The sequence below is a fragment of the Stigmatopora nigra genome, chromosome 12, assembly GCF_051989575.1.
Source record: "Stigmatopora nigra isolate UIUO_SnigA chromosome 12, RoL_Snig_1.1, whole genome shotgun sequence".
Lineage (NCBI taxonomy): Eukaryota > Metazoa > Chordata > Actinopteri > Syngnathiformes > Syngnathidae > Stigmatopora > Stigmatopora nigra.
The window spans coordinates 6,499,187-6,762,562 of NC_135519.1; the positions used below are offsets into that span (position 1 = coordinate 6,499,187).

Consider the following 263,376-nt stretch of genomic DNA (forward strand, 5'->3'; position numbering starts at 1 on the left):
GCCATGGTCTAATGACATTTGACTACTAGCTGCCTTATTACATTTACAGTAATTTATCTTCACCTGCTGGACATAGTCCAGGTTTGGTCCCAACTCAATTTTCCCTTGTCTTCTCATTAGTGACATGCTTAATAACATCCGGCCTACTTGTATTTTTACCTCGTGATGGTGGCACATACAGTCTGCTGAACCAAGAAGTGTCATTTCCTACTTTTGAAGACATCGCAGAATCATGAAAAAAGTTTAAATCTCCCATTTTGATGTGCCCAGTTCAAAAGAATTGGACTTCTGTCCCTGTCAATGGTAGCCCATGAGTTAAGGTCATAAAGATGTTAATGATAAGCTGAGTGAAGAGGACTTTAATCAAATCAGCATCGATTCTAGTTGCCCATACCCGCGGTCCACCTTGACTATCAGCATTTCTTCCCGCAGCGTCCCACAGAAACGAGTTTGTGAAAGGATGAGACCAGACAAGCCGCCTAAGTCTAAAATAGACGCTGGATCGTTATTGCCTATCTCCCCCCTCGCTCCCCCCACCCACCCTCTCCCTATAATTGAGGGAGTGTCTGTCACTTTGCTTATTGGCTAGAGTTGCGCTCTATCTTGGACAGGCAGCGCGGCAAGCAATCTGCTGATTGCTTTTTTGGCACAACTGTCCATGTTTGTCCTCTCTTAAGTGATGGATATGTCGGAGGGGGAGGACGGAAAGCTCAGGCGTAGCGCTTCACTTGCACTTTTTCTCCCTGGGAAAAAATGGGTTAACTTATCGGTTGCTAGTGATGGCGATTAGACGCCCAGTCCATTTGTGCTGGGAAGGCCAGGCTGCAATTGAATGGAAAAAGAGAAACTACTTCCTTGCTCCCTTATATATTATCACAGGCTAAAACACTGTTAAATTGCCACATGGGTTGTTTATGTTTTCGTGGACACTAACTTTGACGTATAATGTAAGATTGAAAGATGTTCTCTTAAAAGAAGGTTGGATTTGGCTTTTCTTGCAGGTTATTCGAAGGCTCATCATCACGAAAGATTGAAAAGTTGAAAACACTCATCTGCTACTTTAGGAGAGTTTCACAGAACAGTAAGCTTGAAACAGTGACACCACATTCCCTATTACTTCACAAAAAAAGATAGGCTTTACTTGTTGATCCTTGTCTTTTAGGACCCAAAGGGCTTGTGACCTTCACAAGACAAACAATAAACACACTTCCAAACTGGGAGAGGTATTACTCAATTTATTCCCTATTTCAAATTCATCTGCATACTGTGTAAACGCTTAGTGTGTCAATGAAAAGTGTATTTTATTTTTTCCAGCTGCCAGACTGAGCTGACGCGCTTACATATCACATGTGAGGGGAAAATTGAAGATGACGGTTATGGGATGCTGCAGGTATGACATCATTTTTCGGCTGGTAAAATGTAATAGAAATATTAGGAAAGCTCCAAAAGAACCAAAATCCAAATTTCACTTGAATATTCGCCATTTGTATTCCGAGATCTCATCGAAAGCCACGATGGGAGAACAAAAGAGCATCTTGTCACCCTCAAGTCGCCGTTTTAGACCCCTCCTAAGCATAGCAAGTGTACATTTATATACTATACATATTTTTTTTGTTGCCTGACAGCTGATGTATCCACATGAGTAGCTCAGGAAAAACAAAAGTGTGGGATAGTGAAGACTCCAGAGTGCGAGCCATCCTGCGGGTGGATTGACGACAGCTTTTGTGCTGATGTTTTGATAGGCCAGACTCAACTGTCATCCTGTCAGACCCATGTGATCGCAGGATGAGTCTCGAGGTCAACCAGGAGAGGCGAGGATAGAAACATAATAGCTGTCACACGGAATGACGTGGTTGCGGGCCAGTGAGCAGGACCCTCCCCCCTCAAAGACAATTTTAAATGCAGCATTGTCATTAAAATGCAATAACATTCGCAACGTGCGCAAAGGGATTAAAATAAAAAAATGTCGTCTTCTATACTGATAGGTTGATAGTGATAGTGTTCATTTGAGGGGGAAAAAATAATTCATTAACTCTCTAAATACATTAGTTTTGGGTATATTTGATGATTTATGAGTTGTCCATTAAAGTCCAAATTACAATGTAGAAGGAAGGAAAATTCAGTTCCATCTGTCTTGTGGGTGGCTCCAAGATGCATCATTTTGCTTGTTCATTCGATTATTTCCAAACAAGACGGAAGCTCGTGATCTTGATCTGTGTTAAATGGCCTCAGTGGGTGGCAGGAAATTAGGGTACACTAATTAGGTCATTTTCATGTACAAACTAACTGCAAGTTAAATCGCTCAGCTTTTCTTTTATTTCTAAATGGAAGACTGGTTATACTAAAAAAAAACTGCTCATTTCTCTCTTAAGGTGGACTTTGCAAACAGATTCGTAGGCGGTGGCGTCACTGGCCACGGCCTGGTCCAAGAGGAGATTCGCTTTATCATCAACCCCGAACTTATCGTGTCCCGTCTCTTCACAGAAGCATTGGAGCACAATGAATGCCTCATCATTACAGGTAGGCCCCAATATTCTACAAACATACCCCATTACATTGCAATCTCTGATATAATGGACAACCCAGTAAAAATTCTTGTTAGACCAAGAAACATTTGCACCTTAAGTTGCAACATAAAATGTAGGATTGGAAAAAAAAGGATCTTTGTTAACTGTTATACCTAATTAGCCGACTTGGTTATATTTTCACTGTGCCCATTTCTACACAATGGTTCTGTAGACCAAGAATGACGCTTTTGTCCAACGACCCCGCCAAACAAACAAAACCGCTTCATTTTGTGGTTCAACGTTAAAAATCGACTTTTGTCTTATTAAGTACCGTGGCCGGAGACACGACGGCGCCGCTGCCCCGTCTTCTCCGGTGCATTCATCTCTTTTTCCCGAGTCACCTTCACTTGTTGTTCACCTCCCTCCTCCGTTGCCACTGCCTTCCCTCTGTCCCCTCCTCTTGCTCCTCCCCACTTAACTTTATTACATTTAGACAGAAAGGAATTTATAACTGCACTGAGGTCATCACTCCACTAATGGAATGGGCCAGTTGCGTCTTAGATTCATTAAAAGCTTGCAAGATATTCCTGGCATGCAAGCAGTTTTTTTTTCTCTTTCTGTTTCTTCACCCGGCGTATTTTATTCCTCTCTAATGTGGGTCTTCCCGTACGTTTTTCAACGTGATGTCGGTGTAATCCGTTGGGGGCGTTATCAGATCGGAAGGTAGATGTAATCTGGTGCTGGGAAACTTTTCGGTCCGAATAATATCAGGGTGATCGGGGATGACGGTGGCACTTTCAGAATCTTGTAGAAGACTTGAATGATGTGATGGTTGATTTCTTAAGAAAAATACTGTCATGGCCCAACAAATGCAATTTTGTTTTTTTCTGTTTAATGTGAAACCCCCAAAGACCATTTTTATTTAATAACCGTCAAAATAAGAAATGCTAAAAGTGTTTTGTTGTTAAAATATTCCCTATTTTTTATTTATTTTTGTGTTTGCCTGAAAATTCCAATTTGCCAATCCAATTAGCATGCCCAGCGTGTCAGTGCATTCTTTCATTCATTTTCCGTACTGTTTATCCTGTCAAGGGTTGCAAGGGGTGCTGGAGAGTATCTCAGGCAACTATGGGCACAAGGCAGAGCACACACTGAATTGGTGGCCAGCCTTCATCCCCCCAGACTCATACCTAGGGACAATTTAATGTTCAACCAGCCTACCATGCATGTTTTGGGGGATTTGAGAGAAAACCCATGCAAGTGACAAAGCTCATTTCCATTCACAGCAGTGGGATGAAAAGATCTACATAGTAATTGGGTGTCCATCATGCCAATGCTTCTTGTGCCTTTATTCACGCAGGTGCTGAGCAGTACAGTCGATATTCTGGCTACGCTGAAACTTACAAGTGGGACGAGTGCTACAAAGACGAGACTCCCAGGTATTATTGTGCTCGGAGCCAGTTATTTTTTTTATCCTCCTATGCGTTCATAAATAACGGCGTCTACTTTTTAATTTGAAGGGATGACTGGCAGAGACGATGCACGGAGATCGTGGCCATCGATGCGCTGAAATACAAACACTTTCTAGAACAATTTGTCCCTGAAAAGATGACCAGAGAGCTCAACAAAGTAAGACGTATAAATGAAGACTCACTTTTTACTCTTCAACAAAATCTTCTGTTTAAACACTCCTCTTCCCCCATTAAAAATGTGTTTTTTTTCTCATTTTCTCATCCTTTGCAATCTTTTTTTCAGGCTTACTGTGGATTCTTCCGAAATAACGCCAACACAAAGCACCTGTCTGCAATCGCTACCGGGAATTGGGGATGCGGCGCTTTCGGCGGAGACACGCGGCTCAAAGGTAGCGCTTGAATCAAATCGGAAAAGTGACAACGTCTGGAACCATGCCAGTATTTACCCAGATTAAAAGCATGGATTAATTTAAAATAAGGTGATTTTTTTATATATACATATTTCACTTATTTAACTAATCCCTATAACAAATTCCCTTTAGAAAAGGTTAACAACGCTGTCATTTCTGAAACGTAACATCCCCTGCCCAATTAGTTGCCAGCGGTGTGTCACTCATTGGTTTCTTCCATCCCTCTATCGATCGGCTGACACGCGTTTATGCTTTCCATTAAACTGCCGATTGATTACAGGCAAGGGAGCAAAAGGATGGACTGGCGCTAGATCGCTCTCGTTAAGCGAAAGCCCATTTACCCTCCCAGAGAAGACTTAACATCTCCCATTGCTAACACTCAAAGTGAAACAAATTCAGCCTTTGACGACAGTAGGCGTGCAATCCATTTGAATCGGGAGTCGATACATTTTATTGATCTTAAGTAATATTAAAAAGAAAAAAAATGACATTTTTAAAAATAAAGGGGAAAAACAATACATATTACCCTTTTTCGTGAATTTTTCAAATGCACTTCACATCAGGAAAAACTAAAAATAAGGAAAACTAATGCTCTCTCTGTTAAATTTCCTTATCTAATACATATTAAATGAAAAAGCAATATAATCCTATATTCTGATTCAAACTAAATGGCCACTGTTTCCCTTTTATAGTCTTTTTGTATTGTTTTTGTTTTTTTTTTTGCTTAGCGCTGATTCAGCTGATGGCGGCGGCGGAAGCGGGCAGGGACGTGGCCTACTTCACCTTTGGAGACGCCGCCCTCATGCGTGATGTTCACCACATGCACGCCTTCTTGACGGAGAGACACGTCACTGTGGGTAAGGTTGACCACTTTGTCAGCGACAGCGATAGACGTCAAACGCATTTGAATTGGGATCACCAGCATTGAATAACAGCACCTTATTCATTTATTTAGTTTATGCATTTTTCTTTCCTTAATGAACACATCCTATTTACCACCCCTCAAAGTGCGGCCGTTAGTCCATAAAAACAGTCTAGCGGATTTTGTCTGTCTTTCTCCATCCAATGCAGCCAACGAGTTAGTGCTCGCCTCGCTGTAAATGTGAGTGGGACGTTGTCAGCCAACATTGAGCTGGGGAAGATGGAAAGGCTTGTCCTTGTCGCCACAATTACGACGCCAATATGCGTAGGGGGGGGAGGAAGGAAGAAAAAAAAACGTCTGCCCATGTGTATGCGAAGTTATTACACCTTATGGGCCATGTCCTTTTCTGGGGCCCATCCATTCAGCCTTAAAGTGGATTACTTGCGACCCCAGCCTCCCCCTCCGCTTTTCATTTTCCCCCGCTGACATTTATTGAAGCCTCGCCGAGAAATTCCCCTCCAGTCATTCATTTCCTAAAGTGGAGTTACAGAGACGCACGCACAAGCAGTTTTTCATCACGTTTCAATTCTCAAACTGTGTCTTTTTCTTTTCTCGTCCAGGGAGGTTGTACGGGCTTCTGAACCAGTATGCCAGCTCGGTTTGCAAGAACTGTCGCGCCACCAGACCCGACGTCAGTCTCTATGATTTCATCTACCGGAAGATCTCGCCCTCCACTGCCGACACCTCGGACTTTGCTAAGGACTCTGGGATGTCCCCCGTGACGTCAGACTGTCATTAAGAATAGAGTGGGGGAGGGTTGACGTATCGGGCCCTTCTCCTGCCCGGAAAATCTCAGTCGTGTGATCACAATCGCTCTTTCAGGTGCATCTTCGTAATTCCAATATTGTGGCAAACAAGCCAATAGCTTTAAGTGAGCAAAAGTTGAACTTAAATTTAATGTAATTTAGCAATATTTTTCAAACACATGCAAATATTCGGTATATGTTTTGATTCATCAAAAAAATGTGCTTTTAACGAGGACTACAATAAGAGCCTAATTCATTTTGTTTAAATACGGTATTATAATGTGTAGAATCAATTAGAAATGTTCCCTTTTTATAGTTCTATTTTTCATATACAAATTAATAATTATTTTATTTTTTTCTAATTTGAGTAAATGATATATGTAATGACAAGTAGGCCAGTAGGAGGCAGATCACCGCCCAACGTCTTTCATGTTACCTCACCCCGGAGTTATTACACAGAAGGGATTGTGTGTCGTGCTACCGCAAGTTTAGAGTCCTGATGGATGTGGTAAAAAAAACTGTCCTTAAGCCTAGACATGATGCGTCCATGTGTCTGTTTCTGCCGATTAATTTGATTAGTCGTGCCAGCCTTTAGAGATCTAATATGCCAACCCTCCCTGTTCAACTAGATTGGAAATTTATAGTCTACAATATTCGTATTTATGGAGATGCACTTGATCCCACAGGCTTCCTTTTAAGTTTGTGGTCTTCCTTAACTTTCAAACTACCAAAACACAGCCTGGGCTTTCTCACTGGTGGTGGGTGGTTTGTTTTCAGGAGTCTTGTGGTGAAACTCTTTCCAGTTCGTAGCAATAGTAAATCCTTCTTGCTTTTTGTTTGTATCACAAATGTAGATGGGTGGGTGTCCAGTTTTCGTTTGTGTCACGCTTCCTTTGCAGAGTACTGGATTGAAGAAAAGCTTTCCATGGCTGTTTTTGGAAGGAAGCTACAAAATTCAAGGGAATGCAGTGGTGCCTTGAGATACAAGTTTTTATTTGCTAAAACATTGATCTTTTCTCAGTGAAATGACTGGCATTGCTAGGAATAAGACCGAGTTTGAGACCCAAACAAGACCAAAATCAAGGCTTGGCACTAAATCATCACCTAGTGTGCCCAAGACTGAAACAAAACCAGGACTATTACCAATCTAGCTTTGAATAGGATCTTAAAATAGTGGATTGCTGTCATCCAATGATGTTTATACATCAGTAAAATGTTCCAATCTTGAAATTCAGCAGACTCAACAAAGTCATTGCCACCACCGTCCAAATGGCTTGGACGCCATTCTCCATCAGTGACACTCAATGACACAAAATCCAGGGCTTGATACCCGATTATTTTCAGGATTCTTTATGCTTCTGTTCTATTTTAGTGACTAATGTCCCTGAAAGAAGCCACATGTGACGTGGAGATGCTGCGCTGTAGTCTATGCATGGGTAACCTACAGTATATCTTATCAAATACTATACACTTATGCTGCTCATTTGTATATCTTTTTCTTTTATTATTTAAACACTAGCTGATCAAACCACAACTGCAAAGGGCCATCAAATTTCCTATCCTAAAGTGCAAAATGACATTAATTTTAAAAGTGGTACAGTCAGACTTGCACGTTAAATCTCATTTTGTTGAAATTATAGTACAGCCTCTATTTAATATATCCACTAATGGCTGTATATGTATGGCATATTGTAGTGTAGATTTTTAGGTTGTTCTCTTTATGACGGTTTTCTAATTAAAACCTACCCTGATCACGTTTTCTCTATTTTGGAATTATTCATAGGTGGAGGAGGAAAGAGCCAAGTTTGATCTCGTGCAGCTCCGTCACTTGATTTCACCAAATCGTGCATTATTGAACGAGGTGATTGATTTCCCCAGGCCTACGGCTCTCGTGGCAAATTAAATTGGGCCTTAATACATGCTTTATTAAATGAATTAGGCTTCCTAAGTAGCGTCACGACTTGGAAATCCATAAATGCTGGCGAGGCTCGGACGAGGTAAGTGGATTACGGGTTATACGCCTCCAAATGACACTTTGCTACAAAGTCACTTTGGGGAGGGATGTTGTTGACTTGTACTACTATGTGGAGCACCTTGTTTTGCCGCTGTACTCTCAATTAAAAATTAACTTGTGCTCTGAGCTTTGATCAGCAGGACAGTCAACATGAGGGCTGCCACCATTAATCCATTATCGGATCAAGGCCGCCATTGATGGTAATCGACAAACTAGTTGCTTTTTCTTCTTTTACACTCAAACTAAGCGAATCCCTTAAACTACATTCCTAACCCCAGATCAGCTTTAAGGTTTTCCTAAAATAACTCATTGGCTGTCCTTGATGGCAATAGATGTCCAATCAAAAATTTTCCAGGTAATGCCAGACATCCAATTCATTCATTTCCTGAACCGCTTATCCTCACATGGGTGGCAGGGGGTGCTGGAGCCTATCCCAGCGACCGTTGACGCTCACACTCATAGCTAGGGGCAATTTAGAGTGCTCACCCAGCATACCCTGCATGTTTTTGAGATGTGGGAGGAAACCAGAGTACCCGGAGAAAACCCACTTAAGGTCAGGGAGAAAATGCAAACTTTACACAGTGAAGACCGACCTATGATTGAACCCTTGACCTTAGAACTGTGATTAAATTCTGTGATATGGAAAGTCTTATTCAAAAATACTTTGTGATTAATCGACTATCGAAAGAATAGTGGATTCGTAAGGTGGATAAAATGTCAACTCGCCCTATTTTTATTTAAAAATCTTGTGTCGTGACTGTAATTATCCTAAACAGGATGGGATTTAACACAGAGTCTATAGTATGTTAGCCAGCGGCGCTGGTCTTTACGAGCGCGGAGACTATTAATAAAACGCCAGAAAACAAATGGCCCTCGCTCTGTCTTTGTCAGGCGGGAGAGTCGCCGCCACAAAATGCCATTTCTGTTCATAATTGCATGACCCTTTCTTCTGCGGGTCATTTCGGGAGCATGCAAATCAAATGTGTTTTTTGAAAGGGGGCGGTGTTAAAGAAGCTGGTAGAGTTGAAGAACACTTTTCTTCATCTGACACATTTTGAGAATATTATAAAAATATTAGGTAAAATTAGGTTGAATGAAGATGCTACTTGTATTAGATAGCATTTTTTTTTCTTTTTAGAACTGAAATGTGCAATATTTTGGGTGCACAAGTACAAATACTTATTTGTTTTTGCACTCCCACAGGTCACCAGAATTTGGATCTTTGGACTACTAAAAAGGTTATATGACTATTTTAAAATGTGGCATGGTGTGAATGTGTTGCTCTGAATGATTATGCCCTCCCCCATCCTTTTTTTCATCAGCATGCAGCCAGTAAGTATGAATGATGAAAGTTAAAATGAAGAGCAACATTTTAAAATTGGGCAGAGACAATTATATGATTGTTTTTAAAGCCATCCATCAGAAAGCACCAGGAAAGTTAATCTAGGCCCTTTGACCCTTGGATACCTGAATTTAATTTTAACAAAAAAAAAAAAAAAGTGTTGGGGAATAGGTAAGTGCATGGAAAAAATTGTAATAAGAAAAAAAATACATTTGAAAAATGCATCTAAAAATGAAAAAATCCTAAACTGCAAACATGTCAAAATTCTAATTGCTTGAAAAAGTTTAATAAAAGAAAATCAATTAAACATTGCTTGGGGAAAACACAAAAAAGGTCTATTTTAAATCCCTCTTAAATTTTGTATTGTTTATATATAGTCATTTCTTTGTATTTATATTCTTTTTAAAAATACAATTTTCTTTATCATGTGATTTTTTAATTTTAGCTCTTTTCCCTTTTTACTGCTTTTAATCAATACTATTTATGCTCTTGCATATCTCTGTGCTTTATGCATATTAACCCTGGATCCATTGACAATGATAGACGTCCAATTTGACTAAATGTATCACTCTTAGGCGTTCAATCCTTTTGGAGTGTGAGAGATGGCAGCAAATCAAGGTCTCAATGGCAGGTTTTTGGTTAAAAAATAAAAAAATCAGTCAAAAAGTAAACAAGAGTAGCGTTTATTTTGCAGTGTCCTGGACTTGTGAGCTGCATTTCCACCTGGAAGTGGGCGTCGATGACATTGCAGCAGTTGAAGGTAAACGTTAACGCACATGAACGTTTTACAAACGATGTGTCCTTTGCACTTATCGCATTTAACTATACGTCACACAGGCCATACTGGCAGATTATGCAGGATTTGCATTGAAACGACGGATTAGAGGACCCGTCACATAGCACAAAAGGCACCCATCGATCGTGGCAAAAACAGGTGAGGAAGATCTAACATTCAATTCCGATCTGACTTTTATGTTGTGAAAAGACATTGCGTTCGAATTCAGAGCGATCTCTTAGTGTGTGTGTGCATTCAAAGTTGCCACTAGCAGGACGTTGACTTTGCATCTGTCCGCCTTGTAAAGAACTGGGTGGTCTTGTTTCCCTTTTTGGGGGTGTCATTTGCATTTGTTTTTATGTTAAGATTTTTAAAAATTGCGTTTTTATGTCATCACAAGTATGTTTATGTATTAATGCAATGTTAATACAAGAGCAATTGATTAAATCAAAATGAATAGAAATAATGCCAAGATTATTTTCATAGTGTTCTAACTCATTGCATGACACAAAATGTCCAATTCATTTAAACTGGGAGGACAGATTGTGAATCAACTACAAGTTTGACAAACATTTGGTTTGGAGACATTTTTGACGTTTGGTGGCCCAATGCATCTTTTTAAATGCAATTCATGATTTTACACCTTTGCAGTGAGACATTAAAACAAATCACATAAGTGCTCCTCTAATAAAGTAAAAAAATGCAATAAAATCCTGCTTTAGGAAACAAAATAGTTCCCATAAAAGTGGAAAAAGGACTGCAATATAAATTTAATACAACCTCCTTTTCTCTCCAGCCATGAAACAATTCCGTGCACTAGCCGGCCTTTTAAGATCTAGTTTAGGATTTCCACGGTGGCGACCTGTTACTGCAACTCCGGCACCCCGCAGGCCACATCCCAGTAGACCTTGCTCCTCCGATGCATCTCCCACCCAAGCCAATACCAGCAGCTCCAGCTACATGGAGGACATGTATTTTGCTTGGTTGGACGATCATAACAACGTCCATGAGGTCGCCAAGTGCAAAATCTCAAAATTCTAATGTTAAAAACATCCATCCCTCGTTCATCTTTTGAATCTGGCATTCCAGTCGTGGGACGCCTTTTTCCGTAACGTCCAGAAATCTGGTGAGGGGGTGGAGAGCCCCCCCACGAAGCTTCTTCAGGGTCGTGTCATGTCTGGTTCGCCGGACGCGACACAGAAAGTGGTGGAAGACCACCTCGCTGTGCACACGCTCATAAGAGCCTATCAGGTTAGATTTAACTGGATAGATGTCCAATCATTTGTTTATCACATGTCAAATATATTGGACATCAATGGCTTTGTAATTTTTTTAAAAAAAATTTATTTCCTAGATTCGTGGTCATCATGTTGCTCAATTAGATCCACTGGGAATCTTGGATGCTGACCTGGACTCATTTATTCCCTCTGACCTGATCACTACTATTGATAAATTAGGTGAGCAATGAAATAGTCAATATGATATACAAAAAAATTTGACTAATTTTCAAGACATTCTCATGTCAGTCATGTTTAGTTACAATTATTGTAAACCCCAAAGGAATAGAAAGTCATTTTCCATTGGACGCAATAAGATGTCTTACATCCAAAACAATCTGTGATAATCAATGGTCAAAATAATGGTTTGTGGCAACATAGCATTGTGTTCTAGTAGCTGACTAATCAGACATAATGAGGTATTTACTTGGTCAGTACATGGATCTATTCCTGGTCCCTTTGTTTTATCCCCCCCTTAATGTAATTTGCACCTGTCTCCTCCTATACATCTCGTGAGTTTTGAGTTTAAGCAGCTCGTTCAGGTGCTCCGCTTGTCCACCTTCACCATCACTGTTACGACTCCCCCTGGGGTAAGATATACCAGGGAGTCGAAACTACCACAGCAGACGGGTTCGGTCAAGGATGAGTCCAGACAAACAATGCAAGTAGCCTTCAGTGATATTTTATTTACAACAAAGTCCACAAAAACCAAGACTACGGGATAACATAGGGGAAGCACGAGATGTTAAAGTGGCACCCTCAAATAAACACTAAAAAAAAAAAAAACTCCCAGACAGGTGTCCAAATGAACACCCACAAAATACAGGAAATGAGGCCAAAGGGTGCCACTGTTAGAACTGATGTAATCAAAGTGTAGACAGGGGAATAACTACGTGTCTAAATGCACAAACTATATGTATACCCCGGGGTGTCTAAACTTATCTCAAGTCCCCCTATGCAACCCAAAATCTTTAACTTTGCCAACATAAATACTAAATATAACAAGGAGTAACGTACTCACATTAACAGGTGAAGCTGGGACAATCAAACTTTACTCTGCACTAAACCATGTGCTTTCTAAGGAAGGAAAGGACTCCACTGCCTCAGCAATTACAATCATAGGCAGCCAAGGGAGTCGGTCAGGAATCAAACCTGCGAGTCAGCAAGTCAGCCAGTACTGTCAAATAAAAAGGGTTTAAATAAGGGCAGGAAGTGAATCTTGATTGGAGGAGTGATGATGGGGAAGTAGTTACAGCTGTGTTGGCCTGGGCAGGGCTTTGTCACAGGTGGGGTGGAGCCACAGGTCCATTTACCTGTAGAGAAAAGAAACCACACCCCTCCTACATAGTGTGTGTACAGGCTGCCAGCCGTAACAATCATATTGTACAAATACACGCAATTCATAATTTGTGGTTGGCTGTGAAATTTGCCACAGAAATGTGTATTATTGACCGTTGTATTTACTTGAACTCATTTTAAATATGTATATATTTTTGTTGCTTGGTGCCAGCTTTCTACGGGCTGCACGAGTCTGACCTGGACCGGCGCTTCCGCCTGCCTCACACCACCTTCATTGGTGGGGGAGAAACTACGCTTCCTCTCAGGGAGGTCATACGTCGACTTGAGGTAAGTGAGTGACGCTGCACTGTTCAAAATAATAGCAACCCTTTCAACTATTTGGCAGTTCACAGCCTGAAGCAAACCTGCCGTACTTGTCAGCAAACTTATTTGGCATGTAGCAATTAAAAATATACTGGAAATATAGATCCAGGAGTTCAGTTGAATTCATTTTGGATCGTCACTTATTGTAATATTGATCAAAAGGTGATCAGTGTCAATTTCCCATGGCAGGCGTCCTACTGCGGGCACGTGGGGGTGGAATTCATGTTCATCAACAATGTGGAACAGTGCCAATGGATCCGGCAGAAGTTCGAGACCCCGGAAATCATGTGCTTCAGCAGTGACGAGAAGAGAACGCTGCTGGCTCGCCTCATCAGATCCACGCGGTCAGCAAAAAAAATCAGGCCTACATTTCACTGAGTGCACTTTTGGAAAATGACCACCACATTTACAATAGATTTGAGGACTTCTTGGCCAGAAAGTGGTCGTCGGAGAAACGCTTTGGCCTGGAAGGCTGCGAAGTCCTCATCCCGGCTCTGAAGACCATCATCGACAGCTCCAGCGCCGCCGGCGTCGACAGCGTCATCATGGGAATGCCGCATCGGTGAGCTCCACACATTTGTAACACGTCAAAGTCACCTAAAATCCCACCACACCCTTCCATCTCCTTCCAGCGGTCGACTTAACGTCTTGGCCAATGTAATCCGCAAGGACTTGAACCAGATCTTCTGTCAGTTTGACCCCAAATTAGAAGCGGCAGATGAAGTGAGGACACTTGTACGAAAGTCCTTAGTATGATAAACTTTCAACCCATCCATTATCCACCCGTAGGGTTCCGGAGATGTCAAATACCACCTGGGGATGTACCACGAAAGAATAAACCGGGGGACGGAGAAGAACATTGCGCTGGCCCTCATGGCCAACCCCTCTCACTTGGAGGCGGTTGACCCGGTGGTCCAAGGCAAGGCCAAAGCCGAGCAGTTCTACAGGGGGGACGCACTCGGGAAAAAGGTACCCGTTGGATACGCCGTGTCTTTGATGTCCAAACTTTTTGTGAACCAGAAGGTGTATTTTTCCAGGTGATGTCCATCTTGATGCACGGGGACGCTGCTTTTGCCGGACAAGGAGTCGTGTATGAGACGTTCCACCTCAGTGAACTGCCGTCATACACCACACATGGGACCATCCACGTGGTGGTCAACAATCAGGTAAGATGCCGTCAAAATGCATTGGACACATCTATTCTTGTCAATGTGAGAATGTATTTTAGGCAGATTTAGGAATGAACTAAAATGGATGTCGGATTGCAGTAATTGCAGCAAGACAAACAAAGAAACAAGCAAACAACAAAAAGGGGATTTCTTGTCAGTTATGTCATTTTTGCAGATTGGCTTCACCACGGACCCCCGCATGGCACGCTCGTCACCTTACCCCACCGACGTGGCCCGAGTGGTCAACGCGCCTATCTTCCACGTCAACGCCGACGACCCCGAGGCTGTCGTGTACGTGTGCCGTGTGGCCGCCGAGTGGAGGAACACTTTCAACAAAGATGTGGTTATAGACCTGGTGAGTCCTCTGCTCTCGGGCTCTTAGCGAATTGGCTGTCATTTACAGACGTCCAATCCATTCAAAAAGGGAGGTCGGCAGAAAATGAACCTTCTAATATTTTCAGTTTTAAAAAAGATACTCATTCTCTTTCTTATATTTTACAAAAACATATTTTTCTAATCCTTTAAACTTAGTTATTTAATTTTGTCAGTATTTTCTATTCATTTTAATTTAATTTTTCCAATTTTTTGTATTTTTTTCTGCATTTTAATTCAATTATCTGTATTTTGTTTGTAAAACTTTATTAATATTGACACCATTGTTTTTGTAATTTTTTATCTCCCTTTGTATTCTCCAAATGCTTCTATTTACAAGAATTTAACCCATTTCAGTACCATGGACAGTTCCAGACATCCAATCATGGCTTTTCTTTTAAATGAGTTGGTCACTCGTTGATGGAATGATTGAAATCAACGATCCAAAAACAAAGATTTTTTTGTGCCAGGTGTGTTACAGACGTTTTGGGCACAACGAAATGGACGAACCGTCATTCACACAGCCGCTGATGTACAAACAGATCCGACGACAGGAGCACGTGCTCAAGAAATTCTCGGACAAACTCATCGCCGACCGGGTGGTCACACTGCAGGAATATGAGGTCTTTGAGACTTTCTCTCCAAATCTCATGTTTGTCTTCGTTTGTGATATTTTAACGTGCACGTACATCTCGCAGGAGGAAGTGGCCAAATACGACAAAATATGCGAGGAGGCGTACGCCAGCTCCAAGGACGAGAAGATCTCGCATATCCGTCATTGGCTGGACTCGCCGTGGCCGGGTGACAAACCACCAAATTTCTGAGTTTATCAAATCAATATTTAGAAATAGCCAAGCCTCCCACTTCAAATGGTTTAGTGCAGCCAATGAGTTAATATTTACACATTTTTGATGGATCGAAAAAGTCTTCATTCCACATGCACACTGAAGATTTTTTGGTTTTTTTTTGTAGAATTCTTCACAACAGAAGGGGAACCCAAGACCATGAGTTGCCCCCCCACCGGACTGGACATGGAGGTCCTTCAGCACATCGGGCAAACCGCCAGCTCTGTCCCTTTGGAGGATTTTACGATCCATCCCGGTGAGAGATTTTAACGCCGTTGTTGTGCCTTTCCAAGAAATCTCCAACTTTTAGTGTCTCCAATTGAGGATGCCACCTGTCATCCCGCTGTTCTCTTCTCAGGCTTTTATTTTTGTTCCCTCTTAAGGTCTGTCGCGTATTCTGCGAAGCCGGGGAGACTTGGTGAGGAAGGGTCAGCTGGACTGGGCCTTGGGGGAGTACATGGCCTTTGGCTCACTGCTCAAAGACGGGATCCACGTCAGGCTCAGTGGGCAAGATGTGGAAAGAGGCACCTTCAGGTGAGTTTCCGTTCCATTCATTCATACTTTTTGACTTATTTTATTAAATAAGGTTCAGAGACAAGTTACATCAAAATATTCAATGAAGAGCATTACAAGTTGTACTAAAAATAACAATGATAATGAACGTCCATTGATCTCAATCCATTTAACAATGATTGACTTTTGTATACTACATTTATTTTTTTCATGAAAAGTGCTGCCATTATACTGATTTGTTTTATACCCTATCTTTTTGAATATTTTATGGTAGTTTGTTTGTTATTGTTTTAAATAATTTGGCTTATTTTGGATGAGCTTCTTTATAGTTTGGTCTTTTTCTTTTTTAGAACACATTAGTTTTTTCATTAATATTGTTAATTACCTGATTACCTGATTTACTCTTTTTTTACATGAGTTTTGAAACGCATACCGTTACACCGAAAACTTTTTTTGGGATATTATTAGTATTCACACAGAATTAAGTAGTTGGTATATTTTTTACTGTTTTTGATGTGTACTCTATTATTTTGAACTATTCCTTCATCATTTGTAGACATAGCACAACAAAAGTTGGTGGGTGGAGTGAAGAGATATCTAGACATTTGTCCTTAAACCCCTTTATTTTCTTTTTAATTGGGCTGATTCACCACTGGCCGAATTATAGTTGAGAATTGCGAGTTAGCTCGGGGAGATCGGCACATACATCAGTGCTTGTTTTGGTGAGAAATCACTTGGTTCTCCAGGGACGTGAGTCGCCTCCACTGTGTTGTCATGCTTTGACACATGGCGAGGCAACTATCTTCTCTTTCCTCTTCTTTCGAATCTGCTCTGATTCTTTCCGTCAACACTTTGTCTTCTTCCGTCGCTCACGTTGCCTCCTCGCAGGAGCCGAGCATATTGTCGCGTTCCACTTGAGCGCGCTTATCAGCGGCACACCCAACTTGACGTGTTTGGGTGTGGGAATGCGTGCGCCCCCTTTTCCACGCTAATGGGGTCCCCGAAGACACACTAGGTTGTTGAGGTTGTTACAAACTTGAATCCTGAATTTATAATGAACTAATTCATATTGTCCATCACCACCAAAGGCTTCCTAATATATATCAACATATACTAACTACTATATCCCTTGTAAAGCCTCACCTGGTCAACCCTTATCTCAAGGCACCACTCTGTTGGAATCGTAACTTTATGTTTCATTTTTGTGTGTGTTTCCTAGTCACCGTCATCATGTTCTTCATGACCAAAAAGTGGACAAACGCATCTGCATTCCCATGAACCACCTTTGGGACGACCAGGCCCCCTACACCGTCTGCAATAGTTCCTTATCGGAGTACGGCGTGCTGGGTAGGCATACAGAATAATGTAACCAAATATATTGTTCTATACATTCAAATATATTGTGAGTGGGAAAAGAAGCTGTGATGATTGCTGTATAATATTTTGATCTGGTGTTATAAATTTGTCCATTATCAGGAGGTTTTTTATTTATTTAATTTAGGTTTCGAGCTGGGCTTTGCCATGGCCAGCCCCGACGCTCTGGTGCTTTGGGAGGCGCAGTTCGGAGACTTCCAAAACATGGCCCAGTGCATCATCGACCAGTTCATCTGCTCAGGCGAGGCAAAGTGGGTCCGCCATAACGGCATCGTTCTACTGTTGCCGCACGGCATGGAAGGGATGGTGAGAGGAGGATTTTGATTGGAGATCAGCTAATGGCATTTCTCTGTAATAATCATTTGCTCTCATTAGCATCTTCTATTGGTGCACAATGAATGGAGAAGATTCAATTTAGACCACAGCGAATTGTGATATGACTTTGGTAATAAATTCCTCCCCGTTTTTTAGGGTCCGGAACATTCCTCCGCGCGACCCGAGCGCTTTCTGCAAATGAGCACAGATGACCCGGACCACTTTCCGGTAGGTAAAAGAAAATGACAAACAATTCCCAGCATGAAAAAAAGATCACATCGGTTTCTTATTTTTACGCGTGAAGGATTTGGGTGGGGATTTCGAGGTGCAGCAGCTGTACGAGTGCAACTGGATGGTGGTCAACTGCTCCACGCCGGCTAACTACTGTCATGTACTCCGACGGCAGATCCTCCTCCCCTTCAGGAAGCCGGTAAAGCATCACAAACTCTCTTTTGTTGGGGTTTTTTCAGCTTTTTAATTTTGCATTTGCTTTGACAACCAAACTTTTTTTCTTCTTCTTTTACAGCTGATTATATTCACTCCCAAATCTTTGCTGAGGCACCCCGACGCCCGATCCAGTTTTGAAGACCTGGCCAAAGGTGGACTTTCAAACATGTTGTTTCATTAAGCCTTTTATAGGATAATGATCATTTTGAGATGGTCATTTAAACAATCTTAACCCTTCTGCTAAACCATTAACAAAACAATTTAACATTAAAAATATTGACTCGCCACCATTCATTTTAAATTGCACATTAAACACTACATTTACACTAACTCCATTAAAATCGGATAAACTAGGGCTGTCACGATTAATTGCATAATCAGTTGTCAAATGAATCTACAGCTCACAATTGACCTTTTTTGGCCCTTAAAAAATATTATTTTCCCATTTTGATTTCTCCTGAAAAAATAATAATGAACCTTTTTTCACAGTCTGAACGGATTGGACGTCTAGTGCCATCAATGTTATCCAATCAGTTAAAAGATGGCCTCTGTAAAGTGTTAAAATAACATTCTAACTTTTTTCAGGCACGAAATTCAAGAGGCTGATCCCAGATGACGGCCTGTCCAGTCAAAATGCCCCCCTGGTGAGAAGGTTGATCTTCTGCACTGGAAAAGTCTTCTACGATCTGAACAAAGAGAGAAGGCGACAGAACCTGGAGAAAGACGTCGCCATCGTCAGACTAGAACAGGTGGGAGGGAGGCAAAGCGCAAAATCTGGCGAGCGTTACAATTTCCCGTCTGATTTGGCAGATCTCCCCGTTCCCTTTCGACCTGGTAAAAATCGAGGCGGAGAAATACGAGGGCGCCGAGCTGGTCTGGTGTCAGGAGGAGCACAAGAACATGGGCTACTACGATTATGTCAGGCCTCGCTTCCTCACCGTGGTGGCCAACAAGCGTCCTGTCTGGTGAGAGTCGCTCAGCATTCTGTAGATTTTTGGACACTTTTTGTTAATCTTTGGGGGCTTTTTTTGTTAAATCAGAAAGAAAAACCTATATTAGTCATACTTGAGGATTTGTCTCGGGCCCAGCCAAACTAAGAAAATGCAGTTTATAATCCAGAAAATACGGTATTTGTTTTTCAACTTTTTTTTTCAATTGATTTGCAGTTTTAAATTAAAAGCAGTAAATAATAGGATTGTACTTCATGAATTTTATATGATTTGACAGGCCGGACATTGAGGTTCACTTTGTTTTGAACAATGATTTGACTCTTGGAAATCAGTCATCTCATTGGCTGCCATTGGTGGAGAGATACACTCAATCCATGCCACAGAAAAATGATTTTTAAAGTAAGAATTTTTTGTTTCAGGTACGTCGGGCGGGGCCCCGCGGCCGCCCCTGCCACGGGGAACAGGTCCACCCATCTGAACGAGCTGAAACGGTTCCTGGACTTGGCCTTTGACCTGAATGCCTTCCAGGGGAGGAAAGCTTGAAGTCAACAAGAGGTGCAACTTGTATCTGATTTTAATTTGCCACCAAAAAGAAAGCTAGCAATAATCACAGTATTATTACCTAATATCTTTACTCAGAAAATACCATTTTCAATACAACGTAAAACAACTACCGCATTTAAAATCCAATACATTTTAAAGTTTTTTTAAACCCTATATCTAAACCAAAAAAAAAAAAAGATTACAATTGAAATTGGTACATAGATTATTTTGTTAATATTAATTATATTAATATATCTACCTGAAAATTTTAGTATGGTGTCAATAGTCATTTTTTTTAAATTTCTGTTACCATAATGACTTTATAGGTCAAAACTAAGGCGGCTTAATTTTAAGCCACTTTTGTAGTCAGTCCAAGAGCAGTACTTCATATACAAGGATGACTTGTACGTCTTGTATTTGGTAATTAAAGTACTCTTGACAGGCGTCGCGAGTTGCGTGTTTTGCATGTGCTCTTTATTGTCACAGCTCGCATCATTAGCAGACATCAGCCAGCTGGCTTTGAGACTTGTTTGCCAATATTTAATTATTATTTTTGTTGTTGTTGTTTTTTTTTTCTGGCTCCCAACGCAACAAAGCTGGAGAGGCGTGAAGAGCTCTTCTGACACTCGGTCACACCCGCTTAAAAATAATTGCAAGATTACAAGTGGTTTTGTTTTCAACTGTGCTTTCCACAAGTTTGCCAGTTTAACCCCTTGATCCCTGAATTGAAATATGTTTTCTAAAGCACATAAATGCATGAAAATAGTCATCATCATTTTCAGAAACTGCATTTAAAGTTAAATAATATAATATTTGTTTATACATATATATTCTTCCAATTTGATCTGTAAATTCAGGCATAAAGCGGTCAATACCATGATTTATTTCCACATAATACACATAATGACTTCACAGACTTCTTTTCAATTGCACAACAACGTTATATATAAAAATAAATAGATTTGCTTCACAGTTGCTACACATTACATAAAATAAGTGATTTCTAACACTCATCCAACTCCTATATTTTCATTACAAATATAAATAATGATTATTTAAAAAGATAATAATAATTATCCTTAACTTCACATGCTGTCATTCACTGTGCTAGACGTCCAATCCATTACTGGCAAAATTTCATGGAAGCAATATAACATAGATATTTTAATGCACTGTAAATAAGTGCAATATTCTATACGTGTAAGTAATATGTTTCCTACCAAGTGTCATTACACCACATGCAGTAGGAGACGCTTCAAAGTACTATTGCACCATGGCCATTAGCTTTTTCTCAAGCTTAAATCCAGGCTACAGTTGAATCTGGTTTAGTGTTTTTGTAAGAGCAAGCGGCGCTTCCTGGTTCATGCCCACGTCACCCGTGGGCATCTCCAGGGTGGCGCTCCGGCTCGGCTCGCGGGTGCGCTGACATTTTTGACACAAGTCCCGCATGTCCGACAACCCCCGTTCCAGACTTTGGACGAATTGTGACGAGCACGTGTGTGGACTCTCTCGAAAACTGGCCACGGAGAAGACCAGATGGTCAGACTGAGGGTTGTAGCATACCCCATATCCGTTGGAGACCACGGGTCCGTAGCAGCAGAACATTTCACTAGCGGTGGGGACCTAAAAGAGTGACAGGCTGGTGGACTGACTTCACGGTTGCTTGTATAGATTGTCCGCAGATTTAAATGTTAAACATTACCTGACTTGTGGAGAGAAGGAACTCGTTACTGATGCGATAGGTCTCATCTTGGAAGATCTCTGGATTCTCCATCTTCTGGTCTCGTGCCATTTCGCGTAATCCCAGAAGGTGGTTGTCTATTGCCAGCCCCATGATTGCCTTGATAAACAGAAAGAAGCCAGTTGATTTGTGTTTTTTAATGTGAATTTGAGGTTGTGAGAAGAAGGCGAGAGCTACTTTGCTGGAATTCTTGGTCTGCGCTGCTATGGCGGCTTCAAACAGCTCCATTTTCTTTGCGTCCTGGTAGAAATGAGCGAGGATCAAACAGTTCTCATGTTGTGGTGCACAGCTTGGCATCTTTAACTCTGTCATAAACCGGGCCATCGCTTTCAATATGATCAGACAAAGCCTACCATACCACCGACTTTAAAAGTCTGGCTTTGGTGAAATAGTCATCCAGGTGTTCTGCAAGTCAAGTCAAACCCCCTTACCTTCTCCTTCTCGTCGGCCATGGCCTGAACGAAAGCCAGAGCCTCTGGCGTGGCCGAGCGAATGTTGTCCACTCGGCCACCCTCGAAGCGTCGTATGGAGGCGCTCTCGTAAGTGGATACTGCTCTGGCATGACATCTGGGTTCAGCATAGATACAAAGACTTAAAAACGCTTGGGTCTTTGTTCTGTCAGGTGGTTCAACTTTATCCTACCTGTAGTAGGCCAGCTGAAGCGCCACCTGAATGAAGGCATCTGGGCTCATTTTTAGGCTCTTGATCAATTCTTTCCCATATTGGTGGAATTTGTAGACGTTGATGTCAAGATTCTCCAACAACCTTTGCAGAAACATGGGAAGCATTGATTGAACAGGGTTCTTGTCATTGATTTTTATAGTCTTGGTCTTGCAGATGTCTCAGTCTATAGTCGGTCTCAACAGATAAAGGTCTCAGTCTAAGTCAGTTCCCGTCTTGTGTAAGTAAATTAAATTTTGGAGTCATTGAGTTCCGGTCTTGGGCAAGTCTCTCAATGGACTCGGGGGGGGGAAAAGTCTTGGTCATGCCTTTTTCTTGGTTCTAAGGGCCTATCTTAGGCAAGTCTTGGTCTCTAATCGTCTTAGTAAAAACTAAAACCAACTAAAAAGTTAACCCAAAACATTGTGGTGTGGGTGCTTTTCACAGTCTTCAGTACTGGGCGCTCAAGCACAATGAAGTGAAATCGTCAGTTAGGGCTTGTCTTTTTCAGGTAGAAAAAACAGGTGTGAGTTCCCAATCTCTCCTGCCTGCCAGTTTTCCCATTCACAAAGTCACCACCTCTCATTCATCCAAAAAGTAAAGGAAAGCCAAACCTTCCAAGTCTGCCAGCAGATGAGGCCAAGTGTTTATATATGACCGGAGTGCATATCCAGCGGAGACGTCGCGGCAATGGCAGTTCGTTTACACCTGCGGCGCGGACCGATTTTGACGGACTCCCTACCCTGGTGCCCCAATGTAGACGTCAGTAAAATCGATTCTTGCTTTGGCATACAACTTCTGCTAATTTAATACTTACATGTACTTGAGGAGGTACTCTGCACACTGGACCAGGACAATCCCTTCAAATGCCGAATGCTCACAGACAACTCCGCAACAGCCATCAGCTCCTACGACAAACTGGAAATATGATGGTGTTTTCAGAGCGACACCCTCTGTGAGGACTCGGAAGTGCTTCCTGAGGAGTGCTTAGATGTCCTCTGACCCGCACAAACCTGAGTGGCCTTGTCGTACCAGCGGTTTCCCCCATTGGCGCCCGCTCCTCCCCCGTGGAGAATCGATGCCGCCCGAGCACTGTCGGTCAGCTCGCCATCGTCGCCATTGTCCAAGCAGACCAAACAAAGGCAGCGCTCCAGCAGGTCTAAAGACTCTCTGTTGGTAGACTCTGCGGGAGAACCAGGAACGTTCACGGAACCACCGTGTCGTCGTTTGCCACGGAAAGGGCCCGTACCGCTCATGAGCTGAAGACGAGCATCCGCCCACTCTGCGCGACCATCGGACGTGAGGAGACCAATCGGTGGCTGCCGCTCGCCTTCATCGGCAGCCATTTGCATGATTTTCTCCAGCTGAGTCTGGAGGTCTTGCTCGGTCAGACGGCGGAAATTGATGACCACGTCCAGTGCAAAAAACTGACCACAAGTTCAGAAGAAATTGTTTCATACCTAATTTACATGAATTTGCACATTAGACCGTGCCACCTGATTTCCAGTCAGTGAGTCAGTCAGATATCCCTACTTCCAAGAGTTTCAATTACAATGGTGTAGGCTGTAGTGTAGGGTGTCTCTGTACCTGGTTTGCCATCTTACCTGGTTCTTCCGAGCCACGATGATATGTTCCGTCTGTGGAGCGGCATTTCCTCGGCGCTCCACCAGTGTGTCCCGCTCACGACCCGGCACACGGTAGGCGCTAAAGATCCGGTCGTGCTGCTTCATACAAAGAGGGCTTCCGGCAAGTTGACCTCGGGCCACGTCGACAGGTAAGGCACATCTGTGCACGTGACTTTGTAAGCCATATATTTTGAAGTCTAATATCCCATTTTATATCTTTTCAGACTTACGCATCAAGCAGACTTTTGTACTCAAGAAATCCGGAGATCAAGTTGGCCGCAAACCTACAAGAAAGAAGGAAGTCGTTAGAAAAATATGGTTCTGGATGTGTTTTCTTGTTTTGACTATTGTTAATATGTTAGTAAATGGAAAAACTGTTTGTTTCTAGAGCATCAACAGTGCAGGAAAAGAGTGGATGGAACATTTTTGTAGCATTTAAAAGTGTCTTTGGAAATGAATGGAAAATTGTCATTTTTTGTCAAATTTTGATGCTCTAAAACGTGTAAAAACCGTTACCTTACAGAATGAATGGTCGCTGTAAAGTTCTGGATTGGGAACACGATGGCAGGACTGGAATTGATCGGCAACGCTAGCCTGTTGTTAAGGTACATGTCGTTCAACCAGTAGTCAGATACCTACAAAATATTCAAACACATTACATTCTTGCTAAACTAAAAAAACAAAAAACAAAAAAAGCTATATGTACCCAGTTGTCTGTTTTCTCTCTCTTCTCCTGCAACTTGCGTTGTAGTCGCTCCCCCATGCCTCCGGGAACGCCAAACCGCTGGACGATCTGCTGACTTTTTTGGAATTGCTCATGGGTCCGCAGGTGTTTGACACAGTTCAGGTATGTTTCTAAAGTATCTTTCAAGGCAGGGAGGGGTAGTTTGGGCATAGTCTAGAGAACATTTTAAAATCAAATGGTAAGTCTGTAATGTTTTGGAAAATATGATGTGAAATGATGGGCTAATAATTACGTGAGAATCTTGGGTGGGCTCTCGCTTGACATTTGACATTTTCCTGTGATGCTGCAGACAAACACTTGATTCCGTTTAAATAGACCAAAAAAATTAAGTATTGGTTAATATACATCATATTTAAATAAACTGGTGGAGAAGTATACTTCAATAAGCAGAATGATGTAAGAATGACAAACATTATCTGAACAATCAAATTAAAATCAAACAAAATGTCAGTTATTTCACATTATGCATAATAGACTAATACTAAGTAAAGGTTAATATCAATTTAAAATATTGATCACTATTATGATGCAGATAATAGAAATAAAATGTAATGATACATTACCAAAAGACTAAGACTTGTAATAATGGATAAGTGGTGCAATTACCATCAATAATAATAATCATTGTAATCAGAATCATCATTTTGCTTTAAAAGCATCCTGATATCAAATTGGCAAACTTGACACATCCCCACAACTAATAATTCGTAAGTCAAATATTCAAGTTAAACATTGAACAATGACCCAAATATCCGGCTTTCAATAGATCTCACATTTCAAATTTACAAATACATCATTTGATTTTGAAATACAGAATATCAATGATCTCCTGTCAGTATGCCGCCCAACTCTAATGAGTGACAGATTGCAAAAAATGAAACGTAATCCCAAACCCAAACCCAAATGAAGCCGGTCTTACCTCCGAGTAGACAAAAACCACAGCGACGCCCTGAAATTTGCTTTTGTGACGCATTCCCCCCTCCCAAAAAAAAAACACACCCAAAAAACAGCAAGATGTTGAACTCCAAAGTCCTTCACTGCGTCTCCGCAGAGATGGCGGCGTGCGCGTCGGCGGCGGTGGTGGGGGTGCCGCTGTCACGGCTCCTCCCCGAAGTCCATCCGTTCGCCAGCAACTTTGATTCGTTCGTTTGTGTGGCCATATTGCAAAGCCTTTTTAAATTGGCCCTACTAGTTTGTCCTCGTTTAACCCTTTTTCAGGACAATGGACAGCTCCTCAAAAGTAGACACTCATAGGTTGTCACTATTTGTGGTCTTTTTTTTCCCCCCGCGTAGTGTTTAACTCGTTGTACGCCATTGACATTAACAAAAGTTAATGCTAGTGGATCAATGCCATTGGGTTTCTTTTAATTCCATCATGAATAATTCGTTTTTTTTTTTGTCAAAGTTGCAATATAAATTAGAGCAGTTTGCAAATTGTAATATTTTTAGATGCCACTTTGCTTATTGCAAAAACAATAGCTCTCAATCATAAAAATCATCAATATTTTTGCTATATTAGTCATGAGATACATACTTTTTTATAGTTGATGTTGAATGTTGACAAAAAGTATTTTTTTAAACTTCATAGTATGTATTAAACTTCATAGTATGTATTAAACATCAATGTACGTTCAATTTTTTTTACCAAAAAGACTGCCTGTTGATGCGCATCTTTCAGGGCCATTGAGTATACATATTTTAATAACGTATTTAAAATTTCAAATATTCTTATAAAGTGCTAAATTACATATTTTTTTAAAGTTTAGTTTGATACTACATAGTACAATAAAAAATGCTAGTAAATGCTAGTAAATAAAAATGCTCAAATTCAGATTTTATTAAATATAAAAAAAATCCTCCTTGCTTAAAATTCATCTATCAAAATGCTACATATGTCTAAAAAGGATATGTAAGATTTTACTCTTCAAATCCGTATCAGTACTTTAATAGTGAAAAGTCCAAAAGCTGTTGATTGGTCTGCAGTATTTCCATATTTTAAAACAGTGTATATAATATAAAAGAGTGCGTTGTAAAAGCAAAAGACAAGCAAGGCGATTGACATCATCTCCATTTAATGCCTGTACACCAGTATATACTGTACATATATGTACACGATTAGACATATCATACATTGAGGCTTTGCATTCCGTAAATACACCATGTCAAAACTAAAAGGACACACATTTACCGTACACACACACTTACATCATTTTGCATAATTCTTAGTTTGATAGCAGCTCAATTTTCAACTTGATTTGACTACTGCAAAAAGCTGAAGCTGAAAAGACACACTTGTACATTTGGCACGTCCTTTTCATTTCAAATAAATACATTTGCATTTTCGGACACTTTCTATTTGATTTTGGGACATTTTCGCATCACATGGTCATGTTTAAATGTGCAGGTACTCGCAGGAAATTTATCAGATGACAAAGCGAGAGATCTGACGTTCAATTGGGAAATGGAACCATTTAAAATAGGGTAATATTGATCACAGAATGTCAAAAGAAGAAAGTATCCACGTTATAATGCCCACATTTCTGAGATTAAAATGGCAAAATGGTCATTTAAAGGGGAAATTGATCATTACATTAGATTTATTTTAGATTATAATTAATTTCATCTCTTATTCAGGAAATTTCTTGGTGTCTTAGACGAGCGGCTGGCACTCAGGCATACTCGCCACCCGAGGACTCCTCCTCCTCGTCAAAGGAGGCCGGTGGCGCAAAGGTCCGGACGCCGCCGTCGTGGTGACTGTCCAGGGTAGTGCAGAGCTCTCTCCTCTTTCTGTCCTTGCGCTCCATCTTGACGGCCTGGTAGAGTCCGGCGGGGCGGTCGTCCAGCAGCAGGTCCTTCTCGGAGTGCGAGGGTCTGAGGCTGGCCACGTCCCTGAGCAACAGCAGGGCGGGCGCATACAGCACGTTGGCCAGGCCCATGGCCAGGTTGAGCTGCGCGAAGCCCAGGTCGTGCACGATCTTGCCGGCCAGCACTGGCCCGGCGGCGTAGGCCACGCAGTAGGAGATGTCGGCGATGGCGTAGACGCTGCCGTAGACGGAGACGTGGCGCACGTCCACCAGGAAGGCCAGGGTGGGCAGCAGCGCCGTGTCCACCAAGGCGATGCCCAGGCAGATGCCGCAGAGGGGAACCATCAGCTGGCCGAAAGTGCGGCAGGCCGGCACGGTGCACGAGCTGGCCCCGATGCAGACCATGCCCACGGCGCCGTAGAACCACTGCAGGTGCGGGTACTTGGCGGCCAGCTTGACCGTCAGGTAGACGCCCAGGACGTGCGGGAAGAAGGCCGGGAACCAGGTCATGCCGATCTGCCAGCGGCTGGCCCCCATGCTGCGCTCCATCCACTCGGCTATGGTGGGCTCCAGGAAGGCCAGCGGGATGTTGCAGATGGCCAGCGCGCCCGCCACCACCGCCACGTAGGGGTCCAGCATCAAGCGGTGGATGGGCGTGCCTACCGGCATGTTAGCCCGCTCACGCCGCGAGAAGGGCTCCAGAACCAGTAGGCAGGCCACCCCGTCGGCCAGGCACACAGCCGCCAGCACCAGGAAGGGCACCCGCCGGCCGGCAAACTGGTACAGCACGCCGCCGAAGGGGGGTGCCGCCAGGCTGCCGAAGGAGATGAAGGCCAGCGCCACGCCCAGCGCCTTGCTGCGCTCGGCCTCGCCGGCAAAGCGGTCGGCGATCAGCGCCAAGCCCGAGGTGTCGGCGAAGGCCGAACCCACGCCCTGGATGCCGCGCGCCGCCAGGAGCGAGCCGTAGCTCTCGGCCAGGGCGAAGGTCAGCGTGGAGGCGAACATGACCGCCAGCCCGATAACCAGCGGCACGTCGTAGCCCACCCGGTCGATGAAGGTGCCGCTCAGGGGGTTGACCAGCAGCTGCACGATGGCCTTGGAGGCGAACAGCACGCCGATCTGCAACTCCAGGTTGCCCTCGGTAGAGCTGCCGTTGCCCACGCCGCTCCCCGCCGCCGCCGCCCCTGCCTTCCGCAGACCCTCCAGGTAGTCCGGGACGATGGGCACGATCACCATGTACAGCATGTTATCCAGAAGCAGCACCACACACACGATGGCCAGGACGATGCGCTTTTCCGCCACCGGCTCCCGCACCGCGCCCGTCAGACGCTCTCTTACCTCCCCGAGCCGGGACAGTTTGCCAGCGGCCTCCTGGGCTGGACCAGGACCTGGATCCAGATCCGGACCGTGGTCTACTGCCAGTCCCGCGCTGGCCTCCGCTTCCATGGCGCTGCTCACGAAGAATCACTGGCCGCTTCTCAACTTTCTGGCCATCCCCGCCTCCTGTCGCCGCTGGCTTGTTCAGACCGGCCGCTCTGGCTCTCCGCGCTATCTGCCGCGATCCACCGCTCAGAGTCGGCAACCCCTCCCATCCGTCTACGGAAAAAAAAAAAAAGGCTGTGACGTGGGCCCCTTTTATGCTAATTAAAAGCGTGATGCCTAGAGAAGCTTAAAAAAGGAGGGGGACTCAAACAACGTCAGAATCAAATCATCACAAATGTTTGACTTAACAATTATTCATTGGGGAAAAAATGTTCCTCAAAATTATTTATTAATTATTCTATGGTTCTCTGAATCAAAGACACTGAAATGTACTGAAAAGAAAGACCGTTTACGGCTTGTGTACTGGGAAGGCCCAAGAGTTGAAGGCCAAAGCGTTTGAGAGCTTATTGACCAGACATCTTCATTGGACACTTAACTTTTGCCTAGACAAAACCCTGGCGAGAAGCACAAATTGCCTCGTAACCATCTACGTACAGTAGTACTAATTTGGACCCAAAGACAAAGATTGATATCTCAACAAGGTCCAATGAGATGTAAAATGTAACAGTCCACAATGCTTCTCTTGTCTCCCACAAAAATAGATTCTGAAGAAGATCTAGCCAAGTTTCCATCTGGTTTCACATCTCCATCCGATGATGTTGCTTCTTCAGTATGTGAGGCGGCTTGCAGCGTTTTACATGTATTGTATACGCTTTTGTACGGATTAAAGCCCAACCAAAAAGCATCTACAGCTTCCCCCACATACGTTAGGAGGAATACAATGTATTTTTTGAAGTATGAAAGCCCAATCAACACGTATTTACAGCCCCGCCCTCGTCCCAGCCATTGACCAATGCATGTTATTATGAAAACAATGTATTTTTCTTTGAAGTATTAAAGTCCAACCAAAAAGCATTTACAGCTCCTCCACACAAACATATACTGACTAATGCACGTTATTATGAAAAAAAAATGTATGTGTCCTTTTTTAATAGGCGTGGCCGAGGCCAGAGTTCAAATAGACGACGTCAGACGCCAGACAGGTGATGATTCCGGAAAGAAGACGGGCGTGCGTGCGTGCGTGCACTGCACAGCAGCTCAAAAGTGACAATTTGCCGACGAAATCCTGCCAAACTTCTCACGGGACGATGCTGCACATTTGGTACTTTGTCATTTGGGGATTTCGAACCTCCAGTTCGTCTGAAGAGTGATTTTTGACGCGATGTAGCCCCATGTGTGTGCAGACGGCAAAATGTTTGCAAACAAATGGGCGACATTGCTTTACCGATCGCTCACTGTTTAAAACGAAATCATTCCTTTGTGTGTTTCAGCCCCTCAACGAGCACCGACTGCTGGGAAACAACAAGAAAGAAGCAGCTTGCCGACGCCATAACAAAGTGAGTCTTTTTTAAATAGTTGCGATTTTCTTTATCCGTGTAATTTTTTTTATCGCCAGGGTTCAGGGCTTTGCGCAATTGGCTCGATTTCCATCATGATACATTCATTTTTTTTAAATAACAAAAAACTGGATAAGTCACCCACACAAGCAATAAACAGTAATCCCTCGATTATCGCGGATAATGTAGACCTGACATGGCTGGGATAAATGATAAACTGTAAAGTAGGCTCATCCCTATTGAAGTAAATTTAAAAAAAAATACTTTAGTGGCAAGTGAAGGAGTAACTTCTGCTTGTGAGTTTCTATGTGGCTTTTCACATCTTTCTGAACTTAGAAAAAAAATCTGCCATGTAGTTGAACTGACCATAAATAAATTATAAACTTTCAGCCCTTTAACTTTTTTAAAGACCTCAGGGCTTGGACCTTTTTTCATATTAGTTTTAAATGTGGTTTCGACAAAACAGATTTATTTAATAATAGTGCAGGTGTCATTTTTGACTCATTTAAACATAATGAGAAAAACTGAAGCTCTTTGTATATTTACTTTTTAAGAATGGATTTGAAATAATTGACTGAAAACTTGAGGCAGAAGTAGGATTTATTTTAACCTTGTAGGGCCCTGTCCAGTGTTTTCAAATTTCCCACCACATGATCAAGATCCTGATATATTTTCAGTCTCTACAGCAGACTGTCTAATATTGCCTTTTAATGTTTTATAGAAAAAAGCTAAATGTAGGAGGTAGTTTTGTCAAATTTTGATGTTCGGCGCTAGTCTGTACTTTAATCTATTGTACCTTCTTGCCTATGTTGAGATTGGTTCTGCCAGAGCCTATCTTGACATAGGCAGGAAATCTGCTCCCCTTGGCTGGAATTCTGGAAAAAAAAACATTTCCAAGGTCTCGCCTTTTAATTTGAAAAAAAACCTCATTTGTTCTGCCTGAGCATATCTGAGTTTTTTTTTCAAAATAAAAGGTAAGACCTTGTGAATGTTTTTATTTTTCAGAATTCCACCCAAGGGGGACCAGGTTTCATGTCTGAGCCTATCTCCACAAAGGCAGGAAACCTGAAAAATAAAACCATTTCCAAGGTCTTGCCTTTTATTTTGGAAACTTGTAGATTTGTTCTGCCTGAGCATATCTGAGTTTTTTTCAAAATACAAGGTAGGACCTTGTGAATGTTTTATTTTTCAAAATTCCACCCAAGGGGGACTAGGTTTCAAAATAAAAGGTGAGCCCTTCTCAATGTTTTTATTTCACTCTGTACTGACCCCTATGTTTTTCAGAATCCACCAGAGGGGACCTGGTTTCTGCCTATGAACAGATAGCCTCAGGAGGTTAGGTAAGAACCAATCTATGAAGTTTTTCAAAATAAAATGTGAGCCCTTCTCATTTTATTTTCCAGAATTCCACCAGGGGGCAGAATGCATTTTTCTAATGATGCTGGAGCACCAGTCTATGAAGTTTTTCAAAATAAAAGGTGAGCCCTTCTCATTTCTTTTTTATTTAACTCTGTACTAACCCCCCTTTTTTTCAGTTTTCCAGAAATCCACCAGGGGGTGGAGAAGATTCGATTTTTTACGATGCTGGAGCACCAACGGGAACCAGTCTATGAAGTTTTTCAAAATAAAAGGTGAGCCTTTCTCATTGCTTTTTTAACTAACTGTACTAACCCCCCTTTTTTCAGTTTTCGAATCTTCTCCACCAGGGGGTGGAGAAGATTCGATTTTTTACGATGCTGTAACACCAGCGGGAACCTATCTACAAACTTTTTCAAAATAAAAGCTGATTTCCTGTTTTTCCAGATTTTCTGCTGGTGACTAGAGGAATTACTTCATTTTATTCAAGTTTTTCAAAATAAAAGCTTTGAAATGTATACATGTGTTGGTCTTTATCTAACAAAAAATGCAAGTCACAATCAGAGTTGAAAATTTTATTTACAAGTAAACATGAAAACATTAGATTAACAAAAAACAGCAAAACACTTAGAAAATAAAATTTGAAGAAAGCAGGGGGGGATAAACACTTAGAAAAAAAATGATAAAAAACAGGGGGATAAATACTTAGAAAAAAAGGGGGATAAACACTTAGAAAAAAAGGGGGATAAACACTTAGAAAAAAAATGACAAAAAAACGGGGGATAAACACTTAGAAAAAAAATGACAAAAAAACAGGGGGGATAAACACTTAGAAAAAAATGACAAAAAAACAGGGGGGATAAACACTTAGAAAAAAAATGATGGGATAAACACTTAAAAAATAAAATTTGAAAAAAGGGGGGATAAATACTGAAAATGAATATTTAAAAGGTGGATAAACATTTAGAAGATAAATCTCTGACAAAAGCAGGGGGGATAAACACTTAGAAAAAAAAGACAAAAAAACAGGGGATAAACACTTAAAAAATAAAACTTGAAAAAAGGGGGGATAAATACTGAAAATGAATATTTAAAAGGTGGATAAACACTTAGAAGATAAATCTCTGACAAAAGCAGGGGGGATAAATCCTTAGTAATTAAATCTTTAAAAAAGGGTGGATAAATACTTATAAAATTAAATTTGAAAAAAAGCAGGGGGGGATCAACACTTGGATGATAAATCTTTGAAAAAATTGTGGGGAGGGTAAACACTTAGAAGGAAAAAAAACTTTTCTTGCTCCAATATTAAATGGCAACCCTCTTACCTTAAAGATCTAGTCAAAAAGCTGTGGAAATGAATGGCCAGTGAAATGTCATGATTTAGGCTTTTATTTAATTTGGATTTTCAGAAATACAGAGACACCAAATGATGCAAGAGAGACATCTTCAAGTGGGCAACCAAGATACCTCAGGCCTGTTGCGTGCAAGAAAAATAGCAAAAGTTAGAATATATAGACTGGAGATTCAACTTTCTTTTTGTGAGGGTAAGTTTTACCTTGACCAGTCCCAGTCTCCCCTTCAGTGATCTCGGCACACAGAAAGCTGCATCTTGGTGCTAAACAGAGAAAAATTGTACACACAAAAAAGCACAAGTTAGCATATATACAGCCTGGAGAATCAACATGTAGGCTTAGTTTTTTTTTTTTTTTTTTAATGGGAAGTAGTTTTTATCTTGATGCTAAACAGTGAAAACTTGATTTAACCAAGGCATTTGGGGGTTGCCAACCAATTACAGCATAGAGAAATCTGACAAGAATTTTAATAAACCATCAAGATAAAGAATGAAAATAAGTTAGCGAGTGCTATTTCCCCTTTTCCAGACAAGGCGATTAAATATACAGACTTAGGTTAACAGCTAAGACAAGGGTGTCAAACTTGGGTCGGTTCGCGGGCCGCAATAAGGTCAACTTGATTTCACGTGAGCTGTACTATTTTTTAAAGTTAGATATTTTTTTCTATTTAAATTGGATTTTAAAAAACTGCATCAAAACCCTAAATATTCAGTTTTTTAATAGAACTCAAACAAATGTTTGAGCTTTTTTTTTCTTCATGAGGGAAAATATCTTGTAATAATTTGTTTTTCATTTCAAAAGAAAACAAAATATTTGGGGGAAAATATTCAATATTAGCATGCTAAACAATTTTTAAAATAAATGTATTTTTAGATTTTACAATATGCTTTTTTTAAATTTAAAAACACAAAAAGTAAAAAATGGATTAAAAAATACAATTATTGATTTTAAAAAGGGGAAGACGAGGTAATATAATATACATGTATAATCTTCATTTAAATGTGATCCTAACAAAAAGTCACCACTCAGTTACTTTCTCCGGCCGCACAAAATGACACGGTGGGACAGATTTGGCCCGCGGACCGCAACTTTGACACCAGTGAGCTAGAAGAAAGTTGGCTTAAATTCTGTATACGTGATTTTGTTTGTAAAAACAGAACAATTACAAATCGGGAACGGGTGTTTAGCAATCAGAATGAAAACGATTACATACAAAACAAAAAGAACCAAGTCGTGCCCCTGGATGTCATTCTGGTGTGAACACTTACCCAGGAAACTGTCGCATGATGTCTTGCATTGTTTGATTAAATTTAAAGTCTTGCTACACAACTCAATATTGGAGAAAACGGAGAACATGCTTTTTAAGTCAAATCGTGACGCTAACACTAATGCTGACTAGTAACTTGTGGCACAAAGCCGGTCGAGAAAAGAAGCCCATACTTAAATCGCCAATGGTGTGTTAAACCTGGCATTAAACTAAGAGATTTGTTGGCGTATTGGGCTCAATTAATTGCTGAAAAATCTCCCGATCGCGTGATTAAAAACGCATTTAGGCCAGTGAATTGCTCAATTCCTTACCTCCCCGTTGGCGTTGGCGTGCTGGTCCACGTGGGAAAAGCGTTCCTAAAGGAAGAGATACTGCGCATGCACTCAATTAATTCCGCTACGTCAACAATAGGCGTAACCACGCTCATATTGTCCCGTCACATTGAGGCGAAACCACGCCCATATTATCCCGTCAGACACTATTATTGTGGAAAGCTTGCTCTTGATGAAATACTACATTTTGTTATTTTTTTGAAATGAAAGTCTTATGGGATGTTAAGCCTTTATATCAAATCAAAAGTTTATATTGTCATCATATAGTGATGTGTATAATGCAATGGGTGAAATATTCATTCAACAAAGGTGCTCTTAAATGGGTCAAATAGGTCAAAAGTTTGATGGCCCACATTTGAAATACGTCCAAAAAAAAGTCTTAAACTGGCTTTTTACAGTTTACACCAGAAAAGGGTGGCTTTGCACAGCCTACATAGGTGACAAACTTTTAAAAAAATTTAGTAGAGGTATTTTTCATTAAAAATGACCCATCCTTATCTACTCCCTTCCGCAGAACTTCTTGACGATTACAGTAACGAATGTTCGCTGAGCTCCTACTGCCTGCTAAACGTAAGTATCTATTGCTCTCTTGTGGTAAAATACTCCAGTGCAGGTTAAGCAAAAAACCTGTGAACGAAAAAATACATTTCAAAAGTGATCCGTTGAAATCTTTATTTTGTAAGCAAAAAAATCACCCACAGTAAACTAATACAAACTGACTCTTTTTCTAGACAAAATGAAGGAACTTTTATTGAAGACAAATGTTAATTCACCTTTTTTTTGGTAGAATATTTGAGCTGCCTGTCCTGCATGCATACGGAAAAAAATATTATGACAATCATAAAGAAAATTGGTACATTTCAAGGCCCAAATCAATACTTAAAAAAAAAATGGCCCGGAAAATACAGGAATGTTTTTACTGGGATTATATGACTGTTTAACCCCTTCGTGCCAGAATTTACAGTTAAGGAAGGTCCAATCATCTTGCTGTGAATCAAAATGTTTTTATCATTAGTAGAGGTCCAATCCCGTTGAAGTGGGAGGGTGGCAGCAAATAAAATACACAAGTACATAAAAAAAAAACGCTGATTACTTAAATCTAGGTATCAAGGAGTTAAAATGGACCAAAACCGAGTCAAGGACAGGGAGTTCCAATAAAATGTCTGACACCATATGGTAGGCAAATACTTTTGAGAATTTTTATTGGAATAACCTAAAATTTTCACAGCTTGTGTAGAAAATGTTTTAAGATTTTGTCTCGTCTTTTCAGGAAAAGAAAGGCCATTCACTTCAAAAGAAAAAGGCATTTTGCATGCTAGATTATACTCAGTCACCCAAGACACTGCAGCATGCCTTCACAAATTTTGCAAAGAAGGAACTAACTACAAAACAAATTAGAATAAAAGGGCTGGAATGTGGCATACTCTAACACGCAAAATGTATTTCTTAACCTGAAAAGATAGAAATACTAAAGGTTTCTACACAATGTGTAAGAATTCAAGGTCATTCCAACAAAAATTATCAAAATTATTGGCGTACAAAATGGGGTCAAGCATTTTGGACAAACTAAAACTCAGAAAAGCTTGTTTGACTACGAAGCAATATTCAGTGTGGATAAGAGTCAATACGAAAAATGATTGACTGCTTTTTCGGTAAAAACCCAAAACGCAGTGTTATATAAATGAAAAGAAAAAAAAAGAAGCAGCAGTAACAGTTAGACCTTGACAAAAAAAATGTTCAATATTTTTATGTCTGATTCTTACTTACAGCTGCAGTCACCGAGCAGATTTTCTTGCCTTTTCCTACAAAGCGTTTTCCTGCGGGTCAAAGAGCGCCGTCAGCCCGGCGGTCTCGTCGCTGCTCACCACGTCCTTGTCCGCTTTGGGCTTCTTGTAGAGCGACGGTAGATTCCGGATGTGGACTTCTTTCCGGAACTGCTGGCACAACGCTTTCTGCGAAAGGGATGGACATATTTAATGGACAACAGGCGAGATGTAGCACCCCCCTGGTGACATTACCTCAACGGTCCCGACCAGGAACCTTCTAAACTGGTCTTTCCTTTTCTTTTCCGTGACCTTCTGCGCATTGGTGGGCTCCAGCAGCCTGCGGTCGTAAATGTCCAGACCCTCCCGGTCCACGTTGGGGATCTGGTTCATCACCGTTCGCAACTCGGCGTAACGAGGTCGCTGAAAATACCCGTGGGTGTTAAACGCGGCCGGGCGATTGGTCTGCGTGGCTTAAAAGACACTTACAAAGTTGTCGTAGATCTGCATGGCCAGCAGAGAAAGGCTGGAATTGCAAACTTCGTGCTGCCCGTGCATTTGAAGACCCTTGAGGACGCTGACGAAGATCCAGGAGACGGCCTCGGGGAGAAGGTTCAAACCCACCGCCTGATCACAAATACAAAGATCAGTTTCATACATGATTAGTTTTAAATAAAAACATTTAAAAAACACATGAGCTATCGTTCTTTCTTTTTTTTTTAAATATATTTACTGTTACTGTAGTATCTTAAGTACGACAGGAGTTTTAGGGGAACATTTCAAGTCAGTATTAGTACTAAAGAAAATGCCCTAATTGTATGATGTTAAAGTCGTAGTATTATTGCAAGAAAAACAATAGGTCATAATATTACAAGATTTTAGTTAGAAGATTAGTATGAAAAAAAAAGCTGCTATATATTTTACGTCTATTATCTTACATTAGCTGGGTCATTAGTAAAAAAAAAAGAAGCTTTGATTTAATCTGATGTAAATGAACCAAAATATTAAGGATTTCTTTATTTGTATAGGCCATTTCTAAAATTTCAAAATAAATACAAATCAAAGCTAAAAAACGAATCAAAGAAACTTTTGAGCCTACCGGCCGCAAAATGGTCCAGCAGATCATGGAAGCTGTGCGGTGGCAGTAAGCGCCGTCCTTCCACGACAGCGACGTGAAGGTCAAAGACAACAGGGTCATGTAGATATTCTGCGAGAAGAAAAGAAGCGCATTGAACACGTGTCGGTCGGGAAGTTGGCGCGGCGGCTAAGACCAACCGACCTCGTGCTTCACCAGGGTTTTCCCCAGCTCGGTGAGCTCTTCCGAACCCGGGCCGGCGCCGGCCGTGGACGACGCTTGCGTGGACGCGTCCATCATGACGTCATCTTCTGCAAAGACGCCTTTTGTTAGTCTTTAACTGCCATTGACGCTGCTACATATCTATTCCATTTGAATGAATGAATGAACATTCTCTGCCAGCCTCCCAATTCAAATGGATTGGTCATCTGCTAGTGAAAATCTCATTTGGCACCTTCATTGTCCTCCTTGTTGCCATGCGCTTCGGGAAGTTTTCGTGAAATGCAGCTTATAGCTGAAACGGAAAAACATGATCACCTTAAAATGTCTTTTTTTAAACACTGTAATTATGATTCATTCTTTATATATATAAAATATGTAAAGGAATTTGAGCTCCAAACCACACCAAGTGACGATCATAATACAAAATAATATCTAGTAAGAGATTGACCTACTGAGAAAATCCAGCACCTCCCTGGTGACAATGCGCACCAGATGCTCCTCCAACATCTCTTGTGTCACATGACTGTCCTGACACACCACCGTCTCTTCTTCTTCCTCCTCACCACTGAGCGGGGGGGGGGGGGGGGGGGGGGGGGGGGGAACACCAAAAAAACATGTATTGACGTATTCACAATCCAGATGAGCTCAAAATATGCATATCTTCCCACATACTGCCACTTACTTGATACAAGCCCTCTGGTGAATGATCTTCCACTTCATGTTTAAGTTCTTTATATACATAGAAGAAAAAAAATGAAAAACTTGAGTGACTTATTGACAAAAATGGCTTCATAACCAAAAAATCAAACCTGAAGAATGAAGTTGAAGAGAGGCCCGAGGAGTGGGCAAAGGAGACAATCGTAATATTCCGCTGGACACGACAGGACCATTTGTCTCATAAATAAGCGTGCCATGTTGTTAAGGAAATAATGAAGTGCAAAATGGCGGGATGGGGACATTTTTTGAATGAGATACAATGAAATATATTGTTTTGGTGAAAAATTATACAATTACACTTCTCTGAATTGACATTGCACGGACTTGCCGCAAATGTTAAGTGCATCAAATAGTGCTGCAACCTAAAACTAACCAGTGTAAACAGAAAAAGCATTCTTTTTGCCAATTGTAAAACTAATGAATTATCTAGTAAGTTGCTTTGACTTTTAAAACTGTTGTACATTAAACATAAGTGATAATATTGGTGCCCTGTGATTGGCTGGCAACTACCCTCCCACTTTAAATGAATTGGACATTTACAGCTGATAAATTAATGACCAATACCATCTAAATAGTTGATATTCTATTGAAAAAACTGTGAAAGAGGATATGGAAAAAAGGACGAAGTCTGTGGTCGGGCACGTGGTCGAGAGAGAAGAAAGCCGACGCAGAAATGTCCTCTGCCAGTCTATTAACGCTGTAGAACTCTTGCTGAAGGGAAAGCCCACCATTTCCTAGAATGTGATAACTACCAACAAAAAAAATCCAGTCAAATAAAAAGGAACGGATGCCTATGGGAATCTTAGGAGGCTTAGTTAATTTACCAGTTTTCGAATATCTGGCTAAAAAATCCCTGCATGCGTTCCAGGCTGGATTTAAAAGGAGAAGTGTCAAAAGAATCCTGCATAGAAGGATTAGCCAAACCTAGAGAAAACAATGGAATAAAAGAGGAGTTATGCTAAAATTTAATCAGCAAGCATTTAGTAAAAAAGGCTCACCTAGAAGCGTGTTTTTCTCTCCATCCATCAAATCGTACGCTCGGGTAAAGGTCTCGCTCAGACGAGCTCGATTCTCCGGTGCAAATAAACTGTTTTGAGTTCTGCATGGAAAACAAAAGTGAATAGCTTGACAGGTATATGGCATTCGCTAAATATGCGTTGTGGTAGTTAGTAAAAGAACATTTATTTTTATATTTGCTTAACTTAGTACTTAAAGAAAAAAAAAGTTGTAATTTTTTTTTAAAAACATGTTCTCATGCAGTGTCATTAAAAACACTCTTGGTTCAAATAGATTGGACGTCTATCGCCATAAAAAAGGCAGCTAGATAGTTAAGACAATTCAAGACATACCTGATGAAAACTAGCAGGTTGGGCAGGAAAGCTAAAAATTGGGCGGCGCAGGGGTTTCTGTAGATAGGATTTCCCGACGGTGAGTGACCCAGCAAGTATCCTCCGGCCTCGGCAACATGCGGATCGGCAGGCCAGCGCACCCGCTTGCACACGGCGAGCATGGCGTTCAAACTGAAGCCCAGCTGGTAAAAAAGAGAAAGCAAACACAAACGATGAATCACAGTAATTTTAGATTATTATGCCTGTGAATGCTCATTTTTGAGTACAGGTTTTTCTCCTTGCTAACATCCACCAATTTGTAAGGAAATTGTTTTTTTGTTGTTTTATGATCCAGCTGGAATCCTGTTTCAAAGTGAAATACTTTTGTGATTTTCAGACTAGGTGTAAATTCAGCAGGAGACTTGATATAATATTTGTCTCAGGATAATTTGGTGCCCTCGTGTTATTTTTGTTGATGAAAAACACCTGCAGCTCATAGTCAGGTGAAGTTTGTATGTAATTTTTTGTTTTTTTTTGCGAACAATTTGTGGCTTATAATAGACACTTACAATTCCCCTGTTGAGGCCGACTTCGTCCACTTCTCTTCTCTGCTCGACGACTACCTGATCGGCTCCGACAAATGTAAGGAACAGAACGGGATTGGACAGCACCCTGGGACGTTGAATGAATGCAAAAGTGGGAATGTCAATTAAATTAGAAAAAGACAGTTGATCACACAGACAAAAAAAGGAGGCAGAACTCACTGCTTGGTGGCGTCTGACGTCCACTGGGCCATCATGGAGGCCAACAGCTCGTCTATGAACGCCTTCTGCTTCTCATAGTCTTTGAACTCATTACTGATGAGGACCAGAGATTCTATCAGTGCGCTTTTCTCCATGAAGGTTAGCGAGACGCCGCTGGAGAACATCTCCTTCACGTGGGTGTAAAACAAGTCGAAACAAGGCTGCGAAAAAAACATAATGAAGGGCAGAAGGATGAAAAAGTTAGGAAAGATTTGTACGCCATCTGCTGGCCCATATGTCATGTCAAACAGCACTGGGTGATATTACCAAAATCATTTGTGGGAAATCGCGGCAAATCTTGATCAGGGAGCAAGAGGCGTGCCTCCTTACACTATTCACCGCTCGAGTACGTGGTACCTGTTTTCAAATATATTCATGGTCATTGACGTCAACAGAATCCAATGCTTATTGTACGTGGAAGTCCTACCTTAATGTCCACAACTTGCTCAAATGTGACAGTTTCAAACAGCTGCAAAAAGGTCAAGGAGGAAATTGGTCATAACAAATTCAATAATTTCCATTGGCAGCAGTAGACAATTTCAAAATAAAATCATTCCCTTGGACTGACCTTGGAAAGGACCTGAGGGAGATACTGCAGCCTGTATTGGACGAAGGGGAAGAGGTTGGACACGTTGGTAAGCAGGCAGGAGACCACTAGGGTATCTTTGCTGTTGAAATTCAGCATGGCCTGCAGCAGCTCCATGCTCTCGTCAATCGGCAAATTCTGCGTGGTCAAATTTCCCCTTATTGGACCCCCACTGTCGTCCAGTCATGTTGGAAAGTGTTGTCGGTTACCTCCTCCTCCAGGGTCTTCAGCACCTGCGGCACTGCGCACTCCATGAATATTGTCAGAGCCTCCCACTCCAGACCCGGAGCGGGCATACCCTCTCTCCGAGCTGGAGAGGAAAATAGAAATAAAAAATTAAAAAATAAACATAATAGCCATTTAATGGGAAACAATAATACACATACTAAAGTCAACATTTTGTCCCCCAGAAATAAGTCATTTACAAGACCAGTAGACATTTGCTACTAGAAAAAAAGGAATAAAAAAAGTCAAATAAATCCTACAAAAAACACTGCAATATGAAAAATGAAATTTTGACATTTCAATATTTCTCAGTTCAAAGAACACAAACCAGTGATATTGTTATTTTATTTTTAACCACCGTTTCTATACAAAAATGCTGCTAAATTTCAATCTTTTCCTCATTTATTCTTTTACAAAAAGGATAAAAAGTTACGTACATGCTACGTTGCTGTTTCCAAGCTGGATTTGCAGCCACACGGCGACCATCTGGAACGCCTGCAAGGGAACGATCCGACACGCCCAGCGCACGCTCTGTCCCACGCACGCCCGAAATGCTGTTGACCAGAAAAAAAGAAAAAAAATGAGCCACAACATTCCGTGATAGACAGATTTCAACCAGAGAAATGCTTACAATTAAAGAAAGGTTGGAAATCCTCATCACTGTCAAAGTCCACCTGCGAGTACTGGCAACTCGGGTGATCGTTCTTGGACGGAAAGCCCGTCTGGGAAGATGGAGGAAAGAAACGTGAGCAGAGATCCGGGTCGGCCTTTCGGAAAAGCGGCAACGCGATCACCTTGGCGAGGTTGGATATGCACGTTCTGAGGTACTTGATGCTCATTTCGACGATGATGGGATCTTGGATGAGAGGCTCGTGTCTGAAGATGGACGCCCACGTGGGCACAGTGCACGAGCGCAGAAACTGGTGAAGAGCAGAAAGGTTTTTTTCAAACTTATTTTAAACTTAAATTTAACATAAAGGGTCATTAGGCAATCATCATCAAATATCTATAACCCGGATGCAATATATTAGCATGGATACTTTTGACAACCCTATTAAAGTAACACAAACTTCAGAATAAGTGAATATCTGTTTTCCTCTTACCATGCTTGAATGTGTTGTAAACGCCAACAAGGCTTCCAAGTACTTGCTGAGGTTTGAGGGAACATCCACTTTGGCTTCTGAACCCTGGAGAGACCATAAACCAGTAGTATCAAGGCCTGCCGCCCGCCATTAATGCAGTATTCAATTATCAAGTGATCCACTCTCCCAAGTTTGGATGTCTAACGCCAAGTTCGGACGCTTGAAAATTCTATAGAAAAGGTTCTTGAACGCACCACCAGAGAGACCAGTTGATTTCCAAGAGCGCATAGGACTTGACACAACCTCTTGAGGAACACGTAGTGTCGCTCCACCACTTCGACTGGTCTAAAAAGCAAGTGTACAGTTACCAACTGGACGGTATGGGAAAGATTTGCACATGTACTTACTGTGTTTCGGGGGATGCCAGACCATCAGCTGACCTGGAAGCATATACACATATTTATATACCTATATTTTTGGCGTACATGTTTACTACAGAAATCTTCCCATTTTTTATTTTTTTATGTCTTTGAGAATTTCTGAACAAATTTGATGTCAACAATCCTAACTATTGATCGGTTAAAGCAGCTGAACATTAAATTAAATGTAATCGATTCATCTTAGCAGGATGTGAGAATGGAGTTGGCTTACTGAGCAGCCGAAAGGATGTGATTAATGGCGAAGTCATCAAACAATAACATGAACGGCTTCCTATCCTCCACCCTGCCCTGCGTAGGAACGGAGATGATCCAATTACGAGCCGCTTAAAAGACAAAACAAAAGTGAGCCAACGGAGGGAACCTTTCGACTGATGGCGATGAGGAGGCACTCCACGGCCTCCAGCTGCAGTTCCGGCTCGCTCAGTAGCAGACACAAGTTCTTCAACAGAGAGAAGTTGCTTGAAGTGATGAACACCAGAGGGACCCAGTCGATGTAGCCAGCAAGTGTGTTCAGGGTCGCCACCGCCACTCTGCAGTGAGATCTGGCCTGAAATTGCAAAAACCAAAAAGCATGCTTCACCAAGTGCTGTCCAATATGCATCTTGCACCGACTTGCTACAAGCACACTCACCTTCACTCCATGTTGTGGACCCGCTTTCTAAATAAAACAAAAAAAAGGAGAGTTAGGTCAGGTGAACATAGCGTTAAATAATGGCCAATCTTTGTGATTAAGTCACGACAGCCATAAATGCCTCATCCTATTTACCAGACTTTGGTAGATGTCGATGTTGTAGCTCAGAATGGTCATGAGAAAGTTGAAGATGCTATCCATGTTTTGTGACAGCGTCTGCTGGATATCACGGCGCCGCTGTGGAGGCAACGTCTGGAAGGTGATCACGTCCTCTGCCAGCCTCAACAGAATGAGCATTACCAGCTCAGTCTGAGCTTCCTGTAATAAACAACAGAAAATTGAAGAACATTTATTTTTATCATTACTAAAGAAGGATTTCAAAGGTACTTTGTATTTACCTTTTGCTATATACATTTTGAGTATTTATTTAAAAGTAGTCCAAATGCAAAAATACTTTAATTTTTTTTTTAAAAAGGCAATACTTACATTATTTACATACTTATAACTACATTGGTTGTTTAACAACAAAAACCTTATCAACAAAATACTAGCTAAGAAAATTGTGAATAAAGATAGGAGAAATAAATATTTTTTAAAAAGCCAAAATATAAATGTAATTTTTATTTTTGTCTGTGAAAGCTGTTTTTTATTAATCAACTATATATATACACACATAAAAAATAAACACATTAACTAAATAATATATATATGAATAGGATAATTGATTCATAATCTTGTAAAAATTGTTCATTTTCAAAAACAAATTCCACAAGATGGAAAAGCAAGGTTAGACATCAGCATGACGCAGAATATGAATGCAAGCTCACCCCTTCGTTTGAGAGATTTTCCAGCTCCTCAAGCATGTTAGGCCAATTCTGCGGCCACTCCCTCTTGATCATTTCCACCACAACCCGTGAGAGTACGTCTTTAATGTAGCTTTCCTCTTGTAAGATTGGTTGTGTACCCTAAGTGCAAAACATGAGTCAAATCAACCCCAGTATTTCCAATTTCAAACACCTGCAAGCCAATACATACTTGTGACAACAGCTGCATGGTGTAGTCTTTGACTTGGATTTTTTCATGTAACTCCATATCGTTCCATCGGAATCTGCCAGGGAAATTTTTGGTTACTTAGCATCAAAATGAATTTAAAAAAAAGTTTACAATTATTATTTTAAATGAATAGAAAATAATTGCAGTTTCATCTGTTTCATTTGACTTTGGTGATTCAACACGCTTTTTAAAAATAATTTAACCTTAAATAGTTAAAAATAAAAAAGGGAATAATCCTTGCATCCCATTGGGAAAGATTCATTCATCTTTTGAATGGCTTATGCTCATATGGGTCCCTGGGGTGCTGGAGCCTATGCCAAATAACAACAAAAAGGACTTACTTGATGACATGTTCCATAATTTGCAAGCCAAAGTGTCTGACTACGGGAGGTTGGGCTTTGTCCGTTAGTTGAAAGCTGCACGGGACACACAGTGGACTCTTCTCTTTAAACTCCTCAAAAAACTATAAAAAAAGACATGACATAGAAGATATTAGATTCCATAGCATCTCACACAGTTGGATGACCATAAACATACCCACAATTGTTTAAAATTTAGAACGCTCAAGGAATAACACTGGGTAACAAGCCTTCTGTGCCATAGACTTTTTAAATCAAGAGAAACTACAACTAAGCACTCACTTTTAAATGTGTGACAAGTTATTATGACTAGTCCGATTGGGTGACGTCATAGGCGCGCCTACGCATAGTGTAAATAAATGTAGTACTCGAATCAGGTTAGCCCCCTCCAAGATGGCTGCTCTCTGTAAAGTTGGCTTCATAATACACTCTTGTTTAAAAGAAACACGATTGTGTTATTTAATTAAAAACATGTTAATTGATAAAATAAGATGAAAATCAATTTACATAATAAATACATTCCGATCCGGGCTCACTCTACGAGAAATGGAAGACCGTTTGGTCAGCGTGTTATGCAGAGCATTCATGAACCAGAATTATGTTACAAATACTGCTTAAAACTGAAATTGGATTATGAATTGCACTCAAAATGAAAAACCACAATTTTCTAATTCCGATCTTTTTACAGGCGATTCATTTTTAGGTCAAATGGCAACTCCGGCTGCCTGCTAGCAACAAGCTATCCAGTCAGTATGCTACCTTTAGGGCCTCCAGTCGGTATATTTGACTCGATTCCGGGTCCATGGTTACGTTCACAGCTTTGATAAGCTGCTCACACATGACAGCGACATCCATGGTCCAAGTCGCACCGGGCTACTCTTTCCAGCGAGACTAGTTGTACACAACCTGCTCCGAGCACCAAAAACTGAACGTGCAGAAAACGTGCCTAGTCAAGAATTTTTGGAACGTTCCGCTTCCCATAGAAAGGGGTGTTTTGGGGAGTTGTAGTTCATATTTTAAAAAAAGCAACACCCAAATATTACATTGAATAAAAAATGGTATCTGACTGAATTTGGTATTTATTATTCTTTCACTTTGGTTTGTTTGCTCTTCAAGCCGGATTACTAAACATCAGTCTGAATCTTCTGGCCCCGTTCCAATATGGCAGACAAATGACGACACTCGCCCCAATTGGATGCTCATTTCTAGAGTTTATGTCATTTGACAAAGTTATTGCGCGTTCAAACCAGTGTTAGTGGGCGTGCACTTCCTTGTTTTGGGCATTCACGATTGGATTTCTCAGTATACGCCACAATGTTTCCTTTTGATTTTTTTTCTGCCACTTCTTGGACTTTGATTGCTCTGTTTGTTGGGTTATGCCTACTGTGAGTATGCCAAGATTCCGATTGTTTTAAAAACATGGTAAACTAACTCATTTGCTGCCTTTGACGACGATAGACGTCCAATCCATGGAGGGGTGGCAGGTTTTCCCCCCATCAAATAGGATTGGACATCTATCACTGTCAATGGCCGTGCATGAGTTACATGCAAAAATCAAGGTGTCACTGGGTTAATGTTTTTTTAATTTATTATGAAGCTCAATTATTGTTTTAATTGTTGCTTGGTGATTTTAATGTGAAGTAAACCGTTGGTGCCCAACCTTTTTGTCATTGCATACAAAATTGTATTTGCTTATTTGAAATTATTTTTGACGAGAAAACAACAAAATGTAAAACTTACTATTGTTTATTAAAATTGAAGGAGGAAAAACTGTAAATATGATCTTAATATTTTTTAAGTACTGAAAAAAAAAATCAAGGCTGCAAGTTTGACAGCTGTCAATGTGACTTTTGTTTGCAGGTATGGCGTGTGGCCTTTTGGACACTTCAGAAAGTTGGGAATCCCAGGACCAAGACCCTATCCTTTTGTCGGCACAATGTGGGTTTTGAGAAAGGTCAGCAAGAATAATGAATTTCACTGGGAATTTGTTTTTTTACCTATTAATCCTAACTTAACCTTTTACCTAATTTAACCCTCTCACCTTTCTTCTGGAATTTCATGTAGGGGATGCTTGTTGCTGACCGGGAATGTCACTCCAAATATGGAGACGTCTGGGGGTGAGTCTTGTTGCATAACTACACTGACGTAACACAAAAATGCGGCGTTACAAACAAACCAGGTAAATCATTACACATCAAAACCAAGTCATTATGGCAAAATGCAAGTGTTGTAATACATTACAAAATACAGTGAAATTACTCAAGCTTTTTTTTCCATCAATTTTTCTCATAACTTCATTGCGTCCAAACTATTTTTGCAACAATAATAATTATATTGAAACATTTTGTCAATTGTCAATTGAGAATTTTGACTTTTTTTCCATTATAAAAATACATTTTGATCAAAGCGACACTGGTTTGTGTTTCTGTGCAGAATGTTTGATGGGAGAACGCCGGTATTGATGGTGACCAATCGTGAAATTATCCAAAATGTGATGATGAGGTACTGCAACACAGTGTTCACCAACCGCAGGGTAAGTAAGAATCCTTACCAAAAAATGTAAACAAAAAGATCGAATTTATTATAGGCCTTGTAAATAATTGCATTTTAATCGGCTAGGAATAATTGTTCTGAAAAGCTACTCTTTTTTTATTTCTCTTAATCTGTTGTAAAAAATAATCAATTAAAATCCCAAATAGCAATATATAATAAATAATCAATAAATAAGTAGTCAACATAAAAAGTTAAAATATGTTTGAAAACATGTTTAAAAATGTTTGGAAACTATAAAAAAAATGAGTTATAATGGATGTGGTCAATGTAATCACAATGGAAAAAAAACTGCCATTAAAATGCATTCATTTTAAAACTTAAGTATTTACTCATTGGCTGCCATTGACAACGCAAGAAGTCCAATCCATTTCCCACTTGAAATGGATTGGACGTCTCGTCGGGATAAACTCTTTTGAATTCATAGCATATTGAATGGATGCCTCATGATTGGACATCTCCCATTTTTTCCTTCCTGCAGGATATTTTTTCATTCGGTGCTTTTTCTGACTCCCTAACCACGGTGAAAGACGAAAAATGGAAAAGAATCCGCGCGTCAGTATCACCTTGCTTCACAAGCGCAAGATTGAAGCAGGTGGGGCCGCTTTAGGACAAGATGCAACTTTTATTCCCCCACTTTTTTCTAACACGTTTTATTTCAATGTAGGCATTTTCCCTGGTGACTCGTTCCACGGAGCGACTGGTCGCAAGTCTGTCTGAAAAGGACCTGAGCGAACCTATGGACATCAAACAGTACGACTCTTCATACAACATTTGTAACTGTTTACAACTAGTAAACCTATGTTTTATTTCATATGACAGATTATTAAGGAAACAAAAAATAAATAAAAATCATAATATTATGCAGGGGTCAGGGAACCTATTGCTCGGGAGCCACATGTGGCTCTTTTGATGGGTGGATCTGTCTCTCCGCTCACCTGTGAGAATATGGAAACCAGATACTACATTTAGAACTGCTTTAATCATCATTTTTTTGCATTAGACTCTTCTGTAATGCATACTTTATTGCTTTACAAATGTTACATCTTATTTTTGGACATCATGATTTTTTTTCCCGATTAATTTATGGCCAAAGCCAATCATTTTATCTCCCTGTAGATTTTTTGCGCCGTACAGTCTGGACGTGGTTACTAGCGCTTCCTTCAGCGTGGACACCGACTCCATCAACCGTCCAAACGACCCTCTCATTGTACACCTCAAAAAAATCATGGACTTCAAATTTTGGCCCATTATATTTTTGAGTATGTGAACAGTGATTAATCTCTCACGTGTATAAATTTGGAATATTTACTAATATTCATTCTCCTTTTACAGTACTTTTCCCCCCTCTGGAGAAATTGTGCAAGTTGCTCAACTTTGACTTGATGCCCAAAGCCAGCACTGAATTTTTCTTCAACATTATTAAGAAGTTTAAAGACCAGCACCGGGAAGGACAATGGGTGTGTACATTTTTACAGAATTGGCACTATCATCCTATGACAAATCCCATCATATAAAATAATCTTCACATTTTCACCTGCCAGATAACAACCAGTACTAAAGTAATAATCAACATGGTGATAAAATTGTGTTTACAGGACCATTCGGACTTCCTGCAGGTGCTGATTCAGCACGAGATACCACAGTCAGATATAAAGAGTGAAAATGAGCAACCAAGTAAAGGTACACGACTCCAAATTGTACATTTTTTGTTTTTTTTTGGTCACCAAAACGAGACGATTCATTATTCCCAGGTCTAACGGAAAGAGAAATCCTGTCCCAAGCTTTCATTTTCATCTTTGGGGGCTACGAGACAACCGCCACCACTCTCACGTACATCCTGTACACCATCGCCACCCACCCAGACATCATGAAGACCCTACAAGAGGAGATCGACGCAGTTTCCGGCGATGTAAAATGACCAACGCTTTTTTTAGGGCGGCTCCATAGCCCTCAATGATGTCTCTCCTTTACCTCCCACAAGGGTCCCATTTCATACGAGGCCTTGCAAAATATGGACTACCTGAACTGCGTGTTAAGCGAGGCAATGCGCGTCGTTCCGCCTGGGCCTCGGCTCGAGCGCATGTGCAAAAACAACATGGAGATCAACGGTCTCACCATCCCCAAGGGGACGTTGGTTGTCGTACCAGTGATGGAGGTCCACAAGGACCCCCGCTATTGGAAAGACCCAGAAGTTTTTCGACCAGAAAGGTAAGAATATGGTGAGTTAGTCATTGAAGGTAACAGACGTCCAATCCTAAATGGGTGGAAAACTTAACTGGTCGCAGACTATATTGTGTCATGGCACTAATTATAGAGCCTAATGAGGACTTTGAATTCATCCAATTAATTTGGGAATACAACCAAATATGTATAAACCAAATATATATTTGTATATAACCAAAATCTGTATCCATGAAGAAAATCGAATTAAAATCCAGTTTTATCATAACTATATCACGTCATATGTTAAAATAAATAACTTTCTAGAGTCAAAGATATATATTTTTAAATATCACTGAATATGCCTACAAAATAACAAAAAACGTTTCCAGAAATTCAATACCAATTAAGTTATATTATAATATTATAGTTCATTATCATGTAACACCTCAAATTAAAGGGCCTGGTGAGGGCTTTCCACATCTAAAAATTCTTAATATGTTAGAAATACTGATCTGTAAAGTCTTGGGCTAAAATGTAATAGTAAATTATTATTTTGTAAATAACGCAACAGGTTCGACAAAGAGCACATCGGTGAGATTCAATCGGGTACTTACATGCCTTTCGGCTTGGGCCCTCGCAACTGCGTGGGGATGCGCTACGCTCTCCTCACGGTGAAGGTGGTCTTGGTCCGCTTGCTGCAAAGCTACAACGTGGAAACGTGCAAAGAGACAATCGTAAGACACAAATCCCATTACACTCATATTATAATTATTCAAACCTAAACCCTAATGAGCATTTCCTTCCTTCTTTTAGATGCCCCTGGAGTTTAACTGGAAGTACCAGCCTCTTAAGCCAATCAAATTAAAGCTCACGGCCAGAACTTAGACCCAAGAAGCCCACAATGGCAGAATGAATAAAAACAAGTCTTACCCGCTTTTTTGATGCATCATTTCAAGAAAATGCAACACACACTGTCAACAAAAACTGTATTTTCCTCTTACAAAACTACTGTCCGGCGTTCTCGGTGACATCAATGAGCGACAAAGCTAACGAGCAAAAGATTTTCAGTCTCCTGAGTTAAACCAGATGAGAAATATTTGGAGGAAAGGACGGGATAAAAAGGCGTTGCTGTGCTCAGTTTTTTAAAAAAGACTTGGAAAAAAGTTGGGTTGCTCTTCCTGGCGAGCCAGCTTGAAGGCACGGTGTTGCTACTAACAAACAGTTCACTCAGCACTCACTCCCAAAAAATTGACAAGGTCCACGTTTGGCTCGGATTACCTGAAACAGGTAAAAAAAAAAGCACCATTCAACCAGTTGGTCGAGTCCCTTAAACGGCTGGTGAAGATTAAGACGGAACCGTTTAAAAAAAAAAAGTGTAAACAATCTCCGCCAGGGTACTTCCGGATGGCAGAAACGTGGGTGACGACGACGATGACAATCGGGTTGTTTTTATGAAATAGCCCAGGGGTGGCGAACATGCAATTCTTGAACCGCATGCAGCTCGAGAGCCCAAATGAATGCGGGTCTTTGCTTCTTATTATATTTTGTATATAATGTGGCTCTTTGCCTATTCTTTCTTAAAACACCCAAATTCTTCAGGGCCCATTACAAACAAATAATACATTATATTTAAAAAATATTTATTTGGCAGTGGTAGATGGGGAAAAAATGTTGTTTGTATTTAACTTGTTCGCCACCCCTGAAATAGTGTATTGTTAATGTAATGGTTCCAGAGGACTTCTCTTGAATTTGGACTTCCCGTTGAAACTGGGTCACATGCACCAGTGCAATTTCCAGGTCGGGCCACTATTTACATTTTCTGCCACCCGGACGTACACGAGTCGTCACGACGCAACGTCCTCCTAGCGGGTCCTGCTTTTCTACCGCCGCGGCTGGTAGCGGGAGGAAGAGGACGGAGCCACGGCCGCCAGCGAGGCGGAGGCCGCGGCGTCTTCGGCTTCTTCCGGCTCGCTGCCAGCCTGCAGTTCCTGGCTGACGCTGGACTGCAGGGCGGCTGGCGTCAGCCACTCTTTGGGCAGGCAGCTCTGCAGGAAGGGCACGCAAGAGCTGAAATAGGCTAGTCGGTTCACCCAGCGTGGAATCTCACGGCCACACAGTATCTGAATACGTAGGAACAAAAGACATGTAAGACTAAAGGTGAGCATTCAAAACAACGGTATCATATTACACTGCATAGAAAAGGATCTGGTGAGATCTTTTCATGACTCTAGCAGACCAAGGTATTTATTCATAAATGTAGCTTATTGTTAAAATGCCATAGTAGTCAAGTAAATATTAATTTAAAAAATTGTATCTCATGAAAGCACTCCGTAGTAGCTTTGTAGAACTGCAATTATTTGGACAACATCACTGTATAGGCCACATATGCTCTTGCAATACCATCAAGCAGCCTCTAGTTAGTTTTGGGTATTGTCTACTCAGGGCGTAAAATAAGACAGGACAGCCTACACGATATATGCAGAGAATACTGTAAAAACAACCAACAATTGCCTCATTGTTACAATGGAAATGTCCAGGCATGTGTATGTGAGTGTCTGTTCGTGTGTGTGTTCCAGTCGGCTGTCATGCCTGGGCCTGTATATCATTACGTTTTAATCCCTATCTGAGCGTTGGGACTAACTTTAAGACTCCCTGCTCATTAGTCAGAGCAGGATAAGCCGATTTGGTCTCACACACAGAGTTGGACAGTTCAGTTCACTCAGTTTGAATGCACCATATTATTTTACGTCTTGCTTTTGATTTTACGTTTAAATGCAGATGCATTTAAAGAAAACTTGTATTTTTGGAGCATTGATATTTAGTTAATAATTTTAGTGTTGTGCCAATTGTCCCATAATAAGTATGTCCATACATTCATCCATTTTCTGTGGCGCTGATCCTCACAAGGGTCGCGGGATCAAGTGTGTACCAGCACCATATCAAGACGTAATGCAGTATTTGTGTTTATTTTAGATACCATACCTCTGAGAGTGCCGAAGAAAAATGGTTGCAGTTTTTGTGCATGAGGTGGTAAGCGTTGCCTTTGTATTCTTTGCCCATTTCCTCCACAATCCGCTCCACATCATCTTCGGTGAAGTCTGTGCTGCCCAAGACGATGGCTTCCCTGTACAAGACAAAATGTTGATGGAAAATGTGTATAAGTAGTAACACGTCAACCGCAAAAGGTTAGAAGGCTGCTTCTGTTTGTACTGGATTGGTTTAGGTTGCAGCACTACTTGATACAATTGTGGTAGGTCTTAATTAACAAATTGAGTTTGGGAAAAGCTGATAATAAATGTTGCGTAATTTTTAAACAAATAATACAAAATCTTGATGCAGTAATCCCTCGCCATTTTGCGGTTCAACTTTTCACCTTCTGGATCTGGAAATTTCTGCCTTTATTTTGCCCTTATAAGGGCTATTGCCTTTGTATATTATTACCACGGTTCAGTAGGCATCAAAGACACGTGTCCGTCTGTCTCCAACATCACGGGCCACTTCAATTAGAGCAGAAATAATCGGACACGCACGCATGATCCAGGCTAATAAGAAGAGGAACAAACTTACTTGAATTTAAAAGTGTCACCCAGCTCGGTGGCGTCACCCGGCGTGATTTCAAAGATCCCTGAGAAGGGGTAAGGGTGTCCCCCGTATGCAAACTCTGGAGGAAAAGATGCACTATGTAGAGTTTTTACAATTACAGGGCGTTGAGAAGAACTCACCTCGGCCGTAGATTTCAATTCCTGAATGGAAGACGCCGATGCCGAGCGTGCTGGTGAACTCATTGATCCAATACTAGGGGAACACACCAGAAATATAATTACAAATTTGTAACCATTTTGGGTGGGGCTTATCTGCGAGTAAATACGGTATTTGAATTTTCAACACAAAGCCAAAAATACAAAATATTGTGCTTTAACTTTTTTTTTCATGACATACTAGTAGGTCAAGTTTTTCAAAACTGTAAATAGCCTTAATTTTATTCATGCCATCTTAAAACATGTCTATTTATTATTCTTTTTTTCAAAATAATTTTATAGGAGAAAGAAGCCCATATTCTTTGATGACATAAGGGCCAGTCATGTGATTTTTTTTCTGTATTTATTTTTTCCAAGAAACCAAAATAACGTGACATGAAGAAAAATGCCTTTCAGAACATCAGCTGATTTTGCTTCCACTTTTAATTGTCAGGCATTTTAATATGAAAGACATTTAAATGGAGGCCCATTAAAGAACTGCTTCCGCTTATATTCTCTGTAAGGCTCTTATCTCAAAGCTTGTTAAAACCTGCTGCCTGTGTTGCACAATATATGCGTCTATGCGCTCGTGGGACTTTTGTGCTGTTTTTTTTTAAAGCAAAACCTAAAAATGGGAAGTGGTTAAGGTGCAACTATATAAGGTGGCCTCCCTTAATAAACCCATTCATATGACAAATGACTGTATTTTGGGTCATTGAAATAAAATGTACCTTTAATATTATGAGTTAATACATTTTGACTAATGAGTGAATTTTATATTAAATGTTTATAAATGATTATGTTTACAAATAAAATGGTCATATAAGAAACTATAAAAATGGTAAATGAATACAAATTACAAGTAACCCAGTCCAAATGGTTAAGAAATAGTCAATATTGAAATAGAATTGGTTGAAAAAGGAATGAAACGTAACTATTACGTGGCCTGTGGCAAAATATGAGTTTGGCAGTCCTGGTTTAAAGGGTTAAAGACTGCACTAAAGCACTTAAGAGCTAAACAGGAAATGCATTTGGCCAAGACAGGAGAGGGTGGGCGCGTCTCTTTGTGTGATGATCCTGAAAGTCATGTGACGCACTATTGCTCCTCAAATTGAAAGCTACGACTTACTTTTCCATGAATTAGTTGATACATTTCAATTTCACTTTGGAATAGAATGCAAGTGTAATCTTCACAACCATGTCCAGCTTATAAAGACCCCCCAACCCCCTCAAAAAAACACAACAGTCCAGCAGGATGTCAATCAATGATTCATCAATACATGCATGTGACTCATCCACATTCTTTTCATGATGACAAAACAGTGATTCTGCTTGCATTACTTGCTCGGAAAAATACACTTTCCCCATGTTCCTCATACAAGGCCCTGGCAATGAATCCAATTCAAGTTTGTGATTATTATTATTGCAGATGATTTAAAAAAAAATCAGTTTTGTGCTGTTTATTATTGATGAACAAGCTTGTCATTGTTTTCCAAAACAAAAGCAGTTGTTTCCAAATTTTCCGTCTCTTTTCCTTCATTTAAATTGATTTAAAAATGAATTATCCAATTTTAGAGGATGAAAGAAAGTGGAGAATGTTTATTCACTCTTTTTCCTTTGAATTAAAGTTATAATAAGAATTACAACATTTTAATGAAAAAGATATGAATAAAATATAGAACAGTTTCAGATTTTCAATTTAATATATTTAATTATAATCATTCTATAGAAGACTGGGCGAGTTAAAACTTGTTAATTCATAATGTAATTAACATTTAATTAGTTTAAGTGTAGATTGAGTCATTGTTTCATAATATATGAAATATTCAATATTATGACAGTACCTTTAAATATATTTTTAGATTAAAATAATAATAATAATACCTAATCAATAAAAAAGTAGTCAACATGCCAAAATGCTATTAAAATTTAAACCAAAAATAGCAACACAGGGAGTTACCATATCGTAGACATTTAGAATAATCGGCTCGTTTGCCATCGTGTGGTCCTCCCCAAAGCAACCGGGCAACGGTGCTTCTTCGGCGGGGTCCTCGTTGTCCTCCCCCGTCAAACTTGAGCCCTTTCCCCGCTAGACGGGTAGAATAGGCTTCCCCGGCTTCGCGGCGTCCAACATCTGACAGGCAGGCTTTTCATCAGCCCTGGGGCACGTCAAAGGCACGAGAAAAGAAGCCAAGCAGCAACGGGAGCCTTCAAAGTCGGCGACAAAAAAAATGATGACTTCACAGACGCGATCTCTGCCTCGGCAGGAAATGTCTTGACGTGATACATAAAACGACTCGTAAAATGACGTAATGTGTTAGCGGTGTGTAAATATATAGTATGCTAGAATAGCCTGTCCAGCTAGCTAACGGGAAACGGAGAACGAAACAGGAAGAAAGGAGGAAAAAATGGACTGTGGGGGAGAGTGGGCGTGAACCAGGATCGATCGATGAGCTCATCCCCTCGATTAGTTGACTTTGGAAGGGGGCGGGGAATTCTGGGTAATGTAGTTGATAAGACCAAATCCCACACTAATAGCCAATACTTTCAACAAGGCTGTTAATTGGACATAAATACGAATCTAAGACATCTTTATGTAACAATTATATTTAATAATGACTATATTGTTGGATCTCTGTCTTAGTGATAAACAAATAGATGTTGTCCATCTCCAAACTCCTGTAATAAATGTTTTTATAGTTTACAAAAAATTGGTCCAAACTCGTGATCATCCTTCCTTGTTTCCATTTTCCCCCAAAAGTTCCATGAGCTCCTCCTGGTAAGAGAACTCCTGCAGAGAGGAGTTCATCTCATCCAGCAAGTCTTCGCCAAGCAGGAACGCCTTGACGTCATGCAGCGTCAAACTGATACGGTGGTCCGTGATGCGATCTTGGGCGAAGTTGTATGTGCGGATCTTCTCGGATCGACCTTTGGTCCCGATCTGTGGGAAAAGTCAAAATGGATTGCACAACAAATACCAAACCCAATTTCATATGAATTAGCCTTTGCTTAGTCAGAGTACACAGTGCTGTATTTACCTGTACTTTGCGCTGATTGTAGCGCTTGCTAGTTTCTTCTTCCAGCTTCATGCTGTAGAGTTTGGCTCGCAGTACCTTCATGGCCTTCTCTTTGTTTTTCAGTTGCGACCGCTCTTGCTGGCACTCTGTCACGACCCCTTTGTAACACACACAAAAACAGACATTATATGTAATTAAGATATATTTGTGCCCAAATGTACAATTACCCAATACTTCTAATGAGTCATTTTAAATTTTAAGATTTGTGCTCAAATGTACAATTACCCAATACTTCTAATGAGTCATTTTAAATTTTAAGACTTCTGTATATGAAGCATAATCTAATTAAGAATTGTAACATTAATTTCATCATTTTGTACAGCACAAAGCTCCAAGGTGTGCAATGTACCGGTGGGCAGGTGAACTATTCTGACAGCGCTGTCTGTAGTGTTGACGTGTTGACCCCCAGCGCCGCTGGCTCGTTTTGTTTCAATCTTCAGGTCTTTAGGGTTTATGGTAAAGGAAATCTGAGGGTGAATGGAAGGAAAGAAGCCTGATGAAATGTCCAAAGTAACACAAATTGGATCAGAGCATTAAGAACATGATTTTTAATGCAAAAAGGGAGGAATTTAACTTTGAAAATCAGTTTTACAAACTGCAGTTTACCGATGTGACGTATCTATTTTAAAAATGCTTTGAAAGAAATAAAATCTTTCAAGTTTTTAATGTATCTATTAAGAATATATACTATTGACTTTCTTTTTGACCGAAAAAAAAGCTCTACCTCAGTAGGTTGAGGCAACACAGCCACAGTCATGGTGCTAGTGTGCATGCGGCCCTGCTTTTCAGTCTTGGGGACACGCTGGACACGGTGAACGCCGCCTTCAAACTTCATCTTCTTGTAGCTTTGATGGCCGCTGATGCTCGCCGAGGCGTTACGCAGACCGCCTGAATACACGTACAAGAAAAAATGTTATGTTTATGTCCTTTTAGTACGTATCATCATATCATACTGCACTAGAGTGACGGACAGACCTAAGTCGCTGGTCATGTTTTCCAGGACGTCAAAGGACCAGCCGTTATGCCGAGCGAAGCCCTCATACATGTCAAACAACTTCAAATGAGAACAAAAAAAACAGTTTAGTATGACAAAATGGTATTTGAACTTTATTAGATAAATAATGCTTTGACGCTGCATAACCTCAGCGGTGAACAGCATGGCCTCCTGCCCACCTACTCCTGCAGTCACTTCCAGGACAAGTTCACTCAAATCATCCTCCTCTGTGATTAGTAGGTCTAATATCTGTATTTTATGACATCACAAAAAAAATCATCGTTCACATTTCAATGTAGCTAACCACAACTTCAATTTGAAAGTTGTTGAGGAATCTATCAAGGCAAATCAAGAGCAACTACCTTCTGCCTCAGGTCATGGATGGTTTGATTCAAGGAATCCCTCTCCTGCTCAGCCAGTTCTCGCAGATCTTCATCTGTGGGAACACCCAAAATGAGTCAATGGCTTCCTTCCTTCCTCAGAAGCCGGTCTTACCCTTGAGGAGTGCCTCTGTCTCGCTCAACTCCCTCTGCTTGACATCGAGCTCCCTGATGGTATGGATGAGGGGAGCCAGCAGGGACACTTTAGTTCTTTTGACCCTCATATCTTCTTCTTTGCTCTGCTCCTGCTTGTCACTGTTGACCGCTTTCAAACAGTCGCTATATTCCAAGTCCATCTTTTTTAAGTAGTCTAAAAGAGACCTCCTCGAGAACAGTTCATCAAGAGATAATAACTTGGCTACCTCCAGCCGACTGGCAGTGTGAAAAGACTTTGTAGTTCTGACACATTGATTATGAAACCTAGCGTCTTTAAGGAAACTTGAATGCTTTTTAAGACCAAATAAGGGCAAATTAAAAACAGAATGATTTCCTTTGGGTAGGAGGTGTATAGCACCTCGGAAAAACATAATTCAATGCTTGGGGCCCTCTATTTCAGAGAAGGCAATGACATGCTGCAATGGTTACATTTATGAATAAAACGAGAAATTAGTGGGGAAAGAATATTACCGTATATTCTCATATTCATAAAGAATATGCAAATGTCGTCCATAGATATTCCAAAAACCGACAATGCTTGGTTCCTAAATTCAAAACACCACCTTGCGCACGGGCGCAGCCATATTGAATATTTACTTTGTGCATGCGCAGTTGGGAACGTTGGTCACCACATGAAATGAATGAATGGAATTCTAATGAACAGAAGATAAACCCCAATCTTATCAATTTATGAAAATAATTTAACCAGATACACCACGTGATCTTTGTTTTTTCTAAAACAAAATCGGATAGACTCATCTCATTTGCAATACAGTGTTTTTCTAGATATATTCGCGTCAATATGTTGTTTCATTTAGCAATTGTCTTGTGTGTCGCATCAGAAGTAAAAGAATATCATATTCGAATTATGAAGCAGGTAATTTACCAGCAGGTTTCTGTGCCTTCTGCGCATGTGTTGCGCGTAATCGCTTCCCCAACCCGCCCGTTCTCACAACGTAACTTTTTATTGGTTCCCGGTTTAAATGGGTTTCCCCATGCCTTGATACGCCTGCGCAGAATTTTCCCTCCTCGTACCATTTCCGCCTTCATGCACGAACCGAGACCGTTGATTGGCCAAAGATTTTGCCAACGTGACGTACCGCCTCTATTTGAATCCGTTTGCGCCTTCTCTTGAGTTCTCACCGCCGAATTCCTAACAGAGAGACGATGAAAAAGACTTTTATGAACATTTAACACATTTTTGCGTTCCTCAAGACGCAGCTGCTAGGAAAACAGAACAAGTAACATTTAGGTAAGTCACGTTTAATCACCTACCGAGTCCTCGTAATTGTATAATGTAATGTCGCTATTCGAATGTCAGTGCATATGAGTATGTTTCGTGTTGTTTATGACTTCTAATGCAATATGTGTTGCTTTCTACCTTTTATATATATTTTATATGTATTTATTTTCACGACTTCGCGGTGTTTTAAATTACTTTTGTGTGCCTGAAGTGGAAGGTTTTCTGTAGGGGCTCAAAATGGCTGGTCCCCGCCAAATCTGGGCTATCAAAGTAAACTCATAAATATGGTCTTGATCCCGTTTCAAATGTAACGGAACAAAGACTGACCTCTTTAAAGGCAATTATATTGTAGGAAATCTATGTTAAATGACAGTTAAGACATGTTTGATGTCCATCTAGTCGCTCGAAACTCTTGCAACTCAGGCCCACATGCTGGTAAATTGTACTATTCTTTAAATTTGACTTAAAATACTTGCTAACATGGTATAAAACAATGATTCAAATGTTACTCCTGTTTAGGTTTTACTCTTTTTAGGCTGTTAAACTGAAAACTACTCCGGCAAAAGTGTGTGTAGGGATGTTGGATGTATGGAAGTATGGGTACTCGGATATTTCTTTAGCTCATCAAAAATGTCTGGTCATTGGGTAAATTTTACTTTTGTTTATAGTAATGGTAATGTAGGATATTTTCCAGTACAATTTGGATTATTGAACAAGTTAATGTATGCTTAAGGCAATTTGTACATGCAGAGAATTTTAACCCTTTACTCATTGGCTCCATTTGGACCCAGAGGGACAAAGTCACTGAAACTGGGGTATCCACGGTTACTTTTGGATCCTATTGAGGACTCTAACATATCTAAACTAGTACTTTATAGTGCAAGATTAGGATAGTCAGATGCCCTCCAATAAAAAATGTTGTTGAATCGAGTATCATGATTTGGAAATATATCCACAAATAAAAACAGCCATCAATATTTGCTTTCGAAATCCACTTATTCAAGACAGCATTGATGAATTAAAACGTTGTTTTCCTACAGTTTCAACATGAAGTGCCCTCGCTATGACTTGGTCAAAGCCAAGCGAGACATGGAGAGAATCTCTCCCGAGAAGCCCCTGGAGAAAGATTCCCCCATCAAGGACCCCGTCCCTATTAAGCCCCTCGGCGACAAGGTACGCACTGTATTGTTCCCCTGCGACCACGCCCTGGGAGCAGCCCGCGACAAAGAGAACAAGACCGTCAAGGCGCACAGCGGGTTTTTGGACGGAGTGTTCGAGGACAGCGGATACTTGTCTTTCCAAAACAGTCCACTTAACGAAGGCGAACACTCCTCTAAGGATCGATACCCGTCAATCCTACTGCTACGTCCTACCGTTACCCCCGAACGGTCCTCTCCATATCGAGACGTGACTGTTTCCTCATATCCGCCAAGCCTTTTGGCCACGTCCACGCCCATAGACCAGCAGAAGGGATTCTCCAATCTTCCCATCGTTAAATTCCAGCAAGCCGTTTGTCAAGAGCTGGCCAAGAGTTATAGTGAGAATAAGGGGTATGTTGAGCAATTTGCCACTAGGATTGTTGTGAAAGACATTTTAGTGTTTTGCTAACTTATTGCCTGCTATCTGTCAGTGGGACTCAAATGTGAATATATATTTTTTTATTCCAGGTATGACTGGAGCGTGGTCTCGAGGGTGGCCAAGGATCATCCGCTTCACCAGGTGATCGGCCGCAGCATGGGTCGCGAGTTTGTCGACGTCTTCTCCCGGCTCATGTCCAAGAACATGCTGTGCATCCTGTCCAACATCTTGGCCATGCTCGGAGACGCGGACCTCATCAGGTAGATTCACACAATAGACTTAGAGCCGTGCTGGCGAGATACTAACACGGTACCATACAGTTGCAGGAAAGTGAGCAGGACGTGGCGGAAAATCGTACGTGAAGATAGCGCCGCCATGAGAAGATGTCGGCACGCCGAGCAAGTGCTTCAGGTGAGAACGCAAAGGTATTTTCCCTGTTTTAATGGGTGCTACCTCTTTAAAAAAGTGAGATGACCATAAAATGTCACTTTGAGGATGACAACTCAAATCATCTCTAAAATGAGTTCTCCCCACTTTAGGAGTCGTTAATCTCTCTGAAGCAAAAGAAGACCGGCCTGACAAGAGACGGCGTATCGTCACGGGTGGTCCTGTCCTGCGTGCAAAAAATGGCGTCCCCTCCTTCCTCGACGACCTGCGTCAATAGCGAAACGGCAATCCTGCAGAAAACCAAATCCCGCTTCGACGAATTCTTGCAGGTCGGTGACCACGTGGCTCAAAATGTGGGAATCCCTAAGAAGGCGGGTCAAATTCAAATGTGTCCTCTCTCGCTCTTCTTCAGGCTGCCAGCAACTTGAAGACTCATGAGTCGCTGAAACGCTGCAATCACTGTGGCTCGCCCGCCGTGTACTGGCCCGAACTCCGGCGGGCTGTTTGTACCAGGAATTCCTGCCAGTTTTCGTTCTGTACCAAATGCCAGGAGGCCTACCACGGCGCACAACCGTGCCGGGCGGTGCCTTATCGCTCCGCCTTCTCAGCCCAGGGAAAATCCGTCGCCCTCCTCCCTGGCAGCGCGCAAAGCAAGAAGAACATCAGAAGGTTGTGACGGGGGTTTCGTCATCTGGCAGTTGCCCAATTCCAAATGCGATGGTGATTTAAAGAAGAAAAAAAAAGAAAAGAAAGGCAAAGTATTTGTGCTAGAAAAAAAAAAAGCACCTACCTCCACTTAAAGCACTTGTTTTGAAAAGCTTGTTGGACAATCAGCTACTTGCCAGGGTTTTACTTTGTGAAAAAAAGACAAGAGTTTAATGTTCTACTTTTATTATGTTTTAAACTTGTAAATAGTTCTTAATGTTGTGGGTTTGTTTCAAATAAATGTTCCTTGAAATGCCATGTAAATACACGTTTTATAAAACTTCATCTGTCTCTGTGGAATTATTGTCCTGAAAAAAAGTTTAGCGAAAGAACTGTAGCATATGACAATATAACACCAAAAAAGTGACATTGTATATTATCTCCTTCAATGGACATTCCTGCAAAACAAATTTTGGCTAACATACTGCTACATTTTGGAATTCCAAAGCAATAACGCCATACGGCCACAAGGTGGCAAATCAACTCCCACTGGCAAGTGTATTCAATCCCATTTTTTAATAATAAAAACTGTTATTTCTTTTAAGCATGTATTTTGCATCAATATTTATAGTGTTTCAAGGCTGAATTATTTTTTTTGGATTGAAAAACATCAATGTACAGGTAAATTGTATTAAAAAAAAATACATATATTACTATATCCCAGTATTTAATACCACTGAATTTACTGGTACTTAAAAGACAAATTGCCCTTCTGGCCTTTTCAGTCCCGTTCCTACTTGGGGATCATTAATCACTCCTTGATAATTATGGCCTCCTGCACTGACACGTGCGCTAATGGTCAGGTGAAGGCCCTGAATGGTTATTTGTCGAAAGGCTGAATCCCTCTTGCTGCCCTCTATTTTTACCACCCATTAAGATGGTGCTTGATGAGAGTTAACGAGTGAAGCCTCTCAGCCAAGCAGAAGCTAATCACATGTTGGCGTGTAGAGCGAGCACCATACAAAAGATAGGAACACATAACAAACAGTCTCAGAAAATAGGCTTTCAGTAGGGCCTCCATGATTGGACGAACGGAGACGAGTCAGCATCCGGCCCCGCGGAACTTCCTTTTTGACATTTATGAGTCAAAACTCAGCTTCTGTGTGACACGTGCAAACAAAGTGACTCACCAGAACAGAGGAAGAATTAGGGATTGGTCTCCAATTATATTAGAACAGCAATGGGTCGATTTCCATAAGATTGACGGATCAAAACAATGAGGCAAACAAAAGGACTCAGCGTTGAAAAATAAAAGGGGCATCTTTTATTTGGTGCGTAGCACACTTACTACATACATTATGTACCATTTACATCCATACTTTGAGTATATTGTCATCACTATAATGCACTGACTAAAGGCAACTCCATGCACAATTAGGACTCTAAAAGACAGGTAAGGTAGTAGAAAGTGGTTAAATGCGTTCGGGATGTGTTGAAAAAAATAGACTTTGCTTCTGTCCAACCAAAAACATGCATTGGTGAATGCCACATTCGTCTTGAAAAGTGCGTAAAAGTGGATGTGGAAGTCGATGTGTGCCGTCGGAGTTTACATTTGAATTTCTAACACTGTTTTTTTTGTCTGCTATGAAATATACTAGGACCGAATCTTGACTGTCCACAAAAAATAAAGAAAAGGGAAAATTTGGATGCAAAAAAGTTAATGTGGGAAAGTCAACTAGGATTTTTCAGGATCAAATTCTAAGAAAAAAGTCTGCGTTGCAGAAGAAAACAATAGTGACCAAAAATCTGGCATTAAAGATCCAGCATAAAAAATGTATTCTGGCAAAAGAGATCAAGCACAAAAGTTCAGTTAAGCAACAAATTCAGTGTTTGAGTTGTGAAATTCAGTGTTAGAAATTCAAATTCAAACTACAGCTGCACTGCCATGGGTGTCAAACTCATCTTATTTTATTTATACTTTCCTTTGGAGAGACCTTATTTTTGGCAATCATCCTCTATCATTTTAGACACAGTGTTAACCTCAAAATTGTCTCAAAATTCTTTTTGCGGCTCCAAATCTTTTGGTTCACTTTTATTTTTCATTTTAAAACAAATTTCAAATATCTTTTTTAATTATGAATGAATTGAAATACAATTTTCATTTGAATCTTGTATTTATTCAACCCCTTCATGCACAAACGGTTTAAATGAATTGATTTACTTTTGGAGGCCATGTGAAATGATGCGTAGGTCTGGATTTGGCTCCGGGGGCCACCAGTTTGACACCAATGGGCTATTATGGGAATCAAGTGGTTGTGGTGGTTGGTTTCTTTGGATAAATACTGGAAACGGATACTTTCACCACAATGACTCTAGACGTCAGGACTTCTTCTCAAAGCGGCTGTGTGAGAAAATTGTAAATAATTAAGTTATGAATAGACACAGTTTTGTGTATGTTTGCATACCAGCTGGAGGTTATTTAGCAGGTGGTCCACGTTGATGTCGTCATAACTCTCGTGGAAGGTGTCGGGGTCGTCCCTGGGTTCATCTTGGTCACCCGGGACGGCATTTTCTAGACTATTGAAATCATGGAAAAAAATGCCGATTAAAAACAAACATTGATGGGGATAGTTTTTTAACTTTTTTTGGGATACTACATCAAAATAAAATACTACATTGCAAGGTTTTTTTCTTTTAATGCATCTCTAATGGGGATTATTTTTGGAAAAACGACCTCACTCCACCCAAAATGTTACAGGAAAGTCACCCAAAATGTATACGAATTGACTTGGGTATGGCCAAAAATCACCAGAAAGTAACCCTAAATCAAGGATACGTGAAATACAAATACCTCAAAATCATTAGGAAATCACCAAAGAGCAGAAAGTTACCCAGAAATTAGCTAAAAAGGTACAAAAGGTGACCCCAGGAATCCCCAAAATGTATGGGAATTGCATCCAAATGACTCACCTCCTCTTTCCCGTCAAGACCGAGTTAAGGTACTTCTTAACGGCCATCTGTTTTCGAAAGCGGCTGTAGTTGTCTGTGAAGATGGCGTCTGAGTGGCGCTTGACCGGCTCATCCATCAGCTCGTCGCTGGAACGGATTACAGTGAGACAAAGGAGAAGATGAGAGTCAGTCAAGTGCCGCCCGCCGTGGGCCCTGCGGCCCTTTTCGCTTGGGCCACAACGTGCCAGTCAGCACTCGTAGCATCGCTTAACCTTTAACAACATGCATCATGGAGCACGCCAGCTCGTATTATTGGAAATGTCACTGAATCCAAACACTCATAAAAGGACGGAAAAAAAGACATTTGGACATTCGGGTTTTTCATTAGACGGCTATTTTGTAAATGACGTCAAAACCCCAACGTACAATAATACGACTAACAGACTAATTGGGTCTCTTGACATGGTTTTGTGTAATCAATAAAGTGAATCCGAATAAAAAATTGTATCAAAACAAACCGTCTTAAAAATCTCACTGCTAGCCTACAACACTTAGTGACCTTGGAGAAAAGTATACGCTTGGTTTGTTTGACCTCTACGAAGCATTCAAACCCTTTGGAAGAAGTTTGCCATATTATCCAAGAACAAGAACCATCAGTGTGTGCCTACCTGACACGCTTCCCAATGAGAGAGTCCAGGTATCTTCTGGCTGAAAGCTGGCCAAGAAGTTTGCTGTAGCCGCTGGTGAAAAGACCATCTGCGTGTCTCGTCGGTCTGTGGGGGCAATCAATTCATTAATTGACTGCCATTGACGGCCATAGATATTAAATCAACATTCTAATCAATAAATTGTATATGGAAAAAGTTATTTTTCAATTTATTTCATGAATAAGTACATTTTGGAATGAATTTTACTGTTTTAGGGCCATTGACAGAGCTTAACAAAAGCTTTTGTCCACTTATTCATTTTCTGAACCGGAGAAAACCCACGCAAGCTTGGCAGAACATCCAAACCCTACACAGCAGTACCAACTAATCATATCAATTCAATCCAATGATACTCATTGTATGCACCACTGTCTTGACTGCAGTATTTTGACATACAATTTCTGTACAATAGCCAGTTACATTAGCGCAAAGGTTAAAGCATTTGCATGTTCACCCATAGTAGGCTGGGATCAGCTCCAGCACCCCCGGCGACCACTATGACCATAAGTGGTTGGAAAAATGAGTGAATGAATGAATGAATATAACTTAATTAACGTTCATCTTGCATTATTTTGTCCCCTCAAGCTTAATTTGAAGAAAATATACCCATAAAACTGCAATAGACATTTTTCTTAAATTGTGATAACCTGCTGGAGCATTTTTAACCCGTAATTTTAACATTTATGGTGACAGATAATATAAAATTAAAGCCAAATGGAGAAGAATAAAAAGGAAATATGCAGTTTTTGTGACCTCATGGATGCGTAGGGCAGACTGACAGTCCTGGAGTAGAAGATGCTGAAAAGAGCCAAAAGGAGTAGAAGCTGGGGACCACTTCGTTGGGACATCATTTTACACCTGAAAGAAAGCAGAAATGTGTCCAAAATATAGAATAGATAATCAATATTATAAACTATCCTTTAATGACGAAAAAAAATCAGAAAAACCAATGTGCGTAATTACGCACGTCACCAAGCTCAAATACGAGTATGGACAACCGTTCGCACACTTAAATCGACTTTAGACTAAGTTTTTTCATCTTTCTAGTAATTATAAGTATAATATCCAACGCGAAAGTGCTCAAACGAGCGTATATTTGAATCGGAATTGGTAAAAATGAGCACCTATTCAAAAGTGGAACAAAAATACAGGGTCCAAATAGAAGAAAAAAAAGAGCACTAAAAATACCCTTACATGTGAAATAAGAAAGAAAATCCTGGTTTGCTTGCTGTCTTCCTCTGACTGGTCTTCTGTAGTGTCCCTTTTATACACCTGCGCGCCCCCAGTGGACCCCCAAGAGGACGAAATGAGATTGGCTAAAGGGTTTAGGTCACTGCTAACGTCATTGCAAGCACAAACTCAAATTAACTTTTTTCTTTTTCATCTGGTGTCAAACATGTGGTTCGGGGGTCCAATTAGGTCCAACACATCATTTTTGGGGGCTGGTGAAATCCAATTATAAGTGTCAACCCCATATTAATTCATTTTCGATTCCGCTTATCCTCATCAGTTTCGCGGGGTGCTGGAGCCTATCCCTACAGATTTTGTTCGAAAGGCATACGACATCTTAGACTGGTCGCCAGTCAGTCACATAGAGCCAGTTTAGTGGGGGCATGTATTTCACTCATACATGTCTTATCCTCACAGGGGTTGCGGGGGTGCTGGAGCCCATCCCAGCCAAGGTTTTTTTGTCGTTTTTTTTAATGAATTTTCTACGTTTCTATGTTGTTTCTATGTTATACCTTAAATTATGTAATTTATTCTTTTTTTCAATGTTGAAGACTATCAAAAAACATAATAGAAGAAACTCCACACAGTCAAGGAGCAACCCTTGGTCTTAAAACTGTGTGGCGCATGTACTAACCACTTAGACACCACACCACAATTGTATTTTTTGTTTTGTTTTAAGTTTGACTACATTTTGGAGAAAAAAAACATTTAGACACAGCAAGGAAGCAAAAATACATTATATCCAACCTGTTAACCAAAAATATATATATAAAAATTCAAAAAAACAACATTACGATAGCAACACATTCCCTAGAAAAGTCCAATAGGACAACAGGCCCACGTCAAATATTGGTCCGGCCTCCACCGCGTCCCCATCTTGTTCCAGCACGATGGCACCATGTGAATCGTAATGTGATCAGGCCGCCGAGAAAGTAGATTAGGGACCGGGTCGGGCGTAATTGACAGCGGTGACTGGAGACAGAGCCCGCCAGGAAGGGGAAGCAAACATTATTGTGTTGATGTTGATGGAATGTTTGGATGCTAGGGGAAACGTTCCTTTGGACCGGCGCGTTGCTGTGCTTAACATTATGTCGTCATTCCAAAACAACAGCTCAATGTACTGTTCTAAGGTAGCTCATAAAATAAGGCACATTGATATGTTTTGGCCAATTCAACACAAGGCAATTCACAATGCTTTACACCAATAATCAGATTCATAAAAGTCAGATTTATTCATCAAGAGTCTTGACAACAAAAACAAATGAACCATGGTAAAGAAATAATATAGATAACGACATACGACAATAGCCTAAAATGCCAGTATGACATGTTTAGATGATAATGATCAGGTTTTTACATCAGAGTTATCATATTTTTACATGGTTGTTATTGTGGTTTAACATGATGTCAAGTTTATTAATTGGACATTTTATAATGGCATAAAAAAACATGAAAACACTCTTATTGTATTGAGGGGGGAAAGCAGTGTACTTCTTTTCTGTTGGTTTCAGCACTTTTTCAATCCTTAGCACAAGACAATGACCATATTTTTTGCGAAGGTGATCACGTTTTGACATCACTTTTCATTCAATTCGTTTTTTTCTCTCCAAAATTAGAGTTACATGGACTGAGGGGAATCCCCAGTGACTCAAGTGCCTCCTGCGAGCCGCCTCATCCAATTATCTGAACTGAGTGGGGCGAGTCTGTAATGGGGGCTGACGGCTGACATCATCTTGGTATGATGTACCTCAATATATGGAAGGCATATCTAATAAAAAACATGGATCTTTGATTGTGGTTTACAGTCAATTAGAGAAATGAACAATAATTTCTTTTTCCCTTTTTCTTGAACAGAAAACATGAGGGACAGCAGGCGTCGCTGCTATTTTTAGAGTTTTATTAAAAAAAACTTGACAAATATAAGCAATAATGGCACTCTGTGGATAATTAATGTCTATATCTTTTTCAAATACAGGTCACCAAATACATACCTAAAACATTTTCAATGGCCATTAACTACTAGCAAATCACCTGTAATCTCTACATTTAATAGGAATATGTCATTCATATACTTGCAGAATATATTTGAACAATTAACCCCAAATATGTCCAATCATAATCCACCTACATATGTGACTGCACCTCCCAATGGTTAGCCTGCTATCTTGAAAACTCATTTCAAATATCTGAGGTTTAAAGTTGCATTCATAATCCTCAGAACCGATCTGGATAAAAGTTGGGAAATGAGTCACGTCGATACAAAATCAACAATGACGTGCTTCCCTTGTCCAATGCGAAAAGTGTTCAATTAAATTAACGATGCGCAAACAAACACGGTCATGTTGGGATGTACGTGCTCGGGGTCTCTGGAGAGTTGGCTAATAGCAGGGGGTCTTGTTTCGGGCCTGCATGCGCCAATTACACATCCAGAGCTCATTCTTGCATCCTGAATGAAGTAAACGCATAAATGCATTGGGGCAGACATTACACAGCCGTCTTGTATTAATTCACTCGTTAGCAAAGGACAAAAATCTCCTTCCCAGAATGCGTTTAGGTCACTGCAGATATGATTACTTGCCAAGCCTTCTATCTGTGTAGTGTGGACTCGAGTTCTCATCTAACTGCATAAAAAAAAACTTTTGATAATGACATAATGGTGGCAGAATGCATTTTATGATGCCTGCCATGCCGTGTGCCATTTAGCGTCGTTAGCGATGTTAGCACCAGTGATGGCCTTTCTGCAGTGATATGTCAAAATGTCTTGAGAGTCGTCGTTAGAAAAGTAAGAGTGGAGGTAAAAGGAGCATAGAAGGATGTCTGTTAGCTTTTTATATTACATTTTGAGATTTTCACCTTGTATGTCAAATATAAATGGGGCCCTGTTAATGCTGAAATCTAAAGTACATGAAAGTTATGGCAGGATGACCTTAATTTACAGTGAGCAAAATGGATGACCGTTAAGTGGCATGTGAGTCAATTTCCATGTTTTGAACGGGAGATGCGTGAAAACGGGCAATTTGTGCCGTTTGGCTTTTTTGAGTGAGCAATGAATGGAAGCGTGCGTAGGACTTAGGCCCATGCAAGTTTTCACGTTATACAACAATTTAGCGGCTTTACAAAATATGGGGGCGGGACTGCAGTAATGGGATAAAAACAAACAAAAAATATATGTATACAATTGAGACTCCTTTTGACTATAGTCACTATTGCAAGAAGATGAATACTGTACACACGTAAAGTAAGTGGTATAGGGAGACAAGTAGTTATATTCAATAGTATTGTGATAATTAGATATTTTTTTAAAATGACCTAAAAAATTAAGACTGTATTCAAAAACAATCGTTAACAAAAAATATTGTACCAGCTTCCAAAAAGCGAAGCACTGTGTCTATTTTCCAAGTATGAAGCGAAAACATTTAAGAATACTGTAAATGGATATTAAATAACATATTTAATTATATGTTATAATTGCACGACAGGCGATTATGAAGTCAAATGCCATGTTTAAGTATAAGTATCATACTAATTTAACAAAAAAATGTAGATTGTTATAGCTCATTTGTATTATTCATTAACCTTTTTTAAAAAAATCTATGTATAATTTTTTTCAGAAGGGCGTGTAGTTGTAGGGAAGGCGTAAACACGCACCGCGCTCCGATTGGTGGAGTTGCAGGAAGCGGATGAATACCAAGACAGCAAACATGTCGGCGGCCAATTGAAAAGTTGCCGCTAGTCGAAATTGTCTGTTTTCCTTTATATTCCATCTTTCCACATTGCATTCAACCCACACCTTGATAGATCAGGTGGACACGGACTCCACGATAAGAGCCACAATCTTCGTTATTATCAGGTTGGTGATCGCGTTGATTTCTTACTAAAACTGAGCAGCTACTGTTAGCTAAGTTAGCATGGCATTGTGGTCCGTAAACGCACCACCGGCTATTTACGCGTGGATAACTCACCTGTCAAAATGCCTGTCTTCAATCAATGCATAGCATGTCGATTTGCAGAACTAATGATCATAACTGACATCGTTTACGATTGTTGAGTCTCCTTATTGGGGTCAATAAATTAGTTATTACAGGCATGGGTTGTGATGAGATGGTCTTCCATCCCGCGCATCAGTGTAAGGGGTGCTGGACCCTGTCCCAGATAACATCGGGCGCAAAGCAAATTACACCCTAGACTGGTAGCCTATAATCCTTATGGTAGGCAAAGAGACAAACGACCACTCTAACTCACAATCTCTGCCATCGAGTGGGAATTGAACCCAGACTGGCTGCACCAACGTCAGGGGGAGAAACCACTTTACTGCACTGCAATGCATTCATGTACTGCATACATCAATAGACGTCAGAAGAATTGTGTATTTATTAAACTTCATTATTTTCCAGAAATAATGCTGATATCTGGGACTCATGTCGGACGTCGTGTATGAAGAGACAGCCACGATGATTGCCGCAGGGGAATTGCATCCGTTTGTCCCGTTTGGCCGTGATCACTGCAGGAACCACCCCAACGCCTTCAACCTGCAGCTACGGGAGCTGCAGCCTGCCTCTGAGCTTTGGTCGTCGGACTGTGCCGCCGGCCTGGCCGGCTCCCTGCAGGAGGTTAGCCTTCAAGAAAGAGAGAGGGTAAGACTCAGTTGGTTAAACTGGGAATTTTGTAATTCATAGGCGGGATGTTTGGTTGACAGGAAAGTTGGCAGCTGAGGAAAGGCTACGTCCAATCTTTGGAGCAGGATGTGGAGGTTGAAGAGGAACTTTACGTCGCCGGGAACGTGGTAGTCTGGACCCGCGGCAGCCGGGGACAAAGCTCCAACGTTTATAAAGCCTTCACTGTAGACAGCCCAGTTGAGCAGGTTAGCATTTTAGGAAATTTAAGCCAACGTTCATGAGAGGAGACAATATACACAACATGGTATTTTTTATTTCTATCTGCAGGCATTATGGTGTGACTTTCCTGTTCTCCCGAGCAAAAAAGACGGTAATGTGTCATCATGGTGGAAAAAAAAAAAGTTCATTATATGGATGAATTAATATGATTCATCAAGGAGTGCTGCAACCTAAAACTGTGTGCACCGAAGTGAAAAACAAAGTGAATACAATTAAACTACGTGATACATGTTGTTTGTCATAGATGATACGGTGGAGCGCACTGTGTGCATTGTGCAGAATGGATGCATCAACATCCACACAGTGACCGGCAAGGATTTCCTCTCGCCTCTCCCATTCCAGGTGAGACCCCCATCTGATGCAAATGCAATAATAAAAAATAAATAAATAAATTAAAAAAAAAATCTTCTCTTCCTTAGGTGTCTAAAGTCTGGCCGACTAAATTTGGACTGTTGCTACAGCGTAAAATTACAGCAGCTGATGGACAGTTTAACTCCCCAGGGTAAATGCTAGCACATGCTAGGACTGCCACAAACTAAATTATTTTGATAGTTGGTTGCTAACCAATTTTTCTGATTAGTTGATGAATTGGTTTCTATTTAGTCTCAATAATGATATGCTGCAATGTATCTTGAAATGTGAATTGTAAACAAAATCTAAACTGAGTTCGAATTCAAAGTCTATTACACTCAATGGCAGTCAAAAAAATTAATATGCTTTTCCTAACCCCAAAACATTTGTTCCTTCAAAGCGAGTGTCTTCCTACCGTCTTCAGCATGCTGCATCCAATAGATGAGGTGGCGCCATGGGTGTGCAAAACCACAGGTAAAACTCACAAGTGGACTGTGTCAGGTTTTGTCATTTATTGTTTTTCCCCCCCAGGCGATGGCTCTCGTGTGGAGTACATTTCCGATCCCAGCATGAAGATCGTCTTCACCTGTTGTCGGCCCTCCATCCTGGTTTCTTACAACACCGATCAGGGAATACACTCGGTTTGGAGCCTGCGCAAGGTCACCCAGGAGGTTTGCATTCATGTAGCTACTCCAAATAGATAAAGATAACCTTTATTAGCCCTACAACTAAAATATTTGCAGGGGGAATGTCATAAGGCACCATTACTCGTAGTACTAAAGTTATTCTCAACTTGATATTAACCCTCAAAATATGGTCAATTCTATTTTCCCTTTTATATAAATGTAAAATTTAAATGTTTTTTTTCTGATTATCAATAGTTTTGGGAACAAAATTTTAACTGATTTTTAACTGATTATCAATAGTTTTGGGAACAAAATTTAAATACTTTTGACAACCCTAACAGGTACCCACTCATTTAACCTCCAACAGGAAAGCTGTGCTGTGCTTGGTGGTCCGAGCGAGCCCTTTGGTGAACCGCTGGGCTTCCTGGCCACGGGGGTCCTGATGTCGCACCTGCGCAACAACTCTCACCTGGAATCCCCTTGCAGCAGCAGCAGCAAGGCAGCTCGGTTTAATCCCAGTGTTGGATCAAGGTATCGCAAATGACATACTAAAGTACACACCAGTCAAATTTAATACATTTTAAATTTAAAAAATGCTCGCTATATAGTTTGCTAATTTAACAATTATAGAATGCTGTAACACTGTCGTGTTTACAGCGTGAAACCACAAAAGCACTTCACTGTAAAAATGTCAATGGCAACTAATGTGTGAAGGAATCCTCTTTGCTGATGTCATTTTAGCGGTTCCATTGCTGCCAACTCTCCATTTCACTACAATAATCTGCACAGCCACCAAGGCAGAATGTCCTCACCAGCCATACCGTCCCGCATCCATTCCCCAGGCATATCCAAGATGGCTGATCTCAGGTAAGTTTATTGACCCCAAAATGTAGGCAACTAAGACAGTCAACATGCTCCTCTTTCCACACAGTCGGGATCATTCCCCTGGAATGGCTGCTCCATCTTTATCGGGCGGGGCTCGCTTCAACACGAGCCTTCACGTGTCGTCGCCGGTGGGCCCACACCAGGGCGCTGGACATTCGCTCAACAGTACCATCAATGAGACAGTGATGGGACCTATTGTTCCTGAACTTTGCATGGATCATCTGTGGAGCGAGACGACCGCTTGCCACAGGTTGGAAAACGGATTTGTTGTTCAATTGTTTGTTCAAAATATATTTGATTAACCAATTTGGTTGATTTCCAGCCTGGACCGAGAGATGAGCAGCCAAGCTTCCAAAGTATTCTTGACCTCCGACCTTTGCGAGAACCGCTACTTGTGCTTTCTTGTGGAGTCGCACCAGCAACTACGGTCAGAACCCGGCCAAGTACTGTTGTTACTTTTGTTGTTTTTTTTTTGACATACTGAAATCCTTTTTTATCGTGGGCCCTTCAGGTGTGTAAAATTCATGGAGAGCAACGATATGTCTCAACTCATTTTCACCTCTGTAACAAACATCTCTGCCAAAGATGCCGAGCCTCTCCAGGTGAAACTCTTTTTTTTAGTACCATCAACATCAAATGTGATTTAAAAAAAAAATAGAATTACACAAAACTAAATGAGCTTTCTTGCAGAACATCGGCGCTATGTTGGTTCTCGAAGCCTGCGGAAGCCTTGTTCTTTACACCGGGGTCACCCGGGTATGAATCACAATGGAATTTCTCTTTCACACATAAAATGTACTTATTCTTGTTTTATTTCTTTTAGGTCAGCAAGGTGTTTGTGCCTGGCCTCTTGCCGTCATCTGCCTTGCCAACAGCAGGTGTGCAAGTTAGCACACCTGTTAATGCTAGCAACAGGCACTTGCAAAGACTGGACGAGGTGGGTTGTAGCTACATCAGGGGAAAATGTTTTTAGTATGTGTTTAATGTCTGTTCTGATTTCCTCATCCAGACTGCCATGCCATCACCAGTGAGCGAGAAGAGGATTCTTAACATGAAGCACCATGAAGGCTCTTTTCTAGAGGACTACGCCTTCCAGCAGGCCTTGCCTTACATCAACGCCTTGAGAGACCCTGTCAGTAATCGTATAACATTGGTAAGTTTACCCTCTGGGTCATATGAACTTAAAAATAATCTCACATAGCCTTTGTGATGATGAGCATTTTAGAAAATGAATGGATGATTTTTTTAAAGCAAGGATTTAATAATAATCTTATATAATAATACTACTAATAAGATTCTTATTCATTTCATTTTCAAATACACTTGTTTCGTTATTTTGTTTATTTAAATTGTTTTATTTAATTCATTTTCAAAAATGTTCTCTTTGTTTTCAAATGAATAATTTGTTTTTATTTTAGGAGTTTCCCATTTTGTTTCCTATAGTGATGCTTATTCTCTGTGATGTATATTTGTTAAATGTTAAATGTAAATTCAGGAATGCTTAAATACGCTGGAAAAATATATGGCCATTTACACTTGGTGTTGTCTATTAATTTAAGCATTTAAATCATTGAATTTCAAAAAATCTTATGTTTCTGTAGGAATTAAGCAATGGCACCTTGCTTAGAATCTCCATCCCAAACATTGCTACTTCTGAGTTGGGTAAGCATCCTTACTTGCATGCAGCTATATTAGAGACACTTTCATAGAAATATCTGAGTACTATTTAAAAAATATATATTACTACTTTAATGTAATACATGTAAATGAAAGTCTTAGATGTGTAAACCAGACATACTGCAGACATCACCATCATATCCCCAACCAAGCTGACTAGTATTCCCGTAATAAGTAATAAACTCAAAATGTTGATGGAAAGTTACATTGTTACATCCTAAATGGAAGTAATTTCACACCACGTTTACAAATAACTACATACACTTTGTATGCATCCGTTTTTTTGCCGTCTCTTCCCCTTATTTAGTAATCAATCTTGCTTAATGAAACGGCATTCAGCTGCTGCGCCAATGACCTTTTCAATTGGGCATATCCAATGAAGACATTTTTATTGCTACTGTTGAATTCTTTGTGAGTGAGCAATGAGTAATGATTTCTTGTATTTTACCTTACTTACTGGCATTGTCAGTCCGCTTTAGACGTCCACATCATTTTTAAGTGAGAAGGTGACAGCCGATTTGTAACGGTTTAGATATCTAGTACATGTGATCAAATAATTTAAAGAGACTACATCACCAATGGTGCTGTAATAGTTGAAATCAGATATAAAATTTCTGCTGTTTAATTCTTACTTTATTTTTATTTAGTGAAGAAATGTCTTCAGGCAATTAGGTTCATCCTCCCTAAGGAAGCTGCAATGAAGGTTTGTGGAGACTTTTGAACATCATCTTTTTTCTTTTGAACCAATGTTCACAGTTATGGAATTCATAAGAAGTTTTCCAATGGACTAATATTTCCATTATTTATTATTTTTTTCATTGTCAAATTTAAAATTTCACATGTTCTTGAAGGTTTTGGTCAAGTGGTACACCATCAACAACGCGCCGGGTGGCACTAGTGTCCATAGTGAATGGAACTATTTTGTCACTTGTTTCCTGTCGCTAATGGGTTATAACACAGAGCGTTTGACCTGGACAAGAAACGTGAGCCGTTTTTTGTTTTCTTCCTTTTTTTTCTGCAATTAAAACTGAGGCAAACTCATTCTGACTTTAAATAGTAACACTAATGCCCTGTGCTTATCTCCTAGTTACATTTTGAAGTGCCACTCTCACCGGTGATTGCAGCCAAGAAAGCTCGTCCATGTGATGAAGGCTCTGATGAGGTGTGTAACTAGTCATACACTTTGTTTAAAATTATGAAAGCTGGTTTTAATGTCTATCAGTTAACATTGTGTTCTCACCATAGAAAAAGACAAGTTTCAAATGTCAATCAGCCACCGATGATAATATACTATTTCTGTTGAAATTATGCTTAATAACAAACTAATGAAAACCTTCCTGTTTAGGACTGGGAATACTTGCTACGGTCTAAATACCACCGCCAGATGGTTTCCCACTGTAAGCCAGCAGACTCTGGTGTTTTTAACGGAAGCATCATCATGGAGTCAGGGGACTTATCATCAGTAAGCCAGTTCAAAACATCAATAACATTTTGAGAGGTCTTTGTGAATTGTTCAACTCAAAATCATATGTTTATTTCTTAGTCGTCGCCAACTTTGGACAACACGGCGCCACTTTTTACGCACATTCCAGCTCTGTTCTACGTTCTCCACCTGCTCTATCAAGAGCTGATGCTCAACGAGTTGCTCCGCGAGAGAGCCACGTCGTCTTTGGTGTGTTTGTTGCAGCAGCTCGCCAGGTAACCACCAGGATTCTTGTTGTTATTATTAATAAATGTGACTATTTTTGGTAATGAGTCAAAATAGATTGGACGTCTAGCTAAGTGGCAGCCAATAAGTTCACTAAAAGGTTTAGGATGAAAATTGTAATTTGCGCATTAAATGGTTGTAGACACTCATCAATTGGCAGAAACAATCTATACACTTTAAAATGAATAATTATACTAATAAATAAATATAGGCCACTTCCAGATTATATACCTAACTGAATTGGAAAAGGAAAAAATTGATTTTCACGTTGTGTGTATCTGAATGAGACGCAATTTTCAGGGTCATTGTTTGGCATAGACTGCTATTCATTTTGAACATTCAGGGAGTCCACCTCTGCTAATTAGGTTCGAATCTTGGTCTGATTGGTATTGAGTGGTTGCCAGATCACATGGCAGCGTTCACAATCAGCACGCGGCAACACTTGAAAGTAAAAAGCACTCGATAAACTCTATTCCCAGAATGCTACAGTTGGAATAGTACTTCAGAACAAATGTTGGTCAATTGTGCAGTCGCAATGCCAAATATAATGTGACATATTCACACCGAAACGCGCTTTAACTTCCCACGCCGCGTTTTTTTGTCATCATCACCACCCCCGACGTTTGATTGTTATCATGTGCCACACTGAACCTTTTGGAGGAAACAACTTCAGTGTTCTGTGTCTATGAAGTTTGCGTCTTTCTTTTTATTTATTCATTCGTGAGTTGAATATTCTGAATGGATACTAATTTTTGTTACCATTCAATGGAGTATTCCATTCTATATTAGCAACCCACTATTAAAAAAAAATATATATTTTTTTTTTTGTTTCTGGTTTTAAAATGAATTAATCTTCTCCCTTTTGGACAAACGGTCTGTGCCAAATGAAAAACTATTGATCGTATGAAGTTAAAAATAGAATGCTTCTGACTCATACGTTTAATTACCACTCCACAACAAAGCGGAATGTCACGAGAAGAGCAGAATTGACCTTTTATCCTGGTTTTAAACAGGAATATACTGTATGTGCACATGTAGTTCTTTTCTGTTCATGTGTTCTTTTTAAAAAATATATATATCTTTGAAACATTTTCTTTGCAGAGACCTCCATTTGGCGGACTATCTTGATCTATACTGGAGAGACTACCCCTCGTTAATGAGCACATTCACCGAAAGCTGCTACATTGACCAGTGTAAGACTTTATAATGTAACAGTGATGTTTTTGGATAAGCAGAACATACCCATTTTACCCATTTTTTTTAATGTTCTCAGCTCTAATTGGACAGATGCAATATCCATCCTTTCTACGGGCAGAGCCCCCTTGCATCTTCAGTTGGCTCAGTAGCTGTCTTCGAAGGGAGAAGGTCGTGCCTTTCCCTTATCTACCCGGCATCTGCCACCGAGTCCGGCTGCTAATTCTTGTACGTGTGCTCAAAATGTCGAGAAAAGGGATCCATGTATACATGCTCTGACTTTCAGTATGTGAGGGTAAAGAGTTCTCCGTGTGCGTTTTGTTGTATGATGAGCAATTATCTCTTTTTATTAGTAGAAAAAGCTAACATGCTGTAATTTGCCAGTGTAGTAAAAAGGTTCAACTGTTGATTCATCCAGCGAAAAACAAAACCTTCTCCATTATGAATGTGAAATAGTCATGCTTTTCCATTTTTGTTTTGTTGAGAGTGATTAGGTTTCTTCCCTTTTCACTGGCAAACCTGGCATCGACCACTAATTCTAAAATATTCAGAGTATACATATTTACAATTATTATTTTAAAAAAAATAGTTACTGTTTCTTTAAAACTAGTAAAAAAATGCCAATGGAACAAGTACAAATTCCTCAAAACATGCCTTTTTATCTAATGGAAATAATACTTTTCAAGGCATTTGATTTTTATTTATTTTTTAGATTAAATGTTATCCTAGAAAGTAAATACATATTCTGAGTAAGACTTTTTCTTTTCTTTCATGTCTTCTATCAAAGAGTTACGCTCTATACATTGGTGGGGACACCAATGCGACTACATCCAATTTTTCAGAGTACCTGATGAAGCTTTCTCCCGGTTAGTATTCGCTCTGTGAGTAAATGGGTCAAACACGTGCTCTGTTGACACTGCCGCCTTATTAGCTGGCCTGCAATGGTTCAGAAAGCTAATATAAAGGTAATTGACACCTGAGTTTTGCTTTGTAAAAGAGACCAGGATGAAATATTTGACTTTTGTGCATGGTGTGATAGCATCCAGTCTTGTTCATGCAAATGTCATCGACTCCCAACATGGGAACAATAGAGCATTGAAAGAGTCATTTGCATGTCCAGGTTTTTTAATTTAAAACTATTGAGCGCTTTCTCTCTTTTCTTCCTCAGGTCAGAAGACCAATGAGAAGCACTATGGAAGGTAAACAACTTCATTGTGTTGTGGAAAAAAAGCCACCATGTCAAACTATCCTATAAGTCTATTTGAACAAGTTGTGACCAGGGTGGTATTGGTCCCTAAAATGTTGATCACACTTTACATCTCTTCGGTCCGTTTTTGTCTCTAAAAAAAGTTATATGTGGTACTCACTGACTTATTAGATGTTGTTTTTATTGTAGACATGCAAGTGTGGACCAAGTCAAGTCCTGCAGTGAGAGTTTAGCCGAACAGCTTGTTGTCTGGCTGGCTTCTCAAGGTAAACATTTTTGTTGATGTTGCATATTATGGCTTATTCTCATTTTTGATTGTATTATTCAGGTTTCACCCTAAAGGACCTGGAGACCGTACCATTTGGTGTGGCTCTGCCCATACGAGAGGCCATCTACCACTGCCGTAAGCAGCCATGCGCCGATTGGTCGGAGGAAGTTTGCCTCCTGATTGGCCGGCAGGACCGGACGAGACAAGCCCACAACACCAACCCGGCGAAAAGCAAATCTGTGAGTGGAAATGTCGTTTCAGTTTGGCATAAGCGTTTTTTCGACATGCTACTTCATATTCTTGTGTACGTGTACAGTCTGTAGGTTCCAGCTTATCTTTGGAGCCTCCCGCGACCACCGAAGCCGACGAAGAGGAGGAGGATGGCATGTCGGATATCATCCAGGAGGTACTTCCTTTATTTTTTTTGTAGGATATAGTGATGTTCGAGTCAATTTCCTCCTCTCATGCACGCGGTAGGTCACAGAACTGATCTGGAGTCATGATCTGAGAGTCCAGGAGGTCCGGAGGCTACTACAGAGCTCCAAGCCAGTCCGGGTCAGTGTCGTCCAGCTTCCAGAGGTCTCTGACCATGAGTACATCGAGGAGAAGGAGAACAAGTAAGTCTTTTTTGCATGTGTCCTGACAAAAAAGACTAGGACAATTTCCTCTTAGCAATTTGGATACCCTTTTCATCTTCTATTCATTTCAGACTCCTGCAACTGTGTCAAAGAACCATGTCGCTTCCAGTAGGAAGAGGGCTCTTCACAATGTTTTCCTACCAGCCTGTTCCAACAGAACTTTTACCCATTCCTAAACTTAATCTAACAGGTACGGAAATAAACAAAACATGACGAGTAGGTATTTAAAATTTGTGTAGTCCCAATTTTATACCAGTATCATCATTATTTTAGCATTTCTTAGGAAAAACGATGCAGAAAGACAGTACTCACACTAATATTAATGCACTGCAATTAATGTTTTAATAAGTTATGATCTTCTTATGTATTTTTTGTAGAGAGTGTTAATGTTCTTGTTGTGGCTCAGGTCGTGCACCACCCAGGAATGCTATGGTGGACCTGAACAGCGGCAACATTGATGTACCCGCAAACATGACGAGTTGGCCTAGCTTCCACAACGGTGTGGCGGCTGGACTTAAGATTGCACCTGCCTCACAGGTGAGTAGGTTTTTTTCCTGATGTGTGCGCAAAAAAAACAGAAAGAAGAAATCAATTCAATCTCTATTTATGTGTGTCTTATATGTCAGGTGGACTCGGCTTGGATCATTTACAACAAAAACAAGAACCAAGAGTTGGCCAACGAACACGCCGGCTTCCTCATGGCACTTGGCCTCAATGGGCACCTCACTAAGCTGGGGACACTCAACATACACGACTACCTTGCAAAGGTAGACAGACATGTCAATGTAAAAAGGTTGTAGCTCAACTTCATCCTTTCTTTGCCAGGGCCACGAGATGACCAGCATCGGGCTTCTAATCGGCGTGGCCGCAGCCCGACTGGGCACGATGGACATGACGACCACCAGCCTGCTTAGCATCCACATTCCGGCCTTGCTACCTCCTACCTCCACTGAGTTGGATGTTCCCCACAACATTCAAGTAAGATTGGCAGGCATTAACTCATTCGCTACATTGACAGCAGTATACTTACTTGGGACACCTGGCCTTGAATGATCATATTCTCGAGCCATTGACTGCAGTAGATGTCCAATCCATTTGGACAGGGAGGGATGGTATCCCGTGGTCAATCGCTTACAGCAGTCAATCCTATCCAAATAAAAAACAACAACACACTTTTGCTTCATGTTTACAGGTTGCTTCTGTAATTGGCATTGGACTTGTGTACCAGGGAACAGGACACAGACACATGGCTGAAGTTCTCCTCTCTGAGATAGGTGAGCACCCAAGTGCTAATTTTCTTAACATGTGATTAAGTATAGCCATATAAATGATTGTGTGTATCCCTATGGGGGTTTATTTCAGGGCGGCCTCCAGGTCCAGAGATGGAATACTGCACAGATAGGGAGTCATACTCCCTAGCTGCAGGATTAGCTCTCGGAATGGTCTGCCTTGGAGTAAGTAAATCCATGAATTAGACGCACAGATGCAGGAAAAATAGTAGTTTATTGTTAGAAAATGACAGTACTTAATTTACTTCTTCTCCTGCAGCAAGGAAGCAACCTGATTGGGATGGGTGACCTCAATGTTCCTGAACAGTTGTATCAGTACATGGTAGGGGGACACCGCAAAGCCCCAGTCGGAGCTATCAGAGAGAGACACAGTTACCAGATCAAGGTACGTATCACTCAATATATTTTTGTGCTCCTCAAATAATGCACCATCAAACTGACTGAGGTGTGTTCATGTTTACAGGAAGGTGACACAATTAATGTAGACGTGACATGTCCTGGGGCCACATTGGCCCTCGCCATGATCTACCTAAAGACAAACAACCGGTGAGAAATGGGACTGATCTTGCAGATGAATTTCTACTATAGGGAAATCTTATTGAGATTTTATGCTCCACTAGGTCAATAGCTGATTGGCTGAAACCTCCAGACACTTGGTTCCTGCTGGATTTCATAAAACCAGAATTTCTCCTTCTAAGAGTTAGTCTCGTGTTATTTAAGATCAATTTAGATTTTTTTTTTACACCCCAACCTTGACCTTCTCATTGCTTTGTCCAGACGCTGGCAAGGTGCATCATCATGTGGGATGACATCGTACCTAAGAAAGAGTGGGTCAAAAGTAACATACCTCAGGTGAGAAAAAGGTAAGGTGGCCATTTTTTGTTAGGATTGATTTTTAGATGTGTGTTTTGTTTTTCTTATTCAGATCATGAGGCGGACTGATATGGATTCACCAGAAAACATCAACACAGAGATTTGGATGTGAGTTTTTCTGCAAAAACATGGATCTGTGTGATACTGGTGTTCTGTATAACTTGGAAAATGTGGTCTTCTCTGTTGATTACTCTTCTTGTTCTTCCATTCTCTCAGCCAAGTGCAAGACTACATTACGGCCGGAGCGTGCATGGCACTCGGCCTTCGCTTTGCAGGTTCTGCCAATTCGGACGCCTTTGACTGCCTCAATGAGTTTGCCAAGCGCTTCATGCAATCCATGTTTTCATACGGTACAGCCGCTGTGGTAAGTCTTAACATACCACATGTATTCACTTCAGCGCTGTGAAATATGTAAAAATAAGAGAGATGCGATAATGTTTTTGATGATTTTAGTGATAATATCATCATATCAGACAGCACTAAGTCACCATATAATTTGCTGTCCACAAATGGTTCCTGCAGTTGCCGGGTTCCTACAATATGCAGACAGCACTGTCCATGATTCTCCTGTCCATGTCCATGGTGATGGCCGGCACGGGAAACTTGAAAGTGCTGCAGCTCTGCCGCTTCCTACACTACCGCACCGGAGGCGAGATGAACTACGGCTTCCACATGGCTCATCACATGGCGCTGGGCATGCTTTTCCTGGGAGGGGGAAGGTGACGTAATGACACACCAGCACATACAATTCCAATAGAGCGTAAAGATTGGGGACTGAAAATGTTCATCACAGTTCTAAATTGATTTTGTAAACAAATCATAGCATCCACTGTATTTGTTTCTGTTGTTTTAGAGGACCAGTCAATGACTGCCAATTTATTTATGTTCTGGCATTCCTTGTCAAAATTAGGATTAAAAGTAATCCTAGACTATAGTTTTCGGTCAGCGTTGATTTATCACCTCGTATGTGAGTGCCCTTTATCACTCGACCCATCCCTTCCCCCGCTCTTCTTTTAATAATAATAATAATAATGGCTCCTTGAGGCAAAGTACACACTTGAAACGGCACTCCCTATTAAGGTGGAGAGGCCGGCTGGTGGCTCGTGACATCGAGTTATTATCAAAACAGCATATTAAAATAGACTGTGTACACTTTCACACTGCCTTTTTCAAATATTGTAGTGAATAAAATGCTTTATGTTTAGGATCTATTATATTTTTCTAACCAACAGGTTCACCTTGAGCACCTCCAACTCAGCTATTGCCGCCCTCTTGTGCGCACTCTATCCACACTTCCCCTCTCATAGTACAGACAACCGGTAAGATGAGTACACTGTTACATAATCTATTCTTTTCCTTCCTCTTTAAATCTTTCATTATATATCCGTGCAGCTATCACCTCCAGGCCCTGCGGCACCTGACCGTGCTGGCGGCCGAGACCCGCCTCCTCGTGCCGGTGGATGTGGATTCCCTCAAGCCTTGCTACGCTCTCCTGGATGTCACTTATAAGGTTACAGAAAGTCTTAGATTTGGTTTTACTATGTCATTGTACCTACTTCCCCCCCTGTGGTTGCATGCACTTCGTGTGTGAGTTTCCCTTCAGCTACTAAACTGCTGTTTCAATTGAGAAAGAAATGATTCCCTATTGAAATAGTTTCTGAAGTTGACATTTTCAGAAACATGGATCCCAAAGCTTCTGGTGTTTTTTTTTTAATTTCATTTGATTTTGGAAAAAACAGTAAAAGTGAGTCACACAAAGATGAATCTTATGTTTCCCTTTTTTGTTTTTTTTAATGATATCCTTACTAAACAACTTTAAAAATGCTTCTTAGTCTTACGATACATTGTGCTTGTTTTCTTGGTGTTTCCACAGAAAGTCACATGTTTGTAAATCCAGCTGTTCATATAAAATGGCCCATATCAGCACTAGTCGCCAAACTTATAGTTTTTTATGGCATACAATAACACTGCAATGTACCCAGAGGGTTGTTCTGTTTGACTGACCAGTTAAAACACTTGTTTGTCTCTTGTGGCAGAAAACCGAGTGGTATGATGAGACCACAGTCGAGCTGGTGGCGCCTACCATGCTACCTGAACTGAACCTTCTCAAACGGGTAAAAAAAAAAAGAAATGTTCCACTACCGACACTCCATTTAGCATGGCATCCATACCTTCTCTGATGCTCTGGCAGGTTCGAGTGAAGGGTCCTCGATACTGGGAGCTGTCCATCGATCTGATCAAAGACGTTCAACACCTTATGTGAGAATACGGATATCAAGTTTTTTTTTGCTCAGACACATTTTAAAGTACATTTTGTCTCTCCCGGGGTTCAGGTCCATCCTCTCTCGGAACGGTGTTTTGTATGTGAAACTCCGTGCAGGACAGTTGCCATACAAGGATGATCCTCAGGGTTGGAAGAGCCTGTTGGCCTCTGCTGTTAAGCAACGCAACCCTGGAATCAGAGCCTTCAAGGTAAATAAGTCAAAAAATGATAGAAAAAGGTTGTATTTTTACCAATTTAGAAATATTGTAACTGATTTTAATTCTGCCAAAAATCTTTTTTTAATTTCCTCATTCTTAACTGGCTTAACTAATGGAGGTGAGGAAAGTTGCATGATGAATGCTGTTGAAATATAGAGGATTTGGATTTAGGTCAACCATATCCAATTAATTAGTGGCACGGCTATTCTTCACACACATTTTTGGTTTTGCTTTCAGTAAAATCAAAATGGAACTAATTTTATGGATGTGTGCACACAGGTGGAGGACATCTCCACCTTCACCTCAGAACCCACCCTGCTGTCTTTCGCTGAGTCCTTCTGCAAGACGTCAAATGGAATGGATCAGGTGAGTCTGCTTTAGTGCCGTGGACACCCAATCCATTCAAACCACTATGGTTGAAATATCTTAACAGAGGGAAGAGACGGTGGCATTATTTTCGGCCATGTTATACGAGTGCGTGACAAAGGAATGCCCAGAAATGCTGCCCACGTACGTGGCCATCGAACAGGTAAGTGCGTCAACGCGTCCGGTGTGATGTCATTCGTGCGCCTCTTAACAAGGTCTTGTTTACTTAGGCGGTTGGCGCGCTGTGTCGCGGCGAACTGCAGCACACCTTCGCCTTGTGGCAGATGCGTCTGGTGGTAGACCTTTGGGACGGGACCCTGAAACGTTCCGCTGACATCTGCGGTGCGATGCTCTCCTCTGAGTTTTTACCTGTAATGAAAAATAAGGTGGATCTGGCACTGGATTGCTGGCTCAAAGGTAACATTTTTGATGTCGGGATTCGAAATGGAAGCCAATATCATGACCTCTCTTAATGTGAATTGATCCTTTAGACAACAGTTCCGCGCTGAGGTCCTACATTGGTGGCAAGACCCTCTCTGGTGGTTCTGGCTCTCCCATCTTAGCCGGTGTTGTGATCTACCGCTCTGTTCCGTGCCTAAGGAATAAACTTGTGCATCTGCAAGGTAAAAAAATACTATACAATACTATGTAAAGCTGACCGCTGCAGACACTTTAACCAATGGGAGTTGTACTGAAACAGTAAGCACATCTCTTGGCATTTACTTTACATTCATAAATGATATCTTGTGCCCTGGCAGGCTGCACTTCACTCGGCGTCTTAATGACCAGCAGCAAACGGTTGGGAATCCCGATCAGAGACTTGTTGCGGCTCGCACCGGTCCTCCTGGAGGGTGCCACCGGGCTGAAGACACCTTTTCCACTCCAAAGGGTACACGGTGAAGCTCAGGTTATCTCCTAGCCTTAAATCCCATTCAGACTGGCCTTTCTGCACATGTGCATAGGTCCCAATGCAAACTGTTGTTGCATAATGTCAAGTTTACATGGAGGTTCTGTCAAGGTTTTTGGCCAGTTTGAGGGGAAACTCAATCATCTGTTTAAAGATGGTATGCATGAAGTTTTTTTTCTATTTTTCGCATAATATAAGGCTATGTTTACCTTTCGTTGTTATGTTAGTCATTTATTGCTAACTAGAATGCTGCTTTATACTTCTTTTATCAAAAAACAACTGTACAGAATGATATACGAGACTTATTTTGATGACCCCTAACAAAAAAAAATCCTACCCGTTTAGAACAATTAAAAACAATTTCAAACGATGACAGATTTATTTGAATTCCCTCTACCACCATTTGGCTCATTGTATGACACTTGTATAACTCATTGGCTGCCATTGGCATTGCTGCACGTCCAATCCATTTTGACAGAACAAAACAAAAATTTAACAACAACAAAAAAATATATATATTTGTTGTTCAGAGGTCAGCATTGTCAATAAACAGGTTGACTTATTAAAATGAATGATTCTTTTGCTAATCATTTACTAAATTATGGTGGCCCTCGTTGACCCTTGTTGGCTAACATAACACTTCAAAAGGAAGCTTATAATTACAATTTGGTTCATGACTTTCACATTATTATTCATAATGTAATATTAGCAGGGTTTGCATTAACATATCTAGCCTTAAATTATAAAGTTTCTTTGCGGTAACCCTTTAGTTTGGCAATGAAAAACTTTTTGGGAAGTACAATGCATTCCAGCAATGGTCAAGACACAGCATTGATGTCTAATAATCTATTCTAATCTGTACTTTGCAGACTTTAGCAGCTGTGAGAACATTCCTTGGTGAATAAGAAACATGCAAACAAACGAGCGGCCTACGCCCTCTCCTCTCACGCGCTCTCCCAACCACATTCATAACATAACAGTGTTCTATTAACTCGGTCGCACCCGGATGCGCTATCTCGACGACATTTGCAAGATAAAACACCGCAGGGGATGTGTTGGCCTCTCTGATAGCGATTTTTGTTTCCTCGAAGTCATCTCGTTCTTAAATGCAAAGTGTTCAAACTGTCACCCTCTTTTAGTTGATGATTCAGGGCCATGTTTTAAAAGTTTGGCTGTAAACCGTCTTGTTTTACAATCTACAAGTCTCTTTTTCTTCTGACACGTCAAGAATTTAATTTACCAAGATAAACTCTTGATGTTTTATCACCCCATGTTTCTTGCTCTGCCAGTTTATGACTTATTATTAACTTCTATAGAGCAAGTGAGAAAGTAATTAAAAAAAAAAACGCTCAAGCCAATGCCATTTACAGCACTAAATGTCCAGTCCATTTTTATTGGGATATATTACAAATATACTCTTATTTATAGTATTTATTTTCCCATGCCCACACATATGCATAGATTCATGTATTTTTAAATAAAAAATAAAAGGAAAATAATTTGGGAAAGATTCTCTAACAACCAAATTTAGTTAATAATAATTGTATTCCTTAACAAAAAAAAAGACTAAAAATCCTGTTTTAATAGTCTTCTCTTCTTTATGAGTTTTTTCTTAAATAACAATATAAAAAGTAACATTTACTTCTTATTTATTTCATTTTTAAATAGTGTACTCTGCCTTTTGCACATTCCTAGCTAGGATAAGCTCCAGCACCCCGAAGGTTTAGAAGTTGAATACATTTTTAGTATAAAAAACAAGCAGTTCACGAGAGTAGCGTGTCAGAATGTAATCAAAATAATCTTTTGATTAGTCAAAGGTGAAAGAAAAAGTATAAGTTGCTTTGCAAAACAAAAACAAGGTGTCTATGCTAGGCATCTATGTTGCATTCATTTTTGTAATGCCTTCCTCTTTTGATTCTAGGAGTACTTGTTTGACTGCCTCTTGAGCCACGCAATTGACTAATTCTTCACATTCTTTCATCACGTTGCCTGTATTTCCAAGTAAGAGGACTTGTGCAACCATTTGTAATTGGAGATGTTTATACTGAAAATATTATGCTTCATTCTACTGATGGAGGAAATATTTGCACTGACCTTCAGCCAAAAAAAACAAAATGCCAAAAATCTCCACCCTCTTTAATAACACCTAATGATCATGGCAATTATTTTGATTGCTGAAGATATTCACTTTTAGTTGGTGGCATTTTGTTTTTATATTAAGTTGCCGCGGAAGAGTTGTGATGAGCTTTTCTCACGTCTTGCTGCACAGGATTGTCATGGTTGGCTTGTGGTCACCTGCAATGTAATGCAACACCTTTGCTTTCAGTTTTTCAGTTCAGGCTGAATATGTACAAATAATTAACATGGTAGACACCAATAGCAGCTAGTGTGTTACAGGCTAAGTACTAATTTGGTATTTTATTTAACTTAACTTTTATACAAAAAAGGTCACCACAGAGCTGTTATGTCACCTCCCTCTATTCTGGGAACTCAAAAGCAGGTAATTTTTAACCCTTACATGAAAATGCAGAAGTGAAAAGAGCAGGCAACGTTTTGCCCATCTGCTGCTACTTCTTCTTTGGCTTCCTCTGTGAACACATTAAAATGAGCACTTTGTCATAGCTACTTTTAATATTATCTGCATATCAGGAGGAAGCAAGAAAAGCATGCAGACGAATATGCACGCTATTTTTACTATGATATCATTGCTTCTGGCGTGTAGTTTTACAGGAATTTTCCCAGTTTCTATACACACACGAATAAGACTAGGCAAATATATCTGTATAGTGTTGCAATTCAACACAAGGTAATTCAACATGCTTTACATAACATTGAATTCATATTAAGAAATACAAATAAAAAACTAATACTTGTTTCCTCTTAGTCTTGTTAAGGGTCATGAGTATGACATAGGTAGTGAATGCAGAATTACATGCATATGTATATGTATGTATATATATATATATATATATATATATACATTATAATGCACATGTGTATTGTACATATACTATGTTTGAAATTTAGTCACGTGATTACACGATGTCCAATGAATGGCTGGTGGAGGAGATTGTGGGCGTATAGATACAGTAGTTGATATTTTAACTTGTTTTTTTCTCTTGAATGGTGTCTCACCGAAGAGCGATATGTGCAAGGAGGAAATGAGCATTTGTAGTTTGGCGTTTTTATTATTATTATAGATATTTTTTTAATTTGCAGTGCAAAAGTTTAAGGAAAAGGCGCGATGTGCATGTTTTATTTAAAAAAAAGAGACAAAATAAAGACAGTTTTGTGCAAAGTGGCTGCTGAAATTAGGTAAGTTTGTTCATTTATTTTGTTTTTGCAAATTCATTTCAAGTTAGTGGTAAGTTTGCAAGTAAGTTTTGGTATTTCCATGCTTCCTCTTCACTTTTCTGTCATTGCAAAACTTCGATTCATCGAAAATACATTTTCTGACTGCATAAACGCAGCACAGCTGATCCCCGTTCCTTGTAATTTGTTTGGTGACGTCATCACCGCACCTCATTTCCAGAATGTAGTTGTTTACCCTGCATTTTTAGTACTACTATTAGTCATTTGCACCCAAAGTCTTGTAGAACATCAAGTTAATCTATCATATAAATTTTTGCATGAAGCAGAACCGGAGTACAAAGTATACCAACCATTTTATTTACCTTTAAAGTTTAAAACTAATATATACTATACATTGAGAATTTTCCTTGATCCATTGTGGAACATTGAAACATACACTATTATCATTTGGGCTTTTTTTGACCCATTTTCTTCTTCATTCATGTGGCTTACTCGCCCACACCGGATGGCTTTATATGGGTGAGAATGACAATGAATGATTACTGATGTTCCATTGACAGTTTTTTCCAAATTATTTTCACAAACTACCTGTCAGCCTCTTATTAAAACGGATTGGATGTCTTTCTGTAAATAGCAACCAAAGACGCTAGTATGCATGCACTGAAAAGGACAATTGTATTTAAGGCCATATGTCAATATTTGCATTGAACAGCCGTGCACATCCCTTTCCAAAGGTGGATTGTTTGCCATAACATGACATATTTGCACTTTTATAACGGAACATACTACAATATTTTTCTTATACTAACATCTTCCTCACTTTCAGCAAAACTTCCTATTCAAAAGTCATGCATACATTTCCCAGCCACCATCTAAAAGTCAATTAAAAGTAATTATATGTACGTATACTTATGTATAGTTGTGTGTGGTATCTGGATTCTAGTGTTGAAGGCTTGCACAGTTAAAATGTGTTTTATAGCGCCTACTAGTGGTAGAAATACGGGATGATACGTTGCAGATTAATCTCTGCAGCCATCCGATGTTCACAAAGGGAAGTACACTTAAAAAATGAAATGGTCTTTTGTCATTCCCATTCACGATAAGAGACGTCCAGTACTGACTCTTAAAACTAGATGAAAACGTTTTAAACAAATTCACCACAAGTTAAACGTGCCTCAGGAAAGGGTTAGGGGGTTAATACATCCTACTTTAAATGCATCGGACGTCCATTGCCGTATTTGGATAATGAGTGGAATTCATTTGCTAATCTTGCCAAAATCCTCTTTTGCTGGACTACACTTGTTCTTATTTTCCGAGGTTGATTAACAATTCCGCGATTGATTTCCTGTCTTTGAACGTCACCTCCCTTGGGAATAGGCCCTATTGATTGGTAGAGACTGTCGGACACATGTATTGATGATTTGGAATGTCTCTAGAATGAAAAGAGTGGGGGATTGGTGAGAAGCCTAAAAAGTTTGGTTCTCATAGACATTGCATTCCAAACCACAATGTTCTCTGGGAGTTTGCATGTTCTCTGTTTTGTCATATCCATGTAACCTGGACACTAAAAGACTTTGTATTCCTGAGGATGTGAGTCAGATCTTTCTCAGCCTGACTCATTATTATTACGCCCTCAAATGAGACCCAAAACGGTGAGAATGAGACAAGAGGAACAAAATACTACAATGCCTTGACATAAAAGTTCTGTGGCTATAGCACAAAAATGACTTCATCGTTATCCGCGAGTACTTGGAGGTAACGTAAAAAAAGTAAAAATGTTAATTTTTTGCTAAAGTATGCAATATGGAAAACATTAAGATTCACATATACATAGTATACCTATATTTAATTCAATTTTTTAATGTTTTACATTCTAGTATACATAAGACACTTTTTAAAAATTCTGTGTTTTTGTTAAACATTCATTCGCTGCCACCCGCTCACTTCAAATGGATTGGACAACTTTTAGTTTAGTTTTGTTTTCTCAGAGCCACACGATTGGACGTATACTCACAGGATCTCCCTCCTGTATGAATGGTTGATTAGGCCTTAGAATGACCAAACATGGACTCAAGTGTTCTGCTTTTATAAGGTGTGGACTGCTGTCAGATTTCCATTCTTTGGCCCCGACAATTGAAACCTATTTTGCCCCCAGAGACGTAGAAGGAAAAATTATCTCTGTCTCTTGGGATTCTTGGGAAAAGGAAGCTATTTGTTTCCTTTCTCACAGATAGGTCACACTAATCTTTTTTCACTGTTTCATGACTTATGCACACCCTCGCAAGTCACAAGTCGAAAGCGGGGGTTTCTGAGGAAATGAGAGATGACTCTTCTGTTTACCACGGATTTCATTGCTTTCAATCTTTCCTCTCATTCTTTCCCTTCTGCTTTGGTTTAGCTGTCACCACGTCCTCTTCTCTTTTGGGAGACTCATCGTCTGTGTTTGTGTGTGTGTGTGTGTGTGTGTGTGCGTGGGAAGAAAACTGGCCTCCCTCAGCATGATTAAAACATTCCTTCTGTCTTTTTCCTCTCTGACTTTCTCAGTTCTGGACTCGGCAGCCTCTGCTTCACAACAAGAAGATGAAGAAGCGCAAATGGTGAGTAAAAATGTGGGGATGATTTTCAGGGGGTTTCTGAGTGTTGCCTGCGTGTGGTGGGTACCCCAAAAAGTGGCGGTGTTTGGCGTTGGGGTCAAGCCATTGGTTGAGTTTTTGTTGCTTGAAAGGAGTTTTGATTTGTTGACATCTGTAATGTTAGTCATGTAATACTGTTGATAACTTCTGATGACTTGACCTGGAAAAGTTAATGATTGTGGACTTGGACCACATTGTTGTTAATATTCGCTTTCGTTGGTTGGAAACTGGCCAGAATATTGCCAGCATGATAAAAACAATGGGGGAATTTGAAATAAACATGTCCAAAGAATCATCAAACTTGGGGAAAAAAAGTAAAATCGAATTTTAACAATATATATTTTGAAAGCCATTTCAACTGTTATGTTGATTTTTTTATTTTAAGCACAACTGTGCAAGCCCAAAGATGAAACTTAACATTGTAGAATGTTTTGGGGTTAGGGTTATATATAAATATATATTGATGTTTGGAAATGGAAGATGGTGCCATGTGGCACTGAGGATTTCAGAGTTGGTCCATGCTTGGTCTCTGTTTTTCCCTTACTGTTAATGTTAAAGCCCAATACATAGTCATTAGGAAACTAAACCCTATTCTTGTAACCACAAATGGGCGAGTTAAAGAGAAAAGTGCGAGGGCAGGCCAGGACACGGATGACTCAGTGGTAGTAGTAGTAGTAGTTTTTGTCCGCTAGGTGGTGACGCGTGTCTACGTTTCCCCGAGTTTAATTTTAATATTATTTCTTTTTCCCGTACTACTTTGAAAAATAACCAGTTTTAAATGCAGTAATCAATTCAAACCCCAATTTCTCGTAGTTGATTTTTTTCTGTTTTGTTTATTTCATTTAGTCTTTTATAGCTATATATAAACAACTTTTGTTAAAATCACCACAAAAGCAGCAGATTGCCCGCACATTTTCCGGCTTAATATGTATTAATGTTGTTACATTCTAAATTTAAAACATACAGTCGTTTATTTTTTGTTTATAAATCGTTGTTTGACTTTTTACGTGAATATCAACATGATTACCTTTTTTTGTGCAAGTCTTTTTATTCGTCGTCTGTTCAATGCGTTTCTTTTTAATCCCACTTTTTGTATGCAATTTAAACACGTTAAATAAAAATAACACGTCAGGTTTGAGGTTATTACAGGCAAAAACATGGAGAATATATTTTTTATGGAAAAAAAGATGAGGGGAAAACAGACGAGGATGATCTGTGGAAAACAAACATTGTGCCGTTTGCGAGCAATGTAAAATGAATTAAACTAAATAACCGCACGTTTTAATTGTACTGTTGAAATGCATATTTGTGTTTTTAATCACGTCTATATTAATCGTGGTGATCTACATGCGTAATGGGGACATTTTTAAACACTAAAATTACGTGCGCAACTGTTAGGAAAAGTCCAATACTAAATTACAAATCCGACAGAATCGCAAGATAAAAATTACAAATACAAACAACAGTAATTTATTTTAAATTAGAATATAGTTTCACTGTTTTGCATCGCGAGGCTACCAAGCACTTTTCCTTGGTTATTTTCCAATTTAATCGCCTCCACTGTATTGCCATCTACATTAAAGTTAAATAATACGACGGTCATTTTATGTACTCGAAACACGAGTTTAAGAGAAAAAAAATAACCATTAAGTCTAGTCGTTAAACATTTAGAGCCCATAAATAACCAGAAATTATTTAAAAATGAAAAAAACATGTCGGTCTGATAAACTTCCTTTTATATGACAAATGTTTCAAGTCAGGTTTTGCTGGTGGATTTATATATTACAAATGTTAATTTTGTGCTTAATTGTTTTAAACTTAGAAGAATGAAGCTTGTCGTGTTCATTTTGTAAATAAGATGAGATTTTCCCATTGACTTGTTATTTACTGGATTTCACTCCTAGTAGAAGAAAACAATCCTATTTTTTTTAAAACCCATAATTATCATTTCATAAAGGCATTATGTATTAATTAATGTTTATTCCGTGCGAGTTTCGACACTTTCTCAATAAAGGGGCGAACTTTCAGTTTTGGTTATGAAAGAACTTCCTCATTTTAGTTTGTAAATTTTTACTATACGTATATATATCTTAAAGATCATGCACTGTCAAGAAGGCTTAAAGTAATGTTTATTTAATGTAAAAATGCTGTATTGTATTTTAATGTATTTGCAAACTTGCTTGAGGGGAAAATATTTTTAGTTTACATAGATAAAGTAACTTGAGGTTACGCTAGGTTATAAAAATACATTTTACTTTAAGCATGATGACAATTTAAAAACAAATTGTAATCATTTTACTATGTTAAAGCTCACTATTGAATTTCTGTAAAGTACCACGAGACTCTAAAATATTTACGTATTCATAAAATGAGTCATATAGCCACCAAATTATGGCACAATATTTAAAAAAAAAACCTTTATGATGACTGTTTTCAAGAATAAAATTGCTGAAAAAGTATTGCATTTCTGCTTTGCACATGGAATTTAAGGCAGTTTTTTAAAAAAACACAATAATATCAAATTTAGATGCATAGGCATTTAAATCAATATTGGGTGCTCCAAAAATGATATTGACGCAAAGAAATGTTCTCTGCTGCCACCCTCTCGCTTCAAATGGATTGGGCTCCTTTTTACTTGTGACAAATGAAAAAAAACAAGAAAAAAAGCCCATTCAAATGTAAGGTATTTCCATACGTCAGACATGATCATTCTTTCATAATGTTATCTTGCCTTTAGCTTCCCGCGACAGCTATAGCATATAACGCTCTCCAACCGGCACTGTTCATTTCCGCGAAATACTCTGATGTGGACACGTGTACGAGACCTTAATCGGGACTACCCGAATGTTTTTCCACCTTCTCTCTGCTCGCTTCTGCTTGATAAAGAAATGAGGCAGGGATGCCGCGTGGCTATCGATCGGGGACACGATGCAAATGAACGATTGCCATCGGCGCCCAAAGTCTACATCCTGGCGCTATCCCTGCGGGTGAATTCTCTTGTTATCTCCCGTCATTTTAATGTAGGATATCTTAATAATTTGTAACTGCAGTTCTGGGAAATAATTTACTGCCAGCTATTTGTTTTATTTTTATTTGATTTCAGTTTATCGTTACACTGTTGCATATATGCCACGAAAAAGACGTCATAGTAATCTGGGAGTATTAAAAAAAATCTCGATCCGGCGCATTTGTACTTTTCATATTCCAGTTTATAATTGCTAGTTTGCCTGCTCAAGATGGCCTTCAGCTGCACACACTGTCATCCAATAATGATAATATAATCGGACATCACATTTTCATGTTACCTCACCCTGAAGTTATTACACAGAAGGGATTGTGTGTCGTGCTACTGCAAGTTTAGAGTCCTGGTGGATGTGGGAAAACTCATACTCATGATTTAATCACTACTAGACAGACATTCGATCAATTCTAAGTGAGAGGCAGGCAGCAAATGAACATTTTTGAAGTCATTGCCATCCCTCCCACATGAAACAGATTGGCCAGTGACTTTTAGAAATAGAATTTGCTCTTCCTTTGGCCAAGATGTACTCTCCTACCTATTACCTTGTCGCTTATAGACTTCCAATCCACTTGAAGTTGAAGTGTGGCAGCAAATAAACAAACATTCATTTGCTACAAACCCTCCCACTTGAAGGGGATTGGAAATTAGTGCCAACAGTTCCTTAAGCACTGTCTGATTAACACATGATAGCAATTACTTTACAGTCGAGTGTGTGTACAATAGTTTATTATTAAAATACAATATATATTTGCTCAAAAAACTTTTCTGGCATGGGCCAATACCACACAACTGCAATCGGGATGAGTGCAATGTTATTTCAGCTCATATTTTTGGAGTGTGGACCCATAAATCAGATTAGTATATTCGTATCAGGCTAACGGTCGTTGAATTAGGGAGTTTATTTTTAGCTAGGCTCGCGCAGATTAGCACACATTGTTTTCTGATGACCTTTTGATCGAGGAGATAGTTGATATCTGTGGCGGCAGTGGTGCCGGTTGCCAAGGTGAATGAAAAAAAAAAGACAGACTGGTGTTGACGCACGTCTTTATGACACGTGCATAATTTCGGCTTGGGTCAAAGTATTGTTTGTTTTAAGACTAAATTCGAAAGAGCTCTTTGTTTGGTGTTTAGATTTTTATATTTTGGGACTGATTGTCAATGTTGCTTTATTTGTTCTGTCTAAATGGCTCCATTTTGAATATCTCTTATGGTTGGTTGGTTGGTTGGTTGGTTGGTTGGTGGAGGTTATGTCATCGGTCTCGGATGTTTGTGTACAAGATCATTCCAGAATGAAAAAGGGGATTTTATTAAAGTTTGAAGGCTATTTTTGAAATATGAAATATAAGAACAGGTTTAAGTTTTGGGGGTATGGGGTCAAAGATCACAGAGGTCAGGAAAGAATTTTGTCATAACTAATGGATTAGCCTGTTTAATTCAGAGGTGGGGGGTAAGTTGATACGTTGGGAAGGGTCAAAGGTTGGGAGGTCATAAATATGGCAATGCTTTGAATTTGGTTTCTTAGGCGAATGTCTGCTCTTTTGAGTGCTCTTTTATTTTACCTTTTATTTTATATCTGCTGTATTTTTCTTTTGGACTTTTTTGTTCAACTTCCGTTTGTTTTTAAATGTTATTCTGTATTGCTCCTGATGGTGAATAGCAAAGTCATCTTGCAACCTCGTTTTTGTTATTCATGTCGTACAACAGCATTTGTAAGGCTTTTTCAATTCTGTTTTTCATGTTTGTCACAACAATGCTAAGACATTTCTTCAGTTGTGTCTTTCATGCATTATCTTTGGCTCTTATTTTCAAAAAAAAAGAAAATCCCTGCTCAAACATGTTATCATGTTAGATTTTCAGTAAAACATGCAGTGTTTTGCAAGTGAAATGTCTGTTTGACGTCATATGAACTTAAAGGAAGCTACAGAAAATGCAAGAAGGGAAGTGTGACTCACATTTTTCTTTTATTATACTTTCCTTTTTTCATGTGAAACAGAAGTTCAAACCTCTTTTATTATACTTTCTTTTTTTTCCATGTGAAACAGAAGTTCAAACCTTGAGAGCTGCTTTTTGAATTTTGGTGAAGTAGGAGTGCAAATGGTTGATGATCACATTTTTTTTCTGCTGTTAATATCATTTGGGGTGCCAACCCTTATAGTTCAAAAAGGATTGGTTGCCTATTGCCGTCATTGCCAGCACACTTCAAATTAAAAAGGAAACTCTCGTATGTTGTCTGGTCTAGCGAAATAAGGCACGTAGGAGGTGAAGTAACTGTCGATAACGTTTTTGTTTTCTTTTGAGAGCATGTGTGTAGGAGTCTTGTAGCATGCAAACAGTCCTCCCACAAAAACACATTTAAAATACCTTTACCAACTGGTTTAGTGAATTTCTATCAGCCAAGATTGTAATGTGTAATGCCAACCAGATGAACCTGTTATTAAGCAGAAAAACATTTGAAATGACTATAAATTCTGCACTATAGACTTTACCAACCAGCAAAATTGATCCAAAATATCTTTTTCGAGTCCACCTAAGTCATTAAAACAAGGCCATGTGTCAATATGTGCTATTTACACAGAAATATTTCATTGATTTAAAATCTTTTCTATGAATCAAATTTGCACTGCCCGTAAGATAGTAGCATCGTCCTCCTCATACCATTTAACTTTAAGCTTGAAAATTTAAGTTTAGACTCCTTACATTCATCAAAACTCATAAAAACACAAATGTGGACAAAATAGAAATTGACATTTTTGTCAAAAACAATACAGATGATGAAATAGTAACTTTTTATATTTATCTTTAAACTTATTAGGTTCGTTCATTCAGTGCCACACTCACTCTTCAAATGGATTGGACATCTAAAATGGCGAGAATAATAGAAAAGTCATTTAAAAGTCCTTTTAATAACATTTTTCGTCTTTTTGTGGCTCTCTTTTGTTCTTCTAAATTTCTCTGTCTATTCATGAATGCTTTGCACGCTTATGTTTGTGTGTGGGTTCCATTTTTTTATGGTATTATGAGGTGCAATATTGTTTCTGTTCATTTGTGAAGTGACTGATTTTTTTCTTAATACCAGGAATGACTCATCATCTAAACAATTGTTTTCTTTGTAACTGCCGTGCGGAAACATGAAGATACAAATGTTCACTAATATTGAAACTGTGGTTCAGACTGATGAATTGAATATTTAACAAAAACCTTTTGACTGCTCATATTCAGACTGAGAATTTCATATCAGTAGAAATAATTTAAAGAAATAATTTCCAGAACTAATGATTAATTATTCCTGGTTAAGCATTTCATAGGTATTGAATAATATCACACTTCAAAAGTTCCCCTTTTTTGGGTCCCGTAAGCAGTTTTTTTATCCACTGTCAGGTTTTATTTACTCCAAAACTTAGTACATAATCCACTATCTAACATTTTAACTGTATATTTCACTGTACTTCCTCAAATGTAAGCATGTCATCTGGACTTAATATTTAAAGTACAATCTATTTATCTTGTTTTCATGCGTAGCTTTTGTCAAAATCATCTATTTTCAAAGGTGATATGAGGATACGATATTTGATTGCAAAAGTATCAAGATTCAGTTCACTAGAAATTGATTTTATATGTAGGGATGATATTCTTGCATTTTTCTCAAATTAATGCACACAAAGTCAAAGTGAAACTGTTTTGATAATAAATAACAAGCAAAAACACGAGGGGAAATTTCTGTGACAACCCACTCACTTTCGACTGGAAAGAAAAAAAAGAACAAAACAACAGTTTAACCTTTAAAAAATTAAAGAATGAAATTGACTGTAGGAAGAAGCAATTGTTATTTGTCTCATTTGAACGTTGACATGAGCTGTAACGCACTTTCAAAATGAGCAAGATTGACAAGATTCATAACACTCTTAATGACTTGAAATACTGAATTTCAAACTATAAATAACTGCCATAACAAATTAGCCAGGAACTTACAAAGAACAACTTCTCTTCTGTGCTAATTATTTATTCAGTTACTGGTCAGTGGTTTAATTATTTGCTAGTTATGCTATTTACTTTGTTGTTGTGTTCTTTTCCGTTTTGTTATGCCTCCGTGACTTTGCATAACCTTTTGACCTTTGAGTCAAATCGATTGCCATTATTTGTCATTGTCTGTCAAAGTCAATGTGATCTTATTAGTGGTGGAACCCATTCAAAATCATCTAAATATAACCCTAACCCTGAATTAGGTACAGATGAATGTTTATTCGCAGGAAATAAAATTGACATGACGCAGGCCTTCAAATCAAGATTTGATTGGCCGCCACCGACAGACGAGACATCCAAACTGTTACTTCAAACAGATTGGACGTCTACTATAGATAAACTAGTGAGAAACTGATTTAAATTCACAACAGAAAAATAGAAAGAGCCTTTCCAGTTACGTGGCGTCCAATCAATCTTCTACCCTGACTTGAAAGGAGTTGGTTGCTAGTAGACGTTCAAGTTGTTTATCTCGGCTAGAGAATCTCAGAATAAATTGAAGGTCTAAATGAAAGAAGAGGCGACAAAATGTGGCTTTGTTCTGATTTTTTTCCCCCCAAGTTTATTGCTTTCAAAACAAGATTGAGCAACTCATTTTCCAGTTATCAGTTTATCTCCTTAGTGGCAATGGACGTCCAATGTGTTTGTACCAACAAAAAGAAACAAAAAACAATTGGCAGGTAGTTGAGGAAGATTTCACTTATTTTATTTCAAGCCGCATGTTTAACAGCTCATCAACAAACACGTCACGCCCTATTATTAATCTTGGCAACAGTATGTCGTAACAAATTCTGATTGAGTGCCAGCCTGCCCTTTTTAGATGAATTAGATATCTTCTAGTGATAAATGAATTTTTTAAATCAAATTTACAAGAGCAGAGTGAAAAAAGCCACATGATTGGATGTCTATCTTCATCTATGGCAGCCCATGAGTTAATGGGAAGTCATTTTGGAAATGTCCTAAAATCAAGAAGCGGTATGGAATTCCCCCAACATTAAAAAGTGACATGCAAATACCCCAAAATCAAGAAGTGACCTTGGATGGCCCTAAATTTTACAGGGAGTGAACCAAAATAAACAACAAGTAACCTGAGATGGCATTTTTTTTATTTATTTTTATTTTTTTTGGTCACAAGATCTAATCCAAAACACTAGTTGCGTGTTTTAATATCATTCCGCTGTGAATCAAACCACTAGGCAAATCTATCTGTTGAGTAGGAGGACTTCTCTGTAGAAATCATTGCTAGTAATGGTGTGTCATGCAATGTTTGTAAACAGATCATTTACTGGTTACATGATTATTTTTTTCCTGATCTAAAAACAAGGGCATGGGATCAGTACTGGCAAAACAAAAGTTAAAAAAGCCCAAATAGGGGACATCCCTCCTTTTTAGAATTGCCCCAAAACAAGAGGAAGTGAACTGCAAATGCTCCCAAAATCAACAAGAATTGTCTTTATAATCAAAAATGTTTGACACAGTGACCTTTTTCTTCCTATTTAACTTTGTTACAGTTATGACATTGAAAGTGCTATTTTCTTTTGAACTCCATAACGAATTCAAACATCTAATCCACTACAATTGGGATAATTCAATTGATGCCAGTCCAAATGGATCGGTCGACGGCTTTGGGGAAAAAAAATAAAAATAAACGTGTTCCCACGTAATCTGTTGACACAAAAGAAAAGCACTTTGATGTTTTGCATTTTGTCCCTTTACAGTATTCAATGTGAACTCAAGCATTGCTTCAAATCCAGGTAGAGCACGTACTGAACCGATACCTGCATATAAACCACTAAGTGTTGCCCCCCCCCCCCCACACACACTTGTCAACACGTCTTTACCCCAGTGATGAATACACTAAAACCTCTCTTTTTGATTAAAAGCCTTGTAAGAAGCATTGAGATAAATGGCACTCATCTATTTCCAACCTAGAATCTGTCCATTTGTGTGATGCTTTTCGATTAATCTGGCCGAGCTCCAACCAGATTGGTTCCTCTACTTGCTCAAGCGAACGGTTGCTCGAAAAAGGGCTTTTAAAGCAAATGTGGGGAGCACTCGACCCGAAAAATAAATCACATCACGGACGTCCTGTATGAGCGTGTCCGAGCCGTGACGGATGACTCGGCAATCTGTCTTTTCGCAAGATAGAGTGTAAACGCCTCGAGAGCATTTGTCCAGATAGCCGGGTGTCAAAAGCCTGTCGATAGCTGGGTGCCAGCTTCCAACTGTCGCCAGTGGAGTTGGGAAAGCAAAGTCTTTTAACCAAAAAATAACTGGAACACATAAGAGGGTGCAAGTACTAAACTACTTTTTAGACTTTGATAGTCAAATGGTCTCTTAACACTCTAAATGTCTTCAGATCTATGGAATAATCTCCGTATTTTGGTTGCCATTGATGGCGATAGACAGCCATACCAATAGATATGAAACATGATCATACAATGGAAGCCATGTCAGGTAAAATTGATTTGACATTGATTATTGGCAAATGCAGCGAATGAGTTAAAGATTACAAATTCAAGTCCCCCCCTACCCCTTGGCATTTAAAATATCACATGAAAATTTGATGTTTATTTTGGTGACCTATTTTGTTGTTGCTATTATTTTTTTTGACTGTTTTGACAAATTCTCCCCACAAGGCATTCTTTCTTTGAATTTAATCTAAGACAAACGAAAAACCTCCATTGGCAGACCCACAGATAAAATCATCGGGAAACTCCCCACCTCGTAAATTACAGTGATGGACACACAAAAACAAACAAACAAAAAATATCCATTGGTGGTCATGCCTAGACTTTTCAGTCGTTGATCATTATTTTCAACCAAAATTAATTAACAGGCAGTTACATGAAATTAACTGAACCCCAAATAAAATATATTTGTGGACCCATCCAAAATTTCTTGGTGGAAACAAAAAATATCCATTGGTAGAGACAAACACCCCCCAAAAATATCCATTGGTAGAGACAAACACCCCCCAAAAATATCCATTGGTAGAGACAAACACCCCCCAAAAATATCCATTGGTAGAGACACTGTTATGAGGCCTGACACAAACACCCCCCAAAAAATGTGTGGTGATCATTTTTGATAAAATAAATGAACTACTACCTACCCAAATCCATCACAAATGAATTTGTAATTGACAAAAAGAAACCAAGTGTTACCTGGTAACTCATTTTTATATTTATTTTTACAAATGAATTTGTAATTGACAAAAAGAAACCAAGTGTTACCTGGTAACTCATTTTTATGTTTATTTTTAACTTGATTACTCTTTTTAAATCACATACAACAGTTTTAGCTTGCTTCCATTCCCTTATAAGAATTTATCATTAAACGTCCAATCCATTTTGCTTAGGATCCCACCCACAAAAAAGTATTCGATCACTGTCACTCCCAGTGAAACATGTATCTCTCGTCTATCATGTTTTTTTTATTTATTTTTTTCCATTCTGTCTCTTTGTTGTGCAGCCCAGTGTCGCTGAGTCAGCTTCATGACATCATTGGCATCATGAGACGACGGTGTGAGGGTGTGCCGCTCCTTTTTTGGCACCACCTCAACCCATATTCTTTTTGAACTGCCATAAAAGGAAAACAGAAAGAGGCTCCTGCACATGTTAAAAAAACAGTAAGAAGTATTTTTTTTTTAATACCGCCACATAACACAGCAAATGGCCATAAAACACCCATCATGCAGTTTAATGTCCAGGTGTTGAGTCGGTTTTAATTTGCCCGCTTTCTGGCGTTACAAGAGCGCAACACTGACTTACTCGCCTATTGTTGCAGAAAATTGTACTTTTTCCCCTAAATATTGACTTATTCATGTTATATTTACTTGTATAAATGTTTGTTTAATAATACATCTTTAGTCAGTTTTTTATACTCATCTAAATACTTTTAAATAATATAATATTTAATAATAATTGTGTTTTTGGCTGTGATGATATTACATGATATAACATTGAACAATTGAATTACTTGATTAAAGTACAATATTTTCAGTAATCACAAAATCCATAAAAGTAATTGTTCCCTTTTCAAAATGAATTCACACTTAAAATTGCTATTGAAAAATGAAATCACTTTAAAATGATTTTTTTTACTAAAGTGCCAATTATATGTTTTTTATGATTGAGTCATAAGCATAAAATACTCCAAACATGTAAAAGCAATGTAAATTTACACCAATTGACACAAATGTTTCTTTTTAGTCTTCTTTATTTTAAGGATTCAGTCCCTATTCTGGTTTTGAGGAATTGGATTGTTAAGTAGGCGATAAATGTAATCCATTTTCAAGCAAATTTTTCTTTTAGCCACCTCCCCTCTTTTTCTTTTTTTTAATTTGACGTGCCACTGGTGTTTTCGAACTAGAAACGTTGTGACATGCTATAAAAGGTTTGTGTGTGTGTGTGTGTGTGTGTGTGCGTAAGGTGCCAAGTTATATTTGTCTGCCTATAAAGCTCTGCGTGCTTCTCGTTTCTAGCCTTTAACAGAAGTCAACGATAGGCTGTGAAGGAAATGACTGTTCAAATCTGACTTGTCTGATTAGTGGCTTATTTCTAATCTTCATTTATGGACTATTGTGAATTCTCACATCATAAATTGCCCACATTTTAGAGTCTGATGGAAATATTTTGAGGTCTATGCCGATTTGATTAGATTAGATAACTTTATTAATCTCGTATTTGGGAAATTTCACTTCAAATGACTCCAATATTTTTCAATTCAGCCCCCTTTTTGGTGGTTCATTTTGGTAAACAAGAAATGATAGTTATGTCTATCATGAGTGGACTCACAAAATGTGTCAAGTGTCATAAAACCGAAAGGTTAGCCGTTGATAAGGAAGAAAAATGACTTGATATTTTCCGTGACAGGACAAAGTTGCCTAATATTCGGACTTGCCTGCCCTTCTTACCTCATAAAGTGTACGGCCATGTTTATGAGAATACGTCCGGGCATGTCTGAAAAGCCACGCACGTGTTGGTTCGCCCGCTGATATGGATTCATATTTGAGGGTTTTCTTTCTTGTTCCCCTTGTTAAAAGGAAGCCAAGAAAGTTGACTTTCATGTTTGCCTTTTTCTCATTTCTCAGTCAGGAGATCTAAAAACTAAACTGATGTGACACTTTAGGTTTGTGTGCCGACTTCCTGTTAGAGTTTTTGAGTGTCACGTTGTTGACTGGGGCAAATTTAGTTGATGTTTTGACACTTTATGACGTTAATATGAATGAAGGTTTTTTTTAATGTGACAGCACATTACAAATGAGCTAAATGATACTCTTACTTCTTTATTGGATTGAATAATAACGGGAATCCCGTGTAATTAAAATTAAATTGGCCAGCCCTACTTCAATTACATAATTCTTTTTGGCTTTCATGATAAAGGTTTGCTAAATACATATTTTAAATTCATGATTAGATCATGCAGGGCGGCCCGGTGGGTGGAGCGAGTGGTTAACGCGTCTTGGGTTCAAATCCAGGTCACATTTACCAGGGGTGGAGTTTACATGCTCACCCCGGGCCTGTGTGGGTTTCCTTCGGGTACTCTGGTTTCCTCTCACATTCCAAAAACATGCATGTTAGGCTGATTGGACACATTGTGAGCGCGAATAGTCATCTGTCTCCTTGTGCCTTGCCTTGGCTGACCACCGATTCAGGGTGAGCCCCGCCCGCCTCTGGCCCGGAGTCAGCTGGAATAGGCTCCAGCACCCCCCCCCCCCCCCCAGCCCCCCATGACCCTAATGAGGATGAAGCGTTTCAGAAAATGAGATGAGATGGGATTAGATAGTCTTCATAACTAAGCGATTCATCGTAGTTAATATCACGCCAGTTAAATATCTTCATTGCCCAGCCCTAATTATTCAAACATCACATTTTGTGTAGCCCACACTTATTGAATTAAATGTTTACTTCCTGCATTCCACTGACACTCATAGGCGGTCATACATTCCTTTAAATTCCCAGGTAGAGAAAGTGGAAAGCACCTGAGTTTTTGAGAAGTGCTCATCTTGTTTTGTTTCTAGCGCTGCAAATGTCTTTTGGACTTTGTTCTCCCACGTGCCACCTCGGGTGATTCCTTATCTGTTTCTTATAACCACAGCCATTCATGGTGACTCAATGCTTCTCCCCCAAAAGCATACATACTGTGAGTTTAGTTTACTTAGAAATGACTTTGGTATAACTGAGTAATCGTCTGCGTTTGTTGGTGGGGCAAGCAAGGTCTTTGTGGGAATTTTCACATTTGTTCAGCAAATTTTGCCTTACGCGTTTTAAACATGTGACATTTTTTTGGGGGAGAGGGGCTATCATTTGGAACTTTCAGTCATTTTCTGAATCGCTTCTCCTCACCAGATTCACGGCGGTACTAAATTCCTCTTTTTAAAAAAAATGTTTTTATGTCTATCTTAATTGTCTCACCAAATCATTAATCTATACTTCATAGAAATATGAAATATTTTGTATTTCCATTTTTTTCTTTTATATTATCATTTTTTTCATCTTGCCAAGATTTGTTTATTGTCATTTCAAGCATAGAGGGCTTATATAGCAAAGCAAACAGGGGTTTATAACAAAGAGAAGCAATCATTAGCTACTGTATAGCCCATTGTCTTATTTTTTTTTTTTCTTCTTTTTTGCTCAGCCTGTCCGTAAATCTTGTTTGAGCTTGTGGTCGTGAATTTGCTGACTCATCTTCTCTTGGTCTTCACAGCTGCACATGGGCAAGGCCAAGAGTGACACCTGAACAAGATTTTGCCCTAGGTAAGCCCCCCCTTATTCCCCACCACTACTGTATAATGTGTCATTATTTTCCCAGGTAAAATTAATATTGCAGATAAGCGAGTCAAAATGAGACCGGTGATTATCCATAGTGAAAAAAAGTTCCCCTTTTGAAGCCGTGCTGACTCATTTCAGTCTTTATCGTGCAAAATACAGTCATCAAATGAACGTAATATGTAATAATAGGAATTGTTGTTTGGAATTGAAGAGTTCTTTAACCGTCAAACAAAGCTACCTGTAAAGCGGCACCAAATGATGTCGCCTTTTAATCCATTGTAAATGCAATTAACTATTTTTATTAATTAAAAACAACACACACAAACAAAGATCTGGAACACGTGGACTACACATTTTAATATTTGCTCTTACAAGTGTGGCCCTGTAAAATTGTCATTTTTATGTTTATGTGCATGTGGTAACTGTTTTTGCACTTTTATAGCGCCTTTTCACCATTTTTAAAGATCTTAAAGGGCTAATTACATTACTCAAGGATACTTGGGCAAGGTTAGTAAGGTGGGGAATCTAACCAACGTTCTCTGGGTTGGGGAAGGATGATAACTGACGCTGAGCCCCGTTAGCCCCGTTTGTGTTTGTAGTAACAAGTTTTTTTTTCTTAAAGAAAGTCATAGGGTGTGAAAATATAGTAAGGAAAAAAACAGTCTGACATGCTTTTCAAGGCAACACTTTGATCAGGTGAGCAGAAAGCCCACATGTTGCCATGGGCGACACCTTCTGTGGCCTGCTTTGTGGTGTGTGCTTTGATTGTGAAACGTACCCCCAAACTTGTGCAACTTTTCACACTTGAAAAGATGCTGGATGTTTTGTGTTGAATGCAAAGTTCAGTTTCTTTTTCTTCACCCCCAAAAATATCATGCCATTGTATTTTCCATGGAGAGATGCAAATTATTTTTACTAGATAAAATGCATTTTTGCCCCCTGAAATGAGAATAAACATAAAAAATATTATTCAGCAATAACGAATAAATACATAGGTAAAATATAAATCATTTGAGCAATTGAATAAAAATATGTAGTACTGTATTTTCTCAAATATACGCCATATTTGTCTCTTAGAAAAATGACTGAATCTAGGGTACGGCTTATATGTGCTCAAGTTAGACTTGACATGCTCAAAACGCAATAATGCAAGACAATGCGGTCATTTATTTCAAAATAGAGAAAAAATAAATAGATAAAACGCTAACTAAATACTACGCTATGAACACACCTGCTGGTTGTACTGCTCACATGACTTCCTTTTTTAATTTGTCTACGTGCAGGGAACACCCTTTAGTAATGTACAATCCAGCAGACAATTCTTTCCATTCATACAGTATATTAGAAATGCCACAAACAATTATTTTTCCCGTAAAAGTAATACATTTGTACTCCCTATTAAAACCATGGAGGTGAAAATTGTGAATCTGGGGAGCTTATACGCGAGAAATTGTAAAATTCAATGATTTTAAGGCTTATATGTGGAGGCGGCTAATATGTGAGATAATCTGGTAGTTAAAATGCAGAATAAAGATCTAAACCAAATTACAAATATCATTTAAAATGATCCACCCATTAAAAAAAGATGATTGTACATGTATACAGTTGTATTCAAAATGATTTACCCCCACTGTTATTATTACAGTTAAAAGCAACTGTTGATTTTACAAGTCTTCATTTAAATCTGATAATGGAAATGAGGAAACAAATGTATTTCTCCAACTGCAGTAGAGTAAGTACATTTGGAAAAGAGCTAAAGATAGTTTGTCCTTGAGCTCAAGTTTTCCTTTTCCGAATAGTGGCGTAAAAAAGGTGTCAGCGTGCAGAACAATAGTCAAGCGCTGCTCAGGCTGATGCAACTCTGAGCCAAAGTGCTGCAAACGCTACAAACGCTGCAGACGCTGCAGACGCTGTAGTGTAGAGGCTAACGTCCCGTCTCCCTCTTGCCGCCACCATTCTAGCTTAAATCAACCGTTGGTAGTACTTTTTAGGGTATTTTCTGGTCAAATATCACGTCCTGTTTTTTGGGGGTTCTTTCTGTTGGTTTTGTTTGTTTCAGGGTTCTTTTTTAATCACTTTAGAAGAATTTGGGTCGTTCCTGGCTCACCTTCAAGTCACCTCTTGGTCATTTTTGGTCAAAAAAACGATCACCAATAGCTTTTTTTTTGCAGGTATGATTTGAACATAAGAATGAATGGAAATTTTTTTGTGGTAGTTGGATGCTCTATTGAAAAAAAATGTGTTTTTAGTAGATTGGAGTGGTGATGATGGATTTGACATAAACCAGACAGAAATGTAATTGTAAAAAAAGATGCAAAAAAGCTTTATTAAAATTCTAACACACAATACATTAGCGAGCGCTTCAGTGTGTCCCAACAGTATAAACAAACGTAATAAAATAACAGGTTCACAAAGAGGGAGGACAATCTATCCAGAATTCTGTCAATTGTTGGCTATTACCTACCAAAATGCATGACATGTTACTGGAAAAAAAGTGGCATAGCAATCTCCTCTTGGTCCTTTTATCAATTCTGCCAATTGTTTGCATGTAAGATAAATATAAGAATGTAAATGTAAGGAGGTTTAAGGGCTACTCCGAAAAAAATGCCGGCGGGTTTGAAGACGATGGTGAAAGTCAAGTAAGCTGTGACGCAATCAATGCGTGTTGATACAACTGTGCAAACAGCCTCCACGGACTGGGCGCAAACATACTCAGCTGAGTTTCGTGTGGGAGGAGCTATGAAACTATTAGTCAACATTCTTGGAATCAATTAGCATGGTTATTTTTAGTAGTTGCATTTTGACCCCAATACAAGTTGCCATGGGAATGAATGTCTTTCGTCACAACATCGGTTTTACTTTTCTACGTTCACGTTGAATTCCCCTCTCTTGTTTGTTTTCCTCATTCCGTTACTCCAACTCATCGGCGACCGTTCTTTACTGTATTTGTAACCATTTATTTGCCACCCTAGAGTCTCCCTGTCTCTTTCTAGGAGTGTTTAGAGGGCCGGCGGGCGAGTGCAGACTTGCAAATCGGCGTCCTAATAAACAGAGGGAGACGGATGTCTGACAGACGACGATACCGGAGGACATTCGTTGGCTAAAACCGAAAACGGAGAAGGAAAGTGGCCTTCTAGAAAGTGCCGTAGCACCAAAGCAGAGAACCAAAGTGGTATGTAGTGGTTATGCAAACACCCCGTGCAAAAAACTCCTATCAAAAACCCTGTTTGTTCGTCTTAGAAAGGTTTTGTGTTTTTTGTTTTTGTTTGTTTAGAGTTTCCTGGCCGGGTCTGCGATGGTCTTTTTAGTGGATGTTCCAGTTAAAGCTTGGATGGGACTGTGCAGCCTAAAAGGTGACCTTGCATTATTAAAAAAAACGTTTTGTTTGCATTTCTGGGTCCATTCCCTTCAATTTTAGTGCAATTCCCATCGATTTTTGTGGATTTATTGGTCACTACCGATAACATTTCTGTTAAGTTTGGAGCATTTTTGGGTAATTTCCTGTTGATATTTGATATCACTTGCTATTGATTGTGTATTTTCTAGGACACTTTGTGTTGACTCTGGCTCACCTATCGTGAGAAATGTCTTCCTGTTTATTTTAGGGCATGTTCAGGTCACCTGCTGTTGATTGTAGTCATTTTCAGGTCACTGGCTATTGATATTGTGTAATTTTCTGTGGTTGTTGACTCATTTCTACGTCACTTCCTATTATTTTTTAGTTTGCTTGGGGCTAAAATGAATATCTCTCCAATTGAAATCATAAAGAAAATGTCACCAATTATAAAGGGAGAAAGGGATGACAGATAAGAAACAGAAATGGCGTTTTTGGCTGAGTAAAAGCTCAATTTTTGGACCCACACACGGTTGAACCATTTGACTCACTTCGTTACAACAATGACATCATCTCAAGTAAACCAAAAGAAATTTTGAGGAAAATGTACAAGGCACGCTCGCATTTTGTGGATGGGAGTGCAACTTCGCAACCCTTTGGTTTCACAGCAAAATATGTGGGAACATTTTTAGAAAAAAAAAAAAACTGGAAATCCAGACTTATTGCCATTTCCTTGAGGCATCCACAGTCAGAATTCTTGAAGCAATTCCTGTAATAGGACTGCTTGTCATTTGCTACATCTGCCGGGTTGACTTTTGGCTTAACCCCAAGGGGGTTCCCCTCGGCCGGGGGGGTCGCCACCACAGCTGTACCAGATGATCACAATGCACGCCACGCCCGCGCAGAACAGGAAACCCGGATCTTGGTGGAAATGCGGCAACGGAAGCCAGTTGTGGACCCCCGCTGCTGGGCGTGCGCCTCTCTGGAAGAGAAACAGAAAATGAATAGATTTGAGCCCCAATCTCTTTCTTTCTCTATTTTTTTTAGGACTATTGACTATCAAGGTCACCTCTTTTGCATTTTCTGATCAAATTGGGACATTCCTGCCCCTTTGTTAGGACTTCCTTTACATTTTAGGAAGGTCACAGTTCACTTCTTGTTCATTTTGGGCATTTATAGGTCACTTTCTATACATTTTGGGTCATTCTAAGGTCATTTCCTAACTTCCAAGCACTTTACAGGCTCTTTTTGTAGTTGATTTTCTGTCACCTACTGAAGATTTTAGGGTTTATTGGAGTCAGTTTTAATAGTTTTTTGGACCTCTGGCTTGTTCCTTTTAGAGTAGTTATGTGTCACTTTATATTTTGGTCAATTCATGTTCATTTTTGACTTCCTTTTGATTTAATGCCATTTCACTTCCTATTGTTTTGAGGCACTTGTAGGTCACTTTCTGTTTGATATTAGGTCACTTTACGATCAAATAATGACCACCAATGGAGTTTTTGTTTTGCATATCCCAATTTAAAATCAATAGGAGTCAAGGTAAATGTTTTTGTGAGATTTGTGCCTTAGAAATAATTGAACATTATGGGGAAGGAATGATTAAAAAATGCGCCCAAATCGTTAAAATCATAGTCAATTGTTATTATCTTTTTCATGCTTTTGACAATATTTGAACATGCATGCCTTTTTATTGGACGATGATGTCAACACATGTATTGTGTTACACTGACATTTTCCTCCCAGTGTTCAATTTGTTCCTGTGTAAAGCTCACTTAAATACATGTTTCAAGATGGACCCGTCTGTCTGCAACTTATTATTTACTGGAGCAGGAAATCAAGAGTTTATTTGTGTTGGCAGGAGGGCGTCCCGTCTTGGCTTTACGCCTTTCCAACACGGCCCCGGCCCGGATGGATGGATTGTGGTATGAAAAGCAGCCACCATAGTGGTGGAGAAAGTGGACGGAAAACAGGTGAGGGAGAAATAAAAAACAAACTAAACCAAAAAAAGACCGCTTTTCCAACTTTTGAATCTTAACCACCTGGGATCCCTTTCTGGGAATGATGTCAAATTTGAGATACCGTAAGACAGGAGTGTTAGAAAAATATTTAACTTAACGTTGGCTGCCATTGGGTCAAAATAGAAAAATGGTTTAATTAAAAAATGGATTAAAAATATTTGGGTTAGTGGTATCTTTTTTGTTTAGTGGAATCAAAGTTGTCGTCTGCCAAATCCAAGGCAGCGCTAGTACATTTTTACGCATGATTTCTTGGCGTTGCATCATCGCCGCTTGACTTCCCCGCGGCTTCTCGTGGGTTTAATCTCATCAAAAGTGCTCCAAAGCTCTCCTCGTTGGTTTTTTTTCAAAGCCCGTCATTAACAGAGCTTAGTAACTCCTCCGGCTTTACTAGGAGTCGATTAGCGCGCTTTTGGGATTGCGATCTTGACAATTAAAAGCTCTCCATGCCTGCGTTTACATTTAACCAATATACTTAAAGATTTGGAGTGTTGATCATTTGAAAAATAACATTGCAAAATAGATGAAAAAATATTACTTCCAAGTAAATATCGAAAATATATTAATATTTTTATGTACTCTATGTTCGTTCTCGTTAATACTTTTTTGTTCTGGCCGGCCTGGCGGATAAGTGGTTAGTGTGTCGGCCGCACAGTGGGGGACCTGGGTTCAAACCCAGGTGTGTACCCCGCTTCTGGCCCAAAGTCAGCTGGGATCGGCTCCAGCACCCCCTGTGACCTTAGTGAGGATGAAGCAGTTCAGAAAATGGGATGAGATGAGACTATTTTGCTCATTTGTCACAGCCAATGGCACTGATTGACTTACTTAAACAAATGTATCGTTTGATGAAAACAACCAAAAAAAGAATGTACAAATCCTCTATTTTGAGCCTTTTAACTGGAAATATTTTCATTTTATTCATTTACATAAAAAAATAATTAAAATATTTTTTTAAAAATCCAATTTTAATGAAAGAATTGATTACTATCAAAGGGGATAACAGTAAACATTAATTTCATGTCATTGAATTCATTCATTTTTTATTTTATTTTAAAAAGAACAAAAAACATCTAGTTCTTGCTTCTAACAAACATTTCCAAATAAAATCTCAAATCTCACAGAACATCTCAAGATATTTTAAGAAGACAATTAGTCAATTGATGGTAATAATAAAATTCATTTGGAGAGATAAGAATCGCCGGGCAAATGTTGAAATAGCAGATCTTTGTCGCGCCTCGAGGAGAGACAAAAATCAATAATTGCATCACGATGCAGAAACTGTCGGAATCAATAAAGCAAAGCAGCCGGCCCACTGATGCGTTTGCCCTCACTCATTATAGCAGTAAAAACGTCCCCTTTTTATTCCCCGTTTCCTCTCCGTTGTTATTGATCGGTTTGTGTTTGTTGGAAACTTTGCAGGCAGCCGTTGCAAAACAGCTCATGTGATTCGTTTCTAGCCACAACTTACTACGCTGCCGCCCCAAAATAACTCTGTGAACAGGGCTACACTTAAGAGACGCACGCACGCACGCGGCTAAAGAGAAACTGGCTCGGCCTTTGTTATCGTTAGCCTAATAGCAGACTTGCCTTAGTCAACCTTGTCAAAACAAGAACACAACAAGAGCACTAAACACAAGTTTGGTCGCCTCTGTTCAACCTGACCTAGTAAATCTAAAATAATGAAATAAAATAAATTACCTTTTTCTATACATTGATCATGTGATGCATTGGTCAAACTAAATGGTAACTTTGCATGTATGGAAGAGAGGATAGTAGGAATAAGATAGTGTGAATTTGGGTATCGAGGGGTTAAAAGACACTCAGATTGTTGCGAGCGAGGTGAAAAAGCTGCACGGGAAGTCGGCAAGAATGCGATAACGTGATAAGCGCCCGTCGTGACTCATCACTTATTCGTGCAAATAGGGAAGTTGGAAAGAGAAGAAGCTACGAACACTTCTTAATGGCGCTGTGAACTTGAGCACAAATTGCGCTCAAAGCGTGCGTACCAGTTGGATCGGAACAATGAGTGGCACGTGAAAAAAAAGGGGAAGGCGGAGGCTTGTTTCTTCTTCTTTTTGCCCACCCTCCCACAAAAACGTGAAAATGCAAATGAAAGACAGATTTAAGACTGTTTTTAAAAGTTAAGAGTAGTGCTGGGCTATATCTATGTTATGATCGGAGCAATTTTACATAATCATTCTGTTGAAATGTACTAGTGTAGCACTAGGACAGATAAGATACCAGTCAACTTGTAGTTTTTTGATCATTTCAAATTGTGTATAACAACTTTTTAAGTGTTTTTCTTTTGGGTGAAACCGATCTGTTTGTCCCCATTTTGGCTCTAATCCGGATCGTCAGTGGTAGCAGACGTAAACGTCATCGTCGATTGCTAATGTTGTAATACTTTGAACATGCGATATTCCACCCCTTTCACTTTATAGCGTGTCAGCAAGCAATGTACCCGGACAGTCAAGCTGTCAGCGTCAGACAGCAACAGAATCTTAGGGATTTTTTTCCCTTTTAAGTGCGCCCTATGTGAGTAAATATGTACCATGTTGCATTTGTACGGTTTATTATCACTTAAGAAGGGGAATTGCAATCAATAATAAGGGGAGCGATTGGCCGAGGTTGACAGATATGAGATATGATACTATTGTTATATCACAACCAGAATTGCTTTAAAAAAAGTGGGTGTTCCCCAATGCATTGTTTTGGATGGAACGAGGAAAAAAAAACTTCTAGATTTTATTTCTCCACATGTAAAATGGCATTAGAGCAGACTTTTTTTCAAGAATTCTTATCACCTTTTAAATATTTTCAGTTTAACCCATTGGCAGCCATTAATGCCGTTGATTGATTCGCTTCCTAATGGCTTTAATTTCTAATTGTGATAACCTGGCGTCAAACCTGTTCAGCATTTATAATGTCAGATGTAAAATAACTTCTTTCAGCGCTAATTGGAATGTCTATCGCCATCAATGCCCTTATTAAACGTGGGGTGCGTGTAAGGAGAGGGTATTCCGTGACAGTGCAGCTCCATTATGTCTCGGCCTCGCTTGCGGTAAAATGGCTCTCGGTGAGCAAAGACATAAGGTCTAATTATCCTGCCAAAACACACACACTTGCAGAGAGAGACATGACACACTGCACTGTCTTTCAACGGGAACACTCGCAGACAGAAATAACTTGGAGGAACATTGCGCCCGCCGGGTGTCAAAGGCTAAGCGCCGCTGGCCAGTTGCAGACAAAAGTCTTTGTTTTTGCTTTTTTTGGACTAAAAACAAGACCGAAATCTTGTCCTGGATACTGTTTAACAACAATGTTTTGCTAATTTAGCTTGCTTTTTATGTGTAGTATAACTTTCCTTTTCTTTATATATTGTGTGATCCTTATGATAGTTTGAAAAGATTACATTATTCGTCATTAAGATTTCAAAAATATGAATTGGGAGTTTTCATTAGTTATTTTACGAATTGTCTCATTTCTGAAGATGAAATTAGGTTATTATTTTGCTATGGTTTTTATTTGTAACAAAAAAATAACCTTGGGATGGATTTAATTGCATAATGTGAAATCACCCAAGTAATAATCAGAACACGATTATTCCTTGATAATCGAGTCATTTTTTTCTGTGTTTTTAGACTGACCCTGAGAATGTAGTCATTGTAGTCATCTCCAATGCGGCGAAGGTCCTGTCCAAACGCCAAAGCCTGCATAGCCCCCGTTTCGTCTCCCAACCAGCTGTGAGGATGCACGGCAAAATTTGCTGCATGCAAAAAACAAACAAACATTTCACCTTTCAAAGCCATCATATAAGCTATCTGATTCTAGTGCTGCTAACTTGGAGGTTATTTCTAGTTCTATTCCGCTCATTTTCTGTTAATTTGGGGTTAATAAATAGGAGAAAGTTGGGAAAGTTCCAAAATGAATAAGTAGTGACTCAAAATCAACAAGAAGGCACCTGTCAATCATGACTATTTTGACTGTGACCCACTATCACGTAGCACTATCGTGACCCTATTGCAGAAATTTGATTGATTGATTAAAAGCAAGCATACCATTTGTATTAAACTGATCATATAAAGAAATATTGTATACATATCTAAATACCCCTTTTTGGCAGCTACTTTACTAACATGAGATGTAAACTGTTGCATCAGTAAACAAAAAGGGTCGTTGGCAATTTAGTTTTAATAACTTCCACTCCAGTCCTATAGATGGCAACATACTTTAGTCATCCCTACACCTCAAATGACTTAGTTGTGACTTCCATTAGTCGACAGACACAAATTTAACACAGCGTCTGTTATTGTGTGACTAATTGACCATTTAGGGAGGTTAAATGAGGTCTCCCGAAGGCTCGCATTAAAAAGACTCAAACTCAAAACTCTGTGCGGTCACAGTGTGAACACGTCATCGTTCAAGCGTCAGAAAAAACACTGCACGGAGATTAACGCTGAGCGCTAGTTTTGTCCCACCCTGCGGCTTGTTATCAAAACAAGTGTAGAGACAAAAGTAAGCACGTTGTTTCAAAGTCTAGCGCTTACAAAAGCAAAAAAAGTAAAAAAGCGTCCTATGGTTGGAAGTGATATAATCTTGGAATAAAAAATATATTAACCCAGTTGAACTCGGTTTATTCCAGGGGTCTCCAAAAACCAGGACCCCCCAGAAGCCCACAAGGATTGCTTTTTTTTAATATACATTTTGTATCACTTCCTTGCTAAATTGAGAGTTTTTACTGGTCACTTCCTTTGTTTTGGGCCTTTCCGGAGTCACTTCCTTGACTTTTTTGCATTATTTCCCGTCAATTCTAGTCATTTCATGTTCACGGTTCACTTCCTTTTGTACGTCTGTGTGTGTGTGTGTTTACTGAATGTTGGTAAGTGTTTACTTATGTCACACAAAATACTGAAATTTGACAATTTCCTGCATTTTGTCGGGGTTGGGCTCCTGTGGCGGGCAAACCGGTCCTCGAGGGCCGCTGTGGCTTCCGGTTTTTGTTCCAACCGATCCTGCATGCACTTTTTAACCAACCTGGTTACCGTGGCAACAAAGATCACATGACTGCAATCCACTAATTGCACTTGTATGACACCCGATGGGGGAATACCTGTCTTCTAGATGGGTTGGAATGAAAACCTGCACCTGCTGTGGCCCATTTATAGAATAGTTTGCCCACCTCTTGGGCTAGCTCCATCTAACATTCTCCTTGGTTGAACTTCAGCTCGTTGTGGGGGCCACATTACATTTTTTTTTTTCATCCGTTGCTGGCTTACCTTGCGATACCAACTTCTCCCCGGCGAAGCTCGCCCGGGCGTGCTGCAGTGCCTGCGCCGGCGGGCTGGGAGTCTGCGTGGCTGCGACGACCCGTGGCGAGGCCGGAAGCGAGTCACTCTCGACGGAGTGGTATCCGCTGGATGACCGCCGGTACGAGCTGCTTTCGATTGGGGCGAGGGGGGCGAGGTGGTGAGGTGCGGAGAGTGTCACGCCCCTTACGGATGCTTCTCCTTCTCCCCCGCCTCCTTTGTTGGAGTCTTGCGAGCCGCTGTGGCTCGCACTCGGATCGGCGCTTACATGGGCTCTGCGGGAAGTGAACGCAACATTTTCAACAACTCAAACGCACCACGCTCTGTGATTTTTTTGTAACCCATTTTTTGTTGTGGTTAAGATTTTGTCGGCACTCGCGCGCGTAAAGGAAGTAAACTTTAAAACTGCGTCACACAAACATGGTAAAAGGAGCAAAAAAGCGATGTACTTTGAGACACACTTTTATAATAATATTTGTTGACCTTTAGCGATTATTCAAAGTTTGGAAAAACGGAAACGTCAGCTAAATACTTTTGTTTTAGTGTTCCCACTAAGGATGAACAACGCATCTCTTCCTGTTTATCCAAATTCACGCGACTTTCCAGCCGGTTTCTTCTTATTTGGTCGGTATTTAATTGGATTTTAAGCACGTTTACTTGTGAAGCGCCTCAACGATAATGAAGCCATAATGAACCATTTATCACTATTATTACTCTTTTGTTCAAGCTACGTGACATTTATTAATACAGCGTGCGCGTCCCCCACTGAGACGCGCTTATATTAACAGACCCCCCCCCCCCCCCCCAACACACACACGCTTCCCAAAGCCATATCCACCGTGTTTTTATCACCCTCACCGAAAAACATGCAGGCAAACCAGCATGCCACCAATCGATGATGTCACTTGCAGAAAAAACATTAAAAAACGAGTAGGGGAGGGGTGCCCTAGTGCACCCCATGACCCTTCAGATGTCAAACTTTGAAAAGGGTCTAAAAAAATAAAAATATGTTTCGAGGTGATTTTTAGACGTGACCCTGAACGCAACATTTAAGTACCGCAATAATGTATACTTATCTCTTTGAATTAATATAATTTGGGTTTATAATCACAGAATAATGAAAACAATGGGATTCATTTTAAAATCTATAAAGGAATTATTAATTTATGACGGGTGTAAATGTACCTGCTTGAATTTGCCTAAAGTTAAAAAAAAAGTTGCAAAGCACAAAGTACAAGAGCGTGCGGAGCCGGTTTCGGTTCGGACTCACCTGTGCATGTCAGAGATGACACATGACAACAGAAATTGAAATTGAAATTAATGATAACGACCTCTGTGAAATAGTTCCAGGCAACGGGAAATATCGAGTAACTCCTTTAAGCGGCGTTCCAGAAACAATCCGTGTCAAGCAAAAAAGGAGGCAGTGCGAAAAAAAACTAAGTCCAGGCAGTTCGTCTTTGTGTGAGATTTCCTTCCTGTGTTGTGTTAAGTCTTCTCTGCTCGGTTCTCCGTCTCAAACACGCTCGCTCAGTTGAGAAGCCTATTTTTATAGTATAGTGCGCTTTATAGGCGGAGCATCGGGGGTAAGCTTCTTCTTGAACTTTGTCGCCCACTGCGGGAACAAAGTAATACTACAGTTGAAATAGCTCTTTTTTTTGCACGGTTTATGTCAACAAATATACTAAGTTTGATGAATTCAGACCACATATTTCATTTTAGGGGTCAAATAGCAGGATATGTTATGAACCATAAATTGTCTAAATTAAAAAAAATGGTAAGCTATAAGTTCTAATAAAGGAAATTGACGCCAGGCAGAAAGGGACGAAAACTGTTTTATATTCAGGGTTTAAAATGAAGTATGTTATAATCGCAAAGTGTTAATTTTGAGCTAACACAATTGTGAACTCAATAGCCACCATTGATACTGATTTACCAAGGTAAGTAACATTGTTTCAAAATATATTATATTATATATATAATAAGAGAATAACATTGATTATTTTGTTTTAAAAAGGGGAAAACACTAAACATAAATAGTATTTATTTTCTTTCTACTCACAGTTGAGTCCATTTTAGCAATCTTTGTACATGCAGCAAAAAAAGAATTGGGCGTTTGTCGTTGAATACTGTCTAGTTTGACAGTACAATAACAACAATCAATTAAAAATGACTAATGACTGTGTAATTTGAATCTGAAAGAACAAAGCATGATATAACAATGGAACAGAAAGCATAATTTGTGTCACATGCATATTCGTATATTTGTATATCATGCGCATGGGGTGTGGAAGGAAAATTGTAATAAAAAACAATTGTATATAATTTTGCGGTAGTGTTTTGTGCACCTTGATACAAAACGTCGAATTCATTCTTTTGTATGTGTTCATGTCCTCTAATGTGATACCCAGTAGTGGGCTGTAGATGTCCTCGTACGTCCATATAAGGTGGCTACTTTTATTGCTTTCTGTTGATTTTGGGGCATTCTTGTATCATTTCATTCGCATTTTGGGTCATTTTCAGGGCGGTTCCCGGTTCATCGATCATTTGATTCAGATTTGAATAAATTCCCGGGAAAATTCCTGTCATTTGAGGTCAGATCCGGTTTATTGTTTCGCGTGTGTGAGTGACTTCCTGTACATTGAAATCACCTGTTTTCACGCATCCTCGTGTAATGCAACCCACGTTTCTGGGTCACTTTTTGTTAACTTTTCGGCATTTCCCGGTTCTTTGGTCATTTTCTGTTCATTTGATTACTTTTCCGGGAAGATTCCTGTCGTTTTTAGGTCACGTTGTGATGATCGGGCTGCATGATGGGTAAGTTTTTGTACATTGTTTGTATTTTCTGCTCATTTTTGTGCAAAAAGTTTCTGCACATTGTTTGTACCTTCTGCTCATTTTGGTGCAATTCGATTTAGGTTTTGTGAAATACATTGAACAGCAATATTTATTTTTATCAGGTCAAATATGAAAATCATTGTAAATAGAACGTTTTTTTCCGGGGGATTTGAATGTACCGTTTGAAATCTATATACTTTTTCTTTCTTTCTCATTTTGGCTGAAATCTGGCTTAAATCGGGTTTATATAATTTGTGCATGTGATTTTTTGAATTATTGATGAGCGAATGATGTCAATTTAACAAAAAACTATATATAGAAAATTTAACATTTTGGGAAATCGGACTCTTAGATGTCCCCTCAAAATAACCAAAAAAATCAGCAACCAAAACCAGCAATAAAACACTTTTTTGGAAGTTATTCAGCAAGTTTCCAGACAGTATATATCTTTGTTGTCAACTATGGTCAACACTTGAGTAACAACATCCAGTTTTTTATGATTTCTTAGCAATTTAGTGTTAAGTAGTGTGATGCCGTGACGTCCGCTTGGACGGATTCCACGCAAAACAAGGAGCCGTTTGTGCGCACAAGACAAATCACAGGACTCGCATGCTGTTTGCAGGGGAGGGACATCAACGCCGGCCCTCGTCTTCATCATCGCCATCTCCTCCTCTTCATGTTCTATTTTGGCAGTGGACATCAACGAGAGCCGCTGCTGGGTACCAACATGGAGGAGAAGCCACGAAAAGGTATGAAATGTCACTTCATTTGACTTTTACTGTCAGTTTAAATGAGTCTCTCACAAGTTTTTCCATGGGTAGACGTCCAATCTATTTGAAGTGGGAGGGTGGCAGCTAACAAACAAATGCAATGTGAATTAACTTTGCGTAATTGAGGAAAAACTGACAGCATTTTTGGATTCTGCATTGATTTGAACCCAAATAGAGTTTTTTAATAATGTTTATAAATTACTCATTGAATGCATCGTCTGGCTTTGATTTTAAAAAACAGATTGACGTCTAATGCCGTCAATGGCATTGAAACTGGATCCAGTTTAAATAAATAGACTATAATTTGCACTGGGATGTGATAAGTTAATTACAATGTGGGAAAAACAACATTAGAGTGTCTTTTGTGTAAAATACCATTGTGTACTTGCTTTTATTCATTTTCACTGCTATATATTTTTTTAAATGACATTGGTATTCATTTTTATTCCATAAAGGGTTAAATGTCTTTAAGAGGGCTGGAAAATAGGGAGATGATTGTGTTGGGTCACCGTTTTAGGACGTTTTAGGGAGTATAAAAGAAATCTAAGCTCATTCAGTCGTGTTTCACTGTCAAAATAGTCTCAGTCATAAAAAAAGTGAATGTGAAGCCATAGATGGCAGTAGAAATTTAATCCATTTTAAAATGGAATCAATCAAGATCACGAATCCGTCATAATAAGACGTTTAATTGTGAATAATGAGTCGTTGTTTTGATGTTAAATGGAAAGATTTATTTTATTTTTTTGAAGCCCCAATAAGATGAACTCTTTTAACCCTTTTTCAGCCCTCTGGCAATTGTACTTAGTGACACTGTGAGCCTTCTTGTATAGTTCTTGCGTGTCTGTTCACATGATAGCTCAGCACCAAAGCCGCCCTTCAGGCCAGCTTTTTTGCGAGAGTTCCACGCCGAGGCTGCTGCCGTTAACGCCAGCCATTACGTCGCTCACCTTTGACATTTTCCCCCGACACAAAGCCAGGCTGTTACGAAACTGACGTCATGCACCAAAACTGAAAATGTGCCGAAATGTCACTTCCTTGTTGGATAGTGAATATTTAAAAATGAAGTGTGGAGGAGATGGAATGTGCTTCTTAACAAGCATGGATTAATATTATTATAGCATAGCGAACAGACAATTTAGTGAGGGTGCTTATATCTCATATTTGCATCTGATCTATCGCCATCGTGTTGTAAAAATAAATAAAAAATATTCAACAACTTTTTTTACCCGTAAATCAGCATAATATAAAAAAAATGGAATAGCACTGACACATTGTGTATAACTTTGGATGCCGAAGGTGGAAAAGGGAAAGCAAATCAAAAGTTTTTCCTAAGTCAAGTTAACAAAACATAATAATAAAACATAACACTAAAAAATGGGACACAAACAACTTTCACTTTTAGCGACAGGATGAAATAAAATAAAAAAATAACATGTGTTTCTAAGTCAAATGAACACATTTTTGATTAATTATAGTCTTGGCCATACTTAATTCACTTTACCAGTTACAGCCAAACCAAGAAAACAACAATAACTTAATTAAGAACGTTATTTTTAGTGGAAAAGAAGAAAAAAAAGAACAGTCCACTCGAATTAAGAAAATTTAAAGAGGAGTGTAACTTATTCCTGCTCCCAAAAATGGGGCCGAGTACTCTTTTAAGACCAAAAACTGTTTCAACTCATGACTTGAAAAAAAAAAATCGCAAGGCATTATTAATGGATGCATTTTATTGGATCAGATAAAGAAGAGGACAACATCGTGCAGGACAAAAACATGGAGGTTGCTCAGGTGAGAAAATCTTCATTTGATTGTATTTGAATTTTGATGGAAACAGTCGCATGTCTTTGGCATTGACGTCCAATCTATTTGCTAGTTTGTCACTGACTGTCTATCACTGTCAATAGCAGGTAATGTGTGAACATACAGTAACGTAAAGTAGCGAATCAATTCCCTCAATCTTTGAGTTAGCTAGTGGGAACAAGACGTTGTCTCTCCATCGCTTACTTCCTGCCTTCCATCTTTCTATCTCTACGTGGACCATGTGAGAGGCATCGGACATGCCTTTTTTCATCCGATTTATGAATTGACAGCTTTTCTGATGGCGGAGAGATCATTTTTGGACATTAAAATTAGTACAAATCTACTCTTGGAGGCTGTTGATAACAAATATTTGGATTTTTATGTGGATATAAAACATTTTAATCAGAAAAGGGGACATTTTAAATCTATCATATGTTTTAACCTTTAGTTTTTTTAACAAACAAAGATTAAATATTGTGTTTCTGTTTATTGACAGTGAAACAAAAGGGGAAAGAGGAAATATTTTAGATATATTATTTAGATATTTAGAATCAAAGAACTAGATCTCCTAATAAATAAATATTCAGTTTGTTATAGATGTAAAACATGCTAAAAATGCTTTTTGAACTAAAAACAAAAAGAAAAAAATACAATTTAGGATTAAACAAATACAAATATTGATTTAAAAAAAATAAGGGGAAAAACTGTAAAAAATATGTATACCATCATATACATCATCTATATATCATCTTCATTTGATCATAAAACAGAAAGTCAGCACCCATGATTTCCTTTCAGATTTGGCCACATTGACACCTGTGCTTTAAAACCTACTTGACAAGAAGCAAATGAGCGAAAAAGTACTTCAAGCGCCAATCTTCAATATGTTTTTTTTTGGCAGCTGCAAGGCCTGGTGGCGGAACTGCGGGAGGGTCTGCGCGTCTCCCTGGCCGAGTTGTGCGAATTGCGCCAGAAGGACCGGCAGTTGGAGGAGAGCCTGCAGGCCCAGCAGAGTGACGCCGACGATAAGATTATGGGCCTCAAGAACTCGCTCAACACTTTCAAGGTGACGCCATGTCACAAAGTCACCCAATACACACCCAATACACACACACATCCAATACACACATATACACACACACGTCCAATACACACACATGTACAATGAATGTATTCTTGATGGAGCTGGAAAAGTATCAGCAGTATAATCAGGAACATCTGACTGAAATGGAGGCCACACACTCGTGTAGGAGTAGTAATGCGATATATTAAAGAGGAAGGCATTTTTAGAAGGTGGACTTTGAATGGATGGCAGGCAGTACTTGCTCAAAAACACACTTGAATGATCTGAGGTGCATTTTGGGCTTTTAGTGACACAGTACATACTAACCTAACATTATAATACTTCATGTCTCATTTTCTCAACCGCTTTGTCCTCATTAGGGTCGCGGGGGTGCTGGAGCCAAGTACTAATTTAGTATTTCCACCTTATTTGTAAATTCCAGACCAGTTTGGGTTCAAGAATCATTTTTATTGTGTTGATCTGGTTTCATATTGGATTTCCAAAAGACTCTGCCTTGGTCTTAGTTTTAGCTCTTCGCAGTGATTGTGATTTCGGGCAAGTCTTGACCAGTTCTTACTTGTATCATAACACTACTAGCCAACCATTTTCCCTCTACTTTTACTTGAGCCTTTTTACCTGGTTTCAACCAAAATTTTATATACACCCACCCAAATTCTGTCCCCCATTCCCACCAAACTACGCATCTCAATCTCCTTGTCTAAGGCTAGAATTCAAAGACAATCTGTTTCCTTCTGCAGGAGGAGCTCAGCGCGGCATTCTTCCACATTCACGATGTGTCCAACAGACAGCGGGAACTCATCAAACAACTGGAACAACTTCAGCCAGAACCCACCAACATCCCACCACAAAGGTAACATTGAGAAAAAATATAACTGTTACAGTGAAACCTTTTGGATATGTTTTTTTATACCCATTCTGACAGGCTTATTTAACACAATTGTGCGCACAAATGTAATATTAAAGGAAATTGGAGTTATCCACTCAATTAATTATTTTAACTGCCCATTAACTTTCTGGGAGGACTTGCAGCATTCAATGAGTTAATATATATAAATTATTTGAGGCATATGGCAGTACATTAAGAATAAAATTCCACTGAATATTATTTATGAATTCTTTTATTATTATGCAGAATGTGATTGAGTGCAATTAATCTCATGCGGTTAATTGCTAAGAGTAAGGGTTGTTGCGTTTTTAATACCACGTTACTGCAAAGGCTATCATGGCTTACATTACAAATGTTATATACATTTTTTTGTCTCCAAAGCAGAAAGAGCTCCAAATCCGACGTGTTGAGCGCATCGGACGAGTGCATCTGCACACCCGGCCAATCGGAGCTCAGTATCATCCATCGCTACTTTGGAGAGTCGCCGCGCTCGCAGCAGAGTGCCACGTCCACGACGCATAGTGAGAGGCTAAATGGCGCCCGTTTTAAATGAAATTCATTACAATGGAATGTTTCCTAGCGTTCAACTCCAGAAATCCGGGATGGGAAGGCGGCAGGGGCGCAGACACACCCGACAGCTTCAGTGAAAACAGTAAGAAAACTTGCCTTAATAAGCATGTTGACCTTTTCAAGATATAGAAGTAAGGACTTCAAAATAAAATTAAAACTAAGTATAGACGATTTCTTAGTTATGATCAATAAAGTCATTTTACTGACATTTAAGAGGAAATATTAGGATTAATTAGCCTAAATATAGGTTTATTCCCCCCCCCAGGTATGAGACAAAAGGCAGCCCTGGAGCTTCTGGAATCGGAGAGAATTTACGTCTCCCATTTGTCTCTTCTTCTGAAGGCCAACATTTCTTTCAACGGCTCTGAAGCCCTAGCCGCCAAGGAAAAACGGTGAAAATCCGCAATCGATTTGTCCGCGCGGTCTAAGTGGTTGTTGTACAAAAATGCCGAAATGGCAACATACACATTATAATAGGAGACCTACTTCAGGGTCTTTACGTGATCATCTAAAGGATCTCTTTCAATGGTTCTCTTGTCGGCGACAGACAGGAAATGTTCAAATCTAATAAGGCTCACTAATGCAATGGCTATTTTAAACCCCATGCACATGTTGACAAAAAATCAGAACCGGTTCACCATTGGTTCACCATTTGTATGACTGTGATATCAGTCATTGGTTGCCATTGCTAGCGATCGAGCCATTTTGACTGGAAAATGACTATCGTTGAGTCTATTCATGCCTCACAGCACTCACCATTCTACTCACCAAAAATCCTTTTGACCTGTACACAATATCCATCTTCCTTTTTTCCCCCTCCTCCTTTTCTGTGGCCATCAAAGCTAATGCCTGTCCTGTCATATTTCACCAGGACATATAACCATGTGGTTTCTTAAAACAAATGACTGTGAAGTAAGGCTTTTTCTTCAAAAAATGACTATTTTCTTTTAAAAATTGACCATGTAAAAGGACTTTTTTAATTTAAAAAAAATTGTTTAAAAAATGACTATATAGTAAGTTACATTTGGACCAATCTGGTTTTGAATCCAGCACCCCAATGTTGTGAGGCCAACACACTTTTGGGAGCCAGTGGATCAGTGAATAAGTCATTAGCCTCCCACCTCTGTGGACCTTGGGTTCAAATCCTGGTTTGATTTGCTCAGTAAGCTTACCTATCTTTTCCCACTTGAAGACACAAAGTACTAAGTATGATCTGGGAGTGAAAAGAGACAAAACAACAAATACTACTGCATAATCTTTAAAAGTGGTGGCCCAGTGGATAAGTCATCAGTCTTCCACCTCTATGTACTTGGATTCAAATCCTAGTGCTTGCAAAGATTTTCCCACTATTATTCAGGTGAATGAAAGAGAAAAGAGTACAAGTACTACTACTTAGTCTCACAAGGTGGTGGCCTAGTGGATAAGTCATCAGTCTCCCACCTCTGTGGTCCTGGGTTTAAATCCAAGTGCCTGCAAAAATTTTCCCAATATTATTCAGGTGAATGAAAGAGGTAAAAGTATAAGTACTACCACTTTCTCTCACAACGTGGTGACCCAGTGGTTAAGTCATCAGTCTTCCACACCTGTGGTCCTGGGTTCAAATCCAAGTGCAGGCAAAGATTTTCCCAATATTATTCAGGTGAATGAAAGAGGTAAAAGTATAAGTACTACCACTTTCTTTCACAGGGTGGTGGCCCAGTGAATAAGTCATCAGTCTCCGATATCTGTGGTTGTTGGTTCAAATCCCAGTGCAGGCAAAGATTTTCCAAATATTATTCAGTTAAAAGAATAAGTAAATATTAATGTCTAAGTGTCTAACTGAATAAGTATTCAGTGGTGGATGAAACATTTAGTCAAAAAAATGACTAAGTGTTTCAGGTAAATGAAAGAGGTAAAAGTATAAGTACTACCACTTTCTCTCACCGGGTGGTGGCCCAGTGGATAAGTCATCAGTCTACCACCCCTGTGGTCCTGGGTTCAAATCCCAGTGCAGGCAATGATTTTCCCAATATTATTCAGTTAAAAGAATAAGTTATAATTCTAAGTGTTTAAGTGTATAAGTCTTCAGTAGTGGATGAAGCATTTTGTCCAAAAAATGACTAAGTGTTTCACCCCAATTCCTTGGATAAAACGTTTCAACACCCATGTATAAGTGGGGCACGAGTTGGTGTAGTGGGTTGCACACTCGCCTTTGCACGGAGAGAACGTGAGTTCGCTTCCCGGTGTCGGCGGTTCACTGACCAAGCAAGCGGTCGAGGGTCGGCCGAAGGCCGACCCGAGAACGCCTTTCGCACAGACAGGTCCTTCAACTGTCTTCCGAACTGCCGAAGGCAGTTCGGAATATAACCTTTTGCTGAAAAGTATGACTAAGTGTTTAATATAAAGTAAAAAGTTTTTTCTTTTTTTTTTCTTCTTCTTATTCCATTTACTGACCTACATGGTGTAGTGACCAACCAAAGGACGACAGCGAGAATCGAACCCAGGTCTCCCACACGGGAGTCCAGTGATCTAACCTCTGCGCCAACCAAGTGACTACACTTTCCTTAGTAATCATTTGAGTCTCCTGACTTCAAGTCCACAGAAACAACTAAGTGAAAAAGTGTCACAAGCGGGAATTGAACCCAGGTCTCCCAGATGGGAGTGCAGTGTACTAACCTCTGCGCCACCAAGTGACTTCACTTTCCTTTGTCATGATTTGAATATCTTGACTACAAAGAAACAGAAACAATTTAGGGAAAATGTGTCCTGACCGGGATTCGAACCCCAGTCTCTCAGACGGTAGTCAGGTGAACAAACCTCTGCGCCACGAATTGGCTACACATTCCTTGGTCATCATTGGAAGTTCTTGACTGCAAATATATATAATAACTAAGAGGAATTTAATTTGTTAATTATTAAATTTTTGGTTTATATTTTTTTTACAAAATGACCAAAATTAGGCAAAGATTTAATGTTATTTCAATACCTTATTTCCCTTGGCGGCGCCAGTCCATTTCCCAGCTGTCTGCGCTTCCTGATCCAGCAGCACCTGGACTTACTCCACTCTCTCCAAGAGCGTGTCCTTCGGTGTCAATGGCAAGGCATCATGGGAGATATCTTCATGAGGCTCACCAGCAAAGAGGTACGCGACTTCTTTTCTGGGTTAACAAGATTCAACAAGATAACTATTGGCATGCATGATCCAATGCCCTATCCACTGCCACTTCATCAGATTTTCATTTGATTTAACCACTCATTTTTTCATTCATATGAGGGCATAAGCATCCTTGTTATCTCCATTAATCATGATTATGATAAGCAATGGAGGCCTTTGTCAATGCGTGGAGGTCAAAAGTTTGGTCCCCGTGGCTTCTGCTTCGCTAATCAATTGCAATGTCGGAACAATTTTCCTTGCTGGGCTAATTTAAAAAACACTGGAATCCCCCCCTCCAATAGAGTGACTTCCTGGACTTGTACGTGTCGTACCTTAAAGAACTTCCCGACTGTCTCGCCGTGATTACCACGTTGTCCTCCGGCACCACCAAATCTTCCACCTTTTTGGAGGTAAAAGTTGTTGAACTTTTTTGATGACCCTGACGATGATGTGGCGACCATTTTCTCTGTTTGTCTTCGAATGGCTGAACTCCAAAAGAGTGACACGATGGGGGACGCTTCCACACCTTCCCTGCGTAATTTGCTGCTCCAGCCTGTGCAAAGGATTCCAGAATATTTGCTGTTGCTGCAGGTGACGGACGACACCCGACCACAACGCCATTGTTGTTCCTCTCATTGATAGCTTAGCACAAACTGTGTCCAGCTTTTCTAACATGAATGTATTATGCATGACACGTACAGACCTTACTGAAGCAGACGGAGGCATCACACCCGGATTACTACCTTCTGCTGGTGTGCATCCAGCAGTTCCGCTGCTTCTCCAGCCAGCAGCAGCAGCTCTTACAGCGCAATCAGGAGCTTCTGATGCACAACCGCCAGGAGTTCAAAAGGTCAGTGCAAATCTCACTCCAATAGTGCCTTACTGACTCATTTTCCACGTGTAGTTCATCCTTGGATGCAATTACCTGAAACTTGAAGACACCGAATAGAAATGTGTTCCTAGTCGACATGTAATGTAAATTGTTGGCAAAGAGCTCAGCAAATGTATAAATGAGCAAATATGTGATAGGTATGTGACATTTGGTCAACCTTTTGCCCTCGCAGATCATCGGTGAAGCAACTTGTGAGGAGCATGGAAGGTGGCCTCCAAGGTTCTCCTTATCCACACAGTAGCACGGCTTCGTAAGTATGGCTAAATAACTCATTGGCTGCCATTGACGAGGGTGGATGTCCATTACTATACATTTTGTTTGTTGGCTGTCACCCTGCTCCTTTAAATGGCCGTCTATTGTGACCAATGGCAGACAGCAAGAGTTAAAAATCCACCAAGTAGTGTGTTTTTCTTCAGGGATCATGCCAAACACAGCAAGCAGCGTCTCCTGGACCAGATCCAGTCCAGCCGTCACTTTCACGAGTGGGAGCGAGAGGCCGAAAGTGACCATTACGATGGCGAATGGACGCCTCGGCTGCAGTACTACAGTCCCGACAAACCCACAGGTTCCCAGTTTGTCATTGCACTGAAAAAGACAGAGGCACCAACTTTTTCTTTTCCAGGTCTGGGCAGCATCCCCGAAAGCCAATCATTGGAGCGCTCCCGCCAGCACGCGCCACTCTCTAGACCCCCGGAATTCCGGCAAGTTCAACCGGGCTCGGCTCTGGCTGACGCCTTGGAAGAGTTTCTTCTCCCGCCGGACCCCCCCGGGATGGAGTGCCTCTATGAAGAGGAGGGCAGTTCCCTGCACGACGCCTTCGACCGCTGCTCGTCAGCTTCTTCCGATTCGTCGGTAGACATCGCGTTCGTCAAGTGCCCCAAAGGTCCCGCCACCCCGTCGCGACACATGCCACCGGCGAGGGACGTCTTTGGAAACGGCTGCGGCAAATTCCCCAACCGAGGGTGCGTGTCGCCGGACGAGGCTCTGCTGATGAGGCAGGCTCACCAGCGCCCCTTTCAGCCTAGCCAGCGCAAAAAAAGCAAGGTGAGTTCTGCGCAGCAAAAAACACGGTTTAAACTGTCGCTCGTATTTACAAGTGCGAGTGAGGATTTGTGCTGTCTTGGCAGTCGCTCAACGGCCTGCAGATGGACGGCACGGGAGACGTGGGCCACGCCAAGCTAGAGCGGCAGGGCAGCAGAGGCAGCAGGGGTTGCGCTACGCCATCTCGCAAGCTCCACAACTCACCGGCACACCGAAAGGATGGTGAAAAACCCTGCGACGACCATCACGGACTGTTGGCCATGGTAGGACTGACGGCCTTGATCAATTGTTAATTGCCACTTTTTAGGAGATGTTTGAATTACACGCATTTAGGGGGCTAAAGCATCTGGGGGACCAAACGTCCGGGGGGACCAAACGTCCGGGGGGACCAAACGTCCGGGGGGACCAAACGTCCGGGGGGACCAAACGTCCGGGGGGACCAAACGTCCGGGGGACCAAACGTCCGGGGGGACCAAACGTCCGGGGGGACCAAACGTCCGGGGGGGGACCAAACGTCCGGGGGGGGGACCAAACGTCCGGGGGGGGGACCAAACGTCCGGGGGGGACCAAACGTCCGGGGGGGACCAAACGTCCGGGGGGACCAAACGTCCGGGGGGACCAAACGTCCGGGGGGGGACCAAACGTCCGGGGGGGGACCAAACGTCCGGGGGGACCAAACGTCCGGGGGGACCAAACGTCCGGGGGAACCAAACGTCCGGGGGGACCAAACGTCCGGGGGGACCAAACGTCCGGGGGGACCAAACGTCCGGGGGGACCAAACGTCCGGGGGGACCAAACGTCCGGGGGGGGGGACCAAACGTCCGGGGGGGACCAAACGTCCGGGGGGACCAAACGTCCGAGTACCAATCAAACAAGTCTAACAAACCATTTTGGTCAAGATTCCATGATATGACGAATGGTGACCTCTCTTAGGAGCCAACTATGCAGCCGTGGGGGGGCGAGGAGAACCATCACCCTCACACGTCTTTCAGCGAGAGAAGCCGAAAGCAGGACAAAGGAGGCTTCAGGAGCTCCTTTAAGAAACTGTTCAAAAAGAAGTAAGAAGAGACATTAAGACCTGTGAAAAATTGCAGACAGCTTCAACAGTGTTATCAAAATGTTCCTTTTTCCCAACAGAGGCGGCGGCGATGACAAGAAAGAGAAGGCGATGGAGAAAACACCAGAACATCACCAGGTAGACGGAAGAGGTACCGCAGTGTGAACACTAAACATTGACTTACCTCTGAGGATGTAAAAAATCAAAGTCAATTTCTATTTAGATCCTGCTTGAAAAATTATAGAAAGTTATTAGGTGTAATTTTATTGGCTGGTTGTTTTTTTTCAGTTAACACTGAACAACAAAATGACCAACATTCAAGTGTCACATTTTTTTAATGTGTTAACCTTTTATCCTCATAAATCTTGTTACACTTGTCAAAACAAAATATAGGCAATTGTACAGTATGTAAAACAAACCCAATTTTATTTTACACTATATACAGCATGTCATAATGTGCGCTTTGCACTGTGAAAATAACAAAAAAATGTGCGACAAAATAAAAGAGAAGAAAGAAGTAGGACAGATTTTTAGTGTGTTTTGTGTCAGTGTTCACATTGAACTAATTGTTGCCATTACCATTCATTTGACAGTGAATTGTGAATCTACGTCACTTTCCAGCCAGAATAGCTTGGACAACTATTGCCATAAATGGCAGTCAATGTTAAATATAATAGGGTGGCTAAACGTTTTTTTTTGAACAGGAGATGAATTTAAAACAGTGGAATGTCTCATTCATGCAGTCAAATGTGACGAATCAGGAAAGCTCGAAGCCGATTGAATAGGAGTTGACACAGGTTGGTGTTGACGTCACTGCATCTTACAATAAGTTATTTTTTTAGATAAAAACTAGAATTTAAAAAAAGGTGACAATTTGTAGAGCTTTGAAGTAATATTTTTGACTTGAGGAATAGAAGTGACGAGCAAGTGATTAACATTTAAATTTGTTTCTTATTAAAGTAAATAGGACTATGAAAAAAGGGTTTTAAGTATGCATTTGGCTATTAAGGTGAACTGATAAAGTCAGAGGTTAGGCTGCTAAAAATTCTTTAAAAAAGAGGCAATGTATTTTATGTCCCTCTACATTTAAGAACTTCTTAAGGTTTAACTTTAAATCTGCAATGCAGATACAAACTAATTTCAGTTCCCATACACTGAAAAAAATAAACCCTCTGACGTGTGTTGCATGTTAAGGACAATGTGAATCAACGCGTTGAAAATCTACGCTTACGTAAATGACGTCACATTTCTTTCACGCAACCTTTTTCTCTGTGCAAATGTTTAACACCAGTGGTTGAAATAAAAACCTAAAATGAAGCCTAATGATTCGCCATATTGCCTGCATTTCTAAAAAGGTCTGCCGAAGAGACATTGGATTAGTGCCTGCTTCCTTGTCGCTGATCGGGAGAACCAGGAAGTGAGTCGCCTACTTCCCATCGTCCGTATATTTGTATTGTTTGTGCCGAGCAACTACGCACACGCCTAACTACACACGAGCAGGTTTAGTGTTCAGATCTGTCCAAAAATACTACATATATATTTACATCAATTAAATAGACATCAGTTAAGCACTTATGTGGCTGTTGTTGCTAAGCGGAGATGGCCGAAGAAAGCCTTCTCCCCGACACTTAAAAAACAGGAGTCGTCGTCCTGCTGGCGGATTAACGTCATGCCACAATAAATAAGAGTGAGGTGGGGGGGCTGGGTTAGGGTAAGGGGGTTTCTGTGCAAGATGGCCGCAGTAGTAGCACAACGTGTACGACTAAGTAGTACGAGTGGTGTGAGGGTCCCACCTCTTGTGAGGGCATCTGGAGGTCACGTCGTCACCTGCCTTCCAACGCACGGCGGCGCCACTCCGACGGGACGGGAACGGGGGGGTGCGCTCCCCTCTGCTAGTTGCTAGGCTCTTAATGCGGGGTGTCAGCATGTGTGGGCGTGCGAGTGTACGTCAGTAGCTGTTTTCGTGGCCCGCCAGGATGTACAGGTTGCTGTGGGCTGTCGGGTTGTCGGTCGGTCGGCTCTCTAACACCACCACCCTGATAATGACAAAAAAAGTACCGCTATAAATATTTTGGTCGCAAATATTCAAGGATTTCAATAAAAAGATCGTCCAGGGAGACCCAAAGAAGACAATGAGTGAGGTAATTAAACCCCTTTTAGACTATGTCCACAAATAGACAGGTATTTATATTTTTAGTTACATAAAAAAAGAACAACAGCCCAAAATATATGTATTGTCATATAGTACAGCACTAAATCATGAGCATGCAGACACCAAAAATGAACTTAATCCCGATTTCCTCACAATAATTATTTTAAAAAACGACCACAATGATCAATAGGGCATTGGTGTTTTCAAGAAATCCCCCATAAGAAAATCTTAAGCCAGTCACCAGTCTTGAAGCATCCCAAAACAAAGTTAAAATATACCTGGGCAGAGTGATGCCTCTGTCATGGTCACTTTGTCTTTTGTGAAGAAGGTAATCAGAGAATATTATGCATGTGCATCGTGTGGGTGTGTATTTATGTCAATGTGTGTATGCGTGTACCTGTCTGATCCCAGTAGTCTGAAGATGCGCGTACTGTCGGAAATCTCCTGCGTGATCTAAAAATTTGGGACAAAATTTGAAGATTTTAGAGACGTTTTCTTCCCAGAAGAACGGCAGAGAGAAATCCAGCTCACCTCGTTGGTCTTGAAACTCCGCCCCTGCATGCCGTGCCTCCAGAAGGCCAGCACGCTATCCTGGAGACAAACTGGCAAGAAAAGAATACATTGATTTAGTTCAATGCATTCGAGTGCCAAAAAAAAAAATGGACTCATTTGGCTTGCGTTTTCTTACCCGTGGACTCAATTTGGAAGTTGAAGGTGAGCTCGGCAGACAACTTTCTGCTGGATTTCAGTCTTCCCTGGAGATTGACGATCTTGATACAACCTGATTGTTCAACAAGGTGATGAAACGTGTTTTGAATGCGCGCATGGGAATGTGACGCCCACTTACGGTCCAGACAAACGAGGATGGTGTCCCTTTCCAGCTGCGTCACGTGAATCACGCACGTTTGAGGCGTGTCTGAGGAAAGAAAGAATACATTTTCAGAATACCATTGAGTAGTATCACATACTCTATGATAAAACATGTCGTAAATATTATTTTTCAAAGTCCAAAATTAACAAGGACTAAATGTACATTAAAAAAGATGGGCAATTGTTTGCTCTTGATTTTTTGTGTTTTTTTTCAGCATGTTCCGTCCAATTAAACGCTTCTTTGTGTCAGTTTTTGGAAAATATAGAAAATATTTACTTTGAGTTTTATACTGGAAAAAAATGGCATTGGCAACCCGAGCATCGTATACATTGCTTTACTACTAGACTACTTTCTCACCCGTCTCTGTGAACCAGGAGGAGGTAGCGTTGGGATTGGGGTTGACGGTGCCGAAGCGGACCACCTGGTTGAGCTCGCTCCCTTTACTGACCGCCACGCAGATGAGAGGGTAAGTCTGCTCCGGGACCACTAACATCTCAAACACCTCAAGCGGGCAAGGCAGAGGGAAGTCGATGGTCTGTTTGGCCGCAACCCCCCCAAAAAAGAAACAAAATGGAGTTAATTCACAGAATCATACAAGTGATGGCCATGTGATTGTGACTGACCTTGATGAGCATGAACTTTTGCATGGATTCCACCCACTCCAGCAGCATGACGTGGGACTGAAAAGCCCCACAGAGGTACTTGTGGCCTGTGTATGGGTTGCGCACTGTCAAAAGTCAAAAAACATTGGTTAATTAACACAAATAACAAAAGTGGACTTTTTAACATAATTATTTCGAGTATAACGCGCAAAATCTTGAACTAAAAGAAATAAAAATGAATGAATGTTGTAAATAAATGTTTTGTCATGGCGACATATGTTCAGCATTTGCCAGTTACAAGTAGTGCAATCCTTGAACATTACCAATATTAACACTACCAATATTAAGTCACAAATGATGGGTTCGCATTATACTCAAATACATACGGTAATATATCCATCAATGACACAAAACAGTCCATCTAAAATGTGTGTATTACTCACCCACGCAGCATTTTTGGCACCCTTTAGTGTCTGGAATTTTAGTGGAAACAGCAAACTTCCTGTGTTGAATGAAAAGAGGATTTGGTATGATGTTTTTTTCTTTTTAGTAGTACAAATGGCTGGACTTCATACAATTTGAATGTGTTACCTGGGTATCATCTTATCAGGCAGCTTGTGTGTGGGAATGGCTACTGGTAACTTCTGGAGCTGTCGGGCCTGGTCGAAAAGTCCCGGCATGCCGTGCGAGTACAGCTGGGAGGCTTTTCCTGCAAAAAACACAAAATTATACGACATATACAGAATGACATCTTCCATCCAGTGGATTTCCGTCACGACCGCATTGACTCACCAGACACCGACAGAAGATTATTGTTCATTACGTACAACCACGTGCATCGGCGGGGGAAGAGCTTCACGGGGAAAAACAAGCAGAAATTGCACTTAGCCAAAGAATATTTATCACACACAGTAATAGTGTAAGGACTCACCTGTTCCATGGTGGTCTCGTGCAGCTCATTAAGGTTCAATGTGTATATTCCCTCTTCGGCGCCAAATATCAAATATTGATCTGAAAAGTCGCAAAACAGTTGATATGAACAAACACAACAGTGACCACAATCCTACCGTATTGTTTTTAAAAAATGGCATTTCAAAAGTTATGGGCTGGTATCATTGGACTATTCTTGGAAATAACCTGCCAGCGATAAATAATGACATCAAATCCCAATGCATTATCAATAGCAGCCAATGTCTTAATTTGAGAAACAATGTAGGAAGGTTATGATGTCATTAAGTTTCAGTGCAAGTAGTAAGTTAACAAAGTTACTGCGTGGTCAACGTAAAAAAAACGTTTAATTTTTAGAGCAACACTGGTTCTTCTATCACTGTCATGAGTCAAGTTATTGATATTTTTTACCTCTGGTATCTGGGTTGATCCAAGAAGTGGCACAATGGATCTTTAAAGGGCAACCGTTGAACACTTTGGAGAAACACGCTCCCATCTGCAAGCATGGGAGATGAATGATAAGCATCTGAAAACATTCCTTTTCGGAGAAGAGACTTACATGAACTTTGGGTGTAGGTGGGAGCCCGTTGCTACTTGGCATCTAAAATAAAAGTTAAAAAAATTAAGACAGGACTCATGCTTCACGACTCATTTCCATCAACTTACCGGAACGTCCTTCTTGTCCTTTCGTATGGGGACGCTGGGGGGCATCGTGGATTGTTGTCTGTCGGCAGGACTGTTGCGCTCACCATTGTGCGAGGAATTCAAGCCGTTTCCTTAGATATGGCACACACAGAAAAGGTTAGTTTGGGTGGAACTACGGCAGGACATGTAACACTGGACTTACGACACAGAGGGGAGCGAACGAAAATTGACTACAAGGTGGGAGAGGGATGGTGGGAGGGAGGGAGGGAGGGTGGTAAGAGGAGAGCAGGCTTGTATGAGAAATGCAGGCAGCCATGACTTCATCTTCACTTTATTTCAGCCCCTACCACAGAAAATTCTCTCCTCTTTCTTCTACCTCATTTGAGAATAGACTGACTGCTAGCTAGTCAATGATTGACAGGATTTAGAAATCAATCAGGGGGGACAAAAATTAGTGTGAGGACGTATGTAGCGATAAGCTGATGAGTAAAAGGAACTAAAAAACAAAGGCCGTGTTCGGAATCAATCTTTTGTGTTTTAAGGCATTAATATTGAAATAAATAAAAAAAAAAAACATTACTGTTAAAAATGTCATCATGAACAATTCTACCAATTACTTGTTTGGTTAGTCGAAATTTCTGCAAAAAATAGGTTTAAGTATTATAACCTGCAAATACTTATGTCCAGTTGGAGAAGCTAAATTCAAAAACTAACTTTTTTTCCCCTTCAGTGCTGAGTTCTAGTAACAAGACTGGCTTCAGAGTGGATTTTTCCATTTTTTTAACAAAAAAAATATTTAAAAAATATACATAATTATTTTCCTTCAGTAATTAATAGCAGAAAAAAGTGAATTTGCGGTAATTGAGGGAAGACTGTAGTCACTTTTTAGGTGAATACATATTGCATCTCATACTATTTCCAGTGGCCCATCAATAAATAGTTTAAGACCCCTGCTCTATAGGTGGTTCATATCATGTACTAAACGTTTGAACCAAACGATAAAAAGACATTTAGTGGGGCACTTTGTGGTGAATAGAGAGTGATTCCGAACATAACACGGGAGACATTTAAAGTTGATATTAATAGACTATTAATGAACTCATGTGACAGATAAATCAGTAGGAGAGGACAACTGGAGGGGCGGAGCAAAAGGATGCTATCAAGCTACTTGGCTCTTACTCTCTTCCTCATCCTCTTTTTCCTGCTCCTCTTTCACCTCCTTCAGAACCTCCCACGCCTCCTCCAGCTCCTCCTCTGTGTGAGGCGTGTGGAGCCACTCCCAGAAATGCCTAAAGCTCCCGTCGTCCTCCGGGGCGGAGGAGGCCTCGCCGTCCGAGCGCTCGCTCGCGGTCTCGTTACCTAGGCTGCTGCGGCGGTGCGGCGGCAGCCTCGGGGGTGGCGGCCGCGGGGGCACGTTGGAGGCCGGCTTGGGCGTCTGAGGGGCCGGACAGCGCTTGATGGTGCCGCTGCCGTCGTCTTCGCTGTGCGATTGGCTGTCATCCTGTTTGGGTTGTGGCTGCGGCGAGCTGATGGACTTGGGCTGGGAAATGGAGTAAAAAAATCCCGTTTGTTTCACTAAACTTTGACCGGTGTCAAAGTGGCGGGGGCCAAATCTGGCCCGTCGCATCATTTTGTGTGGCCCGGGAAAAAAAATCATAATTATATTTCCTGATTTTCCCCCTTTTTAATAATTGAGGCAATAAATGGCTTATGAAAACGTTCAGAATTTAACAATGTATGCTGGAAAGGTCATTGATTTCCATTCGTCACAATTATGAAACGCTTTAAATCCAATAAATCATAATATCTCAAAACATGAGCAATAATTTCCATCAATGAGAAATGACACGTACCTTGGGCGGAAGCGGGGGCGGGACCTTTGGCCTCAGGATAGTGTTCATCTTACTACATAGTGAGAAAGAAGATGGAGAAACATAGGGACATTGATTTTGCATGACAACACATCAAAAATCAATACGAATGTGGCGACCAGATTTGAATTTGTCGATCAATCATTAATCAATTAAAGGGGACATATCACAGAAAATTAACCCTTAGTCTCAGGAGTGTCTGCACATTAATAAAATGTAAAATTACGCCAAGTGATATTACCATGCATCTTTGAGCAAACTAATATTTTTTTGTGCAAATGTTAAAATAGTCTTGTCCTCACATCAAGCACCTGCTAAGCAGAAATGCACCATTTTCAAGTTGAGAATAAGCAAAGCTGTAGTGTTAGTGCAGCTTAGAATTAGCTAATTGTTAATTATAATTAGTAGCAGACTGTAATGTTGGGAAAAGCTGTCACCCTGTCATGAAATTGCATAACATGCCTCCTTTAACGATTAATACGACAAGAACCATAATGGCCTTAAACTTCTATACACAAAAGGCAAGCTCATCAAGCAAGCTGGTGTAAAGTCTCTGGGAAATGTAAAGCCGGTAAAGAAAGTTTTTGCACTAGCGAGTCCATTTTTAGATGCTCTTATGTCATCATTAGAAAATCAAATGACAGAGATTTTACTCCATTCTTGCCTCATGAGAAGGCAAATGTTTTTTTTTTTTGAGTCGTCGGTAATGAAGGTTGGGACTGAAATGAGGATGGGAAGCAGCTGGATTATGAATAGATTTTCAGGGCACTCATTTCACTTTTCAACTAAAAGGGGGACATTTTAAAAATTTGTGATGAAGGCTATTTTTTTTATCATTAAGGAACATTTTATTCTCATTGGCGTTACAACTTCCTCATTTTTTTCTTCTGCTTTTTGTTTTCAGTCAGTATAATTATGTATTATAACAATGGATTCACATCTATTTGATTGATTTAAAACATCATAAATGAGAAATAGTCTGTAGGCGTTCAATCAGTATAAAGGTCAACGCTGAAAAAAACAAAACAAAAAAAGCACAGAAAAGTTAAAGCCCCAACTTTTGATTTTATAATGAAATGTTAATATAGAAAGCAGCATTGAAATCTACGCACTCACAAACAAGAAAGCACAGAAAGATGGCAGCAAAGACGTGGGAAAAGCATATCAATGATCCCTTGCGCTTAGCTGGCATTGAGTCACTACACACACAACTTTAGTGTGTTTATACGAGTATTTTCTTAGAGCTCTTTTTACTTAAGAAAAATGGTTGGATGGAAAAATGACAAAAGAAATACTGTTGTTTAGGGGTTAGGGCAATTGTTAAATGAAATGAAAAGCTTGCAAGATACACACACGGAGAAAAATTGCACAAGGGTTGCTGTGATGGTGCGGTGTGCTGCATAAATGGGTGGATGAAACTATAGCACAAACAGGAAGCCTTCCTCCTCTTTTCTCCGCTACTCATCCTCGTTATCGTGAGAGAGCGAGGGAGGGAGGGGAAACTGAGACGGAGAGGCCTCCTGTTCTACGACTGCGTGAGGTGGAGTGAGGGGAACTTACTGAGTGTGAGTTTCATCATCTGCACCATCATCATCATCCTCCTCATCCTCCCCTAAGTGTGCCACATGGCCCCTGGGAGCGGAGGTGGAGATAGTAGAGGAATATTTCGGGGGATTCCAGGTAGGAAAAATGAGGGGTGGGGGAAGGGATGCAGGCAAAAAGTTGTTGGAGAAGATGATAACAGGAGGAAAATGAGGAAGGAAAGGTAAAGGGTGGGAGGGATTAGAGTGTGTGTGTGAAGCTTTGTCCACAAACAAATTGCTAATCCTCCAAACAAATTCTTCAAAACAACAACAATGAAGGTTAAAATTCCCTGCTATAAAGCTCCAAAATGTATTTTTTTTTTAATTCCATTCAACACCTCATCAACAAACTTGAAAACCCTCCAGGAAGGATAATCTTTAAATGTGAATGACACTAACGTTGACAGAATCAAAAGTAAGTGCTGGGACAGATCGCCGCATAGGAAACAAAGCAAGAACGACCCCTTGAGATACTAGATGTGTAGTGTGTGAGCGTCTGTCTTTGTGTGGAAAAAGCCATGCTCTGCGGTTAAGCGGCATAGAGGCAAAACTTTCTAACCCGAAGCCATTAAAAGCATGAAGCCAAAGCCCTGACAGCGTTGAGTCGTTTGCAGGTTAAGATCAGACCCGGTTAGTTGCAGGTTAACGTTGATTGGCTGATAGTGGTTAGCAAACCAGCAGAAAAAAAGTATAATAATCAGAGTTTACACTGAAATAACTCACCTCTGCTGCAGTTCTTCCTCCACCGATTTGAGAAGACTCCTGTTTTTTTTTTTTTGGAAGGACAAGTCAGGAAAATGATTATTTTGAACCATCAAGACAGACATTAAAGGATCAATGTGATTGATTGGGCTAATGCCATCTGAATCTTTAACACGCAATGTAAACATGGGTGCTTAGCCATATTTCAAAAGAATGGATATTGACAGTTTGCAGGGAAACAGCTCTCTCTAAGATTGCCGCTTAGGTTTATTTTATAGAGGAATAAATGCTTTTAGTAGTTACAGGGGAAGGAATGAAGACTGGCCATAAGTGGTTCGACAGATTGGGGGAAAAAAATGGGCATCCAAAGTGCAAGCATGCAATACGCCGCTATTGATCAATCTAAAGTACAAGAATAATGTAAATAGTACTCTTTAATGCAAAATGTAGGGTAGATAATGACTTACTTGTTTCCTCCAAGAAGGCAAGGGGAATCATGGCTGTAATCCAACTGCAGATCCTGCAAAAAAAGACATTTGCGTCACTATTGGGATACTTCGATCCCAATGGCATACAATGCAATAGAATTCACAAGAAAATAGTGACGGATTAGACGGAAACCCAGTTGCCAAAAGACAACAGGGATGTTCAATTTCATTAGATCTTTCAGCACGGGGCATATTTGTCTTGTGCTGTGCTCACATTGTGGCCTTACAAGCGTAACTCTTTTACCACCACAACAACAACAAATATGTATGCAGTTTAGGATGTGGGCATCAGAGAATACTAGGTAAAAAGGCTGAATTAACCAGAACAAGTGGAAACACCCAAACCCAAAAAGAAAAATACAACTAAAAGCAAAAAACATGAGAAGAATGCCTACCAGCTTTTGAAAGTGATCACTAAACTACAATCCACGTTTCATGCATGTAAAATACATTACAAGCTGTTTTAAAACTAGAAATACCTCCAAAATCAAGACCCAATAGACTGAAAACAGAACACTGAAAGATAACTTCTGATATTTAGTGCTTATGTTGCAATTGCAACCTCACTTGTTAACAACAATTGCATAAAATGTCTTAACAACTCCTAAAGGTTAGCGGCTAACCGTTAGACTATCAACATCAACTCCTTCTACGTTTGAATCTGCAATCTTGCATTACTTAAGCACCACAAGGATACAAAAAAACAACTCTGAGTGCAGCGGTTTTAGCCCCAAATCTTTGCGGTTTAACCTCAAATTTTCATCTTGTGCCCACCATCTTCATCGATGTTGTCCACGCCAGAAGGCATTTTTTTCTCTCCGACCTCCACTAATGACATGTTATCCAGAGTGACAGAAAAACAAATGTAATTATAAGTCGTCTACTCTCATCATTGTCCTTTTCCCTCCCTAATGTGGTCGCTATGGTAACTGTGGCAACCTGTTTGGCGCCACTCTAGCCGCTAAAAAAAACCTTTAAGGTTCTAGTGTAAAATCTCCATGCTGGACCATTCATTTTATATCTAAAATAGTGGTTCTCAAACATTTTTGGGCAAATTCCATCTGGCTTTCTGAGTACCACTGTCAGGGAAAACATCCAAATAGCAGAGAAGGCTCATCTTCGTATATTCGTTCATTTGCCCCTCCCAGTCAAAATGTATTGGGCGTCTATTGTTGTCAATGGGACTGCAATTTGAGCATTCAGAGCCTGTCCTCCCACTTTAAATCAATAATCCTTGTCAAAGGAGGCAATAAATGAAATACTATGACATTTAGAAAAACAACAACTCAACTTCAGAGTCTCATCTGACAAATTTGCAAATAAAGCCACAATGTGTAAGCAGCCATATAGAGTGGTTGGAAAAATATATATCTTGAAAGAGAAATGTGACAGTAAATGAAGAATAGGGCTAAAACAATAGAAGCACAAGCTAAACACTTGATTTTTGTCATCTACCAAACGAAATATGTTAAACAAAGTACAGTAATCCCTCAGATATCGCGGTTAATGAAGACCAGACATGGTCCCAATAATCGCAAAATTGCCATTTAGGTCCATCCCCATTATAACTTTCTCATTTTTTCTCTTTAGTGCTGAGCCCTAGTAGCAAGAGTGGAATCCGCTTACGAGTTTGTCAACAAATGTAATAATTAATAGCAGAAAAAAATAATGTCAAGTAGTGAATTTGCGATAATCAAAGACGCGATAATCAAGGGATTACTGTACCATACAAAAGCAGAAGTGTTGCATAGCGAAATATCCACCGGACAGGAAGAAAAGTCCTATACTCATCCCCAATGTGCCCTGAAGAAAGGCATTGGACTACTCGGAGTAAGTAACATACATCTTTGCTTGCGTTTAAGTATTCTGTCTAATTGCTTTCGTCCGATTTCACACACAAAGATGATAGCAACAGTTAATGAGACTGCAGACAGAGAAGAAAACACAGGTGAGTAGAAGCACAGAGGAACACCAATCGCCCGAAATGAACATGGACAAAAAGTAAAGGGCCAGAGATTAGGAACGGCAGAGAAAAAAACGGACGGATGGACGGACGGACGAAAGTTAGGGTGAAATAGCATAGTGTGAATGGCGGCAAATGAACACAAAATAAATAGAAAAGGGATGACAAGGAGTAGGAATGAGGAGAGAGACGAGAGAGAGAGTACTACCAGATTAGATCTCGCGGTATAGTAGAGCTCCTCAACACAGTCCAGATAGGGCTCAGAATCACACTGGTCAGCAAGACAAAGCGGGAGAGACCTTAAGTTAATACATGAACTTTGGACGATGGAGGGAAACGGGGAAGGGGGAACGGGGTGGGGGGCATTGATGCAGGACAGAAAATGATGTATGAGGATGGTGGGGAAACTAAATGGTGGACAAAAGGCCAAAAAATGGACTCTGGAGAGAGAGAATATCATTTTAGGGTGTCAAGCTGAATCCAGGAATGACCTGCTGTAGTTTGCGCATGGGAAATCAATTTTACTACAACACTTATTTCCTCAGAAAGTGGCACCAATTTAAACATTTTTAAAAAATCATCATACATTTATTTCCTTGGTCCTTCATCAACTGCGTGGGTACTTAGTGGATTTATTTTTTGTTGTTGGTAAATCTATACAAGTTTTAAACTGCTCAGGCAATTGCATTTAAACAAGTACACTTCCCTAAAGAAAGCCAAAATTCATAAATAATGCCAATCTCACTGGTTGCCATTAACTGCAATCGACGTCCAATCCATTTGAACTGGAAGGGCGGCGGCGAACTACATCCTTTCCATAAAAAGTTTTTTAAATAAGCATGCATACGACTTATTTTAGGTGTCATTAGATATGTCTCAATAGAAGAGACATTCTTTTAAAAAGATGCATGGAATGGTCTTCGCACCCATTAAACAATCAAAGCAGAGCGCCACAATTTGAGGAAATATGAAAAAGCATACTTCAAAAAGCTTAAAAATATCTGCAATCACCTTCAATACAATCCAAATACAAATGGACTATTAGATTCGATACGTCATCATCTATCTGTAAATGACCGCTTTACAAATTAATGGGTGTCCATGGAATCCAAAGGCTAAATGAGTTTGTGCAAAATCCCTTTAAAGAGACAGTAAAGGGCAATCATTTATGAACAAAATAATATGTTGCACAGTAGCTGGAGGCTTCAGAAGCACACAGGTCAGGAACAGAAAAGAACGAAGGCCATGCTATATTGGATTAGAGGATGATTGTTATGCCAATGAGCAACAGTGGTGATTTCAAACTTGACTTAATGTGAACGGAAAAGATACATTGCGAGGATCAGATGTGAGTACAGGAGTTGGTGGTGACAAATGTTGATTGTGGATCCACCACCCATTACACGCTTTTGTCTAATTTCCAAATTCTCCCTGAAATTACTAGAGTGAAACATGCACTCCAACAGCAACATATTGAAAATGTTCACAATGTTTCCAATAAAGTCCAGACTTCCTCCAAGGCACATTGTGGAGGACTCAATTAAACACTTCCTGTCTAGCCTTTCAATTCAGAACAGAGTCCACAACTGCACACCAAAGAAATATGATATGGTGCTAAGACAGTGGCATTAACTCTTTCCGACTCATCAATGACGATAGACCATCGATGTGGCTCTTAAAAATACATTCAAAACTCTTAAAATGGGCTCATGACTAGTAGATCCATTTGAACTGGGAGGGCAGGCAGCAAATGAAAGAATGTCTAATTGGATTGGACGTCAATGGCAGCCAATGATTAATAATATACTGTGTGAATGTTCTCTTGTGCTCAGCATTGAGGTGGTAAGGAATTGAGATGAAATGTGTCCACTCACCGGTTCATGATGAGGTTCCGTCTCCTTCCTTAATGGAGGGTCAAACTTCACTTGACCGACTGGGAAATTGATGACAAAATGTGCTGGTGAAATCTCTTATATTTCTGACTGCTTATTAATTAGTGTGTGAACTCACAGTTAATCTCGGAAAGTGTCTTTCCTTCTCGGGTGCTTCTGCTGGTGGAGCGAATCCGGTGAGGGACGGACACGGGAGACTGTGAAGACACAAAGAGAGAGAGATGTGAATAAAAGTGAGCAGGAGGTTTTTTCAGGACACTTGAGAAGATTAGACGAAGTGAAAAACAAAACATGGTTGCGATTTCCTTTGGGAGAAATTTGATGACGGGGCAAAATGAGGCAGCTGCACACAGCAACAAGGTCAACACATATGGACAGTGTAAGATGATTAAAAAAATCCTCACAATGGGTTTTGAATCCTTATTAAAAAAAAAAAGGGTAAAATCACAATAAACCCTTTAATACAAAAAAAAAAAAAAACGCACACTCAAGCAACCGCACACCATGCTTAACTCATTTAAAACGGATTTGACGTCTATTGCCTTCAATGGTAGCTGATAGAAAATAAAACTAAAAAATGCTCTAAATATTGGAGATCCGGAGATTTACATAGTTTTTTTAAATAAATAAGAATTTTTTGGATAAAAAACAAAGGAGAATATTAACCATACTATTAACTACCCATCATCTTTTGAAATACTGTTTAAAAAAATGGAAAAATTAAAAATTACCATTTAATGTTCTTCAACTTTTGTATTAAAAGTGCAAAATGATGAATACCAATTCAACCAACAATAAAAATAATAATAAAAAGAATTAATATGAACTCATATTTGCTATTTTGACTTTAAGAGTCAGAACTCCGAGTATAAACGAAATGGACATCTATAAATGAAGAACATTTGGAAAATGTTCAGAAATATATCCCTCAACTAGTAGTAGGCTTTGCTCCTTGGGGGGTAGTTGCCACCGAGCTATACACCAGTAAAGAAACACTTCAATACAAATCAAAAGCGCTTTGTTAAGAAAATCACATCACTGCAGCCACATCAGCCGGAGGTGGTACCTTCCGACGGGCGGGAAAGCGAGGCGGACGGCGAGCCTCGGGGCTTATGGGTAGGAAGTGACCCCTGTACTTAAACTGTGGAGGTTGAGGAAGAGGAAGATAGAGGGTGGTGGGAAGGCAGACAAGAACAGAAGAGAGGAGAGGAGAGAAAAGGGAAGAAAGAAGAAAGGAGAAAGTGCTGCAAGATGGAGAAAAAAAGAATGGAGAGCATTTAGTGAGGGAGTGCAATGGAGAAGTTAAGGATGCTGGAAGAATGTGTGTGGAATTTGAGGAATGACGAACAGATGGGATGTTTCAGGGAGGAAGGGAAAGAAACGGTATTCAATAAAAAAAAAAAAGAAGAAAATTAAAAAAACGGTCATTCCTGCTAATATGAAAAATATCACAAAATGGGCTTTTTATATTATGATAAGGAAAAAAAATGATAATTTTTTTTCAATTATTTGGATAAAAATGATGGAAAAATTATGAAAGCTTTTCCTTATTCACTTGTAGTGAAATTGTGGCTAATTTTTATTTTTTGGCAATATATATATATCATCATAACTTCCCATAAACTGTCATGTATGGCAAGTTAAACTGACTCCGGAAGCGGATTAATTGTAGAAAAAGCGCTCTCAAAACAACGACTGAACAGGATGAGAGCACTAGAAATATTTGGTTGGACTAGTGCTACTAAGGAAAGTTTCCATAAGTGAAAATTCCCTAAATTATGAAAGCCTGTTTACAGAAACCTATAAAAGGTCCGAGGTTACCTCCGGTTCGGGGTCGTCGTCGTCAAAGTCATTGTAATTGTTGTGGTCTGGATTTTTGGCTCGGTCCAGCAGCTCTTTAGCCAGCGTCCTGCTCAAGGGCTGAGACACGAATGGGTGCTGAAAAAGAGAGGAAGCGAGGCTTTTCACTTTTTAACATGTTAACAATTTATTGGCTCCAGTTCATTCTGATAAACTATTAGGCCGAACTAATATCAACAAGAGATTTACTTGTAGTAGTTTCTCTGCTGTGGGCCTCTTCTTTGGATTCTTGGTCAGTGCTACTTTTACAAAATGGTGAAAGTTGTCTGTCCTGTAGTCCAGAAAACGGTACAGAATATCAACGACAAAAGTTCTTGTGTTATCTTTATTGTAAACAAGAAAAGAGCCTTACCACTTGACTTTGTCTTTCAACTTGGGTGGCTGGAAATTACTCTTAGTCATTAAGAAAAGAGCTCTGTGCAGGGAAAAAAGGAGGATTTAATGGGAATTAACAATCATAGTTAGTAGTAACCCTTTGCAGGGTAAGTGACTTGTCATTTAAAAAATAAAATCTAATCCCTTCTCGTGAACATCACATTTTAGGTGAAATAAAATGAAAGTTGAATGAATGCCATTTAAAGGGTTCAACAAAAGGCTCCTTTGTAATTCAGTGAAAGCACTTAACAACACTCTCACACACCTCATGGGATGTAGCTCAAACATGGGCGGCTGCAGCTCAGCCAGCTCGATTGCGGTAATGCCCACAGCCCAGATATCACACAGCTGGTTGTAACCTCCTTTCCTCTCCACTGCCGCCACCTCTGGAGCCATCCTGACGCAGGCAAACCAAGAAAGGCACTATTATTGATGTGGCGCTATTCATTGAGGTTGAAAAAGAAGTGCTGTTTCATCCACTAATCAATCAAATCCTTTCATTCTGACTGCAGAAAGGATAGATTGCTGCAGTGTGTTTAAACATTTTTTTTAAATCACATAACTTACCAGTAGGGTGTTCCAATAAATGACTTCCTCTTGGCCAGAGTTGCAGTGATCTGTGCTGATACACCAAAGTCCGCTAAAACCAAATGGGATGAAAGATTTATGATGCAAAAAGTAGGAGGGAAAATAACAAAGGCCAAAAAATGGTTGGCTCTTCTCACCTAGTTTAACATAACCGTTGTCTGTCAAAAGGATGTTGGCGCCCTGTTGTTGAAAAAAAAAACATGTCAGAACAAACTACAACACAGCGTGTTTCAACTTAACTACACCAGGGAACGCGGTCAATGTTTACAGGGGCTTTAAAAAATAAATACCGCAATAAATAATTTGAAACCAACAGCTTGCCTCTCTGGTTTACTGCATAAACATTTATTTGACAAGAAAAAAAAGCAAGCCTTTCAGTGCATGTGTAGAGACTGAAAAAGTCAATGTTTTTGGATTGAAGTCAAAACGGTCAGTTCAAATATAAAAGGGTCAATTTAAACAGTTTCAATAGATTAAAGTAAAAAGTGTCAGTTCAAATATATTGAAATTGACCCAAAACAGTCACTTGGTCTTTAAAGGTTTAACACAATGAGCTTTGACCCTATTGCTTCAAAAAAATAATTTAAAAAACAAGATTCAGGAGAATTATTGGAAAAAAGTTGTGATCAATTCCGACACTCACCTTGATGTCTCTATGCATTTTGCCTTTATTGTGAAGGTAGTATAAACCCTGCAAATATAAGCACGCAACAGCTGTTATGGCAATAACAACAAAATTCCAACTGTTTTGGCATACGCTTACCTGCAGGGTTTCCCGCGACATGTAGGCTATTTGTGACTCTAACAATGGCCCAGTTACTATTAAAAAAAAAGGAGTAGAAGGTCAGTAAGGAGAAGGGCTCCAGACATGACTAACACAAACAATCGAAATGTATGTGTTACCATGATAGATGTCTTGCAGAGAACCTCCGCCGCAGTACTCCATGCTGATCCATAACTTGTCACGTCTGCACACAAACATGCAGAGTGAATACATCAGTTACATCTGCATAATGTCACAACAAGCATAGCACATTGTTGGGCATTTTTCCATTTAGTAACTCTTTCCAGCTATAAGTGTTTCAACTCAACCATGATCAATGATTCGTTGTTTTAATAATGGTTGTGCTGATTAGGTTATGTGAAACAAAAATATATACGTTTTACAATACACAAAATAGCTGCAGCTAGGATGATGTTCTGGTCACTGAGCGTCATGTTAGCGTGATGATATTTTTTGTAATAATCGTTTATATTGTTATAATTAATTTTTCCTTAAAAATTATAATGCAACTGTTTTGTTTTGCTTTCCTCTTGACAATTGGCTGTTGCAGTAGATAATATTCTTAATGACCATATCTGGTTATATGAACAATGACTAAAAACAACAAGAATGAGTAAACAACAACAAAAAAACACTTTTTTTTTCTGTGTGCCTCCTTTTCCGGATGCAAAGCATCCCCCGAAAATATTCTTACCGGAGATAGCTTCCAAAGTAGGCCACAATATTGGAGTGCTTACAATCCTTCATCATCAGAATCTCCTGCTGGACAACAGCAAAGTCCTCCCCTGGAGAGAACACAGTGACACCACATTGACAGATGCAGAAGACGCCACCTTCTCCTCATAGGGACTTTGAAAACAATAAAGGAATGAAGGGAAATGAAATTTCCATGGCGGATGATGAAAAAATGCTCACCTGGCTCCAGCTTGATGACTTTGATAGCCGCCAGCTCTCCCGTGTTGACATTTCGAGCCTGAAGGAATCAGAGGAAAAAGAAGGGAGTTTAGCAATCATAAGTTGCAAGTCAGACAGCCAAAAAGTATCCCACTGTGCATCCTACAATTGTTGATGTATGGCTTTTGCATGACATTGAATTGACACAGGAATGCTTGGTGAGGAAACAGCCGTATTCCTGAAAAGCCGGCGATTCTTTGGTAAACGACATATTGGCAGTTCAGCAAGGAGGACCATTTTTCTATAAATAGCCAGTCGTGTTTACATCTGGACGTAGCGCCTCTGAGGGAAGAGGAGTTCCTCTGTGAAACAAAACATGAATAAAAGATGATCCGAATAAAGGAAATGTGAATCGCCCACTTCTCTTGGGGGGCCAGAAGCTGAACTGCATAAGAATGTGTAAATGTCAATGGGTTTAATCGCAGTTTCGTTTTTTTTTCCGTCGCTACACATTCGCTGCAATTGACAGTGATAGACATTTAGTTCAACTTTTCTAACCACACATTTTGACCACATTCACAACTAAATTATAAAGCCCAGTGTAATAACGTACAGAAAAGATACCGAGGCGGCTTATATACGAGAAAATACTTCAACGGGTATGCGAGCCAGTTAATCAACTCGTGGCAAACAAGATCAATGACTAATGGCTATCAATACAAATGCTTGTGGCATCCCCAGTGTCCTAGTTGTTTCACACTTGCCAATGTCCCCAAAATTCCCAAAACAACAGTTAGTTCATTTCCACAGTAGCATGACAAAGCATCGACCTTGAAGACGAGACACTAACATCCAACGTAAGCAGTTCTGAAAACACATGCCCTCATCAGTCCAGAGGCCTCGCCTGCATATTTAGTCAACAGCGTGTTACCAACAGGCCATGACATTTCACACAGTGTTCCACTCAGTCTTTTTTTTATTAGAGAGTGAAGTCGTCTGATAAGTGACCCAAGGCAAAACAAGCACCAGGACACAGACTCATTGGATAAAAACCATGAAATGTCAACACGGCACCATTTTTCAAAGGCGACTGCTGCAACAAAAAGACACTTGTAGTGACGTAAAGCAGGAATGTGAGGCGCTTTCCCTTCTCTTGAGGCCACAAGTGGAGAACAGGGGAATGATTGACAGCGGACAATACAGCATGGCATCACAACAGAACGTCACAGAGCCGTGGCAGGCCGAGGGAGGAGACACAAACAGATGAAGCACACAGCCCAGCAGTGTGTTCCTTGCCTATGAAGACGGACGACAATGATGACTCATAAGCGCTCAATGCCACCACTAAAGGCAACAGCACGCGCTAGAATGATTCCAATTGATCGCGTCTGGTTTTACTGTTCATTCGGTGCTGTGCTTGCTACTGTTTATATGCCTTAAAATCCTGTCATGTTTCTTTATGTTCCAGGAAAGCACCAATGAATGCAGCCATTTTAGTTGGATTTTACTATCTCCAACAGTCATAGTTTTCATATTTACAAGGCACATATGAATTGTTTTGAACAGAAACATTTGCAGTATCAAAATACATGTTTTCTATAATTAGAGTAAACTGAGATTTGAGATTTGGATTGCCATCTAAGGGGGTGTAGTCTGCCTATTAGTTGTCAATCTGGGATGCAAACCCAGCCACAGTGGAGGACAGACAATTTTCTCTACCAAGGATCCTTCAGTCCCACTCCAACACAACAGTTGGGAGGATAGGGAACCCTGGACTCAGGTAGAATATAACCTAAAGCCATGTTTCTGTTCAAGAGTCAAATTGTCAAAATATGGTTATGATAATTCTCAAAATTGTGTATGCACCATGAACTTTTGGCATTTGTCACTTGATAAGTGTTTAACTACTTCGTAGAAATCCTGACCAAGTTCCTCTGTTACATTTAACACAACTATTTTTTTCTAGAAAAAAAACTCAGTCATCATTAGCACCTCAGCCCGACAGGGTGCATGTAAAATATTCAGCACAGTGGTGAGTGCGTGTGGCATTTCACCCTCTTCTGACTAAGACAAAATGCCCAGCTGGCATTTTGCAACTTTGCGTGCTGAAAACACACACGGATTCACACTTGCTCCATTCGCGAGACTACAGCCAAGGCTACCCAACAGTAGGAGACGGGAAAGTTGAATTCATTTACTTGAGTTCAGAGTTCACACCAAGGTCAACCCAGAGAGGGTGAAAGATCAAAGCCCTCCTTTACCTTGTTTACACCCGTGAGAACTATGTGCATTGAACGCACAGAGAACTTTGCAGTAATCAGGTTCCGCAATGATAAGCATCTGACTGAACATTAAACTTCACATTTAGTCGGTTTTACGCACATAAAAATAAACAAAGCTCTCTTGTCATCCCAAAAAAAAAGATCATGCCAATCATGAGAAAATAAAAATCTATCACGTCTAAGCTAAAACTAAGTGTAGACCATGAAATAGGTGAGAAACTCAATGCCATTTTTGTTCTCTGCCAATTTCATCATTTGACATCAATCAACTTCAAAGACCTCACATTCTAAAAAGCAACACAATCTGTAGAGGAAGGGTGACAAAAACAGGATGGTTTGCCGCTCGACCGAACCGATGGCCATCTGCAAGGAGTGGGACGGCCTACAATCAGCCTAGGTTTGCACAGCATTTTGCTCGGCCGTCTTCCTCTGTTAGCGCGGCGTGAAACAATGGAACATGAGGCCCTCTCGCACACACATACACAAAATCCCGCTCGTATAAAGGAAGCCACAACTGTTACATTCCTACGCCACGGTCGTCCAGATGTCTCACAAACACACAACAAGGCCCAGTGGAGGAAATTGCTACTATAAGCACATTATAACTGTTACCTGCTTGAGCCTCACATTAAAACCAGCAGGAGGTACACACACGTACCCAAATGAAATGGTTGAATTCTTTCATTATTGCAACCCATTTAGCACGACTATTTCATGACCTTTTATTGTGCTGACAATGTAGACGAGTGATCTAAACTACTTTTCAAGTGACTAGCGGACTGGTCATAAACTGAAGGCCATTGTGTGACTGTACTTCCTTCAACCAAAGTCTAACTTGGAGTCACCTTGCCGGAAGAGGAACGTCATCCTATTCAAGTCGGGACTCAATGTTACATCCTGCCTGATGGTAAATACTTGAAAGGTGCAGTTATTTTGGCTCAGGTATCAGGAGGCCAGGTATTGATGAAGGGTGGATGGCTGCGAAACACAGTGTCATTAGTTTGACGGTGCTACAAATCAATAGGAGCTATTTGGCTCCCAGCATGGCAAACCGGTCAGATGGCGACAAGCACGCGGGCTGCAGTGCCGAGTTGCAAGAATTCCCCAAAGTCAAATGATATTCCATTACGACTAAAGCGCTTGCAGTTACTGCAAGGAAAAACATATTTGCATTTGGATGAAGGAACTGTAAAATTTGGTCTACTTCATAAGCAAATGCTACTTAATTTATTTCACTTATGAGCCAATATACATACAAATTGTGTTTCAAACAGTGAAATTGTTGTGAAACTTATGTTATTCAGGAAAACATTTGTTCTTCCAGTCTTCCCAGTTCAATCTGCACTCACCTCACTCTCAATCTGCAGAAGATCCCCACCTTGTGTGTGGCTCCAGATTTTTACCTAGGTCTACAATGTCTTGCGTGTCTTGCTACTGCAAGAAATTTCCCAAATACGGGATGAAATAAAGTTCTATCTTAACCTAAAAAACTTCAAGACTTTCTCACACATATTGGCATTCAGCATTGCAGAGTACAAAAATACCTGTCCTTAATATTTTGTCATTATAAAACTCTAAAAACAACTTTAAATGGGTTGCATAGTCCATAAAAATGCTCATTACGCCACTACTATGCACCAGAATGTGAAGAATTTCTATTAATTCCTATTGGGATGCCAACAAGTTTGGTCTTGAGGTTTCCAGTTGGATCAATGCAAGGTGCACGTTAGGCGCTAAAACAACAGCCACTTTGTCTGGACTTGATAGCCTCTGAAATTTGGGGAAAGGTCACGCGGTATCACCGTGCCTCCAGGAATGAGCTACAAATTCCAGTTGTCTGAGTTCAAAATGCTTATGTGAAATTGAACACCCCAGTCGCCAAATGTGCCGGGCGGCTTGCGTCTTGCTCTCGGTCAATGGCGATCCTCTGGTGCAGTGCAACAAACAGGAGGGGAAAACAGTAGGCTTCACACGTCGCTTCCTACTCAAACATTCCGAGTCGAGCCGCAGATTCTCACACAGCGGTAGAGCCAAATATAGGCATCAATGAGGTTTGCCGAGCAGGCCGCCTGGTGATCCCACAGACGGCTCCCTAATTCAGAGGGATTTTGCGTTTTGAGCCCCTACCGGGTGCCATCAATTTTGAGCAAAAATGGTTCAAAAACAAGTTGTATGATCTATTATTACAGGTCCAGTGAGGTTACTGGCAAGTTTGTCAGAGTCTGAGTGACTGCAACAAGCAAAGATAAAAGTACCTAAAATTAGAAACAGACATGATATACTCCATCAGGGGAGGCATGCGGCATGCAAAATACAATCACCTGCCTAAAAATAAATAAATAACAGTAAAAATTGTGAGGAAAAACATATCCAACATAAAGGCTGAAAAATCTAAATTTTTTACACAGTGGGGACCACAATAAAACAAGTTTTGGAGACAGAATAAATGTTATTAGAGGGTGTAAAGAGAGTTAAATGATTCATTGAGGAAAAATGCCGACTCTGACTGTAATTTGGATAGATAAATAAATAAATAAATAAATGAAAATACATAATATCGGACACTTGAGATCCACCTACACAATACAAATCGTAAGTGTACAATCAATCACATGGCTTGTCAATTAGAGGTATTTTTATTTTTGGACAATCAAGATTCTCAGAAATTCATTAAGGCGTTATTTATAGTGTACTTTTGTCAACAACAATCGTAGCAGTAGAACAACCCCGCTTGTTGATTTATGCAAATTTGTTGATCTTATCTAAAGAACATCAACAAGGTTTTGGGATCTGATTTCACAGTCAGATCAGGGCCTTTTCTGATTGTTGACCACAAACATAAGATGCATTAAAATCACAAAATCTGATAACCATAAAACGAATGTTTAGTGGGAGTGTTGCGCAAGAAATGTTGTTGTTCTGTACACCAGCTGCCAATTAGGAGTCGAGGGCGTCAACTAACGTCATATATGCAGCCGCCGTGCAAAACGATGAACCGACTGATGGTCATCATTCAACAATTAAGCATCTAGATCGACTCTCAATGTGTTTGCAACAATATTTCCTAAAACACAGCAGATGGGATTAGCATCACGATGCTAACACTATTTGGCGGAATCCATTTTCGGACAGCTATCCACATGCCATTTCCCAGGCCCGATTTCTTCCGGCATATTTAACCCACAGTAAAATCTGACATTTTTACCACAAAAAATAAACGATCAAGTTATCTGATCTGTGTTAGGAGCGAAGATCCCAATGTTAGCACCAATTGACGCACTTCTAAACGGCCCGCAGCTTCAGGTAGTGACAGCCCAAATGTTTGGCCTGACTGGGAGCCAAGATCGGGCATTAAATTCAACTTTACAATAAAGCGATGAACACATAAGTATCCGATAATACATCCCAAGCCAACAGCGCCTTTTCCCCGACAATTGCTCCAGTTTTATACCTTGTACACATCGCCGTAGGTGCCGCTTCCTATCCTCTGGATCAGCTCGAAATCCTCCTGCGGATTGCGACGGGAAAGATCGACGCTGGCGTTCATCATGGCCAAGTGCCGCTCAGGCCGCCAGACGAGGCGGGCGGTTGACGGGCACCGACGATGTTATGTGCGGACGCGGATAATAATCAAGGGGCAAAAAGAAACATACGGCGTCAGAAAATAGCAGCCCGAGCCCACTCCTGGTCCAACATGGCGGCTACTGCACGCAGCGCATGCGCAGTAGTCGTACCCCTTCCCTCATGGAGTCGGGGCAAGGCACATATACGCTGCAAAATAAAATATATTATAGCAAAAATAAATACAACGCAAACACATTTAAATGCACAGCAAAGGAAATGAGAAACATGATTTACGACTGTCCTTGTCAATTGCACTGAAATAGTGCATTTTTATCACATATATAATTTAACATTAAATTTCAATAACTTTTTAAATGGGAGGTCTGGCAGGGAACTATTGTTTATGTGCCATTGACGACAATAGACGTCCAATATATTTGAAGACAGATGGGCTAGCAGGGATTTAATGAATCAAAACAAATTTGCACGTTTATCGCTGTCAAGGGCAACCATTTGTCGAGGACAATTTGAATAAACCCCCCCTGAAATTAGGATCAAATTTGACTTTTTTTTGGTTCATCATATTAGGAGTGACTTGCAACCTAAATTTTGTGTCCGGCTGACTAATTTTAGAATCAAAATTGCCCTTTCTGACCAAGTCTATTAGTGGTATCTGTGGTGGATGTAACCAAGTAGAAATGATATGCTATACAAAACGCCAGTTAGTCGTTGGGAACACTGGCATCAAAAATCACAAGTGATTGGCTTAAGGAGAAGTGAATGGTAGCCTGTAAGTAAGTCCAGAGTTTGCCCGTGTCTGGAACCCGGCACACTTTAACTGGGCTAAGCGGGGCTAAACGCTGGCAGATGGCAGCATTGTGATTCAGCTGATGGGGGTCAGTGTGTGAAGCACTGCAGCGCAATAAAATTGCTCCTGATTTCTTTTAGGTCAGTGGCCCATATACTGTACATGGAAGTCATCAAGTTTCCCAATTCAACATACACAGTAGAGGCATGGCTTCTATGTGTTTCTCGCTGTTGAAAAAAAAAGAATTTGTGTAGGCATTTAAAATGGAATTCAACTTTAGTAGTCAAGAATTGATGAAACAGTCATATGACAAGTAATTGTAGATAAAAATACAATTAGGGTGGTTGGATCTTGCTCCAACGGTAGAAGTTGCGTTTCTTGTTTTCTCAAATATGTAAGACGCGTGTCAAATACAAAAAAAATTCTCTGGCAAATGAGAAAGTAAAGTAAACAAGTCAAGATACATTAAGAACTTTAGTGGACTAACCTGTATTTTTGCAAATACTTATCCTCAGTCTTCAGTTCATTTCTCTTTAAATAACAGGAATAACAAAAGTGTCAATTGTTGACGCAAAATGGAAATATAAAATGTTCAACGTTCAGAGATTAACTATCAGTTTTTATATATTTATGTAAAAGTCCATCTATAGTTCCTAAACTAAGCCTCAATGTGGTTTGGTGCTTTAGAGAGTAGAGAGGGGGGTACGTTTTGCACATAAGCCCCACAGGAGGCTCTGTTCCCTGGGTAGGAGTTGACGTGATACCGTGGGATCCATGTTGTCTTTCTTGGTCCGGTTCTGCAGGCTCTTTCTGTGTTAGGATTCTTTTCAGGACACACGATAGCTGAGGACTGAGAAGAAGCACCAAGCTTCCACCAACACGCAGGACTCTGCAAAGCATAATGCCGTTAACTTGTGTGTTTTGTTATTAGTCAGTTCATTTTTGGTTCAGCGAACCTCTCCATCTCAGCAAGGATGAGCGGCAGACTAGTAGCCATGTCACTTTTGTTGCCAAACTTCCTCCCGAATGGCAGGTCACAAACCACCGCGTCCACGCTGGCGCTCGGTAAAGGCATAGCTACCAGAAAGAATGATTAAAAATCCAGGAAAAAATCTATTTCACCTCATTTTGGCATGACTTTGAAAAAAATTCCCTACCAGTAGTTGAAGCTCTTAAAACGTGCATCCTGGCCCCAAGCTTTGCAAACTCCACATTGTCACTGGCTTTCTTCAACTGTCCTTCATCGATGTCGAAACCCAAGAAACAAGCAAGCTGAAAACCAAATGGACATTTTCTACATACTTTAGATTTAACATTTTACAACAAGCTTCATATGTAAAAGTAGGAGAAAGTAGTGACCTTATGTTCCTGTGCGGCTTCTATTAAAATGGTTCCTGCTCCACACATCGGATCAAGTACAAGAAAACCTGCCTGGGAAAGATTACATTTTTAAATATCAATTCATTGGCTGCCATTGACTTTCAGTTCATATTAAGCAGCTGGAAGAATCTGTGAATACCTGAATGTGTGCCAGTTGGGCCATGGCCCAGGCAACTGTGGACCTGAGTCCTGTGGTTTGAATGTAGCTGCGATTAGCAAGCGGTAACCTGAGATGACACAAACAACATCAACAACTTCAATACAAACATTTAAGGTCTCATTTTGGTGCTTACCTACTGAGCGGCAAACCCAACAGGCAATGATCATCATTCAAATTGACAGTGATCTAGGAGGCAAAAAAAAAGCGTCTCAAAATGGGGAATGAGGAAATAGAAAACAAATGTGATAAAGAAATTTCATTTACCTCCATTTGAGGATTCCTCAAGTCGACTTTCCAGCCCAACTGTTTCAAACTGGCTCCCAAAACTTTGCTCACATCCTTTTCATGCCAAAAAGAGGGAATTTCTTGTTTATACTTGATGCCACTTGGTGAAAACTTGTACTGATATGGTTGTTACCTGAGCGCTAAGGCAGCGGGACAAAGTTCCGGAACACTTGCAGCTGATCCGGAAGGAAAACGGAACAGAAGATTCAGAGTTTTCTTGTGGTGCTGTTTCATCACAACCTAATTCAAGGTTAACATGAAATGAAATGAATAATCAACAAAATGAAAATAGCAGAATTTGTATTAATTTACACTATATATATATTTTGAAATCTTTGGATTTCTTTAAATACCATTTTTTCATTGTATAGCATTTTTTTATCAATACTACTTGTATGGACCTTTGTAATTTTTGTGTAACCATGACAACCAAATTAACAAGTGGGTTAACAGCTAATACTGTTTAATTACCATGTTCACTCCCAGTTAACTCGTCTTCAAAGGTCATCCTTCTCCTTTTCTTCATGATTTGAACTTCACTTTCATGATCGTCTTCCTTAATCAACTCATCACCCACCCTCTCTTTTCTGTCAACTTCCACCCCCTGGAGGCGCTTCCATGTCATTGCAGCACTGGGCCACAGTTGCGGGTCAGCCATCAGCGTGGATTTCAGCGCAGATGCAGCTCGGGCTGGGAATGTAGAGGACAATGCAATTAAAATCAATAAACATGATTTATTATTCAACCTATGGTTACCTGGGTTAGCGTGAGGGGACATTTTGAGAGGCGAATCTCGCTTTAACAACAAGAAGAGTCTTTCCACTGACTTCAGCTGCTTCACTTGGTTTATGTTTGCAGAGGAGCTGAACAACACTTTACCTTGCAACTGCTCAACCTGCCATAGAATCAACACTTTTGCAGTTTCATAACACTTTTCCTATTCATGATTTTTCATTATATTATCTATTGCATTTTTTTCCATTATTATGTATTCATTATTTATGTTTGTTGTTGTTATTTGTGCACTTCAGGGTGAAGCTTTAAATCTCATTATACTTGTATAATACATCATATCAGATAATTCAGATTTAAAAAATAGTAGTATTAATAAACTTTATCAAATGCACGCAGTTTGTATGTTTGATGGTTTTTCTCCACTTACGTCTCGAGCTTCCAGCTTCTGTGTCACCTCATCTATAACAAAATGCTCCATTCCATAACCGGCAGAGCAAAAGTAGCGAATAAGGCCCCCCTCATTTCCCTTTTGAAGCATTATTTTTTTACGTTTTAAGTCTTTTTTGTTGATAATAGGCAGGAAAAAGTTCACATGCAGGCAAGGTGAAACGCCATATTGTCAGCTTTGTTTACATCGGAAGCGGAAGTGTGTCACCAAGGTGCGTTTCATCGTCTTCTCCAGCAGAGGTCTCTTTTGGACAACATCTTGAATTCCTGCCTTTTTCAAGCCAAATAAATTACTATATAAATATGTGAATTATTTATTATTTCATTTCATGGGCAGCTTTTTACATCCTGCAAATGAACTTTTATCACATTTTAGTTGAATTTGGAAGGTTATACACTCATTTGTTGTAGCTTTCATATGATGGATTTATAATTGCTTATTATATTACAGTAAAGTGTTTTTAAAAAGTAAAATATAATTTTAATCGCCATATATTTTTTCTGTGGTTTTATTCTGTCAATACCATGCAACAGCTGAAGCATTCATAATGAAAGCTTATTGGAAGTAAAAACTTTTTTTTGGTTTAGTAAAGTGTGTACACTCTTAAATTTAGACACTTTTCACCTAATATCGGGTCTTTTCTGCATAGTCACACTCACGAAGCATTGCCTTCTAAGTGGCATTCCCTCTTTAGGCCTGGCTTTGGGACTGAAGTGACACAGAGGACAGTTAAAAATGTCAAAGGAGCCAAATAGAAGGTCAGATCACCCTGGTTTGGCCCCTTTTAGATCACGTTAGTTTATGCAGTAACGATGGTTGGCATATTGAAAGAGCGGTTAACACGTGTTCATCACATTTAGAAGGCCCTTGGAGTGAATACATATCAGGGAAACATACATGATTCATGACTCATTAAAGACCCAATTGTCTACTAGTGTTAATGTGAGGTGTCGTGTCATGTGTATGTCTTTGCCATTGGCTGGCAAACATTGCAACAACCCTAATGAGGAAGAGAAATGTTTGGAAAACGGCTGCTTATTTATAACAGTGCCCTTCTCGCCTGGGAATAATGCGGGTAGATTGCTTGGATCACCACTCCAGATTGGTTCCTTGTTTGCTGTAATGGAATGTATTGACATGCCTCAAAGGTTTTTATTAAAAATCCTAAAAAATCAATACAAGGTTTTGGCTCACTGAGTTTTGAAAGCAACAGTTTTGGGTGAGTTATTAAAAAAAATAGATATTTTTTTTGCCCTGCTAGAACTTCTTAATGGAAAATTCTTGTCTTTACACGTAATGTTCTTGTATTTAAACTTCAAAACCTAGAAAAATATTTTCTATTTTTGTTGAGTGGACTTTGCTGAGCCGTACCTGATATTGAAAAGGAAATTAGCCATTTTGGATTTTATTCTTGCACAATACTGCACTTTTCATCTAATGGTTCTATTTTGCCTTTGCTGAGCAATACGTCAGTTTGTACTAGTGCTTGTGTGACACTGCATCCATTTTGTGTGTCCACTTAGCAGCGGCAAGGCTAATTACAGCAAATGGCAGCAGCAGAAAAGCAGAATTGATATCGCCGTTCCGCCCGGGCACGTTGCATATCACCTCCCGGTGAAAGCTGTTGCGTGGGCGATGTCACAAAGAAAAGCGGAACAGTAAGAGAGCCATTCATCTTGTTTTAAATGTACATGTAGAGAGAGGCTTTCAGGGTCATTCTAATCACCATCCATCTCACATGACAACTTTTAAGGGCTTTAATGATACTGTGAAAGGCAGCAGAATTAGAATGCAACCTGCCATGTTTGCATAATTTCCCACGAGACGGATGCCACTGACACTTTTTAATCAAATTCCTGGATTTACAAAAGGAAAATGGAAAATATCGGACAATATCAAACTAAGAAAGTCAGGCTACTATTAAGCGGAGTCCTTGCAAAGAGCAATAATTTAAAGTATCCAAAAGTTCCAGGAATGAAAAACTACTTAGAAACACTGTTTTCATCATAACCCATTCATTGCCACATAATTAAAGAAACATTTTCACTAACTAATGATTTCATCAGGTTAGAAAAAAGATTTTATACATATATATATATATATATATATATATATATATATATATATATATATATATATATATATATATATATATATATATATATATATATATATATATATATATATATATATATATATATATATATATACATATATATATATATATATATATATATATATATATATTCTTTATTTTTGTGGCAGTTTCTTTTGTATTAGAAAACACATGCAAATACTTTTTCATTTTTATAATGATAGCATGTATAAAGTGATTCTTTTTCTTCTATGTACTAGCCAAAACTAAATTCATGAATGTCATTGATGGGCATAAATGTCAATTACGTCGAAATTAGGCTGATTTGCTGGATGTGAAAGTTCCAGTAGCATTGGTCTGAGAATAGAATTCCTCCAGTGAACTTCATTCATTTCATTCTAATACCTTGCCCTTTTCTAGTTTATTTAGTAAAAAGCACTTCATCATATTACTGTTTCTAAAACGTAGTTCTCATATTAAAACCTAATCTAAATATTTGACCCTTTTTTTGTGGGGGAACTCAATTGACTCTACTTCTGCTGCCTATGCACAAAGAAACACACAAAGTAGACTTTAGCAACGGAATGGCTATTTTTCTTAATGTTCATCTACTTTAATATAGAAGACACCTGGGAAGGGTTTTCAAGTGTGGAATATAACCATTTGAGCCTAGCCTCGGGCACAATATGAGTTTGAAATCCCCGCAAGACAACTTGAAAGGTCAACTCCAGGCTAAAACCTTGTTTTCTCATCTTAATCTCCCAAATGTTCCAACTTGGCTCACCTCATAAGTAAGAATTGGAATTAAAGGGTCTGGCTTTGCCTTTTTTTTCTATATCTTTTCTCCAATCTCTATTTTACTTTCTGTCTCTGTCTCCTTTCTTTCATTAACTTCTTATTGGGTTCATTGCAACAACATGTTTATCTTCAGAGCCTAATTCAAAAGTGACCTTTAAAAAGACGAAGCGTGGGGACAGACTTGATGAATGAACAAATAAATCCATTTGGAGAAAGATGAATTCGTATGTGTGACATGAAACCGTTGAAATATTCATTTTAGTCAATGTGAGTCAACGAAAGACAATGCCATTGACGGCAATAGATGGTCAATCCATTTTGACTGGTCTCAATCAGTCAAAAAGAATTGGATGCCAATCGAGTGCCAGCCAACATGTTAATAAAGTTATAAGAAAAAGATCAAGAGAAGTCATTGGAGTCCTTGTCCCACATTACAAAAAGAACATCACTTAAATTCCCTTGCCCCATATTTAATCTTGTAAGAAAAAAAAAACAGCCACAGCAAGGCCTCTCTGTGTTCCATTTAGCTAAATAAAAAGCCCTTGGCCTATTTGTCAGTTGGTAGCTATTACTTCCAATCCCATGGTGCCTCTGGCTTCATCCCCTGCTCCTTTTACATAAAGAGGATTAGTTGAAATTGCACCACTCAAAGATAGCACTTGAAGAAAAGTACTTCTTAACTACCGTAATTCTCAAAAGGTAGTTGGAAATCCACAGTGAAACTGGCTGGAGCCTAAAATGATTGGGTTTGAAAATAATGTTTGATATAAAAACAAAAAACAAAAAACGTTATTTCTAAAATACAAGAGTTTGTGGATATGTTGTACAGTACAAGTGGTCCTTATAGCCAACCAAGCACTCAAGCAATGACTCATACCTTACGTCCGCAATTACCTCTTCAATAATACCCCCCGATTGCTGTTATTACTTTTTCTTCATTTCCGTGCAAGCTGACGGTTTACTGACGTCCACTCGGTTAAACGCAGACGGAAGAAGAGTATTTTTTTTCTTCTCAGTTGGTTGTTGCCGTGAAGTAACGAAGAAAGAGCACCGCTCCGACTCGGCGGGGTTCGTGCCCGTGGCCTTTCGGCAGAGAACGAAGTCGGTAATGGAGGCAGGACACAGAAGAAGAAAAAAGATTAAAGGGACAGAGGATCAAAGAGTGAAGTAGGAATGAAATGGGAGAGAGGAAGTTGGAAACCTGGCAACTTGGAAACCGAACTCTGTGGGTGTAAAAAATCTTCCAAATGTTGCAGAAATAATCCTACAAATTGGGAAGGAACAAGGGGCACACAAACATAATTGAATGTTTGTTATCTGACAATAATTAGTGTTACAAAGTCAACATGTGGGGCAGAAAAGCACAACAAAATTGCAAAACCAGGTCCTATTAATGCAAATCTAGCATTGGATGCAGTTCAAATGCGGTTAAAATATGCACTTTTGATACTTTTTATACTTTTTTTGTATACGTATATATATATTTTTTTACCTAAGTCTACAATGTCTTCTGTGTCTGTGCTTACTGAATTTCCAGAATACGGGATGATATAAAATTCTAATCTAATCTAATCTAATCTATAAAGCACTGTGGAAGTTTTAAATAAAACATACAAACCATCTTTCATTAGAACAGCTACAAAGGATGAAAGTTTAGATAAGGAACTTGCGATCAGAGTAATAGTCACCAACCTAATTAACAGAAAAAAGATGATTTCATTTGAAGCATGTGACTAAAAGAGGAACCTACGAGTGTGTGTGCTACAATGTGGAGGTCCGAGAGACTGTTATTGATTGATCTTGCTCGATTTATTTCACTTGAGCAGAATGAACTTGCAGTCACTTGGAACAGACTCGAAAAAAGACAATCAATCAGCGCCAATGCACCATTTGTCAAACACTCATTGCTCTCGTCACCGATGGGTTCAAACGGTTGAAAATTCAATTCTTCTTTTATTCCCCCTTTATTGTTACTGGATTTTCATCACATGTAATCACCTAAAAAATGTTTAAAATGCCATCATATACGAGCAATGGCGGATCGCACGCTGGATGAGGGACAGAGTTCAGCCTCTGGTATTTGCCTGACATTTTCTCCTAATCTGCTCTCCCATGTTTATGGGAGAAACAGCTGACACACACACACACACACACACACACACACACACACACAAGTGCTTGCTTCACCTCGTAGATAATGTTCAAGCCAGGTTGGACATAGAATTTGGTTCTATAACCTGGCTTAAAACATACAAATCTTTGACCTGGCGGCTAAATGCCAATTTGGATGTACCGTATAAATCGCACCCTTAAAATTGCCTTAAAATTGTTAAAATTTTACAATTTCTCGCATATAAGCCGCCCTTGATTAGCAATTTTCTCCTCCATATTCATGGATTTAATAGGGAGTACACGTTACTTTGAAAAAAAAAGCCCTGATTTCAGTTCTCATTTTGCAGATTAGTCTGGCAAACATGCTAGTAAATCACAAAAGTCATTTTGTCTCTGAAACAGGGTATCCCAAACTTTATTTGATTGGATTTTTTAATCATAGTACCATGGAGAGCAGTCACAGTTAGTGGCAACACACACACGCACAAGCGCGTGTGCACACACACACACACACACAGACACACACAAATAACTGGTCTCTGACAAATAATAATCATTTAACAGGAAAGAAAAAAAACACATTAACACACTGAAGGAAAAGAAATCTCTATTTGACCAAACATGAATAAAACGGCAGACGTGTGTGAGAAAATTGAATGGAGCAATGCATGATGGGAATGACAGCAATTCAAGGGGGAGCGAGTGAAGGAAAAAATTTCCATTTGAAATGTCCAGCGTGGAAAACCAAGAAAGGTAAAAATACTAGCAATGTCCCCCAAAAGGAAATAAACTGGACTGTATGTCATTTGCCACAATAAATAAGTTCTTCTGCGCTTATTTTGTCTTAATAACAATGTACAGTATATACACAATAGTATTTCTTTCTCGACAAAACAAGCGTTTGATTAGTTCTTGTTTTCATTCCATAACGGAAAATATTGCCTTTTTCACCTCCATCCTTTTTTTTTAAAGGAGAATACCGAAACATACTTTGTGAAAGGAGTGTGAGGACCACATTATAACAGCAAAAAAGACCTAAAATACACAGAGACGCAAGTTGTATATTTCCGAGATGTAAAATGTATTTTTTTTTTTAAGTATCGATATTATATTTTTATTTTAAATGGGATGGCTGGTATTGATTATTATTAATCTGATTTGAGTGGGACCAATCAAATAAATGTTGCAAGTTAAATGGCAGCCAATTAATTAGTTTTAATAGTATTGAAGAAATTGAAGAGGTGTGGGGGTGCTGGAGCCTATTCAGTATTATTTAGTGTTACCTTTATGTAATTTCAGCGAGACAAAAAAGTTGTGGATATTTTGTTTTCTGCAACACACACACACACCATTAGGCTACTTGATACAAATATTTAAAAAAAACTATTTAAACATGTTAATGATTAGTTTTTGAATTTTGCAAGAAAATCATAGATCTGGAAAATATACAACTTTAATCTCTAGCAAATCAATACTTTTGTCTTTATCGTAATGTGCAAGTCCGTCTCCAAAAATGTTTTAAATGAGGGTAAAATAACCTGAATCTGTACAGCATTCGGACCCTTTTATGTTTTTTTTTTTTAATTAGGACGATGGTATACAATTGTCTATAATTCTACTATGTACACACACGCTAGCATTCATGCACTGTGTCCACAAGTAGCACGTTGACATTCCCGAAAATGATGGCGATTGATGCAGATAGACAAATCGCCGCCGCCTCCCGTTCGGGGACAAAAAGCGATGGAGGACAGATTAGTAAGACACCAGGACGATACACACGGATGCTCGCTGACCCACAAATCAACGAAATATGGCTGTAACTTCATTTGCCCTCTTTCGCTTCTAGTTCCGATCATTTCCCACCGTCGTCCCGGTTCCTCTTTTTGTCTGTTGGTCCGTCGCTCAATTAGTCATGAAGTGAACCAGGAGGTAAATTGTGTCTTTTTTTGTTGTTTTTTTAAAAGATTTTTCGTTTTCTGCTTTGTACAACGTGGTTGTTTACATTGTAAGCAACTTCAATAAAAGAAAGAAAAACATTTTCGCAGTAGCTATTTCACAGAAGCCACAAAGTCAGTGCAAATCTTTTTCCTTCATTGAAAAAAAAAACTGAAACAAATTGTCCATTCCTGCTAGCATCAATGCTAATCGGGCTAATGTTGCATTTGTGACAACTGGGAAATCGCAATTTCTCGTCAATTCTATTTCACTCAATTCCACCGAAAACTGCAAGTGTTTGGTGCATTTTTCAACGTTTATGAGCAAATATTTATTTTTCTGCACTTTTCACGAAATCTGTAGAGTTTGCAAATTCCCTAGCGTTCCTGAATGCAGCCTTAGCCCCGGCAGAATCGTCAAAACCAGTGGCAAAATGAGTTAATTCCCCATGAAAATACGAAGGCTATCTACCTAATTTGATGCAAACATCTACGTACGCGCGACTACAAGCTTTTCATTCCTGCGCTCAAACAAATTGGGCAAGCGTGCACCTTTTTAGTAAACCACGATGTTACTAAAAAAGTGGCGCAGCAAAGGACAACTTTTTACAGTGTATAAACCTTCAGCTCCATGCCAGTGAAGAGACAAATACATAGAAAGTTTTTAACGTGATTAGATTTTCACAAGCTCTTAAGAAGATGAAATAAATTTGCATTTTTTATTTAATTGATTATTATTTATTTTTTTTATGAAAAGACCCCTCGGCTAGAAAAACCCTTGTACGGTTGCTTGGACAGCAAATATTCGCATAGAAATATTTCCCTTTTGACAAAAAACAGGGGTAAACTGGCACTCGAAGGCCTTCAAGGAGAACTCCAAACTGGGGGAAAAAATCGTGCATCATGCAAGAGTCGGGCAAAGATTATTATTATTATCGTCGTTATTAAAACAGTAATTCAGTCATTACAGAATCACGCAAAATTTGAACTATTGGCGACATAATCGCAAATACACATTAAGAATTAAAACATGAGCAGAAAGTTCTGATCAATGATGTTGGCGATTAATATGGTCCGTTTTTGCCACGAGATGAATTTTTGTCAAAAATTCATATTTACTTTTAAGCCACCAGTGTTTCATTCACTTGAAATAGATTAATTTTGTTTTTATGATTTTTTTTTAAATGTATACATGTTTTTATGCATAAAAATAAAATTTATATTACATTTTAAAGATGAATAAAAATGATTGAAATGAAAATATTCATTTAATTTTTTTAAAAATCTAATTGAGCAACCATTCAATAGATTATTTCATGCGAAAGAGTAAGTCACTACTTTTTTATTGGGGGTAAGAAAAGAGAAAAAGATTATATATATATATATATAGGACATAAGTTTTGCACTTGATTTTTGAACTACTATTTTGTTTTGTACTTTTGTGTTACTTGTGCTCTAATTGCCTAATAAATTAGTTTAATAGGGGGATTTTCCTTAGCTGGCTTTTATTTAGAGCGCCTCCAGGTCTTAGTGAGAACATTTTTGGATGTTTAAATTTGACAACAATCTTTCAGCGCCATTGATGACAACAGACCTCCAATCCATTTTGACTGGGAGAGGCATATAAGCATAAATACAAATATTTATTCACCCTTCTCTCAACCAAAATGAATCTCTATAATGTCTATTATGTCAATGGTAGCCAATTTCCACATTTTTACTTTACAAAGACTTAATAAAAGACAAACCATGCCTGTTCCCCTTTAAATTAAACACTCCCAAATCTCAGTATACTTTTTGGGAGGGTGAAAATACGCCCTGAAAAAAACAAAAAACCCAAAAAGTGAAACTCAGATTTGATGGGCTGTCCATGCTAAAGTTTCATTATGTCAAGTTTATGGGCGGAGCCTTTAGACGGAACTGCGAGTGAGGTTTCAGGAGCGATGATGGATAAATGTAGGTCAGCCCTTAAGGATTCGGATTGGTCCATTGATCATTCATTATGATAGGGTTGTGGTTTAAGACACATAAATTTGGAGCGTCGCGTCAGAAAATGAGGTTTTACAGAGGGTGATACCTTAATAATTCATACATCTACATCGGTGGAAAACACATAAATTTTTCTATATATATTTATATACGTATTTATATATGCACTCGTAATACTCTAACAGTTTTAAACGGTACAGTGGCCATTTTGTCCAACCGGACGAGGCCTTATTAAAGGTATAAGCACGCGTTTTCATAGCCCCCCCTTTCTACAGTATCGAGCAACGCAAAAAAACGAACAAAAAAAAGACGTCCAGGAGAGCGCGGGAAAAACATTCGTAAATTCGCGAGTAAGCTCGGCTTTATTTACATCTCGGGGACGACCGCTCGAAAAAAACAAACGGAGGGGATACCTAACGAAAGCGCTTTCAGTCACACGCGGCAAAAAAAAACAAAACAAAGAGGCGAGATTTAGTTTTTTTTCACAGTACTCGACTACTCAGTACTTGAGTCCCTAAGCAGCAATCATGTCCACACACTCAAAGCGGATACCTTCAGGTTGTCTCGTCGGTGTGGTCCGCTCATGCATGGACTCACGAACGCAACCAATCCGTTTTGGGGTGTTTCCGAACTTTACCCGCTGTGCAAACTCAACGGTTGGCGAATTTAAGACGTTTTTCTTTTTCTTTCTTTCATTTTTTTTTCTGTAGTGGCTTTTCTTATGCGAAGTCATTCAATCAAAGAGTTTCTCCGCGTGTTTTACGACGCCGCCGGCACGGACCGCCTGCGTTTTGACCAGGAGATTCTTTCACAGGGACTTATTAGAAGCCCTGGATGTGGCAGTAGGCCTCCAGTGAGGAGAAGAGGATGTAAAGGAGCCACAGGCTGACGAAAAGCATGGTGGTCAGGGCCTTGGCAGTCCGCGGCCCGCCCAGCTCGCCGCCGATCTCGGGCCGCCGCCGGTACATCAGCATGCCCACGCAGATGAAGGCAAAGATGGTGAAGAGCGTGACGGAGAAGGCGAGCTTGCCCGGATCGACTCGGAACTCGTTATTCTTGCTCTGGTGGTAGATGGCGGCAATGGACCACGCCACCTGACGACAACGCGCAAAGCTTTAGATTGGGGTTTTGGTGGCTAAGTGAACGATGGATGGATGGATGACTCTGAATGGTACGTTTTTCTGCGACAAGTGGCCGTTTGAATAGGGAGGGTTTGGAAGTGAGTATTTGGGAATTGGGCGAGAGATGTATGAAAGTATTTTGTAAATGAAAAGTACTCACCCCGATTCCAAGGAAAACATTGACGGCGTTGGAGCCGGTCACGTTGCCAATGGAGGCGTCAGCGTACTGATCCTGGATGGCGGCCACCTTACTGGCAAACGTATCTGTGGAAAATGTATAGAAATGACTACTGTCCATATTCTCAGGAAATGCTAGGTTCTACAATCTACATACTTTTCTCACTATATTATATTTTACATAACTATATGAACAATTTCCCCAAATTCTCGGTTTATTCAAAAAATTATTTTGTTCAACTGCGACTGGAACGACTCTGGCAACTTCATCTCTATTTTCCCAAAGACAAAAGATGGCTTCCAAAGAGCAATCACGTGTTCACAGGTCAGCACCTTTGCTTGATCAGACCCTCATTCACAAGCGGCAAAGGAAAATGGATGCTCTTCCTTGAAACGTCATCCGAAACGGATGACGCTGGGAAATAAAAAAAGAGAGATAAGGGAGAATGGTGCGAGAGAGGTGCAGCTAGGGCGAGAGGCAATGGGCCAAAGGAAAAAAAAAGGGAAAAAAAGGACTGCACAGATAAATCTCCCAAGTCGCTATTAAGCTTCAAGGACCTTCTGCTCTCTTTGGTGGGCGTACACACACCATCTGCACCACCGTGTTTGCATTACATCTGATTTTTTTTTTTGGGCCAACGGATGATCGTCTTGCAGGGTCGCTTAATGGTGGTGATAGACGCAATTCATTTGCACTGCAAGGCCTCCCACTCCGAATAGATTGGACGTCCGTCATTGTTAATGGCAGCCACTTAGTGACATAACTTTAAAGCATTTAAAGGCAGAAGCAAGTTTTTGTGTGTGTTTCCTAAAAGCGAAAATAAGAGTTTCTGAAATGTCTAAACTAAAACTGTTCATGGATGTCTGGAGGACATTTTAATTATCATTATTTCTTTCTACAAAAAAATAAATGGCATAATGGAGTCTACTATCCACGCTATGCTGGCTAGGAATCATTGGCTATATCATTAATCCTTGATTACACAGTGCTTGATCAGTGGTCCTTGTTGTTTAAATAAGTTGGACTGGGAAGTAAAATTCAGCTTGTAAAAGCTCAGGTGTTTACAACCTCTACTTTTGACTTCCTCGCGACTTGTTCTATTGCTTTGGCGTGTGTGTGTGTGTTGGCGGTGATAAATGAGGTTAATCGTCACGGAAACGGCAGGGCAAGACAGTATTTATGAAGTGGGGAAAGCCAAATAACTGCAAGTCCGTTTTGCGGAAAGCCTTGCGTGTGTGCTAATAAGGGTAAATGGTGACATTTTTTTTCCATTTTGTGCACTGCACCATGTGTGTGTATGTGTTGTGTGTTTTGTTGTAATGCTTTGTAAGTCCACCCAATTCTGACATGACAAATGGTCGCATGCAAATGACATATTGTAATCACACAAAGCACATTAAAGGTGCCACTGACTAATAGATTAGGAATGGAAGCCTGAAAAAGTAAACTATGTGTAGTGACTTCATGAAAATGACATAAATAAAGCAAATACATGGCAAAACATCAATCAATACAATAATTTTTTTAATTACATTTTTAAATAAGATAAATGACTATTTTCCTTCATTTATCTTATTTTTTTAATATGTTTTTTAAAGAATTTCAAATAAGCCCACCCTATTACATCCCCTGCCCCATATGTGACTGATTGTCTTAAAGGGGCCGCTATGGTCATAAATCATTTACTGCATCGTCATTGCAGCTTGGCCTCGGATTTTCTTTTTTTTTCTTCCCTCCAGTCAAAAAAAGTGCGCAAGTGGAAATTGGAGAAATAAATCTCTTGCTCAAAATGGCTGCGCTGAATTGCAAATGTTATGCGAAGCAACACAAATCTCTTAAATGAGAAACCCGGGGGACGTTTTATGCTCGTAACAGCCTCGTCAAGTAGAAACAGGAAGAAAATCCAATAGGGGAATAGCACATTTACCAATGTGTGATGTCGAGACCCAACATCTCATCTTCGAAAATGCCCACAGTATCACATTTCAAAATGCTAAACTGCTGCATTTCAAAATGAACATGCCGGAATCCACATATTAGCAAAAATACTTTAAAAAAGTATGGGCGGAGTTTTAATGCACCATTACGGGCAGCCAATGAGTTAGAAAAAATAGTTTGGTTCTTCTGCCAAGAAGCACCCTCCCACAAAATCGATTATTACTCGTAGATGACCAATAAATTTGAAGTGGGAGGGCCATCGCTCCCTGTTCTAATGGATTGGTCATCTAGCACATCAATGGCAGTTAAAAAAAAGTAATTTTTCTGGCCAAGGTGCACTCTCTCTCCAATTACATGATCACATTGGAAGTGGGAGACTGAATTATAAGCAGGACAGTGGCTCTCGAGCTGCATGCGGCTCCCAACCAAAATAATTTTGTATATACTATGGCCTTTTTGCCTCATTTGATGTTATATTCTCTCTTAAAAGACTCAAATTCATCAGGGCCTCTTAAAAACAAATAATAAAATCTATTTATAAATGAATTTGGCAGATTGGATTGTTATTTTGTAAAGGAAAGATAGTGTTATGACATGGTTTTATATGCATATGTTTACTGAAAACAACCCTGCAACGATACATTTTTTTCTGGATTTTTGATAGCTCACCTGGTACCGACGTTCCCAAGGCGACAAAGACCACAGCGGTCACTGAGTCTTTCAGGCCCACCGTGCAGCCAAAGTGGCACGCCAGGTCGCCTGCGGACACACGTTAGAGTTAACGTGAGGTCGGCAAGAGTAAGCGAAGGCGCAGGCATTGTTACCGATGATGGCGGTGAGCAGTCCGATCATGCAGATGGACACCACGAAACACGCCCAGCCGTTCCAGTACTCGGTGGGCGGCACAAAGGCGAACAGGACCTTCCAGAAAACGGTCAAGAAGTGCATGACGTAGTCGAAGCACGACGGCAGCTTCTCCTCGCCGCATTCGTCATCGTCGTCATCCTCGCCTGTTCGAGTTGAATTCACAAGTTAATCAATGAAGGAACGCTGACATCAATATATAAATTATACATTTGAAACACTTAAATATTGTAGAAATGAGGATAAAATTAAGTGTTTGTGCATTTGGATCCGAATAATTGAGCCATGCCATTTCTTAGGGAAAAAGAAAACTCATCCAGACTTTTTATGTGGTTAAAAATAAATGTCGGGTTTTTTTTAAGGGGTCGACACACGGCCGCTAACCCGCTCATTAATTCCAAATGTAACGGCCAGGAGAAGGTCAGCCCACCCACAACCTCTGTGTCTTAATTATAAGGGCGGCGCGTCCACTGGGAAGCACTGCAATGTTTTCAAAAGGTTGACTTGAACCAATTTCAACTAAAGTGGTGTTTGCTAAATGGCTACCACACACACGTCCAATGCATTTGAAATGGGAGCATGGCAGTAAAGGAATGTTTAACATTGAGATATTCATACTAAAAGACATGCAATTTATCAGTTTGCAAAAAATTCCATTGGTTTATAACAGTAAGATTATTGTATCCTTTTTGGGAAAAGAAAACACAAAAAATACTAGTGCCATTTTATTTTAGCACATAAGATTAACTTTTGCAGGCCACACAAATATTGTTTTCAATTGTGGCCACTGTGCCTGGATTTTGTCTCCTATGGTCTAGTAAATCCCCTTGAAAGAGCACCTCAAGCTTTCCAATTTTTATCTTTTCCAACTTTTTTCCCACGTCCAATCCCCCAAGATTACATCTGCTAATCTGAAATGGTAATTCTTTCCAGATGGTTTGGCAGCTCCAATTTGAAGTGTGAACGTCGGCTGCGTCGGTATGACAACAGCCCCAAACGGGTGCGGGTGTCTGACTTGCGCTGACACGCTCATGTTTATATTCATGTGACGCCACCCTTGTCAGCTTTCCTGTCACACACACATACACACACACACACACTCCAGAGCTAGGTACCATTAATCTGATTGTTTGGAGTAAACAAGGCAAATTCATCAGTAAATGCAGCAAGTCAATCAATCAAGCCACAAAAAAAAAAAAAATTTGAAAGCCTAATGTTGACCAGCGTGTGTGTTTTGAATAATTTCATGTACAGACTATCTTTTTTTTTTTAAACCCTTGCAGGACATTCATTTAACTCGTTAGTAGCCATCCAATCGCTATGGACCTTCTCAGTCAAAATGGATTGGACGTCTAATGCCGTCAATGGCACAGAAACATGCAAATTGCCATAAATTCAACTTATTGTTAATACTTGGGACTGTAACTGATATGATTCCTACTTTCTTAGCATTTTTTTAACAGCTGTTGATATATTGCATTTGATTTGTCATTTTGAATTGCTTTTATGTTATGTACAGCTTTCTCTTTACTGCTGTCATTTTAAATCTACTTTATAAATAAACATTGGTTAGACTTGTAACCGGTGTTTATTTCTGTTTCTATTCATTCAGATTTCATTGATTTAGCATTTTTTTCATGCGCAGCTGGGTACGATGACAAATAGGCTTTTGTCGACTCAATGATGATGACAAAGCCTATGTCCGATTATTATTATTATTATTATTATTATTATTACTTGCGAATAACATTGCATCAATGTATACATGAAACTGTCTATTTATATCTACTAATAATCAATTTAGAAAAAAATTGCTAACATTTTTCTAAATGACCAAGAATAGCCACCTGTCCTATGAAGTGTTGATAAAAAAGTCACCTGATCCACATAAAGGTCTTGAGTAGTTAAAAAAAGGAAAAGAGTCACTTGCTCAATTAAACTGTTAAGTGTCAACATTTCAGCTTTCCACTGTCGTGACCCTGAAAGTATTTTTGTGGCATTCCTGCGCGTGAAAAGCCCTTCACCGGCCAATTGCTGCAGATTGCAAACACTTGAGCACTTGTTGTGTGATGACTTGCATTTGCTTGATTGTCACCGCACTGCAATCAAACACGGAATTCAACTCCGGCTTTAAAGTCAATCTATAGTAGCTCATCCATTGCAATAAAACGAGGTTCGAGGATACTAATTTCAATATCCAAAAATTCTGTCGAGTCACTGAACAATCAAATTAACTACTATCACCCTCCTATACGTGAAAGTAATAACCATTAGAATAATACTTCATCTTCAACAAGTTTTGGCGGAAAAAAAACGAACAAACAAACTAAGAAACTTTCCATCAACTGAGCCTTTTTACTAATACACGCACTGTAATAATATATTTCAAGTGGCTGTTAGCTGATTAATGTGATATTTAAAAGCTGTAGAGTAGAAGAAAATTGTTTTGGAAAATGTCACCCTTAATAAAAAATGCAAGAAGTTTCCAAAGTGGAAAAACAACATTAGATTTTAAAGATGACTCATGCGAGTGTACCATCTATTTCGTGCTGTGAAACAAAACGAAAGATTTTATCTTGAATCCAATCACTCAAAAAAGGTTTCTTGCATGTATATGTCGCCATCAATTTTATATAAATGCAGCAGATGCACTTCTGAAGCCCCAAAAACATCACGTGAGATGATTTCTCGGCCACGGTTCTTTGGTTTCTCCCTTGGTTGCCTGGCAACCAAAATGTAACTAGACTTGTGGAAGTGGCACCTCTCTAAGTCGACAGATGGCCTGACCTTTTTCATACATGGAAAAACATCAGCTTTGATCCAAGTGGTTGCTTTCATGGGAATTAGACATCATATTCAGGAAATTGCGTGTGCGTTAGCAGATTGCCATCTTACCTGCGCTCACAGTGATGGCCTCAATGAACTGGTCTCTCCAGCTGTTAGTCCCCACCAGAAGAGCCAGATTGGTCTTCTTGATCAGTTTGTCTACGGTGTTCTGTCAAAAAAACACAAGAATCAAGTTATTCTAATTGTTGACTCACAACACACAATTCATACATCTAAAACCATAGACACCCAAACCATTGGAACTGCCAGTGAATATCTATTCACAACATGAATATTTATCCATTATTAATAACAAACTAAGATCCCACACATTATACAATTCACATACATGATTGTCTATCATTGTTAAAAGCATGAACTTTTTGTTGGACAAAAAATAATCCCGCAATGTAATTTAGTATTTAAATATAATATATTTTATACAGATAAACTCTCAATTGAGATATGTATATATAGCATATATATACATATACTATATACATATATACATGTATATATACATATACTATATACATATATACACGTATGATTACATATACTATATACATATATACACATATGTATACATATACTATATACATATATACACGTATATACACGGTGTATCAAAAAAATGTACTCACTTTTAGGTTTTCTGGTCATTCTAAAAGTGAGTACATTTTTTTGTATATATGCACGTTTTATGTATATATGCACGTTTGTATACGTATACTATATATACATGTATACACGTATATACAATACACATATTTACATGTATGTATACATATACTATGTATACATATATTTCCAGAATACGGGATAAATAAAGTTATCCAATCCAATATATATAAACATACTTACATGTACACATACAGTTGGTCTTAACATTCAGCCATTTCTGTTCTTAAAGAGCCTGACAGGGGCAAGTACTGTAAAAATTGAGGTATTTAAAGCTACTTTTTTGCAGCCGATGGAAATGTAGCTGAAATAACAATTTTGCATATCCATGAACTCATGTCTCTCAATCCTTTTGTTTTTTTTATCATGTAATTTTCTTGGAAGCAGAGAGCCAAAGTTTCCTGGAACTTCATGTGTGTCTTTTTTATTGGACATAATTTATTCCACAAGTCATTCTAACGACAAGAACATTAAAAAAAAGTCTGCTTGCGTGCATATCTGTTCCTCTTTGTGTGTGTGCGAGGTTTTATCTCCACCCCTCCAAGATTCATTCAACACAATTAGAGTCCCGGTTCTTCCTCTGATGCGCAAAGAAAGGAGGAGGATAACGGTCCCGCTGCTCGGCTAATTAGTACCCATGTGTGTATGCGTAGGATTATTATCTCAGCCCTCAGTAAATGCTTTTTAAATGAAAATAAATAGGGAGCCTAGATTGGGTGACCATTTTGCTCCCCTTTTATGCGTGTGCAGGGTCTTTGCAATGTGGAAAGAAATGTCAATCAAAATAAGGTCTGGCGGCCGCCAAGATTGAAACTGAATGACGCTTTTGTCATGTCAACCGTCATGGAATTCATGGAATTTTTGCAACTGTAGTATGTGGACTTGAGTTTTTGGACTGTCACCCTAAACTGGATGATGCCTTGGTTGGACCCAGTTGACAGGTTGCCATGGCAACCTGTCAACTGGGTCAATTATGTGGCCTAGTCTGAACAGGACCAGATCTGATTTGGATACTTGTTTCAAAATTGTGTGACCAGTCAGCACTAAATGTAGATTTGAGCAGCAACACCAATAGAAACCGATTTTCCTGAAATCTGTGTGCAGTTTTTCCCTCATTTATAGCAAGTAAAACTTGCAAAATAGGACACATGGTGTCATGCAAATCATGCTGAATGTGTGGGAGCACAATTTGGCAGGTGAAGTGGCTACAAATGATGGCTTGTTATTCACGTCCATCTTCTTGACTGTCTCTTGTCTAAAGAGCGCGTGGGAGAGTAACAATTATTTCCCATGTATACCTGCCATCTTTGGTACATATTCAGTACATATTGCAGAGCTCTCTTTGAATGACGGGAATGGCGAAATCCTTTTTTTGTAGATTTAAAGTCAAATAAAATAAAAATTTGAGGTGAATACTGCAAAAAACAGCTTCATCTCCTCACTGTATTTTTTCGGTTATTCTCATTATTTTGATTAGTGCTTCCTTTCGAAACAGAATCTTACCTTGAACTCATAAGATTCCTCAATGATGACCTCCAGTTTGACATGATCCCCCAACATGGGGCGCCCCATCTCGGCAATGCGCTGCTCCTCCATGTCCTTCCCTGTCAGGGCCTCCTCTTCTTCCTTGACCTCCTCTTCCTTAGGCTGCTGCTTCTCCTCTGCACCAACACAAGACAGATATAGATCAGTTAGCTAACAATATATGTGATTCAGTGCCATTGATGGCACATTATGACAGGGAGGGGCCAATATACACTAAGTTTGGTTCTATTTTATTTAAATAAATGTTGTCCACCCAAATGTATTGGCCTCACAGTTCTGGGGTTGAGGGTTCTGATCCCAGGTCGCTCCTCCCTGTGTGGAGTTTGCATGTTCTCACCAGTGTTGAGTGGGTTTTCTCCGGGTATTCCGGTTTCCTCCCACATTCCAAAACCATGCAGGGCAGGCTGGTTAAACACCCCAAATTGCCCATAGGTATGAGTGTGAGAGTTTACATGAAAAAAATATGGATGGGATATCATAAAAATGTCATTTTGTTATCACTAGATGTCTCTGCAACATCAAGTACTTAAACAGGGATGTCATAATGCACAACACAAAGTGATGGTGCATACATCCCAGAAATAATTCATACGTGTATAATATGTATGATGTACATGTGCACAAATATGCAAAAATATAATGACAATATAATGATTCAAATCAATAAAAATGAACAAATTATGAGGTGAGTGAACACACACGGTGACCATTACTACATTCACCAGCAATAAAAGAAAGGACATGATTATTGATAACATATAAGACAAGACATGTAACCCATTAAAAACCCAGACAACACAATCGGATCCAATATTAATATTAAATGATTAATTATCAAAAAGAAGAATGAATGCTATTTTAATATACTTTGAACCAATAAAAACACACACAAATCACATTTATAACACTTCTACTTAACATGAACTCCAAATAATGTAATCCTGAAAATCTGTGTTTCATATATATCGATATATAAATACACTAGATTGTGTTCACAAGATTATCTTAATATTATCATGAGATAAAATGGCCCATATACCAAGACAATTCCTTTTTTTCCCCGTATTGCCCAGCCCTAGTTGAGTGTAATTGGTTGACAATAAAGTCAACGTTCCGGTGGCTACAAGGACAATGGGGTCCCCTTGGTTATGCTGCGCCACTTAAGCGCCGTCACTGTGCCTTTAAATACACACGAGTTAACTACACGTCCACAGACGCTCCTAGCGAAGGGTTGAACGACGCGAGATGGCTGTGACGACTGCAGGAGGTGGACAATTACCGACCTCTCATTTTATAGCACTCCATGGAGTGCACACATGTTCTTAAGTGAAGACTGCAATTTCTGTGGAAATTGGTGTGGAATGGCTGCAACTGAATTGAAATGGGCTCTTTTTAGTGTCAATGTTGAAATGATTGGAAGATTGGAAATAGGGGGCCTGAATCACCCATTTTTATGACAATCCAATATCAAGTCTACTCAGAATAGTTGCAGGTATTATGATATTTTTGACACAATTTGATCCGATTAAGGGTCTGGATCATTTTAACACGATGTTATGTATGCATTGCACCATTTGAAGTAATGAAAAATAGGGTTGAATTTTGACATTTTGATGCTGAAACGCTTCTTATATTTATTGCATGAATACATAACGGTTAAGTAATTGTAAAATAATGATGTTAGTTGATCCTAATTTATGGAGCACTTTTTGGAAGCAAATGAATTTGCCCTTCCCTGTCAAAATGAATTGGACGTCTATCAACGTCAAAGGCAGTTAGTGAAGAAGCTCATGTTTTCAAAAAGTGACACAAATTCATACAATTAGATGCTAACATTGCGTTTACGTAAGAGAGCACAGACACGCACATGAGGATTCAAGGAAAGGAGGGCGAGAGGACATTGCTGTCAGACAAAATCTGTCACGTATATTCCCACTGAGCTCCTCGGTGTATGTGCGTGTGTATATGTGTGTGTGTGTGTGAGTGTGTGTGTGTGTGTGTGTGTGTGTCTTGACCCATGTGTTTTGGGCTGTTTTGCCCTCTGAGGGCTGTTCCTTCCTCACACGCTGCACTTTTGGCCTGCTGTGAACTCGCCTCTCAATTATTCTCATGCATTTGTTAACACTTTGGCTTCCATTGACGTCCATAAACGTCATATCAATTTAACATTGGAGTGAGCAAATAAACTAACATTAATTTGCCTCCCCCCTCCTCACTTTAAATAGATTTGATGTCTACGAGTAAATAAATCCTATTATGCCACAGCAAAATGACAATTGGATGTCTAATTCATAATATATTGGGCTTTTAGTGTATGAATTCCTTCTACATTAATGAATTTAAGCAGCAAAAATTCATATTTTGTTCAAAAAAACCGATGGCAAAATTGTAGGAATGGTGGCACCTTACCAGATAAAAACATATAATAATATAGCAGGAAGGAAGGAACTACTCGTTCCACCTGCGAACACTAGAAATGTCACAGTGAGAAAGCTCTGACATTTTAAAACCCGGCAGTATATTTATTTCACATCTTGCAAAAGAAGCCCTGAAAGCGCCTGAGTGGCGGGAGAAAAGAAGAAAAAGCTCTGAGGAGGAGGAGGAGGAGAAGGAGGAAAAGGAGAGGACAGGTGTGATTCCACTCAAGCGAGACCCTGAAGGGGAAGCAAGGGAGAAAAAGTAAAAAAGAAAATACAAACAAATGAAGAAAAAGGATGAAGGTAGATAGGGACAATGCTGAACCTCCATCAAAAGGCTTTCCAAAAAATGGATAAATGTGTAATTAGAAATTTTTCACTAGAGATGTCCAATCCATTTGAGGGTTGGTTGGCAGGGAATGAACGTTCATAGCAACCAACTTATTAAAGGAAGCTTTTCTGATTAAATGTCTATGGAGTTTTGCTGTAGGGTTAGGTGTCAAACTCGTAATACATTACATTAAAAACTAAATAAGTAATAATAGTAGTAAAATAAATTTTATGTGTGATGCCATTTAGCAACGTTATGCTAGAAGGGCTGATTTGATCTATAATGTCACTAATTCACAACAAGTGGCATCAAGGGGTTTATTTTATCAAAATATATTAAAAATATTTACTATTATCCTTGTTTGTTTGATAATTAAAAAGAATAGATTTTTTTGACTTTGGTATAAATGTCAATACATATGAGTTAAAATTAAAGTATATAATTTTTCTTTTGGTTCTTAAGAGAAACATTTTAAATATATGTATATCTTTTCTCTCATCACTTTTTTTTAATCTCACTTTTTATGACTTTATGGTGAAGGGTTGAATGGTCCATTGACAATAAAGACATTCAATTCAATTCAAATTGTTTGAAAAAATCCAACTGAATGGACAATTGTCTCAAAACATTTGACAGTGGGTGGAGTTGATCGACTTGATTAGTTATCAATTTGTGGATGTTTGACCTTGGTGGCAGCCCTTATTGCCCTCCCAGAAAAGCAGAAAAACGGCGAGCAAAATGAGTTTGACACCACTGGGTTAAACGAGAGAGGGGTTGAGGGTCTCACACCTGTCCAATCTGTCTCGTTGCATCTCCTCCACAGGGGTGCTTGGAGCAGAATGTAGAAGGAGGACTGCTTATTGTACTCCTCACGGTCTAAGATCTTAACCGTTATGCTCTGCCTGTATGGGACACCCACACACACACATAGAAGGACGTGGTAAAAATGCATGCATGCTATGAAAATGAACAACACGGCACAAAACAATGTACAAAACACACACACGCACACACACGCGAGGAGGAGATGTGGCACACAAGGAGGTGATTGGCTCAAAGTAGCGCCTCCCGACCTTTGGGGTCGTCGTTCTCCACCAGGCGGGGTTCGCCGATCTCTACGTAGAAGGTTTTGTTCTTCTCGTACTCCTCGTCGTCAATTATTCTCACGTTGATGGTTTTACTGAAGGGAAGGAGGAAAAGCAGGAGGAGAAGAAGCAGAAGAGAAAAGTGAGGAAAAGGCAAGGAAAACAAGAGGAAATAGCAAGTATTGGATTTCCCACAGGAGGGAGCTACTACTACAGCTCCATCTAGTAGAAGAATAACAATGACTTCCTACTACTAATACAGCTCCATGTAGGGGATCTATAAAACAAGCCACCACTACTGCTGCTACTACTACAGCTCCATCTAGTTGATGTATATTACAACCCCTACTACTGCTACTACCAAAACATGTAGTCTAGTAGAAGTGTACTCATATACCCTTTACTACTACTACTAATCACCAACTACCACAACTCCTACTACTACTATCACCAATTACCAACACTCTCACTACTACCACCACTACTACTACCAGCACCACCACTACTACTACCACCACTACTACTACTAGCACCACCACTACTACTACCACCACTACTACTACTAGCACCACCACTACTACTACCACTACTACCACAACCACTACTACTACAACCACTACCACTACGATGACAACTACTAATACGGCAACTATTACCACCACTACTACTACCACTATTACTACCACTGATACCCCTTCTACTACTTCTATTGCATCTTATAATCTGGTGAAACAAATTTCAAAATAGGCCATTCATTGAAGGTGTGCCTTATACAGCGGAAAATACGGAATATATATTATTAAACATAATAAAACATGTAAAACAAATGAAACAAATGTTGGATCCAGATGGCCAACCTCCACCAGCAAGTTAGCCAAAGTGTTTGGAAGCACATTAGTATATGCTAATATATAACAACGCAGCAGAGAGTAGGATGCACTAGTTTGGCGAGGTCACGAACAAGCCTCAGGTGGACTTTAATGAGATTAAACGTAAGCGTGGGGGCTTTCAAACCGCTCGGGGACCTTCCTTTTCCTCAAGGCTCTTTGCTTTTGTAACAAAATTACGGCCCACCGAGCGATAATGCGATTTGTTTGGCTGAATTAGCAGCGGACTGACGAGTAGAAGCACAATCAAAATCTTTTGAAATGTGCAGAATTAAGAGAAGCAGAACAAAGGAGCCATTAAAAAAATACACTAATACTCGATAAACTCGTAAAATACTTCCAAAACCACTACAGGGACAGCTGATAAACAGCTTGCAATCTTTCTGTGGACCTTCAAAACAGCCAACCACGCACAGATGCAAATGTAGAAAAACCATAAAACAAGCCTTCTGGTAACAACAACACACGACAATATTTCTTTTCAGTTTCAATCGTATAAGCTGATAAAATCTGCATGCCTGAAACCAGGCAAGCTTTGTAAATTTGTCCCTGTGATTGCAACACTAAAAATAAAAAAACACAAAAGAGCACATTAGTACAAGATGTGTAGTTCACGTTGCATTTTAAAGGCATTTTAATGGACTTAATTGCGGTGGCGGCGAAAGACGTGTAGCAGCTCTCTCATTATCTCATTACGCCCAGGTTGATCTATCTGACGCTTCATCCAAACAAAGAAGAGTTTAATCCAGAGAATTGCCAACACACACACACAAAGCAGATAAGATTAACCCATTAGCAGAGTTGGGCTCGTTTATAACTGTCCTGTAAGAGCAGATGGAGGGATGATAGATGGTAATGGTAGGAGCCATCATTTGTCAGATATCTGTTACTACTTGGTACTCTTTAACCCTATGTTACATATTTGATACATTTATTTTGAGATAAAAACCAATGTATCGCATGAATATGACACAAATTTCCGACAAATTATATTTAGTCCCTTCAAAAACATGAAATAAATTAAGGACACTCAATTGTTGGCAAGAATCGTGTAATACTATAGTATTCCTGTACTAAAAAAAATAAAGATGCACTGTCATAGTCTATCAGAATAAAGACATTTTTTGACAGATCGTCAGTATCGTATAAAATCAAAGATTGCTCTTTTACAAGAATATCGAACGAACATCCGCTCCCACCTTAGATTGGATGGATCAGACATCTAACGCTGTCAAACCAAAACGAGGAGGTAAGACACACACACATGAGGCAGCAGAGATTGATTTGTATATATTGTATCAACACAAGAGTGGACGCAGGCGCTCAGACAAAGCTTAAAGCAAACAATGTAGGCTACTGTCAAATATTACATGCCACAAGTTAGCGTGTGCGAACACACATGCCGGTCTGGAAACAATCTTCTGTACCAAATATTCTGTCGCCATGACAACGCATCACAAGTGTGTGGGTCACGTGCTCGATAAGTGTTTTATTAGTACGTTTTGTGCCGTTCTGAATGTGTGTGTCTGGGAATGTCTGTGCTTGTGTGGTCATTTGTGATGTCTGCCAGCGTCAACAGTCAGGTCATCGTTCTCGAATTTAGGGAGTGTGAGGGGGGGGGGGTTATTCTTTCTCAAGGTCTCATTGGTTTCCCACTGTGTATCCAAAATGGAGTATGGCCCGATTCAGCCGTTTTCCACATGACATCACTTGATTCCACGTGTTACTGTCGCCGAGTTTGGATAGAGCGAGTCAAGAGGTTAAATTAGCCAGACTGTGTTTAAATCTAGACTTAAAATAATGTTGTACGATATGATGATAAATAGCTAGTCAAAATGATAAAAAGCTTACTATTGACATTTTACGTTTATAGTCATTATGACCATGAAATAAATCAAAGTAGTCACATTTCTACTCTCTGATTTCTTTACGCCTCAACTTTTCATTGAGGACGGGAAATTGTACTACTTTCGTAGTTTCACATTTCATTAGATGGCGTACTTGGCGGGTTGTGCCTTAAATTTGATGCCAGTGGTTACAGAAGTTGTCCTTGCAAAAAGTTACAAGGCAAATGGTTCAATTCCAATGTTTCCCCAAGGTGGAAAAGAAAGTAACTTTGAGGTTCCACCTTGATTGGATTCTCAGTGGGAGAGTGTTATTTTTCCACACTTTAGTTGGTCCTTACAGGGATTCAAGAGGTGCCTTCAAACATGCACGGAAGCACATTTGCGTGAGAATTTGGGCTTGAAAAGGTGCACACGCTGGGACACCCTAGTGTTTACAGCCTCCATCTGCCTCGCCCGTACTAGTTTCTTTTTTTATTGAGTCGCTTTTCACACATTGGCACCTATTGGGCATTTATAGCTGCAATTGTGTGGCTGTTGTAAGGGTAGGAAGTGGAAAAAATGGGGAAAAATACATGCGAAAGTGGGTCCGAGTGGCAATTAGTGGTACTCAATGTTTTCAATTCAGAACAAGAGGCTTTTAATCCATCTGAACTGGAAAGGACTTTTGTTTATTTGCTTAACAACAATGAGACTATATATATTTTTTCATGTTTCAATAAAAATATATGTTAAAAAATGGTGCAAGTTCATGTTTATGTAAATTAACTGTATTGTTTTAAAATTACTGCAGGAAAAAATGCATTAAGAGCATTACATAATTTGTGATGTGGAGTAACATAATTAAAGGGTTCAAAATGACATACATATAGTACATCTGCAGTGCAGTTTCCATAACCCAAGTCAAACAGTAAAGCACTCTATTATAAATAGTAAAGATGGGAAAAATATGGTTTTAGCATGGAAAATCGTTTTATTTTAAGTGTGTTTAGCACCAATCACGCAGTGGACAATCACGTACTGTTAGCGTGACAATAGTTTGCGTGTGTAAACTGTCTGTGAGGAACTTGAAAATGGGAGTTTTAAAGAGGCCCCATGTGCGAGAATGTGTGTGTGTATCAGTGTGTGTGTATCAGTGTGTGTGTGTGTCTGTAGTCCCTCAAGCCGCCAGCCGCTTTGTTTGCTCAGAGCAGATTTGTCGTGGGCGGATTCGGTGAATAAAAAAGTGCACTGTCGTCGTGTAGGTTTGTGCTCTTGACTGTTTGTGTCAGTTTTATGTTTGTCAAAGCAGACTGGCTGCCAATCCTCTTTAATCTGATTCAAAAAGCTATTCAAACCAGTACTATTCAAACAGATATTGTACGATGCATGAAAATATATCAGCAAAATGACATAAAATGATATTCTATCTCTGTTAATAGATGGATAAAGTGAGTTTGGGTAAAAGCTGTTTGTTCTGTTATTATTTTGATGAAATAATTTGAAATGTATTATATTGCGATATAAAAGAGCCCATAATAGAATAAAATATTCTTTTTCATATCTCTGTCTTGCTGATTCCAACATCTCCTTATGAAATATGAACAATCTGAGTTCATTAAGCACCAACCAGATGTCATCTCAACACATTGGCGAGCACCCAGAGGTGCTACACATCTGGACAAAGCCCTCCTTACACAATCCCACACAGTAAAGTCAGGTTACCTAATAAGGACAAGACGCAGCAACTTCCCGGCAAGTTGTTGGAAGTTATCATCACATTCAAACAGTGTGCTTCCAATCAAGATTTACAAGCGTTTGTCGTTTCCGACATGTGTTGGGGAGTCCCCCGGATACTCCAGCAGGCCTTATTTGGAAAGCGAGGCATACTTTAGATTGAGACAAAGATAGCGACATTAGGGGAAACTCCCTCTGATGATCAACTGGATGAAATAGTTGGAAAAATAACCGGGAGGAAAATAAGGAGCATCTGTTTACGACTTCATCAACCGTTTGGTGGCGGCGTCCAATAAAGACGAGCTGTTCGGTAAAGGTTGTTGTTTACAGCCCCGTAGGCGTCGCAAAAGGGAGTGAGATGAGAAAAACAACAGAAAATGGAACACAATTTTATGGAGATGCAAAGTCAAAATTGCTTAAATTCAGACAAATTTGCAGCCAAAATTTCTTTTTTATTTTTAAATTGCACTTCCAGAATGTACGAGAAGAAAAGAAAAACTGCTTTTGATTTGTTCTTTTGTCATTGAATGAAAGGTCTGTTAAAAGTATTTTTTTAATGTTAGCTTGGATGTTGAATTGACTCAGTTGCAAAAATATAATATTTTTGGTAGAGGATAAAGAATATATGCCTGAATATTTTATATTATATAATTATTGTATTTTTTGTTGTTGTTTCGATAAAGCTTGTCAACATGTAGGGATTTTGTGTTGTATCCAAAAAAAACCAAGGTCAAGTGAAATGGATAAGAAAGTTCAAATCAGACTTTTGTGGGTGGAACAAAAACTATATTTTAAAAATAGATTACCCTCTGCTAACTGTATATGTATACATATATTTTTTTTTCAATGCATCTCTTGGTACTATCTAACAGTAAACAACGAAAAATACAAATACATCTAAGTGAATTCATGCGTGATGTTGCACAGCTGCCATGTTTAAATGAGCTCCGTCTTACAGCTGTGGACACGGGAGACAAAAAAAGGGGTGAAGTAGCAAGTGTGTGCTTTAATTAATTTGGAAGTTGAACTGTAGCGCCACGTCCCAGGTGTGAATGTTTGTGTGCGCTCACATGCTCCTTATTAGCCTTCATAAAGAGCATGTTTGTGCATGTCGGTCAGCTCGTTAGCCCACTGCTGTCAGGCCATTCTTGTGGTTGGCTTGAACAGTTAACAAAATTATCGGTTTGTAAAACCGTACGTAAATTTGGGCACGCTGTTGGCTGTGTGATCATATTTCAGCACCATGGACATCGCTTTCTTTGAGAATTATAAGTGTTGCTATTTTTATTTTCTTGCATGCATTACTCCCATGAGGGTAGTCAGTTGGGTCGATTTGCAAATGTAAAAATGTAACGGATCAATCGACATGGATTGGACTTTTTGGCGCCATCAATGGCTGTCAATCATTCAAATGAGTGATCTGTAAAGGTATAATTAAATCAATGCAATCAAGGGTGATGAAAGCAGTAAACACATACATGGATTTTAATTGCAATTAGGCCGGGGAACACATCCTGAAGGTAAGCAGAGGAGGAGAGCGAAGACAGATGGTTCGGTTGTGGAACAAAATCGGGTTTGAATGTTTTCATACAGGCTAACAATTTTCACCCAAATCAACACTACGGTGAAACAAGAATGTAGTACAAAAGATATTTAGATTTTTACGTTGGAAAATGAAATGAAACTCAATTCATTTCACAGTCCACCCTGCTCATAAGTTTTTTTTGTACTTCCTCATAACAAGTGTGAGTCAACCTTCCACTGAGAAAACCAGTTTCTCCTCCCATCTGATAGACAACTGAAAGTCGAAATAAATAATTTATAAAAAGCTTCCTGTTCGAAAACGCCACTTTTCCTTGGTTAAGAACCACTGAGGTAGAACCTTGTTGGAAAATAAATTAGATGCTCATGTCTAAAATGGAACAGCAAACCCAGTCAGACAGTTTTGACTTTTGGAATTGCTGAGATGAGCAATTTAAATCCAGGTGTGACTTGACACTCAGTCCAATTTGAAAACAAAATTATTGGACCGTAACAGAGGATCCACTGAGCACAAGCTGACCTATTATTTGATTTGCCCTACGTATTTTCTAGGTTAGAATAGCTAAACAAACAGAGATAACCGTCCACCGTACACACATAGACAAAAACACTCGGGCTGCAGTTTCCCTGGAGACGCCATGGAGTCACGCTGCCCGAGGCGACAGATGGAGGCCGTGGTGAGCTAGACATGAACGCAATCGCGTCGAGGAATGCAATCCAATCGGAGAAAATCGAATGGAATAGAAGAGAGAAAAGAGAGTTTCCGGGACCTATCCAAGATGCTGCGATAGCACCAGCGATGAATTGGTCGGTGCAAGTGCTGATTCAATGTTGCCTAGTACAAAACATATCTTTTTGTTTTCTTTTGACAATATCCCTGCACTTCTTGAATCCTTTTCTTGTGTTTTAGCCCTCAAATAATAAGAAAACATCTCTGAAAATGATGTGACAATGAGCAGATAGTCACCATCCCTACTTGAGGAATAATCTACTACATGAATGTCATTGATGGTAGGAGTTGTCTTGCACTTGAATTTCTTTAAACCAGATTATTCTTTTAAAAAGAATAGCATTAATTTCAATGCAGTCCATGCAAATGAATCCTGGGACCAACAAGCTCTTCAACTTTGAAGTGCTGCTTAATATGGATCTCACATCTCCAAGGTTAAGACGGGGTGACTTGTTCTTCAGTCCGACGTATGCTCTTGTTTCCGCAGGGCCACTTTGTCCTGGAGGTGCAACGACTAGACATTGACTGACTTGCATCACCTGTTTTGCCTTCCTGCTTCACTCATGCACGCTCAGCACATCACGCTCGACAAAAGACGGATGAAAAGTGAATTGCGCCCGGCGTCTTTCCCTCGGCAGCTCTAGATAATAAATGAGCTTCTCTATTGATCAAAAATACTCTTTCTCTTCGTATTGATCGGCGGGTGGAGCGTCTTCAACGAGAGGCTGACTGGGGATTAGTTGACTTTGATTGCCTGTGAAGACTGCTTGTGCATCCGAGCTGCTTGGAAGCGAAGGATTTGCCTTCCAAAAAGATAACTCACATCACACAATGCAAAAATCACACAGGGAGCTTTTGGGTGAAACATTATGGAGAATTATGTTCAATGTTGGATCTGCTTGAAATTTCTTCAAAAAGTCCTACAAATGTGACAATACTAGCTTTGTTGAACTTGTTTTCCACAAGTAGAAGTTTAAGGATAAAGGGAAAAACAGTTGCCTAGTGTTTTCCTTCTTGCCTGTAATATGATCCACATGATAGATTCCGACACGGACAGCCCCTTAACATGCAGTAACGATAAAAATAAGCACCCTCATTACGTGACAGTGATGGAAACCTCGCCTCCCCCTGATGCTTTTTAGACACCTGTCAGTCAATTCGAGGAAAGAAGTGACCCATGTCTTGTACTGGTTAAAGCTTCATAACGATAGGAGAACCATAGCCCAAGACATCTCATTCAATTGGCCAAAGTTCCAGGAAATTTTGATGGCTGCCATTTTCCCAGTTATTTTTTCTATTTAGGTTTGAGCTCCGAACTTTTGCTCCAGTGGCTCGAATGACCAGAGACAAAAATTCCCGCTTGAAAAATAAGCTTCTGTTTATTTGTTTTTCCTCTATTTTTACTGATGGACCGCGGGCGGTGGCAGCTGTCCCAATGCAGCTGGAAACGTGACTGGCGTGCATGGGAGTGATTCCAGGCCGAGCTTATTGGACAGTCGGTACCAATAATAAGTATGCAGGTGTGATACGTCTACCTTTTTCGTGCGAGGAGTCGAGTGAGAAAGGGTTTCATTTTTGCTTTTGTTTCATTAGCTCCTCCAAAATTATCCCTTCCCATCTGCTCCAAAGACCTCAACTTCCCTTCCACGTCTAGCGACACGCTAACTCTGGCCAGATTTCCTAACACGACCCCCTCGGCGCTCGTCCCTGACACGCAAAGGTGTGCTTAAACACTGCAAAGTCATCGGAAAATATGAAGAAAGTACTCCAAAGTTATTCTGGTTTTGCGCTTGGAGCCAATTTAAAGTGAGGCGCCTGATTTGCAGAGTCAGGTTAAACAGCTAACTTTTGCCATTTTTGCGTGCGGATTCGTAATTTAGTGTAATTTCATCAGATTGTTATTATTTCATTCTATTAGAGCGGCATGCATCATTACGTGTGTTACACTGATTTATGGTCTGCTTACTGGAAAAAAAACTTAATTAAAAGGCAAATCCATTCAAGACAGGGCAACAAAAAAATGGAATGAAACCCAATGGTCGTGCTGATTTCAATTTGAGTTATACGCCTAACGATGGGAATTCTTCTGTGCAATAGCGAGAACAAACAGGTGGTCCCCCAGCAGGGAGGAGAGCTCAGCAAAGGTCTCCGCTGCCAGGACACTGAGGAAATGGGAGTGTGTGTGTATGTGTGTAAGTGAAGAGATTAGCATGGCAAAAGGCGCCGCTAATTGCTCGGAAAATTACATCTTAGGAGCAAAGTGTCAAATGTAGTGACAACGTGTGAAAAATGTGTGGGTTGTAGCGACAGTTTCGAGCATTATGTATAGAAAGTATCTCACACAGTTGGATTACATCAACAGTCAATGTAAGGTTTTGAACATGATAATAAATAAAATAAAATGATAAACATTAGTGTTGGAAGCTGAGATGATTTTCAATGTCTTGGGGGGATTTCAAGCACAAATTCCAAAAGGAATGGTCATTTGTCTTGTTTTGGCCACTCTCTTGTTTCGGTTCGGATCGACATCCGTGGTCAGCCATCTTGGCTACAAATTCTCACTGCAATCTGATCAGAGCTTTGAAACACTGATCGATTTCCACCATTCTTGTCGCATCCACTAAGTCCAGACATGATGTCATTGATCTGTCAGTAACAAGACCAAGCGAGGTAGGTGTCACATTAGATGTCATATATCACTTCTCAAACCTGCGGCACCCTTAGACTGGTCTGCACTCCCTATTTTTCTTTTTAAATTGTCTTTAAGGGAGGCTGGGAAGCTGGTTCAGCAAATGGCTCTGTGACAAGCAAATATATTTAAGAGCTAATAGTGCCCTGTTTGCATTTGCCCAGGAACAGATTGTCTTGAATGGGGCTTGCGGTGCAATAAATGTAATGAAACAAGTTGACCTTCACGGGACTATTAACAAGCCTCATACTGGGAATAATCAGCAGTTGTTTGATCATTAGTACACATAAAGTTGTGTTTTCTCTCATTGCAACTCACTTGGCTGCCAGTCACGCGGATAAAAAATGACCAATCCTTTTTGACTGGCAGCAAACAATTGCACCTCTACAATCCACATCAATGCTTCTGAAAGGATTTTTAAAAGATAAATGTTTTCCTGATACTGTGAACAATAAAAACAACAAATCAGTGCAATTGCACAATAACAAAATTACCGTTCCTGTTAACGTCGACTAATTCCCTTTCTCCCTTTCTTTACCCATATTGAGCAAGAGAGGTACTTTGTCCCAACTTACATTTAAACGTTAGTTTAATTTCATGCCTGACTGCACCGGCATTGCACGCAAAAGAGCAAGCACCTCTTTTATGGGACACTGGAAACATTCGGAGAGTAAATTGTAGCAATGTTATTTAAGGGTTTTTAAGGTGGGTGCCAGGTTGAAAAGTGAGGGTGAGTGGTAATCTAGGGTTAAGGTTAGGAAGAGACACTAAAAGGTGATCTATCATTAGGTTGCTGTTATTTTTTTAAGTGAAAAACCTAGCTGAGGAGTATTCTGGTGTGACTGTGACAGGTTGCAACCTTTTCCACACAGCAGCTGCTATTTACACCAACTTTCTCTGACATTTACACCACTCCACTTCAGCTGGAGTTGCAAACTGCAGAGATGTAATGTACTGTAAGGCTGAGGTCACGCTTCACTGCCTGTAATTACAGTAATAAACGACTACTTACATCAAGATTTTTAACACTATGCTTCTTATCATTTTCTATACTAGATCACAAAAATCAAATGTTAACACTTAACACCGAATTTCTCCATTATTGGTCAGTTTTTTTGACACACACGCCAAAAAAAACCTCAACCGACGGGCTACTTATTTACAGTACACAGTTTAAAATACACATTTACATTAGAGAAAATGATCCTATTTGTAACTACATTAGAATGTGGCTTAAAATGGCTTAATTAAACTGTAATCATTTGTGGGAGCAAGCAGGCAAAATGGTGTGCATCAACATTGACTACTGTAAAAAGGACTAGTACTGCATCGAATAATTGTATCTTAATTAAAAACACAAGCACATGGCTTTACAATGAATGACACCGCTGATTACATTCAAGTCCTCACAATTAATCATCAGCCTCCCACATGCAAATAAACATGCTTCTTGTTAAACAGCTCTATTGGTTTACAATGTGATAATTTTGTGAATTTGAATGTGAAATGGAAGAAAACCCTAGAAGCTTGTTGACTCTACTTATGTGGTCGCCACCTACACATTGCCCCCCAATACTGCACCACACACACACACACATTTAAAAGGGACGCTGTCGGAAATGGAAGGAAGAGTTGCGGACAAATGGAGACGGGATAAAGACAGTCTGTTAGCGTGAAGGACGGCTAAATGAAATCAGGGGCTTGCTTTATTGATCGGGTTGGAAGTGCGTTGGACTGATAACCACTTGAAAGTGACTTGCAGAGCAACTGTGTTGCTGGAGAACAGACAGCTTGATAAAATGCTTAACTTTCTCACTGATACAACTCGGGACATGCTTAATTAACTCACTGAGAGAAAGCATTGGAAGGAATGTGACTATGTGTAATTGTTTATTTGTCAACCTTGACAAAAAGGATTTCAGGATGAAAAAAAAATGGCAGGTAATTCCACTTCATGGGAAAATCCTGCCTTGGAAGACAGTTCCACTTATCAACATGTAATTTGGCAGACAAGTCTAACATGAGTAAAAAAAACTCAAGAAGCCATGCTTTAAAATGCATCGGCAAACTTATAGTTTTGTTTAAAAGTGGCCAATTTTGTGTTATTTTAAATTGCAAAATTCAGCCCTGGAAATCCATTTTGCAAAACATTTGAACCCTAATTTGTTGATTTAAATACAACTCACAGACTACCATAGGTATTCACCAAAATTGACTATGATGAGTTAAAAGTTTTTCAAAATAATAACTTGGCTGCCTTTTTTGACTTACACAAAATTTCTGTTTAATTCCTCCATGATGGAAGTCTTTCCAGTGAAAACATTGATGCATGCGGAATTGAGAAAAGTCCCACTGGAAAAAAAAAAGCCCCGAACACAGCAGTGAACCTTGTCTTATGTGTGTGTGTGTGTGTGCTTCTTTTCCACTAATTTATAAATGACCGAAGTGTGCGTCGTAACACACTTATGAGCACAAAGACATAAAAAGAGGTAAAAATAGCAATCATGCACGTGCGTGCGCTGCAGCTCACATCTGTCATGTTGAAACTCAAAGTTAGCCTAAACATGGAAACTTTTTACTTCCCTACGTGTGTGTGTGCGTGCAGTATATGTGAAGCACTTACACACACTGTGTGGTTGAATAAATGGAAAGATGGTGGCCTCATAGCTAGCTCCACAGTGAAGTGATGCGGCAGGCAATATTGTGTGTGTGTGTGTTTAACTGCATCTGCTTGTAGGCTTGCTGGATTATAATGTGTGTGTAGTGTGGTGCGGTGATATAATATTGATGTTCCCTGATGGAGCGTTGCACCACTTCCTCATCAAAGAAGAGCCGAGTGAGGGAACAAGGTTCTTTAACATGGAGCATAACAAAACACTTAAAGAAACAGGAGCTTTATGTTTGTGGAGTTGTACAATGGGGGAGAATCTCAGAATAATGCCTGATTATCAAACAAAATGGGCCTTTTTAGGTATGAATAAGGATGGCGTGTATGCACAAGAAATTAAACTTTCATATTCTTTATAGTTGGTGGAGTGGGTGGTTAGCGCATTGGTCTCACAGCTCTGGGGTCCTGGGTTTAAATTCAGGTCAAGTCCACCTGTGTGGAGTTTGCATGTTGTCCCTGGGCCGGCGTGGCTTTCCTCCGGGTACTCCGCTTTCCTCCCATATGACAAAAATATGCATGGTAGGCTGATTGGACACTAAATTGCCACTAGCTATGAGTGATTGGTTGTTTGTCTTATTGAGCCCTGTGATTGGCTGGCCACCGATTCAGGCTCCAGCACCCCCACGACCCTAATGAGGATAAAGCGGCTAAGAAAATGAGATGAGATTTTCTTTACTGTTATAGATTTTGTTTTTGTGTACAGTGTATTGTTTTGTCTATAATGTATGCACATACTTTCACATAATAATGTGGCCAAAATACCTGTTTAATCTTATACATTAAAATATAAAAAAATGTCTGCTTTTTTTCCCCATATTTCAGGCTCTTCCAACTTCATGCATGCACATGTATAGGAGTTGCATCTCTATGGAGCAATCATAGAGGCTAAGGCGTGCAATGCGGCATTGCAAGTGCTCCAAGTGAGGCTATATCACACCGGCCCGAGTTCGCGACTTCCAAGCTGGAGCAACTTTATCGACACACACAAGGTGCATGCCCGCGGGCGACGCGCTGTTGTAGCTTGATAAGCAGCACAACTGACAGGCCTCTATAACCTTCTCTCCAATTTGGACTTTTGGGGCATTTGCAAAAGGTCAAATATTGTGTACGCCTTGTCACTGTCATTTGAACTACATGATTCAATTCAATTAAATCTTGGCAAGCCATTGAAGATAAACGACCAAGTCCAAGTTTGCTAGAATTTTCTGCCTAAGAGTGTTGCTTTGGCACTTGTGTTGAAATGTCTGTTCTGTAGAGCGTGGTAAAATCCTGCAGAATTTTTTGTGTTTTCAACGATAAGTAAGTTTTAATTTTTTGCAGTTTTAAACAAAAAAAAAAATGTATTGTCATGTCTTTCTCTCAGTGAATTCATGAATTCGGAATCTAATGGACAAACTGAAGTGAATGAATGAGAAGCCCCATTAAAAAAATGACAGGCAATGCATTGTGGGCCATCAGAAAATCTTCCAGAAGTGAGTCAGGTGGCAACACGGATGGGATTTAATGTCTCCACCTGTCAACATGCTTGTTTACTTCCAAGCCCACCGCCCCTCTGGACCGCCACAGAACGCCAATCACACTGCCAGGCCCGCTGGCCAATTAGAAATGAGTTGCCGTGGTTACCGGCGCACACACTGGCACTCTTGTTTCTCACCTCCGACAGCTTCCGCCTACTCGAGTGACTGGAGTCAGTATTTTTATTCTACCATTTTGTTTTCTGATGATTTTTTTTTTACTCATTGGCTGTATGAATCAGAAAACGTCATTTTTTGGAGTCTTTCAGTTCCATTGCTTCTGAATTCCCTGTCCGAAAAATTCTAAATTAGTATTCAAAGTCAGTCTTCCCAGTTTGAAATGAATTTTGGATGACTTTCTTCATTGCAAGATACTCACAGGTCTTTTCCTGTTATGGATGTCACTTGTTGCACATTTGGGGATCAAATTTGGAGAGAACTGTACATTTTTTGGCAAAAACTGTGTCTAGAACATGTTTCGTTGTAAATGATTTGAATTAGATTTGAAAAGAGACTTGTTTTTTTTAGCATTGAATCCCCTCTATAGCTGGAACTAATGCAATCAAAGTGAAAGCGCCTATTCATCTTACTGCGATTGGACGCAAATAACAAAGCAAGGGCCAAGGACTGCAGCATGACACACACATATACAGGCACACACTCGCACTAACGCTGCCTCCAAGGAGCGATCAATGAATAGCTTCTCAGAGTGACAGCACATTCCTCTCAGGATGGTAAAAAGGGGAGGGCAGACCGAGTTATCTTCCCAACAAGGAGAAGGAGAAGGAGGAGGTGTTGTCGGGATTGGGCGAGCTCGTCGGAGGATGGAAAGGAGAAACACGAGGAAGCAAGCAGATGGGAGATCAGGAAATTAAAGCCAAGTGTGGAACAAAATGGAGGCTGGGGGATCATGAACCGGAGCATTGTGCACTTTACTTCTCCAATAATACCTGACTGTATGGTATTGGCGGATGGCGGTGTTGGCGCAAGACCATGTTTAATTAAAGAAATTGTATATACAAAGTTTCCTTTAAATACTGAGTAACTGTCTACTTGAATTGAAATAATTGCTATCCTACTTCAAATAGGTTGGACGTCTACAAGTGAAAAATTCACATCAAAAGCATAAAAATGGCAGCCATGTTGGTAATGGTCCCATCAAAGTCAATGCATTGACATTAAAAGGAAAGTCATAACAAGCTTGAAACTGATTTTAAAAGATTATTATATCAACATGAAAGCATATGTCATTTACTCATTGTCTGCCATTGCTAGCTTTCAAATAAAAAACAACTATGTATACACACATTTAAAGTCACAGCAGAAGAATAACTGGACATCTTTCATCTATATGAATAGCTGGAGGCTATCTTGACTAAGGCAAGGAGCCGTTGTATAAAATAGATCTTAAAAATTATGTATCATGCACCATTGGCTCGTTATGACTTCATACTACCCAATACAGGTGATGTTATTTTAACGACGCATTGAAGCGATGCTGGTATAGTTGGGTGCAACACTAATATTTTTTTGCCAGATCAGCCATCCCTACAGACGGATCGATAACACTTCACTGGTGAAAAATGTTCCGCTTTTTGTCGACGCGAGCGTCTGGAGCGTGACAAGAGTTGGATGAGCACACCATAAAACACAAAACTGGAATAATTCAACCCCACAAGGTCAGAGAGTCGCCAAACATCAGTCGCGTGCCAAAAAAGATTGATCGCACCGGGGACCAGCATGATTTCATTTCTGGTATAGAACTTTCTGTTACTGCCTTGAATTTTGACTGCGTATCTGTCATTATTAGGCAATCCTGTATGTAACAGGTTTCTGGGACGGACAGGCAAAATAAATCTGTCTTCCCATTGCGCAAAAAAAGTGATTGAAAGCAATGCCAGGATATGCTTACGCCATCAGTCTGCCAACAAAAAACAAAGCATTGCTTCATTTTGCCGACAGGCTTATTTGGGGGTTTCCTAATCGGTCGCCTGCATGAAGCGTCAACCTGTCCTCCATCAAACCTAAACATGCTGCTTTCCTCCTTAAAGGAACGGAAATGTCAGACTCGTGTGATGGCGCAAGGAGGTCCCGCCACACCGCCTCCGCCACCATCTTTAATTCATCTGATAATTCATATTTCATACAGTCTCGCGGCTGAGCGAGCATGTTTTGGATGTGTGGGAGAGAACAGAAGGAAGAGAATTAACGCTTTGTTGGACAGGGAAGTATTTTGTGCACCTTGATGAGCAATTTTTTAATGCATTCTTTATACGTCTAACCAATATGACCTTAAGAAAAATGAATATTTAGTGCTGAGCAGAACTCCACCCCAAAAAATATATATATTTGCAATTTTACTGGCCATTTACAATGTTTATATTTTATTTTAACATAACTAACTAAAAAGGATTACCTCCCAATAAAAATGGCACCATATTTGTTAAAAGTGATCCTGCTAGATGAATATAAACAAAACGATCCAAATCTGTCAATGCCAGCCAATAGATAATTCAAACCATTCTAACTATACACCACTACATTATATCTTTTGAGGCAAAGTGCAATCCATTTTAATTTGTGTTATTGGTTACCAGTTGGAAAAAAATGGAATAAACTCAATTTTCTTTCTCAATCCACTCCTGATGGCCAACATTGGATGAGGCTTTGTTTATTAATATAACAATGATGGCGCTGGGCTGCGTGTTACTTAAGATGCACGTTGCATGATGTGCGGGCTCATGTATCCTCAATGGAGTCGGTCCCCGCTCCACAACTTAATCAGTATCGATTGCGCGCTCCCAGCCCGCCGTCCTTCGCCGCTCTTGACTCTTCATGCTCATTTCATTTCCTGTTTCCCGCCTATCGCCAACTCGAGATCGCTGCGATTTCCCGCTTTCCATTCTCACACTTTTTTCCTCTGTGTGTGACCGATCATCATTGTGATAAGCCTATTTAAATATACAGTATATTTGTTAATATTCTCTGGATTTTTAATGAAAAAAATACTGCGAGGAGACTTGGAACCGTAACTTTCACATTTTTAAGGTCAACAATGTTTAACGAAATAATGGACTATCAAAATTGTTGGAATATTTGTTTGGCTGTGAATATATTTAGTACAACATGGATGAGAAAATGGCAATTTGATTGTCAATATAGGTTTAAACTTTATATTTGGTCCCTGAAATTGACAGTATAGTTCTCATTGATGAGTTGCGGCAAAATTTACCCGAAGTGCATAAAAGGCTGACATCTAAAGTTTTAACTGTCAAAAAAATAAAAAAATCTGATATTCAAAAGTCTAAAATATGCTGCAACACCAGATTTTATTCAGAAATGTGTTAATTATCCTTAAACATCATTAAACCATTGATTAAAAGACTTGAATTGTTGAGAATGAATAATCAAAATGACTATTTGGGCAAAGAATAACAATCTCAAGATTGCTCATAATGCATGTCGACCAAATTTCATGCTGCTGAGTGAGACTGGCAGCAAGTGCTGAATTTTCAAATAAATGTCATCTTTTATGCAACATCATAAAACTTTGATACCATGCCCCACCCACACATTCCTCACAATTTAGTGCATCCATCTGTTGGTAGAATGGGTGAAATTTTAAATCTACTGGACCAAATATCTCAAAAATGTGTGCTTTTTTTCTAGGTCAACTATTATATTCACCTGGATGAACATTGCTTCCAACTTTGGCAAATTTGTCATTTTGAAAAACTCTTGAAAATACGGATTTCGATAGTTTAAGATATCTTTTTGTCCAGATTTTCAATCTACTTCTGCCTTATAGGTCTGGGATTCCAGCTTTCCAATGGCTTCTGATCTCCCTTCTGGATTTTGTATCGAGTTTTCTCTTGGGCCTCAGGCTTCCTCCCACATTCCAGCAACATGTTTGCATCATGGAAGACTAAATTGGTATTAAAGATTAAATCAATCCTACTTTTATACACTTCCCGTAATTAGCCAGGCTAGGTTCCAGCACAACCAAATGAGGACATATGATATAGAAAATGGATGGAAAGTATAACCATGTCACATAGCCCATCTAGCATTGAAGGTAAAACTGCTATTTTTACACTTACTGTGGGAAAAGTCTAAAAAGTCAAGTATATACTGTCTGGTACACATTATTTTCCATGTATTATAACAATATCACAGTCATACTCTTAACCATGATCATCATAACATGACCAATTCATTTCAGATGAAGTAATTCACTGCCAAAGTAAAGGTACTAAAACACTTATATTTTTGTTGTTGTACCCGCATGAATAAAAACAACTTCACAGAAGTAGTAGTCTGCTGAGTTTGCATTATTTTTGCGACGTAACACGGAACAATAAAGCAGCTGTCTGGTGGTGTATGTGTGGTGGTGGCTGGGTAAGTTGGTGTGCGCAATGTTTGCAAACATGTGCCATTACCCCATAGCAGAAGTTAACAGAGCGTGGCAGAAGCCAAGCAATTTGTTTCATTGAAAAGCTTGAAAGACTGCATATCCCAACAATATGTGTGTGCTAGTACAAAAGTAAAAGTAAAAGGGCGGACATAAATAACCCAACTTGAAGTACACTCTATGTTTGTATAGGAGAAATTGTCTTGACTTTCGTCATGAATTTGAACATTCACTTAATAAACTCATTGGCTCCCATTGACGCTGATGGACTAGGAATCCATTTGAACTGGGAGCAATGCAGGAAACGATTGCTCTCATTAAGTAATTGGCTATTCAGAGAAATGAGATCAATTTACGATGTTACAATCAGTGCTCACAATCACATACGCCGCCAACTACTGTTCTGGTATGAACACTACAGTTTCATTAATTTTTATTCATCAGGGATCTGTCACCTTGTTTTCATGTCAAAGAAATAGCAAAAAAACCAAAACTTTTCGTCTTAGCCTTCCGGGCCGTCGTCACGGCAACCGCGTAACGGCTAAGGACTGACACCGAGCTGATCTCAACTTCGTCGACAAGACTACAGTACATTTTAGCATGACTTAAAGCCTGAGGGTCTTTTGCAAGGTTTCGCTCTCCCACTGACGGAGGCTGAATTTTAATCTGGCAACCCGGGGTAACGTCACCACTGTCTCCCTTGGCAACACTGGCCTATGCAAACCTATTCTCTTGCGCTTTTGTTCACCGACAACACCCCCGTCTTTAGTGGAAATGGTTGCATTTGCAGTAGCCTGTGGACAATGGATTCAAACTTTCAAAATGTAGTCTTTTTTGCTGTTTGGGCGTGAAGAACATCACAAAAAACGAATGCTCGCTGCTTTGATGTACATCAAAAGTACTTCTCAGGGAAATCAAAACCAGAGTAGTGAGAGGACTTATTTTCGAAATGTCAAGAAGATCAGAAGGATGACCAAGATGGTTTGTTGATGCTGATTTAAGGAGAAGAAAGAGTGGAGGTGAGATATTTTACAAGGGGTGGGGTCACTGCAAAGAGACCCAGATGAAGAAATGACATTCTCAGGAATTAGTTGAGGTTTCAAGCAGGTAATGTCACCCATAGTGGCTTTTGTGGAGGGCAAGCAATTTGAGTGACTGTGAAATAGGATCAAAATATCCTGTCAGCAGGTACAGAGAGCAACAATAAATTGAAGGGACATTTCTAACATAACAGGAAATGCAAAAATTCACTTTGGTTTGAAGACACAATTTTAGGTTAGATTAGGTTAGGACAGACACAAGACACACAAGACATTGTAGACCTATGTAAAAAACTGGAGCCACAGTCCAGTACTTTTGGCCTAATTTGTGGATTTGAAACCAGAACGGAGAAAGCTATTATCTCAAAAATGAAACCAGGGACAAATTGATGCCTCTGGTTTCTGGTAGAGGGCCATGTAGGGCTGCCATGATCAAAAGACTAATCACAATAACTGATTTATTAATAAATGATTTGGCCCGCAATACCACAAGGTTTCCACTTGACTTTGAGAGGATTCGTCAGGAAATGGTTCGTTTTACTAATAGGGCAGCTTGATTCCTAATTTCCTTGTTAAATTTAGCCAAGAGGAGATAAGTGATCATTCATTCAGCAAAATTAAGGGAAGGTAACTCACTTGAATCTCCATATTTTGAGATTTTTCATCAGTACTCAAGCGGTCCGACTCAATCGCGTCTATTGCCGTCAATGGCATTGAAACAGCCCCCTTTTCCTGTCAATCCTTTTCTCTTTTCCTGCCCCTTCATAGCCTAAAGCTTGCACTTGAAAGAAGGCCCTGTTCTCAGCAGGCAGCGCTTTATGTACGTCAGCGTCGGATGATGATTAGCACTGATAATGCCGAGATGGAGCGGAGAGGGGAAAACAAAAGCCGGAGGGAGGGAAACCGGAATAAGAGAAAGATAAGAGCACAAATTCAAAGTTACTGCTGCATTCAAATATCTTGGCTTAAAACAAGATGATTCTTTACATATTTGCTTGCATTTGTACAAGTGTTCTAAAGATGCAAGGAAAACATGTATTCCTCTTATGGTGGATTGATGGAGCCACCTTTTGGAACCTTAAAATCTGTCTCAATATATAGTATATTTATTCGAGGTAGATTAATATAGGATTATCAAAGGCTGACAGTGAATTAAAAAATCATAAATAAATAATCAGTTCAGTGCCAATGTCTAAGCCTGATTTTGTAAGCCAATATACTTAATAAGAGGCATGTGAAGCCCTCATTATATCAATGTACATATTCAAAGTAAATGTTGTCATTATCTGACTCTTCAATGTTGATATTCCGTTTTTATGGGTTAAAAAGAAACCTATACCAATTTTCTATCAGATCCACTTTTCTGGCCCTCAAAAGGCGATTAGTCTATCAGCAGTGGAGTCATGTAATCCAAGTACCCTAATAATAAGCAGGTCGCTTTGAGAAAGGAGACGTGTGTGTTATTAATAAGTCCGCTGATATCCCCTAAGTAGGTCAGACATTGTAGAATTGGTTTTCTTGAGATTATTAATTTTTTTTGTCACTAGAACAGGCGATTGTGCCAGACTTGAGAGGCTTTAACACGTTCCACGTGAACTCTGTGACTGCCATTGTCGACGCTAAACATCCAATCAGGTGATTCTTACAAACCAGAAAAATAAAAATCTTTTAATGAATACTACTTCAATAAATTTGACCTGGGAGGGTTGGCAGCGAGCCAAAGAAAGCTTGCCGTCGAGTTAAACCAGTCCGTGTGTTTGTTGACCGCTAAAATACAAGCTGGTGGCTCTTAAAAATTACAATTACGGGTAGACGTGAGATCGATTTGAACTTGGAAGGTGACCGTCATGGCACCGAGGTCCGTAGTCCGAATGGATTGGACATCATTAAATTAGACTGTTGGCGGCTTGTTTTTGCGGAGCACAACGAGGCCTGCTAGAGGTCAAAGAACAATAGTGTGCTTCTGTAGCAAGATAATGTATCCCCCCTTATTTCTATTCATTTCCCGAAGGTGTACTTAAACTATGACACTGAGTCGCAAACGACCGCTGTATGCGAGGCCAAACGCCCCAGCGTGAATGGAAAGTGTTACCCGTGTGTACATTGTACAGAACAACGTCTCAGAGTCAATAAGAAAAGAAATGAGATAAGGCATGGGTGTCAAACTCATGGTTGTTGCATTTCACGTTGCGGTTTCCTTCAATAGGTCGTTACGGATGCCAACTTGGGCTGCCGCCATAAGTTGCCAAAAACTAAAGCAAAATTTTTTTAAAATGGTCCGCAACAAAGAAGAAGAAAAGCAAAGAAAAACTGAAGTCAAAGTTGCTCCAAAATGCTAAAGCAATTGAAGGTAAAATGATAGAAGAGCATATTTTTGACACATCCATCCATCAATGTCAGCCAATGAGTTAACATAAACACAGTGCTGTTGTAAAATGTTGTTCTAGTGAAATTGTCTAGTGAAACATGAGCAGTTTTAAGAGTTACAACTGACTACATTCCAACTTGTAAGCAAAGTCAAAAGGATTGAAATATGACATGAAGCCGTTCCAGATCTAACGTACACACGCAGACAGCGCCGCAGGTAGGGAATCTATTATTACCCGCCTGAACCAGGACAGGGCAAGTAGGGAATGGAAGCAGGCCAGAATCCGCTGGGAAAAAAAAGATGGCCAGTCTTCCTTAAATAAATCCCAAAAGCGCCCCTTTGGGAATATCGACGGGGGCCGACCGGCGGGAATGGAAACGGGAGGTCCGCTCACCCTCTGAGAAAATCCGTGACCTCATCGCATGCCAGACGAGGAACGCTTAAACTCCGCTGGGGTTGAGGGACGACCCAGTTGCACTACTTCGATTGGCATCTTTGTCTCACATGAGCGATTTGGTTTGGAGATCTGACCTTACGGAGTAAATATTTTATCCGATCTTTGTTTGTTATGGCTTCCAATCACATGGTTCTTTTCGTCTTGATTAATCTTCAACGACTAAATGTCCAATTGGATGTCTTTAGTTGTCAATAAGTTGACAAATATGTGGGAGCTTTTCCTATTTTTAAAAAAAAAATTTTTAGTTTTAGAGTTTGACTTTTCATTGATTTCTGTCTTTAATATAGATATTTTCATGTACCAGTGTATTTCACCAAAGTGCTTTTTTTATGTATATTTGTCAAGTCTAAATTCAGGCATTTTATGATAAAAAAGGAGGTAAAATGTTAGTTTTTAATGAGTTTATCTCAAGTAGGCGTCTATTTGAACAGGGAGGGGAGAAGCGAAAAAAGAGGGAGTGTAAATCCTATAAATATATATATATTTTTAATCAAATTAAGGGGTGGCTGCTAATATTTGGTAGCAGAATGAGAAAATTGTTTGTTTGCTTGCCAGTCAAAATGGCTGGGACATCTAGCGCTCTCAATGGCAGCCAATGAGTTCAATGAGCGCCCAATAAAGAGATAATGATTCATCTAGGATCCAAAATTGTTGATAATCGGTGAATTGTCAATGAATCAATGGTGGCAGCACTACAACAAAACAAATGTTAGCTTTCCACCAAAATGTCCAACTTCTACTTTCTCATCTTGGGACTTTAAAAAAAAATATGTACTCACGACAGAAACGGAACATGCCTGCCAAGTTTCATTCTTCTAAGAGTGAAGTGGTCTGATTTTTGGGGGGAGTTTCTTTGTGACTTCAAACCGCATGCTGAAGTTCTAATGAAAAACGATGAACCGCAGTAGAAACCTGTCACACGACTTTGGTAAGAGTGTGTATGTGTGCTTATGTTGTGACAGATGTCCTTCCATGCTGCTTCGCCGCAGAGGAACGAGCTTCAAGTTCACTGCGGAACACGTTTTGACATTCAACTTCTGACAGGAGATAAAGCACTAAGTGCTAGTGAAACAAACGGGGAAAAAAAGTCAGTCAGTGGACCGCAAAGTCCACGTGACCACGCACTCTTTGTTCAACTTGTACAAAACACAAGCTGCACTTCCTCTTCGAAACCAAGAGTTCGTTTCGATGTCTATTGCTTTCGATAACAGTCAATGACTTCAAGTGTGTCGAAATTTGAAAATTGCCTACTTTGGGTGGAAAAAGTCGTATTTTTCAGGAGAAAATAGTCATGTAAAAACAAACTGGTCAGTAAAATACAGTTGACTATAGTCAGAAAGAGTTCCCAATATAAAACATAAAATAGAATTGTCTTTTATGTCATCCTGTCATAAGACAAGAACAAAAAAGTGAATAAAACTACTAGTTTTATTCTGGTCATTGGTTAATGGAAAAACAAAAAACTTTAAAATTTGCCCAAATAAAAAATTCAATCATTCCTAGGATGCTAAAGTCAAAGTCTATCAGGGAAATAAAGTCAGAATTAACTCATTACCTGCCACTGACATCGATAGACATCCAATTTATTTAACGTTTATTTATTGTAACGTCTCGTATGAACAAACGTTTTAACGCTGTTAACAGCAACCAACGAGCTCAACAGTGAGATAAATTTCCTATACATAAATATTACAAAATTATTTCAGGATCCCCTGAGCCCACTCCTAGCGACCTCCTTTATCATTGGTTATCGAAGAAACCAGCAGTCCCACCTTACGACGGCACATGAATCAATGTCGTCACACGTGCACACGTGGTGGCAACTGATCGATTTCCCTGTTTACCCCATTTGAAGCAAAGCCACTGAGTACCTGTGTGATAATTCTCCACTGGATTTTCCCAGCTGCTTTTTAAATAAGCCACCGGCGATTCTCAAATCTCAATTCCCGGGCCTATAAACGAAAGCCAGACTATCTTTTTTCAAAACGCAATATTTCGCAGCACGACTTCTGTCACCTTCTATCTCTGCCCAGGATAAGTCATTACTGAGCCATAATGAGTTGGCTTCCCGGTACAATTTTTCCCATAAAGGCAGTCAGGAGGTCATGGGGGGCCTTTATATATGTATAAGTTGCACAACTCCAAAATCCATAATAACGACGAAAAAACAAATATGTCGCACTGGAGTATAAGTTCTTTTTGTGGGGGAATTAATTTTATGACACCCCAAGAACAGATGTTTCATTCCGAAGGTTATTTTCAAAGGGCTCCTTAAGAAAACTTACTATACACACAGGCAGGTCATTAGTGAACATTACTACTCTCAGTGACAAATTACCCATCAACCTTTGCTGGAGGATTAGACCAATAGGAACAGTCTCGAATGCGTTGTGGGTGTATATGAAATTCATGTTCTGTGCTGGTTATTTACTTACATATTGCTTCAGATAGAAAGTTAGAATATAAATGAGATAATGTGAGAATTGTTATGACACTGTTAGTGTGAACGGCACTTGAGTTAATGAGCAGGGATTATTCGTCAGTGTTTATGATTCACCTGCCATTGAGGACATTTTAAAATACTAAATTGAATATGATTCTCCCCGGAAAATACATTATTTCTCGAAAACAGGCCACCTTTTCCAACCATTAGCATTTAGGAGTATGCATGGAATTTGGTGTTGGGATTGGAAAAATAAGCCCCTTATACAGTAAAGTTTGAAAAAATATATATGTATATATGCACACAATATAAACACTATTTCACATCAAATAATCTCTAGGTTGCACTCACACATACAAAACACATGCATACCAGTGCCACTTTTTTTTTTTTTTAATCTTTGCGAATGGAAACATTCCTGCGAGAGACCCTGGAGACAAAATGAGGACTAGAAAAGGGCTGCTGAGAGTCCAGGGAAATGGGAGTCTGTGTAGGCCTGTTACAATAAAAAAGAAAAAAAAAGAAAAATGCAAGCGGTATATTTTCCCAGAAACTATCACAATAAACGGCAGTTTCACTTCTGTCAAGTCATTTATTCTTCTGTGAAAAACAAAAACGTTGGCCATTTTATGCATCGCATGATAGGTTAATATAGTAATTAAAGTTAAGTCTCAGTGATAAAGATGGTGATAAATCATCTTTTTTTTTGGTTGAGTAATGAGTACAATATTGTACTTCTGATCTTTTTTGTTGTTGTCTTTTTATTCGCAAAAAAATGAAATTCATCTTGTTCAAATGAATTGACTTTTTGTTTCATTTATGTTTAAGATAATTTAAAGTATTTTTAAAATAAAAAAGGGATTAAAAATATCATATTTACAATGTACTATTCATTTGAATAAAAAAATGTTTTTTTTTAAATGCATTAATAACGGAATACTTTGCTTAGTGGCAATTGCGATTAATCGCTGGCAGTCTCTCCCACTCAAAACGGATTGGTCGCCTATCAACATGAATGGCAGCCAAAGACTGTTGGTGTCAGAGTTAAAGAGATAAATTAGACACACCGTGATGTCACAATTTGACCGTATTCCAGCAGGCTGGCTCCCAGATAACGGATAACACACTCAAGGCGTCTTCGGTTGTTTCATTTCACAGTTGATTTGTCGGCGGGCACTCCAGACGCCCGCAGTGGCGTATACAAGCAATCAAAATGGTCGTTCCAAATGGTGACCCAGCGGGACTTGAAAGACGCTTGAGGCTGAGAGCCCTCTTGAGCGCTGGGTCTCGACCAAGAGCTCACTTTACGTGACTTGACCTCCATTGGCAGTGACTGCTATTGATTTCCCTGAAACTCCCACGCGCCCTGAATATGTTTGGAATTGTTTAATGGCGATAGACCACCAGTCCAATCATCCTCCTTCCAAGCGCCTGCTGTAAAATAAAATGAGCCTGTCACTTGTTGACGTCCAATCCAAGTGAAATGGGAGAGTTCAAATGGACTGGAAATCAATCCATGTGTACAATTTTGGAGTCATTAAGGTCAAAGGTTACAAAGTTCAATAAGTAATTTTGGGATAACTTGGTAATGGATGAGTCTATTTGACTAAAATGTTCAGTTTTGCACTTTTTTTGCATAAAATGAACAAATACGTTTCAAAATTTGAATGCATGCAATATCCCTGGCCTCTTGATAGTGTGACTAGGACATTAAACACATGACGATTTAAACGTGCAAATGTGAGAGAGTCTTCGCTAGGCGGTCATCATCACTTTAATTACATCTTGCACTCCCTGCTTCCTCCTTGCCTTGGCTCTGCTTTACGGCCAGACGTTTGTCACTTTGCCATCTTCCTTGCGGCTTCCTCACTCTCAGTCTCTCTCTCTTTTTCTCTCTCTGTCTCTCTCCCTCTGGGTGAAGCAATGGAAATAAGACTGTGGCTCTTTCCATTTCCCCTCGGACCTCCTCCACCACTGCTTTCCCACTCCCTTCCTCGGTTAATGCTTCCCAGTTAATGCCGAGCTGACGAACGAGTGGCGCGAGGCGAAGGGTGTGGAGAGAGGTTGGCGTGGAGGGGCGACAAGTGAACCAGAAAAGGTCCAGTGGGGACCAAAAGCCAATGCAGTCCACTATGAAGGGGAGCACTACCTCCCTTTATGATGTCTTGCACAAGCAAGGCAATGATAAATATATGATAAAAGGAAAAATATAATACCAAAATATATACATATATATGTTTTAGCTTATCAATATTTATGTATTTTTTCTATTCATTTATTCTTTATTTGTTCTTGAGGTATAAATAGAGAGATAGACATGCGTACTTAACCAAAAACGTGAGCACGGTTACCCATAAGTTTTCCATACTGTGAAAACATGAAATCATATTCCTATTCATTATAATGTTATATTTAAATGAACTGACACATTTTTCCGATGTCAGCACGAGCTATTGATGTCTTCCCCACAGGTGTGCTGAGAAACACTTAGTGCATCACAACCACCGCCTTCACCAAACAGCGGGGCACCTAACACACACTGATTGTTCTTTGTATGCGTCGTTACCACGTGGCTACGAACGTAATCACTTTGCGTTATTCCACCCAAGCAATTTCTGCGGAAAGCGCAAAAGGTCTTTAGGTCTTCCCATTGACTTCAAAGAAAATAATTTTCTTCTATTTTGGTTCAAGTAGTATTAGGAACCGAATCGCTGACCTCTCAACCCAAGTGTGGGCCACCCACGAGTAAACTAACCTTTAACGTCATTAGCTTTCTTTCATCTCTTTGTGGACAGACCTGCTCTCATTGTAATTCCCTCCCACTCACTCGCAATCCGGACTAATATACGGTCGAGACGCCTACGGAAGGAAAAAATAAATTAAAAAAAGACCATCCTAGGCTGATTGAAGAGAAACTGGAGACGCATTGCTGCTTTAATATTTGACGAAAAACCTTTCAGGGCTTGGTTTGGTCCCACTTTGATGCACTCGTAAAAAGTGTCGGACCCGGGCTGACTGTATGCGCTGTAATTACGGCGTATGCCGGAAGACTATGAGGCAAACATTCAAAATTAAGACTCATTTCATGCACCAGCTGTCCGCTTTTGATGTGCAAGCGATAACGCTGTGGAGCCTTGAGTGGGGGTAACAGATGTGTTAAACTACTAAAATCAAAAAGGCAGATAAACAATAAGTCCATCAACACTACTTGAAAAACCCTTTTCAGATGATTTAACAATCAAAAGGAAGTTTTTAAATCTTTAGTTGAGTTACGATGTAAGGTAATCATGTTTCTTTGTTGGAATGGTACCATACTAAGTGTTATTTTTATATTCGAATGAATTTATGGAAAAATAACCTATTATTAAGGGGCCTGCTGACTTTTGAGACGTCGTTTCATCCAGAAAGTGTCATGCATTAAAAAGTCTGAGGTCATATCGATATATTTTGTTGAGCTATTACACAACTAACACTTCTGGTTTCGTCTATTTTCAGTTGGGAAAGAGGAAACCCTCATCAGTTGTCGGGTTAAACTCCAATCCAGGGATTTCCTTCTTGTTTTTTTTTTCTTCTTCTTTTTGATAACTTTTACCCAGCAAACACAGGCCTGTCACGATACCCAGCTTTGAGGAAAATTCTTCATAACGCTTCAAAAACCAAACACCAAATCTGAAACCTTCGATTCGACAATGAATTCCACTCCAACTTTGAACAGCGAGACCAAATCAACCACCAAAACTGAACAACGACAAAATAAAGGCCAAACCCAGAGTGCCACTGACTCATTCGCATAGGTTACAAGCCCTTGTTTTTAACCATAGAAAGCTCTCAGGTTTCATATTGGTTCCACCTCCGACTCCTATGAATGTAGCCTTCCGAGATTTGAGCTTCAACACCGCTGGTATCAAATCACTAAGCCTGGGAATGCGCACAGAGGCACTCTGGCAGATAAGGTTACACTGCAGCAAATGTATGTGTATGTGTGTGTGTGTGTCTGTGTGATTGCGGCAGGAAGATCTATAGCGCCAGCTCCAGTCTTCTGTCTCTGATCCACTACAGTGATGGGAGTCGCTAAGCGGCACAAATGAGCTTCTCGGTACCCGTTCGGTCATCCTTACTCACTGTGTGCTTTCATCCACGAGGAAATGCCAGATCCATGTAGAAATAGCTCCAAATAGCCACCACTGCTCTCTAAATGTCAAGTTCATCTACGAGGCAAAGCTGCATGCAAATTATCTGATTCTCAGAGAAAGGAAACCTTATCAAGGATATTAGCTCCACATGCTGATTAGTCACGAGTCTTCCACAGCTTAGAAGGGGACTAATTAAAAAGTTGCTGATTTAACCTTTATAGTTAAATATTTCAGTCCCATTGACGATAATAGACGTCCGATCGTGTGGCGTCCGGTCATTTTTCTGCTGGGAATTGTAATGCGTTTGTTATTAGTAGATGTCTATTTCAAAAGGATTGGACATCTAGTGCCTTCAATGGCAGTTGAAGAGTTAACACAAGCCTTTGGAGGAGGTATACATAAGTACATAGAGAAAATAATACAGACATATAGAAAATTAAATGTAAAAAATGTAACATTTTCCACATTTCAATCTTTTTGAACCATTTTGAATCCTTTGTTCCGATTTTAATTTAATTTGAGCATGTTCTTACTTCTGGTTCATTTTTTTTGATTAAATTAGTTTTTTATTTGATATTTCAATTTGTTTTTCTATATAGTTTCATCATCATTATTTTTATTGTCATGTACTAATGTATTCCTCAATGCTTGATCAACTTGTATCATGTAAATTCAAGCATTATTAATGAAGAGCGATACAAAAGAAAGTGTTCCTTCGACTTCTAAGGTAGCAAAACCTCCACAGTGTCCACTTGGCTGTAGAGGACCACCCACCAATCCCCTGCCATAGTTTACGAGCCATGTTTCTTAATAACCCAACAACCACAGTTGACAATGTTCCGCCTGGAGTTCTTATTAGAATGGTACTGCTGACAAAGTGACAAGAAGCACTTGTTTCACAAAGCAAAAGCTTTCTCATGAATATTCCCCACTTTGCAAAATACATGTAAATATAGTCCGCCGCAAATGAGGGCGATCTGGAGTTTGCTTTCATCTTATGAGACAATCTGTGCTTTTATCTTATGGAGCATGGAACAGATCTGTTTGTACCGGCGTCCATTTCTGGTCTTGTCCTTTTTTGGACAAAGCGCTTCTGCTGTTGTTATTCACCTACCAAGTATGCATGCGATGCTAACAACGTGCTGTAAACACTCTATGGAAAGTGATATTAGGTTAAGGAAATATAATATAATGCATTGAGCAGTGAAGCTATCACTGCAGATTTATTGCTGGTTCTGTTGGGTCGCTTGTTTTAAAAGAACAAAGAGTGGAGCAAGTTGAGGCGGAGGACAGCGATGGAGCTGAAGAAGATGAAGAAAAGGAGCTTATTTTTAAGAACAAAGCTCAGTCATTGATTTGCTCTCCATTTGCAGAGACTAGAAAGAAGAACAGAAAGTGAGGAGATGGTAGAAGAGGCTGGAAAAGTGGGTTAACCCCATAGCTACCCATAGTCCTGATTTCACTTTATTATCATTATAAGAAATACAGTTAACAAAATTGTTTTTTCCAATGGTTGGTGCCAGGGATCCTTGAAGAATATTACTGCCCATTTTGTTAGTGAATGTTATTCTGTCCACCACTTGTTAGACTTTTCTACTCTGTATTCATCATTTTCTGTCTCTCGGAATCGATTTCTCCGCCGCACCTATTCCATCAGCCCTTTTACCCCCCCATTGATTTCACGCAGGCCCTTCTCAGTGTCAGCGCACAACTATTAGTAAGCCTTCAAGCCCTATTCTACTAGGTTGATTTACTGATGTGGTCGGCGCTTTTGTGTTGGACGGCGAGGTGATTTGTAAGTCAATCACGCGTGAACGGGCGGAAGACTGTCATGGCACGTCCCTCCCAGGAAGAGTAGATGAATGCCAAAATAAACACACTAAAAAAACCTTAGGCTATTTCAAAATAGAGTCAGCTCAAGGCTGACTTTTAACCTGATTTTCTGGCTTAGGTAAAACAAGAGATAGCTCAAGAGAGGGTGTGTAGTTGAATTGAATGGCAGGAGATGATGGGGCAGGTGATAAATGGATGGTGTGGTGTTTCTTTGCAATTTTTCATTTGGACTGTTATGATCTGGTTAGAGCAAGGAACCAGGCTTCATCTTTGTAATGTTCCGGGGTGAAACAACAGAGTAATAATGCCGGTATTACAAATGACAGCCATGGTGCCATTTGAACTCTCAAGATTGCAGTTTTTGCATCAATTTCACTAAATTATCGCTTAGTGTTATGATGTGAGTTGGGGGGAAAGACTCTTATGACGAAATGGGCGATTTTATGTCAAGATATAAGATAAGATCATTCTTTATTGATCGCCTGTAAGTGAAATTTAGGTGTTGCAGCAGCACAAGCATGTAGTCAGAAATCTAAAGTGAATGAATAATGGAACAACTGTAAAATAATCTGCTAAGTAAATGGAATATATAAATCAATAATCAATATAAGAAGAGGTAGCAAATGAATTTCAATGACAAATCCAAGTGACTTCAGTGCTAGAAATGCTATGACAATGATGCTAAATGTATGTAGACTGACAATATAACAATTCTCGCAGGCATATATCATTTATAAATATCCTTCTCTACAAAAGTGTAACAATTTTGAAAATATTTCATGTTGATAGGGTTCATGTCACCTAATAGGGACTCTGGTGAGCATACGCATTGGGAAAAAATGTTTTCTACGACACATTTTCTATTTTTACTGTGTTTAAATGTACACCTTGAAGTGCATATGCAGTTTTGTGACAGGAGTCTTACTACCACTCCTGACCTCTCTTGACGGATGCTTTTATCGAGAGCACCTCTTGGCACATTTCAGCTTCTATTTCTATAAAACCTAATCCAGATGGAATTGGTACTGAAAGTGGGTCATTTTATTAAATTGAAATTAGACACCGAAAAGGACTGGCGGCTTGTTACTCGGATTCATTAGTGACGTCGCTAATATCTTCACCCTAATGGCAGCACACACGAATATGACGAGTGACCATGTTTTTGCCCGGAGTCCATTTTTGACCTCGTGAACTAGAAAATGCACTCGGTTCCAGATACAAGCACAACACACACACATTCTACTGCGCCATTTATGCAATTTCCATAAGCAGGCAGGAGGAACGCGGTGTAGATTCAAATGAGGTTCCCTCCTACACGGGTATGCACGCACACACACACACACACACACACACACACACACACACACACACACACACACACACGCAGGCACACATACATACAGCAGACTTCACACTCCAGTAAACAGCATAGATTGGCCTTCTCAGAGGCGTGTTCACCAGCTACTTTCTCCATTTGTGTGTGTATGGATACTAAATGTGGATGTGTGTACTCAGTTTGAAGGATTTAAAGCAGTAGCATTTTTCTGGGGTGACGATTGACGTTACAGCACAAACGCATTATATTAATGTTCAAAATGTATCAGGATATGCAGCATTTTTACTGTTTTAAAAAGTAATAATTTAAAATTAAGTAAATAAAATAAAAATTTTCTCAGCAACACAAATATATATAAAATGTTCCCTCAATTTGTTATTTTTCTTCATTTTCATCAAAACTATTAAAAAAAGGAAAAGAAAGATAGTAACTATAGTTTTTAATTTCCTATGTTAATCTTTAGACATCCAATCCAATTAGTTTATCACGAGTAGATGTCCAATCTATTTGAAGTGGGGGGGGGGGTGGCTTAATCTTTTTTTAATCAAGAAAAAGAAACATCTGGTGAGCATATCCTAATTTCTATTTATGAATAAATATGATACTAAATGTGTTTAAAAATACATGTTAGAATAACATGCAATTTCCATATTGTGAAATGGTCTGTAAGGTAACCTCCGTGATGCACTGGGGGGTAACTTAAATCCATAGAATCAGGAATGGTGCAGTAATTGGGGGCAGCAGTAGCTCATCTTTAGGGCTTTGGAAGCATGAAAAACAGTCCAAGCGGGAGTCTTTAAACAGATAATCACCGTGCCCGTACTCCAATCATGGATCGGTCGAAATAGTCAGAGGCGTTTTTGCGTGTTGGCCGTAAAGCAGCGAACGGTCGCCATGGCGAAAGGCCCATCAGTTCAACGCTGTGAACTTTATTGCAGACTAGTAAAGCCTCGACGGACAAGAGAAAGAGAAAAAGGCAGGGCGGGAGGGCTTAATGGCAAACGTTGATTTACGATACAGACAAGACCGCCAACCACTGGGGAAGGAGGTCTGAATTGAGCGTTTTTACAGAAAACAAACATTTAATGACAAAAATAAGGTTGAGTCTTTAATATCTGCCAGCTTTTGTGGCTGCCTCGGTTGAAATATAGCTTATGGGAAAATGCAATAAAAAAAACTTTACCCCCAGTACTGGCATGAATATATAGTACTTGATTGGTTCACTAAAAATATTCCAAAGATCCAGCTCAGTTTCAAACGGAGGCAAAACGTCTGCATCATGATGTGAAACATCCAGTTGTACGCAAGGTTTTCCTTTTGCAAGTAGCTAAAACAAAGAGCCTGACTGTTAATGATTGCCCCTGCAGTGCTCAGGAAAACCTGGGTTAGCATGCAGCGCCAGTCAAGTTGACGAGCTTATCGATCGATTGCTCCATTCTCAGTGCAGTCGTGGTCTCTGCGTGATTTATCATTAAAGTCGTCTGCTTTAAATTTTCCACCGATTAAGATTCCAGCAACAAATAATCCTGTTTTTTTAACATCTTTAACCCTGCAGCACACCGGTGGCCGAAACCTGCTGAGCGTGCAGAGCGCCAAAGAAAGCCAGCGATCGATAACAACCCTTAGAAGATTAAAACAGAGGCCCTGTGGAATCCTAAAAGCACAGCTGCGAGAAAGCAAAAACACCTAAATTGATTCATACATTAGGCTTTTCTTAGGTGTGGCTTTCGCAATTACCCGATACGTCATTGACTGGTTTATTATACGCAACCACTATTTTAATATGTTGAAATGTTGTCCAAATAATTGCCGGAATGCTAATTGTTTTAGGTTCTTAAGCTGTCTTTGACAGTGAAACACGCCTAATCCATTTGAACTGTGAAACGGATTGAACGTATGTCACCCTCAATGGCAGTGAATGAGTTAAAAATATGCACTTTCTTATGCTTGTGTGGTGTGTTTCATACTAAGCAAACAAAAAGATGTATATTCTGATAAAATAATATGATACTAAAGTGATTCATTTTCTCAACTGGTCATCATCACATATCTATGAATAATTTTGAAGTAAAAACAACAACAATTAATATCCACATTTTTGTCTTTCATACTCGTATTTTCTTACTGTTTTTGTAGTTTTCAAACGAATTATCAAACTTGGGGAGTAATATAATTATTGGAAAAAGGATTTGGCAAGGAGTCAACAATCAAGGTAACACTGGTAGCACACGATGCATTTCATTCCTTTCCACCACTGACGCAAAGTTGCAAAACTGGCAAATCAAGTCTAACTGGAAGTCATGTGAATACTTCAACATCATCAGATCAAAGCAGCGGAAACCAAAATAGCAAAAGAGTAGACACATTGACAGAAATGAAAAAGGAAGATGCTAAAGTTGAGCAAACCATCATTGTGACCACATCATACCTCACATTCTCATCCATAACATCCACGTTAACGCGGGTACTCACAAGATCTCGTCGTTCTGGAACTCCAACACCCCGTGAGCGTCTTCAAAGTCCTCGCCGCCGCCACGGGCCGTGCCCTCTACCGTCTTGTAGGGCAGTGTGACCACACCGCGGGCGCCTGAGGTCCTTAGGACCTTCACCTCCATGGTGCCCACGCTCTCGCTAACGTGAAACACAGGCTCCTCGAATGTGAAGATACCTGCGTGGTCGTCGTCAAAGATGGTGACGGTGGCCGTGGCCGGCAGGCCCAGGCAGGCCACCGAGTCCACGTGATTGGCCGACTCGTCCTCCGTGGGCTCCTCGCCCTCTGAGGTCAGGACTTGGACATTGGACAAGTGGATCAAGAAGTTCTCGTCCTCCTCGAAAATGTCATCGTCAATGATCCCTACGCGGATCTCCTTGACCGTCTCGCCGGGTTTGAACACCACCATACCCTCAGTGAACTCGTAGTCCGAGCCGGCGTTGGCCGTGCCGTCCTCGGTTCGGTACTCCACGGAAATGGTCTTGGCCAGGTCGCCGCCCCGCCGCATGACGTTCACCGCCACCGTGCCGCAGTTCTCTAGACACTGATAAGTGGCGGGTTCGAAGAACACCTTGGAGATGGGGTCGTTTTCTCCAATGTCTGAGCGCACTTCGTGCATGCTGACGGCTTTGCGGGCCTGGTCGGCGGCGTGTTTCTTTAAGATGTTGCCAGCGCCCGTCATAAGCCGAGTGGCCTGGCAGCGGTAGAAAGCACGACTCTTCTGTTGCTGGCTCAGTACCTGGTAGTTGGCAAGCTCTATAAGCTGCTCCACCTGGACACAATGCACACAAAGGATACATACATTTTCTATAGTGCTTGTCCAACACTCAAGTCCCAGGAGTCTTTGATTTACCAAAGATGCACACGACTTGTGTTATATTGTCAGTCTACTTGTGTTGAGACTAGTTGTGTTGCTGATTCCTAAACTGTTTTAAAATGCAATATTTGAGCTATAATTGGCCTTTCATTGGGATGAAAAATGTCCAATCAAGCTTCAAGAATTGGAGTATGCATTTTCTCAACTACAATTTCAAACATTCCCCACTCTGAAGCATCAATGTGTGGCCGATAACAGTTTGGAAAAATAGTTCTTAGGAATGATGAGATCATTCTGATTCTTTCCTTCACGCCGTCCATGTATTCCCCTCTGACAAGTCTGGTCATAAAAGTTTCTGGTAGAGCAAAGTATCATGTCAGCAAATATGATTTGAAAAAGAGCCGGTGGACCTAAAACATCCCGAGAAGACGACCTCACAGACACGCTCGTATCGGAAACAAGACTATCTTGGGACACGGATGAGCTTGTAAAGGTAGAAGACGAGCAATGTGAGGGAGATATAAAAGCCTAAGAGTCGACAACTGAAAGTAATACCTTGGACGTTCGGCTAAGACAGCCGTGTAATGCATCACAAAGTCTTGCATGATCTGTTTTATGGAGCTATTAAATCTTTGAGCGAGTCTAATGTCGGGATTCATCAACACATGATAGAATTACTGCTTGCTCATTCGTACCGGGTTGATTGCGACTCCTTAATTCAGGCCTACAATCTTGGAAACTGTAAGCATTTACTCTTAGTGGATTGCTTTTTTTTTTATTATTCATGTGTATATTCACTCAGCAAATCAATTCAATGAGTGGTTAATTTGTCAGATTATTTGTTCCTAAAAGAAAGAGCAGAGACTAAAGTTTGAAAATTTTACTGTCAAAAAGCATTGTTGTTTTTAGAATTTAATGCTTTTAAATCCACCAGAAGGGGAAACTTACAGAAGGCAGATGATGTATTAAATTCCCTGTAAATTGTGTATTAAGTCTGTTTGAATGTTTGTGGGTTTATTATCAAAGTTTGTAATGTCAAACGTGGGAGGTGATTACATTTGGGAACCATGATGTCTAATTGCAAAGTCATAGAGGTCAAGAATGTTTGTGTTGAACACCATGAATAAAGGAAATGTTAAACAAACTTGCAGCATATATTTGAAAGAAAGGGAAGATGTTATTACATTTTAAGCCATGAGGTCAAAGATGTCATAAATGTGTTTGTGTTCAAGATAATATGAACAAATTAATGTAACCATTAAATTTACAGGATGTTCTAGACATCCGTAATTACTCTCTAAGTGAAGAAAACGCACAAGAAAATGCCTTAAGACGAGTAAATGTCTCCTCACCTCTTTGTCAGGGTGCTTCTGCTTGAGCTCCTTGAGAATCTTGGCCATGTCTCTACGAGTCTCCTCCTCATCCAGGTCCTTTTCATCGATATCCAAACCCAACGGGCCATCCAAGAAGTCCACGCCGTGAGAATTGAGCATTTTGCCGTCCATCTCGATGTCCACCTTGAGAAACACCAGACCAAGCATTAACTCATTTTGACACAATTATGTTATTCAGCTATGGATGATGTCATTTTGCCATTGAATTATGCTCGGCACACTAAAATCTTAGAACGTGGCATGGCTGCCGAGAAATGACCTCATTGACCATAAATGCATCCATCATTTGCTTTTTGTCTCATTTTGTAGCTGTCAGGGATAGAAAGGTTATGAAGGTTGTGATTGTAAATACAATTTCCTTTAGCAATTGAGGGAAATTGGCAAGTTGACGCCGTCGCAATTCGAAAATCTTCATCCTCCGAGGCTGCAAAACCGGTTTGTTTACATGCTCTTATCTCTTTGTATTACAACACTTTAATGGTAGCTAAAATGCCTCAAAGAAACATTGAATGAGCACAACATTGTTTTATTAGATAATTTTAGTACGAAACTTCCCTATTAGGGAAGAAATATTTATAAAGCATAAAATAACATGCTTTCACTGGTGACATTAACCCGCCAAGTAGAATATTTGCTGACTAAAATGCACAAGACATCAATTTTTAAGTATGGGCCTTATACACTACTTAAACGTCAGCATTTTACCACCAATGTGGAGTGGGGTCTGGCATCGATCTTACAATTATTCATGTGAAAGTAGTATTAGAGCTAATAATACTGGGAAGTTCCTTTCAGACTGAATCAAACGTCATTTTTTTGCTATTCTGGAATGGGGAGAACTAAGTTGTCATGGCAATTATTGACTTTAAAGTAGTTTTAGGTCAGGAGCAAGGGCATGTCCCTTTTGTCGTGACTTTTAAGTCAGCATTTCAAAACAATCTGTAAAAGGAAGATATGATCAACTGAAGAATTTTCTCCTTAAGGGAGTTTTAGAGCCAGAAATGTAGTATGACACCTTAAAAGTTGTCTTTTATTGCATCGTTTTGGAATGAAGAAAATGAAGTCCACCAGCTAAGCATCGTCTTCTGATAGTTTTATGATGTCTTAATAGTGAGCAGTTCTTCAAAATGCTGGAATGTGGGCATAAAGTCGACTTGGCAGAGCTGTGTGTGAGGTCATTCTACCATTCGAGGACAGGAGTTTTACACCTGACACTATCATTCATTTATCTTTCTTGAAGGACACTTGTTGAACAAAAGAAGAGCTGGGCAATTCAGCCTAAAAGTGAAATCTAAAGTACCTATGGAAAAAGTGCTGAAGTTGGTATAACTTGAGAACATTTTCAAGTATTTCCAAAAAAAGTCCTACACTCTGCTGGGATGTTGTATTTTGCTAGTATTCAGTTGGAAAACAGCAACCCAAGAGAAAGCCAGCTTGGATGGAGCGTATATAAAAGTGGCTCGTGCCTTCTCTTGTCTTTGCACCCTTTTATGGTTTTACTGTTGTTTACATGTGTCCGATGCGCACGTCATTTTTAATGGAAGCGAGTGGGCTGAAATGTGACATCTGTAACAAACATCTCTGATAGGAAAGACAACCAAACGTAAAGGCTGTTAGAAACAAGGCTGGAGCTGCCGAGAAAAATAAAACAGAGCCCGACTATCGAGATAAGGCTCTGAAGTCTATAATGTGTAAGTGAAACGAGCGACAAGTATACCTTAGAAGGAAGCGGCCGGTCGCCTTCGGTCTCGATGATCATGCCGCGCTGCTTGCCTGTCCTGTAGCGTTTGTACACGTACTTGTAGAAGAGCAGGCGGCGGTCTGCCACCCAGGCGAAAAGCACACAAATGGGGAAGAAGAAGAAGGTGAGCAGGGCTTCCCACACCTGCACCACTCCGGGGGAGATGACCGACAGAATCAGGTAGAGCCAGATGTAGGCGAAGATGCTCCAGGACGCGGTGACAAAGAACACCCGCAGATGCTTGACTTTCCGGGTCTCGCCGTCGGGCACCACCCAGACGCAAATCCCGATGATGACGAACATGTTGAAGGCGGCCGAGCCCACGATGGTGGAAGGGCCCAGGGTGCCGGCGTTGAAGCCGTGGCCCACCACCTCGATGACGGACAACAGGATTTCCGGAGCCGAGGAGCCCAGGGCCATGAGGGTGAGGTTGGAAACGGTTTCGTTCCAGATGCGGACCGTGGTGGTGCTGGTCTCGCCGTTGGGTTTCTTGATGGTGATCTCCTTTTCCTGGGAGGTGATCACCTCGATGGACGCCATGAAGCGGTCGGCGATGATGGAAACGCCGAGGAACATGTACACCAGCGCTACAAAGTACACCGTCGCCCGGGCTACTTTGTCGCCGAACGACGGGTTCATGGGCTCCCACACTGGTAGCAAGACACCGGGCGTGCACTCTTCCGCCTTTCCGCATTCCGTCTTATTGGGAGACACCGCTGGCAGTGATCCGCTTAAGCCGGGCTCGGGAGGAGCGCCAGCGAGCAAAGGCTGAAGCCTGACGAGCAGGACAAGGGCCACGACCAACAGCTTCAGAGCCATGTTGACGCCCGGACTGGAGACGAGAGGCGACTATAGATGATGGTGCTGAATCTGGGGAAAGGGGAGAAAATAAACAAGAATTGATTCATTAAGTAGGACAGGAAACATTTTTAGTAACACATACAGTGAGTGAGACACTATACACAAACCATATTGGTACAATTGGTAGTATAAATTTTGTGAATTGCATAAAAACATAGGACCAGATACATTGACAATTTGGGAAACATATTTGTCCAATTATTTCAAACTCAGAGGAATTGATTGCCAGTGACATACAATTCATTTTGAGGGTGAATGAGCAACTATGTGTTGGCAGCCAATTTTCTACTGGAAAATTTTGGTGGCATATCAATAACCTTCTGTTCCATAAGGGGACAACCAGCTTTCTTCACCCCTATCTGGTTGGGTATATTTCAAGACTAGCCTCTGCAAAATTAATGTGGTTTATGTGTACTGCAGTTCATTGGGAGGCAAGAGCAGAAGCTCAAACATCATAAGCTATCTTTCAGGTGTTTGTATTGCGCTTTGAGGGCAAGAAGTTCAAATAACCCCACCAAAGATAAACTTGAATTTCTCAACATCCAAGGAAAGTTTTTTTTTCCCTCTACTCTTTGGTCTGTGGGACGGTTGGTTACCCAGAGTTCCCAATAATCCTTTCAGGCTGACTTGTAACGAAGTTTGCCGAGTAAATGAGGATACAACATAAACACCTTTGGCTGGCGGTGATTCAAAATTGTGTTTTCAATCTGGCCGGCAAGATAACAAACGCTGCCGTAGTAGAGGGGAATTTACAAGCGGTAGGCAAACGGCCGCTGTTTACACCACGATGGCTGCTGGTTATGTCTGCCTTACGTAAGAATAATGATCAGACCGACATAATGATTTTAATACTTTTCATTTTTTTAAATGTGTGTGTATATATATATATATATATATATATATATATATATATATATATATATATATATATATATATATATATATATATATATATATATATATATATATATATATATATATATATATATATATATATATATATATATATATATATATATATATATATATATATGCACACATTTAAAAAAAACATACATATAAATTGATAATGAATTAAAATATATAGTAAAATAGAGGAGATTCCAATTAATGTCTAAGCAGCCAAATTCAAAGCATCACTATACTTTTATAGTATATACTATACCTTTGGTCACATTACTCCCAAATTAAATCATCTCTTCTGTTTGCTATTTCAAATAAATCCTAAAATAATTTTAAATAGTTTTTTTAATAGAAGAAATACAGTAAATTTTCTCTGATTTCTGTAATATGAACTGTAAATAGCATCAATTATATGTGAACTAATTAGTCGATTATCAAAATAATCATTTGTGGCAGCCCTAATGGCAATTTAAGAAGCTAATAGACATATGATCAACAATTGTCACATCCTTTCATTCCAAGCAGTTGTCTGAACTCTTGGCTGAACGACAGCTATAAAACCAATCAACTTTACACTGCTTGGTTAATTGCTTAATTATTAAACAGATCATGACTTGCATTGGATGACCACACATAGCTGTAGCTATGGCATTTTTCCCTGTGATTAACTAAACAATGAATGGAGGAGTGGGCTGTTCAAGTGGATTTTTTTTTCTTTTTTAAACACCGCTCGATGCCACGCTCATTATTGTGCGGACGAAACAAACAAGATACCCTGTTTGTATGCTTCAGAGAGATGTACCGGCTCAACGGGAGAGTGTTCTAATTGAATTGGGGATAAGAAGTAAGGATAAACATGATAATCGATTCAGCGGTTGGTAAAAATTGGTCTGGGATTGTTGATTAATTATGTCTCATGAAATGGAGCGCAATGTTGCTTATAAATTCAATTCTAACAGCTTCAAAAATAACTAAAATGAGATTTGTTAAAGTGATTCATATCAAGAGGTTTCAAGAAAAACATGGGCACAATTTAAGAAAGAAAAAGTAACATTTGGATTAGTATTCATGCTAACATAAGGATGAACTTAGACATCCACAAATCTCTAATGGGCTCATTTCCACAATCATGCACTTAAATCCTTTACGGGAGCGATCAATAACAAAGCCGACCCGGATAGCGTCGTTCATTTGCGAAATAATTAAACGTCACACTGTAGCACCCTTTAAACAACTAGATATCGATGACTGCATCAGCACTTTCCTGCTTTTCTTGCTGCCATGCCATTAACAACAGTACCCTACATTTAAAAAAGACATATTATTTGTAATCAGTGCATTAATTAGCACAGTGCAAATAATCCTAATCAAGTTGTGCTTGTTATTTTTCACCCCCAGGCAATTCTAAAACTTATTTTCCATTAACCCTTCATCTGAGATGTGATTATTCTTGGTCATTAAAAAGACCTGGCTCCACATACATCACATTTTTGGTCATTGCATGTCATTATTAACTCTTTAAATGCCATTGACATTTAAACTTAGTGGTATGGCAGCAAATTAATAAAAATTGACTTCAAACTAATTGATTTGACACTTATTATGGTTAAATGTAAAAGGCACGTTTTGCATCAAAACCAGTTGAACTGACTGGCATTGAGTGAACACAATTTCTGCCAACCTTCCCATTGAAATGGCTGGGAAATCTAGCCTTGTTGGTAGCAGCAAAAGAGTGCAATGAAGGCTTAGTGCACAATGTTCTCAGCTCCATAAATACAGGCATTAATCTCATTATTTTTTAGCGATACGGCTGTATGACTGGTAAATGAAACGTCACTCCGGAACGAGGATTTTCTCGTCTTGGTCTGTCAGCGGCTCCTTGCCTTTTGCGGTCACACCCGGCTTTGTGTGGCATTTCAGACAATAAATAATTCAGCGTGCTTTGGATTTTTCATCCCCTTTCTTCACTTAAGGGACTTTGCTTCTTTCCCTTCTTTTCCCCCACCAAGCAAAGGGCTGAAGACAACCATATACTAGTCAACCAAATCCCTCTGCCGGTTATTTAATGGCACACTGCTGCACTTTAAACATGATTATTGGGGATGACAATGACCGCATTGTTCTGGTGCGTGGATTCCTACAGTAAGAAATCGTCACTCGTCTGACAGTTCATTTCTAGAGCTCCGTAATGAGATAAATCAAACAATTTCACAGGTGGAAGCCCATTCATTAGGTTAGAAGGCTCATGAATTGGATATTTCTAATATATTCTCCGGTGATGCAGGCTGTGTTAACTTGTGATGTGTAATATGACAATGTATATTGGGAAAACTATAGAAAGCTTTCTTCCAATATTTTACCTTTATCGCTAATAAATATGTTTTGACCAGCAGATAGCAACCATGATTGAAGAGATTAATGCAGGCAAAACAATTGAAAAAGCAATACTTCTAAATCAATATTAATGCAAAAATATGTTAGCTATGGGTCAGTTTCTGTTTATAATGATAGTTTTAGGTTGCAGCACTACTTAAGATATGTGACTAACATGCATTTAACATGTGATTAGTTCACATCAATACAAGGGACATTTATTCAGATTTTTAAGGTTAGAGTAAGGCCACGAATTCTTTACCGCCTGTTTTCTGATAGGAAAATACAGTGCACCTCAGCCTGTAGTCATGGCTGAAAAGTAGCAAAATGCTTCTGGCAGGACATTTAGATCTTCAGATTCCACCAAAGCAATAACATGCCTTTGATAGAGTTTTTATGGGATCATAAATCAGACTGGACCCATTGTGATAGCTTTAGTCGTCTACGTTGTTTGTTACCTAATGACACTCCATTGGTTTAAAATGATTTAAACAGGTATATGTTGTGTATTTTCATTTAGCTACATCATTATAGTTATGGATTTCAGAATTTTGTCACATGATAATTAGACATTTTTGATTGGGTTAAACTTTACCGGATTGTAAAGAATCATATATATATTTTTAGACTTTTATTTATTCTGTTTTTAAAGCTCATATGACATTTCAATTGTATCTAGTTTTCTTCAAAATTAGACAAAAGTTTATATTTTAATAAATTTGGATTTTATGTTCCTAAAAGGGGAAAAAAAGTATTAACCCTTTGATAGTTTTGAATAAATTTTAGGCATACCATGAAACAATGACCTATTATATTATCTGAGAATGAGTCCTAACACAGCAACAACAAAAAATGAGGAGCTTTGAATCAATAGACAAAGGGAATATAACTGTGCATTAGCAGCTAGTGGTATCAAGTGCGCGTGTGGCTAAGACCAGCCAGCTTTGGCCCACTGAGCTTTGGCAGCTTCATTGATTTCTAATTGAAATATCACGTTTCATAATATCCCCCGTGAGTCGCCATCAAAAAAGCCTGGGCTCGCGTTCAAGAGGAACCCAGTGGGGGGGTAAAGCCAGATGATGCATAAAAGGGGCAAAACGTGAGGCGCATGTTTGACTCGCTATACACTCCTGAGGTTGACACGGTGGTCTCAAACTCTAGCGACAATGCTATTAAAGTTTACCATCAACATTTTGAAAGCGAGTCGAATTCCATCAAGCCGTCAAAACTTTACTACCTTGAGGCTGCCGCAAAACAAGCCATAAAGTGAGAAAACCCAAAAACATGTTGCACATCCACATTCAATTCTGCCAAAACGCCAACGTAAAAAAAAAAAAAAGTAGGGAATTACGCATGATGAATCGGTGCTTCTCGGTGGGGGTGACGTGTGTCAGAAAAGACCCGAAAGATCCAAGCGAATGCTACTCGCGAACGGATGATGAAACATTTCAAGCTTTGGCAACATTGGAAGAGAATGTAAACGGTGAGGAGAGCCAAATGAAATCAAAACAAAGTGTCCAAGGCAGCAAAGTAGGACACAGTATTCGATTAATGAGAGGACCACAGTGTGGGTATTTCATTTTGGAAGGCCAGAAGGGGCACCCGTGGTGTCTCATTTCGTGACGTGAACATGTGTCGGCTTGCAATTTGGACTTAACACGCGTCTGTGGTTAGATCCGACATTAATCATCTTTTCTTTTATAGCCGGCGCTTCCGAAAATGATCACGGTGTGGTCAGCAACTCGGAGGGTAAACACACGCTAAAAATAGTGTACAGATGTAATTATTAGTCGGTTCAAGGTCTAGTCATAGCTGCAAAAGGTTATTCGGGAACACTATTGGCGGTCTTGATTGGCATTGAGGAACTTCAAGCTTTTCAAGAGACAGCGGTCCTCTCTTCAAAAGGACTAGTTACTGATTCATACACATAATACTTTATATTTCAAGTTCCAGGGACATCCCTGTACTTTTTCGGAACTGGTAAAATGGAGTCACACTTCTATTTCTACCTGTTTTGACCTGATAAAAAGGTGCGGAACATTATTAAGAGTTTCAATTTGAGATCTGAAAAAGTTACAAAAACATAAACATATTAGTTCAAAGTTTGGGGTTAAAGGGCAAAATAGATGTGACCTCTATTGTGGTCAATGACATTGAAGCATGATCTGGTACACAGTACTACAATAATCCTGCATGTAAGCGTGGATTGTATCGTGAGAGAGAAGAAATAGGCATGCATGAATCCAATCACAACAGTAGTTCTGCACATATGCATAAATGCTGTATGAAAGCACACTGTTGCTTTCACCAATCATCAATTCATTTGCGTCACATGTACTCAGAGCCAATGAGAAAACCAATTCCATCAACAAGCCATATATTAGACAGGCTATTGCTTTAGCGTGCTCATTTCTCATATGTAAGCGTGTTTGGATGCATCCATTATTTAGCAAGCGAGCATCAGTGGCTCGAGAGTGCGTGTTCTACTACATCATTGAGCGACTTATAGAAAAGCAAGGGGGGAATAGGGGGGGTTGTACTTGCATACAATTACACATACAGATGTTGAATGAGGAATGTGTTTAATTATTGGGACATGTATGTACTATGTTGTAGTGGGCCGAAGGGCTGATAAATAAAACTGTTGCTTAATAAATTGCTGAACTCTCATAAAGCATTGCTACAATCAAGGATAATCGGTATTTCACATGATTCACATCACATTTATAACTGTGTTTTTCTGGGCTCTTTTTGACCTAAACTGTTGGCTAAGGAATCTTACCAGCCACTCACTAGACCACTTCATCCATCTTCATTTTTTGCTACATGGCCACTAATCGTGATGATGAACGTCCAACGTACGGCGCATCGATTTCCGATAAATGCTTACCAGTACTGCACTCCTGTTCAGATAGCTACCCATCAGTCAATTATTTTGGAACATGGTCAGATAAAACAGTTTTTCCTTTTAAAAAGCCATTCAATAGTATCTCATGACCAGTCATTGTCCCGCCTTCTCAGGTATCCATTAACAGATGCAATCCCTAAACTTTTTTATCCATATTTACTGTAAACAGCAGGGTTCCTCCCACCACAGTTGTATGCATGGTGCAGGCGCTCAAAGCTGTTCAAACAAGCGTCTCTGCTGAAGCAAACTGTCTCATATTTGTCATACGCAGCACCGCACTGCATCATTATGATCATTTCGGCATGAGCGCCGACCATTAGGGGATCTTTACGACTGGGGGGCATGCTGTGATAACCTTCCGAGTCATTGGCAACATGAAAGCAGCGTTTCCACTGAGGACCGTGCTGTGTTTTCCAATCTCAATGCAGTTGTATAACCCTTATTTAACACTTTGGCTGCCATTGAGGTTGCTAGATGACCAATCCATTTTGGCTGGGCAGGTTAGCAGCCGTCATTCATCTGATTTGCCTGGTTGAAAGAAATCAATTGGCATTGACTGGTCATTCTTCATTCGCGCCTCCCAATGAATTGGACATCTAGCAGCGTCAATGGTAGTCGTAAATTAATATTTACAGCTAGGCCTCGGGGGAAATTGGGCGTCCATGGTTGTTAAAAAATAACAAAAAAAACCCTATAAACTGTTATTGGGGTCCACAACCATTAGTGGTGTTGTCTATTTTTTTAATCAAAATAATAATTTGTTTTAAGAAAAATTTTAGTGGGATCTTGCAACCACATAGTTGGAAACCACCTTATGGGTTATGCAGGCCATATTTCTACATTTCTATAACAAATATTGCGCCTTATTTGACCTAAAAAGTGAAATTTTGGTTCAGCTAGTAAAAACTTTTGATGCCATTGACAAAAAAGGTGCATTTTACTGATGATGTTATTATCTAATTATATATCATTTTGTCAATATTATATCACTAGGGTGCAGTCTCCTTTTTTTAAATACCCAAAAATAGTCATTTGCCCAATGAAAGTTTCAAGATGATTCATTTCTATTGGCACACTTTATTGGAGTCAAATCAACCTGGGAATTGTTCTAATAATACATCTTAAAAACAAACAAGAAAATGCCTTGAAAGTGATGGAACCGCATTGTAGAAGTAGTCATGGGCCATGAATGTTCCAAAAAGAGCATCATCTGAGCATTTTTCATGCTGAAGTACTATAAAAAATCCCTAAGATGCGCCTGAGTGCATCAGCGGTTTGTTCCTATCCAGCGGGGGTCCAATTTGGAGCTCAATTAAAAAAAAACAAAAAAGAGGGGTAAGGCACAGGGACGTGATCAGCGTGCGTAATTGCCACTGCTGCTCAAAAGACGCGAGTGAATACGGACGCCCGAAGCCAATGGGGTGTCGCTACACCGGCGTCTTGCGCACTCAGATGCTCAACCAGGTGCTCCATTTCTGTCTGATATCAGCCCAAAAGCAGAGTAGGGGGGAAAGTTCCTACCTTCCGTACGAGTTGATCCGAGTGGAGACGATCCGAGTGGAGGTGAGCCGAGCGGAGCTCCTCTTATAACCACCGAGGCGGCGGACGGAGCCCCCGAGCGAAGGCGCACACAAGTCGGAGGAGGAGGAGGAGGAAGAAGAAGAGGAGGAGGGGGTGGCGGTGGTGTCGGTGGTGGTGGTGCTGGAGGGGGGGCACACCAGTCTAGATTCCCATGCACACGGGCACTTTTTTCCTCTTCCTCTGGTTCCCCCGGCTTCCTCGATTGTTTGTTTGTTTATCTGTTGTTGTTGGTGGCGGTGGCGGCGATGGTGGTAGTAGTGGTGGTGGTGGGAGTGAGGTCGACGTGTTTCCATGGAGCGCCTCCGAAGCGACCTGAATGACCGCGGTAGAGCCTCATCAGCAGAGCCCGCATGTGTGCTTGGATTGGGACCGGAGTGGAGAGAGGCTCGTCTTCCTCATTCTTCCTCTTCCACTTACCCCCACCCACCTTCTCTCTCACTCTCTCGCTCTCTCTCTCTCTTTCTCTCTCTCTCTCTGACAAGCAAACACTCCTCTTTTCTTCACACGCCTTTTTGTCCTCCCTTCCCAACGTCCAAACTCATTTGTTGCCAGGGATGGCAGTAGACGTTTCCCTCTCAGCTGTCCTTTTTGGCAGTGCCACTTGTAATTAGGTGCGACTTCTACTACAAACATATATGGAAAAATTTAACTCGTTGGCTGCCGTTAACGGCGATTGAAAGTGAAATACTTTTTTGTTTGTGGTATGATTTCGCCTCGACTGCCGAGTGGAGTGCAACCCAGGAGCAGGAAACGGGCAGTTAAGTGCTGGTGCACAACTTGGGATGTTTTGACAAAATAACCCTACAAATAATAAAAACTGGGGGAAAAAAGACTAACAGACAAACACAACTCGCGAGAAGAAGCAATACTCCCACAAGGATGTACAAAAACGGGGTTTGAATACACAGAAAGAAATTGATGCCACTCACAAACAGCTGGGTCACACGAGGGAAGGAGAGCCAAAAGGTGAAACGCATACAATCATGCGGACAGGATACACAAGGAAAACATACCCATCCACTCGAAAAGCCCTAACAAAATTCCAATTTTCCACCACTATCTACAGATATTACGGCAAAATGTCAACTTTAAGACACAATATCAGACTTTCAGCAGGAAAATTGAAAAATGTAAAGGTTCCCAATCATATTGAGGTCCCCCTAATTTATTATGTATCAAAATCAAAAACCTAACCTAATTGAATAAAATGTATGTGTTATCAAATTAGAATGCAATAGCAATATGTTTAATATGATTCAGGCTCATGTGTCACTGATTCTCTCAAGGCAATGAGAAGGCTGCTTTATAAATAAACCGGACATGTCTTCTCACTTCTCTACCGCTTGTCTTTCTGATGATATTTTCCTGTCCTGGCTTTCTATTTCCATCTCAGTGTGAGCTACCGAATTACACGCAACACCGATTTAAAATGCTGTTATTTAAAGTCACACATTTCCCGTCATGTACTTTCATGTTCCCGTATTGTGATCCGCCGATATGTACCATTTCGTTCCCTTTCATTTCGCAGCGTCACATTAAAGCTGCCAGGGAGAGGAAGGGGGGAAGGGAATAGAAGAAGGGCCCTAGGCTTTTTTTTTTTGGCCCGCCCTCTCTCTCTCTTCCCCAAAATAGTTCCTTTATTTTCAGCAGCCCCAATAAGACATGACTGGCTGCAGGTGAAAAAGAGTGGAGGGGAAAACAGAGAGCTGGCAAGGCAAGGTGGACGTCATGTGATTGGCCGGATGGTTTTAGGGCACTTTTGTGGTTTCATTAGATTCGGGTAGAAACAACCACGTGAGCAACATTGGCCACAAACAGTTATTTCTATAGTCGATTATCTTAAAGAAGAAATAAAAGCATAATGACACAAAAATAATGGAGAATAACTTGCAAAAATTGTAAAAGGAGTAAGCCACATTGCACTAAAGACTTAAGGCCGTGCCCACGTATTGTCTGTAGGCCTACTGGCGACCTACAAGCAAAAAAGGGGACCAATAAGTCCGCATGCTGTGAGTGCATGTTGTCTACTGGCAACTTCCAAAACTACAGAAGGCTTCAGTCTATTGGCTAACTCCTAACTGTAATCCACACTTAATTAATCAGTCCAGACACGAAAAATAAAGTCTCAAGCTCCATAGATCGATAGATACTGACCTTTGCTGCATAGCTGCTGCATTTCTAAATACCTAGCTCAAAAATGAGTAAGTAGTAGCACTTCAAAGATACTGTCCACAAGACGAACAACAACAAACACCTAGGTGACGACTTTACAGACCAGCAGCCTATAAATACATACCCATAAATAAAATGTACATAATTGACTATCACATTGTTCTCAGTTAGTAAATATAGGATGGCAACTCTATATTACCTTAAAATAACTATAAATTATAATCTCACTATATTTTCCCTTGATCGCATTGGATTTGGGGAGCGATTATCCTGTTTTGGCGTTTAAATAATGGTTCTAAAATGCAGTGTTCTATTTTTAAGGATGTCATGGTTCCTTAAAGAGATGGGGGTTTTTTTCAACTGGACAGAATTGAAAGGAAAGTGTCAAAGAAATTCATGTAGCATGAGTGACTCAGCGTTGCATTAGTAAAAGCGTCCCTATCGGCTGCATTACTCAGGCTCGCCGTACTCCAGGTAACCTGTGTCCATGTGCGCGTTTAAATATTGACTCGTCTCTGTGCAAAACTTGCAATGACATAAGGCTGCCTGTGGCTCTGCATCAAGATCCCAAATGTATGAATGAAGCGTCAGGGTTTGTGCAAGTATAGGCCATTCATGCTACTTTACCCTCATAAAAACAGCATGTAAATGCAAAAGAAGGGTCAAGACAGACTACCTTGCGGACTTCCTATGTGGAGCTCCAGTTTTTTAACTAGGTCTACAATGTCTTCTGTGTCTTGTGTTCTTTTTGGGCTGACCTTGACATTCACTGCCAAACCCTCCAATTTCAAATGGACTGTACGTCTAAGAGTGAAAAACTAATTGGTGGGAGGGCGCATCTTGGCCAGAGGAAGATTATTTTAAATATAAAATTAGATGGAGCAGGGAGGCAAACGTTGGCCATAAATCAAAACTTTCTTCTTTTTTTTTACGTTAGGAAGCCAAGAAGAAAAAAGAGGTATCAGAAGAACTGATGGGGCTTGGAAGAAATATGGCACAGAGGCAAAGAAGAAGGTAAAAAGCAGCAATGCGGGGGAACACAGCGGTAATAACACACCCATATTGCTGCACTTGAAAGATAAAACCCCTCCTGTATTGAAATTGTAGCCACCATGCAAAGGGATCTTTACTCACGTTGGGTGACAGTTGGAAAATAGTATTTACTGTGATGATGTTGTTATCCGTTTGATCTCTTTTCTTCGCCTTTTGCTCTCCTGTGATTTTGCACTATTCATTATTTTTGTGGGACGGGGCACACTAAGTGGTTGGCATGGGTGAAATCGAATTTGCAGGCACAAACCGAGACAACAGATGACCCTTTTAGCCAATCAGAAGCCAGAAGAAAGCTATTACGGGAAAAGTCTGTATATAGCCAAGAGGAAATTAATACTTAAGAGAAATAGCTCTTGTTTTTAAAAGAAAGTGAGAAGAAAAGTGTACTTCATTTAATTTAATTTTACATTTAATTTTAGTGATGCATACAATTAGAAATTATTAGATTTTTTTGTTTTTACAGTATAGTTGTATTCAACAAGATCTATTTTCTATATTCACAGTTTTAATAACCAAAACTTTATCATGTTAAAGTCATGGCTGCTATTAAGAGTTTTTTTCTGTGTCAGTGTTGTTTGTACTATTGTTAGATGTCACTTATCTTCCATCTCAAATAAAATTTCTAAAAGCAAGATAGTTTTTCCGTTTTTCCAAATGCCATTTCTTACAATTTCATGCTTTTTCCATTTATTGTCCCCTTCCGAAATCTTTGGAGCTTTGTGTTCATTAGCAGCAGCCCGAAACATGCTTGACATTTACACAAGTGCTAATCTCAGAGGACATGTCCTTATGATGTTTCCGCTTAATCTGACAAACACACCCACATACACGCACGCACGAGCGCGACACAGACCCTGGGTCACCTGTGGACATAAAACCCCCCCGGTAGACCATAGGGTTGAGTTGAGGGCGAGTTGTGCCCAACTGGACATGGCGCAGTGTCATTATAGGAGCATGTGTGTGTATGTCGGAATAACATTGTGTATGTATATATACATATATAAGTATTGCCTATTTATTTATTTCTAAAATGTCTTTTACTGTGTCTGTATTCTCACCCTGTTGCTACTGTGACAATGAAATTTCCCAAATATGGTATGAGTAAAGTTATCTAATCTAATTTAATCTAATGTCTGAATACGGGCAAGTTTTAACTCACTGTCTGCCATTGACGGTGATAAACATCTATTCACTTTGACTGGGACCGCCTGGAGAAATTAAATCGCACCTTGAGCTCAGTTAATGCACTAATGCGGTATAATGACATTGACTGTGCGTTCAATACGTTTGTATTAGTCTTCTAATTAAAATCTAAACAACACAACTTGTTGACCAAGGAAATTCGGTTCACTTAAATTTCACAGTACCGCTCATTCAGTCGCATTTATTAGCGTACGTATAAATTCCATTTGATATGCATCACAGCAGATGACGAACACGTATGGCGGATCAAATGCTTTCTATCGAGTGACATCATCTGGCTGCGAGGATGAATGATCTGCATATTACATAATTTTTGGCAGTTTGAGCTAATCTTCTCCAACAGAGTTTCGCTTCAGGCTTCCCTGGCGTCAAAAAGTGAGTCTGGTTGCTCTGTATGTCACAGCCTGGTGCCGCATCCCGAGGATTTAATCAAGTTAAAGGCCGCCAGGCGTATTTGCGCTGCACTTTGGTGTGACATTTCTCAAATCGGGCGGCAGATTTATCGCAGGGGAGGTGCGTTGCTGGCGAGATTTAGTGAAAGCTGGGAGACAATGTTAGAAGTCAAATGGAGAGTGCTATACAGATGATTCGTCTTTAAACTGTTTATGTTGCGTCCAATGTGTCATTAGGTGACTTTTTAGCTAGGGATTAATATTTAAATTTGTCTTTACCATTTAGGGTCATGTAAATGCACTCTTTTTTCTGGAAATTGATTGGATGTTGAGCACTGTCAAAGAGATAATGAAAAATAATAAGGTCTAAACAAAAGAGAATTTATTATTATTATTTTTTAGAAATATAAATCAGATAGAATCATTTTCGGAAAAAATATAACTGTAGAAAATGTATTTTTAGTTTTAAAAAAGATACAGATGAATAATATTAAGTATTTTAGTAAATGAAAATGTATTTTCAGGTTTTTTTCTTATTAAATACAATATACTTATAATTAAGGGTCTTTGGGCCTTTAGTTGAATACCTATCAAAATAATTCTTGATTAATGTGACAGCACAAAAATGAATACAATCCAATAAAAATATAAAAAGTGGAAGAGTATTAATACACACTTGACTTTTTTTCCTTGAAAACTTTTAACAAACTTATGGCATCTTTCTTAGATAAGTTGTGGTCTAAACTATGCACTCCTATGAAACTTCATTAAATTAGATGGTGTCCGTCAAAAGTAATTGAGTCCATAAATAAATGGACGCGCAAACCATATTAGGAACAGGCCCGCCAAAAGGGACATTTCCCCAATTTCATTCCATTCATCCGACGCCGCACCTACTCGCTTTCTCGAGGACAAGGTCGGACGCTTACTGTCAACTGAGCGCGTTCACTAAATCATGCGGGAATAAACAGCCTTAGCCCAACAAAAACCGGGATGGAGTCACCTTCCTGGCCAGGACTTTTAGTACAGGCCAAGTGAGTCATCGCGCATGAAAGGACTGCAAAATTTCAAAAGTGGAAAGAACATTACGTCTGCTTTGTCTGTATGGGTATAACAAAGGCAAGTATTTTTGTTTTGATGGAGGATGGCAAAAAGTCCTTTTGCAAATTATGAATTAGCACATAATGAAGTGGACTGTCTGGAAATCCAGTTAGGCTTGATTATACCAAAAAGTAAGTAGCTAATCGCTTGCACACAGTTGACTTCATTTAATTGAATTAGTTGGATTGGCTCACATTGTTTGGTTCTGTTAGTAATGCTGTGTGCTTTTTAGTATGGCGAATGATGTCAATTTCTCCTGGGCACAAAATTCAGTAAATGTTTAGTTGATTTGTATTTATGTAGAGCTGTGAAAGTATTTACTAAGGACGAAGGCGGACTTCCTTGACTTTTCTGGCATAGCTACTTGAGGCTTTTTTTATGGGTCTACTCGTGATAGAGATGCTTACAAAAAAACTACGAGCTATGTAAAAGTAGCTTCAGGGGCTGAATTTTCAAGATAAAACCATTCACAGGGTTTGTATTTAAAGGTGGAAGACTATTTTAAAGCATGTGTTCTTCCTACTTTTTTGTGGGTTAAACTATGCCACACATGACCAACTACATGTTGCCAGCAACAACAAAAACAGCTTCTGTGGATGCATTATCAAAATATAAACCTTGGAAGGATTTGTCTTTGAAGGACTACCAAGCAAAAACAAAATGGAAGACCTTCTGTGTATTTCAATAATGGCTCTTTAAGACTTTTTGTTGGTCTACTGGCAAAAGACATGCCTGCCAAAATTTCATTCTGCCATGTAAAACTGAATTTCCAAAAATGTCCAACAACGCTCGATATTTATTGGTTTGGGAATTGATTGTATCGTACAAAGTGTTTGTAACAGTTTCAATCTCAAGTGGAACTGAATAGAATAACCCAAAAAGGCCTAATTAACTCCTGTAGACATTTGTTCCGTTTCCGTGACTCGACCTCCTTTTAAGGCTATTAAAAGAGAAACCTGAATGCGAAAGACATTCATAAAGACGATGACTTTAGCACAGATAAGGACCAGGCGTCTCTGTGTGGAAAACACGGCTGGAAAACCAATTGTGCCAATAAATCTCGGAGATAATTGTGACACCACTTGTCCTTTTATCTGTTTTGGCCATTTTTAGTAACTTTTTCAATTTGTATTCATGATACCATGTGCTCATGCTGCAAAGATCCCAAAAAAATAGAGGAAAGACAAAAGAAAATATTGATGTTTTACAGCTGTAACAGTTTCTATACTTTAGGCAAGACTTACTAATTCAAGATGTTGGAGTGTGTTTAGGAAAAATAGATGCGTCCCATTGTCAAAATGTCAGCCAATTACTTCGCTAAGTGGTCTAGTCCAACTTCAGATGGATTCATCCACTGGTTGTAAAGTTTGCCTGAATGCTTTTCTTTCCCCCTCATGTGTTCCGATAAGATTTGAGCAAAAGAGGAAAAACACCTTTGCTTTGTCTGATCTATTTGGTCACTAAGTGTGTTTGTGTTTGTTACGCCATGTAACCTTTACCTCGATGGCCAATCTAAGCCTCACTTGGTGCAATCATTTCCAGATAATGAACCTCAGACAAGCACGAACTGTGATAACAAGCTACACCTTCTTTCTGTCACATTCACACGTTTCTCGTTGGGGAAGCGTCTGCATAAAATTTTCAATCATTAAAAAAAAGGTGATTGATATGTGTTATCTTGGCAAAAGCAACATTTACTGCAAATGGTAGTCACTCGCAAGTCCCTGTCAAAAGGGATTAGTGTCCTCAAGTTATTTAATAGATTTTGTTTCCTTGTCCAGTTTAGTATCACAAATTAATATAGTAGTTAATGAAAATGAAGATACTCAATAGTTAACAATAATTTGAGAGTGTATTCTTGCAGGAAATTGAGCCTCATTCATGTGAGTCAAAAATACAAAGATAACACAATCATATAATGTTGAAAAGGTATATTAAAAATATAGTAGTTTTAATTAAACGTAGCCTGATGAGTGTTATCAGCGATCTTTTCAAAGGCTTTTGCATCCGTACTGTTTTGTGTCCTCTTCCTGCTTTGGCATTTCCCTCATTTCCATCTTAATACCGACTAGTGGGTTTTGCTTTGCTTTCATTTCCCGTCTTTCCCTCCCTGGCACGCGCTGCCTAGGAAATTGCTTGAATCTGTTGCCTCTGACTCCCCATTGGAGCCAAATTGATTGAACAAAGCCGCATTGGGGTATTTTGTCATGCAAATGCAAATTTTGATAGGTCGAACAGGGTTCAAATGTGAGTACAAAAGTATAACAGGCGCATTGTTGGAAATGATTGTCATTTAATATTTGAGTAATTACTCTGCTCGTAAGAAGCAACAAGTTTGGTTGCAATTGGTGCTCTAGTTCTTTTTTTTAAATTGCGGGGTTTACAGAGGATTATTTTGTGCGTATTTTGGTGGTTTTTGGATGGGGTTTTGCAGGTTTTTATGGTTTTTTTTTCAGGTTTTGTGACATAGTTTTAATCTTTGCTGCTTTTTTTGCTTTCTAGTGCAGTTTTATCCGTTCTCCATATGTGTAGTTTAGAAATTCTGTGGTTTTCAAGGTTTTTTGGTGTACTATTTTTCGATTTTTTTTCTGGTTAATGTCGTTAATTGGAGCAAACAAGCGCTCAATGAGTGCACATATTTTTTCTCACACAGCAAGACAAAAATGTATTTAGTTTACATCTAATATCACAATTTTTCCATTAATGTTAAACTGATCTATCTGGGGTGTTTTGCAAATGTAAGTACCCAAATGGAAATTCTTATAATAAGTGTGACACTTTGTATTTGCCTTCTTGTCTACTTCAATCACTGCCGGGCAGGATCATGATGAGCAATCGCGTCTTGCCTCCCCACTCTTTGCCGAGTCATTTCTCCCGTCGCGAGTAATCTACCGGGTGACGCCGTTGACGACTTTGTCGCTGAGCGGCTTTGACCGTCCGCGGATGGGAAGCGTTAATGAAGTTTAGCAGTCAGTGACAGAAGGCGATAAAGAGCACGATTACTTGGATGTAGTCAAACATTTTGATTTAACGTGTTGGACAACATTAAATTGATTATTAAACATCAAAGATAAGACAGATTTACAACCCTCTCTAATGAAAAATTGGTATTTAAAATAACATCATGTAGGATAATGACAAGGTTAGGATGATTTATACTTGCAAGATACAAAGGTGAATAAAATGCTTGTGTTGTTGTTCTCCAAAAAGATGTAATTTTATCACGGAATTAGAACCAATCCGATAAAAGTTTGCAAATATAAGGTATATCTGAGAGGTGTGCAGAAATGACAAGGACGATATAATCAGTAGGGGCGAAGTGATCATAATAAATCAGACTAGATTAGCATTGAGTGGTTGGAGCTTTTCAACCTTGATGGTGTTGGCAAAGATTGACTGATGGCTTAACCTCTTGTAGTTATCATTTTGATTTTAATCGTCATTTTCAGGGACTTGGTGATCAAATCAAACTATCAATTGATTTGGACAAGAACAAAATAAATTATAATTTGCCAACATTTCTAAAATCCATGTTTTTCCCTGCATATCTTGTGGCAATTTAGATGTTATTTTGGAAAAATTGGGCAAAAAAAGGGCTCAAACTAATTTGGTCTTAACTTGAGGACAGATTATCCAATTTGACAAAAATTTCCAATATTATTGATATGGTGAGAACAGAAGTAGTGAAAGATCGCAGAGGTCAGAAAATCAGTTTTCAATTCCTGTCTTACTAACATTCCACCAGACTAGAAAAATACATACGAGTGCCTTACAAAGGGTTAAGGTGCCGTCATACATTATATATTATATATGACTGGTTGTGTGTATGCTATACTATGTCCTACTTTGTCTCCTTGGCAGCACTGAGGAGCGGTTTGTTGCCACAACAAGTGTAAATGAATTAGTCCGCTGGACTGGTTGGTTTGTATGCCTCCATGCCACACCGTGTGCAGGTGGTGTGTGGGTGTGTGAGATCGTTTCAAGTGTTGAACACCCAACGTTTGCATTATACAGCTGGGCATTTATCATCAATTGCATGTAAATGATGTTGCATGTTCATAATTACACATGTAAATGTAACCCAGTGTATAATTGCGAAAAGATCTTCAATGTCCAGTTGCAAAGAGAGAAAAGTTCTTCCGAAAAAAATGGATGGCTTGATTAGATAAGAATTTAAATGCTGTTAAAATAGGCTTGCTTGGATTCCTCCCAACTAGAGGTCTATCTGCTTTTGACAGACCCAGCTGGAAATGAAGTGTCACATACAAATACACACATACAAACATGACAGGGATTGCACCGACAGTGCTGTGATGTTGCACACGGTATCGTGCAGAAAAGGGAGCCATAGGGGAGCGCCACGTAGGTGCCAACTGTCGTCCTGCAAGTGGATATGCTTTAGAGCTCGTATAGCATCCTGGCAGCTGTTCACACAGCAGACATAAGCTCTCTGTATACTTGGATACTTTTCCATAATGTACGCATACATTTGTTGAAATTAGATTAATTTGGATGAAGCGTTTTAACTAGATCGTAAAACTTTGATGCCATTCTCCACCCACGCGTAATGACGAGAACTCGAACACTTCATAATTTAGCGTGCCCCATCTGTTAAGTATATGCAAACTCAACTTGGTAGTAGGTCGACATTTTTAAGCCACATTGGATGGAATCTTGGGAGGTTCTACCCATGATAGGCATTTCTTAATTCATTTCCCGTATAGCTTATCCTCACAAAGGATCGTGGTGGAGCCTATTTCAGACAAATATGGGCAATAGGGACCCCCCGAGTTGGTAATCGGCCAATCGCAGGCCACACAACCATTCACGCATACACTGATACCTAATTTGGAGTGTTTTAGCATGTGTGTCTACGTCATGTGTAAGGCAACCAGAGTAACTAAAGAACGCCCGATCTTAGAACTGTGAGGCCTACATGCTAACTATTCAAACACCATGGTGGACATGTCGACCAAATTTTATACGGCTAGTATGTAAAACCGGCCTTAGGGGCTGAATTTTCAAGTTATTCCAGTGGATGTCTGACTTTGATTCATCAAAATGGTCAAATTTTTTGAAGGGTGAAAGTATGTTCATTTGCTGAGCCCTCTCAGTTCAAACAATACACATTTAAGTTCACATATGGACAAAAAGAGCCACATATTTGGATATCTACCCTCGTCAACCCAAAATAGGATGTCCTCATATGTCACAGGGTACAATTTATGCTTCAAGCCTTAGTAATTGGATGGCTGGCCTAATTGTGTCAACCTGGCGAAACTAAGATCATGGGTGCTACTGAGGTCTGTTTGTGGAGAAAATCAACAGAGAAAAGGCAATAAGAGCAAATGCAAGGAAGAAGAAGGCGAATTGCTTGTTGTTGTCAGTGTTTAGGCCTTTGGGAAACACTGTCAACAATCAGACGTCAGCCTCCTGCAGACTCGCAGCCCCAAAGGAGTCTTTGTCATTGGATCACTGTACCTCCAGGGAAGAAGGTATAGGACGGAGAGAAGAGGGCTTCACTTGCTTCCTGTCACTGACCCCAATCACTTCACTGGATGTGAGTGCGAAAGTATAGGAGTCTTGTATAAGCCTGTCATTGGCCGTCAGTGCTAAAGTGCTAGGGCTTCGCTTGCAGTTCCTGCCCATGAGCTGAGTGGACTCTAAGCATACAACACTCAAAGGAAAATGAATTGAAGAGAAAAGAGGCTAGTTGAAAGCCTTCTGAAACGGCTAGGTCTGTTTACAGAAGCCACTTAAACTATAATTGAAGCAATTGTGTTTGTTCATTTTGAGAGATCCAAAGGCAAACATAACCTTGGGGGAAAAAACCCCGACTTCCTCCAAAACTAAAGAAAAATAAAGTAAGAAAAAGACAGATATGAAGAGTTTACTTTTAGAATCTTATGGAGTCACCCCTTCATTTTGGCCATACATTTACATGGAAATTGGGATTAAAATCTAAATTTCAGATTTAAATAAAGGTTAAACAAGCCTTCAAATAATTGGGCACTATGTCATCCCGGCCTTGACATGGTCCATCAGATAAAGTAGAGGCACACGTATACACCATTCAAGAAGTATGATTAATGTTAGGGCTAAGCATACAGCGTGAAGGCCTTTTATGGAATAAAAATTGCTGGTCATGAAACACAAGAAGCCATTTCTCAAAAGACGGTCTTCCATTTTGGCGGTCTGTTTAGGGTCACAATTGCTTTTCCTAAGGGTCCTTAAAGTCACCTAAATAGGTACTTTACTGAATTTCATAGTTTGCAAAAAATGCTGTCTATGTGAGAATTTGACAAAATTACCCAAAAAGGTGTCTGTTAACACTTTCAGTGTATTGATGCTGAAAAATCTCCAATCATGTGGCTCTTTTTTTATCATTCTACTGTGAATGTAAATGAGTTTATCACTAGTATAGGATCCCATCCATTTGAACTGGAAGGCTGGAAGCAAATCATTGAAAACAGATGGGACGTATAAATGTTGTTTATGTTTAACTGCTTATGACTAAAGAATGAAAAAGAGGAGAAACAAACCTTTTTAATGATAAAAGATGAGAATCTAATGGCTCTTTTTGTAAGTTCTTTGTTCATGTGACTGTAGAACAAAATATTGTGTGGCTCTTGAAAGAAAGGGATTTGCTATGGCATGATGTTTGGTAATGAAGGAGTTCATTTAAAAAAAAAAAAAAAACAACCATCACTCTGACTTTGTGGCTGGAGTAAGCAAAAGTCGCATGGACTCTTAACATTTATAATGTAGCATGAATTATGAATGAGGCCTACTTTTAGACAAGGGCACTCGCTTCTATTGATGTAATATGATTAGATTCCCTGGCGCATTAAAACAAATGCGTTGATAAATGCCGGACAGCGGTTTACAGGCATCACAACAGAGAATCCGACGCCATCCACGGCAAATAAACTCGTAAAGACCTTTTACAAGACTCGTTTTCCTTGTAAGATAACAATTTCATCTCTTTGACATTCAGTCCATGTAGAGAAATGTTTTCCAACAGCCGCGCGAGCAAATTAATCTGAGTGCCATTGAGACATTGTGTCAGAAGGACAGCTTTCATTTACAAATAGACTGGATTTGACAAGGAGCAAAATTAAGACATTAAGTGAGAATGATGCAACCCATGAAAAAAACATTCGCTTTCCTCCCTGCAGAAGTGCTTTTTGCATCAGATTCCTTTCATGAAAGGCTTGGTTTTATCTATTCTTGGATTTGTCGTCACATCTCGGAGCAATCGGAGTTGACGGCAAAGGACAACAGTAAGGAGTTTACCAACGCTGTTTTATTTCCACATGGTTTGCCTCTAGCCTTGAGAATTGTTAATTACATCCGCCAAATCGGTGGAATACGTGGGTTGAAAAAAGATGCTTCTTGTTTCTGCAGAAACCGCATTGGTTAAAATGTATGTGCTGGAGAAGTTGGAACAAAAAAAATGAACCTACAGTCGACGTTGAGGACCGGTTTGCCCACTCCTGCACTAAAACATTGAATTTAAAAAAATGTTTTCTTTTAAATATATATTATTAAAAATATTTTGCAGCATTATATTTGTATTATATCAGTACATAGACTCCGGGAAAATTGACCACACAGTAACGTTGACATATTACTACCTACAACATCCAAACTACAGAAAGAGATCAGCAACTATAAATTAACGTATTGACCGAATGATAACTGCCAGCCACTCCTAGTCAAAAGGGATTGGACGTCTATCACCATCAATGTGAATATAAATATGTTCATTAATATGTGCTGTCCGTTATAAAATAAATCAAACTCATTGTCTCTGAAACATTCAATGTCAAACATCTATTGTTGTTCAATGGCAATTAAGGGTCCTAACAATATACAAGAAATGCTTGGTCAAATCTCTCAATGTTATGGACCACTGAAGTAGATAATTGCAGTCACTGTGGCAACAAGAGCGATGCGTTTCCTCTTAATCACAAGCCATCATTTTTACAGCTTGCTGTTGCAGTCTTCACCATGTTGCTTTTAATCAACGGTTTGATTTTGGTGCTTGTACAAGCAGCTTGACAAATAACAACAATCATCTGATATTATCTTGTACATCTCTCTTTGGTTTGTTTGGAAGTTCTACGAGTCGCTAAGTGCTCCAGCGGTCTGTCGACTCACACGTCTTGGCGCTGGCCGTTGAAGAGGTCTAAGCCAACAATAGCAGTTTATCTGAGCCTTTATTTATGAAAGGGGATTTGCTGGACTTAAGTAGCTGGCGCTAGAGCCGACAAAGCGAATCACTAATGGTTTGCTCGCTTTGCCTCAGGAGCACACGAATATATATATATATATTTTAAAAGGATGCTGGGGCAAACAGATCTATGGTCTTTTTTTGCCTGCTGTCTTTATTTGGAGAACTCTTAAGTTTTAAATCCAAGACCCGCCCTGTTAGGATGTGCAACAATGACTTACAAACAATCTACTGGATTTTTTGGACTATAGGCCGCTACTGTTTCGCTTCATTTATACCCTGCAGCTTTTATAGCGAAGCGGCTTATTTGTGGATTTAGTTTTTGGCAAATGAGCTTAATATTTATTGCTCCAAAATAAACATTGCCACTTGTTGCCACAATTTTAGCTCTTGTATCCAGGTTTATACACCAAAAAGTCATAAATGTATCATAGCCAAAGTTCGCCGGCAAGCCGTCGGTAAATCTTTTTTAATGTAATGGTGAATTATTAATATTCACCTCTATTCTGACCTGCGCTGCTGTATAGACAAAACTGCCAAACGACTGAAGACGGGCCCCAAATAATCGCTGACAGGTTGGACGCTTGACCGCATCTTCAGGTCAGAAAGCGTCATTGAAAATCATTACAGCCACAGATAGCTTACATTACAATAAGAGAAGCGTCCGGATGAATAATTCAGGACGCCGTGTGGTCATTCCCGAGTTAAATCTTGCGAACAAACACTCTTGAGTATCTCGCTCTTAGCAGGACCCAAAATTCCCTGGCAGAGGGTTTAGCGTTGCATGCTTAGTCACAGAGCAAATCTGATGATAAGCGTGTGGTGGTAGCATTTAATCCTACACATCGCAATTTAGGAAGCACAACAAAAACACAGGCTTACATAACGGGGCACCGCTGGTATGTCTTTTGTTTGTCGTGGCAAAAAAACAAAATCAAACTGCTTGAATCATCTCGCTCGCATTTGTCGGTCTTTGTTTTATGGCCTTATTCTGATGTGGGCGGACTCAAGTGGATGCTGAAAATAAAACATCTGCATAAGGATATTTGTAGCTTGCTTATAGGATGTGTATATTTATGTGCATCTAGGGCGGCCGGCGGCTGAGTGGTTACTGAAAGGTATCCAGCAAGTATGCATATGGTGTTTTAAAAATTCTAATAACAGTTGAGGAAAAAACAGTTTGGCCTTGATTTTAGACAATTTTATCCTCTTTAGATTTCAACATTTGTGAAAAACTAAAAATGGAAACAGGACGTGTACCTCTGAAGTTTGTAGTTCAACAACAGTGGCAGCCCCCCGCCTTTGTTGCTTATTGCCGTCATTTAGATTTCCTCCTTGAACAAAAAGACTGTTTCCGTGGAAACAATGGTCTTTTGTTGGAAGATGGCAAGCTACTTGGCAGTAACCAAACATAGATGACTGCCAACCAGAAGACTGCTTCTTGGCCAAGTTAAGGAGCCTGTGGGCATCTGGCCGTGCCGAGGTAACTACAGACGGCCATCGACCTTTAGTGAAGCAGCCAGGAATGTTTGTGTTACCTTTAGAGAGTCGTCCCAGACTACTTACTCATTTGTAGCTGTCTGGCTGGGGTAATATGTCACAGTTGTCGAATTAAAGACCACTACTTTCACCCTTAATTTGTGAAAGGGAAAGAGTTTCCCAACGTGTGTTCATTACTGTCAACAGCCTGATACTCAGAGTGATTACTCAGCTTTTTTTCCCTGAAAACTGAATGTGAACCAAGTACCAGACCATTCAGAAATAACATATAGGACTACCATTTAATTGAATTTCTTTATGGTCTTTTGGGAGCAGTCAGAGGGGACAATGACAAAAAAACTGATCTACCTCTAAATTGGGTTCACTTAAGACAAGGTAGAAGAGTTAAAATATTCACCAAAGGAATCTCACCTGCCAGCCAGCCTCCCTAAGGCCATTATAATCAGAAAAATCTGCTGATTAGAGCTTTAATATTTGCATTTTCCATTCAAAAGACCCTATTACTGCATTTCTTTTATGTGCCGACAGAGCAGGGCCGATGGTTATCTTTTGGGTGGCAGATGGTAAAACCAGAGGGTTGATACCTCCATCTTGGATTTGTTGTCATAAAAACATGTTGGCAGTTTTGAACTTGCCTGCCCGGTCTCTCTTGACCCCCGCCCAACATCCTACTGTTTGTCTCATTTCCGCCTTTCATTTAGACTGCATTAAAAATAACCGCATTCGCTAGCTGTGTGTTCACTGTTGGCCATGAATGTAAGTACAGCCGATTGATGCCACACTTTGATTTTCCTTTCTTTCTGCACCCTCAGCAACATTGGCAAAGCCCCACAGGCTGGACCTGATACAAGAAGATGATGCATTTGAGAGAAACGGTAACTACCTGTTAGCTTTGGTAGAAAATACTGGTTGGAATAAAACACGGCCAGTGTCAGTTCAAATCAATCAGTCCGTTTCTGATAGAATGTCGCATTTCAATCCGCTTCCAGAGGAAAACGGGATTTAGCAAAACAGATTAGCCTTTTGGCAAATTGACTCAAATCACAATCTATGTATAACACACTGGAGCTGAAGGCTGTATACGAGGCTATGATTTGCTGGAAAAAAAATAACCAGCTCAGGATTAGCTCTCGGTTTGCTGCGTCCATTAAGGATTTTTGCTAGCGCTCTGGCGGTTGTAATTCGCATGCAATTATCTTCAAACCTTCAGGGATTATTGACCTACATCCAAATAAGAGTTTGGTGGGATTGAACAGCTACCCAACTCAAAACGGATGTACGTAGTAATTTCTCACGAGATAATCAAGTCAGTTCATCATCTGACTTTGATTTGATTTGGAGACAAGAGAAAACAATTTGATGTCATTCCTCAACAGAATTTTCAATATATCATATATGTATTATATGACCCGTGCACAGAAAGAAACAGCAAGACTGTTTTGTCAAGCCATTGTTAGCCTCACATATCAACTTACTCAAATAGTCAAGAACTGAAAAACAGCACGTGGTGTGTGGTTTGTCTGATACACCCCAAAATTGACCAGTTGCAATCGAAGATGATGATTCATTTTCCTACCATTCAAACCTCACAAACAATCAATATACTAATATTGTTTTTCAAAGACTGATGATCATCTATATCGCCAAATTGACTCTGAGAGTACATATCGATATTTGTAGTTGTCAGTGTAAAAATGTTGCATGAAATTATTGAAGAATGTTGAGTTGATTCCAATAAATTTGAAAGGTCATACTAATATACTGGCAATAAATAATAAGCCCAACATTGTTCCACAGTGATGTTAACAAACAGCATACTTATTTTCATACATGAGCTTGCTTGACATTTGCCTTGGCATCGATAAGGTCGCACTGCTTCTTAGATTGGATACGCCATAGCTCTCAGACTCGTCAATGTTGACATGACACAAATAAGCAAAGCAAAAGCCACCCTGTGGCGCATCCCCTTCTTGCTACGGATTAAACAACAGCATCTGATGTCATAAATCACTTCGCATTTTACGTCTGCGAACCAGCACGCGCTCTCGATTGTCACGTTCTCGCCACCCGGGATCAACCTAGCCTCCCCAACGAGCGCTAATGGCCAATTTCAATTCGTGACTTGACTTTGGCGCCACCAAAGATTGCGCAATTACTGCCACAACGGACAATGTCAGGGTCAAATTACCCTGATACAGAAAGCCGGGTTTGCGCGTGAGAATTGGGATTGGATGACAACGATGGTGACCTTGGCAACAACCCATTATCGAGGGCCTCTCTGGAGAGCAGGTGGGTGGGTGGCGGAACACTGCGGCAATCTTCCCTTCCCTCGAAGGGGATGGTGGAAGCCCAAGGGAGAGACTGAACAAAATCCACAATGAGGTTTTAACTCCATTTCTATTGTGGAATCCCCTTAACCATCTCTCCTGCTGTCTTGGCAACCGTTCCTCACTGGACCAGATCACCTTGTCACCTTTCTACCACTTCCTTTTCGCGCATTTCTCTTTTCCACAAGCTGCCTATTTATCGAGCAATCAAATGCCTACACAAATACAAGGATTGCTGCCAGCGCCCACTGAACTTTAGTTCTTAACAAGAAGTCAATAACTAATTAAAATGGTGCACACTACGGATGGAAGCCATTTATGTCTTTTGTGCAACTAGATTAAATCACACTGAATGAAAAGAATAATAGTCGGAATGCACGAGTGGCAAATGCGTAAGTTACAAACTGAACCCGCTTCAATGCGTACGGAAAATGTGTTGTCGCATGCTGATATTTGGTTAGTCAACATACAGATGGCTTGGGAGATTCATAATTTCATTATGGGAATGGAAACATACAGGTTTTGTGGTTATGTCAGCATGATAGGGTAGATAGCGCAAGAGCTGGTGAGTTTTGTCATATTATTAATGGTCAAGAGGAATTGCTGAACTACTGCTAACAATGCTGTCAGGGTGGATTTTTTAAGATACTACAAGTTTGTTTCTTCCTTCAACTTGCACTGTACATAATAGAAAATAATAAGCTTGTGTCTTTTTAGGCTCCTGGTATTAAAAGCCTGATCTGATCCTCTCCGTCACGCTGCCGTTGATCCATCTTGGCATTTTTTTCTGCAGGGCTCCACCATGCCAGCTGTCACAAACCACCACCCTTCAGCGCAACCCTCCCTAAGACCAGGCTTCTTTCGGGCGCCGTTCTTTCGCCAAAGTGACCTTGTGTTCTTATGTCACCCCGATAACAGGGTGTGACATTCGGAAATGGTACAATCATGCATCTAATAATCCCATTTAATGCTAAAAACAGCTTTTGTTGCTGATAGTCCTTAAATAATCTTTTATTCCAGCCTACTCAAAGGGTGACCTATAACTCATACTGTATATCATCTCTGTTGAAACATCTCCAGGGACAAACAGATCTTTTTTTTTTCTTGAGGATCAGCTGCACAGTAGAAAAGCTAGCCATGTGGTCCCTAGGCAGACTACTTATGATGCAACTGTTGCTTTAAAGCAGAACGTGTCACTGCGAGCTCTCTTTCAATTTACAATTTGCCATTGACGGTGATAGACGTCTATTGAGCTAAAAAAAAGTACCCGTTCAGTGCAGTAGTGAAAGAGGAGATGAAAAATATGTATTCATTTTCTCTTCACTATCTTCAAATAATATACATATCATGACTGCTGGACGACAATATGCTGATATAGCCAAAACAATATATAACTTGATATCAATATTTTATGTCTATTGTCATTATCGCCATAAATAGACATTTAGACAAATAGACAAATTTTGGCAAGAAATGTGCATTGACCTTTTACATTGATGGCAATATTAGCCATACATTGCAGCCAGTTATTTAAAAAATAAACATTCTTTTTCTCTAGCCAAAACGCACATACCCACCAATTACTTTATCATGAAAAGATGTCCAATTCATTTGACCTGGAAGTATGGCAGCCAATGATTCAAGAATGGCATGAGAATATCTACAAGCAGAATTGCTGGCAGCGAAGATAAGACGACCTCCTCCTGTCGGAACATCTGCCCAAAGCGTGGAAGTCGTATCAGCCATTAATGGTAGGCTGACAAGTGATGAAAAAGGAAGGGATGAATACACAAATTTGCACTGCTCTGTCATTCCCTTCTAGTGCATCTGATGTCTTTTTGTAGGGCCTTTGCCGCAGTATGTCATCTACCACTTGGTGCGTGTATGTATGCGTGTGAGAAGTGATTGCATAATAAGAGTAGCAGCAGGGGGGGGGGGGTGAAGAGTGCTCAAGGATTAAGCACTAAACATGTATAGCATACAGGGCTCCTGTTTCAATGGACAAAAGGCTCAGAGCCTCAAGATTGCCAATCAATTAGCCTACTGTGCCATCACACTTTCATAATTCAAATCAGATTATTGGGGTCAAGTAACGCTTAACAGTCCTTAGACCACCGGTGTGAAGGTCAAGGCACGGGGCCAAATGCGAGATCTGTGATGGTAAATTATGAGCATTGAATTCAGGTTTCTCGGGTTTAACGAGAGGATATTTAGTTTTTGCTCTATATGGCAAAAAAATAAAATATTTGCTATTGAGGCGCTTCACACTTCAGCCCTAGACTATCGCATTCCCAAAAATATCCCATTAAAGTGTCTCCGAAAAGCTAACTAACACACATTATCAAAGGCTTGTTTTCTTGTCGTGATAACGTCGGAGGCAGACAATAGCGGAGAAAGCCATTTCCGAAGGCAAAGCCGTGATTCACGTCAGCCGTAATCTATCAGCAGTTGAGCGAACGCTGCATTATTTATTGACGGGGTGCAATCTAACGTCTGGTCGCAGTCACAGGGTAGAATAGCTCAGTAATGTCCTGACAGATTTGCAGAAACATCCGCTGCGTTGCCTGAAGTGGAAGGAAGGGGCAATTTTATGAAAACGTGCCACAAACGAGATCAGCACTTGCCGGGGGGGTTAGTGACTGGGCAGTGACAGTGTTCGTTTCATAGCTGCCCCCCAGTTCAAGAGCGTCACAGATGGGGTGACATCAACCCTCCCGTCACAAGGGCACAAAAGGTCACTGTTGCATAAGACGTTTTTAGAAACCCAACTTTTTGCATGTCATGACTTTTGAAACACGTCTACTCTTTTTTTAAATCCCTTAATGATCACATTTAATGCACTGATTTATGTGTAGTCGTGTGGAAAATCACCATTAGTTATTTTTATAATTCTTTATGTCATTACCATTAAACAACACGAAAATAAATATATAGACAATTTGAATTGAGCAATAGCAGTAATCGGACTACGTTAAACTAATACACAATGGAAATCCAATTACACAATTTATCCATTTAATGACTGCCATGAAAAAGGCTCGTTAAGACAATAAATCACACGCTACTGCTAACACGGTCGGGGCTGAATCTGTGTGTGTGACGCTCTCTCGGGCGAGAGCTGTGATGCCCTTGCGTGACCTCCAACTGTCAAAACGGGGTGATGTAGTACAGCTTCAGCTTCCAGCAAATTAACCCCTAAACCTGCTGCTCACTCTCATGCACCCTTTGCATGAGATTTTCACAGACGTTCAGACTTTTTCAACTATTTACACTATAGTACAATCCCCAAATTAACAGAATCTTTGCATTTCCTCAGGATTCCAGAAAATCTGCTGGAAAGGGACTTAAAGACCAAAAGCAGGTTTGTAAATGAAGGCTCAACTGAGGAAAATCGGAAACTAATTTTCTTGTGTAGTCCCTCTCTTTAATTATACTTTATTCATTTATGATGCTTTGAGTGATCACATATGAATGAATGCACAAGACTGAATACGTGAGCGGTACACTGAAATTGTTTTATCAGTCTAATTGAAAGCGACCTAAGTGCTGTCCATTGTTCCGGCTTTACAGTCATTCTTAGCATCATGAATAAACTTAAGTAGAAGGTTGTCATTATTAGGGTGCCGCAAATGGACAGATAAGAATGGAGGGTTTTGGATAAATGGGAAGCAAAGGATCGTCCTAAGCCATTAACCCAACTTTTCTTTGATTTTTCTACATTGCTCTCCCTTTATATGTGTGTAGTTCTTCATTGTCTAACAGTCTTTCAAACAGTTATTTATATTTCCTAATGTGTGCTCATCTGGTAGATCCTTCTCATGTTCAATCACTTCCTCTTTCTTTGTAAACTCTTTGTAGCAAAAGTCCAGGTTTTAACTTCTGTTTGTGTGCAACTATCATTTCCGTAACGCGTGATCCAAAATGCCTCAAATCACGCCCAAGTGGCTCATTTGAAGAAGGTCTCTGCCCACTACGTCCGATTAAAACTTCTCAAACTTTCATGCACTCTTGCTTTGTTTTTATTAGCATCCATCTTGGCCCAAGAAGGCAATTGTGCAAATGTTTGCTTGCAAGTGCCAAGTCCAAAGAGGATATTCACTGTGAATATGAAATGTTCCGTCAGGCGGAAATGCAATCTTTCACTTATAATGACTTTCTATTTCATTTACTCCTGCTCAGCACCATCCATCCTGATGATTACCGCAACCTTGTCGGGAAAAATGCGCGCTTTATTCAGTAACAAACTATTTTCACTCAGTTTGCATGTCTTTAACCCTTTTGGGCCACATTTGTAAACAAATATTGATTCGGAAATGTAAGCATCTACAGACATTCCTCAGTTTAAATCTTTGTCAAATACAGCCAATGTATTGACAGAAAATATGAAAAATGTAAAAACAAGTCTTGTTTAACAGGGATTGTTCAATGTTTTACAATAAAACAAAATCAATTCCAAAACGTCCATGAAAATCAAGATTGACATTTCAAGATTTGCAAATATATGTGATCAATCAGAAAAATGTGATTTTGCAACCCTATTTTTGCAGGCAAAACAATCTTAGTACTCCTTTCTTGGTAAGGAAAATGACACAATGTATTAGGTACAGCATCTAGGAATCAGTCAATTTCTGTTGTGCATTAGTGGAACTGTCATTTCACTCAAAACAGCCTATGTATTAGCTATTACCAATTTCTTTCTTCCTTCAAAGCAAGACATGACTGTTCCAGAAACTGAAGTACAGAGAAAATCAACAAGCTGATTCAGTACAGTAGTAACCCTTGCTGTCATGACCTAACATTCAAACCCAGTCTGCATCTCTCCTTGCAGCTATTTCTGAATCTGGAATGTATTTGAGCGCCCTGACATGCACAGACCAAAGTGAGCCAGCATGACAGCTGAAGCCACCAAGGTGCAAATGAGAATCGCAAACCCGAGACAGGCGGAACGTTGGGCAGCCCGGTGACAAAGTGCCATCGCCAACAGAGTCTTGCTTGTGGATGTGAACGCAAGACCTTCTGCCACGCTGCTCGCACACGCTTTTGCAACTGTGAAATGAGTAACAGCCTTGCGTTAGGTGAAGCTACTACTCCACTCCAACTCTTTGCAAAACAATACATTCACTACTAGTCATTCATGTGGCCGTAACAACCAAGACAAAGCGATTCCTTTCACCAAACCGAGTCAATTGATTGTTGTTGACGACCCGTAAGCGGGAAACGCCTGCGTGGGCGCGTTCCTCACACCGCTTGTAATTACACTCTTCGATCTCATCTGGCATTTTACAAATGAAAAGGTGTTGCATATTCAATCGGTCAAGTGGCAACATAACCCGCTTCTCCAAGACTGCATTGTCTTGGGAAGACGCAATGCAGGTCGATGGCCTCACTCTGCACCACAGCTCGCTGTTTTAATCCATTATTGTCACCGCAAACGGAATCCAAACACTTGAAGATAATACTTGTGGAGACATCAGGCTGGTGAGGCCAGATAGACATTGATCTTAGCAAGAAAATTGCTCAAACTTTGCGACCCTACATTGTGGATTTATGGTCACCAACCGATAAATAGTGTTCTCGTAAGACACTTATATTTAGTTGAAAGAAAAATATATTAGTATATTCCTGACTATCTACGGCTCAAAAATCTTAACGTCGAAAAGAAATACAGCAAGAAACCAGCGAGATCCAGCGAGACAGTTCCGGATGTCCGCATTCGGCCTCAAAATGTCATTTATTCTCCTCCCAGAGCTGAATTTGTCTGTGCCCTTATTACTTTCCGCCCACTCTTTCCTTCCCTCTTTTGTCTCGTTTGGATAGCTAATGTGCTGTGTGACTGGCTGGCATCCATGCTAAGGAGAATTTAAGGGTTTTAGTCATTATACATCAGCTGCCAGGGCTAATGGAGACAATCATCCTCGGAAAACACGCTCAAAGGAAAAGAAAAATAGGACCAAGAAACATTCGCACAATGGCTCCGAGTCATTTTTAGTAGAATTATGGTTCCTGCGTTTTGTTGCCCGGTGGACAAATGGTGTAATTTAAAACACTGGGACTCCATTTAATACTAAGGTATCTTCGCCACAGGTTTTTAACAAGCCCAGGTGTCCCAGTATACATCCCTTAATTTGGTTCGGAAATGTGAAGTACTTACAGGTGTAGTTAAAATTGACTTGATAGTTTATTAGATCACATAAATAGATGTTATGTACCTACTGGTACTGGTATCCGTCAAATGAATATTCGACATTCACATTTAATTGTATTCCGAACATATTGCCTAAAATATCCGGTAATCCTAAAGTAAGATGGTAAAAAACAAGGTTTTTTTTGCGGTGTGGCGTAGAGCAGGCACAAAAATAGCTTCTGATAGGTGAGATTTTCACAAATAGTTGTTATGTCCCACAGAAAAAAATATGAGTAGGTGAGTTTGGTGAGATCCAACTTCACTGTGGTTTGTTAAAATTTAGCTTTGCAAATATATGGGCATTTGACTTAAAAGTATGAATTGCCATGAGTCGAGAAATACTATAAATTGAGATTCAGTCACACATTTGACATTGAGGAAGCAATATTTTCTTTCATCGAATAACCAGTCCTGATTCCTCAGTGTTTTTCCAAGATGGCTGCCTACATAAATTACCTCCGACAAAGATGATACTGACCAAGAGCCAAGTCGGAAATTGAAAACAGCAGTACAACAGTTGTAGATGACAGTGCAATGTAATCGAATGTGAATATCCCATATATCTAAAATGATATTAGGCAAAATGCCAGAATCTGAGTAAAACCACAGTTTCTCTAAGAACAAGTACCCAGAAGTAATTATTGCCATATAAATCACTAACATAAAGCCCATGGATTTTATTGCAACCATAAAACTTTAAATCACTGTTACAAAATGACAGAAATTGAGTTTACTACTGTACTTCCAAGTGGCTCAGCTATTCTCCTTCTAGTGCTTTCTTTTATTGAACAGTTTGTAGATGGGCTTGCGTGTGCAACATCTTCATCAAGCTCTCCAGCACATAAAAAAAGGGAAACTATATCTTAGTTTCCCTTTTTGTCCTTAAGCTTCTTTTACTTTACTATCATTTTTTCGAATTTACCAAGAAATTGATGCCTACCGTAGTTTAGCAGCAACCACCAGATTCATTTCACCCTCACTTTTAGTTTTACCCTCTACTTAAGTTTTATATATTTAACATTATATTTATTCAAAAAATAACAAAAATTTTAATGACAACTGGAAATAAAGCAAGTTTGTTATATTACCAAAACTAGTCACTTGCATTTAACGGAATAAATTGTGCGTTTTGAAAGTGCTTCATTACTTGAAACAAAATGAAAGAATCATGCGCATTCCAGCGGAAATAATCTTGTCTAATAAAGTAAAAAGGCAGAAAATTGCATTTTTCCAATGTGTAGTAGTGGAGAAAAACGTGAATCAAAGCCAATATTTTCCGGAATGTTTGCACGCGTGGCGTGACTGACATTAAGTTAGTCACACGTTTGCTTTTGTAAGAGGTTTCATTTTATACAAAAATTCTACGATCAAAAATCTAAGGATTTGCATACTTCACTATTCTGTGCATCCGTATCTCACACAAAAGGGAATTTCTACTCACTGTTTTGTATTGCTTGCATTTTCTGAATAAAATCTGGATTTTGTCAGAACAATGGGTGTTTCATTATACTCTCCTAAGTAAAGAAGTTTGTTCTTACACTGCAGGTTTACTTCATTTGGGGGCTTTTTCAATTCAATTTGCTCATCACAGCTGTAGTCCCTGACCTTTGTCTTGGCTGCTTTTAGTGTTATAAGTTTGGCGCGAATGGAAAACACTACTCACTAAGCTTGCACTTTTCTCTGGAAAGATTTCTATGTGCTTTGTGGATTAATGGTGTCAGCACACAAAGATGTATTTTAGGAGGCTTGAAAAATTCATTTGGCTTCATCCTGCAGGTAACGTGGGATTTAATTAGGTAGCTGTGTTTAATGCCTCGTCTCAAACACAGACACAATTTGTCACGCTGCTATGAAGGAACATCTTGTGATGGAGGCAGTCTTTTCATTGATTGCTCCGTCTTTGTTTTGATGATGTCTTCCCACTAGCGGGATGAGTGTTGGTCGCCTATTTATCTTCGCTCGCGCCTCGGGCAGCCTGCGGGACAAGACGGCCTTTCTGAAAGGCCCGCATCTGGAGCGAGATCAGAGTAGTTGGGAGATGAGACGCCAAAAGGTGTTGGAGCGAGACACGAACGAGACAAAACTGCCTGGAAGCAAGTCTGTGTTGCTCGGATAGAGGACATATTGCTTTTAGTTATGAAAACAGCCTTTCGTAAGAGGAAGAAAATGGTCTGTAGAAGCATTGTTAAGTAGAATTCTCTAGTTTCATGTCCTTTTAAACTTTACATTAGCCCCTAAAAACATTTCATCAGGATACATACATAAGTGATGCAATTGAATGAACTATATTGTGTCTGCTTCAGTTCATGTAGATCTACTGCATTGTTACTGTCATGGAAATGTGACTGCAGCTTAAACCCAACAAGTGCCTAAGATTATTCGCATGCCCTCGGTCTTTTTGTATTGGCACTAATGTATAATGGCACAACATGTTAAAACCGCTAGAGGAAAGATGTTGTGTTCATTCCAACCCACAAGCTAAGAAAGCTGAAGGAGGAGTGAAAATGTTATCCATCACTACACACACGCACACACATACACACAGTGTACATACTGTAATACCAGTTTAGGACTACCTCAGTCAATATGAGTGAGACCTTTGGGAAATAAGAGAGCTCATAAAATCTGTGTGCGTATGTTCATTCTATGTTTTCACTCACCAGCAATTTAACGAGATCATCATTACTGTCTTGTTACAGCCTTGACTCGACTCAAATGTACAGGCGGGTGCAACATGAGCCTCAACATCCAAATAAATGTATTAACTTTCACACAAAAATAAGATTTGAAACGGGGTATATTTAAGTGCTATGTTTAGGAAATAACAGACATAAAACAAATTAAATTTATTTAAATGTCTTTAAAAGCAAGGCTCAGCAGGAGCTGAAGTAAAGGACAATCACAGTTTTTATGTCGAAAGACTCCAAATGTCCAACAGATAGATGGACTAGGTTTCATAAATCCACTCCACGGATTAACATGCCATAATTGTAGGATCATATTTATCTACTGTAATTGTTACTTGTGCACTGCACCGTATGGCACTAAAAGATGGAAATTATAAGGCACAGGGGATGTGATTATACCTGCAGCCCACTGCACAATCTGGTATGAACAAGTGGCCGTCTCTAAGGCAACCAGTGGCACATACAGAGGTGATTAATATCACCGCATCTCAATTCTTCACTTGCACTTTCCAAACGGTGAAATTTTTACATGCTGGGGGGAGTACCGATGTCAGCGGACGGCATGTGATGATGCCATCAGAGCCTTGTTACATCAGGGCTCACCTTTGTACAAACATCACCTCGGCATACATCGCCCCGTGTCAGCGATAAGAGTCTACTTAGCGTCAGGCTACATGCGCCAGGCCGCATGGACGTCTACAGCGAACGTCTGTCGCGGCTGGTGGGGCACATCCCCTCGGATATACTGCCATCGCTGCCCGACGTGGTTGTGGAGTGCATCCGCCTTCACGCCGTGCAGCCCGGGGCAGCGTTACGCAACCGATCCGAGGCGGCGTTTTTGCGCTGGATGTGCTCGCAGATTGAAATTTCAGTGGCCAAAAAGTTGCGCGTGAAGGCCCCGGAGAGGAAGTCTCTAAGACCTCAAGAAAAACTCCTGGAGAGAAAGAGTGTCTATAGAACACAAGGATATGAGCAAAAGCCCAACGCACCTCAAGTGCGGTACGGTCACAAAGAGACGAGAGGTGAGGAAACAAACGGGGGAAACCGAAATGTATCCCACAGCCATCGGAACCATAAGGCGACTTTGGAGGTAGCGGAAGTAGATGACCATGAGAATACCCATGCATTTCATGTGGAGAAAAGTCCTATGGAAAGTAAGGATCGAAAAAGAGGGCGAAAAAGAGATGAGGAAAAAAATGGAAACGGCCACGTAAATTTGAAGCACTCCAAAACAGTCAGAGATAAAAATGGACAGAACTGGAAATGCTCCGCGTCCCGCATCTCGGACGATCTTTCGGAAACTGAGGGCTTCATGGACATTGAAAAAACAAGCATAACCCACCAAAGCCTTCCTGAGACTAAAGAGGTGAAAGTTAACGAAACAACCGGAAGAAACCGAAATGCATCCTACAAACACCAGAATCTCAAAGACACTGAAGACTGCACCGGAGTGGATAAACAGCGGAAATCCATTTCATTCCCTGTTGGTGCCGGCCCTTCAGACACGAAGGAGCGAATAAAAGAGAGAAAAAGAGTTGATGAAAAGGATCGAAACAACTATTTGCACTTGAAAGAGATGAAGAAGTCCTCAAGAATGGGAGATAGAAGTGGAAGAAGGTGGAGGCGCCTCCCATCCTACATTTATAACAGTCTAACACAGAGTGAGGACTTCATGGATAGAGAAATCAGAAAGCACCAGAACGCACATGAACATTACGCCCGACAAATGAAGACTGCAGAGTTCACATCCGAGAGCGCCAAAAAGAATAAAGACAAATGTCTTCCATCTCACATGCGTTGTGGTTCTTTGGAGACTAAGGAGCAAATTAAAGACAGAAAAAACATTCATGAAAACAACCACGCGCATTTGAGTGGGAAAAAGAAGCAGTCTGAAGGAGGCCGAAATGAAAATGGAAGGAAGTGGAAATGGGTTGCAGCCCAGATGAATGACATTCAATCTGACACTGACGACTACATGGAAGTTGACAAAACAGGTGGCAACTACCAGAGCCTACATGAAGCCTACATGTGTCTAGAGGAGATTGTGGAGGCCACAGAAGAGGAAAACAGCAGTCCAAGAAACCATGAAATTCTTTCATCGGAGTCACGAGACAGTCTTATTGATCTTAGGGAATTGACAGAACAGGAGGAACCGGACCAAAATCTGGAGGAGGCTGAGGATCTAACAATATTTGAAAACACAAATGGAATCAACAATTTTAAGGAATCAATAGATTTAACAGGTGAAAATATCAATGGAAGGGACCACAAACTCAATGAGGAGGACAATCAGTGGGAGACGGGGAACCTCACAGGAGAAGGACAAGCATTTGAGAGGAAAGACAGAAAAACCCAAACGCATTTCAGACTTAAGGAGCTGCAAGAGTATTTAGAATATGAGATAAAACACGAGAATGACTGGAATTTTATTGAATCCTACATGCGCAACAGCCTACGAGAAATTACCAAGATGATAAGAGAACGAAAACAAACCGATAAAATAAACATAAACGGAGACATTCATAATGAGATCGAGGACTTGAGGAGCGAGGACAAAACAAATGGACCCAAGGACACAAGAACGGATCAAATTAACGGAACCCACCGTAAATTTAGCTCATCTATGCACAAGAGTTTGAAGGAGACTGCGGAGATGCTAGAAAGAGTGGATATCGCTGCGACTAGCAAGGCCGACAAAAGTCGAGACCCCAAAAAGCAATATGGAGGACCCTCCAAGTACGAGCAACTACCTGAAGCACACAATGGCGGAGAGAACACGCTAAAACGGAAACGGAATAAGTCCCCGGAGAGCCACAAGAAGCCAGTGTTCACCTACTTGAGTCTCGGCGACAGCGAGGACAACGGGTCGGCAAGCTCATTCTACGGCTGGACCCGGCCCAACACGGTCGGTCACCAGAAAAAACAAGAAACGAATTCTCCGTCCCGCCCCAGTCTTAGCAAAAAGACAACCAAGACCAAAGACAGGAAACCGAAGACTGAGAAGACGCGATCTGGGTACGATCAAACTAAAACCAAAGACAAAACGCGATCAAGCCGGAAGGCCGGCGGATCTCATCAGAAGCGAGTTCAGTTCGGCGCCGGGGTCTGATGGAAAATGTCTTCATCATATGTACGCAGAGTTTGATGTACGAGTGGCATAGCGAGGCACTCAGCAGTGAAAATGGATGTTTAGCAAGATTCTGAGTGTTTAATAGCATAGCATGTTGTGCATTCCCTGCATGATATGCATACAATAAAAGTGACCCCTGGTACGTGATTTCCATGGTTTGACTTGAACCATTGCTGGACATACGATTAAAGTTGATGTGCAGAACAACAGAAAAGTGAGTTGTCATTTTCTTGTGCTATAAACTAAAGTCTTGACATGAATTGTCACGTAACAGGAAAGACACTACAGAAACAGTATGGATAAAAGTCTTGTTTAAATCTTTCACTTACTACATGAGTTTTATTGTAAGGTGTGAAGTGCAGTTGACTTTTGTGGTCGATGGAAAGTAAGAAAAAAATAACTGCACGCATTCACACAGCTATTAAAATGTCTCAAATTGAATTAATTTAAAACATTACTTCACAGAGCAGTCATTTAACTTATTGGCTGCTCACAAATAAAAGTCCAATCCATTTTGACGAGCAGTATCTGCCAGTTAAAGTGGATTTAACATCTAGTGCTGTCAAAAACATTGGAAAAAGGAGCATTCACAGAAAACAATCATTGTTATAGCTAGGTTAATGAGTTCATAGTAATTTATTTGTCTTTTGTTTCTTTTTATCTCTTTAGATTTAATTGAAAACAACAAAAATGTGTGGTTGCTCTTCTCTATGTATACTTTACTGACTGGCGACTTGCGTGACGTTTCACCCGAAGTCAGCTCAGATAGCATGAATGAGTGCTATAAAAACAAGTTAAATTCTTCAGACTCTTAAGATTGCCTTAAATCTTTAAAAAAAAATATATGTAAAGTATGTTTCTAATCATTCAAAGATAATGGCTATTGATAAATGCCCAAAAGGATGTGTTGTAATGGTCGACACATGGGCAGCATGCTGCTGACACCCTTGTTTTCAATGCAATCCATTCATCATCATCATCATTACCAACATGGCTTGGTGCCGATCAATAAACACAAATGCTCGAGGGTCTCATACTTGAAAATAGGATAAATGACCACCACACATGAGCCTACCCATGTTATTCTTCAGTTTCGCCAACTTGTAATTTGGTTTGATTCGAGAGCTTTCCGTTACTGCCTGGGCATTGAGATTCGTAATACCCTATGTTATGCCTTTAAAAGATAGCAAAAGCGGACAAAACCGTGTGTCCTGGGTGCAGCTGCCAGGAAGTTAGGTCTTGCCCTGAAGGATTAGGCCCGGTCAAACGCTTAAATCCAGGCTAGGAATCGCAAACTTGACCTTGTCACTGCATTGGGACTCATGAACTTGCTGAGCACTGCAAAAAAATACTTGCAGAGCGAATCAGGGACACTTTCTGTGGCTGCTCAACAATGGATCAGGTTCCAAAACGGTGGTGTCCAAACAATTGCCCACAGCCCAGTTTTTATTGTGTGTTAAAATATGAAAATATCATTGAATATTGCCTGTTGAGTTAATCTTACATTCAGTTGTACTACTCAGCTTAAACACTAAACAGAGGTAGTCCCGCCAAGAGTGGAAAACTAGAATTGTTTTGGTTTCACTGGCTTTTTTCGGAAGTATTTATTCGTGGAACAATTAGATTTATAGTGTTTTTGCTGAGGGACATGTTTTGTCGCTTGCCCCCATGAATCTTGAAGGTCAAACATTCCGTTCTTTTCCTGTATGTGGCATACAAAGGAAATATTGTGTTAGGTGCTGGATGGAAAATAACGATTGCTATGATTCCATAAATGAAAACACTTAATCTGCTGAATTTTTCCTTGATGCTTTGTTTCCTTTCTGCTGAGTTATTTCTGTATGTTAACAGCTTATTAGACATTGTGTCGAAAAGTGATGATCTTTCGCATATTTAGCCGTTGTGGAACGGCTAAAAACCATTTACAGAAGAAGCGTGAATGCACCAGCGCATCCAACACAATAACCCTCGGCAACTTCCTATTTTATAACAATGACAAATGCACCAAGGCATTTTCCTTAGTGACCCCATTATTCTCATTTCTTCAATGAAATGACGACAATTTGATGAAATGGCAAATTGCAAAGAGGGGAGGGAATAAAGCTGCATAAATCTTATCAAGATGCTTGGTGAAGATGGAGAAATTTGCAATACTGTTGATTTTAGTAGAAAATGTCATAAAAATAGCCCTACAGGTTATGGTTTTCCTGCAGAGAATACACAATGTCACATTAATATTATAAAAGCAGGAAATAAATGCAGGGACAAAGAAATATGAACAAACTCAGTGCTTGGGGTGTTGGTCAAAAATAGCATTGAATTCTACTTTTTTTATATTCACTCTTTAAATTACAGTATATTTTTAGGATTGAAAATACATCATTTTTTTATTTATTTGTAATATGTTAACTGTTTTTCCATAGTGGAATTTATCATAACTGCTATAATCTGTAGTATTTTGGCTGTACATATATTTATTTTTATATTATCCTTTCTGAAAATTGTAATATTTTATATTCTGAGTTTTGTATGAATATAAATTATAAAAAAATACAATCGCTAGTTATATTTAATGTATTTTATTTAATTTGATTTATAATTTAATCAACTTTACTATGGAAGAAAGTGCCCTTGGGTATTATGGGGGCATAATATAAATTGTATTGCTATTTTCACAAAAATATGACTAACGTAAGAAAACAAAGGGCCTTCAGAAAAATTAATTAAAATGTTGAGTTGCCAAAGGTCTTTCAATTAAAATGATGTTTTTTATGACGTCAGGACAACCTTGTAACGCTACGCTATGATCATTTTTAAACTAGTAACATAATGAGAATAAGTCATACTATTTGTCACTATAGTTGTACACAGCAGAGTACTAAGAAGTAGTATATATTTGTGATTGACTGGTCTCTTTTAGTACAGATGCCAATGTTGGTTATGATTGATCCATCTATCAATTTTCTCACTATTGCAACTCTGACATATGCTTTAATTGTCAGTGTCAAATTGGCCTAACACAAAGACTACCTACACATACAAACCGGCATGTTGCGTCGTGGGAAATTCAGTACATTATGCGCCCACTTGTGTGTGTGTTTTTGTGTTGTCATGTGTTTACACTGCAAACACTTTTTCCACCACGGGCGCACAATTTATGATGTTGTACTTGAACTGCACATGCAACATAAAGCATACATTGAGGAAAATGCAACTCAGCACAATAGATATTGTTGAGCTCATTGGCTGCCATTGACGACTATAGATGTCCAATTCACTTGGACTGGAAGGACTGGCGGCCAATCAATGAAAGTTGGACATCTACTGGTGACCAACTCATTTGAAATCACAATCGAAGGATAAAAAGAGTGAATGAAAATGTTTTACTCTTATATACACCTTCCATTTCAAAGCTTCATTCCTTACTATTCTGTCTCTGTGCTTGGCATTTAGCCTAACACGTGACAGCGGCACGCCTCGTTAGCATTCGTCGTTAGCGTTCTGACATTTCTTACTGGCCAGTGATGCAGCGAGAGGAGGTTTCTATGACCTTGAAGATTCACCACAATGCATTTAAAGAAACAGAAAGCAAAATTTGGATCGTATAAATAAGTAAATACCGACACGACTTTGCAGTGAAGATCAAGGTTGCATGCAGATCAATTGTGATGCATGGACATTCATCATTGTGCACGCAAACAAAGCCAACACACACACACACACCTGCGTGGAAAAGCTGACGTTGGGAATATGATACAACACACAAACATGAATTAGCGTGTGCAGCACTTGAAGATAGGGTAAGGGGTGGGAACAGAGGAAAAATGGTCTCTTCAAAAACAAGACCATTTCAGAATAATTTAGTCATTCAACTTTACTGCCAATCCTCGAAAAGCTTTGTGGAGCTTGCTAGAGCTCAACCCAACTGTCTTCAGGCAAAATGCAGACTACAACCTAGACTGGTCGCCAGCCTGTGGGAATCGAACCCAGACTACCCACACCATAGTCATGCAGAAAAACCACTGCACCATCGGTTTCAGAATAATACTAAGCTCAACATTGTTGTTGATAGTTTCAGAACATATATGCATACATTATATTGGCTCTGTAGGTACTAGATGCAATACTGCTTAATATTTGAAAAAATGTTAATTACCTTAATTTAAAATGTGATTTCTTCTGACATTTAGAAAAGACAAAGAGAAATTGTCCCGTTATTCACACTTATCAACCTAATCGTTGTTATTATGTAGCTTCAATTCATTGAAAGAACCTGAATAATATTTTTGCGAGCAAAAAGACTTTTAAAACATCTTCAACTCCACTTGTGGCTGAATCATGAAAAAAAACAGTAAGTTTTGAAACAACATTAAGGAAAAAATTGACAAACTTTTACTCTTACTGAATTTGTTCCTGCAAGCACTTTTTGAATTTGTCTGTCATGATCGATGTCTCCCCCCAAAATATAAAATAATAGCTCAACATGACAAAGAGCACCCAAAGTTGCAACAATAGCACCAAGATGTCCTCCGCCAGACAGACAACAACAACAACAACAGACCCAAAGGTCAATCAGCAGCAGTCCGGGTCAATAAATACAACATTGGGAATAATAAATATGGAACAGCTCCACCTTGAACTTCCATACCAAAACAGGTGGCTACACAGACAAAAAGACTGCTAGATGGATGACAACAGAACATGGTTTGTACAGCAGTGAACGTGTGTGTGTGTGTGTGTGTGCTCGCTGTTACGTCTTTCAATTCCACTAAGTGCAGTGAGCAGAGAAATGCTTTTTCATCCAAAGCCTAAGATGGAGGAGAAGAATCCAGATTGCTGGCGAGTGCGAATGCGCACCAGCACAAGCGTATGCACTGATTTTCACGAGCAAGCATTTCATCATGGAGAAAATAGTATTTGGAGCGTAACGTAGCCATGAAAGAGTCAGATTCAGGCTTGTGGAGGAAAGATTGGCTGGAATGGATGAGATACGATAAAAGAGCATGTATGAGAAGAGTCCATTTGGATAGAAAAATTGGATACCCTTCCTTGATGGGGATAGATGTCCAATCCATTTGGACAGAATGGGTGGATTTGTTTATTTGCCAGTTAGAAGAAAATTACAAAAATGTTCATTATACTTTAAGATTTTTATGGTAAAGTAACGGGAGGTGACTTGAGAATATTATGATTGTGACTAATAAACTAATTTATATCAAGCAGGCACTTAAATAGTGGTACTATTTACTTCATATTTTCATAATTAGTAATAAACAATTTAAATTAAAGGTGGCCTGAAGAATTGTGTCATATTAGCATTTTTTAATATATTATCCAATAATCCTTGCATTATGGAATACATTTATTTCATGAAAATTTTAATACTCTCCCCATCAGTGCTGTGGGCAATGATGTGCAATCATAAGACTCCTAAAAACTCAATTAAAACTCTTTAAATGAGTTTATTCGCCTCAATGGTAACTAACCAAATAGTTAATCATAACAAAAACAAAACATTTTAGATTGGTGAATATCTGAATATAACAATTTACATAGCTGTACTCCTCAATCTTCCCCCAAAAAATCATGGTGATTATTATAAATCTATACACTACAGTATTTTTCTCCAGATTTTTTTCGGCTATGTATTTACTCCATAATTTTGAGTTACATAAACCTCCATTGTACATTTACCTCTCAGCTGACAGTGCCATCTTATGGCTAAACCAAGGCAGCCAGCATTAAGGAATATTACCAATCATACATTTTTATTTTGAGGTTGTTTTTCTTCTACTTCTACAGAATTGGTTTCGAATAATACCGCAGTGACAAAGAACGGGTGGACCCCAAGATGGATCGACCCTCCAAAATGAACAGACAAATGCGGAGATGACTGATGGAGTGATTAAGAAGACCCAAAGCATGAAGAGATGGAGGAAAAAATGTTAATGATGCGTTTGCTTTCAAAAAGCATAGCATAACATATCACTTGTGTTATGTTATGCTACCAATACTAAATTAAGAGTTCTATTTCAACACCCACAGTTCCAAAATCATACTAACATGTCGGTTAAAAGGGAGATCTCGTAGTACTCTAACTACATTTTGAGGTGTTAGCACTTGGCCAATGACCAAATGGGAGTGTGTGTGTGTGTGTGTGTGTGTGTATGTGTGTGTATGTGTGTGTGTGCATGGACTTGACAAACGGCGCTTACTTGGAATTCCTCCGAAACCAAATCAGCTTTTGTGTCTGCCAGGAAATGGAGCTGTCACAGCGGCTAAACTGATGGATTAAAACTGCCTGCCTGTATGCATACTACATAGAGAATATACCATACATATTTGTGTGTATGTGTTGTTGGAGGGTGGTGGGGTGTTGCAAAAAAATAAATTGCAATGGGAAAGGCGTGTGCAGGATTTTTATAGCCATCGTGTTTGTTCACGTGATGGGACATATATGATCTCCTGGCCCGAATTTATGGGTCCCTAACACACGCGCTGCTGCTCCTACAACCAATCAGCTATGACCGTGATTTAGAGGATCACACACACACACACACACAA

The 263,376-nt window shown here is 39.8% G+C and overlaps 15 protein-coding genes and 2 long non-coding RNA genes across 45 annotated transcripts; 5 read left to right on the forward strand and 12 right to left on the reverse strand.

Moving 5' to 3' along the window:
- The first annotated feature begins 10,030 nt into the window (after nt 1-10,030).
- LOC144205190 (2-oxoglutarate dehydrogenase-like, mitochondrial) lies at nt 10,031-31,985 on the forward strand. 4 transcript variants are annotated; one of them, XM_077729384.1, is made up of 32 exons: nt 10,031-10,173; nt 10,251-10,347; nt 10,985-11,199; nt 11,278-11,439; nt 11,543-11,645; nt 12,976-13,091; nt 13,317-13,471; nt 13,543-13,689; nt 13,760-13,850; nt 13,917-14,096; nt 14,165-14,293; nt 14,472-14,651; nt 15,139-15,291; nt 15,367-15,469; nt 15,641-15,769; nt 15,897-16,047; nt 17,246-17,373; nt 17,528-17,706; nt 17,872-17,943; nt 18,020-18,145; nt 18,242-18,314; nt 18,748-18,911; nt 18,973-19,127; nt 19,532-24,286; nt 24,433-24,528; nt 27,061-27,189; nt 29,708-29,874; nt 30,044-30,109; nt 31,394-31,449; nt 31,513-31,587; nt 31,645-31,740; nt 31,795-31,985. In XM_077729384.1, the coding sequence occupies exons 3-24, from the start codon at nt 10,987-10,989 to the stop codon at nt 19,653-19,655; spliced, it is 3,033 nt and encodes a 1,010-aa protein (XP_077585510.1). In that variant the 5' UTR covers nt 10,031-10,173; nt 10,251-10,347; nt 10,985-10,986; the 3' UTR covers nt 19,656-24,286; nt 24,433-24,528; nt 27,061-27,189; nt 29,708-29,874; nt 30,044-30,109; nt 31,394-31,449; nt 31,513-31,587; nt 31,645-31,740; nt 31,795-31,985. The 4 variants fall into 4 exon arrangements, with proteins under 4 accessions (XP_077585510.1, XP_077585512.1, XP_077585511.1 ...); XM_077729386.1 differs by having other exon boundaries at nt 31,913-31,985; XM_077729385.1 differs by having other exon boundaries at nt 31,394-31,444.
- On the reverse strand, nt 20,519-25,462 carry LOC144205191 (choline O-acetyltransferase-like). 4 transcript variants are annotated; one of them, XM_077729391.1, is made up of 15 exons: nt 25,346-25,462; nt 24,659-24,722; nt 24,388-24,579; nt 24,198-24,316; nt 23,912-23,965; nt 23,661-23,841; nt 23,306-23,483; nt 23,070-23,239; nt 22,874-22,974; nt 22,671-22,799; nt 22,039-22,161; nt 21,828-21,963; nt 21,574-21,636; nt 21,358-21,495; nt 20,519-21,278 (listed from the first exon to the last, which is right to left on the reverse strand). In XM_077729391.1, exons 2-15 carry the CDS (start codon nt 24,695-24,697, stop codon nt 20,964-20,966), a joined length of 1,938 nt encoding a protein of 645 aa, XP_077585517.1. In that variant the 5' UTR covers nt 24,698-24,722; nt 25,346-25,462; the 3' UTR covers nt 20,519-20,963. The 4 variants fall into 4 exon arrangements, with proteins under 4 accessions (XP_077585517.1, XP_077585515.1, XP_077585516.1 ...); XM_077729389.1 differs by having other exon boundaries at nt 21,358-21,636; XM_077729390.1 differs by having other exon boundaries at nt 23,070-23,483.
- On the reverse strand, nt 26,764-28,835 carry LOC144205193 (putative vesicular acetylcholine transporter-B). The gene has a single exon (XM_077729392.1). It carries the CDS (start codon nt 28,674-28,676, stop codon nt 27,096-27,098), a length of 1,581 nt encoding a protein of 526 aa, XP_077585518.1. The 5' UTR covers nt 28,677-28,835; the 3' UTR covers nt 26,764-27,095.
- An 851-nt stretch (nt 31,986-32,836) lies between the features above and the next one.
- Nucleotides 32,837-34,536, reverse strand: LOC144205533 (uncharacterized). The gene is made up of 3 exons (XR_013328119.1): nt 34,396-34,536; nt 33,021-33,080; nt 32,837-32,939 (listed from the first exon to the last, which is right to left on the reverse strand). It is a non-coding gene; the product is annotated as an uncharacterized LOC144205533 (long non-coding RNA).
- A 535-nt stretch (nt 34,537-35,071) lies between these two features.
- On the reverse strand, nt 35,072-45,664 carry xpo5 (exportin 5). The gene is made up of 33 exons (XM_077728947.1): nt 45,460-45,664; nt 44,683-44,804; nt 44,324-44,396; nt 44,116-44,253; nt 43,424-43,606; nt 43,289-43,315; nt 43,019-43,204; nt 42,869-42,945; nt 42,625-42,657; nt 42,472-42,562; nt 42,239-42,322; nt 41,930-42,055; nt 41,767-41,857; nt 41,573-41,689; nt 41,120-41,220; nt 40,893-41,048; nt 40,752-40,793; nt 40,592-40,681; nt 40,286-40,485; nt 40,091-40,193; nt 39,543-39,724; nt 39,192-39,292; nt 39,018-39,117; nt 38,805-38,941; nt 38,286-38,383; nt 38,159-38,205; nt 37,929-38,041; nt 37,709-37,768; nt 37,459-37,565; nt 37,279-37,386; nt 36,669-36,806; nt 36,435-36,602; nt 35,072-36,368 (listed from the first exon to the last, which is right to left on the reverse strand). The coding sequence occupies exons 1-33, from the start codon at nt 45,553-45,555 to the stop codon at nt 36,219-36,221; spliced, it is 3,645 nt and encodes a 1,214-aa protein (XP_077585073.1). The 5' UTR covers nt 45,556-45,664; the 3' UTR covers nt 35,072-36,218.
- Nucleotides 45,665-45,931: 267 nt separating this feature from the next.
- Nucleotides 45,932-50,351, forward strand: LOC144204959 (cytochrome P450 3A40-like). Its single transcript, XM_077728948.1, has 13 exons — nt 45,932-46,085; nt 46,561-46,654; nt 46,765-46,817; nt 47,134-47,233; nt 47,732-47,845; nt 47,918-48,003; nt 48,370-48,512; nt 48,586-48,710; nt 48,849-48,933; nt 49,005-49,162; nt 49,235-49,461; nt 49,988-50,150; nt 50,230-50,351. The coding sequence occupies exons 1-13, from the start codon at nt 46,015-46,017 to the stop codon at nt 50,299-50,301; spliced, it is 1,491 nt and encodes a 496-aa protein (XP_077585074.1). The 5' UTR covers nt 45,932-46,014; the 3' UTR covers nt 50,302-50,351.
- A 34-nt stretch (nt 50,352-50,385) lies between these two features.
- desi2 (desumoylating isopeptidase 2) lies at nt 50,386-55,547 on the reverse strand. The gene is made up of 5 exons (XM_077728951.1): nt 55,114-55,547; nt 53,139-53,211; nt 52,984-53,077; nt 52,399-52,540; nt 50,386-51,536 (listed from the first exon to the last, which is right to left on the reverse strand). The coding sequence occupies exons 1-5, from the start codon at nt 55,150-55,152 to the stop codon at nt 51,297-51,299; spliced, it is 588 nt and encodes a 195-aa protein (XP_077585077.1). The 5' UTR covers nt 55,153-55,547; the 3' UTR covers nt 50,386-51,296.
- Nucleotides 55,548-55,744: 197 nt separating this feature from the next.
- Nucleotides 55,745-58,731, reverse strand: mtrf1l (mitochondrial translational release factor 1-like). Its single transcript, XM_077728949.1, has 8 exons — nt 57,720-58,731; nt 57,587-57,660; nt 57,372-57,473; nt 57,206-57,284; nt 56,955-57,118; nt 56,580-56,697; nt 56,192-56,328; nt 55,745-56,094 (listed from the first exon to the last, which is right to left on the reverse strand). The coding sequence occupies exons 1-8, from the start codon at nt 58,129-58,131 to the stop codon at nt 55,882-55,884; spliced, it is 1,299 nt and encodes a 432-aa protein (XP_077585075.1). The 5' UTR covers nt 58,132-58,731; the 3' UTR covers nt 55,745-55,881.
- Nucleotides 58,732-58,840: 109 nt separating this feature from the next.
- On the forward strand, nt 58,841-61,958 carry fbxo5 (F-box protein 5). The gene is made up of 6 exons (XM_077728950.1): nt 58,841-59,012; nt 60,044-60,553; nt 60,671-60,841; nt 60,902-60,992; nt 61,121-61,297; nt 61,381-61,958. The coding sequence occupies exons 2-6, from the start codon at nt 60,051-60,053 to the stop codon at nt 61,642-61,644; spliced, it is 1,206 nt and encodes a 401-aa protein (XP_077585076.1). The 5' UTR covers nt 58,841-59,012; nt 60,044-60,050; the 3' UTR covers nt 61,645-61,958.
- Nucleotides 61,959-62,914: 956 nt separating this feature from the next.
- vip (vasoactive intestinal peptide) lies at nt 62,915-66,569 on the reverse strand. 2 transcript variants are annotated; one of them, XM_077729839.1, is made up of 6 exons: nt 66,464-66,569; nt 66,023-66,127; nt 65,231-65,335; nt 64,584-64,709; nt 64,079-64,190; nt 62,915-64,014 (listed from the first exon to the last, which is right to left on the reverse strand). In XM_077729839.1, coding segments are annotated over exons 1-6 (459 nt in total). In that variant the 5' UTR covers nt 66,466-66,569; the 3' UTR covers nt 62,915-64,005. The 2 variants fall into 2 exon arrangements, with proteins under 2 accessions (XP_077585965.1, XP_077585966.1); XM_077729840.1 differs by having other exon boundaries at nt 66,394-66,493.
- A 3,602-nt stretch (nt 66,570-70,171) lies between these two features.
- anapc1 (anaphase promoting complex subunit 1) lies at nt 70,172-88,747 on the forward strand. Of its 7 annotated transcripts, none has more exons than XR_013328093.1 (54): nt 70,172-70,349; nt 70,894-71,133; nt 71,196-71,360; nt 71,443-71,485; nt 71,639-71,736; nt 71,814-71,896; nt 72,146-72,416; nt 72,739-72,902; nt 73,113-73,238; nt 73,303-73,506; nt 73,579-73,683; nt 73,768-73,858; nt 73,947-74,012; nt 74,080-74,193; nt 74,266-74,409; nt 74,858-74,918; nt 75,581-75,636; nt 75,785-75,916; nt 76,021-76,095; nt 76,279-76,395; nt 76,477-76,631; nt 77,743-77,834; nt 77,915-78,063; nt 78,623-78,701; nt 79,004-79,034; nt 79,232-79,308; nt 79,371-79,549; nt 79,627-79,716; nt 79,788-79,927; nt 80,020-80,138; nt 80,355-80,485; nt 80,575-80,715; nt 80,774-80,926; nt 81,141-81,222; nt 81,311-81,402; nt 81,497-81,622; nt 81,701-81,783; nt 81,858-81,936; nt 82,015-82,089; nt 82,163-82,218; nt 82,327-82,474; nt 82,633-82,829; nt 83,343-83,429; nt 83,503-83,620; nt 84,147-84,224; nt 84,302-84,369; nt 84,444-84,582; nt 84,871-84,957; nt 85,025-85,120; nt 85,188-85,374; nt 85,449-85,580; nt 85,716-85,846; nt 85,920-86,021; nt 87,786-88,747. XR_013328093.1 is itself a non-coding variant. In XM_077729837.1 (53 exons), exons 2-53 carry the CDS (start codon nt 70,918-70,920, stop codon nt 85,944-85,946), a joined length of 5,955 nt encoding a protein of 1,984 aa, XP_077585963.1. In that variant the 5' UTR covers nt 70,172-70,349; nt 70,894-70,917; the 3' UTR covers nt 85,947-86,232. The 7 variants fall into 7 exon arrangements, 3 of the variants coding, with proteins under 3 accessions (XP_077585963.1, XP_077585964.1, XP_077585962.1); XR_013328094.1 differs by lacking the exon at nt 87,786-88,747 and adding an exon at nt 86,734-87,319; XR_013328091.1 differs by having other exon boundaries at nt 85,716-86,021.
- A 187-nt stretch (nt 88,748-88,934) lies between these two features.
- Nucleotides 88,935-131,189, forward strand: arhgef33 (Rho guanine nucleotide exchange factor (GEF) 33). 8 transcript variants are annotated; one of them, XM_077729232.1, is made up of 24 exons: nt 88,939-89,179; nt 91,721-91,773; nt 102,323-102,479; nt 105,560-105,609; nt 108,618-108,796; nt 108,899-108,977; nt 110,820-110,931; nt 119,740-119,866; nt 121,626-121,675; nt 122,589-122,753; nt 123,509-123,621; nt 124,039-124,178; nt 124,238-124,309; nt 124,493-124,619; nt 127,216-127,348; nt 127,663-127,770; nt 127,859-127,951; nt 128,062-128,210; nt 128,425-128,502; nt 128,669-128,817; nt 128,875-129,296; nt 129,380-129,556; nt 130,227-130,351; nt 130,431-131,189. In XM_077729232.1, exons 8-24 carry the CDS (start codon nt 119,794-119,796, stop codon nt 130,513-130,515), a joined length of 2,259 nt encoding a protein of 752 aa, XP_077585358.1. In that variant the 5' UTR covers nt 88,939-89,179; nt 91,721-91,773; nt 102,323-102,479; nt 105,560-105,609; nt 108,618-108,796; nt 108,899-108,977; nt 110,820-110,931; nt 119,740-119,793; the 3' UTR covers nt 130,516-131,189. The 8 variants fall into 8 exon arrangements, with proteins under 8 accessions (XP_077585351.1, XP_077585352.1, XP_077585350.1 ...); XM_077729225.1 differs by having other exon boundaries at nt 88,935-89,179; nt 105,491-105,609; nt 128,669-129,296; XM_077729224.1 differs by having other exon boundaries at nt 88,937-89,179; nt 128,669-129,296.
- On the reverse strand, nt 107,921-117,810 carry bcl2l11 (BCL2 like 11). The gene is made up of 4 exons (XM_077729233.1): nt 117,553-117,810; nt 116,253-116,557; nt 114,624-114,742; nt 107,921-109,940 (listed from the first exon to the last, which is right to left on the reverse strand). Exons 1-4 carry the CDS (start codon nt 117,558-117,560, stop codon nt 109,779-109,781), a joined length of 594 nt encoding a protein of 197 aa, XP_077585359.1. The 5' UTR covers nt 117,561-117,810; the 3' UTR covers nt 107,921-109,778.
- On the reverse strand, nt 126,274-129,604 carry LOC144205117 (uncharacterized). Its single transcript, XR_013328007.1, has 3 exons — nt 129,347-129,604; nt 127,693-129,273; nt 126,274-127,364 (listed from the first exon to the last, which is right to left on the reverse strand). It is a non-coding gene; the product is annotated as an uncharacterized LOC144205117 (long non-coding RNA).
- LOC144205112 (mitogen-activated protein kinase kinase kinase kinase 3-like) lies at nt 130,667-154,582 on the reverse strand. 8 transcript variants are annotated; one of them, XM_077729219.1, is made up of 35 exons: nt 154,302-154,582; nt 148,590-148,647; nt 148,369-148,459; nt 147,794-147,858; nt 147,654-147,709; nt 147,534-147,581; nt 147,028-147,070; nt 146,870-146,942; nt 146,568-146,699; nt 146,280-146,342; nt 146,117-146,198; nt 145,889-146,005; nt 144,186-144,264; nt 144,050-144,108; nt 142,384-142,446; nt 140,192-140,244; nt 139,746-139,784; nt 139,000-139,071; nt 137,422-137,473; nt 136,928-137,108; nt 135,590-135,699; nt 135,483-135,524; nt 135,335-135,419; nt 134,907-134,986; nt 134,768-134,828; nt 134,567-134,684; nt 134,419-134,477; nt 133,997-134,100; nt 133,731-133,908; nt 133,350-133,418; nt 133,191-133,283; nt 133,034-133,104; nt 132,900-132,955; nt 132,781-132,816; nt 130,667-132,386 (listed from the first exon to the last, which is right to left on the reverse strand). In XM_077729219.1, exons 1-35 carry the CDS (start codon nt 154,398-154,400, stop codon nt 132,299-132,301), a joined length of 2,775 nt encoding a protein of 924 aa, XP_077585345.1. In that variant the 5' UTR covers nt 154,401-154,582; the 3' UTR covers nt 130,667-132,298. The 8 variants fall into 8 exon arrangements, with proteins under 8 accessions (XP_077585345.1, XP_077585340.1, XP_077585342.1 ...); XM_077729214.1 differs by having other exon boundaries at nt 136,748-137,108; XM_077729216.1 differs by lacking the exon at nt 142,384-142,446 and having other exon boundaries at nt 136,748-137,108.
- Nucleotides 154,583-155,476: 894 nt separating this feature from the next.
- Nucleotides 155,477-158,611, reverse strand: thumpd2 (THUMP domain containing 2). Its single transcript, XM_077729757.1, has 11 exons — nt 158,210-158,611; nt 157,804-157,942; nt 157,519-157,737; nt 157,181-157,287; nt 157,027-157,101; nt 156,896-156,948; nt 156,742-156,829; nt 156,582-156,653; nt 156,380-156,494; nt 156,179-156,299; nt 155,477-156,111 (listed from the first exon to the last, which is right to left on the reverse strand). The coding sequence occupies exons 1-11, from the start codon at nt 158,318-158,320 to the stop codon at nt 155,829-155,831; spliced, it is 1,383 nt and encodes a 460-aa protein (XP_077585883.1). The 5' UTR covers nt 158,321-158,611; the 3' UTR covers nt 155,477-155,828.
- A 5,009-nt stretch (nt 158,612-163,620) lies between these two features.
- On the reverse strand, nt 163,621-227,230 carry slc8a1b (solute carrier family 8 member 1b). Of its 2 annotated transcripts, none has more exons than XM_077729222.1 (11): nt 226,768-227,230; nt 218,178-219,071; nt 216,419-216,583; nt 214,231-215,021; nt 179,852-179,964; nt 176,273-176,430; nt 174,158-174,257; nt 171,223-171,408; nt 171,068-171,157; nt 168,443-168,546; nt 163,621-168,255 (listed from the first exon to the last, which is right to left on the reverse strand). In XM_077729222.1, exons 2-11 carry the CDS (start codon nt 219,018-219,020, stop codon nt 167,983-167,985), a joined length of 2,823 nt encoding a protein of 940 aa, XP_077585348.1. In that variant the 5' UTR covers nt 219,021-219,071; nt 226,768-227,230; the 3' UTR covers nt 163,621-167,982. The 2 variants fall into 2 exon arrangements, with proteins under 2 accessions (XP_077585348.1, XP_077585349.1); XM_077729223.1 differs by lacking the exon at nt 179,852-179,964 and adding an exon at nt 180,136-180,242 and having other exon boundaries at nt 226,768-227,229.
- Nucleotides 227,231-263,376: the final 36,146 nt, after the last annotated feature.

Coding starts and splice junctions, on each gene's coding strand:
- LOC144205190 (XM_077729384.1), top strand. CDS start 10,987: ATGAAACAATTCCGTGCACTAGCCGGCCTTTTAAGATCTAGTTTAGGA. Junction 13,472..13,542: donor CGCCTCATCAGATCCACGCG/GTCAGCAAAAAA, acceptor CATTTACAATAG/ATTTGAGGACTTCTTGGCCA. Junction 18,315..18,747: donor TTTTGAAGACCTGGCCAAAG/GTGGACTTTCAA, acceptor AACTTTTTTCAG/GCACGAAATTCAAGAGGCTG.
- LOC144205191 (XM_077729388.1), bottom strand. CDS start 24,697: ATGTCAAATGTCAAGCGAGAGCCCACCCAAGATTCTCAC. Junction 22,975..23,069: donor GGTACGACAAGGCCACTCAG/GTTTGTGCGGGT, acceptor TCATATTTCCAG/TTTGTCGTAGGAGCTGATGG. Junction 21,964..22,038: donor CTTCAGCTGGCCTACTACAG/GTAGGATAAAGT, acceptor TGCTGAACCCAG/ATGTCATGCCAGAGCAGTAT.
- LOC144205193 (XM_077729392.1), bottom strand. CDS start 28,676: ATGGAAGCGGAGGCCAGCGCGGGACTGGCAGTAGACCACGGTCCGGAT.
- xpo5 (XM_077728947.1), bottom strand. CDS start 45,555: ATGGATGTCGCTGTCATGTGTGAGCAGCTTATCAAAGCTGTGAACGTA. Junction 43,316..43,423: donor TCGACATCTACCAAAGTCTG/GTAAATAGGATG, acceptor TGTTTTATTTAG/AAAGCGGGTCCACAACATGG. Junction 42,563..42,624: donor CTGGCATCCCCCGAAACACA/GTAAGTACATGT, acceptor CTTGCTTTTTAG/ACCAGTCGAAGTGGTGGAGC.
- LOC144204959 (XM_077728948.1), top strand. CDS start 46,015: ATGTTTCCTTTTGATTTTTTTTCTGCCACTTCTTGGACTTTGATTGCT. Junction 47,234..47,731: donor CAGTGTTCACCAACCGCAGG/GTAAGTAAGAAT, acceptor TCCTTCCTGCAG/GATATTTTTTCATTCGGTGC. Junction 48,513..48,585: donor TTGGCCCATTATATTTTTGA/GTATGTGAACAG, acceptor CTCCTTTTACAG/TACTTTTCCCCCCTCTGGAG.
- desi2 (XM_077728951.1), bottom strand. CDS start 55,152: ATGGCAAACGAGCCGATTATTCTAAATGTCTACGATATG. Junction 52,541..52,983: donor GGTGACACTTTTAAATTCAA/GTAAGTTTGTTC, acceptor TGTCTTGTACAG/GGAAGCCATCGTCTTGGGCA. Junction 51,537..52,398: donor TTTCTTCGGCACTCTCAGAG/GTATGGTATCTA, acceptor CTACGTATTCAG/ATACTGTGTGGCCGTGAGAT.
- mtrf1l (XM_077728949.1), bottom strand. CDS start 58,131: ATGTTTTTCCGAGGTGCTATACACCTCCTACCCAAAGGAAATCATTCT. Junction 56,698..56,954: donor TGTTGCCTCAACCTACTGAG/GTAGAGCTTTTT, acceptor ATTCACCCTCAG/ATTTCCTTTACCATAAACCC. Junction 56,095..56,191: donor ACAATCAGCGCAAAGTACAG/GTAAATACAGCA, acceptor CTTTTCCCACAG/ATCGGGACCAAAGGTCGATC.
- fbxo5 (XM_077728950.1), top strand. CDS start 60,051: ATGAAGTGCCCTCGCTATGACTTGGTCAAAGCCAAGCGAGACATGGAG. Junction 60,554..60,670: donor AGTTATAGTGAGAATAAGGG/GTATGTTGAGCA, acceptor TTTTTATTCCAG/GTATGACTGGAGCGTGGTCT. Junction 60,842..60,901: donor GGAGACGCGGACCTCATCAG/GTAGATTCACAC, acceptor GGTACCATACAG/TTGCAGGAAAGTGAGCAGGA.
- vip (XM_077729839.1), bottom strand. Junction 65,336..66,022: donor CTGCCCTACGCATCCATGAG/GTCACAAAAACT, acceptor TTGCCCCCACAG/ACCGACGAGACACGCAGATG. Junction 64,191..64,583: donor GTCTTGACGGGAAAGAGGAG/GTGAGTCATTTG, acceptor TGATTTCAATAG/TCTAGAAAATGCCGTCCCGG.
- anapc1 (XM_077729836.1), top strand. CDS start 70,918: ATGTCGGACGTCGTGTATGAAGAGACAGCCACGATGATTGCCGCAGGG. Junction 83,621..84,146: donor TCCTGGATGTCACTTATAAG/GTTACAGAAAGT, acceptor CTCTTGTGGCAG/AAAACCGAGTGGTATGATGA. Junction 84,225..84,301: donor AACTGAACCTTCTCAAACGG/GTAAAAAAAAAA, acceptor ATGCTCTGGCAG/GTTCGAGTGAAGGGTCCTCG.
- bcl2l11 (XM_077729233.1), bottom strand. Junction 114,743..116,252: donor GGAGAAGTTGGTATCGCAAG/GTAAGCCAGCAA, acceptor TTTTGCATGCAG/CAAATTTTGCCGTGCATCCT. Junction 109,941..114,623: donor ACAATGACTACATTCTCAGG/GTCAGTCTAAAA, acceptor TTTCTCTTCCAG/AGAGGCGCACGCCCAGCAGC.
- arhgef33 (XM_077729225.1), top strand. CDS start 119,794: ATGTTCTATTTTGGCAGTGGACATCAACGAGAGCCGCTGCTGGGTACC. Junction 127,771..127,858: donor AATCTTCCACCTTTTTGGAG/GTAAAAGTTGTT, acceptor GAACTCCAAAAG/AGTGACACGATGGGGGACGC. Junction 128,503..128,668: donor CCACACAGTAGCACGGCTTC/GTAAGTATGGCT, acceptor GTTTTTCTTCAG/GGATCATGCCAAACACAGCA.
- LOC144205112 (XM_077729214.1), bottom strand. CDS start 154,400: ATGATGAACGCCAGCGTCGATCTTTCCCGTCGCAATCCGCAGGAGGAT. Junction 144,109..144,185: donor GACACTTTCCGAGATTAACT/GTGAGTTCACAC, acceptor TCAATTTCCCAG/TCGGTCAAGTGAAGTTTGAC. Junction 132,817..132,899: donor AGACTACTGGGATCAGACAG/GTACACGCATAC, acceptor TCTTCACAAAAG/ACAAAGTGACCATGACAGAG.
- thumpd2 (XM_077729757.1), bottom strand. CDS start 158,320: ATGCTTCAAAAGGGAAATGAGGGGGGCCTTATTCGCTACTTTTGCTCT. Junction 156,949..157,026: donor TGAGGAATCCTCAAATGGAG/GTAAATGAAATT, acceptor TTTGCCTCCTAG/ATCACTGTCAATTTGAATGA. Junction 156,300..156,379: donor TTTAAGAGCTTCAACTACTG/GTAGGGAATTTT, acceptor TCTTTCTGGTAG/CTATGCCTTTACCGAGCGCC.
- slc8a1b (XM_077729222.1), bottom strand. CDS start 219,020: ATGGCTCTGAAGCTGTTGGTCGTGGCCCTTGTCCTGCTCGTCAGGCTT. Junction 179,965..214,230: donor TTCCAGAACGACGAGATCTT/GTGAGTACCCGC, acceptor TGTCCCATACAG/GCAGAGCATAACGGTTAAGA. Junction 168,256..168,442: donor ATGTTTTCCTTGGAATCGGG/GTGAGTACTTTT, acceptor CGTTGTCGTCAG/GTGGCGTGGTCCATTGCCGC.